Source organism: Ovis canadensis, chromosome 1 (assembly GCF_042477335.2).
Source record: "Ovis canadensis isolate MfBH-ARS-UI-01 breed Bighorn chromosome 1, ARS-UI_OviCan_v2, whole genome shotgun sequence".
Lineage (NCBI taxonomy): Eukaryota > Metazoa > Chordata > Mammalia > Artiodactyla > Bovidae > Ovis > Ovis canadensis.
The window spans coordinates 267,179,690-267,417,332 of NC_091245.1; the positions used below are offsets into that span (position 1 = coordinate 267,179,690).

Here is a 237,643-nt window from a genome sequence, read left to right on the forward strand (position 1 = left end):
AGGTGACGCAGGCGTGACCGCCTGCCAGGGCAGCTTGGAGTCTCCGCCTTGTTTGCCCGGTCACCCCCGACCCCTGTGTGCGCCATGGCCTGAGCTCTTTCTCACTCTAACTCAGTTGCTGAGCACCGCCGTCCCCCTGCAGAAGAGTGGTGCACGCAGTTGCGTACAGGTCAGGTGCTGTCTCCAAGCTGTCCACACCCGTGTGACCCCCGTTCGTGTCAGGTTTGAAGAACAGGTCCCCCTGCACGTTGCTTTGTCTCTGCCTGAGACGCCTAGAGACAAGCCACATAGAGTCTTCGGAGCCCGGCTGATCTTCAGCTGAGCTGACCGACCCTTGTGTACCGTGTGCTGTGAGTTTCTCACCACAGCTGCACGCAGCCCTGGCATGCACCGTGGCATGCAGCCCTGGCATGCATGGCAGGTAGTGGTGCCTTGTGGTTTCCCCTGGCAGTGTAACCAGGCTTAGGGGTTAAAACCATCAGCCCAACGTGCCCACCTGCTTCCCTCTCAAGACAGCATGTCCCCCCTCCACGTGCCTGCCCCTTTCTAACAAGCTATCCCCCAAGCAAAGGCAAGCCTCTCCCCAGTGCCCTGGGGCCAGCCACACCCCTGACACCCCCGGACTTGTCCTGGGCCGTGAGTGGTGCTGCAGGCAGGCAGACTTTCCTGTGGGTTCCACATCCTTGCATGTCAGGGCCAGGACACAAATACGCTGGGACCTTTTTTGGGTAGGTGATGTCACACTGCATTCTGCTTGATGCAGGGGTGGACATGCATGAGTTGAGTTCACCCCCAGCACTGGCTACTAGCTAATTCAGTGCAATAGAGGCATTCCCACAAACGTACGGGAAGGAAATACGAGCCCTCGGGGGAACCCAGGAACTCAGGGCAGTTGACTCCAGTCAGGCTGGCGGCAGCCGCACCCTCCTTTCAAAGACAATTGAATTGCTTTAAAATTTGAAGCTCTGTGATGACAAGTTTACTTGGAGTTTTCTTTTCCTATAAACTTTTCAGTTTCTTTTTGTTTGCAAAATTATTTAGGACAGAAGTTGAACTGTGAATGAGATACTGAAATGCACTAAATTGTGTTAAACTGGAGTTACTTGATGCCATGAAGAAATGCATCTGATCTGCTTGTATTTATTGTCTCAGAATTGTACGTGGTGACAATCAAATGTTACTTGCCTACATACCAGGAAATTCAACTGGCTTCTGAATCATAACGATCGTCAGCAAGTACTATAACTGTAAATGAAAATCTCTCTCTTTGGAAAACAACACAAACCATTGACCGAAACGTGTGGGACAGATGTCAGCGTTCTTTTTCCATTATTGATCCTCTGCCGTACCTGACCGTTGGCCAGCTTCAAAGGGTGATAAATTGTATACAGGGTGCAAATGTATTATATGAATGCTTCCTTTTGTACACTTCGTTTTTACAATTTTGCTACAGCTTTGTGTAGTGGAGGAGAGTGGGTATTTTTGGTCTATGGGAGCCTGTCGGGGGTGGGGGGTGGGGGGGGTAGCTAACTTCGACTCTAAACGCCTGTATCCCGCGAGAACTGGCTGCACTTGCCGTGTGCTGCAAAGATCGCTTTGTACTTGGGTGTGCTCCAGCCTGCCTGAATGGCAGTATTTTCTAGATAGAATGCTGTGGGTGTCATGCTTGTTTATTAAAATTGCTGCTGTGAAAGAGAGGGATAAAATATCCACACTATGAGACAGTGACTGCCTGCCTCCTCCTGTTTCTGTGCTGCTGGCCCGCGGAGGGTTTTCCCTGGGCACTTCCTGGCCCTTGGGTTCCCTGCCTGCAGGCACCCTGAGGCTTGGACTGTTTCTCGAGACCATCCTGTGATGACACTCTCTGAGCCTCCCCATCTTGTGAAAGTTGCTTTTGGAAGGGAACTCAGGCAGAGCAATGGTCAGGCGAAAGCAAGGCAGAAAGATCAGCTGGTGCCTAAAGCATGCTCACTGACCCCTCTGCCTAAAAACCAGTCTGAAAAGCCATCTAGGACAAAAGGGTTTCCAAAGTAGGCATGTATATATCAAAAACTATTTTTTTGTAAAAGCAAATTCACTCTGTGGAGAAAACCCAGGAACCCTTCTTTATAAAGAAAAGAACTCTTGTCAGAACCAAGAGCTATTCCAGGGTCTGATTTGTCTGTCTTGTGAAAATAAATTGAGCTAAAGACTCATGGTGTCACTTATGCTCTGGGCAAGGCCCCTGAAGACACGCCTCTCTGCTCTGGGGCTGATGCCAGCAGTGGGCATCCACCCTGAGACCTGGGAAAGCCGGGCTCCACTAGGTTCTCCTGACCCACACGTGTTTACCCATGACTTGGCTTTGCAAGTATATCCTAAACTCAGAGCATGTGTGGACCAGCACATGCCTACAGGCCCCCCAAACACATGTGTACTGGTGCACGTGCACACACACACATACACACACACAGGTACACACATATCCCAGATAGCAAGGGGAGAGCTTGAGGTGGTCATGTAGGAACAGCCCCATTAGGAAATGGGATGAAACTCTAAGCCTGCCCTGGGGGATCCCCTGCCCCGTGTCTCCTCCCTGCACGGAGCCTGAGCACAGCCTGGGCCAGGCAGTTGCACAGGTGAGGGTTTGAAAGTGCTCCCTAGAGGCTGAAACCTCAGTGGGGAGTTGGAAGTGTCCTGTGGTAGCTTGGAGGAAGGGGGCGAAGACGGGCTGTCTCTGGGCTCCAGTTCCACCGACTGGCAGGGTGTTCCACTTATAGGAGCCAGACCTCCTGCCAAGGCTTGGAGACTTAGAGGGACTCTGGATGCTGTGGGTCTAAGAACCCTGGGGAGGGGAACGCTGTCTGGGAAGGTACAGCACACCTGCCCTGAGGGCTCTCCACCTCCCCTCGGGTCCGGGTCACCACTCAGGACTAGGAAGCTCTGGATCATAGTCCCCACAGACTGTACTAAAATGTTACCACTTACTGGTAAAGGACTTTACTGACATCTCTGATTAAACGATCGGTCCCTCCTGCCTGGACTATGTAAGAAAACCTGACCCACTGGGCCAACCCACGGCCATGGATGTGCCATCAACCCTATGAATGGCAGGGCGGGAGCTGCCGCCTCAGGCCCCTGCCTTCTGGATGCCGCACGGAGCTGTGCGACTGTCTCAGGATGGCCCTTCAGTGCCTAAAGCCAGCCGGGCAGGTGGGAGTTGTCGGCCCCTCCTCCTGCTCAACCCCTTTTCTCTGGCTTCCAACCAGAACCGAGGCTGAGACCAACCTGCCTTTTGCCCCTCTTCAGTGAGAGACTTGGTGCAGAGGGAGGTGGGTGCTGTGCGTCCTGGTAAAGCTCAAGGTCTGGGGGAGTGTGCCCTGCACGGAGCTGCTCCCGGGCTCAGGGGGTTGGAGAGACGCCCACCTTCCAGTGTGGGAGGTACGTAGTCCAGACACCCCTCCTTGGCCTCGCTGGCCTGTCTCCTGGGGACAGCCCAGCACATCTGTGGTGTCCTCGGCACGAGGGTGAGTGCTCACTGTGCTGAGTCAGGACAGCTGCGAGCAATGCGCTGGCGAGAACTATTTCTTCACAGCGGCTCAGTTTGCTGCACACCCCGGGATCTGATGAGCGCAGGGTTGCTGTGGGTGGGAGGTGAAGGCACATATATGCACATTCCTGCCAGGCCACGCAGACGGGCTGCAAAGCCCAGCGTGGCCACTGAAGCTGAGCTGCCCCTTGCGGTATTCCAGTGTCCTGTCCCCAGTGAGGGGAAACTCATTTTACTATTGTGAACGCTGCTCCCACTTTGACTTTTTTTTTTTTCCTGCACTGGCTGGTGGGATCTTAGTTCCCCAAGCTTGGATTGAACCTGGGCCCTCGGCTGTGAGAGCTCAGAGTCCTGACGGCTGGGTCTGTTGTCACAACCATGTCAGCTTGTGGAATCTTCTCAGGAGACTCCCAGAAGACTCCTCCCACTGGTAGATGCAAGTGACCCACGAGGCATCACTGCTTGTGCTTCATCCCAGAATGAGCACCAAGAATACCCAGGCGGGCACTGGAGAGCAGGCTGAAGATCGAAGGACTCCATCCCTCTGGACAGCAGCCAGCAGAGTGGATGCCTCTCGGCCGGACAGCCAGGTCTCCAGAGACAGGGGAGGTGAGGAACTGGGAGGTGGACCTGGGGTCTCAGCCAGGTCCTCCAGGCCTGCTGAGCTCAGCTGGCCACCCCTCCCCATGCCCACCAGTGCCCCGAGAAGCAAGAGAGCTGACCTTGCACTGGGCACACCTGCCGAGTCCCGTGCTGTCAGATCCCTCCCAGAGGGAGAGACAGAGGCTGGCTCACCCAGTTAGGATGGGTAAAAAAAGGCTGGTCACCCGTCAAAGGCAGGTTTTCCTGCTGTAGGAGGGTGGAGAGCCAGGGAGGCTTGAGCCCTAATCCCCATGCCAAGGCAGGGGCTCTGGAAGGCTGGGTGCCCTGAAGGAAGGCCACAGGGCAGGGGTGCATGCTGTGGCCAGGCCACCAGGGTGAGCTAACTGGACATGCCAAGGCCCCCCGAGGACAGGAGGTGGTGTGTACATTGGAGCAAGGGGCCCAGAGTAATCTACTAAAAAAGTCACAGCTTAAAAACTTAGAGTTACATTTTATTTATGGGAATGTTTAGGGCTTCAAGCCTGGGAGACAGGTCTAAAGTAGCCCCAAGAAACTGCTCCAAGGAGGTGGAGGAAAGAGTCAGATTATACAGAAGCTTGCAACAAAGTGGGGCAGGCAATCTGAATATAAGAGGCTATTTTAATTAAGGAAAACCAGATACATCAAGTTAAGGAATTTAGTAGTGCTTTTCTATGTATTGGAAGATGCAAGCATCTCAGCTCAGTTTGGTTCGGTAGCTCAGTTGTGCCCGACTCTTTGAGACCGCATGGACTGCAGCACACCAGGTCTCCCTGTCCATCACCAACTCCCAGAGTTTGCTCAAACTCGTGCATTGAACTGGTGATGCCATCCAACCATCTCATCCTCTGTCGTCCCCTTCTCCTCCTGCCTTCAATCATTCCCAGCATCAGGGGCTTTTCTAATGAGTCAGTTCTTCACATCAGGTGGCCAAAGTATTGGAGTTTCAGCTTCAACATCAGTCTTTCCAACGAATATCCACAACTGATTTCCTTGGATCTTCTTGCAGTCCAAGGGACTCTCAGGAGTCTTCTCCAACACTGCAGTTCAAAAGCATCTGTTCTTTGGCACTCAGCTTTCTTTATAGTCCAACTCTCACATCCTTACATGACCACAGGAAAAACCATAGCTTTGACTAGACGGACCTTTGTTGGCAAAGTAATGTCTCTGCTTTTGAATATGCTGTCTAGGTTGGTCATAACTTTTCTTCCAAGGAGCAAGTGTCTTTTAATTTCATGGCTGCAGTCACCATCTGCAGTGATTTTAGAGCCCCCCAAAATAAAGTCTGTCACTGTTTCCACTGTTTCCCCGTCTATTTGCCATGAAGTGATGGAACCGGATGCCATGATCTTAGTTTTCTGAATGTTGAGCTTTAAGGTAACTTTTTCACTGTCCTCTTTTACGTTCATCAAGAGGCTTTTTAGTTCTTCACTTTCTGCCATAAGGGTGGTGTCATCTGAATATCTGAGGTTATTGATATTTTCCCCTGCTGTCTTAATTCCAGCTTGTATTTCATCCAGCCTGGCATTTCTCGTGATGTACTCTGTATATAAGTTAAATAAACAAGTGACAATATACAGCCTTGATGTACTCCTTTCCCAATTGGGAACCAGTCTGTTATTCCATGTCCAGTTCAAACTGTTGCTTCCTGACCTGTGTACAGATTTCTCAAGAGGCAGATCAGATGGTCTGGTATTTCCATGTCTGGAAGAATTTTCCAGTCTGTGGTGATCCACACAGGCAAAGGCTTTAGTGTAGTCAATGAAACAGAAGTAGATGTTTTTCTGGAACTCTCTTACTTTTTTGATGATCCAGTGGATGTTGGCAATTTGATCTCTGGTTCTTCTGCCTTTTCTCAATCCAGCTTGAACATCTGGAAGTTCACAGTTCACGTACTGTTGAAGCCTGGCTTGGAGAATTTTCAGCATTACTTTGCTAGCGTGTGAGATGAGTGCAACTGCAGTAGTTTGAGCATCCTTTGGCATTGCTTTTCTTTGTGATTGAAATGAAAACTGACCTTTTCCAGTCCTATGGCCTCTGCTGAGTTTTCCAAATTTGCTGCCATATTGAGTACAGCACTCTCACAGCATCATCTTTTAGGATTTGAAATAGCTCAGCTGGAATTCCATCACCTCCACTAGCTTTGTTCATAGTGATGCTTCCTAAGGCCCACCTGACTTTGCATTTCAGGACGTCTGGCTCTAGGTGAGTGATCATACCATCGTGATTATCTGGGTTGTGAAGATCTTTTTTTGTATAGTTCTTCTGTGTATTCTTGCCACCTCTTCTTAATATCTTCTGCTTCTGTTAGGTCCATACCATTTCTGTCCTTTATCGAGCCCATCTTTGCAAGCATAAGGCAATGGCACCCCACTCCAGTACTCTTGCCTGGAAAATCCCATGGATGGAGGAGCCTGGCAGCGACTTAGCAGCAGCAGCAGCAGGCTTACTGAAATCATGTGTTTCTTATGTATTTCATCTATCTGGGACCAGCATTCTGTTTCTTGATTTTATTACTTCCTTAGCTCCTTGTTCATGCTTCCCTGATGGCTCAGACATAAGAGTTTGCCTGTGATGCAGGAGATCCAGCTTCCACCCTTGGTCCAGGAAGATCCCCTGGAGGAGGAAATGGCAACCCACTCCAGTATTCTTGGCTGAAGAATCCCATGGACAGAGAAGCCTGGCGGGATACAGTCCATGGGATCGCAAAGAGTCCATGGGATCGCAAAGAATCAGACACAACTTAATGGAACAGCAACTTAGTTTCTGGTTCACCAGTCGGTTCACTGAAGGGAGGGGGCGGCAGCTGACAGCTGCTGGATTGCAGGCATTGTCCTCTCATTTGGGCATCCTCTGGGCTCAGTAATTCACATTTGGAGGCCTGAAGTCACTGATGGCTGTGACATCCTCGTTTACTGATATGGCAGGAAAATACTTCATTTCACAGTGGTAGACCCTAACCTCCCTGGGTACAGGGCAGGGAGAATGGAGAGGCTCACTGAACATTTGCTCCCTGGTCCTTTGGGCAGGGGAGGTTTACATTTAAGGGTGGAGGAGGATTTGCCTAAGCAAACTGCTCTGAGGGGACTCTAGGATTCACCTGTCTAGCACCAGGTGGAGCTGGAACTGGCAGGACATTCTCCTGGTGGAGCTGAGCATTTTAAGGTGGGGTTGTTGCCCTTCATTGGTAGTTCAGATGACAAAGCATCTGCCTGCAATGTGGGAGACACAGGTTTGATCCCTGGGTCAGGAAGATCCCTGAGTTGGGAAGAGCCTCTGGAGAAGGAATTGGCAACCCACTCTAGTATTCTTGCCTGGAAAATCCCATAGACGGTGGAGCCTGGCAGGCTATAGTTAATCGGGTCGCAGAGAATCAGACATGACTGAACAACTAACACTTTCAACTTTGTCCCAGGGCAGGGCCCCGAGCTGTCAGCAGCTGCCAGAATCAGATCAGTCTCAGTGAAAGGTCTGGATGGTTCTCAGCACCCTGCAGAAAGGGGGCAAGGGCCAACCTCCCTGCCCTCATCCCCTGGCCATTATGCTGGCTCTCCCCTGGTGTGGCCTGGAGGAGCCTGGAGCAAGTTTCTGCAGCAAGGGTCAGGAGAACTGGAGAGCAAAGGAAAGCCAACCTGCACAGAAGCTGCTGGAAGGAACTTGGGAAGGTCAAGGCCGAATGGGGGGCAGCAGGGAATTTCCAAGGGGAGTCCTGTGGTAACACTGGAAGTCTCCAGGCAGCACTTGATCAGAACTGTCACCCACCCCGGGGTTCTTCTCTCTGAGGCCTGAAGGCAATGGGAGTGGGTGGTAAGGGAGCGATGGAGTTACTTGGAAAGGAAGTCCCAAGATGAACTCTTCAAAGGAAAAAGAGCTAAAGTGAAAGCATAGCACCACCAACAAAGCAACTGTCAACCAGAAAATGTACAACATGAGAGCTGAGAGTGGAGTTTCACTTGGGGCCAAATGAGGACTGTAGCCCGGGAGACAGCACCTCAGAGAGCCCTGAGACACTGCTCCAAAGAGGTAGTGGCAAAGGTCAATAGAAGGAGGGAGAGGGGAAGGTCAGTATATAAGACTGTGCTGAAGGGAGAGTTCAGTGCAATCAAGCACTGACTTTACAAAAGGTTCTCTGCTAGTCACCAGGAGCCGATGTCACCAAGAAGGGATTTAGTGCTTTTCTAGATATGAAGAGATGGAAGCACACTGGCTGAAGCCGCCCACCCTGGCCAGACACCATAGTAACCATTTGTATGAGTTATTTTATGACTGGAAGTGCTAGTAAGGATCACAGAACTAACAAGCTACCACTAACCAGAAGAGTCATATCTTTTTGCCTTTTCATTCTGTTTATGGGGTTCTCAAGGCAAGAATAGGAGAAGGCAATGGCACCCCACTCCAGTACTCTTGCCTGGAAAATCCCATGGATGGAGGAGCCTGGTAGGCTACAGTCCATGGGGTTGTGAAGAGTCGGACATGACTAAGCGACTTCACTTTCACTTTTCACTTTCATGCATTGGAGAAGGAAATGGCAACCCACTCCAGTGTTCTTGCCTGGAGAATCCCAAGGGCGGGGGAGCCTGGTGGGCTGCCGTCTATGGGGTCGCACAGAGTTGGACACAACTGAAGCGGCTTAGCAGCAGCAGCAGCAAGGCAAGAATACTGAAGTGATTTGCCATTCCCTTCTCCATTAGATGGAAGTTCATACCATTGTATACAAGGTGGTGATCAAAACCATCCCCAAGAAAAAGAAATGCAAAAAGGCAAAATGGTTGTCCAAGAAGGCCTTACAAATAGCTGAGAAAAGAAAAGAAGCTAAAGGCAAAGCAGAAAAGGAAAGATATACCCATCTGAATGCAGAGTTCCAGAGAATAGCAGGGAGAGATAAGAAAGCCTTCCTAAATAAGTGATGAATGTGAAGAAATAGAGAGAAAAAAAAACAGAATGGGAAAGACTAGAGATCTCTTCAATAAAATTAGAGGTACCAAGGGAACATTTCATGCAAAGATGGGCACAATAAAGGACAGAATGGAATGGACCTAACAGAAGCAGAAGATATTAAGAAGAGGTGGCAAGAATACACAGAAGAACTGTACAAAAAAGATCTTCACTACCCAAATAACCATTATGGTGTGATCACTCACCTAGAGTCAGACATCCTGGAATGTGAAGTTAAGTGGCCCTTAGGAAGCATCACTATGAACAGCGCTAGTGGAGGCGATGGAATTCCAGCTGAGCTATTTCAAATCCTAAAAGATGATGCTGTGAGAGTGCTGCAGCAAATCAATATGCCAGCAAATTTGGAAAACTCAGCAGTGGCCACAGGACTGGAAAAGGTCAGTTTTCATTCCAATCCCAAAGAAAGGCAATGCCAAAGAATGCTCAAACTACTGCAGAGTTGCACTCATCTCACACTCTAGCAAAGTAATGCTGAAAATTCTCCAAGCCAGGCTTCAACAGTACGTGAACTGTGAACTTCCAGATGTTCAAGCTGGATTGAGAAAAGGCAAAGAAACCAGAGATCAAATTGCCAATATCCACTGGATCATCAAAAAAGTAACAGTTCCAGAAAAACATCTACTTCTGTTTCATTGACTACACTAAAGCCTTTGCCTGTGTGGATCACCACAAACTGGAAAATTCTTCCAGACATGGGAATACCAGACCACCTTACTTGCCTCCTGAGAAACCTGCACGCAGGTCAAGAAGCAATAGTTAGTACCAGACATGGAACAACGGACTGGTTCCCAACTGGGAAAGGAGTACATCAAGGCTGTATATTGTCACCCTGCTTATTTAGCTTATATGCAGAGTACATCATGCAAAATGCCAGGCTGGATGAAGCACAAGCTGGAATCAAGATTGCAGGGAGAAATATCCATAACCTAACCAGATAAGGATTGATGCTGAAGCTCCAATACTTTGGCCACCTGATGCGGAGTCGACTCATCAGAAAAGACCCTGAAGCTGGGAAAGATTGAAGGCAGGAGGAGAAGGGGACGACAGAGGGTGAGGCGGTTGGATGGTATCACCAACTCAATGGACATGAGTTTGAGCAAGCTCCGGGAGTTGGTGAGGGACAGGAAGCCTGGTGTTGCAGTTCTTGGAGTTGCAGAGTCAGACACGACTGAGTCACTGAGCTACTGGCCATTTCTAATATTGATTCTTCCTGTGTGGAACATCCCATTCCTCCTCTCATATAATCCTTTTTCCTGTCTTGCAATAAAGTTTTATGATTTTTTTCCTTATAGATTATACATATCTGCTCAGAAGTACCAGCCACCCATTCTGGGCTTAGATCCTTCTGTGTGTGCATTAAATCAAGCTAATCCTAACACTAATCTTACTTCGATTTTTCCAAACCTCTATCAGTTCAGTTCAGTCGCTCAGTCATGTCCGACTCTTTGCGACCCCATGAAATGCAGCATGCCAGACCTCCCTGTCCATCACCAAGTGCCGGAGTCCACCCAAACCCACGTCCATTGTGTCAGTGATACCATCCAACCATCTCATTCTCTGTCATCCCCTTCTCCTCCCGCCCTCAATCTTTCCCAGCATCAGGGTCTTTTCAAATGAGTCAGCTGTCTTCATCAGGTGGCCAAAGTATTGGTGTTTCAGCTTCAACATCAGTCCTTCCAATGAACACCCAGGACTGATCTCCTTTAGGATGGACTGGTTGGATCTCCTTGCAGTCCAAGGGACTCTCAAGAGTCTTCTCCAACACCACAGTTCAAAAGCATCAATTCTTTGGTGCTCAGCTTTCTTTATAGTCCAACTCTCACATCCATACATGACTACTGAAAAAACCATAGCCTTGACTAGATGGACCAAACCTCTATATCCTTAGTTATTTCTATCTGCTCAAACTACCATAGAATTGTGCTTATTTCATGTGCTAACAAGGTAATGCTCAAAATCCTTCAATCTAGGCTTCAGCCATACACAAACTGAGAATGGTTCCTATTTTTATTAGTAAAGATGTGTTTGAGCTGAGTTATAATGATTTAAAATTCGGGATCTGAAACTGCAGCTACTTTGTACCAACCTAATAGTTCCCTGTGCTATACTGTAGGACCTTGTTAATCTGTTCTCTGTATAATAGTATCATCTACTAACTTCAAACTCCAGTCCATCTCTCCCCTACTCTCCAACCCTTGGCCACCACAAGTCTGTTCTCTGTATTTGTGAGTCTGTTTCTGTTTCAAAGATAAGTCCATTAGTGCTGTGTTTTATTTTATTTTAAATATTTATTGACTGCATTGATTTGGCTGCTTCAGTGGGTTGCTTCATGCCGGACCTTTTGTTGGGGGCTCCTTGATTCTGTCACACAGATTTAGCTGCTCTTCAACATGTGGGATCTTGGTTCCCCAACCAGGAGTCAAATCCCTATCCCCTGCATTGCAAGGCAGATTCTTAACCACTGGACCACCAGGAGAGTCCCCCACTTGTGTCATATTTTAGATTTCACCTATATTCCCAGGTCATAGCACTGGTCATAGCAAACACCCTCTTCCAACAACACAAGAGAAGACTCTACACATGGACATCATCAGATGGTCAACACTGAAATCAGACTGATTATATTCTTTGCAGCCAAAGATGGATATACAGTAAGCAAAAACAAGACTGGGAGCTGAGTGTAGCTCAGATCATGAACTTCTTATTGCCAAATTCAGACTTAAATTGAAGAAAGTGGGGAAAACCACTAGACCATACAGGTATGACCTAAATCAAATCCTTTATGATCATACAGTGGAAGTGAGAAATAGATTTAAGCGACTAGATCTGATAGATAAAGTGCCTGATGAACTATGGGATGAGGTTCATGACATTGTATAGGAGAGACAGGGATCAAGACCATCCCCATGGAAAAGAAAGGCAAAAAAGAAAAATGGCTGTCTGGGGAGGCCTTACAAATAGCTGTGAAAAGAAGAGAAGCGAAAAGCAAAGGAGAAAAGGAAAGATATAAGCATCTGAATGCAGAGTTCCAAAGAATAGCAAGAAGTGATAAGAAAGCCTTCCTCAGCAATCAATGCAAAGAAATAGAGGAAAAGAACAGAATGGGAAAGACCAGAGATCTGTTCAAGAAAATGAAAGATACCAGGGAACATTTCATGCAAATATGGGCTCGATAAAGGCCAGAAATGATATGGACATAACAGAAGCCGAAGATATTAAGAAGAGGTGGCAAGAATACACAGAAGAACTGTACAAAAAAGATCTTCACGACCAAGATAATCACGATGGTGTGAACACTCACCTACAGCCAGACATCCTGGAATGTGAAGTCAAGTGGGCCTTAGAAAGGATCACTACGAACAAAGCTAGTGGAGGTGATGGAATTCCAGAGGAGCTATTTCAAATCCTGAAAGATGATGCTTGTGAGAGTGCTGCACTCAATATGCCAGCAAATTTGTAAAAGTCAGCAGTGGCCACAGGACTGGAAAAGGTCAGTTTTCATTCAAATCCCAAAGAAAGGCAATGCCAAAGAATGCTCAAACTACCGCCACAATTGCACTCTTCTCACACGCTAATAAAGTAATGCTCAAAATTCTCCAAGCCAAGCTTCAGCAATACATGAACCATGAACTTCCAGATGTTCAAGCTGGTTTTAGAAAAGGCAGAGGAACCAGAAAGCAAATTTCCAACATCTGCTGGATCATGGAAAAAGCAAGAGAGTTCCAGAAAAACATCTATTTCTGCTTTATTGACTATGCCAAAGCCTTTGACTGTGTGGATCACAATATACTGTGGAAAATTCCTCAAGAGATGGGAATACCAGACTACCTAACCTGCCTCTTGAGAAATCTGTATGGAGGTCAGGAAGCAACAGTTAGAACTGGACATGGAACAACAGACTGGTTCCAAATAGGAAAAGGAGTATGTCAAGGCTGTATATTGTCACCCTGCTTATTTAACTTCTATGCAGAGTACATCATGAGAAACACTGGGCTGGAAGAAGCACAAGCTGGAATCAGGATTGCCAGGAGAAATATCAATAACCTCAGATATGCAGATGACACCACCCTTATGGTAGAAAGTGAAGAGGAACTAAAAAGCCTCTTGATGAAAGTGAAGGAGGAGAGTGAAAAAGTTGGTTTAAAGCTCAACATTCAGAAAATGAAGATCATGGCATCTGGTCCCATCACTTCATGGCAAATAGATGGGGAAACAGTGGAAACAGTGTCACACTTTATTTTTTTGGGCTCCAAAATCACTGGAGATGGTGATTGCAGCCATGAAATTAAAAGACGCTTACTCCTTGAAAGGAAAGTTATGAGCAACCTAGACAGCATATTCAAAAGCAGAGACATTACATTGCCAACAAAGGTCTGTCTAGTCAAGGCTATGGTTTTTCCAGTGGTCATGTATGGATGTGAGAGTTGGACTGTGAAGAAAGCTGAGCGCTGAAGGATTGATGCTTTTGAACTGTGGTGTTGGAGGAGACTCCTGAGAGTCCCTCATCTGCAAGGAGATCCAACCAGTCCATTCTGAAGGAGATCAACCCTGGGATTTCTTTGGAAGGAATGATGCTAAAGCTGAAACTCCAGTACTTTGGCCACCTCATGCGAAGAGTTGACTCGTTGGAAAAGACTCTGATGCTGGGAGGGATTGGGGGCAGGAGGAGAAGGGGACGACAGAGGATGAGATGGCTGGATGGCATCACTGACTCAATGGACGTGAGTCTTAGTGAACTCTGGGAGTTGGAACGGACAGGGAGGCCTGGTGTGCTGCAATTCATGGGGTCGCAAAGAGTCGGACACGACTGAGCAACTGAACTGAGCTAATATTCCCAGGTGGCACTAGTGGTAAAGAATCCACCTGCCAGTACAGAAGACATAGGAGACATAGGTTTGCTCCTTGGATCAGGAAGATACCCCTGGAGGAGGAAGTAGCAACCTGCTCCAGTATTCTTGCCTGGAGAATCACACGGACAGAGCAGTCTATGGTCTACACTCCATGTGGTCACAAAGAGCTGGACGTGACTGAAGCGACTCAGCATGCACGTTAGTGGTATCAGATGATATTCGTCCTTCTCCTTCAGACTTACTTGGTAAGATAATCTCTAGGTTCAGCCATATTGCTGCAAATGGCACTCTTTCATCCTTTTGGATGGCTGAGTAATATTCCATTGTTTATATGCACCACATCTTAATCTATTCATCTGTTGGTGGACATTTAAGTTGCTTCCATCAACATCCTTTCTTATAGTAACAACCCCTGAGATCACGGACATTTTTCGCTTTCCTTCCTACAGTGCGTGTGCCTAGGGCAGTGTTCACATCTGTGTCCCCGACTCCCGACCACCCCCAAATATCTCCCAGCACCTGCAATTCTTTCTCATTTTTACCCCCAATGTCACTATTGCTATTTTCACAGAGAGTTCCTGTTTGCCTGGATTCCCCATGCCTGAACTTCTGGGTTTGATAGCTGTCTTCTGTCTTAGAACCACCCACACCCCCACCTTCTAGGCTCATTGTTCTCAGAACAAACCTTTGGGAACTTCCTCGAGTGGGTCTGTTGGTGGTAAACAACTTTAACTTTTCTGCAAATGTCTTTGTCTTGTCCTGGTTTTGAAATGAAGTTTGGCTGTGTGACTAATTACAAGCCATCATTGCTTTCTCTCAGCATTTTCAGACAATTGCCACTCCTCTTGCTCGGAGGTCTATGGACAGGATCTCATGCCTGGTTGCGAACTCGTCCTTTCTCTCTGCCTGTTCAGAAATCCTTCCTCCTGTTTGTCTTCGCTGTCCGCAGCCACACTAGAATGTCTGAGCATGAATTTATTTTTATCTGGCTTGAGGTCTGATTTGCCCCTGCCTCTGAGAATACAGTCTTTCATCAGTTCTAGCAATTGCTCAGCCATCATTGTGCCTCACATTTTGTCTTTGCCCTGTTCCTTCCTGTGTTCCCTCTATAACCCCAGCCAGGTGTGTGCTGCGCCTGCCTTTCCATCCCCAGGCCTCACACCCTCTTTCCTGTGCCCCACCTCTGTGTCTCTCTGCACGGCATTATGGCCAATTCTGTCCATCTGCCAGTTGACACATTCTGTCAGCAGCCACGTCTAATCTGCCCTCTGAACTGTCCATTAAGTCTTTTTCTTAAATTGTTTATTTATTCATTTTTGGTTGCACTGGGTCTTCGATGCTGCATGCAGGTTTTCTCTGGTTGCGGTGAGCAAGGGCTTCTCATTGCAGTGGCTTCTCTTGTTGCTGAGCACAGGCTCTAGAGTGGGCTTCAGTAGCTATGGCACATGAGCTTTTTGCTCCATGGCATGGGGGATCTTCCTGGACCAGGGGTTGAACTGGTGCCCCCTGCATTGGCAGACCAATTCTTAACCACTGGACCACCAGGGAAGTGTGCCCATCCACTGAGTCTTAATCTTAAATTTTACATTTTTATCACTATGCTTTTAAAAAAGCACATCCCTCCTCTTTTCCACATAGTATCACGTTCCTGCCCCATGCTTTTGATTCCCTTTCAGCACTTGAAATATTCTGGATGCACAAAACCATGAATGGCTAAGCCCCAAAGAGTCTTCAGTCCTGGAAATACTCCTCCTCACCCAGCACAGTCAGGGCCAAGTAGCTCTCCAGGGAGGTATCTCCTTTCTTGGATTATGAGGCCATTGGCATAAGGGGTGCGAAGTGGCTGGAGGTGTCCATAGCTTTATTTCTGTGCAGAACTTAGTGTATCCCCCATGGAGCATCCCCTACATTTCCCCCAAACCAGAGCCGCCAGTCCAACGGGATCTAAGTTTGCAGGCATGAGAAGCACACATTTTGCAGGTGGATCCTGGAGTTAATGGGAAGAGGAGCCAACTCCACCCTTCTCCGTGGGGAGTCTGATTACGAGGGGATATTACTGTACATTCGCTGTTGGCTAAATCCATAGCCAGTGTTCTGGAGCTAACACCCCACCCCCGAGGACACTGAGCCTTGGCCCCAGTCGGTTTGTGAGGCTGGGCTCCCAGCAGCGTGGGGAACCAGTGACAGAGCGGTGGTCTCTGTGGCCACAGCTCTTCTGCTATGATGTGAGTCCCTGATCTGAGGCTGTGATGTGTGAGGTCTCCTGAGCATGGACTGGGGGCCGCAAGGACCCTTGGAGACCAGCGTGGGCTCAGGTCCTGGGGTCCAGGGAGCAAGCCCCAGGCTGGAGCTGACATCACCTCTGGTGGTGATGACTCGCTTCCCACTCCAGTGAGGATGGGGGTCTCCTCTCACCAGTCTGCCCCCAGCTGGCTGGTTGAGCTCCTTGAGAAAGGAACTCTTGTTGCGGACTCAGCAGCACAGCCTTCTGCGGGCATCTTGGACATTCGGCCACATCACCCTTGGAGAGCTGGAGTGGGAGTCGCCTTGCAGTGGCCGGGGAGTGAGGTGCTGACACCTGCCCCTGGGCCATCTGGCCCCCTGTTGTCCTCTGTGCAGATGCTCTCTGTGGACGAAGGCGGGACACAAAGAGGCACACACTTTGGGCTACCCTCTTAGACCCATCCATGTTCCCTAAGGCAGCCTACCAAGGCCTTCCCCCCAGACCTTCCGGTTCTGGTTCCAATCTGGTGCTCCGAGGCTATTCGCTGCTGCCCAGAAGTCCTCTCGTGGCATGCCCTCAAGCCACCTCTCCCTCCATCCAAAGGCAGGGCACCATGACCTCCGTAATCTCTGCTCACTGGCCCTCAGGGCCACCTGTGTGGCTGGGGTGCAGCCATATGTATGTTCCTTTGCACTATCATGTCAGGCTGAGCCACTCACGAATCGGATCTAGGCTGCCCACCTGGTAACGTCTTAGGACTTAGGGGACACCCCCAAGTGGCCAAGGTGAGACTGAGGGGGAGGTGTCAGGGCAACAGAGGTGACAAGAAGGTCTGGACCACAGTCTGGGTAACTTCCTTGTCCCTGGGCTTGAACCCAAACGTACCATTTCCATCTCAGGACAGCGGCTGTTGCACCCACCCAATCTTATGACAGTGGTTTGAGAGCCCCTAGCTCGGGAGGGGCAGTTCCAATCACACCTGACGTCAGTGCTGAGTCCTCAGGACCTGCCAGGGCCCAGAATCTGGAACAGTGTCTAGTTCCCTGAGCCAGAAGGACTGGCATCACACTACAACCCAGGGGGGCCCTTCCCGCTACCCCCGGGGAGCCCAGCTTGGCGTCCACATCCTGGACCACGGCCTGGCCGTGGAGAGTGGCCGCTGGAGTGCCTGTGCAGTGGTGGTCCCCGCTGGTGCCCGCCCTCCACTTAGTGAAGAGCGGGGGATTTCTGGCTTTCCTAGGACACTGGTCATACGGAGGACTCTCCGACCACACAGGTGCATCTGCTGCAAGTCTCCGCCCCCTGAGCCTCTCACCCCTCCTCCACACCCTGGCCAGGCAGTGCCGGCATCTCCATGGGCTACAGGGAGTCACCGTGGCCACGCTCCCTGGCTGGCCCCTTCACAGCTCATCAGGGTCACCCAGACACCCGCCCAGTGTATTAGGGATCCCGAGTCTGGGGCACAGAGCCCAGGCTCACACCCTCTTCCTTGCCCGGCCTTACACTCTGTACCACCATCTGTCCCCTACTATCCAGCCCCCCAAAGACCGTGCCTTCCTAGGAGCCAGTCATGCTAAGTTGCTTCAGTCATATCTGATTCTACGCAACCCTACCCCAGGATCTTAGTCCCCAGGCTCCTCTGTCCATGGGATTGTCCAGGCAAGAATACTGGAGTGGGTTATGCCCTCCTCCAGGGGATCTTCCCCACCCAGGGATCTGACTTGCATCTCTTACATTTCCTGCATTGGCAGCTGGGCTCTTTACCACTAGGAAGCCCTCTTAGGAGCCAGACCCTGCACTAAAGTGAACAGAGCCCACGTTCCTTTGCTCGGGCTATGCTCAGGCCTGGCTCTCTCCTGACTGTTCTGGAATGAGGGGCTGGTGTCACCTGTGACACTTGACCCATGTGGGGGCCCCTGTAGGTCTCCAGGGAAAAGGGGATGCTCCCCTTGTACGCACGAGGGAGGCTGCTCTGCTGGCCCAGAGCTGAGGGGGCATTAGCTCAAGGTTTGCGGGCTGGTCTAGTAAGATTTTCCCTCCCGGGTCTCAGGGTCCATCCCCACCCCGTGCCTAGTCTTCAGCACAGCAAACTTGTCACGTGGCCCGGTCCATGGCCAGAATGCCTATGGCTCTGCCTCCTCTGTGTGACTGGCCATCCCAGTGAGCCTGAGACTGTCCTGAAAGTCCCATGGCCTCGGACCCAAGCTCTTTTGTCTCCCAGAGAGTCACCTGCTTACAGTCAGATCCTGGATCCAATTCAGGACAGGCCGATTACCGGTGACTGAGACCCTTGCTGAGGGCACAGGTCGGGGCACTGGAACTGCGGTCATTTGAATCAGGAAACTATCTCATAACTAATACTAGGTTCAGTCAAGGGGAATTGAGGGCCCCAAGGGTAAGCAATAGGTGGTTTCATTTACTTCAAAAATGCAGAATTAAGAACGAACAAATGTAGTAATGTATAGTGGAGCCATATGTAACTTTGTCCTGTATTTTTCAAGTCTCCTGTAAGTGTGTTATCATACTTTCATAATTTAAAACATAAAAAAGAAAGAGGAAAAAAAAGAATTAACAAATATACAGGAAGCGAGACTAGTTAGTTCAGGGACTGAGGCTGAATTCGTCTGGGGGATTCAACCTGCCCAGCGCTCCTCTCAGACTTTCCAGCGAAGATTGAGGGGTTGTCTGGGAACATAGCCAGAGCAAGGATGAGCACAGTGGCCAGCTCTTGGTGGGCACACCCGGACCCTGCCTGTAGGCTTTTGTGGGTGGAGGGGTCACCACCTCCTGCAGCCACCCCAGGGCCTTTCTGCCGCCCGGCTGGAGCCTCTGTGGCCACACAACTCACTTAGAGAGTGGCCTAGACTAATGGCCACTTAAAAATGTATGACCTCGGCTCCGGCCAGGTCCTGGGTAGCACTGGGAAGATTGATCCTGAGTCTTTCCCGCAGGGTCCCGGGGCCCTGGAACCAGCATCAGCTTCACCTCCCGCCCACGTTCCCTTTGCCCCCCGCTCACCCCTCCTGGGGCAAAAACTGATGCCCTGAGCTTTGTCACCAGCTTCTCTTGTCTCATGGTTCTCTGCCCAGGCAGTTCAGAGACTGCGTGTGTTCACCGCATCAGGATGGGCCTCAGGCTGTGAGGGCCAAGGCTGCTGAGTGGCCCATTTCCCACGCAAAGGCATCAGAGGATCAATAACCCCCATGGGTGGGTTTCCCGTCCCCTGACCCCACGGCTCCCAGCATCTCCCAGCCTTGCTCAGGCTGCAGTATCTGGTTCTGGCAACCCAGCAAGGCACTAGATTATGGATTTGGGCTGCAGCTCCCCGGCCAGGAGGGAGGCTCCTCCCAGGAAGTGCTGTCTCTGCCTTCAGATCTGAAGGCCCCTCTGATCTGAGTCCAGCCTCTCTTGCAGGACTTTGCAGTGACCAGCATGGCCCGGAGTGCCCTTATGTCACCTCGGGGCACCAGTGAGCCAGGCTCTGCACTCAAGCCCAGTGGGTGGCACTTTGTCTGAGTACTTAGTCATCCCACTCCAGGGTCTGTGACTCATGGCATTAGCTGCAAGTGATCAGGACCCTGCTAACAGTGCCCTAAACCAGAGTCAGTTGTTTACCCATGCCAAAATAGAGCCAGGTCCGTGCTGACCTGCTCTGCAGCTTGACGAGGTCAGCGCCACTATGTTGTCTGTGCAGCCAGCCCAGGCTGGAGGGTGGCTGGGTCTGAGCACGTCTGGCCTGGCAGCATCCATGGCAGAGGCCGTGACAGGCCCTGGGGTGTCAGCTGGCTGTCTTCGCAATGTGCATGGCCTCCCAGCACCTGTGTTCTCAGGACAGCTGTCCCGAGGGAGCTTTAAGAGCCCAGCGGCCCAGAGCTGAACCTCCACCTATGGAAGTGCTGCTGCTGCTGCTGCTGCTGCGTCGCTTTAGTCATGTCCGACTCTGTGCGACTCCATAGACGGCAGCCCACCAGGCTCCTCTGTCCCTTGGATTCTCCAGGCAAGAATACTGGAGTAGGTTGCCATTTTCTTCTCCAGTGCATGCATGCATGCTAAGTCGCTTCAGTCGTGTCCAACTCCATGCGACTCTATGGACAGCAGCCCTCCAGGCTCCTCTGCACAGGAAGTGAGCCCTGAGCAAACTGGCTGATGAGGAATTTGGAGACAGAGGGGCCCGTTGGCCCAGGACCCTCCAGGAAGTTACAGCAGTTAGTGACAGCTGCTGGAGAAAGGCTGGTGTGCAGCAATTGCTGTGGTTTCTGTTTCCTTATTTTGTCATCAATTTCTGGTGCGTGTGTGCTTAAGTTGCTTCGGTTGTTTCTGACTCTTTGTGACCCCATGGACCGTAGCCTGCCAGGCTCCTCTGTCCATGGGATTTCCCAGGCAAGAGTACTGGAGTGGGTAGCCATTTTCTCCTCCAGGGGATCTTCCCAACCCAGGGATCAGACTCACGTCTCCTAACGTCTCCTGCGTTGGCAGACAGGTTCTTTACCACAAGTGCCACTTGAGAAGCCAATCAATTTCTGGTATTATTGCATTATGATCAGAAAATCTCGTGTTTTCCTATAGTTTGGAAATTATTGAAACTCTCTGTGGCTCAACGTGTTGTCAACGTCCAAGAATGTTCCAGGGTCACGTGGAGAGGCAGTGCCATCCCTGAGATGGCACTGGCAACGTCTCCCTCATTTCCACCTTCTGGTCATCTTGCTGGGCTGTGCGTACAGTTTCCTTAGTGCCGGTTCTGCTGTGGACGCGGAGGAGAGTAAAGGCCCCTCTTACCAAAGGGCCAGCTTTCTCTCTGTGTCTCCTGGCGCGAGGATGTGTCTCAAACAATGTCCATTCCTTTCCTCCACTGCCGGAGTCCAGCTCCAGCAGCCAGGGATTCAACCTGAAGGGGCGGGTGGTGTCGGCGAGAGAAACTGAGGCAGCCTCTCAGTTTTCTTGGACTGCCTGTTTATTTCAAGCTTATGATTCTCTTTTATACTTTTACAAAAGCATTAGGTCAGAGGTTTGATATTTTTAGTTCCCATTGACCCAGGTTTATTTTTCTCCAAAAATCATTGTTGCCCCTCAAAAGAAGTTCCTTCCTCAGCGATTCTCTTATCTACTTCTTCTCATGTGTCCTTGTGAATACACTGTAACTCATGCTAATGTCTGGGCTGCATACCGCATTCCTCAGTTTATTTCTTACCTTTCTAAGTCCTGTTTGCCCCTAGTATCCTAAGCTTACTATTTCTTAGAAAGGGCTTCTAGCTAATAATATCTCTAAAGTCCCTAATTTTTATAAGCTATAGTAGAATATTGTAACATTAAGCAATCCTTAAATCTTTAGCTTCTAACTATTTTAATAATTCCTAACCCCTAAATTCAGCAAACTCCTTTGCCATAAACACTTTTCTCACAAATAGGCTTCAGATAGGAATTCCCACCATGGTCTCAAGCTGCGGCCTCTGTGCTCACCCTGAAACACTTTTTTGTAAAAGTCCTTGAACAAATGTCAGTGATTAACTTTATGAATTATTCTTTGAGCACAGCTGCAGAAGGCTTTATGCCTTCTCCTGCTCCTCTCAAAAACAATAAGCACCTTAATAGTCTCTTCAGTCAACCCAGCCAAGGAAAGGAAAAAACAAGTCAGAATCACAAAACATTACTCCTTCATCCCGGGTCCATGCCTATGGAACAAAGGGAGGGGGTTTAGAGCCGTGCCTCTATTTTGTCAGTAATGCCTAACGCGGCTCCCGACACTCCACACAGTGGCCTCGAAGAAAACATGCTCTGTCTGAGCTTTCTGGGAGGATGGCATATCTTCCCCGAACCCTTGCCATCTTATCAGGCTGCCCGAGTCTGTAGAACTCTCTGCAAAGGGAGGGTAGGGGCGAGGAGGAGCCTGGGGCCAGAAGGGGCCGCTGGGCCTGGAGAAGCAGCCCCGGGGGCCAGACCAGAGATAGTGGTGAGCCCCTCGCTCACCCGGGGCTTCTGTGTCAGCTGCGGCCAGAGCAGGGAAGAGCGACACTGGCAAGCTCGCCCCCTGCCCCAGGTGGGCCCAGCTCTGTTGCCTTCTGTCAGTGTCGGTCTGGGGCTCCTGGCCTGGCCTAGGCCAAGAGCTGGCCTTGCCCAGCTGGCCTCTGGGCAGCCAGGCCTCCTTCAGGGTCATGGTCCTCAAACATTCGTTAAAAGATTCAGGGAGAAAATGAGTTTCCTATTTAGTAAGTAGAAAGTAAAAGAGGAGAGTGAAAAAGTTGGCTTAAGGTTCAACATTCAGAAAACTAAGATCATGTCATCCGGTCCCATCACTTCATGGCAAATAGACGGGGAAACAGTGGAAACAGTGGCTGGCTTTATTTTTTGGGGGCTCTGCGGATGGTGACTGCAGCCATGAGATTAAAAGACACTTGCTCCTTGGAAGGAAAGTTATGACCAACCTAGATAGCATATTCAAAAGCAGAGACATTACTTTGCCAACAAAGGTCCATCTAGTCAAGGATATGGTTTTTCCAATGGTCATGTATGGATATGAGAGTTGGACTGTGAAGAAAGCTGAGCGCCGAAGAATTGATGCTTTTGAACTGTGGTGTTGGAGAAGACTCTTGAGAATCCCTTGGACTGCAAGGAGATCCAACCAGTCCATTCTGAAGGAGGTCAGTCCTGGGTGTTCACTGGAGGGACTGATGTTGAAGCTGAATCTCCAATACTTTGGCCACCTGAATCGAAGAGCTGTCTCATTTGAAAAGACCCTGATGCTGGGAAAGACTGAGGGCAGAAGGAGAAGGGGACAACAGAGGATGAGATGGTTGGATGGCTTCACTGACACAACGGAGGTGGGTTTGAGTGAACTCCGGTAGTTGGTGATGGACAGGGAGGCCTGGCGTGCTGCGGTTCATGGGGTCGCAAAGAGTTGGACATGACTGAGTGACTGAACTGAACTGACTGACTGAAATACTCTTGGTGTTCAAAACAAAGCATTCGGGGACTTCCCTGGCTGTCCAGTGGCTAGGAATCGTCGCTTCCACTGCAGGGGGCCTCGTAGGGGAGCTAAGATCCGACTTGCCGCTTGGTGTGACCTTCCCCCTCCCCCCAGAAAGTAAAGTTCAAAAAGAAAGCATTTATTCCGTGTGCTGGCCAAGTTCCTGGTCAGCATACTGAACATATAGCATTTATGTAATCATCGAGTCACTGACTTTCAGAGGCCAGGCCGTGGGTGTGTCTATTTTAGACTTGAGGGCAGCATACCTCCTTTGTGATACTGATCAGGCTGCTTCTTAGGACAGGCGTGTGCAAGACTAGGGTGCAGATGGGATTTTTTGTCGGTCCCCAAAACAGCAGGAAGGATGTGAGGGAGGGTGAGGTGGGTGAGGACGACGAGTGCGACCATGACTGTCACTGAACTGGTTGTCTCCGCAGGCCTTCTGTGTATCCCACACTCTGGGGTGTGATCCCACCACTCATTGAGGGGGTGCCAGTGGTGTCCATGCCCCACCACATCTTACTTGCCTGCTCCGGAGCCCCCAGCGGGTCCTGGAGGTGGGACCCTGCCAGTGCCCAGCCGCCCAGCAGCAGCTGATCAGAGTGAGCTGCTGGCACGGGATCTGGGGTACTCTGTGTGTCTGCTGGAGTCTGGGTCACGAAGCAGGCCACTGTGACCAGGCAGCTGGGGGAAGAGACACACAAGATCGGGGTTAGCTGACCACCTCGCCTTCCGTTTGTGCCCACGGCACTCTGGGACCTTTGGAGGTCGGCATTCTGGGCAGCTCAGCCCAGAACACGCCCTTCCCTCCCATCTCTCTCTTCTGCCCCTGAACCGGATATTAGATGTGCTGGGTGCTGACACCAGAGGCACTAGGCCTGACCTGAGCTAGCTTCTGCCCCCAGGGAAGGTGGTCTCCTGGGCTAGAAAAATAGCCCAAGCAGGTGGATGGAGGGCTTAGGAGGGCCACCTGCAGTGCAGGGTGGTTGCTTCTGCCCCTGCCCCACACCCAACACATCCGGCAGGACCCCAGGTGAGGGACAGGTGATTTGGGCATGGAAAGGACTCTTGGTGGACAACTTCAGCTTGAAAGGGGAGAGCAAGAATCCAGGCTGTCAGAAAGCCAAGGAAAAAGGCAGCAGAGCTGAAAATAGGAGCGCTGAACAGAATGTCCAGAAATGCCAACCACAGCACCAGGTTTGATTCATTATTGCTAATTATTTAAGTCACAGTATGCAGAATAAAGCCCGGGGAGGGGATACTGTTTCTGTACAAACGAATGCAGAAAGTACTGCACTGAGACAGTAACAGTGAACGTTACTGAGACCCAGGGGGAGCAGTCACCGCTCGTCCAAGACAGTCACCCTTGGCATTCTGATGCATTTCCTTCCAATCTCTGTTTTTTTTCCTTCCAATAGTTTATTATCTCATAAAAGCCAAATAACATATGATAAATATTGGTTCAAACAGGTTATTCCTCCATTGTATTATATTATCAATTATTATTATTATTGATGAATGGTTGTTTGGGAGTGAAGTGTTTTCATTACCATAACTGATGATTTTTAAAATACTTCTTTGCCGGGAGCCAGCGTGAGGAACTCTGCCCATGGCAAAGGTCATGAGGAAGGAGGCTTCGGCATACGCAAAGGCAGGATTGAGCCTCAGGAAACCCCCTGTTCCCAAGCATCTACCCCCAAAACCAGAGTGCCTACTTTACTGTTTTATACTCTCACCTATACCACTGACTTTACGGGGGGCTGACCCCACCACCACCTCTCTCGGAGAAGGAGTTAACTTGCAGCTCCAGTTAATAAAAATTCCTGGGTGTGACAAGAGTGTTTCAACTTACAAACTCCTCTGAAGGTTCTCTAGCCTGCCTGAGCAGGTTCGTCCGGCCACATGTGCTTGTTTACAGCCTTCCAACCGTGAGAGGCACGAGATGCTTTAAACTTTCTAAATACAGACTCTTTTGAGAAGTTAGAAAATTATTAGTATAGTATAGAGGGTTGATTAGAAATTATATTGGTGAAGGGTTTTTCATTTGTTGAGCCAATATTTGCTGCTAAATCTCCATATTCCCTGCCCTTATAATGAATATAACTAGCATATAGGAGAAATAAGTATTAACCTTTAAGATTAATCATGTTAAACTTTAGGCTAAGTAAATTCCTTTCTTGATTGTAACCCGCTACACCCTCACCCTATAGGAATGCAACTTTATTTGGAGGGTGGTGCCTAGTTTAATAAAAAATCACCCCTGGAAAAAATTAGTTTTCTGGTTGACTGACCGGTATCAGAAAGGGCCATAAAATGTCAGCAGGCCTCATGGCCAGAAGATGATGTGAAACCCCTAAGACCTTTGTATAATTTTATATGAAGCACTGATTTTGGCAAGGGTCAGGTCTGCTGACCCTGCATGACTCTGTATTCATCCCTATGTATAACAAAAAGTATATAAGCAAACCTGAAAATAAAGAAATCGGATCAGTTTCTGGAAAGACTGAGTCCCCCGTGTTGTTTCTTTCCCCTTCTGGCTGAATTCCCATCTGGAGCATGGGTACTCACCAAGCCTGCTAATTTTGCCTGGGCTTCTAAGATCGGACTGGGGAGGCCTCAGTGCCTCCTCTCCTTCGGGAGAACGGAAAGACGCCTGTGGCCTACGTAGGTGGTGCAAGCTTCTTTCCTCGAAGTTTTATTGGTATTCCATGTAAACCAAGTTATTCAGCCTCTTTTTCTCCACTAATTTTCCTACTACACTATCCTTTTCTAATCTCTCTTTATATCTGTAATTAAATAAGTTCTTTCCTAGGACGCCTACTGCATCTCCCCTTCGAGTTACCCTGGATCCACCGGGGCTGGACCCCGGCACTTCTTTATTTCTTTTACTTGGCTGCACCTGGTCTAGTTGTGGCATGCAGGATAGTGGATCTTTTAGGTGTGGTACTGACAGTTATAGAGTGCAGTATTGGGGGGGGGGTCCCTTACATCAGTGGTGGTGCTGGGGAGGCTGTGAGTGTGGAGATGGCCCAGGCCCAGCATGAAGACTCACCTCAAGAGAAATGAGAGGCCAAAAAAAAAAGAGAAATGAGAGGCCCCATCACCTTCTCTTCCGCACTCTCCAACCCAAGCAGTGGGTACCTTCCTCATACATTTATCACAAAAAATGGTCTCTATATCCTGTGATGAAGATTCCTTCATGCTTTGAAGGCCCTGTTGTTTAGTCACTAAGTCATGTCCTACTCTTTGTGATCCCCTAGACTGTAGCCCGCCAGGCTCCTCTGTCCATGGGCAAGAATTCTGGAGTAGGTTGCCATTTCCTTCTCCTGAGTCACTCTCTTTAAAAAAATTTTTTTTAAACTTTTATGTAGTTGTGATCATATCACTCCTTCACATTGACTCATTTTTTAAATGCTCAGGGGAGACTTCCCTGGTGGTCCAGTGGTTATGACTCTGTGCTTCCACTTCATGGGGCCTGGATTCAACCCCTGGCCAGGGAAGTAATGTCCTGCATACCATGTGGTGTGACCAAAAATAATAAGAATAAATAAAATGCTCAAGAGACTTTGAAAAGATTCAAAGGCCTAAAGATAGCCAGGTTTCAGATTAGATGACAGGCAGGTCTGACTGTTGGTTTTCCTGTTGCTTAAGCCTCATCTCAACTAGCTCAGTTCTGTACCCTCACGATTCTTCTAGTTAGGGGGTGATGAATTCCTCTGACTTTAGCATACTTCATCAAAGGTACCACTCCAAAAAGGAGGAGAAAGACAGTGCAAGTAGCAATCACCGTCGTGGCAAGGGGGAAAGTTTTATGATCTGGGAATTCACTTTAACAATGAACATTTTAAGACTTTCCAGACTATCACAAACCCTTTCTAAACACTATTTTGATGGTGACATTATAGTTCATCAATAAATATAGCATAATTGTTACATAAGTTACATGACAGCCATTGATGTTTTTTGTCCTTCCAATGAATATTCAGAGTTGATTTCCTTTAGGATTGACTGGTTTGATCTCCTTGCAGTCCAAGCGACTCTCAAGAGTCTTCCCCAGCTACTGCTGCTGCTAAGTCGCTTCAGTCATGTCCGACTCTGTGCGACCCCATAGATGGCAGCCCACCAGGCTCCCCCGTCCCTGGGATTCTCCAGGCAAGAACACTGGAGTGGGTTGCCATTTCCTTCTCCAATGCATTAAAGTGAAAAGTGAAAGTGAAGTTGCTCAGTTGTACCCGACTCAGCGACCCCATGGACTGCAGCCTACCAGGCTTCTCTGTCCATGGGATTTTCCAGGCAAGAGGACACTGATGTTTCTTGTCCCGCCAATGAATATCCAGAGTTGATTTCCTTTAGCATTGATTGGTTTGATATCCTTGCAGTCCAAGCAACTCTCAAGAGTCTTCTCCAGCACCATAATTCAAAAGCATCAGTTCTTTGACACTCGGCCTTCTTTATGATCCAACACTCGAATCTGTACATGACTACTGGGAAAACCATAGCTTTGACTCTATGGACCTTTGTTGACAGTGACGTTCCTGCATTATGCTGTCTAGGTTTGTCATAGCTTTTCTACGTCTATTTCCCTCTGTGGACCATGTGCTCCCCTGAGGCTACCTTTCACGGAAGTCTGGATTAAGTATAAGGAAACACTTGTCCTGAGGTCAGGACCACCCTGCCTCACTCCTCAGAGCGCTACAGGAGACAGTGTTCCTGCACTTCAGGTGAGGGAAGGAAGCGCAGTGAGAAGTGCCGGAGTGCCACGAAATGGCAGTGTTCATTGGCTGGGTTCTCTGTATGTTACAGCTTCAGAGTCAGGTGAGTTTACTAAAATTCCACTTTGAGATCCTGTAGATTCATATGCTGTTGTAGAAAGGTCCCACACACCCTTTACATAATAGGGAAGCCCAATCTGACTCTGTGCTGATCTTTTACTTTAACCTGTGTTAGTCACTAAAGGGATGCTGCCTATTGCTTGAAGTACACATAGTCGCCCAACTCCCGGAGACCTGCCTCCCATGCCTGAGGTTAAACTGAAATACCTTTTTTTTTCAGCTCACAGGAAACACCCTGACCAGAACCACCTGTAAAAGGCTGCAGGAAAGAAGAAATGAGAGTCTGGCTGAAAGGCAGAAGTAGTTGCAACAACTTAGGGCCTTTTTTCCTTTTTTTAATCTTTTCTTCCCTGCCTCCCCATTTTGCTCTGTGAAAGAAACTAGCATCTAAACCTGGGCAATGGGACTTCCCTGGTGGTCCAGTGGCTAGGACTCCATGCTCCAAATGCCACGGGGGCGGGGGGTGGGGGGGTGCCGGGTTCAATCCCTGGTCAGGAAACTAGATCCTACACGCTGAAACTACAATCAAAGATCCCGAGTGCCCCAACTAAGACCTGGCACAGTCAAATAAATAAGTAAATATTAAAAAAAAAAAAGATGAAGCTGGGCAAGGTGGCTCTCTGGGACACTAGTCCACCCTGTCCTCAGTCTGCTGGCTTTCTGCTGGTCTCTTGATTTATTGGCTTGTTGAGCGGTATGTAGTGCAAGCCTGGACTGGGTAAACTTTCCCGAGTTTCCGCCAATGGTGGTGTCTTATAAAACTCTAGCACAGCATCACAGCAGGGAGCTGACACCAATGCTGTCCAGACCCAGGACATTGGTACCCACAGGGCCCCTCCCGCCCTTCTGTAGGCACATCCACTCCCTCCCTACCCCACCCCTCCTTAACCCTCAGCAGCCACTAAACTCTTCTCCATGTCTATAATTTTGTCATTTTCAAGTGTTCCAGAAGTGGAATTCTATGATATATAGCCTTTGGGGACTGGAGTTCTTTCATTCAGCATAATTCTGTCAAGATCCAGCCAGGTGGTTGTGTATATCAACATTTTACGTCTTTTTGCTGCATAGTCTTCCGCGGTGCCAATGGACCACACATTGCCAGACTAGTCACCCATCAAAGGATACCTGGGTGGTTTCCAGTTGCCAGCTACTAGGAATAAATCTGCTGTGAGCAGCTGCTGCCTGGCCTTCGGTTGTGGTGCAGTCCTCTGTGGTGAGGGCCTGCGTGGTGGGGCAGAGCAAACTCTGTGAGGCCTCCCTTTAGACGAAGCATCTGCAATATCCCAATACATAATTGATCAGGCTCTCTGCAGCCTGGAGACGGCGTAATGGGCTACCAGGAAAGACTGTTTGGGCTCCAGTTCCAGCAACCTTTGAAAAAGCAAATGCTATCTCAGGAGAAAAGGATCCAGGGAAAAAACAAAAACATTCAGCGGACATCAATTAATAGGAATAGCATCATTTTCACCAGTATTAAAAGAGATCACTAAACCAGAATGTGTACTAAATTCAAGCGTTTTCTAAATTTCCACGTGAAAAGTAAAACCTCTGATAGGTCTGCTTAGGGGAAAAACAGCTCACTTACCACCCGTGAGCTGGAGTGTTGCCTGGTAGAGTTTGGAAGAACTTTGACCTCCCCTTCCCTCTGTCCAGAAAGAAAATTCTTCCAAACAAGGGTTGGCCGGTGAGGCCAGGACACAGCATTGCCATGAAGGAAAAATTTTTCGTGTCTGTCTTTTCAGAGTCTTGGCACTTCCTTCTCTGTTAGAATAGATTAAGAGGTGGAGACCTGGCCTTGGAGTCTACATTTGGTATCCTTCGTTTCATTTCATTTTTACGATTCTTATTTGAGTAGATGTGAAGTGATATGTTGTTGTCACTTTAATTTGCATTTCCCTGATACCTAAAGGATGTTGGGCATCTTTTCATGTGATAATTGGCTCTTTGTGTTGAATCTCTTTCATTTTTTTAAAGTTTTGGTCATGCTGCAAGACTTGCAGAATCTCAGTTCCCTGATTTTTCTTCTTCTGCTGTTCCTTTCCTGCCTCCTTTTGGATTGGACAAATATTTTTTATTCTTCCATTTTATTTCCTCTGGAGAAGGAAATGGCAACCCACTCCAGTGTTCTTGCCTGGGAAATCCCATGGACAGAGGAGCCTGGTGGGCTACAGTCCAGGGGGGTGTAAAGAGTCGGACATGACAGAGCACACACACACACACACACACACACACACACACACCTCTTCATATACACATTTCTCATGTCCCACTTATCACCTCACACCTGAAATTTCTCACTTCACAATGTAACCCACTCACAAATGTGTGATGTCCTTTATCCACCCATCCTTTGTACTGTCATTGTCATATCATTTACTCTTTTTTTTTAAGTATTTATTTGTTTGGCTGTGCCAAGTCTTAGCTGTGGCGTGTGGGATCCAGCTTCCTGGCCAGGGATTGAACCCATGCCCCTTGCACTGGGAGCACAGTCTTAGCCACTGGACCACAAGGGAAGTCCCGCATCTACTTCTATATACACTTTAAAACCATCACACAAAGTTATTAAGCATGCTTTAAACAGTCAGTTGTCTGTTAAGGAACCTATGGGAAGAAGAAAAAAAGCATAATTTATGTTTGCCTGTTTGTTGATTATTTCCAGGGCTATCCTTTCCTTCCCATACATCTAAGTTTCCAATGTATTATTGATATATTGTTTTTTTCACTCTCAAGAGCATCCTAAAGTGGGAATTCCGCCCCACACCCCCCACCAAAAAAAATAATATCCTAAAGCGAAAGTGAAAGAGGAGAGCGAAAAAGTTGGCTTAAAGCTCAACATTCTTCAGAAAACGAAGATCATGGCATCTGGTCTCATCACTTCATGGGAAATAGATGGGGAAACAGTGGAAATAGTGTCAAACTTTATTTTGGGGGGCTCCAAAATCACTGCAGATGGTGACTGCAGCCATGAAATTAAAAGATGCTTATTCCTTGGAAGAAAAGTTATGACCAACCTAGACAGCATATTGAAAAGTAGAGACATTACTTTGCCAACAAAGGTCTGTCTAGTCAAGGCTATGGTTTTTCCAGTGGTCATATATAGATGTGAGAGTTGGACTGTGAAGAAAGCTGAGGGCTGAAGAATTGATGCTTTTGAACTGTGGTGTCGGAGGAGACTCCTGAGAGTCCCTTGGACTGCAAGGAGATCCAACCAGTCCATTCTGAAGGAGATCAACACTGGGTGTTCTTTGGAGGGAATGATGCTAAAGCTGAAGCTCCCGTACTTTGATGACTTCATGCAAAGAGTTGACTCATTGGAAAAGACTGATGCTGGGAGGGATTGGGGGCAGGAGGAGAAGGGGATGACAGAGGATGAGATGGCTGGATGGCATCACCAACTCGATGGACGTGAGCTTGAGTGAACTATGGGAGTTGGTGATGGACAGGGAGGCCTGGCGTGATGCGATTTATGTGGTTGCACAGAGTCGGACATGACTGAGCGACTGAACTGAACGGAAAGCATTTCTTGTAGTCTCTACCTGCTGGCCACAGATTCTTTCAACTTTACCAGGAAATAGCTTTATCTGTTCTCTTTTTTTACAGTCTTTTTTTTTTTTTTTGCTGGACATATAGTTTTTGACTGAGTTTTTAAAATTCGGCCCTTTAAAGGTTTATACAGTGGTTTTTTGTGTGGTGCAAAGTCGGTGGAAATTCTTATCATTTTCCCCCTGAAAGTAACTTGTTTTTCTTGGCTGGATGCTTTCAAGACTTTTTTCTTTATGGTTTTCATCAGTTTGACCACAGTGTGCCTAGGTATGATTTTGAGACTACTTGGTGTTATTTCAGGGGGTGCTCTGAAGAGCTCCGGGACCACAGTTCTTTCTGTCTCTGCAGAGAAGAATACAGTGAGAGCAAAGTGGTAGATGAGAAGTGATTTATTAGAACAGGACACTGTGAGACTTACAAGCAGGCACACGAGAAATGCCACACCCTGATAATTTATCGGACAGTTTTCTCATCAAAGGAAAAGTGGGGAGGAGAGAACTTCTCTGTCTTTCTCGAGTAGAAGCCATGTTTCCGTCATCAGTTCCTCCCCAGGTGGGGCAGGGGAGTTTACCTGTCCCTCCCTAGATGGTCAGGCCAGGACTGTCATAGCACTTTGGAAAAGTATTTTCAGGTCTCAGTACAATGAAGGTGTTTCATTTTGAAGTCACCTTCCCATAAATGATTGTTTTCTGTGTGCATAGAGCTTGGTTTGGGGTCACTGACCGGTTGACACCATTGGGCAGGGTGCAGGCCCCATTTTCTACTGTTGTTTTATCTTTTTGTGGGCATTGTGTAAAAAACTTGTCTTAGGGGCCAAAGAACATGTTTCGGGGGCTACTAACTCACTCAGCTCACTGGGTGGGATGTGGTTTCATGTCACCATTGTTTTGTTGTTTGGGGGTATGTCTCGTGTTTCTGTTGCAAGATTCTGTTGTTAAGCAAACCTGCTTTCTCGAGTAATCATTAACTTACAGGGGTCAACCATGTTCTTTTTACTTACAATCTACTAGTGGGATTAACTATTTAATCACCTATTTTGTCCCTTCATTCTGTCCCTATCAACTTTATTTGCAGGTACCCTACTGAAGTTGTCCTGAGTTTCTGAATCTGTAAGTCAACATTTATCATCAAGTTTGTGGACTTCTGCCCTCTTCTCACTCTCTTCTCAGTGGGTCTCTTGGAATCTCATCCAGAAAGTGCTGAGGCCAGCTGGCATGGGGCACATACAAGGTACCCCCACACAGACTTCTCATTCCCCATCCTGAGATCGGTGCTCTGCCTCACAGGCTCCAGCTGTCCAGGATTCTGCCCTCTGCCTGCTCACCCACCCACAGAGCACACACTACGCACACACGTTTAGCAACTGTGTTCACACTCAAACTGTTTCACATACATTTGTTGCTTTTGTAAAAGGTATCCCAAACCTACTTCCCTTTCATAAGAAATGTACATGCAGTTAAAGTAAGGTTTTATTTTGTGCATTCCCCAAAGGTGCACAAGCCACAGAAGGCCCTGGTGGGTATGGAGAGGGGAGCGGATTGGGGACAAAAGTGAAAGGCAACCCCTACTGTAAGAACTTCTCAGTGCCATGGAGACAGGAAACCAGAGTTGTGGAAATTCAGAGATGGTTGCTTCCAACCAGAGGGAGAGGATTTGTGGGGATCGACCTCCCAGGAGATGGTGCTGAAGAGTTCAGGTTGTATCGAGAAGGTATATAATCTTGCTCTACTTCACGGCAGCAATATTACTTCATAAAACCAGAATAACAAGAAACACAAGACCAAGAGTTTTGCAAGGGGTAACTGCCATTTGCTCAGTGGTGGGAATTAACCCGGTGTCTTAACTGATCCCCCCCAGGCATCAGGTCTTTGGTAAAGATAACAATGCTAGGTTATGGGCCACAGTCCCACACCGGTGAGAAACTGGCATGCCCATGTTCACTTGCTGTTCTTGGTGACTCCCGGGTCCATGAGTCAGTGTTACTGACCCCCAGGTGGCTTCCGTGTCCGCACGCGGCTGTCAGCGACCCCTGAGTCGGTCCTCGCCGTCGGGCACGCGGCGTGGGGGCAGGGCGGGGGCGATGATCCTGGGCGCTCCACGGCGGCGAGTTTGGGCGGCCCTTTCCAAGCCAGTCCCGTCTGCCCGAGGGCGCCGGCTTGGGGTGGCGGCTCTCAGCCGTCCAGCCTCTACGGCAGGGGCCCAGGAGGGACTCACAGCTGCCCACGGCCGGCTCACGGGTGCTTCGGCCCCCAGGCACAGAGGAGCGCTCCACCAATCCTCGCGCAGCCCCAGCTACCATTCCGTTGGAGGGCTGCGCCCGCACGGCGGAAAGGCCTCCCCTTTAAAGAGCGCGCCCCGGAAGCGGTACCCGCCGCGCGCCGGCACCGGAAGTGGATGCGGCCGGCGGGCGGCGGCGGCGGCGGGCGGCCGGCTCTGGAGCTGCTTAGCGCTGCCGGGCGGACGTCGCTGTGGCGGCTGCGGCGCCGCTCAGGCTTGGGCTGGCCCGGCGCGGCCTCGGGCTGCCCATGGGGCACGAGGGGCCGGGCCGGTGACGCCGGACGCCCATGGACGCCCCTGAGGAGCCGCTGCCGCCGGTGATCTACACCATGGAGAACAAGCCCATCGTCACCTGTGAGTGCCCGGCGGCGCGGGAGGGGGCGGCGGTCGCGGCTGATAGCGCGGCCCAGGTCGCCGGCTCCTGGGCCCCGCGCTCCGGCCCGGCCACTTCCTGGAATAGAGGTGTGGCCGGGGCGGCGGCTGCGGCGAAGCTCTAACCCCGCGGGCGACCTCCGACCTCCCCGGGGCCGATCTCCTAGCTCTCCTGGAGGCGACCTCTGACCTCACCGGGGACGCCCTCCAGGTTGTTCGGCTGCAGTTGATAGCGCCGGGGAGGCGGGGCGGCCCGGACTGAGGTGCGCCCCGAGGGGCCCCCGCCTTGAGCCCCGTCCGGCCACAGGGTCGGCAGCTTGCTCCTCGCGGCCCGTCCTTCGCGGCGGAGACTGTCTCCTCCGGGCATACTGTTCCTTCCGACCCCGCAGCGGGTCTCCCGGCCCTCGGTCACAAGCGTGGACGAAGTTTGCGTGCGGCTGTGCTGTTAGGAGACGGGGTGTGCACTTCAGGAACGTATTAAGTGGTGGGTCTGAGACGCAGGACGCCCGGCAGAGCCGTGCACAGCCTGCCATGCCTGGCTGGGACCGCGGGCCAGGACTTCCCCGCCCGCGACGCCGGTACAGAGCAGAGACCCATTTCACAGATGGCGTGTAAAGGTTCGGCGAGCTCTCAGCGCTCTGGACCGGTGTCTCGACGTTTTGGCTGTCAGTTTTTTTTTTTTTTTGGTGCCACATCTATGCACCCACAAAGAACTTTTTCTGTTACAAAATTCCCTCTAATATTTACAGTCGTGACCTCAGAATTCAGTACTTTCAAAAGCAGTGAGTTTATGGAAAGTGTTGAAATGTTGGCTGACGTTTTGCTGACTTGCAGAGATATTTCAGGCTATTAGGAGTTTTGACTTTTGACAGTGCTTTTGTCGTCAGTTTATTTTTTTCAGATGGTCTTCTATACTTTGAAAGGAAGCGCTCTTTTTATAGCAACATCCGGGGGCAGGCGCTTAGGCCATAGTAGACAGTTCTGTAGGTAGAAGATCCTTTTAAAAGTTAAAGTTTCTCTCTCTCATTCTTTTTCACTTTTTTTTTTTCTGATTAATGGATATTGTGTGTTTCCTCTTGTCATATTGCTGAGAAACTGTATATTTAACATCGGATTTTGTTGCTTTATGTTTAGCTGATAAACTTTCTTAGGAAAATGGATTGTTGTCACATCTGAATTTAGACACTTGCATAATTCAGCCAGGTTTTCCCTTTTCACCAGGACACTTACCAACTGAAAGTCTTACTCAGGACTGCACCTTCAGTCTGAGGGAGCAGGTGGATGCAGTGGTCATCTGGAGGCCCTGCAGTTAATCCCCAGGTGCTTTCTGTATCCTGAGGGAAGAGGAGCCAAAGTTGGGTGGTGCTCGTGTTCGGGTTCAGTGTCTCCCACATCCTGGGGACTTCTCCCTAAGTGCCCTCCATGCTCTGAGTGCTGGATCAGTATTACTTGTGGAGACATCCAGATGTCTCATTATACCTCATAGCCTTTAGCTTCCATTTTTCTAGCCGTGTTTCTGTAGGCATTGTGTAAATACATACTTGAAGAGAAGGTTCCTAAAGCTCTGTTGGTTCAGCCTTGACTCAGTGGGGAGATTGTTGTCCTCATGGTGTTAGAGATACGCGTGACATGTTCAGTTTCATTTCACATACATGACAGACAACTCTGGGGAAGTTTCCTTTCCTACAGATTTACTGTAAAAGCTACACTGGTGGAGGTTTTTCCGGTGTTAAAGCTGTTGTCTGTACTGGTATCTCTGTTTTCAAAGGCACAACCATTCGTTCATTAGCGGCTTCAGTAAACTTTCAGAGAAAGTTAGCTTGAAAAATAAAAAAGATCTTTTTAAATTTAAAGCTTTTTTAACTTTTAGAAGAGCTGACGGCATAGTTCACACCTGAAATTCCATTTTGGTGTGTCTGGACTGGAGCTCCAGTAAGCACCTGCTGTCCTGGTTTTGCGTCATATTTTCTTCGTTTTGTTCCAGTCCTTCTGCAGCACACGTTTGATGGGAGCCCCTAGTCTAAGCAGTGTAGATAAAGGTAGCAGAAAAACTGCTTTAAAAGTCCATCTGGAGGCTTGGCTGTTGTGTACATAGCCCCCTTAGCAGCATTTTAATTTTCAAAAGTCTGTTTAATACTTTTTCCAGCCATTGCACCCTCAGGAAGTCTGTGTTTGTTCATTGTAAAAATGACAGCAGAGTTGATAACTCATTTTCAGATTTTTTTTCACAGAATTTAGAACATTTTACTTTGAATGAATTGTGCATCAGCCTTTCTGAGACGAATGTAGAATGTTACTGGTTCAGGTAAATTTAAGAACTATTTATTTGCAACTGTGAGAAGAGGGGAAAGTCCCCAGAGATTAGGGGTAAACAGGATACATCATTACTTGAAAACCTTGTTAAATTATTTTAATAATATTCTGAAGCTATCTAGAAGTTTTAATGACTTTCAGTTCATAATAAAAATTTTCCAGAGCCACTGCCCAACTGCCTCTGGTGCAGGGTGACCACCTTAGTCGAGGATTTGCTTAGACTTCCAGGGTTGGGAAGTTTCAGAAACATCTCAGTGTTGGGAGATGTGTCTGAAATGCCCGGGGTTGTCCTCCGAGCTCTCAGGGGTGCTGCTGGTGTGATGACATTGGGTGATGAATCATGTGGCCATAGCAATTTGAACATCTATAGCATAATTTACTAATCATGAAAGATGTACCGTGAAACTGAAACCAATTCAGCAGATCCATTCAGTCTAAATTTAAGTTGGAGCTTCGATTTTTTTCTTTCAGCCACTGGATCAGTTCTCTGCTTTGGAATAAAGACTGGGGTTTCTGATCTAAGAATACGTTAGGAAAGAGGTGTTTCCTTTCCAGCTGTCTCGTTTAACAGGCAAAGCTATGATTTGTTGGTATCCTACCCAGAATTGTTGTTCAGTTGCTAACTGAACAGTTGTGTCCGACTCTGTGACTCCATGGACTGTGATACACCAGGCTGCCCTGTGCTCCACTTTCTCCTGGAGTTTGCTCAGATTCATGTCCATTGAGTCAGTGATGCTATCTAACCATCTTATCCTGTGCTGCCCCCCTTCTTTTCCAGTGAGTCCACTCTTTGAAAAAGGTGGCCAAAATACTGAGGCTTCAGCTTCAGCATTAGTCCTTCCAATAAATATTCAGGGTTGATTTCTGTTAGGATTGATTGGTTTCTCCTTGTGGTCCAAGGAACTCTCAAGAGTCTTCTCCAGCCTTACAGTTCGAAAGCATCAACATGAGATTGTGTAGTATCTGAAAAATAGCAGTGTTCCATCCAAATGATGATCTGTTCTCACCCAGTTGCACTGGATGTTGCCGCTTTAATTTTTCTCAGTCTCTATATTTAGAATTCTGGATATGGCATTATGAATTTTCATAGTGGGGGAAAAGATAGAAGAAATGAGTAGATCTGTAACACTTTGTACCTGGCTGGAGTTTGTTTTTCTCTCCCTGTGGGTTAAAGGTTTTAAATTCGCACGGTTGTGATTTTCTACCAAGCATAAAAGTGTGGTGTTTGTGATTTAACCACTCTCAGTTTCACTGTTGGAAAAGTAACTTAAAATGTCCTCTTTTTAAACTGATGCACTTAAATGCAGGTCTTGGTCCACAGTGCATTCTTAAGTCAGCAGAGAAGTAACAGTTGAGAAGAGGGGGGAATGTGTCTCCTCAGGAGACCACAGTTCCTTGGGCCATGGTTGGAGGAGTTACTGCCTGTGCTCCCTGGCTTTAGAAGGCGCTGCCATCTGTGCGCAGGTAAAAGCAGGCACGGTTTACTGTGTGATGACTTCCTCACCTGTGACCCAGGGTCGGGGACGGTGCCAGTCACAGAGGGTTGATAGGGGCTTGAATGAGTATGTGTAAAGTACTCAGAAGAATGATGAATGTGCAAAAAATGTTAGCTTCTCAGCAGCGATTCCTCAGTTTCTGTCTCCATGGTGGCTTTGGTGTCTTCAGTGGTGTTTTCATGGCACTTCTAGACTCAGAAGAGCACTTAGTAATTCCATTTATTAAGTAGATTCAAGTAATTTTATTAAGTATTATGTCTTAACAGAAGTTATTTGAAAAAAATACACATAAATTGGAAGAAAATTTTTTACTTCTGTCTTAGATAACCACAGTAGCGTACTGTTGGGATGGTTGCACCTGTTGGGCACTGCACAACCTCTCTAACCGGGGGATCAGATTGGACGCAGTGGCTCGCTTTACTTGGGGTGGGGTGGGGTGGTACTTGCCTTTCATCACAACAGCTACCCTGTTTTGTGATGATAATGATGTCACTGAAAGAGATACAGCCGATGTAGTACTGAAACTGACTCTCCTGGGGCCTGGGATGGCTTGGTACTGCTGTTCCCCTTGTAGATTTGGGACACCCTTTGGGCCTCTGTGGGTTTGCTGCGGTACCTTGGGGCATCTGGGGAACCGATGTTACTAGTATGTTAGCCCAACTCTAGGGTGGATCTGAATCAGTCATTTAGATGCGAAAAACTTCCTTTTCCATTTGAACTTCAGCTCATGGGCTTGATTTGTAAGATGTGTTCCTGAAGAGTTTCCAGTGAAGTTTGGTTTGTGCAATAAGACTCAGGGTCTGAGTTTTTTAAGCTCTTTGAAAGAAACATGGCACACACCATACAGGAGGCAGGCTTGGGCTGGAGGGGAGCAGACAGCCAGTGGGCTGGTCCACGCGAGAGGTAGGAAGGGCCTTGGTCACCTTTTCTTGAAAAGGCAAGTGACTCACCTGAGAATTTCTTGTTTAAAAACAGATTTTTGCCAGTTGACGGCGTGCTGGTGCCTTGTCCCCCAGGGCTCCCTGATGCTCCTCCCTCCCTCTGCTCTGGCCTGGGGGGTCTGGATGACGGACACGGGCCCCCACAGATCCTCCCTGTCGCCCCTTCCTTCCCCTCACCTTCCCTTCTGCCTTTACTCCCTTCGTTCCCCACTTTCAGTCAGGTCGTCCCGGTGGGACTGTGCTTAATGTGACTTTTAAGTGTATTCGCAGTATTTTGCTCTTTGAGAATACTTGGTTTTTAAATTTAAAATTGATGACCTTGGAGTCATTCTGACTTCTCTCTTTCTCTCATAACCAATATTGTCTACTAGCAAATACCATTTTATCTTTGAAATTGATCTAGGATTCAGCCCCTTTTCCCTGCCTTCACTGCTGCTCCCCCAAACCCCGGCCCCCTTCACCTCTCCCTGGGACCCCTGCAGCCTTCCAGCTGCCCGGCTCATTTCTGGCCTTACCCTTGAAGCTGATTCTCTCTGGGGTTGGGGGCAGTCCCTCCAAGAGAGAAGTTGGCACATAATTCCCTGGCTTCCTCCTCTCCAGGGGCCACCCACCTTCTCAGGATAGTATTCTCAGGGCTTCCTGTGGGCTCTGAGACCCTCTGTCCACGTCCCCCATCTCCACCCCCAGCTGGCCTCCTGGCCAGGCCTCACACACCACACGGCGCAGCAGCCCCTGTCCTGTCGCTCTCCTGACCCCCTCGGTGTTTCCCTTTCGCACTGGGGCTGCTCATGTGCCACCTCCCAGGCCTGTGAGCCTTTGGCATCTCTTGGACTTTGCTCAGTCTTCTGGCTCAGCACCCTGACAATTTTTTTTTTTTTTCCCCTGTGGTTGTTGCTGTCCACCACAACCCAGGCTGCCCTGGAATAGAATGTGAGGTTCGGAACTTCATCTGCTGTGTTCACTGCTGTGTTTGTGGCACCTGGGTGGTGCTGGGCACATAGTTGGTGCTCAGTAAATATTTGTAGAGGAAATTAATAAGTGAGTAAACATTACTCTAAAGGGGGAACTGTGTTATATGTAAGGTAGGAGCTTTTAATGGTGTAGTTACTTTCTGTAAATACATGTCTTTGTCAAGATTAGATAGCTTTGTAGGAAAATGTTTGGAGAGTTTGAGTTCTGGCCGCTGAGACTTGGTTTCAGGTAAACTGCTATGCACTTAGGTGGTTCTTTGTGTTTTGGTGCCGGAGCATTTTCTCTTTGGGGTTTTTGAATCGAGGAAATACATATTAATCCAGTAGAAGAAAAGTTCCATGGCCCATAATGTTGGAAATAGTCCTTCTGAGTTGTGTTCAGATATGGTTTCTTTGCTTCAAGTCAGGAGAAATGTATGAACAAACCGAAGCATTCTCAGGTCTGTGATTCAGCTTCTGCTCTGGAGCATTTAGGATTGAGGGACTGTCAACCTGGCATTTGGGTGAAGCCTTTGAAAAACATACAGCTGTAACTTTTAGAAATGAAACTTTAACCTTAAAACTATATAAATAAAGCAGGAATACATTTTCATTATGAAGAATGGAATCTAGAAGTATAATTGTTGGGTCAGAAGGGGAGAGCCCGAATCGCCTTGTGAAAAAGCTGCCCTCCGAGTTATACTCTGCCCTATTGGGTTGGAGATATCTTTTTAATTTTTGCCAGTCTAGTGGACAGGTTATAGTTTTTTGTTTTTTCTTTCTCTGAGCAGCTTTATTGAGCTTTAGTCTACATATTATAAAATTAATATCCGTTGTACATGTACACTTTTCAGACTGTTGGTAAATGTTCACAGTTGTGCAGCCGTCACCATAGTTCAGTTCTAGAACATTTCCATCACCCCAAGAGCTTGTTAGCAGTTAATCTCTGCCCCTAGGCGTAGGCACCACTGATCTGCTTTCTGTCTCTGTAGACTGGCGTTTTCTAGACGTTGCGTAGAAGTGAGTCGTGTAGCGTGCAGTCTTCTTTCTGGCTTCTCTCGCTCTGCAGTGTTTCTGAGGTTCGTTTCTGAGGTTCGTGTTGCACCAACTACAGTTGGCCCCTCCTTTTCTTGCTGTCCAGTATTCCAGTGTGTGGACTCCTTTATCAGATATGTGATTTGCAGATATTTTCTCCTATTCTTTGGTTGTCTTTTAGTTAATCTGTCTTCAGAAGTGCAAACATTTTAAATGTTAAATCCAGTTACCCATTTTTTTCTCTTATGCTTTCAATATCGTATCTAAGAACTCTTTGACCAGCCCAAGGCCATCTTCTATCATAGTTTTGGTGTTATACACCTGATGATTAGTGAGGTCCTTTTTATGTGGTTCTTCGTGCTTGTACATCTTGAGAATTTCCTGTTCATCTGTGTTTATTTCAACATATAAGTGGTATGGCCAAAAACATATCTAAAAGATGGATTGGAAGAGCACTAGGGAAGATGTGCGTTTGATTTTTGTATTTTACGCCACATGTATTAGTTTTCTAGGATAGCTGTAACAAATTATCAGAAACTGAGTGGCTTAAAACAACTGAAATTTATTTTCTCACAGTTCTGGAGACTGGAAGTTGAAACTCAAAGTGTCAGCAAGGCTGTGCTTCTTCCTGAGGCCTTGGGGATGGAGGTGGTCCTTTCTCGCCTCTTTCCAGCACCCGGAAATCCTTGCTGTTCCTTGACTTGTAGGTACATCACTCCAGTCTCTGCCCTGTCTTCACATGGCCTTCTCTCTCCCTGTGTTTTCCCTTCTGCCTCTTATCTGACCTAACAAGTGACCTCTTGTCATTGGATGTAGGGCCCATCTGTATATGATACGGAATGATCTTATTTGAGAGCTTGAACTTACTCATATCTATAAAGACCCCTTTTTCCAAATAAGGTTCATTCCCAGGCCCTGGGGCGGGGGGGTCAGGATGTGGACAAACCGTCCAGGGGTGCTGGTCAGCTCCTTGATTATGGCGTCTGCACTGGCATCCAGGTGCACGTCGGCAGCGTCCCTCATGCGTCTTTGGTTTTATAGCACTTTCTCCGTCTAGAGGCATGTCCTTACTGTGCTCCTGACCCCTGAGCAAGTCCATGGTATCTGGAATTTTGGGCTTGAGATGTTGACTTAAGGTGGGATGATCTCTTAAGAAAAGACGAACCTGTTATAGAACCTCTCTTTCCTTTTTTCCCCCCAAGAAAATAAATGTTTTTATTTGGCTTCCTGCACACGTTACATGATGTTTCATTCCTCAATGTTGTTTTAGGCCCTCATTTGCCAAATTTTTTAAAGAAGTGAGCAGGGAGGGCTTCCCTGTTGGCTCAGAGGTTAAGAATCTGCCTGCCAATGCAGGAGACATGGGTTCAGTCCCTAATCCAGGAGGATCCCATAGGCCATGAAGCAGCTGAGCCCGTGTGCCGCAACTTCTGAGCCTGTGCCCTAGAGCCCGCGAGCTGCACCTGCTGAGCCATGTGCCTCCGCTGCGGAAGCCCGCGCCCCCTGGAGCCTGTGCTCCACCACGAGAGGAGCCCCCACGATGAGAAGCCCCTTCTCCGCCATGGGAGAAAAACCTGTGCAACAGCGAAGACCCAGCACAGCCAGAAATAAAATACATGAATGACTGCATCAGTAAATAAAATTATTTTTTAAAAACAATAAATACAGAAAAATTATGAAGAAACTACAACAGGCTTATACCTTGCTTTCACCAGGGAGTGTCATGTCACGTGTTTGGAAATCTTTCCTTTTTTCATCTGTTTAGTGTTTAGACGTAGTTGCATACATTTCAGAGCTGCAAGTTTAGGTAGAGTCTTAGAACTAACACTAACGCCTGTGGTAACAGTTTTTACTACATTCACAGCTCACCATGTGTAGGCACTCTTAGTCTGGCTAGGTCAGCTTGAAAGTTCCTTAAGCACTGAGGTGAACAGCGGGAAGGGCCAGCAGGTAGGTCATTTTGAGGCTGAAGACCTGAGGGCCAGTTTCTGTGCCTGACCAAGGCCCCTCAGTATTTAGTGACGCAACGAGGACCGGGCCCAAGGTGGCCGACTCCTCGTCCAACGCAACCTTGCCAAGTGGTGGGGGAATCAGACTCCGTCTGCCCACACAGAAAGGGGATTGTCTCTCAAGTTATACCTGAGAGAAAGCCTTAGTCATAGAGCTAAGTAGAATCGAAACATCACTTTCTTTAGTTCAGCAGTTGAAGAACTGAGTAAGGTAGCCGTACTGGCAGTTTTTAGTGTAATCTTACTGATTCTAAAATTAAATTCATCTTCTGAGAACTTGACAGCCAGTGCCATCACTCCATCTGCTGTAGGATATCCTGGCCTTTGGGGGCCCTGTGTTGTTTAGTGTAGAACTAGGCCCTGGATTCACCATCAGAGCATGTCCTCAGCATCTGTTCCTGGCCGTCTTAGAGTTTACATTCCAGCGAGAGCGTGGATTGTGTGCATACAAGGTAAATGATATCATGTAATAGGTAATGTATGCTAGGAAGAAAGGAGAAAGAGAAAAGGGTAAGAGAAATGGGAGAATTGTTAACATCTCAAATGTTTTATTATAGAAGCTTGAAAACTTGTATTAAAAAAAAATAGTATGAAGAACCCCTCCAAGCCTGTCACTCAGTTTCAACAACAAAGTGGACAGTCTTGCTTCTTTATACCCCTGCCCATTCCTTCCAGTCCTGTTGTTATTTTGAAGCAAATCTCAGGCATGGACCATTTATCAGTACCTGTATGTGTTGTGGACTGCAGATCTGTATGCCCCACCCAAATTCCTACACTGAAGCCCAGACCACTAATGTGGTCGTATTTGCAGATGGGACCTTTTGGGAGATAATTAGGATTGGCTTGGATCACATGGGTGGGGACCTCGTCATCGGCCTCATAAGAGGAGGAGAGGCTGGGAGAGCAAGTCAGCAAGGGGGGAGCCCTCCCTGGGAAGCCACAAGGAGGCACCTTGGTCTTCAGCTTCCAGAACGAGGAGGGAAACAGTTGTATGCATTGTTTAAGCCACTCCACCTGGGGTGTTCTATCATGGCAGCATGAGCTAAGACAGCCTGTAGCCCTGAAAGATAAGGACTTTAAAAAACATGACTGCAAAATCTTTATCACGTCTAAAAATACAATTCCTTAGTATCGAATATTGAGTGTTTACATTTCCAGTGTGTCTGAAATGTCTTTTTTAAAAAAATTCTTTAAATTATTCAGTGTCGATAGGTTTTTAGATTGATGTTTTCATTCTGTCTTGAAATCTTAGTCTCCCTTTCACCCTCTGTGGTTCCTTATCGCTTGTTGAAGAGTCTAGGGTGTGCCTTGAGTCTGTTTGCCAGCTGGCTTCTGAGGTGCAGGAATCCTTGTTGGAGGAATCTTTAGTTTCTTTGCTCTCTGGTGTGACATGATGTTCCAGACTCACTTTGTGCATTTCCTGCTCTGGCCCTGGAATCAGCCCTTCTTCAGGGAGCCCCGATTCCTTCTGGTGGGAGATGGTATTTGGAGATCCCAGTCTGTGTGCTTGGGCTTCTAGGTGCTGCTGGGCCTTTATAGGGGGAAGAGCTGGGCTCTAAATTCACTCTGATCTTTTCAGTTCAAATTCAGGACTTCAGGGCTTTATTTAACTGCTCTGTCCTCTGTATGTGCTTTCTCCCTGCTCTCTCTCTCTCTCTCTCTCGTGTATTTTTTCTTCCAGTTTCAGGCATGCTTGGGGATGATAGAACAAGGTCCTCAGACAGGATCAGAGTCCCGTGGAGTGCTCGTGGAGGGCCAGAGTTTCTGATGGAGCAGGATGGGGTGGGGGCTGGGAGTGAGGCCCTCTCGCAGATGCCCAGGTGATCCGGGTGCTGTGGGTCCCGGGCCCTCCTCAGTCCACCTCACACAGCCTCTGATAGCCCTGTGACTGCCACCAGCAGTGCAGCAATCGCGTGTGTAGCCTTGTCCTCTCTGCCCTGCCCCTCCCTGACCTGAAGCGTCTCCTGTAGGAAACAGTCATACATGTTGTATTAGTATTCCCCTTTCTTAGATAAGAGATCGCAGACTGCACACACATTCCGACTTTGCTTTCCCCAAAGATTTCTGGGAGAAGAGAGTGTAGAGGCGGTTACTCTCCTGTTTACAGTCCCTAGAGCCCTGTTATGTTGGCATGCCATGGTTTACTCTGGCCCTCCATCAGTGGAATTTGAATGGTTTCATCTTTTGCTGTTTGACACAGTCTTGCAATCAAATGTATTTTCCCCATGTATCTTTTGGGGTCTATCACTGTGAGGATTGCTGGGGCTGTGGTATGCACAGTTTTGCTAGTTTAAATCCCCCTTCAGAATGGTGCTGCTTTTGAAAATGATAGTGAGACCCCATTGAGAAAGTGAGTGATCTTCAAACGGACTTTTGAGGAGGTGAGGGAACTCAGGGAAAGAGCGGTTTGGGAGAAGCCTCTGGTCCAGGTGTGCCTGGAGCGAGCAAGATGTCCTCCTGAATCGCAAATGCCGTAATTCAAACGGCTGCAGCTTGACTGCATTCCCTGTATTTTAAAAATACGTAAACTTTCAAAGGCTGATTCTTGGGTCTTCTTATATATAGATGCATTTATCCAGTCTTTCTTTTTCTGGTAAATTCCTGGGTTTGGAGTCTAATGTGGTCTCTGAGTGCTAGAGAAGGTCATTACTATCTTGTCTTTCTTCTTTGAAAAGGGAGACTTTGGGACTTTCTGTCTCTGGCGGCCTCTGCATCGGCTGTAGTTTCTTTTCTGCAAACTCCCAGCCTGGAACTCGGTTAACCCTCAGTGCACTTCGTCCCTTTGGCCACGCCTGCGGGCAGGGTGGTGCTGGCTGTGTAACTGGGTGTAGGAGCAAGGGAAGCTGCTCGGGGAGAGCAAGCAGGTGTTTGTCACCGGCAGGCTGCGGAAGCTGGTGACCAGACCTGTCAGGAAAGCCAGTGCTGAGATGGCAGGATGGGCCAGGTTGTGATTTAAGAACACTGGAGTGGGTTGCTGTTTCCTTCTCCAGGGGATCCTCCCAACCCAGGGATCAAGCCCACATCTCCTGCATTGCAGGCTGATTCTTTACCAGTGAACCACCCAGGAAGCCCAAGAAACAATAAAACGAGAGAAGCGTCTTGCAGCAGCAGTGCATAATGTTGAGTCCAGAGTGGGCAGCTTTACGCTGACGAGCTGCTTGACTCACCTGGGCGGGGAGCCGTGGGTGCCCAGGCTTCCCTGTGTGGGGTGGCCCTCGGGCTGCTGGGAGGACTCCGGGGGACTGAGCAGCGTGCTTACAGTGCATGAGCAACTGCGCAGTGAACAAGTGGTCCCTCCTCTGACTTCTGTCAGCTAGTTCTCACCTGGGGCCAAACCCTCTAGTGCTAATAGCAAGTCCTCCCGGATCACCAGATTGGGAGTAGTACATAGATTGGGGGGAGGGACGGGGAATGGCAACTCAAATGCTTTTCCTTCTTTGCTTTAAATCAGTCCCATGACTTCACTTTTCATGGTTGTGTCAGTTTCTTGTGACTGCTGTAAAAAATTACGTAGACTTTGTGCCTAAAAGTAACACAGAGGTATTTTCTCAGAGTCATGGAATTCAGAATTCTGACATGGTTCTCTCTGGACTGAGATGTGGGTAGGGCTGCTTCTTCTGAGGGCTCCAGGGGAGAATCCCCTCTCCAGCAGCTGGAGGCGCCTGCTCCCTTGACTCTCTCTCTGGGCCCCAGTTCGGTCTTTCTTGTGATGCCATCTCTGTGCTTGTGGCTCTTCCCCATGTAAGGACCCTTGGGAGCACAGTGGGCCTGTCCGGATAAGCCAGGATCATCTCTTTATTTTAAGGTCAGCTGACTAGCAGCTTTAATCCATCTGCAACCTTGATTCTTCCTTACTGTGTAATGTAACATGCTCACAGGCCCCAGGGGAGCAGGACGATTCTGTCAATTTCTGAATGCCCTTGACACATGTCTGATTCTATAAGTATGAAAGCCCTGTGTCCTTCCCAACAAATAGGTGGCTCTTCTGTTTAACCTTTTGTTCCCCCCGAGGCATGACTGGTAGCTTTGGAGCACTCGCACCACATTTGTTTATTTACGCTACCCTTTCTGTAGATGGCTTAGTGCTAAATGCAGTCTTATGTCATCATCAAATCTTAAAATTAAAAAAAAAATGATTGCATAAATATTACATATACATAAATACTGCATATGCTGCTGCTGCTAAGTCACTTCAGTCGTGTCCGACTCTGTGTGACCCCATAGATGGCAGCCCACCAGGCTCCCCCGTCCCTGGGATTTTCCAGGCAAGAACACTGGAGTGGATAACCGTAAATATTGCAGCTATATTAGCAACAACAAACGTATAGCTTTTTGAACAGAGATACAAATATTTTCTTCTCAATTAAGAGATTAGGTGCCTTTATATTAGCCTAGTCTAGACACGCAGTGTTGCTGAGATGCAGATGGGAATCTTTCTCTAACCTCCACCGCATACAGAGCCAGTTCACATGGTTTGGTTGGATGTTGATTCCTGCAGGGTTGAGCTTCATGTGCCTTTCCTCTGCTGGAGGCTCTTTCACGCAGAACAGGACCCTGGACTCAGCCTCTGCTCTTTAAGTATCAGCATAAGTCTGATTTTGTTCTGCTCGCAGTTGACTGTTAACTGAAAATCAGGATTTTAAAATGGTTTGACACTAAATAACCTTGTGACGTTGCAGTTCTAGTGGATCCTAAAAGTTTTGTGCAGAAAAAATGATTGAAAGTGAAAGTTTCCATTGCTGTTTATGTTGCTGGAGGGTGCAGCCGATGCTGTGTGACTGACCTCAGCTGTGAGTGGCCCTGAGTGCGGCTGGACGGGTCTGCTGTGCCCTCCTGGGCTTGGTCTGGACATGTTACTCGGCTCTGCTTAGACTCTGATCTTAGTGATGGTGTATTGGGTCTAAAAGACTGTCTGGCCTACAGGTTTCTATTTTTAGTTATAATTGACTTCTTTGGAAATTAGAGTTGTTTCAAAAATAGCCAATTTCTTACTGTCTCTTTTTGTTGTTCATTCACTAGGTAGTTTACAACTCTTTGCGACCCCAGGGACACCAGGCTTGCCTGTCCTTTACCATCTCCCAGAGCTTGCTCAAACTCATGTCCATTGAGTCAGTGATGCCATCCAACCATCTCATTCTCTGCCTCCCTTCTTCTCCTGCCCTCAATATTTCCCAGTGTCAGGGTCTTTTCCAGTGAGTCGGCTCTTTGCATCAGGTGGCCAAAGTATTGGAGCTTCAGCTTCAGCATCAGTCCTTCCAACGAATATTAGGATTGATTTCCTTTAGAATTGACCGGTTTGATCTTCTTGCTGTCCAGGAGAGTCCAGGGGACTCTCAGGAGTCTTCTCCGGCATCACAGTTCGAAAGCATTAATTCTTCAGCACTCAGCCTTCTTTATGGTTCAACTCCCACATCTCTACATGATTATTGGAAAGACCATGGCTTTGACCACACAGACCTTTATCGGCAAAGTGATATCTCTGCTTTTTAATACACTGTCTAGGTTTGTCATAGCTTTTCTTCCAGTATTCACTCAAATATTCTTGGGCTTCCATTGTGGCTCAGCTGGTAAAGAATCTGCCTGCAATGTGGGAGACCTGGGTTCAATCCCTGGGTTCGGAAGATCCCCTGGAGAAGGGAAAGGCTACCCACTCCAGTATTCTGGCCTGGAGAGTTCCATGGACTGTATAGTCCATGGGGTCACAAAGAGTTGGATACCACTGAGCGACTTTCACTTTCACTTTTCTTCCAGGGAGGAAGTGTCTTTTGATTTCATGGCTGCAGTCACTGTCCACATTGATTCTGGAGCCTAAAAGAGAAAAGCTGCCAGTTTTCACTTTTCCCCATCTGTTTGCCATGAAGTGATGGGATTGGATGCCGTGATCTTAGTTTTTTTAATGTTGAGCTTTAAGCCAGTATTTTCCTTGTCCTCTTTCACCCTCATCAAGAGGCTCTTCAGGTCTTCACTTTCTGCCGTTAGAGTGGTATCATCCACATACCTGAGGTTGTTGATATTTCTTCCTGATGTACTCCTTTCCCAGTTTTGACTCCAGCTAATGCTTCATCCATGAATGATGCATTCATGCATCATGTACTCTGCATATAAATTAAATAAACAGGATGACAGTATACAGCCTTGACATACTCCTTTCCCAGTTTTGAACCAGTTCATTGTTCCATGTCTGGTTCTACTTGTTGCTTCTTGTCCTGTATACATGTTTCTCAGGAGACAGATAAGTCTCCTATTTGGTATTCCTATCTCTTTAAGAATTTTCCACAGTTTGTTGTGATCCACACAGTCAAAAAGGCTTTAGCTTAGTCAGTGAAGCAGAAGTAGATATGTTTTTGGAATTCCCTTGCTTTTTCTTTTTTCTTTTTCCCTTGCTTTTTCTGTGATCCAGTGGATGTTGGCAATTGGATCTCTGGTTCCTCTGCCTTTTCTAAATCCAGCTTGTACATCTGGTGCTGTTGAAGCCTAGCTTGAAGGATTTTGAGCGTTACCTTGCTAGCACGTGAAAATCAAAACGACACATCTTTGTCTGTATTTACTTGCATTCTGTTGGACATGTGTCAGTGTCTTCTCAATGCTGGTGAAAGCAACTATTTTATAATTGAGTTCCCAAGTCCTTCTGTTTTTAAAATTTTAAGAAAATGTTCAGCTGAGTTTATTGAAATGTGACCCATATATACTTAAGTCAATGAAATCATCTTTTTTAAAAACCACCTCCCCCTCACCACCACACACACACTGGCCATATTTAATTAGTTCTTACCTGCTTTTAAAATAAAAAGTTTAAAGTTATGTGACTAATACATAAATATATGCTTCTAAAAATCTCAGAGAATGCAGTCCTAATTCAGAAAATAGTGAAGGTCTGCCTCAGATATCTGAGTGTGTGGACCAGAGTCTGATCACAAATGGCAGACATAAGAGAGGCGTAGGTAGTCAGGAACCCAGGGCTCTGCCTGCCTTTCTCTCAGACATCTCCTGTTGTGGAACATGGGGCTTAGTTGCCTCGCAGCATGTGTGTGGGATCATAGTTCCATAACCAGGGATCACACCTGTGTCTCCTGCATTGGAAGCGGATTCTTAACTACTGGCCCACCAGGGAAGTCCGAGTGAATCTTAGTAGCCCTCTTGAGAAACAAAAATAAACACAGTAGTTTTCTGAACAAAGTTCTCTCAACACGTTGTCTTAAGCCTCATTTTTGCTTCTAGTGGCTGTATTCTGACAGCTGAGCCCCTGTTGTTCTCATGCCCCTGTGCAGCCCAGGGGATCAAAACGAAGTTGCTCCTACAGTTCAGGCCTCAGCACTCCAGTGGCTTTTCTGCTAACTGGTTGGGCTGTTTTGGGGCACTACAAAGTATTAATACACATTGTTAATTTAATTACTTGTCAAGTGAATGGAGATTTTATTCTTCTGAGGTTTTACATATAAGCTCTTTCCTGTCTGTCTGTTATGGCTCTTTCTAGCTCATTTTCAAAGATACTTCCCTCTGTTTTCCATAATACTTAGTATAAAAACTTGCGAGTATTGTCATTAATAATAGCCGTGTATTCTGAGAAAATCATGGTGGTTTTTCTTCACGTGCAGTCAGCATAGGGTTTCAGTGGGTAGGAATGAAAAGCGGGTACTGTGTCAGTTTGCTTGGGTGCTCGGGGTAACCCTCCAGACTGGGGGTGGGGGAGCTGAAACAGCAGAGCTTTATTCCTCGCTGTCTGGAGGCTGGAGGCGAGGTCAGGGTGTCGGCAGGGCTGGCCGTGAGGCCTCCTTTGGGGGCTTGTCGGGGGCCATGTCTTCTTGCTGCATCCTCACGTGGTCCTTCCCGCCCCCATGACCGTGTGTCCGCATCTTCTCTTGTAAGGATGCCTGAGGGATTTAATCGACTTCCCTGGTGGCTCAGATGGTAAAGTGTCTGGCTGCAATGTGGGAGACCCGGGTTCGATCCCTGGGTCGGGAAGATCCCCTGGAGAAGGAAATGGTAACCCACTCCAGTACTCTTGCCTGGAAAATTCCGTGGATGGAGGAGCGTGGTAGGCTACGGTCCATGGGGTTGCAAAGAGTCAGACATGACTGAGTGACTTCACTTTCTTTCTGAAGGGATTTAATCAGGGCCCATTCAGAAGCCCTTGTTCTCACCTATTCACCTCTTTCAGATACAGTCACATAACAGAGGTGCTGAGGGGTTAGGGTTTCAGTGTATGAGTTTTGCTGGGACACAGTTCAGCTCCTTAACAGGGGCTGAGATCAAATGGTCACATGTTCAGTGCCCAGTTATTATCAGAGGATGTCTCTGCCCTTGACAGATGGGTTAATTGACCTGTACTCTTTTAAAATTAAATTTAGGACACAGATTAAAGGTTTATTTCATGATTGAATGTAAGAAAAATTGGTACTTTACAGCCTCCAGTTGGACAAGTTTTATCTTGTATAACAGGATTTCCTGTGGGAGACACTTGAGAAGGGGGTGTGTAGGAGGCGCTTCATTTGTTTACCCTGTTGCAGAGGTTACTTGTACCTTTATGTGAGACTTTATTGCAAGGAGCATATATATAAAAAACCGAATGAAAGAGAAGAAAGCTTCCCTGTGGTTGCCCTAATTTCTTTTTAGCAGAGAGTAGTGATTTTTTTAAAATATGTTAATTCTAGAACCTTTTCAAGAGGCAGCAGGAGTTGGCACTCAAAGATAAGAAATTAGAAGCTAACTAAAGGTTTTCTTACTGTAATGATTTCTAAGACAATTACCAAAGACATGATTGCAATAAAAACTGATGAGTTAAAACCTAAAAGCTGTTTTCATGGTAACAATAAATTATTAATAGTAACCCTTATTAACGATTTACTCTGTGTTGGGCCTTGTTCAAGGTTATTGTGTTGACTCAGTCTCACGATAGCCCTGTTGGAAGCTATTCTTATTTTCCCATTTCACAGATGGTCCCTGAGGCACAGAAAGGATACATGGTCTTCCCAAGCGTATTCGGCTAGTAGGTGGTGTAGCTCAGAAGGGACCCAGGTGGTCAACCTTCCAGCATCTGTGTCCAGTCCCCATGCCTCACTGCTTCTCTGAGGATCAGCTCAGTTGCCCAGAAACATCATTCCTCTCTGTAGTGACTTGACATTGTTATGTGGTTTGGGAAAGGTTCCGTTTTGTTTGTCTTGTTTTTGTTTTCTTTTTTTTTTAGGCTTGTGGTAGCAAAATAGGTAAGTATGTCAGTGGCCCACATCACTTCCCAATGATTTCTTTACCATCAATATAAATGCAGCTTGGAAAAAGGTTTTGCATAACGGTAGAGGTTCCTGAGTGTGAGACGGAGCCACTGGTATTGAAAGGCTCTTTCTAGGCTGAAGCAGGATGTGGCTGTACTGTCATTTTAGGAGAGCCAAGTGGATTTTCCAGTTCTGTTAAGGCTGGGATGAAAGAGCTGAGTTAACAGCTGAGCTGTGAAGTCAGAGACTCCCGAGTTCCTCGCTGGTCTCTGCCACCAGCAAGCTGTGTACTCTGAGCGCCAGGCCCTTGCAGCTCCTCTCTCCTCGGTGTGTGGTCGGATCTGCCTCCAGGGCTCCCATGAGAACGAGTGAGAGCAGGTGTGTTTGGTGTCCTGGGTACCAGAGAGCAGCCTGTGTGTCTTGGCGCCTGCTGTAATTTGGTGAAGAAACTCACATCCACTTGTCCTGGCTTCCTTTTCTGCCTGGAGTTTCATGGCTGTTTTATCTAAGTTGAAGAAGTGGCTGTAGGAGCCGACACAGGTACGCGGCTGGGCAGGGTTGGTCCAGCTCTGCCCTCCTTAGCTGTCAGACCTCTTCCTCCTCTTCTCGCTCTTGGGGAGAATTTATCTCCTCAGGGGGCCAGGTGGGCGCGAAGTTAGATCAAGTGCTGGCTTTTCTAGAGACCACTTCTTTAAAGATACAAAACAACCTGTTTTGTGATGTCATTTTGCTAAATTATTAAATTGTCTAAAAATACCAATTAATATGTTTTAGAGCCCATTTTCCCTATATTTACCTAACAGTTGTTCATTCCTGTTGTAGGTGCTGGAGATCAGAATTTATTTACCTCCATTTACCCGACACTTTCCCAGCAGCTTCCAAGAGAACCGATGGAATGGAGGAGGTATGGCATCTCCCTCCTTGTTTTGTAGGTGTTTGTGTGAGTGAGTGAAGCAGTGAAAGTGAGAGCCTGAGTTCTAAGGAGACTGAGAAGAAGGCCCCGTAATCTGTGAGCCTTTTTTAAGGCTTGTTTTCTGAACAAGACCTAGGATGATAGAAATGGGACACGTCTTCGGAGCTGCAGGCCCCTTGTATAGAGGTGACTTCTGACTCCTGGTGGCATTCTGTTAAGGAGATGTGCACCCATATTCCTCAGTAGAGCTGGTGCCTCTGCGTCTTAACCAGGGCTTTGTCACCCTGAGTGCCTGGGCTCTTCTCTTAAGGATGAGAAGCTGGACAGAGGATGATCTTTAAAATTAGGAGTGCCATCAGATCAGTCCTCCCGTTGGCCCTGTTGTTTGTAATTGTTCCTCTAATGACTTGTTCTGAGGAAATAACTGACTTTTGACTTCCCTGGTGGCTCAGATGGTAAAGCATCTGCCTACAACGCGGGAGACCTGGGTTCGGTCCCTGGGTTGGGAAGATCTTCTGGAGAAGGAAATGGCAACCCACTCCAGTATTCTTGCCTGGAGAATCCCATGGATGGAGGAACCTGGTAGGCTACAGTCCATGGGGTCGCAAAGAGTCGGACACGACTGAGCAACTTACCTTCCCTTCCCTTAACTGACTTTTAATTATTTCACTGAAAAACTAACTTCTGGTAAGATTAGATGTTATTTGTAGAAAGTGTTTAGATTGTTAACACTGTTTATTAATAATATTAATATTGTTAATACCTGTTAATACTGGCAGTCTGATTTTAACCAAGGTGAATGAAAAATTTCCTGTTGTTATTCATGCTCATGTAATTCTGTTTCTTGCTACATTATTCCTTTCTGACCACCAGTTTTTACCCTCCTGACCTGAAGAATTAACATTCTGGATGACTTTACCAGGGTCTCTGTTGAGTCTAGTCTAATCTTTGTGCCTGCTTAGTGTTACAAGGAATGTATTTATTTACCAAAATGTAATATAAAGAATGTACAGGACTGGGAGAATTCTCTTACAGGAAAATTATTCAACTATTGAGGAGGCCCAGTGCTGTGAATGAGAGAAAACAATTCAGCAAATGGAAGAATTTAATAATATCTGAAGAAATGGAGTGATCTGGAAAGGATTTCAAACAAGTATACATTATTCAAACATTCAGAAAGATAAAGGAAATGAGAAATGGGCTTATGAGGAAAAAATGGAATGGAGACCCTGCATAGATTTAATATGCATATTCTTTTCTTCACCTTCTTGAAAACTAATTGAGAGAAGAGTACTGGAAAGGCCTAAATGTTTAAGGACAGAACAGGCAGAGGAGGCAGCAGCAGAGACCTGGTTATCTTTCTGGGAGCAGAAGGATGGACAGAGGAATGGGAGGGAAAGCCCTCTGTGTGTCTGCAGAGGGGACACCCTGAGAAGCAGACGGGTCCCTGACAGGTGACAGGGCCCAGGACTTTGGGAGAAAAGGGCAAGACCAAGTGCAGAGGGGTGTATGTGTGTGTGGCTCTTTAGTACTGTTTGACATGTTAAAGTATGTATATTTCACTTTGGCAAAAATGTAATTGATTAGATATTGGGAAACAAAACTGAAGCAGAAACTTGACTTCATGCACTGAACTTCTGTGTAGCTGAAGAACAGAGTGATGAATTGGGAGATTGCACTTGGGAACTCCGGAGTTGAGAGCTGAGAGCCAGAAATGGAGGTCCGAGAGGAAAGCTGAGCCGTGAAGGCTAAGTCCATAGGTTTCCATGTCTCTGTAGTAGGTATTTCAGAAGTGATTGTGGAGCGGGTGGAGAGACCAGCCCTGCTTGAGGAACTGGTGTCCAGGTTTTCCCAGAAGTGAGTTCAGAGATTTCGGGGGCTGCTGGATGTGAAGCAGAATGAAAACAAAACCAAGCGAACAAAAAGCCACATCAGGAAATAGGGAGAAAAGAAAAACCGAGTCTGCAGTCTCTAACAGCAATTAAAATGCAGCCTAAGATAGAGCACTGAAGAGGAGCACCCTGACTCGAAGGCTGTACCTTGACTCTTGGTTGTGTCCGACTCTTTGCGACCCCATGCAGTCCATGGAGTTCTCCAGGTCAGAATACTGGAGTGAGTAGCCTTTCCCTTCTCCAGGGGATCTTCCCAACCCAGGGATTAAACCCGGGTCTCCCGCATTGCAGGCAGATTCTTTACCAGCTGAGCCACAAGGGAAGCCCCGCCTTGACTTGAGTTCTAAGGAGACTGAGAGTTGAGCTCTGAGAAGCCCCATCTTGACTCTAGAGTTGTGTATTATTCCCAGTCACGCAGCAGGAAGACGGTCTCAGCCTCCCCCGGCCTTGAGACAGGGTACCGGCTGGGCCCGGGGTGTCTGCACACCACCACACCATGCTCTCCAGAGCCCTGCTCCCGTCTTACATTCGCTGCCGCCACAGCATGGAAATAGCTGGAAACATACTGTCAACAGGAACACCTTCAGATGTGTATGATCAGAAGCTGTACTACTGTCTCTGAAGTAATTAAGGAATGTGTCCCAAGGAAAACACATGTGTCAGGAACATGAACCCTGAATTCACAGAGTGAAGGGAGCAGCTGCCTGAAAGCAAGTCATAACAAATATTTCACTATTTTATGGTGTCAGTGCTTTTAAAAATTAAAAATATAAAATTTCAGAGTGTGGAAGAAAGCAGAAAGAAAACTGTAATATCTTTGTCCTGTTCAAGGATAGACACTTAACTGTAGTTTTTGAAAGGGAAATTAAAGTTTATGCATTCAAATATTAAAATGTAAATAATAACAGAAAAGAAATAGAAGATTAAACTTTCAAGGTAACATAGAAAAAGGAAGGAAAAAGAAAACTTGATTAATCTCACCAAAGACAGAAAAAAACTAGCGTGAAATAGAAAATCCACAAGTTAAAGCATAATAGCATTCAGTATGGTGGTTTTCAGTTTATTCATCATGGAGACTCCTTAGGTTAGACAAAAAGAAGAAAATCCACCTGTAGATATTTAAAAGAGACACAACTCACTAGAGGTTGAAAATAGAGGTGTGCAAAAGAGACGTATGTGGTCTAATTTATTTTTAGAAGTATAATTAAACAGTGTCCATACTCTATGATAGCCATCAATTAGATGCGTGTAGCTTGTGGGACCTTTGTTCTTGGATTGAGGAAAATTGGAGGACGGGACATCCCTGGTGATGCAGTGGGTAAGAATCTGCCTTCCAGTGTAGGTTTGGTCCCTGTTCCAGGAAGATCCTACGTGCCACAGAACAATAAGCCCGTGACCCATAGCCACTGAGCCTGCGCTCTAGAGCCCAGCAGCTGCGAGCCCATGCACCGCAACTGCTGAAGCCTGCGTGCCCGGGGCCCAGGCCCTGCAGCGGGGGCCCGCGCACCGCAGATGCTGAAGCCTGCGTGCCCGGGGCCCAGGCCCTGCAGCGGGGGCCCGCGCACCGCAGATGCTGAAGCCTGCGTGCCCGGGGCCCAGGCCCTGCAGCGGGGGCCCGCGCACCGCAGCTGCTGAAGCCTGCGTGCCCGGGGCCCAGGCCCTGCAGCGGGGGCCCGCGCACCGCAGCTGCTGAAGCCTGCGTGCCCGGGGCCCAGGCCCTGCAGCGGGGGCCCGCGCACCGCAGCTGCTGAAGCCTGCGTGCCCGGGGCCCAGGCCCTGCAACGGGGGCCCGTGCACCGCAGCTGCTGAAGCCTGCGTGCCCGGGGCCCAGGCCCTGCAACGGGGGCCCGCGCACCGCAGATGCTGAAGCCTGCGTGCCCGGGGCCCAGGCCCTGCAACGGGGGCCCGTGCACCGCAGCTGCTGAAGCCTGCGTGCCCGGAGCCCAGGCCCTGCAACGGGGGCCTGTGCAAACAGAAACCTGTTCTTTTTCACCAGACAGTTCTCTTTTTTGGATAATGCAGTTTGTTGCAAAAACACGAGAGCAGTTTAAAGCTTTGGTAGTTTCAAACTGCACTTTTGACATTTGGGAAACACTCTGCTTCTTTTATGGTGACTGTATACTGACATTTATTTTTCTCAGAAGTCTGTATTGTTGCAAATGGAGTTATGAAGAGCTTTGACACATGAACTGTGTTTAAAGTGATTTATAGCATCTTTTCAAATGGAACATATACTAGTTAAAACTCAGGGTTAGTATCACCTACGCACTTCTGAACGCACAGATATGATTGGATTGTTGTCTTTTTTCCCCTTTTCCTTCTGCTGAACGCTCTCACGTTTCTCTGACTCGTTCACAATTGTTAATAGGTCCTATGGCCGGGCTCCAAAGATGATCCACCTGGAGTCTAACTTCGTTCAGTTCAAAGAGGAGCTGCTGCCCAAAGAAGGGAACAAAGCCCTGCTGACCTTCCCCTTCCTGCACATTTACTGGACAGAGTGCTGTGTGAGTATTCATTCCGGGGAATGTTACAATGGGTTGAGAACTCACGGGTCTGGGTTTTGCTGAGACAGCTATACTTTTTAAAGTTTACTGTTTTAATTTTTTGGTATTCTCTTTTCTCTGTTCTTCAGTGTGTGACTTTGCCATGGCTTATTTCTGCTCTGGCGCAGTGCAGTGTTCTCATCGTAATCACCAAGTTACAGTCGCCACGTTACTGCCTGTGTTTCCAGTTCTTGTGAGCCGTCTCCCTGTGTCCTGGTGGGCACTAGCTATTTCTAACATTTCCTTTCAGCTTTGTTTTCCTCGCACCCTGTAGTCACCACATGGCTGTTATTCTCCTTGAGAATCCTTGCCTGTCTCTGGTGCTGGTTGGCAGGTTCTCTGTGGGCAGGGATCGGTCTCCTAACTCACCCCCCGAGTCTGGTGCAGGAAGTGCTCTGTGATGGCCCGTTGAGAGAGCAGACACTGCTGCTGTGGGCACCCTGGCCTTTACTCGTACTTGGCAGTTCTGTACTCATGAACCTGAATTCTTCTTTCATGAATGAATAGAAAATTCTGTGGATCATTTGTTCTGTTTCAACTCTAACAAAATAAGCATTTAGCAGTGTACAGAGTACATGAATCATTACACATTGTGACGTTTTAACCTGGATCTGAGGATGCCAGAGTAGTTTTTGTAGTTCTTATGAGAAAGGACTGGAAGCTCACGCCTGGGCTCCCTTCACCCCACGTGCTTTTGACGTTGCTGACTTTGTAGCCTTTCCCTGTGAAGTCACATGGGACAGGCTTCTTCCCTGGGAACTCTTAGGCTAGCTTATGTGAGGTGTTGTCCACCAGGGGGCCTCGTTAGAGATGCGACGCCTGGGGTTTTATTGGACCAGGCACATAGGCAGCCTCTGCCTGGCACGTAGCAGTGCTCTGAACTCCTGGGGAGCACAGAGGTCAGCACAAGCCATGTGATGGGCGCAGTGTGTGTGCAGGGAGGCACTCCTGTGGCACAGTGACGGGAATCCTCCAACATCCAGATTGGATTTAGCCCAAGGCTGACTCTTCCTGACCCAGACATCACCACAGCCTGCACACCTTCCCAAGTTATCAGAAACCCGTGTGGGTTTCTCTTTCAGTGCTTTACAGTTCATTATCCTTATTTTGATGTTCAAGTTATCTCAGGTTTGGCCAGTGAGAGTCACTTCAGACTGGCTCCTGTGGCCTTCTGAGCACTTTCTAACTTTCGGCATGACAGTATTCTGGGTTCTTGTCCCTTTGCTACCCCTGTGTTGAAATCAGCCGTTTTTTCTCAAGGCCTTGATCCCCTGGCATGGCGGGAGTGGCCCTGCTACTGTGCCAGTGGACTCCACAGGGCTCTGAAAGCACGTGTCTTAGAAATCATGACTCAGTACTGATGCCTCTGGTTTTAGCCTTACCCCAGGGCGCTTTCTTGCCTTAACCTGTTCTGTGTTTGTATCCACCCTGGCCCTGACAACGTGGGCACATTCACTTATCTGCTCAGGCCTGCAGTGTGCATAGTATAGTTTCAGAGTTGCCATACCCACACGACAGCCTGAAACAGGCTGGCTGAGAAGAGTTTGGAGCTTGTGTGCAGTGCGTGCTTTCCCTGGCCTGACAGCCCATGTTCAGACCTGGTTGGGCTGGTCACTCTCAGGGGTCATTCTTTTCAGTATTTGCCTAGTTGCCCTGGCATGTTTATTTTTTCATATGAACCTTAGTATTAAATTCCTTTTCTAAGTATTTTACCTTTTTTGTTGCTATGGTCAGTGGGATTTTTTTCTCACATTATAATATCTTCCAGTTGGTGATTTTTTGTGTATATGGAAACTGTTGGGTTGGTTTTTTTTGTTTTTTTTTTTCATGTTAACCTTGCTGAATTTTTTTTTATTGTTTGAGTTTGTTTTGTCATTGGTTCTCAAAACCAGTGTTTGCAGGCCCCAAAGTCTGGGGTTTTCCAGTCATCCTATGATGCCACCTGCAGAGAGTCTTACTGTTTCCTTTTCAGTTATGTCTCAGAGTACTTTCCTGGTCTAGGACATGGTCTATTAGTGGTGGAGACAGTGAGTATCTTTTCCTTGTTCCTGATTCAGTGGGAATGCCTGTGATTGGTACCCCCCAGTAAGTAGGGCGATGGCTGTGGGAATCAGGTGGATTTGAGTCAGTGTGTGAAGGAACTTCCATCCATTCCTATTTTCTTGAGAGTTTTTAAAATTAGGAATACACTGTTGAATTCTGTTAAAGGCTTTGTCATACCTGGTGGAGATAATCATATGATTTTTCTCACTTCAGTTCAGTTCAGTCCAGTTCAGTCACTCAGTCGTGTCTGACTCTTTGCGACCCCATGAATCGCAGCACGCCAGGCCTCCCTGTCCATCACCATCTCCCAGAGTTCACTCAGACTCACGTCCATCGAGTCCATGATGCCATCCAGCCATCTCATCCTGGGTTGTCCCCTTCTCCTCCTGCCCCCAATCCCTCCCAGCATCAGAGTCTTGTCCAGTGAGTCAACTCTTCACATGAAGTGGCCAAAGTACTGGAGTTTCAGCTTTAGCATCATTCCTTCCAAAGAACACCCAGGGTTGATCTCCTTCAGAATGGACTGGTTGGATCTCCTTGCAGTCCAAGGGACTCTCAAGAGTCTTCTCCAACACCACAGTTCAAAAGCATCAATTCTTCGGCACTCAGCCTTCTTCACAGTCCAACTCTCACATCCATACATGACCACAGGAAAAACCATAGCCTTGACTAGACAGACCTTAGTCGGCAAAGTAATGTCTCTGCTTTTGAATATACTATCGAGGTTGGTCATAAGTTTTCTGCCAGGGAGTAAGTGTCTTTTAATTTCATGGCTGCAATCACCATCTGCAGTGATTTTGGAGCCCCCAAAAATAAAGTCAGACACTGTTTCCACTGTTTCCCCATCTATTTGCCATGAAGTGATGGGACCAGATGCCATGATCTTCGTTTTCTGAATGTTGAGCTTTAAGCCAACTTTTTTTCTCTCCTCTTTCACTTTCATGAAGAGGCTTTTTAGTTCCTCTTCACTTTCTGCCATAAGGGTGGTGTCATCTGCATATCTGAGGTTATTGATATTTCTCCCGGCAATCTTGATTCCAGCTTGTGTTTCTTCCAGTCCAGCGTTTCTCATGATGTACTCTGCATAGAAGTTAAATAAACAGGGTGACAATATACAGCCTTGACATACTCCTTTTCCTATTTGGAACCAGTCTGTTGTTCCATGTCCAGTTCTAACTGTTGCTTCCTGACCTGCATACAGATTTCTCAAGAGGCAGGTTAGGCGGTCTGGTATTCCCATCTCTTTCAGAATTTTCCACAGTTTATTGTGATCCACACAGTGAAAGGCTTTGGCATAGTCAATAAAGCACGTTGAATTACATTACTGGTAATGGGTATTTTTGAACTATACTCGTATTCCTGGTATATTCCACTTGGTCAGAGTATTATTTTCTTAATGTGACATTGGTGTCTGTTCATTTTATTTAGGAGTTCTTGCATCTGCATTCACAAGTGCTTGGTCTTTAACTTTTTTGTGTATTGTGTTTATAAGGTTTAGCTATCAATGTCGTGCTTGATTCATAACTTGACAGAGTTCTCCTGAGGAACCATCTGGGCCCGGCACTCTCATTGGATAGTTTCTTGATTATGTTCTGTGTCCCTTCCATGGAAGTTGGTCTGTTTTAACCATTTGTCTACTTTGATAAACTGTGTTATTCTTACAAATTTTACATTTCAGTTAAAATTTAAAATCTCTTTCCATTGAGATGTATGAAGTAGTATCTTTTCTACTTTTAAAATGTGCTCTGTCAATAGTTACTTCTCTGTCAATAGTTGTTATTTCTTATTTGTATATTGGTGTTTTTTTTTTTTCTTTCTTGATGAAATTAGCTAGCTTGATTCTCCCCTTTCCTCCAGAACCAGGATTTTCATTTGTTAGTCTGATACACAGTTGGTACGTTTTCTATCTCATTAATTTCTGCTTTCATTTTTTTTTAACTGTCTCCTTCCTTTTGTTTTCTTATAGTTTACTTTGTTCTTTTCCTAATGGTTTTGAGTTGGAAATACATTTATCTTCATTCTTAAATTTTTAGTGATATAGATCTTTAAAGATGTGACTTTAAATATATCCCAGGGCCACAGCTGACACCAGGTGGAGCAGGCGAGCTGTAGACTTGGGAGCAGTCAGTCTTCTGGGCCACTCTGTTCTTAGTGGTTTGTTACAAAGTCATAGATAACTGATTGAAAAGAGAAAAGCAGAGGACTGTAAGTGTTTTGATTGGGATTGCCTTGAAATCATTAATACATTCATCTGAGAAGAATTTTAATGATGATGAATCTTCTCCTCTGGGAACCATTCTTTATGGCTTCTTTATGTTCTTTTGTACTGTGTTTTTGTTATGTTTTTCATAAAAGTCTTACATTTTTACTGCATGATGTATTTAGCGTTTACGGACATTATGTTGTTGTTCAGTCACTCAGTCAGGTCCGACTCGTTGTGACCCCATGGACTACAGCACGCCAGGCTTTCCTGTTCTTCACTACCCAGAGCTTGCTCAGACTCGTGTCCGTTAAGTCAGTGATGCCATCCAGCCATCTCATCCTCTCTTGTCCCCTTTTCTTCCTGCCTTCAGTCTTCCCCAGCATCAGGGTATTTTCCAATGATTTGGCTCTTTGCATCAGGTGGACATTATAGATGATTTTTTTCCTCCTTAAACTTATATTTCCTAGTAGGAATCCTGTGGAGTTTTTTATTTTTTATTTTTCTGTTTTAGTTTTGGTTATCATCTATTAAGAAAATTTCCATGGGTGGAGAATCCCACCATGGGATTCCCTGGTGGCTCAGACGGTAAAGAGTCTGCCTGCAGTGTCGGAGACCTGAGTTTGATCCCTGGGTTGGGAAGATCCCCTGGAGAAGGAAATGGCAACCCACTCCAGTATTCTTGCCTAGAAAATCCCATGGACAGAGGAGCCTGGTGGGCTACAGTCTGTAGGGACCCAGAGTCAGTCATGACTGAGTGACTTCACTTTCACTTTTCCTTTTATTGAGAAAAATTCCTGGAACAAGTTGACAACGTTTAGGATTTTAGATTTAGAAGTAAAATTCCGTTGTGTTATTTTAGTGGTTGCTTTTGGGTTTATAGTCCACACTGTAAGCGACACCTCCTTCCTCCACATCTGTTGTGCTGCTTGAGACAGTATGCGACAGTCACAGCACTGCCTTTCATGCCCCTGCCTTGGGTTAGTGTGGCTTACACTCAGTCTTACGTGTGTGGTAGGCCCCACAGTACATTGTTGTTGTTTTTGCTGTAAACCATCAAGCATGATTTTAAGAAAATAAACCTGGGAAAGTGTGTCTTTCGTATTTGCCTGCATGTTTACCATTTCCAGTGCATCCCCTTCCGTGTGTGGATCCAGATTTTCAGTTGGTATTAATTTCTTTCTGCCTGAAGGACTTCTTTCAATTTCTGTATAGTACAGGTCCATTGGTGATGAGTTCTTCTCAGCCGTTAAATATTTGAGGAGCTATTTATATTGTCTTTATTTTTGGAAAATATTTCCCTGATAGAGAGGTCTTGTTTGAAGGTTCTCCCCGCCCCGCCCCCGCTTTCAGCACCTAGAAGATGTTGCTTCACTGTCTTTGGTTTCCATTGTTACCCATGAAACATCTTTGATTTTTGACTGTTATTTTGTACGTAAAATGTCTTTCCTTTGTTTTTTTTTCCCCAGATTGATCGATTGATTTATGCCTGCACTGGGTCTTGGTTGCTGCTTATGGGCTTTCTCTAGTTGTAGCAAGTGAGAGCTACGCTCTAGTTGTGGTGCGTGGGTTTCTTATTGTGGTGGCTTCTCTCGTGGAGCACAGGCTCTGAGGTGCGCAGCCATAGTAGTTGTGGCTCGTGGGCTCTAGAGCGCAGGCTCAGCAGTTGTGGTACGTAGGCCCAGTTGTCCCCTGGCATGTGGTATCTTCTCTTACCAGGGATGGAGCTAGTGTTCCCTGCATTGGCAGGTGGATTCTTAACCACTGGACGACCAGAGAAGCCCTCCTTTGTTGTTTTAAGATTCTTTTTCTTTATCAGTGATTTTAAGCAGTTTGATTATGATATGCCATGGTGGAGCTTCATTTCTTGTGCTTGGATTTTGGGTTTTTGTTTTTGCTTTTTTACTTTTGGGATTTATAATTTCGATCAAATTTGGAACATTTTTGGTCATTATTTCTTCAAATATTTTTTCTGATCCTCTTCCCTCCTTTGGGGATGCCAGTTATCTCTGTATGAGGTCACTTGACGTCTCCCAAGTCACTGCACTGTGGCTGTTTCATCAGTCTTTTTCTCTGTGTGTTTCATTTGGATAATTTCTGTTCCTATGCCTTCACGTTAACTGATTGTTTCTTCTTCAGTGTCTAATCTGCTCTTAGTCCTACCCAGTGTATTTTTCAGTTTAGACATTGCTTTTCATCTCTTTGAGTTCCTCAGAGGTCTTCTCCTTCTTTAAAAATATCTTTCCTGTCTCTGCTTAGCATCAGTCTTTCTCTGCCTTCATGAACATATGAAATATGGCAGCAGTAGCTATTTTAATGGCCTTGTCTACTGACTCTGTTATCTGTATTTACTGAGTCTGTTTCTTTTGAGTGATTTTTCTGCTTTTTATAGATTTTTATATTCTTATTTCTTTACCTGCCTGGCAGTTTTTTATTGGATGCTAGTCACTGTGAATTTTATCTTGTTTGGTGATGTTATTTTATGTAATCCCAGAAATTTTCTTGTGCTTTATTTAAGTTACTTTTAAATTCGATCCTTTTTATTGTTGTTGTCGTTATTGTTCAAACGCCAAGCTGTGTCCGACTCTTTGCGACCCCATGAGCTGCAGCCGCACCAGGCTTCCCTGTCCTTCACTATCTCCTGGAATTTGCTCAAACTCATGTCCATTGAGTCAGTGATGCCATCCAACCATCTTATCCTCTGTCACCGCTTTCTCCTCCTGCCCTCAATCTTTCCCAGCATCAGGGTCTTTTCCAATGAGTTGGTTCTTTGCATCAGGTGGCCAAAGTATTGGGGCTTTAGCTTCAGCATCAGTCCTTCCAGTGAATGTTCAGGGTTGATTTCCACTAGGATTGACTGATTTGATCTCCTTGTAGTCCAAAGGACTCTCAAGAATCTCCTCCAGCACCGTAATTTGAAAGCATCTTTTTTGGTGCTCAGCTTTCTTTATGGTCCAACTCCCACATCCATACATGACTATTGGAAAAACCATAGCTTTGACTATATGGACCTTTGTCGACAAAGTGATGTCTCTGATTTTTAATACACTGTCTAGATTGGAGCCTAGTGGGCTGCAGTCCGTGAGGTCACAAAGGCTCAGACAAGGCTGAGCGACTAAGAACAGCACTAGGTTGGAGGATATATGTGTGTATATGTGTATGTGTCCCCCACATGTGTGTTTACACAGGTGTTTACCTCCATACGTAACTCTCTGTGCCCATGCATGTGAACGTGTGCACACACACAGCCCAGTTCCAGTGCAGCACACAGGGTCAGTCCTCATTCCTTCCCTTTCTGTGTGTGTGACTTTCTCCAGCTGGAGAAGCCAGGCACTCTCCTCCATGATGGGGTTTTCCTCTCTTCACTGTGGTTTCCTGAGAGACCCTTAGCCCCATGGGTTCAGCTTGGGTTCCTCTTCTGCAGAGTCACCGAGCCTCTCTTGGAACGTTTGTTGTTTGCTCACCATCGTGAGCCATGGGCTGGCCTCTGTCCTGATTCCTCTAGGACTTTGGGGGACTCTGTCCTGCCTGCTGCTCAGTGAGGCCTCTTCTGAGAGTCCCTGCAGGCTGCCACCCACAGCGTCCCCAGGAGAGGGGCTGGTGTCCCCTTGGGGTGTGACTGCCCCCCTTGTGGTGGGTTCTGGCGAAGGCCTCCTTGGAGCTTGTCATGTTGCCTCACCTCTTCCTGTCTGGTGGGCCTTGGGATCTGCATCTGTGCTTTGATTTTGAAACTGCCGGATCCAGGGCTGCCGCCCCCTGGCCTTCTGGTTTCACTTTCCTGGGGTCAGGTTGGGTTCTGACAGAACACCAACCTTGTAAAACTTCTGGTCCTAAGCACTGCCATTGTGTGGAAAATAAGCACTATGTGAGTGTGTTACTGTTGGATGTTAATTCACAGAAGTCAGAATTTTGCGGGATGGTTTTCTTTTTCGCCAGAAGTTCTTTTTCAGATTGTAGTTGTTTCAGAGTTACACTGAGGACATAGCAGTTTTTAACATTTTTAAGTACTGCCTTTTGAAACTTTTCACTTACTGATTAAATCAAAGGGAGGTACTTGATACAGAATTTGAGATTTAACTTATTCATGGATCAGTCACATGAGTATTATTCAAAAGAGACTAAAGAAATCCAGAGAAAATATGGGTGGGCAGAATAATAAGGAATCTTTCTCTTCAAAGAGGGAAAGAATATATTTAGACAGTAGCTATTAATTATAGTTTCCAAAGGTTTTTAAATACCTGATACTGAAATGAGTTAAGCATCTTGGTTTCGATTTTCGCTCTTAATCTGCTGAGTGGATTCAGGGAGCATAAGATCAGTTGTAAACAGTTACAGAGCAAGGAGAATTTGTGTCTCCCTGCTTCTCTCTGGAGGAGAGCCGAGGCTGGGCTTGTTGATTATCCGGGCAGAAGGACTACTGTCTCCAGCAGGCTGGCGTTTAGGCCCCAAGTCAGGAGTAGCCTTGATTTCCAGTCCCATGTTGGCTCCCCTGTTGAGGCCATGGGAATGAGAAACATTTCCAAAAGTCCTGGTTTGTCTTCTTTGACTGGGTCACCTCTACAGCTGCCTTGTCTCTGACATGGCCTGCGAGTGGCGTTGACATTGGAGTGGTTCTGGGGGCTCCTGGAGTGCCATGGGGCTCTGGAGGAGACCATGGGGAGGCCCCCGCCCCCAGGTGGCAGTGGGCCTGCGGCGGGACCGGCCGCTCCCCTTTCCTGTCATGGCGGGGTCGTGACGGGAGGGAACCCTGCTGTGTTTGGGCCCAGGGCCCTAGCCCTGCAGACCTGGGTTTTAAAATCCCAGCCTTCTTAGCAGAGTGTGTCTTGGTGGGCAGTGTGCTCGGCCCTCTGCCTTTCCAGTTCTTCCTCGTAACGTTGGAGGACCTCCCCTCGGTGCCCTTGGGCTCAGGGACAACGTGCACCTGGGACATGGTGGGAGCCTGCCCTGAGCGCCCGTAGCTGGGACCGGCCACGGACTTTCCATGGAGTGTCTGTGTCCCAGAGCAGAAAAGCGTGCTGCCTTCTCTGTTATCAGGCTCTTTTGCCGAATAAACTACAGGGTGTTGATAAATCTGCGTTCACGGTGACTCATTTATTTTCAGGATACTGAAGTATATAAAGCTACGGTAAAGGATGACCTCACCAAGTGGCAGAATGTTCTGAAAGCTTATAGCTCCGTGGACTGGTTAATTGTGGTGGTTGAAAATGATGCCAAGAAAAAAAACAAAACCAACATACTTCCTCGAACTTCCATTGTGGACAAAATAAGAAATGATTTCTGTAATAAACAGAGTGACAGGTACGTGTGTGTTTGCGGTTAACCTCATTGGGCTGACGTCTAGGTGCGATAGTTTACTGGCTCCCAGGTGATTGTAAGTATTTGCTCTGCGAGCGCCTGCCCTGCGCCTGGTGCTTGAGCATGTGGCGGATGCAGCAGAGGAGACCAGGCCCCTCCCTAATTGTCTCCTTAATCGAGTCCCTAAAAGGAAAATTGGGTAGAAGTTTTTGTGCATTTCCAGGCTATTGGTGAGTATTGCTGACACGTGTTGTCTTTGCAGCGGCGTCCCAGTGACAGGGAGGGCCCTGCCCGGAGCTCCTTGCCACGCCGGTGCCTGCTCTGTGGACGCTGCTCTGCTCAGATCGGCCCCCACCAGCCCTGACTTCATCTGCTGCTTTGGGTTCTCCTTTTCTGAGTTAACAACACTTGATGGGAATTTCTGAAGCTTAGTTTGTTTGTTGCTTTAATTAATAAGGAGAAGATCTGGAAACAGTAAACATTGACAGTCTTAATGAGGGATGGAGAGTGTAACGGATGTATTGTCTGTTGATAAGCACTGAAGGAAAATACTGTTTCGGTGGTTGCTGTTCATGTAGGTTTCTTTTTTCATCCACCCCTGTAGTAGAGAACTCTGCATCTGGTCGGAAATAAACGTGGATGATTGCAATCCTTAAGGCCTTAAGGAGAAACTACTGGGCCAGTAGACCCTAGCAGCTCATACAGTGAACAAATGCATATTACTCCCACTGGGGAGGGGGCTTAGGAGTGAGCTGCCTAGACCCCTTTATCTTTCAGGGGAAGAAACAGTATCTAATGGGGTGGGGTGACTGAAATTAAGGCCAGCTACCAGTTTTAAAATTTCCTTCTTGGTGCTGATTACTCATCTGGTGGGCCATCTAGATTATGGCTGTTTGACCCTTTGTCCTCTGGTTGATAATCCATAGAATCGGTCCTTCCTGCAGCGGGGATGATGGGGCCAAAAGGAAATGAAACTAAAAATCTGTTCATTTTGCCACTTGCTGGTAATTCAGGTGAAATATTTATAGAGGAGAAATGTTGAGATTCATAGCATCAATATTTAGAAGTTATTTCTGAGTTCAAATTTACTCATCTCTCTATATTGTTTTCAAGGATAGAGAAAGTTACCTTTTCCAACCTGTTGGATGAACAGGTTATCTTTTCCAGATCCACTGGAAACATGTAACTGTATGCTTTAAGATTTGTACACTATGGATACAGAGTTTCTTGTAGCGAAATTGTATCCTACCTTTGTTGTTGTTGTTCAGTCACTCAGTCCTCTCTGAGTCTGCAACCCTATGTCTGTAGCCCACCAGGCTCCTCTGTCCCTGGGATTCTCCAGGCAAGAATACTGGAGTGGGCTGCCATTTCCTTCTCCAGGGGATCTTCCTGTCCCAGGGATCGAACCTGAGTCTCTAGCATTGCAGGTGGATTCTTTACTGTATGAGCCACCAGGGAAGTGCCAGAAGTTAAGCCCCATCCTTCTAAGCCTTTATTTATTGTTTATTGACGCTCCTCTTGAGCTCAGGCTGCTGGGAGAGACAGACTAACAGTGAGAAGTGTTTCCAGGGGCCACTGACCGCACTGGTCATGGAGTCGGTGGGGCTGAGCTCGGAGCAGCTGGGGAGAGGGTCAGTGAGGGTGTGTCAGCTGAGCAGGGTTGTGTGGGGTGAGTAGGAAGGTGTTGGTAGAAAGACAGGAGAGGCTGAGAAGCTGAGTGTGCTTGAACTGGAGAGAATAGGAATCAGAACTGGACAACCGGGCTGGTCCATGTTGTCATGGTCCTCAGGTACCATGTAAAACACCTGCATTTTAGTCTGTCAGTCGCAGGGAACCCAAAGAAGTTTTTGAAGTGGGCAGGGCACCTGGGATTTGGGAACTGAGGCGCAATCACCTTATTTTCCAGTGCACCCTGTAGATAGGGTCTGAGTCTTGTGACTCATCATAACCCCCCCCATCCATCCCACAGCACCTCTCTCGTAACAGCACTCACTGACTGCTTACGTGGCCTTAGACCAGCTTACGATGAAACCATTTCCTCATCTGAGGTCTCATCACCTGCCTGATGTTTTTCACCAGTTCTAGAGGGAAGAAAGGAAGAGGAGGGAGGAAGCCAGTTTGCATCCCAAGAACGTGGTTGCTGTTGGGCAGTGGTTCTGTGCTGGAGTGTTTTCTGCATAGTCTGTTCATGTCTTCACAGGTGTGTCGTGCTCTCCGATCCCTTGAAGGACTCCTCCCGAACTCAGGAATCCTGGAATGCCTTCCTGACCAAACTCAGGACATTACTACTTATGTCTTTTACAAAAAACCTAGGCAAGTTTGAGGATGACATGAGAACCTTGAGGGAGAAGAGAACCGAGCCAGGCTGGAGTTTCTGTGAATACTTCATGGTGCAGGTACCTGAGTGATTACATAGAGTGAGACTGCTTCCTTCTCTTTCCCTCCCTCTTCATTCTTGTGAATAAGGCAGCTCTCTTACGGTCATTGATATGGACATATTCCTGGTGGCTCAGTGGGTAAAGCGTCTGCCTACAATGCGGGAGACCCGGGTTCGATCCCTCAGTCAGGAAGATCCCCTGGAGAGGGAAATGGCAACCCACTCCAGTACTCTTGCCTGGAAAATCCCATGGACTGAGAAACCTGGTTGGCTACAGTCCATGGGGTTGCAAAGAGTCAGACACGACTGAGCTACTTTCCTTTCCTATAAGACCAAATGACAGTGTAGGGGCCAGCTTCATTCTCTTGGCTTATTAAGGAAGATCGGAGATGGTCTCCTGAGTAATTCCTGTGTCAGCTGCCTCGCTGCTTCGGAGCTTGGCATCTAGCCTTTTATGAAATGACCTTGTCCTCAGAGCAGTTCTGGTTTTGTTAGTGTCTTGGGCCTCCTGGTTGTCTACTGGTGATGACCCTGATGATGAGATGTCTACTGCCTGCCTGGTGCTGAGTCCCAAGTATGTTTCCTCATAGTTTTATAACTTTGGGTTCCAATGAAAGATTGTCTTAAGCTGGTTTCTTTATTCTAGCTTACAAAAGTGTTCAGGTTTCCAAAAATTGTGGTCTATAATCAGTTCTCTTGTTTTTTAAGAGGAAGAGTGTGTTAAGTGAACAAAGTGATGTGAAACAGAGGAGCTTGGGGGAGGAGACTCTCCTTGCACTGCAGAGGGATAAGAGTGTTGCTGTTAGGGTCCTTGTTCTTTGTTCACCATGTTTTGCCTGGAAAAGCATGATTTTCTTATTTCATAATTTTCATATTTAAATATCACTTGTATATTAATTACTGAAGAAATACTGCACTTTGAATCAATAAAAGACCCTAATTAGAAATTTTGAAGTTTGTCTCTTAATTCTGATGCTCCTATCGTGGTGATATTTGGGTGATTTGCGTAACATAAGGGAGTTTGAATGTGTTCATAATTCCCTGTATGACTGACTGTGACAGAACTTTCAGATTACCCTATCTCTTTACCCTTCAATCTTATTAAACTTATTTCCTAAGTGACAAGGAAAGAGAAGAGTCCAAATGAACACAGTGGTATTGGTTTAGAATCAGTGTGAACTCGTGGTTGGATAACTGGATGGCTGGATAGATAGATTCAGAAATATTGACGTATGTGTGAGGGAGGATTAATATGTGTGCATGTAAATATTGCTTTGCTCTCTCCTCTGATGGGGTCTGGAGAAAATGATGCCTCAGTAGCAGTGAGCAGACTTAGTGTTAAGATCTTGGTTTCTAAACTGCATTCTCCAATAAAAGTTTCCAGGGCTCCTTGTGGACATGATTGGTTCCAGGGCTAATTAGGGAAAATACAATATTTTCTAGAAGCAGAAAGTAAGCAGGTGCTCAAGAAAAAGGTGAACGTCTGTCAAAGGAGCACACACACCACCTCCAGGGGCCTCCTGACACCCAAAGCAGGAGCAGTGTGTGCAGAAAATGAGTAATGACAGACCAGAGGGTCACCCTGTGGGACAGAATTAGTATCCTTGTGTCTCCACAGATATAAATAAGTAGTGGGTTTAATAAGTAAATGAAGGAGAAGATTCCGCTGTTCCATAGAGCAGAATTCTAATTAGGGAGTATGTGTCCGGGGAGGCAAGGGAAGTACCAAGGACGAGAGGCCGAGCACTCAGGCCTGGCACGTCACAGAGGGACTCCAGGAGTCATGCTGGCCTTTTCTGCTTCTGTCTGTGCATGGTCGTTAACTTGAGTTTCTTTTTCTTAGCATAAACATTATTCAGAATGCTGCTTGCTCTTCTCTGTTGCGATCTTTTGTGGCTTCTTGTTTCAAAACATTGATTTATAATTTTGTGTTTTCCTTTTTAAACTTTTTTTGGGTGACTAGGAGGAGCTTGCCTTTGTCTTTGAGATGCTGCAGCAGTTTGAAGACGCTCTGGTGCAGTACGATGAACTGGACGCCTTGTTTTCTCAGTATGTTGTCAACTTTGGTGCTGGGGGTGAGTAGTGAAGTTCTAGAAACAAGTTTTTTTCTCACCATAGCTTTCCCCACTTTTGACTAGTATGGAAGCTGCTATTTGCCTAATGATTAAATCATCTTCTGTGTTTTTTGAAAAACAGATTATGCAGGATATATTCTCATGGTTGCTATAGGGAATGAAATGAGAGTTAGGTGTTAGTCACACTTGTGGAAGAATCTTGAGGAATGAAAGTGTTGAAGGAGTTGTTTTCAGATATAAAGTGTCATTTTTATAGCTTGAGCTGTGTAGGGATGCTCTCGATTCTGTGCCTCCTTGCTAACATAGTGTGGGGGATCTTTTTCTTTGGTTAAGAGGTTGTCTGTGTAATATTTGAGTGTTCACTACAGTGAGTCTTACATGACACCATTGTAAAGGGTGTTCATCTTTATAACGATGTCTTAAAGTTTTCTAAAAATACGAAATTAGCACAGTGACCCATGTACAAAGAAAAAAGTTTGTGATTGTGCTCACTGTTCTTTGCTTGGTATTTATTTTGGTAGAAATGGCATCCCAGGAGCATGACATTTGTCTGTAGCTTGTTCTTACTAGCAGTCCATCGCAGGCATCTCTTCAGGCTGACGGGTCAGGCGCTAAGCTGTTTCTACAGTAGCTGCAGAGTGCTTCACAGTGTGGATTCCTTAGACTTGATTCAGCCACCCCTGGTGCTGGGCATTTGGGTTGTCTCCGCTCTTGCTACCACAAGCAGTGCCATAATAGACATCTTTTGAGAACCTTTGTCACGGTGTCTGAAGAGAAGCGTGATTCCCAGGAGCCATTGTCGTGTCTGCTAGGAGACCTGTAGGGAGTGAGGTGCAGGGGCCGCCCCCCTGGCCTGTGGGCCCCGCCCTGGTTCTCAGAGTGATGCGATGTCACCCACTGAGGCCCACTTCCAGGCAGTTTTCATGCAGTTCAGCTTTGGATCTCTTACTTTGCTGAGACACAGACAAAAGCATATAACTAAAGCAATTTACTAGTTAGATTTTGAAAACTTAAAGGGAGTTAAATTACATTTCTTATATCTTACATACCCATATTATACATATATATATGTGTGTATATATATATATGTGTGTGTGTGTGTCTCAAATAGCTTACATGTTTCTTACATTATATTTCACATAGTTTCTTTGTTCTCTCAGTTTTAAAATAAACCTGGGGCAATTTAAAATCCAAAAGTAAGCCCGGACCAGCTTTTACAGTGAAATGATTAGGTGGTTCATTTTTGTTCATTTATACACATACTTCTTGAGAGCCCTCCCTGTTCTAAATACAGTAGGGAACACAGAAAAATTCCTTCTTTGATGGAGTTTACATGAAAGGGAGACATATGGAAAAACAAGTATGTCACCTAGAGTCAGGTAGTGAGGGTAGCAAGTGCAGGCTGGGCAGAAGATGCAGGTATGGGGGGCGGTGGCGGTGAGGCTGGTTAGTGTCAGATGGGGGCCTGAGAGGCCCTCTGAGAGAGGCCTGACCAAACGGGGGAGCCAGGAAAGTGCTGGAGATGGGGCCCCAGCGGAGGGATCTGCTGAGGAAGGGCCTGACGGCAGGGGGGACACCTCACTTTATGGGCAGTGAGCCGCTGAGTCTCAGCTCAGGTCAGTGAGGGAGGCTGTTGCCGTTGCTGGCCCTGCAGCCATGAAGCAGTGCCACCGTGCCAGTGTAGATGTGGACTTCCAGGGAGGTGGCTGTGAGAGAGAAAGGTAGATTAAAACGTTTTTTTCCATTAGATTGAATGACCCTGTTATTGTAGACGCTTGTGTTTAATTTAAAACCATATTTGAGTCTTTGGGCTGTTAGAATCGGGGAGCCTTGTTGGAAATCTCTGACCACTGTGAGAGGAGGTTCCCTCTGCTTCCCACTGCTACATCTTCCTCGTGCCTGTGGGCCCTTCCTCTGGGAACTGGACTCAGGTGTTGACAGGGTTGAGTGGCGGACAGGCAGGAGGCTTAAACATGTCAGGAAGAGTGTGGAGATGAAAGAAGATAAAGACTGTCCCGTGGCCAGGTTGCTCCCCCGCACACGGTAGGGAGGAACCTGATAGCATGCTCCCACCTGGGCCTCATGCCTCCTCCCAGGTGACTGACGGTGGAGCCTGAGGTGTCCCCGACCCTCGGCCCGGTGGCCTGGTCGCATCCTGGCTTGTTCACGACCTTCGGGGCCTGGAATGGCGTTTTGCCTTGTGGCCTCCGTCCTGTCGCCCCATGCCAGCTGCCAAGTGGGTGTCCTTGTAGTGAGCACCCTGTCCTATGTCCCTTGCTGGGTTCCCCACAGCCTCAAGGGGGGGCTGGCGCTTTGGGCCGAACAGCAGTTGGGCCGCCCGTCGGTCCCCTAGGGCTGACAGTCCCACGCAGTGAGGTGAAGGAATCTGCAGTCAGCGCCTTTCACAATGTGTGTTTGTTTAGATGGTGCCAACTGGCTGACTTTTTTCTGCCAGCCGGTGAAGAGCTGGAATGGATTGATCCTCCGAAAGCCCATAGATATGGAGAAGCGCGAATTGATACAGAGGCAAGAAGCCACCCTGTTAGATCTGCGCAGTTACCTGTTCTCTCGCCAGTGCACCCTGCTCCTCTTCCTGCAGAGGCCGTGGGAGGTGGCTCAGCGCGCCCTAGAACTGCTGCACAGCTGTGTGCAGGAGCTGAAGCTCTTGGAAGTGAGTCGTCTCTTTTCCCCATTTACCCGCTTCCTGACTGTTGGCATAGAAACTGATTAAGTAATTGCTAGAAAATACAACTTCTGCTCTCAACACAGTGCAGTTCACACTGGCCCACAGTGAGCCTCCTAGATCAGTTTCTCAATATAATTTTTACGGTAAGCCTGGCTTGCTCTGTGGGAGCTGGGCCTCACTGATTGAGATCACTCACCTGCGGGACACGCAGAACCAGGTTTCACAGGTAGTGATTGTTTTCTTTCAGAGCTATCCTTTCAGATACATGAATTTGCACACGAGCACGCCAGTAACAGTGTGAGTGACACGCAGCACGCTGTGCACGTTAATCAGTAGCTCACAGTTTAATGGAGGTATGTTACAACACATGTATGCATACATGTATGAAGGAACACAGTTAGCTTGAAGGTGTTCATTTGTAGTGAAACACTTGTTTTTCTAGATTAATATCCCCCGGGACTCTGGACACTTTTCCTGCCTGTAGTGTTGTAAACATTTTAGTGAGGTAGGGGAGCTCTAATGACTGACTGTCCATTCCGGGGGTTCTCACCTTTTTTTGTTTTAGTGACCTCTTTACATGGGAAACTGCACATATACACACTCCAAATGTTACATACACTTTCAGAGGATTCTTAGGCACCCACTCCCACTCCCTGGTGAAGAACTGAGAGGGTGGTCTAATTCCATTTTATAAAGGAGGAAAGTGGGTGTGGGAGTGGTTAGGTCACTTACGGGTAACCTAATTAACTCGTCACAGACTCAGATCCTCCTGGCAGGCTGCAGTCCTTTCTGGGCTCCACACCAGGGCTCTGGGGGCACAGTTAATGAAGACCCAGGGCACTGGTGGTAGGGGTAGTTTTCATATCATAGACATTTCTGTTTTATGTTCCCTAAAAAGCTAAATAACAGACTCAATAAGATAAACTGTTTTGCTAATTTCTAAAGAAGAGATGCCTAGCCTAGCTGAATCACAAACTTGAGAATTTAGGACTTTTTATCAAATTATTTTTCTTCTTTGGACATCTAATTGAGCACACGAGGAAAAAAGAACACTTTGCACCTTGAGGTGATGTTCTTGTGGCCACCTGTCACCGAGTAGGTTGAGATAATCTCCTTTGGCCTTCCACTCTAGTTGTACAGACTCCAGGGCTGAGGGGGCTGCCTCATTAATGGGACAGGGCCGCCTGTGTTCATGGGGCCTCGAGATTTACTAACTGAGAGCTTTTCTCTTGTTAGTGGATCAGGGGAAAACAGGGGAGTGTATTAAGAGCCCAAGCAGTCCAGCCTTGGCACCTTCAAATTGGGGTCACCCAGGAGGGCTCTTCAGGACTTAGTGATGGTGTTCTCACTAGAGAGGGCACATGGGGCGTCAAGCACAGAACTCCTCTCTCTACTCTCTCATCTGAGATTCTCTCTCTAGGTTGTTTTGGGAGCTGGGGGTGGTCCTTATATCTTAAGGAAGTTTTGTGGTTGGCAATAAAGCGGATGAGTTTTATTCTTAGAATTTCTTTAAATTTTTATGGAGACAATGAAAATTCAAGACTCAAAATTATTTATTTTTTCTGCAGATTTGATTCCGCTCTCAAAACTAGAACTCATTTCCTGTGTCTGCTAGCTTTCTTCCTGGTGATTGCTGTTGACAGTCATGTCCATGGCCAGAGGCCAGCGTAGGGCCTTGGGTTCCCCCACACAGAGCTGGGCAGAACTGCCACTGCAGAGCCGTCCTCAGGCCGCTTGCAGGCTGGGCCAGTATGTGGTGCTTCCAGGGTTAGGTTTGGTCATTTATCCTTTTTAAGCCAAAAGCGTATGTATTGCAACCATTTTGTGCATTTCTTATTGTGATGTTTCTTTTGCAGAAAATGCCTGTGTTTGCTCTTTGTGGTTTGTAAAGCAAGTCATGGTGACTTCCTTGTTGGTGCATCAGTTGATTTATAGTATCTTCTCTGAGAGTAGGGGACGCTGAGGTGGCCAGATGCCACCTCTGTGGTGTGGCCTGGGGTCGTCACCCCCGGCGGTGCCTGCTGAGGCGGGGGGCCAGCTCCCGGGCTTGGCGGTGTGTGAACGTGGAAAGGGTGCCTGCCCACCACGCTGCTGGTGTCAGGAGCAATAGCCCTAAAGTTGCGTCAGGTCTGTGGGGGCTCAGATGACTCCGTCACAGAGTATCTCTTTGTTGTCTAGACATTTAACCCCCCCTTCCACCCGTTTACCAAAAGTGTAGTGTATTCCCTGCATAAATTTGGAAAATACAGACAGATCTGCAGAAGAAAATGTCACTGCGTATTCTAAAGTAAGAGGTTCTCTTCTCGGTCTGTGGCCTTTCTGTGTGAAGAAGGACTGTTTGGACTTGGGGATTGTTGAGCGGTGTCTGCCGTTGCAGGAGTGTGTATCCTTGTCCGCCCCCTTATTCAGTGCATTCGCACGTAGGATGGCTAGTTCAAGACTGCGCTTGTCTTTAACGCTTTTAGTGTCCATCATCGAATTGCCTTCTAGAAAGATCGTCCCGTTTTTAGTTGCACTAGTAATACTCTTTTCCTGCATCTATGGTAAGAAAAAAAGTAATATGTGCATATATTTTCATCTTTCCCAGATTGGTAAGTGAGAACAATATAAGGAGGATATTTTCTAGAATGTCGTTTTATGTTTGTTACAATGACTACCCAAAGGATTTCTGTGTTAATGTGTTTTTCTCAGTACCGGCTTGTCTTTTATCAGCATAGGTTCTGATTATGTTCACAGACAGGGCTGGCCAAGAGGGATCAGGACTCTTCAGGATCTAGAGCCTGGCCAGCGCTGTGCATGAGAAGCCCACGCCCAGACTGTGTGTGGGAGCAGCTGCAGGCTGACCAGGATGGACAAAGCCTGCCATCCAGGCCTGCCAGCTGGTGTTGGCATTCCTGGGTTCAGGCCCCACAGAGGACAGAGCAGAGGCTTTGCAGAGGAGTGAACCTCAGGGTCCTCGAGTACTTGCTCATCATGTGACCTTGAGCCCTGAGGGAGGACCCGAACTGTGAGAGGAGTGGGAGTGGATGGAGCAGGAGGAAACTGGGGAAGGCGCTGATGTCGATAAGAGCCGATGAGCCTCAGGAAGAGGGAGAAAGGGTTAGAGAAGGAACTGCCCAGCACCATTCAGAAAGCAGCTGACGACACACAGTGATAAGGGGAGAGAGGGCCCACACATGAGGAACAAACGAGTCCTGCTTGACCTCAGGAAACCCACAGTTTGTGCACAGAGCCAGCTGTGTGAGTGGGCTGTCAGAGCCCAGAGCTGCCGGGCCATCAGAGCAAGCTGTTCCAGGGTGGGGTGGGCGGGTGGGTGTGGAATCGAGGAGAGAGGGGCAGCTTGTGTAGGCGCATGGACACTGCCTGACGTGTCTAGGGGTGGGGGTTAAGAGGTGGTCTTGTGTGAGCTGGGTTTTAAAGTTTCATTCATTCAGCAGTTACTCGTTGAGCACCTGTTTTGTGCTGGCCAAGCACTCACTCTAGGAGCTGTGTTTTTAGCAGCGAGCACGACAGACCAACATCACCCCTCCTCACCCCGTGAGCTGAGTCCGGACGCACCAGGTGGACATGGCCTGGGTGGTGGGCAGGGTGAGTTCCAGGCAGAGAACTCACTGTTGAGAAGGAACTCTTGAGGAGCTTGGTCTTGGTAGAACTTAGGGCTGAGGCAGGACATGGAGGTGAGGCTCCAGAGGTCTTGGAAGCCAGGTTTGAAAGCATACATCACCTTGAGAGTTGGCTTTTATTCTACAACTAGTGGGGAGCCACCCTTGGGTTGAAAGCTGGGGTGCTGTGAGAGGTGAGGGCAGAGAGAGGCTCCCGGTTAGGAGGAGATGCGGAAAAGAGTTGGAGACTCGGCTGAGACCTGGGGAGAAACGTGAAGTGGAGCAAAGGCACTGGGGTAGACTTTGAATAAATGGAATATAAATGGATTCAATGAATAAACGGGTCTGAGTCAACTGAATCTCATACCACCCACAAATAATTATTATTTATGAAAGATAAAGCAAGGCTTCTGAAAGATAATGTGGGGAAGTATCTTTATGACCTTGAGATTAGCAAATGTTGCTTAAGTAGGACAGAAAGGCTTGGGCCAGGAGGGAAGAGTGTGGAAAATGGGCAGCCTGGAAATCAGAGCCTCTCATCATCAGTCAGCACCACGGAGAGGGGGTGACAGGGCAGCCAGGAGGGGACAGAGGTCCATAGGCTATATAGTTAAGAAGGACTCTTACCCAGAGTAGGGGAAGAACCCCTACAAATCAGCTTAAAAGACTGAAACATCAGTAGAAAGTAGGCAAATGAAGATATCCAGTTGGCTAGTAAGCAGAGGAAGAGGTGCTCAGTCTCATTCATTATAGAGAAATGCAAACTAAAATAACAGTGAAATCTACCACCCCCCCTCAAGTGGCTAAAGTGGAAGGGCTTGATCAGTGTTGGTGAGAGCAGGGAGTACCTGGAGTTCTTTCCTTGACAAGAAGAGTAGGAATGGGCACCCATGTTAGGAAAGCTGTTTGGCAGCATCTGCTAGAGCCAAACCTGTGCTGCCCGTGAGCCGGTGATTTGTTCTTACTCTGTCCAGGAGGCAGTGCAGGGACGCTCGTGGTGGCCTTACCGTAACTGCCAGACCCTGGAAATAACCCAAATGTCCATCCTATACGAGGGAAGCAGTCACTGCTGTCTGCGCGGACAGCAGATGGGTGTGGCCGCAGAAATCAGTGAACTTGGAGTGGCCAAGGCTGTGGACACAGAGTCAAGCTGGAGGAGTCAGACCCAAGACGTGCCTGCATGTTGATCTCGTGTGTACAAGTTCACAAGGATGCACCAGAGGCGTGTTGGGAGGTGTGTGGTGGGCATGGCCCCATTGTGGTCCATATAGGACACTGGGGTTTTCAGTATTTGCATTATGTTTTAAAACATAGGTTTAGAAAAGACAAAAGAATGTCTTTAATTTTATGCTTGGAAAATGGTAAGACAGCTCTTGCCATGACCAATAATACTGATATCAGAAAAGGAGAGAGGTTTGAAGAAAGGTAAAGAATGTTTATGAAGAAATTAGTTTTAAAAAGTCTGTTGTTCACAAACGAGTTTATCCAGAGGGCCCCGAAGTCTACGGGAAGGCACTCAGTGTCTTTCTTGTTAGGGTGCATGAAGTGTCTAGATGCCGAGAATGCTGCTGGGCTCCAGGTGGACTGGCGGAGCCTTGAGCTTGCTTAGGGCTTGTCCCTTGTGGGAGACAGGGCTTGCTCTTTGTCAGGCCGTGGGGCACTGGGGGGGCGGGGGTGGCCGTCAGAGGAAGTCAGCCTGCCACCGTCTAAAGGTATGTGGCTTTTGGGTGAGACCCCTGCGGGCCATTTGTACGCCTCAGCCTCGCCCCCTGTGGAGCACCGCAGTTCGACTCGGGGGGCGTATGTGCTCTGGACAGGGTCCCTGAACTGCATCCCACCAGCCAGCTCTCTGCATCCCTTTGAGGTTGGTCCCTTGTCTGGACAAGAGTCATACCACTTTATCACCTTATGAAAGTTGCTTCTGATCATGTCGTTATTTTCCATACTGATGTTTCATTTAAAGGATCTAAGTAGTTTGTCTCATTTTTCAAAGACTGGGCAATTGAGCATGTGTGGGAGCATTTAATAGCGTTCTCTGGGTCTTCCCGTCTGGTGCCAGGTCCTTCCATGTATGCTCAGGGTGTGTTGAAGAAGTCTTTCTTACAGAAGTTGGTTTCGTCAGCTTGTGCAGCTCCTCCCCTGTCAGCTGATGTGGTATCACTTCTTAGTCCCCATCGTGACTAGGACCACCTGGTGGGTCTCACCAGAGCTGGGGCCCCAGCTGTGAGACACCTCATGACGTCAGTGCCCCCGAAAAGGCAGTCTGAACTGCCAGGTGTGGGCATGAAGGTGCTGTCAATTGTGAGACACTCCTGTTTCAAAGACCCTGAAGTGTAGAGGAAAGCCCACCTTAGAACCGATCACATACAGTAGATACTTCTGAATATCTGACAGTATAATGTTTATTATATCCCCAAGCAACAGGCATCCATTTTTACAAACATAATTACACCTAAAAAATTAATAACAGTTCTCAAATGCCATCAAATATCTACTTAATACTCAGATTTCTGTGTTGATATATCATCTGAACTGTTTTCCAGTGGTCCTCTGAGGTCTTAGCTTCCCACCTTCACACTGTGTGCTCTTTAAACGGAGAAATGACCAGTTTCCAAGCCTAGAGTACGTGCTGACAGTCGGCCTTCTAGCAGGCATCTTTAATAAGCTTTTGAGTACACTGCTGAGATCAAACCCCTGCTGAGCCCATCCACATCATCGGGAGTGTGAGCCGCTGATTGCTTTTGGGCACAGATGGCCCTTCCTCCTGTAGCTGAGCCACTGCCCTTGTCGTTATACCCCTTTCTCTTCCCTGTGGTTGTGCAGAGCGCCCGAGCGCCCTCCTCACCGCCCACACCTGTGCCCCCAGGTCTCCGTGCCGCCCGGTGCCCTGGACTGCTGGGTGTTCCTGAGCTGCCTGGAGGTGCTGCAGAGGATAGAAGGGTGCTGTGACCGGGCACAGATAGACTCAAACATTGCCCACACCGTGGGCTTGTGGAGCTACGCTACGGAGAAGGTAGCTGCAGAGTGCAGAGGGAGCCTGTCTGGGCTGTGCCCCCGCGGTGGGGAGGGGGTTCGCTGTTGGGGAAGTGCTGCACACGCGGTCTCTCCTTGTGGCTCTGGCTGCTTCAGGGGCGTCCAGTAGCAACATGGACGCGGTGGGTCCCTGCCAGTTTCTGACTCCAGTAGACGTCAGACATTTACTGTGCTCGTGCTAAAGGTGGACTTTTGCTCCAGGAATGAGGGTGGTGGAGACAAAGAGGGTGAGCGTGAAGCCCGTGCAGAAATCAGATGAGCACAGTGGTCCCCTGTGGCAGCAGGAAAGCTTGGTGGCAGTGCAGAGTGGGGGCCTTGCAGCTTGGGAATGACCAGAGTCAGAGGCACTCCCGGGATGATCGTGTAGAAGGTTTCAGTTTGGAAGGATCATAGCAAGATGTGTTTTTATATCCAGATAAGAATCTTTTGGGTAGGAAAGCTAAATTTCTTGCATTTAGATGGATGTTAACTTTAAATTTGTAAATTCTTTACTCATTCTTGCAGCAGATTAATTGATATTTGGGGTCTGTCTCAACAGCTGAAGTCCCTGGGCTATCTGTGTGGACTTGTGTCAGAAAAGGGACCTAACTCAGAGGACCTCAATAGGACCGTGGATCTTTTGGCAGGTTTGGGAGCCGAGCGGCCTGAGACAGGTACTTTTTGAAATGTACCCAAAAGCACCGAGAACGTGGGCTGTGCGTGGCATGTATAACTCAGATTCTGGCAATAGAACTGCTCACCATTTGGGACATTACACTCATTATTAGCTGACCAGATTAAGACATGGGATATTTTACCCTTTAATCACATAAAGAGATGTCAGAAATAGTTTAAGAAAGTATAAGGGTTCTTAAAACTGTGTCTGAGTTTCTGGTAGGCGTATATTGAGCTGGTCAGGACTTTGTACAGCCCTCATGAAGTTTAAATGCACCAATCTCCCCCAGTTACAGGTGATTTATTTTTCTGATAATATGGCCAGATAAGTCCTTTTATTGAGTCAATCACTCCTAGGTGATAGAGCACTTTGAAAGGAGCATTGCTGATCCTTTTAGCGTAATGGTGAGTGCGAGTTAGCAGGGCTGGTGCTGACTGAAGCGCACCTAGTGACCTGAGGGGACCCCGCTGGCTTGGATCAGTTCCTCAGGGAGAGTGCGTGACGTGTGTGTTGCTCTGTTTCAACCTGAGACCACTTCACAGCATTCGGAAAGTAATTCAGTTCATCGTAGGATTTGTAATACACGCTTAACAACTTCTAGCCTTAGTTAAAGATAAAAGCATTGTACGAAGTGTTTAGACTATTTCATGAGTATATAAACTGGACAAGAACGCGAGTAGTAGTGTGGTTTCAGCTGACATGGGTATGTTGGTAGTTTCCGCAAGCGTCAGACAAAGTCCTGTACCTGTGACATTTGAGGCTGAACATAAAGTCGTGACTGGATGTAATGAAGATGAATAAGGATTCTTATTTCTTTCTGTTTAAGCCAACACAGCTCAGAGTCCTTATAAGAAACTCAAAGAAGCGTTATCATCAGTAGAAGCTTTTGAAAAGCACTACTTAGTAAGTATTTCAAGTGCTCCCTGTCCACTGGTGGCAGAGGGCCTGTCTCTGAGACTTTGCTACCTTTGTAGCATTTCGGATTGGGAGTGAGCTGGTGTCATGGACCTCCTCCTTGCTGGCCTGTCAAGTTTCCTCAGTTTCCTAGGGAGTTGTGGATGCGCCTGGAGTAGTTGGTGGGTCAGTATCCACAGTGCCATACTTAGGCATAGAAGCATCCTTGGATATTTATTGTTCTCTTCTCCATGGGTTGCTCATTCAGTAGAGCAAAAATTGTAAGAAAAGTTGCTGCTGCTGCTGCTGCTAAGTCACTTCAGTTGTGTCCAACTCTGTGTGACCCCATAGATGGCAGCCCACCAGGCTCCCCCCCGTCCTTGGGATTCTCCAGGCAAGAACACTGGAGGGGGTTGCCATTTCCTTCTCCAATGCATGAAAGTGAAAAGTGAAAGTGAAGGCACTCAGTCGTGTCCGACCTTCAGCGACCCCATGGACTGCAGCCTTCCAGGCTCCTCTATCCATGGGATTTTCCAGACAAGAGTACTGGAGTGGGGTGATTGAGGCTAGTACTGGAGGCTAGTGATTGATTTTCTGTATACAGAGGAACAGTTTGAACCTGAACAGGGCTTATTGTACTTGATTTTAAAGGACTTAAATTTGGGCAGTCTTAGAAAGCAGTGCAGTAGAAGTTCAGTGGACCACCTGCGTTCCCAAGTCACGGTTAATTGAAGAGCATCTGACAGTTGTCTCTGCTACTCAAAGAGTGAAAAAACGCTAAAAATGTTACCTACATGTGGAAAATACACTGGAAAAAATTATTCTATGCCTGCTGAGTTTATGTTTCTTTCTAATTATGCTTCATAGTTTATATACAAGTTGATGACTTTGCATAAATCACTGTTTTGTAAAAACGCAAATAACAGAAAAAGATCCAGAGTAAAAAATTATTATATTAATAAGGAAGTCCTTTGCTTCAGCTTTGGGTAAATGAATGTCAGGTCTGTATAGCATTAAATTTGAAGTACAGAGTTACTCGGTCTTTGCTTTTCCACAGGACTTGTCCCACGCCACCATTGAAATGTTCACGAGTATCGGGAGGATTCGATCTGCTAAGCTTGTTGGAAAGGATCTGGCAGAGTTTTACATGTAATTGATTTTGAACTTTTCTCTGAATTTCAGACATCTCCCATGTGTAGTAAGAGGTTTGTTATGTAGGAGTTAATATGAAGTGTACCTAACTTTGTAGAATGAAAATGTAAACTGTTAACCAAACATCATTTTTCCAGACGATTCCTTCTGAATATCAGAGTTTAGTTTATTAACCATAGTAATTGTTACTGATCTTTGTGTTTCTTTAATTAATTTTGTGAACTGTTACATAAATGTTACACGTATGTAGATAATGTGTGCCCTGTTGTATGCAGTATATGGTGTGTGTGCTACATCGTTTTCCCTGCTTGCTCGTGCGTGTCCCCCGAGGTCAGTGACGTGGGGTACATGCATGTGTCACCTCCACGAGAGAGGGCTGAGCTGTGATGTGCCTGGGAGCCGGAGTGCACAGAGACGGTGAACGTTTCTCGTCTGGCTCCAGCTTCCGAGTTGGATTCCAGAGAAAAGACTCAAAACCTGGTGTATTTCATATGTATTTGGTAAATAACCTATCAAAGAGAAGAACCCTGGCTGGGAATGCAGCTGCTGATTCAAAGCACTGGAAAAGATACAAGTTATGAGGGAAAAGATGGTTGTTTTCTCAAAAGAAATATGTGTTTGAAGTGGTATCTGGATATATACAGTCTGTCATTTTATTAGATGAAACAGGAAAGAATAGTGTATTGTAACTGGTTGAGTAGGCAGGGAACGGGTTAGTAGATCATCTAAGGGAACGTCCTGATGTTTTAGGTGTGGTTGGAGCAGCCAGCAGTCACAGAGCTGAGGTGGGGTCTCTTGAGTCTCCATCTGGTGTCCTGAGGAGTGAGTTATTATTGGTTAGTGGAACAGAGAAGCCATGTCCTCAGATGCTATGAGCTCAGCCCCCTGAGGCTGGCACGGTGGTGGGGTGACGCTGGCCTGCTAATGGGAAACTTGGGTCCTGGTTCTGGTGTCACCGTGGACTAGCCAGCTGGGTGACCCTCGGCCTGCGTCTCTGGGGGCTGAGTGGCTGTGGTCTCCCATCCTTCACTGCAATGTACAAATCATTGGCTGGAGATACTAACTGAAGAAGTATGGAAGGTTCTGGAGCCTTTAAATGACAGGATGAGAGAGAGGACCAGAAAAGTCTAGAAAAACTGGCATATGTAATTCGATAGGCTTGAAATTTGAGAATTTGGGAACTCTTACTGTTTCAGAGTAAGGTCCTGAGGACTAAGATGTTTTCCCAAGATGCCAGGAGAGCAGATGCTTGTTCATTATTGGCCTTTATCCTGCAAGATCAGCAGTCCCAAGCCCTCTGGGAAAGGCCAGGGCATCCGTGTTGTCACTGAAGCTCAGGCAAGCTTCACTAATCGTATTTTAAACTTTGGTTTGTTCTGAATATCTTGGGCCTGGGAAGATGTGTTTTTATGTGATATGTGTTGCTATTTGAATCCTTCATAGTTCTCTGTAAATCTTTGAAACCTGCTCAGAGCATTGGCCTGCATTTTGGAGTTGGCCCAAGCTCCCATTGGTTGGTTCATGGAAACCATTCTGTTTTGGTCTGTCTTCAGGAGCTAGGGTGGCTCCAAGCCCAGGTTTCTAGCTTCCTTCATACCTGCTTCTGTGCCGGTAGGCAGATCCTTCCCCTTCCTTCATGCTTGGCGGCCTCACAGCAGCTTGAAGTCATAAGTGATGCCCTTACACTCTTATCCAGAGACTGAACTCTGAAGGCCCTTCAGCTAGTGTAGGATGCTGGACAAACAGCGTGTGTGGGGTTACCAGCCTGGCACATTTCCCGGGTCTGGTTATGTGTTCCTGATTTTGTGTTCTTTCTCACCTCGAGGGCTGGGTGGGGGGCAGTGGTCAGAAGAGGACTCTGGATGGCACCAGTGTCGTGGTGTCGCCGAGATCACCAAGGGTAGGGAGCAAGCTATGAAAGGTCTGAGTTTGTTGATTATCGTGACCCATTATGAAAGCTTCTGTTTGTTGATTTGCAAGGAGGAAGAAGTCTCCTCAGAAGGCAGAGATGTACCTTCAAGGAGCCTTGAAAAATTACCTGGCTGAGGGCTGGGCGCTGCCAATCACACACACAAGGAAGCAGCTCGCCGAATGTCAGAAGCACCTTGGACAGATTGAGAAGTATCCTTTAAGTTGAGTACACTCACGGAATAGGAGCATTGCTGTCTGTCTGTACAGCAGCAGTGCCCACAGTTGCAAGTCCATAGGTGCCTGGTAATTAGGAGAGGGAAGCCTGCCTTGACGTGCACCCCTGTTGGGTAGAGGCTGGTCAGGGGTCTGCCTGCCTGACTTCTGTGCCAGTCCTGAGGGCCCTCGAGGAAGGGGTGTGCCTGCCGGCTGCACCCCCGGGACTGGGGGCTGTGTGTGCGGTGCCCCACCACGCGGCTCTCTCCGGCCCCTTGACTCTGTACCCAGCTACCTTCAGACCAGCAGCCTCCTGGCCAGCGACCAGCACCTGACCACAGACGAGCGGGAGTACTTCTGCAGAGAGATCCTCAGCTTCGCCAGCCAGCAGACGAACAGCCCGGGTGAGACTCATTGCTGAAAATTTGTTACAGGAACATCCCTGGTGGTCCAGTGGTTAAGACTTCACCTTCCAGTGTAGGGGCTTTGGGTTCAGTCTTGATATGGGAAGTAAGATCTCACATGGCACTCGGCCATAAAACCCAAACCTTTAAACAGAAGCAGTGTTGTAACAAATTCAATAAAGGCTTAAAAAAACTTTATTGTGAAAAATGTCAAATACCCTAGAAAAGCAAAAAGAATAACACTGTGTATAATAGGTGACGCATACTGACCGCCTAGAGTCCGCAGTTGCTAACGTTTTGCTGTGCAGCACCCATGTGTGTCCATCTTCCTACTTGTTTCTTTTTGCTGAACTTCAGAGCCACTCCAGACGACAAGGGCCACTCCACCTTGGGACAGTGTCGCGTCTTCTGAAAGCAAGAGTGGTCCCCTAAACTCCCTGCCCGCAGAAGGACGGTGTTCTGGCTCGGGCTTCCACTTAGCCCTCTTCAGGTCTCCCTCATTGTTTCAAACAGTGTTTTTACGATTATTTTATATTAAAAATCACTGGCCTGTACTAGTCCAATCAGGGGTCACATACTGCATTTGATTGTTACATCTCAATTCTCCTTTACCATCTTCCCATCTTTTTTTTCCCAAACACTGACCTTTTAAACTATAAGTTTCACTGAGATAGAATTCACATATCATGTCATGCCCCACTGGCATTGTGTAGCCTAGTGGTTTTTACTCTAGTCACAGGTATGTGCAGCCATCACCACCATGAAGTTTAGAACACTTTTTCCCTCAAAAGCAGCCCGCCCCGTACTCATTTCCTCCCAACCTTCTCCCACCCCCACCTTCTCTCACACCCCCTACCCCGCCAAGTTCCTGGGAGTCGCTAGCCTGCCTTCCGTCTCTGAGGATATGTGTTATGGGTATTTCACGTAAGTGGAACCACACAGTGTGTGGGTTTGTGACCAGCTTATTTCACACAGCACACGATGAGGATCCGCCTGTGTTGCCACGTGTGTCAGCACTTCATTCCCTTTCGTGGCCGAATAACATTCCATTGGGTGGATGGACCACACTCAGCCCCTCAGCAGTTGTGGGTTGAAAGACACTGGCTTTTCAAAGTTGAGCCAGGTGTCTCACAGACCATCTCACCTTCTGAAGTTTGTTGTTTGCTTGTGGGCGTGTCCAACAGGACGGTAGATCGGAAAGACTTTGCTTCTGAGTGTCTTAGCAAATATACTTTATATACATCGCTGTGTGGTAAGTTTAGGTTTATGGTAATATCCAGCTTCTGACATTCAGTTTGTCAAGATGAGGGTTTATTTTAAACAGTCACTGTCTCCGTCAGTGTGTCTCGGCGGCCGTGACAAGATGCCGCAGACCGAGTGAGTGGCTTCTGGAGGCTGACCACCGAGGGCCCACGCCCCTCTCGGCTGGCTCCTGACGAGGCCTCCTCTCTCCCTGACTTTTCCTCTCATGACCGGGGGTGCAGGAGGAGAGACGAGACAGGAGAGAGACGGACAGATTCAGAGACAGACGGAGCTCTCTGGTGCATCCTCCTGTACGGGCGTGACCATCCCTGACCTCACCCAACCCTAACTAACTTCCCCCGGGAGCCACTTCCAGTCACCATCACCCTGCGGGGGTCACATGCTGTCCACAGCCGGTGCTGACTGCTGGGAAGTCGGTGTGTCCAGAGGTTTGGGCCTCCGGTTGATGTGGTCCTTGACTGCTGGGCGCCCCTCACACACAGCCATCTGGAGGGGTTCTCAGGGCCAGCGTGGCCTTGGTCTGCGTGTTAGTTTCTTCAGGGTGCCCATACTGGCATCACAGGGCTGTGTGCCACGTCTCCAGTGTGTGAGACCGTGGACTTCCACTTTTCCACCGTTCCGTGGCCTCTCCGTGAAGAAGCTCTGCTGTGCTTGTCCCTGTTTTCTTGTGGTTTTATACCGTCAATCTCAGCCCAGCCTTCAGTTACTGGGTGTTTATGAACCCCTCCTGGTCAGTCCAGCGGCCTGGTGGGTTCTCTTGACGCACAGTGCTGGCGGAGGGTGCAGTGGATTTGCCCCTTTGGTGCCCGAGGGCTGGGACTCACTGCCCTCCCGACTCCCCGCATCCTTGGCTGAGCTCCCAGGGTGGCACACACCTGGACTTACTTATTTCCAGATGTAGGGGGGAAACTCCGGCATCTTCACTAGAGAACTTCTTGTGTGGGTTGGGAGGGTGGTGGACTTCCTGAAACAGCTCTAGGACTTGGACTTACAAATCTCATTTTGAAATTGAGGAGTTAGTTGACCTGTACTTACCTGTATTTACCTGTATTTGCCAAAATGGGAGTGAGAAACCTTAAATTTCTTCAGGTTTTATGATTTCCAGGAGGTACCTGGGCATGTGCTCCTGTTCTGCTTTTTACAAAGTAACTACTTTTGACAGAGTAACTCCTTTTGGTGTGTGAAGGTGGCGTGGGGTCGGAAGGGTCTAAACTGTCTCTGTGCCCCTTCACTGCTTCCGGCCGACGTGACTCTGAGCCTCAGACAGTGTGACTGGGGAGTGAAACGTGTACTGTGCGTCCACAGGTCACAGGGTCGCCCTCCCCATGCACTCCTTCGCACAGCTGCGTGATCTCCGCTTCACCCCTGCCAACGCTGTGGTCCACGTGGGTGGCGTCCTGTCTGTGGAGATAACTGTGTGCAGTCAGATGCCCGTGCCCATCCACGTGGAGCAGATTGCCATCCACGTCCACTTCAGCATCGATAAGAACAATTACCGGAAGACTGCCGAGTGGCTCACCAAGCACAAGACAGCCAACGGGGTTATTAACTTCCCGGCGGAGGCCTCACCCTTTCCCACATCCCAGAGCAGCCTCCCTGCGCTGGAGCTGTACGAGATGTTTGAGAGGAGTCCTTCCGACAACTCCTTGAACACCACAGGGATCATTTGCAAGAACGTCCACATGCTCCTGCGGAGGCAGGAGAGCGGCACGTCTCTGGAGGCATCCTCGGGCCTGGCTCTGGAGGACGGGGCCCATGTGCTGAGGTGTGCCGGCGTGACCCTGCAGCCGGGGCCCAACACCATCGTGTTCAAGACGCAGGTATGTGCCGAGCAGGAGCTGGCTTTAGGGCGGTCAGAACGGTGGCGCTTGCAAGCACCATCTGGAGAAGCTGAGAGTCCAGTGGTGGCCTCTGCACCATTAGCCTCCCTCTGGTTTATCCTTACAGAAAAATAGATTGGTGTTTTGAAAAAAATCTTCTATACTTGCATAGTTGTAAGGCAGTCGATGAGTTGTGCATAAAGTTCTTAACGTAGATAATTATTTGTGTTCTCACTGGATTTGGACTTTTTCCCTTTATATTAAAATGCATCCTCATTTGTTGAAATGGATGTCAGAACAGTCTCTTCCGTCCGCTCGATACAACTCTCCCCCCACCCCCCCAGTCAGCGCAGCGCATTCTGTTGGTGCCTCTGAGCCTGCACAGAGGCTAGGTTGGTGGAAAGTACCGCTGTTTGCCATATGTGTTTTCAGTCTAGTCCTGGAGCAAGTCTTAAATTTCATGCTCCGTGTCTCCATTGACTACCTTTTCCAGAAGAGAATGCCACAGATAAAGCTTGTTAAATTGAGAAAGCACTGTTAGAAGCATCAAGTCAAACTTAACCATCAGTTACTCACCTAGACCTCAACTAGGAGATTCTGAGGGATCTTTTGAAGAGCCCGAATGTAGATGTGTTAGCACAGGGCGGCAGGATGAAGAGGGTGAGAATAGCGGTCCCTTCGGAGGTTATGGCTCAGCTTGCCCTTGAGAAGCTCGTCGTCACAAGTGGGGATGACTATGCCAACGCTTGTCTCACCCGTAGGCCAGGGAGCCGGGAACGTACACGCTGCGGCAGTTGTGCACCTCGCTGGGCCCAGTATGGTTTGTACTTCCTCACATCTACCCGCTGGTGCAGTACGACGTGTATTCACAGGAGCCGCAGCTGCTTGTGGAACCGCTGGCCGGTGAGGGGGCCTGGGGTGGGCGGGGCGCTGTGCAGATGTCTAAGGGCCTGGGGTGGGTGGGGCCCGCAGCGGGCAAGGCGCTGTGCAGGTGTCTGGGCTGTGCTTTGCTCCTTTACTGGAGGGAGGCACTCAGGAGGAGGCTTTCTCCTCCATCACATTCCAGCCCTCTGCGACCGTGTCCTCTCTAGGTGACACTGTTGGGAGCATCGTGGAGATTTTGCCTGGGTACTGTGGCTCTTTTGTTCATCTGAATATTTGCTTCTCTGTAATTGCTGCTTTCATGTTTACTAAACAGTCTGTATCTGAAAATATGAAAAATAAGAGAAAAGTTGGCTAAATCAGCTGATGTCTGCTGCAGAGAATTTAATCAGTAAATATTACAGTTTCCTGCTTAGCATTCCAAAGGCTAAATGCTAGATTTAGTTATGATCTATACTGTGATCAAAAGTCTTTTCCACTGAAAGTGTTGATTAACCTTGACCCCTGGCATGGCATTTGAGAATTCAGTGCTGCTGTCCTTTTTGTTAAGTTCTCAAATTAGGAGGACTTGGTATAAATGAATTATTGAAGATGACATAGCACTTTAGTAAAACACTAACGATTAAGTGTCTCAGGTAATGGCTGGGAGCAGTGTATTTATTTGCTCATTTCTTCCATTTGTGGAAAAAAATCAAGGAAACCTTTTTTGCTGTTTAATCTCTCCAAACTCCCTATTTTTATGCTTTGAAACTACTCCCTTGACTTCCTGGAAAGGCCCTCAGGTGTGGAGCACAGAGTCTCACAAATGATTCTTCATCAGGGAACCTTTTGTGAGAGGCTGGGCCGTGTGGCTGGGAGGTGCTGGCTTGCGCCTCCACCCTCCTCCAGGCCCCGACTCCCTCACCGCCTCTCCCCACCCCCACGCCGCCCCCCCACCCCCACCCCCGGTTCTTGTCAGCTGTTCCTCCTCCTTGTGTCTCGTCTCGCTTCTTCCTTCGGCCTTCCCTGGAGCTGATTCTCAGAAACCTCAGCCCATTCCCTCCCCTCCATTTCCATCCAGGAGAAAAGGTAGCTGTGTCTTCTGCCCAGCTGCTTCTGAACCAAAGATCTGGAAGAGCCCTGACCTGAAAAAGCCAGAGGAAAATCTGAATAGCCGCAGCACATGCGATTTCATTAGTTTTTTTCTTTAGTGTCGTTATTATCTGATTCTCTCTTAGTAACTGACAAGCAGGTACATTTTGAGACCCTCATAGACATGGTTGCCACCATGACCCCTAGCTTTCTGAACCGAGGTGGTGATGAGGTTCCCCCAGGCGCACAGATTCTCTTATTCCAAGCGAGGGTCCCTCAGCTCTGCAGTCTGTGTAATTGAGATGAGAAGTGAGGGTGGGACAGGTGGACACTGAGTGAATGGATGGAGTATTTAGAGTGAACAGATCTTTTCTAGAAGAGAAAACACACTCTTCTAACTTACAGTAGGCCTTCCATTGGTCCTCTTGGTTGATAGCAATGCTAATTGCCATCTTTTTCCCTTTAGATAGCCTTTTGGCTGGTATTCCTCAGAAGGTCAAGTTCACTGTCACTACTGGCCATTATACAGTAAAAAATGGGGACAGCCTCCAGCTCAGCAACATAGACGCAATGCTTATCCTGTGTCCTGAGGAGAACAGAGCCGTGATCTACTCTAACGCAAGAGGTAAAGGGTACTCATGGGCGAAGGCAGGCCTTTGGCCTTGGTGCGCACCATAAGGCTCTAAGGCTCTGTCATCCGCGCATCCTCGGGCGGCATCCAAGGACCTGTCTCCTTGCAGCTCTCTCCTGGCAGTGTTCCGCCTGTGGGTGGACAGTAACCCTGCCCCTAGACGTGGCGTGACATTTGAGGGGATAGACATAGAACTGTGCCGTGCCTTGCAGCCAGGCGGTGTGGGCCTTGCTACAAGTCTGTGATGCAGCATTATCGCCTGGCTCGTGCTCCCTGGCGATGCTTTGGTGGCCTCTAGCCTCCTTCCACCCCCTTCAACTTTCCTCTGCAAAAGCAAAAGCAAATCAACCTTTGAAGGCACTGGTTGGAAGCCCTAAAAAAATCCCACCTCCTGCAGTCCCCAGCCTTGAGGTTGGAGCCGGAAGGATTCAGCACTCTTCCTGAGTGGGGGCTGGTCTGATTGGTGGGATGGGGTGGGGCCACATCACGCTGGGACACAGGCCCTCTCGGCTGGGCTGTGAGGGAGGGTCTCTTTTTTGTCTTCAGACTGAGCACAGTGACCGTTCTCTGAGCCCAGCTCTACCAGACAGCTTTCACGCAATGCTGCTTTGTCTCGGGATTCTGTCCCTGATTTTCCTGTCTCTCTTCCTCTGAAATCCTTCCTGATTATACCCTTGCACATGTGCACACGCAGCAGGAGCTGGGCTGGAGCTTCACTACGGGACTGTCTATCTACAAGAGGAGAAAGGAGCAAGGAAATGGAGGCACTGTGTTAAAGGTGACTTTTTCTCTTTCCTAGAAAAGGTTTCTGACGCGCTGCTCCGGGTTCAGTCATCTGACAAGGTCACAAGCATCAGTCTGCCAGCTGCACCCACATACCACCTGATTGAATTTGAGCTGGAAGTTCTCTCTTTACCTTCGGCTCCAGCAGCAGGAGGGGAGAGCACCCTGCTGGGGGTGACAGAGCCCCACGGGAAGCATAAGGACAAGCAGAAGACTGGCCACAGCATGGCTACCACGGACCACAAAGTAAGGAGGGACTGGAGCTGTGCAGCCTGTGGGGGCAGCTTCTGCCTGTCCTCCTAGATTTGAAGACGGCACATTCAAAATGATTTCTGTTGAGAGGGCAGATTTCCAAGTTCCTAACACCACAGGTTCTGGTTGGGTTTAACATTTATATCTGTGAATCAGCCTTCCTTAGATAAGGGGTACATCTTTCAAAGACAGACAGACAGGCTGTTAACTTTTCTGTCCCACCTGGAGGAAGGACGGTTCACTGTAAGAAATACAGGTTTTGTTTAGAGGGCAGCAGTTTGCCCCTGTGGCCCCTTTGCCCTGGTGATTAGGCTAGATGGAGTTCTGTGTCTTGGTGTGCTTCACTTTTTGTTCCCCGAAACATCACATCGTACTTAGCAAGGAAGACATGCTATCATTTTATCCTTTGAGATGGGTATTTATTGATTGTTATTTGAGAGATTCATAACTTTAGTCCTAAGTCCACAGTCCATCAGCTCACAGAACCTGCACTAGCATCATGCTTACTCTGATTTTGTCCATGTCTCATAACACAGATATCCATTCTGAGGGCTTTTGAACAACCCAAGGGTTGAAGTGTGTACTTGTGTTCCCACGGGACTCTTTCTGGCATACTTTTAAAAGCTGCTGCCTGAGGGTCTAGCTTCCAAACAGCCTGAATGTAGTTGCTGAGATCCTCCCATTTGGGACAGTGACAGGTCTTGGTGCATCCTCAGCTTCTGGAGCCATTGAAAGTATAATAGGCAGCTTGGGCAAGCACAGAGACAACCAAGAGCTGGGGCGAAGCAGACCGTTTGTCTCCTGCGTGAGGCCTCCGTCAGGACTGGGAGAGGTGGTTGCTTCATCCGCTGTGTAGACACGGACACAGAGCCAGGCAAAACAGAGGGGCGGAGGAGTGTGTTCCAGAACGACAGAGCAAGGTACCGCCTCCGCAGAAACCTTAGTGAGACAGAGATCAGTGATTCATCTGATAAACAGTTCAAAGTGGGGTCTGAAAGATGCTCATCGGACTGGGAGAAAAATGGACGAAAACAGCAAGAACTTTAATAGAAAGAGAGAGACATAAGAAAGTACCAAATAAAAGCCAAATAAGAGCTGAAGGGTGCAATAGATGAACTGAAGAATACACTAGAGGGGTTCAGCAACAGACTAGATGCCAGAAAGGAGGGCACAATATATTAAAATGCTGGGGGGAAAAACTTCCAACTAAGAATTTGTGGCAAAGTTGTTATTCAGAATTGAAGGAAAGATAGAAAGTAAAAATTAAAGGAGTTTATCACCACTAAACTGGCCATTTAAGAAATGTTAAAGAGATTTCTTTAAGATGAAAAGATACTGCTAATTATAGTAACAGAAACACAATGAAAAGGTAATGGATTTGATAAAGGTAATGGATTCAGTTCAGTTCAGTTCAGTTCAGTCGCTCAGTCGTGTCCGACTCTTTGCGACCCCATGAATCGCAGCACACCAGGCCTCCCTGTCCATCACCATCTCCTGGAGTTCACTCAGACTCACATCCATCAAGTCCATGATGCCATCCAGCCATCTCATCCTGGGTTGTCCCCTTCTCCTCCTGTCCCCAATCCCTCCCAGCATCAGAGTCTTTTCCAGTGAGTCAACTCTTCACATGAGGTGGCCAAAGTACTGGAGATGGATTACTCACTTATAAAGCTAGTATGGAAGGGTTTTTTAAAAAGTGAAAATAGCTATGATTACAATTATTAGTTAAGAGGAATGGATACACAAGATAAAACGATGTAAAATATGATTATCTCAAAGGCAAAAATTGGAGGAGGTAGTTAAAATGTTGAGTTTTAGAATGAGATCAAACTTAAGTTGTTAATCAACTTAAAATAGACTACTATAAATATAATTTGTTATATATAAGCATCATGATAATCACAGAGCAAAAACCTATAGTAAGTGTACAAGAGATAAAGGAATAGAAACATACCACTAAAGAAAGGCAACAAACCACAAAGGAAGCAAGCAAGAGAAGAAGGTGGGAACAAAGACGAACTTTAAAAACAGCCAGAAAAGAATTAACAGAATGACAGTAAGCATACACCTGTCACTAATTACTTTAAATGTAAGTGGACTAAGTTCTCCACTTAGAAGACAAAGTAGCTGTATGAATTAGAAAGCCAAGATCTGGGACTTCCCTGGTGGTTCAGTGGCAAGGACTCTGCGCTCCCCGTGCTGATTATGATAATGGCCCGGGGTTTGATCCCTGGTCAGGGAACTGGATCCCACGCGCCACAACTAAGAGTTCCTGCACTGCAAATAAAAATCCCACGTAACTGCAACGAAGACCTCGCACAGCCAAATGAACAATAAATAAATAAAAATAAATAGACCCATCTTTAACTTGCCTACAAGAGACTCACTTTAGATGTAAGCACACACAAACTGAGAGTAAAGGCATGGAAAAGGCTATTTCATGCAAATGAAAAGGAGTAGCTACACTTATATCAGACCAAGTAGACTTTAAGACTTAATAAAAGACAAGGCAGGGTGTTAGGTAATGATAAAGGGGTCAGTCCATTAAGAAGATATCATATGTAAGTATTTATGCACCAAACATAGGAGCACCTAAAATATAAAGCAAATATTATCATATTTAAATACAGAAATAGCAATATAGTAATAGTACGGGGCTTTGATACTCCACTTATATAAATGGACAGATCCCTCAGACGAAAAATGAATAACGACACATTGGCCTTAAGCGTGTTAGACTGGATGGATTTAACACGACATTTACAGAACATACCATCAAGAAACAACAAAATACACATTCTTCTGAATTACACATGAAATATTTTCCAAGATAGAGTATATTGGGCTGCAACACAAGTCTTAGTAAACTTAATTGGATGGAAATCATAGCAAGCATCTTTTCTAGCCACAGTGGTATAAAACGAAATTAATTACGTGAAGACAACTGCAAAATGCACACATATCTAGAGATTAAACAACGTGCTGTTGAACAGTGGGTCAAAGAAGAAACCAAAAGAGAAATAAAAACTTACTTTGAGACAAATGCACATGGAAATGTAACATAGCGGAATTTCTGGGATGCATTGTAAGCAGTCCTGAGAGGGAAAGTCGTAGCAATACATGCTTTCCTCAAGAAATAAAGTCTCAAACAACCTTAGACCTTAGGGAACTAGGAAAAGAAGAGCAAAGCCCAGATTTAACAGAAGGAAGGAAATTACAGATGCTCATAGGAGAAACAGATGAAATAGAAACTGAAAAGACAGTAGAAAAGATCAGTGAAACTAAGAGCTGGTTCTTTGACAAGATAAAAGTGACCAACCCTTAGCCAGACTCACCAGGAACAAAAGAGAGAACTCAAAATCAGAAAGGAGAGAGATGTTAGAGCTGACCTCACAGAAATACAGTGTCTTAAGAGGCGACTATGAATGCAGAGTTCCAAAGAATAGCAGGGTGAGATAAGAAAGCCTTCTTCGTGATCAGTGCAAAGAAATAGACTAGAGAGATCTCTTCAAGAAAATTAGAGATACTAAGGGAACATTTCATGCCAAGATGGGCACAATAAAGGACAGAAGCGTAAGATATTAAGAGGTGGCAAGAATACACAGAAGGACTGTACAAAAAAGGTCTTCATGACCCAGATAACCACTCAGATGATGTGATCACTCACCTAGAGCCAGACATCTGGAGCACAAAGTCAAGTGGATCTTAGGAAGCATCACTATGAGCAAAGCTAGTGGAGGTGATGGAATTCCAGTTGAGCTATTTCAAATCCTGAAAGATGATGGTGTAAAAGTGCTGCACTCAATATGCTCGCAAATTTGGAAAACTCAGCAGTGGCCACAGGGCTGGAAAAGGTCAGTTTTCTTTCCAATTCCAAAGGAAGACAGTGCCAAAGAATGTTCAAACAGTATACTGCAGAGTTACACTCATCTCACACACTAGCGAAGTAATGCTCAAAATTCTCCAAGCCAGGCTTCAACAGTACGTGAACTAAGAATTTCTAGATGTTCAAACTGGATTTAGAAAAGGCAGAGGAACCAGAGATCAGATTGCCAACATCTGTTGGATCATACAACCTACCAAGACTGAATCATGATGAAATAGAAAATCTGAATGGACTGGTTACTAAAAAGGAAATTGGATCAGAAAGCAGAAAACCCCCAACAAAAGTCCAAGACCAGATGGCGTCACTGGTGGTTCTACTAAACATTCAAGTACCAGTCCTCTCAACCTCTTCCCAGAAATAGAAGAGGAGGGAACTCTTCCAAACTCATTTTATCAGGCCAGCATTACCCAGATACCAAAACCAGATAAGGACACCGCAAGAAAAGAAAATTACAGACCAATATCTCTGATGAACATAGGTACAAAAATCCTGCACCAAATACTAGCAAACCAAATTCAGCATGTATGATGCACCATGATCAAATGGGATCATATGATCTTGTTGATAGATACAGAAAAGGCCTATCAAAATTCAACATCCATTTATAATAAAATTATCAACCAAGTCAGAATAGAGGGAATGCACCTCAGCATAATAAAGGCCGTATATGATGGGCCCACAGCCAATATCGTACTCAATGGTGAAAAGCTGAAAGCTCTTCTTCTGAGATCAGGAAAAAGACAAGGACACTCACCGCTTTTACTTAATATCGTATTGGAAATCTTAGAACAACTAGGCAAGAAAAATAAAAGTCATCCCTGTTGGAAAGGAAGAAATAAAACTATTTGAAGATGACATGATATTATATATATTGAAAAATCTAAAGATTCCAACAAAAAACTATTGTTTGCTTAGTCTCAGTCGTGTCCAACTCTTTGTGACCCCATAGACTGTAGCCCGCCAGGCTTCTCTGTCCATGGGGATTCTCCAAGCAAGAATACTGAAGTGGGTTGCCATGCCCTCCTTCAGGGGATCTTCCCAACCCAGGGATCAAACCCAGGTCTCCGGCATTGCGGGTGGATTCTTTACCAGCTGAGCTACCAGGAAGCACCTTTTTATATATAGAAAAACCTAAAGATTCCAACAAAAAACTATTTGAACTAGTAAACAAATTTCATGAAGTTGCAGGATACAAAATCAATATGTAGAAATCTGTTGCATTTCTTTACACTAATAATGAGCTGTCAGAGACATTAAGAAAATCCTGTTTTCAATTGCATCAAAAAATAAAACACCTAGGAATAAATTTAATGAAGAAGGTAAGAGACTTGTATGTTGAAACTGAAAAGACATTAATGAAAGAAATGGGAGAAGACACAAATAAATGGAAAGATATTGCATGCTTATGTGTTGGAAAAATTACTACTGTTCAAGTGTCCATACTCCCCAAGGCAATGTACAGATTCAGTGCAGCCTTTTTCAAAATTCCAATGGCATTTTTCACGGAAATAGAAGAAATAATCGTAAAGTTTATGCAGAACAACAAAAGTCCCCAAATAGCAAAAGCAGTCTTGAGAAAGAGGTACAAAGCTGGGAATAACATGCTCTCTGATTTCAAATTACATTACCAAGCTATAGTAATTCAAACAGTGTTTATGATACTGGCATGAAAATAGACACATAGATCAGTGGAACAGAATAGACAGCCTTTAAATAAATCTTTGCATATATGGTCAATTAATTTATAATAAAGGATACAAGAATATATATTAGAGAAAGGACATTCAGTAAAAGATGTTGGTAAAACTGGAGAGCCACATGCAAAGGAATGAAACTGGAGTTTACACTATGCACAAAAATGAACTCAAAATGAATTAAAGACTTGAAAGTAAGGCCTGAAACAGTAAAACTCCTGGAGGAAAGCACAGATAGTAAGTTCTTGACATAGGCCTTGGTGATGCTTGTTTCAGTCTGACACCAAAAACGGTAAAAGCAAAATTAAACAAATGGGGCTCTATCAAACCAAGATGCCTCTACCCAGCAAAGAAACTGTCAATGAGATGAAAAGGCAGCCTGCTGAGTGGCGGACAGTATTCCCAGATCATATATGTGATAAGTGTCTGTATATAAAGAACTCATACAACTTACTGGCAAAAAAAGACAATCCAATATAAAAATGGGCAGAAGACCTGAACAGACATTTTTCCAAAGAAGACATACAAAAGGCCAACAAATTCATGAAAGAAATGCTCAACATCACTGATCATCAGGGAAGTTTAATCAAAGCCACAATGAGATCACGTCTTAAACCTGTCAGAATGGCTGTTCTCAGAAAGACAACAGATAGCAAGTGCTGGCGGAAAGGTACCCCTCCGTATTATTGGTGGGGGATGTAAAGTGGTGCAGCCACTGTAGAAAACACTAGGGAATGTCCTCAAAAAATTAAAAATCGATCTGCCATACAACCTCACAATTCTACTCCTTGGTATTTTTCTGAAGACTACAGAAACACTAACTCAAAGAGCTATCTGCAGCCCATGTTCACTGCAGCATTGCTAATAGTGGCCAAGACACGGAAGCAAGCTAAAGCGCCCACCAGTGAATGAATTAAAGATGAACACACACACACAGGAATATTATTCAGCCATAAAGAAGAAGGAAATCTCACCATTTGTGATAGCATGGGTGGAGGATGGATCTAGGGCGTTATGCCGAGTGAAATAAGTCAGAGAAAGACATATACCACGTGATCTAACTTATATGTGGAATCTGGAAAATAAAAATAAAGAAAAGCTCATAGACAGAAAATAGGTTGGTGGCTGCATGAGATATGGAGAAGGGATTGAGAAAAAGGGGTGAATTTTTTTTGTTACTTGTTTTTTGTTTTTTGTTACTTGTGCAAAAAGAAGTATATGCACAAAAGTAGTAAGATAAAAGGCTAATAAATGCAGTCATTTCAAAAGGATTGTGGCATCAAATGTCAGACAGGGCAGCACCTGAAGGGCAATGTTTTAATTTTCAGTCCTTGGAATTTCTTCCCTCCTTACCTGATAAGAAGGAAGCAGAGATGAGACTTCCATCAATATGTGCACGCTCTTTACTCAGTATATGCATTTGTTCCGTGAGGGAAATAAACAGAAGTTTGAGACCTGGTTTCTGCCCTTAAGGACGTTAGTAGCTTGGTCTCCACGATGCCCTCAGATTGGTTGGTTTATGTGGTCGGTGTCATGTGGATTAAGAGTTTGGACAGTTTATTCAATTTTATAATAGTTAATGATTGATTAGCGTCATCTGCACATATGTGACTAAAAGCACTTTGTCATATCCTCCTGCATGTTAAAGAGCGCATTTAGTGTTGTGGCCATGTGTATGTGAGAATAGTGTGTGTATGTTTGGGCGGGTGGTGTCTGCACTTTCAGCTGCGGTGTCTGCTTGGGAGCCATTGAAACTGTGCCGGTGACTCACTTCTGTCCCCTTCCTTTGTGCTGTGTTCGGTGGGGTTTTTCTTTCTGAATAAGGAATGGTAAACACACTAACCGTCTAGGAAATTGGCAGCCACCACAGATCTGGCTGGCTAGGGTTGGCAGTGGCTGTCCCTGTGACAAGTGGTCTGAAGACCTGTTCCCTGTTTCTCCTCAGGTGTCCATTGATTGCCCATGGTCCATCTACTCCACCGTCATCGCGCTCACATTCAGCGTGCCCTTCAGGACCACGCACTCCCTGCTGTCGTCCGGGACACGGTAAAGGACCACAGGCCCTGCTTCTTTCCCACTCTCCCCCATACACAGGCCCTATTGCTCAGAGCTTGACTTTGGTGACACTGAGCATGTTTTATCACAGCCATAATGCTGCGGTCCACCTGTCTAATTCAGAGTCATTCCCTGGATCCTGAGTGCACAGGCTCTACTCAGATTTCCCCAGCTCTCTCAGGAGTGAGTTTGCACAGCTGGTTTGTAGGATGTGGGATTCAGACACATCTCTGTTCTGAGATCCCTTTTTATCCCTCCTTCCCTATTTTCAAGCCACTGGCCCATTGACAGACCAGGGTCACCTGCCATCCTGGATTCCACTGATCACATCATCATGGGTTTGTGTAACTAGTTCCCTGTCAGCTGCTGTGTCTTACCTCAAAGGTGGGGTTTTCAACTTCAGCTCTTCTGACACTCCCTTAGGTAACCCCACGTGGTGGGTGAATGGCAGCACCCCTAGCTCCTCCACTTTTTGCCAGGGGCACTCCTCAACCTCCCTACCCCCAGTGTGAGAACCACAGATGTCTCCAGACATTGCCTCCAGTTGAGAGCCGCTGCTTTGGAGGCTTGACCAAGTTCAGATTCAGTGTCTGAACAAGGAAGTCTGCGGGTGTCGTCCCGCACTTCATCTGTCTGGGCATTGGGAGACGCAGTATCTGGTGCTTGAAAACACCAGCAGTAGACTTCCCAGGTGGTGCCAGTGTAGGGGACACAGGTTTCATCGCTGGTCTGGGAAGATCCCACATGCCTCGAAGCAACTAAGCATGCGCCACCACCGCTGAGCCCATGCTCTGGAGCCTGGGAACCACAACTGCTGAGCGCACTTGCCCTAAAGCCCATGCTCTGCAACAAGAGAAGCCGCCGCAATGAGAAGCCCACGCACCGCAGCTAGAGAGAGTAGCCCCTGCTCTCCGCAACTCGAGAAAGCCTCAACAAAGCAGTGAAGACCCAGTGCGGCCCAAAAGTAATTAGAGAAAAACAAAAAAACACCAACAGTTCTACAGATGTTAATGATTCAGCAATTCTTTAGATACTAATGGTTAAAAACACCAGTGACTCTACAGAGAATCTGAGTTGCTGCATTTGAGACTGATTTTTCAAAATTTATCTTACGTATAACAGAAATTCAAGTGAATTCTACTTACCTAGTTGAGTTTGTTACAGTTTTGCTTCTCTTTTATGTTTTGGTTTTTTGGCATAAGGCATGTGGGATCGTAGCCACCCCCCCACCCCACCCCCGCATTAGAAGGTAGAATCTTAACCACTGGACCACCAGGAAAGTGCCCCAGTATCTTCTTAGCACAGCCAAAGTGCATTTAATAAAGTTCTCAAACATCAGGATCTTTTTTTCTCTTTTAGGAAATATGTTCAAGTGTGTGTCCAGAATTTGTCAGAACTTGACTTTCAACTGTCAGATAGTTGTCTTGTAGACACCCGTGATAGTACTGACCTGCGACTAATACCGCTGAACACGGAATCTGAACAGGTAACCTCTCAGCAGAATGCAGAGTGAGAAGAGTGTGCTGGCGTAACGGAGCTGACTGTGTACAGAGAGCAGCCACGCAGGCAGTAGTGGGGCGCGCGTGCCCAGGGAGGAGCACCCTGACATGCCCGCTTAGGGTTCTCTGTGGGCCAAGGGGCACAGCGCAGAGCAGGAAACAGATTGTGTTTTTAGAAAAATTACATCTTCCGCTTGTCAGACTCCACGCACAGGTTTACTCTGAGCTCTTCCTCGAGTCTCATGGTGGTGCGTAGACGCCATCACCCCAGCAACAGTGGCTGCTGCGTCCTGCCCACAGTCACACGCTGCCTCGCCCAGTGGCGGGCTCTTGGTTGTCAGGGTAGCTTCGTAAAGGAGTCACGTTCGTGTCTGTGCTGCCTGGCTGAATCCTGGCCCCGCCTTTCTGTTTATTTGTTGAGTATGTTTTTAGACAGTCTGCTGAGTGTTTAGAAGATCAAAGGTTTTCTTAAGGGTATCTGATGTCTAGCATTTTTAAGGACTTCCCCCCATTTGGCCCACTTCAGTGCTTCCCGAGTCTGTCCGCACATGCAGATGCGGACTTGATCCCTGAGGTGGCACCAGTTCTTTTCCCCACTTCACTTAGTGGTAGGTCATAGTGACTGTCATGGTGTAAAGGTGTCCCTGTAATTGTTTGATGACATTTCCCACTTTGGAAACGTATGGGATACTGTGTACTAAGAAATATTCTTTGCCCCTGTGCTGTCGAGCTTACGGAATCATGAGAAATCAAGCCCTTTGACCAGTTCCAGACAGTCTTTGCGGGCAGGGCCTCGGGAGGTGCTGGGAGGCAGGGCCGCGGCAGCACACGCAGGGGTGTCAGGAAGCGGGCCTGGGGACAGCCTCCCAGCTCCCTCCCGCTCGCCTGGTGGGGGCACACACCGCTTACCCTGAGCATCTGGTGTGTGTGCGTACCTGCGTGTGCATGGAGTGTGCAGTGACAGCCGACTCTCTTGCAGTGCATCCACAGCAGGCAGGCCGTGTTCTTTGTCTGGGAGCTGAAGTGGACACAGGAGCCTCCCCCATCTCTGCACTGCCGCTTCTCCATCGGATTCTCCCCAGCTTCTGAAGAACAGCTGTCTATCTCCTTAAAGCCCTACACCTATGAATTTCAAGTGGAAAATTTTTTTGTATGTATCACCTTATTTTTTTGGTGGGGTTCTGAGGTGGAAGCATGGAAGGTGATGTCATATTCTTTACCTTCTAAAAGTCAAACAGACAAAATCTTTCAATATAATGAAGCAACCTGTCATGGAAATGAGCCAGCGCTAAGGGCATGGGGGCAGCGACCAGCTGTGGTTAGAGCCCTGGTCCTGTCAGTGGCGTGTCTGCCCCTTGGGCCCTCCTGTGTGACCCCCGCTGAGCATGACCATCTCCAGGGAAAGGACTCCAGCTCTCCTCCCTGTTGTCTTCCTTACACTGACTTAGTCACGTCCTGCACCTGTTCCTTTCACCTTGAGCGTTAGCTGCTACATCTCCAGTTCTTTAAAAGAAAGCAGAGTTTCTTTAACGTGCGTGTTAGGGGTGGAGCTAACAACAGCCTGGAGCTGGGTGAGTCAGGGCCGCTGTGTGGTGCTTGGGTTTGGCGTTAGGCAAACCAGAACGTGGACACACAGCTTTGTGGTGTTTTCTTCTCTTAACAACGGAGACTGTCAAGCAACACTTTATTTGAGAAGGTGTTTGTGTGCATAGCTCTTGATATTAGCAATTTTTTTAATACCTCCTTCTGACCAAAAGACTATTTAAACCCACCTGTTTTCTTGAGCGTTCCGTATTGGCCTTAGAGTTAAACACAGTCACTAGTGTAGTTCATCATTTTGTTGGACAAGTAGATGCCCCTTTGATGTGGTGATAGCTGTTGAACATTAGATTATTCACATGGTGAAGAGTCTGCAGAAACTTAATGTGGTTTGCTTACTGCCAGTGACAACGAACTCATTAGCAGATTCCACTGGTACTTTTTTGTCTTTTTTGCTTCCTTTTCAAATTGAGCATAGGAAAAATTTTCGTTTAGACCTGTACAAGCTTAGTAAAAAAGCCAGAGAAAAATACTTGGTGGATTGCTCTCTTTAAAACTGGTATTCTGAGGACCAGAAATACAGAATTTTTTGTTTTAAGTCTCATTTCTGTACCATGAAGTTCCCTGGTGGTACAGATGGTAAACAATCTGCCTGCAATGCAGGAGACCTGGATTTGATCCCTGGGCTGGGAAGATCCCCTGGAGAGGGAAATGGCAACCCACTCTAGTGTTCTTGCCTGGGCCATACCGCGGATGGATCACAGAGAGTCAGACACGACTGAGCGACTAGCAGTTTCACTTTCACCGTGAAGTTCACCGTTTGGGGCGTTTGCTTCATTGAAGTTAGTGTATTGAAAGAGCTGGGCCATCAGCACCACGATGGTATTCATTCTTCCAAGAAGAAGGCCTGTGCCCATTCACACTCCCGACTCCTGTTCTCAGCCCTGAGCTACTCTGCTCTAGAGCAGGGTGCCTGAGCCTTGCCTGGGCAAGGACAGTCGCATTCAGTGTGATCGTCTCGAGACTGACGGCTTTGACGTGACATGATGTTCCCAGCGTTCGTTCGTCTTGGAGAGCGTGTCAGGACTCTGTCCTTTGTTGCGGCTGGCCTCCAGCCGTGGGCTTCCCAGGCCGGGCCTCTTCCCTCCGCCCCACTGGTGTGCCCTTCACCGCTCCTGTGGCAGTGGGGCTGCCAGCATGTGGAGGGGCAGGCTCTCATCCCCTGTGCGGGTTTGGGGCCTTTGTCCTGGGTGGTGGGCAAGTGTGAGCAGGTGTGACTGTCAGGTAGGGAGGTCACAGAGAAGGGAACATCGTGGAGAAGATTCAGGATGGACTTAATATGGGGTAGTTCCAAGGAACTCTGTTCATTTTGCTGGTTAGGTAATGGCGTTGTGTCTTTTAGTGACTCGTCTGAGGTGTCCAGGGTGCCGTGGCAGGTCCGGAGCCTGCTTTATAGCAGCCCTGGCAGATAAGTCAGTGTGTGCTGGTGGGGAGAGGAGGCTCGTGAAGCGTGACGCTGGCCTGGGACCTGGTGACAGGCCTGTGCGGAGTCACCGGGCCAGCCTCCCTCCTCCTGAGAGGCTTGACCATGTTCATGTTAAGAAGAGTTTAAGGCTCTCGGGGTGGGGCTTCCCGAGGGCGTTTCCACAGGGACTCAGTTGGTCAGAGGGCGTGAACACACAGCTGCTCCTCTGGTCCATTCTTGAAATTTCGAGTCTGCGGGCAGCACCACAGTGGCCTCAGAGAGCCGTCTGTTCAGATTGTTGACTGTCTCCTTTGCCCTCTCTCCTTTCTGGCCCAGACCTTGTACAACGTGAGAGCAGAGATATCGCCACCTCCAGGCACGGAGCATTGTAGGACGGGCTCACTCTGCTCCCTGGACGTGACCATCACGCGGCTCTCGGACCTCCTGGAGGTGGATAAGGATGAAGCCTTGACGGAATCTGACGAGTATTTTTCAACAAAGCTGATGTATGAAGGTGGGTCTGGAGGCTTCTTGCCCCTGACTGCTGTGCTCGGCCCTGTTGCTCACAACGTGCAGTACTCCTCGTCTGAAGAGAGAACATTTTAGAATTGAAAGAGCACGTTTGAATGTCCCACTGTGTGATGTGGCCCTGGGCTCAGAGGGTATTGAGCCTGGTTACTGCAGAGCAGTTTCTCTGAGAGGTGTTGGAGTGGCTGTGGGGCTCGGGGCTGGGGCACAGTGGTGCCTGGAGCTGCTCTGTCCTCTGCCCGTGAGTCAGGGGCCCCCCTCGCTCAGCAGGCCAGGCGTCCTGTGCTCACGCTCCCGCCCTCTACCTCTAGCCTCCTTTCCCCCCTTCCACCCCTCAACCCAGACCCTGGCCCCTCCTCTTCCCGGCCTCCCAGACGCCCCTTGACAGCCCTCCTCCTCTGGGGCCTGGGCCGCTTCTGTAGGATTCTCAGGTTTTGGCGTCAGGCCCTTTATGCTCTAAAAATGGCTAGGGAGGCACGTCTCCACTGACTTTCTGTAAGGTATTAGGAAAGCCAGTACATGACGGTGCTCTTGAGAAAGGACTGGTTTCCGGAGCAGTGAACACAGAAGCACGGTGTCTTGCTGTCCTCACATCTCTTCAGCGCCCGCCTCCCAGAAGGTGCCTGCGCTGTTCCCATCTGCTGCGTTCAGTCTGCTGAAGGGCCTGGGAGCCGCCCATCCCGAGTAGATTCGCAGTTGGTAAAGGAGCACTCTTGTTACGGCCTTCAGAGGACTGGGCCACTCCTCTGGCATTCTCTCACAGGCCAGCTCCGGCTGGAGTCTGAGGTCACGTGAGCAGCTCAGCTGGTGCTGTCCCCCGTCCTGCATGTGGAAAGGCTCTCAGCCAGGCGCTGCTCCTCCCCTCACACCTCGGGCGTCTGTGAAACATGGTTGCTGAGTCGTGCGGATCCACTGCACGTCGGCCCTTCTTGCTGTTGACAGTCACGCGTTCACACTGGTTCTGGGCTCATTACACCACTCTGAGTTGGGACTCTACCAAGCTCACAGTGGCAAATGCACGTTTCCCAGAACGCTGAGTTTTGGTCACTTTCAAACTGTACCACGGGCAGCCTCTTCCACACCAGGCTTTTGCCATTGATTTTTAAGAAGGCATCTGCTGAATACCTGAGACTAAGGAGCTCACCGCCGTGGGCTGCCAGCCCAGTGCCCAGTGACCTGTGCTGGGCTTGGGCCTGTGTCCCCTGGCTCAGGAGGCCGGGTGGTGGGTGCGTGGACCTCTCTACTATTTTGCAACTTCTTGTGAGTGTGTCATCATCTCAGAATTAAAGTTAAAAAAAGGACATGTCCGAAAGGGTTGAATTGACTGGATTTTGACTGTTGCGTGCAGAGCATCTGTGACTGACAGCAGCAGTTTCTCCTCTGCAGTCTGTAGCGGTGGGGGACACGGCGCCTCTGCTCCGAGTGCCAGTGGCCCTGCCAGCGCTCAGGCCTGCGGGCTTCCCGCCAGAGGGCGCGCCAGCACAGTGAGGAACGGACAGGTGCCCTCAGGGGCGCCCCGAGGGCCAGCTCTGCGAACCGTCGCTCCAGTATGTCCCTCCCCGGTGCCGCTTTGGCCTCTGCACGGCCTCAGCTGCGGGCAGCTTGCCCTCTGCTGCCCCTCCTTCCTCATCGGCCTTTGTTGAGCCGACGAGGATCCTGCCCTCCTTGCCCGTGGGTGACTGCTCAGTCCAGTGTTTGACTCGCACTGAGTTACATCACAGTCATGGTCTCATAGCGTCCCTAGCAGCACCTGCCGTGTGTGCGGCCTCCCCATGGTTCCCGAAGAGGAGCTCTGTGCTTCACGTGTACCTTTTCTTCCCAAACCATTGGGGGCTGATGTGAGCAGCAGAGGTGGGATCAGATGTGCTGGTCAGTACCACGCATAACGGAGGAACCAGTGCCCGACCCTGTCCTCACTCCTGGTGCTGCCTTCGCGGTGCTGGGTGGCAGGTTACACTGCATTTTCAAGGGGCTTTCAAGGCAGCTTTGACTCTGCTCACTGACGAAAGTGAGGAGAAAGAAGCCATCTTCCCCCGTGTAGCCAGCCTGCAGCTTCCTTTCTTGGTCAGAGGTGTTCTACTTTGAGATGCAACTCCAGGGCACCAAGATATGGGACAGGCCCCCACTTCTGGACGTCACTCTGGAGCGTGGACTGGCCGCCGCCTCTTTTGTGTGAACCCTGGAGGCCCTTTCCGGGTAAACATGGCGCTTTCCCTCTTTGTTTCAGTTGTGGACAACAGCAGCAACTGGGCAGTGTGCGGGAAGAGCTCCGGAGTCATCTCCATGCCCGTGACGGCCCAGGCCACGCACCGAGTCCACATGGAGGTGATGCCGCTCTTTGCGGGCTACCTGCCGCTCCCCGACGTCAGGCTATTCAAGTACCTCCCCCACCACTCTGCACAGTCCTCACAGCTGGACGCGGGTAGGGACCCTGGTAACGGACGCAGCACGCCCTCGGCACAGGGTGTGTGGCAGCTCTGTGCTGTTCAGCAGCCCCACACTCGGAACCAGGGTGCTCTAATACCAAACACTTGGTCAGGGTCACTCGTCCTGGGCCCCTGCTCCCGAGGGTGATCCACCCGGGACCTGTGTACTGGGATCTCTCCAAAGGCGTGGTGGCTGTTGACATCCTTGTGCCTTGAAGGGCGGCTCGGGAGGCGGGCAGCTCCCCGGGGTGGGGAGAGGCCACCGCAGGGCAGCCTCTGTCTCACTTCCTGTTCGTTTTGCAGATAGCTGGATAGAAAATGACAGCCTGTCGGTGGACAAGCACGTGGATGACCAGCTGGACAGCAGCAGCGTCAAGAGCAGGGGCAGTGTGCACTCAGCTGCCAGCAGCGAGCACAAAGGCCTGCCGATGCCCCGGCTCCGAGCACTGCCCCCCGGCCAGGCCTTCAACTCGAGTGCGGGCACGCAGGTCCTGGTCATCCCCAGCAAAGACGACCACGTCCTCGAAGTCAGCGTCACATGACGCACAGGGCTCACACAGTCCCCGGGCCGGGCATGTGTGCGCCGGAAGGATCCTGACTCGATGGTAGCCTTCTAGCTCTAACCTGCCTTGTGTGGACTCTGCCTGGCCGTGGGAGCGTCAGAGAAGTCCCCGTGCTCAGCTGGTTGTTCATATCACCCGGGGTGTCAGAGGCTGTTAACTTCCTCCCCCTGCCCCGTGATGTCCTCCAGGTTTGCCCAGAGCCCCACCACTTCCCTCCTCCTCCCTGCTCCCTGGAGAGCTTTCTGGAGCCCACTCGCCTGAGCAGCCTGTCATCTGCCAGTCTTCACCTGAAGCCGGTGTCTTTCAGGTGGACACACAGGCCCTGTGGGCTTGTTAGTGACGCGTATGCCTTTCTGCCACATGGCTGCCCAGTTTCTGGGCCAGGCGGGCTTGTGTGTCTCCTCAGGAGGAAAGCACAGCCCTTTACCCCAGGTCATCTAGTTGCGCTTTTCTAGAATAACTCCCTCTCTGGGCAGGGGGGTTGGGGGTGAGGAGGGAATAAAAACCCCTTCTGTGCCTTGGGACGTCAGACTGGGAGGGCCTGGAGCATCCGACAGCTGTAGCCGTTTTAAAGGTACTTAAAGACTAGGCCAGGGCATGAGAAACCACTCGGCACTGAGATGATTTAGGCATAAATGTTTCTGGAGCCCTTCCTCCCCTCTCCCCCCATGTGGATTAGGTATCATAGGCACTTGGAATTAAATATATATTTATTTTAATTATCATTTTATATGTGGGGTTAATATGTTGTGTTTTTCTCTGACCTTTCGAGTCTTTACATGTAATTGTTACTGTATAATCAGTATTTTTCTTTTGCACCTTAAGTCTCAGAAATTAAGAGGTTCCATTTAAATGACGATTAGAGGGGTCTTCTCAGCGTATTTCTGGTCTGGTTGTATGAGGGTGAGAGTCTTGGACTATTACTCTCCTGCCTACGACATGGCAGTCGTACCATACAAATGGGTTAATTTGCTTTAGGTTGTACATTTAATTGTACATATGGTTGATTTATTATTTTTAAAAGTACATACTAACTGATGTTTATGTATAAGTTGCACCAAAAATCAAGGACAAAATAAATGTGTGTTTGTTTTTATTGGTGTGAAAGTCACAGCTTGTAAATAAGTGTTGTATGTATTAAACCTTTTCCAGCTCTCCAAAGCGATGTATTTTTGTACATATGAAATAGAGAACTCTTAATTCATTGGGAAAGTGTGCTTGGAATTGAACCTGACCAGATTAATGCAAGTGAGTGTAGTTGGTCCAGCAGAGGGTGGGACCTCACGAATAACCTCAAATGTGTGAGCCTTAGAGAAAAAGGAGGCTTCTGCAGCCACCGCTGTCCCTGGCTGTCACCTCCTGGTGGCCTGGGGGCAAGAAGGCACAGGGCAAAATGAACAGAAAGCAGAGCATCACAGTCTCTTCAGTATATGGTCTTCCAGCTTGTTTAACAAATAAAGGTGGTGATCCTTGCTCCCCTGGTTTTCATTTATAGAAATTAGAGAAATGTACAAAGAAGATAAATACCGGTACATTTAATTAAATTTTTTAGAAATTTACCTTCTTTATGTGCAGTTTAAAGCTAATAAACTAAGCAGATTAGAACCTCAGAATCTAATGGTAGTTAACAGTTTCTAACATGAGTTTGCTTTATTGTAAAAATCGGTGATTGCCCTACAGATCCGCCAAGCCCAGTGAATGAAGAGATCTTTGAGACTTGATTGTGTTGGAAAAGCCTCTCACCCATCTGCATGGTGAGCCTCAGGAGTCCAGGGCGGCACCCTCCATGTGTGACCTTCCGGAGTGGGATATGGGTCCGTGCTTCCCGATACCCAGTTCACTTTTGCACTGGGTTCTGATTCCACTATGAAATTCTCTAATTACATACATATTCAGAAGGGAAAAAATGAAGTGGAAGTACAAAGTGTCCATGGTGGTTTCTTATGTCTGAAAACTGACTGACATGAAATTTAATCACAGGTTTATTTTTTTCCTTGATTACCCAAGAAGATCTTTTCAATCTAAGTTACGTGGGTACCTCTATTGTTATTTTTTTTTTAACATAAATGAAGAGTGTCACCTCAAACTTTTTTTTTTTTTAGTCTAAAAGGCTGTAACTGAGTTTTTGTTGTGTTTAAAATAAGGCTTATGTGAGACAAGCTGGTTTTGTAGGTAAAAATGTAGCAGCTGTTGAACAATTGTAAAGCCAGGTATCAAATGTACATCCTGAGAAACAGTATGCAGCCATTTTACAGATATCTGTGGAAGATGTAAATACTAGCAAGTGGAAAAGGAAATAAGTTATAATTTTGGTGAATTTCATAGGGTCTCCTATGACTGGAAAAATTATAACTCTTCTTGTTTTAATGTGGAAATTCTTGTATTTAATCTGAAAATGACTTCTACCTGCAACTCCATTATCAGCTCAGCCTCTCATGGGCCAGGTTCCCATACTGGTCTTAGGTGATGGGGTCTGGGTATCCCAGAGTTGGTGGAGAAAAGACACAGAGGCTTCTAGTCAATTCTAATAGTGTTTAAAATAAAACTGAGTTACAAAATGAAGTTAAACACTCCAGGTGTGTATATGAAATGAAAACTTGTACTACTTTTTATAAAACAACAAACTAACCTGATCTAAATGTTTTACTGTCAACTGTAATCTTTAAAAGAAATCCTATGTGATTTTAAAATCTGACTTTCATGAAAATGCCCCTTTCTCTAAATGTATTCACCCTGTGCACCAGGCTGTAAGACCTGAGAGTGTGGTCAAGATGGTTTGCTAGCGTTCTGCGGCTGGAAAAGGTGACAAGTTGGTGACTTTGATACTGCAGGTATTAACTCCATTTTCATAGTTTACTATGAAAGTCATTTTTCACATTATTCTGTAATATATTGTTAGACTAAAGCCATTGTATTAAGACTGTTTAAAATGTAAGCATTATAATTCTGAAAATACACATTTTAAGAAGAAACCTGCTGTCTTGGACTTCATTCTATCCTGTGGCGTGTGAAAATTGAGTGTGTAAAAAAAGGAATATTCTTGTTTTCTTTCCCTAATCCTTGTTCCTGACTACTAAACATTAATTCTTTGGGGGGTAGCATTAGGGATTGTTTTTCACAACTTACTGCCCATTTGTTGTTTAGCTGCTAGGTCGTTTCTGACCCTTGCGACCCTGTGGACTATATAACCTGTCGGGCCCCTCTGTCCATGGGATTTTTTAGGGAGGAATACTAGAGTAGGTTGACATTTCCTCCTCTAGGAGATTTTCCCGACTCGGGGATGCAGCCTCTCTCTCCTGCAGTGGCAGGTAGATTCTTGACTGCTGAGCCACCAGGGAAGCCCCTTAATGCCCAATAGCACACTAGAAGTAAGACATCTGAGTCTAGAGAGTTTTTGAGGTTTTTTGTAGACATATTTGCCATCCTACAGTTTGACATCTTAGAGTGCAAGGAGATCGATGCAGTCAATCCTAAAGGGAATCAACCCTGAATATTCATTGGAAGGACTGATGCTGAAGCTGAAGCTCCAGTGTTTTGGCCTCCTTTTGTGAAGAGCTGACCCATGGAAAAGACCCTGATGCTGGGAAAGGTTGAGGGCAGGAGAAGGGGTGGTGGAGGAAGAGACGGTTAGATAGCATCACCGATTCAATGGACATGAATTTGAGCAATTTCTGGGAGGTAGTTGGAGGACAGAGGAGCCTAGCAGGCTACAGTCCAGTGGGTTGCAGCCCCTGAACAACAGTCTGACAAGGTAGCTGCCTCAGTCACATTTGGTATCTTCACTAATACAATTTCTTTTCTTCGGAAAAGGTTTTCCATTTACTTAGTCTTGCTGTTTTGCGCCCCCCCCCCCCGCCCCCCTTAACCTAGAGCTTTTAAACAAATAAGCGTCGGATTGGACGATCTGATCAGATCTCGCCCTCCATGGTGTTGGAATGGTTTGTCAAAGCAGCCGGGCAAGCCACCCCGAGCCCAAGAGGACCTGAGCCTGACCTGCGGGGTGCAGAGCAGGGGGCTGGGGCTGCGCCTTGGGACCGTACTGGCTGCAAAGAACCTGCGCTTTGGGGAGGGGCCGCTGGGTGGGGTTTCGCCTCCGGGGCTGGACCGGCAGCCGGGAAACCACCCTTGGGGGCGGGGTCGGCCTGCAGGGACCCCACCTCGGGCCGCGCCGCTCCTCCAGGCCTCCAGGGGGCGCTGTGGCGCGTGGCGGCGCTCCCATCCCGGAAGTGCTTGCTGCGAGCCGAGGGGCGGGGCGCAGAGACTGCAAGCAACACACGTGTGGCTGCCGGGATGAAGTTCGCATACAGGGTGAGCGCGGGCCAGGGGTGGTGAGGGGTTCTTAACTCGGGGTCCGGATGGAGTCTCTCCTCTAGACTGCTCCCTCAGGGTCAGGGAGCCGAGCCTGGGTTGATTGGGTCAGGCACCACCGACCGGCTCCTCACCCGGCAGCCTGAGACAGGCCCGGCCCGGGGTCGCAGAGCCCCGGACTGGGACGGAGCGGCGCGCGCGGACGAAAAGGGCAGGAGCGCTAAGAGCGGGTCACGCCGAGATCCGAGCGGGGCAGCGGAGGCCAGCCCGGACGGAAGTCCTGGTTCCCAGGCTCCGCAGCTCGCGACGTGGGGAGGACGCGGGGGCAGAGGGCGGGAGCCGGGTGCCGAGCTCGCTGGACGCGCTTCTGCATCGTCCCCGCGTCTCGGTCCCCTTGGCACAGCGGGCCACCTGTGTGTCTGGAGCCGTGAGCGTTTGCGCGGCCCTGCCTGCTGCTGCCACTGCCCTGAAGGCTGTTCCTCCGCAGGTTCGTCGTTTCCAGCCTTTCTCTCTCTGTCAGGTCCCAGCTCCTCATGTCCCAGGCTTGGCCTGGCCCTAGCCTCAGCGGGAGCTTCCTCAGGTCCACCCCACACCCAGGCTGCCCCTACCCATTCTGGTCTTCCAGCTTAGAATGCTCCCCCACTGTGACCCCACCCTCCCCTATCCAGCTCCTCTCGGTGTGCCGTCCATCCCCGGCCCTCCAGTCTCCCGTAGCCTCCTGGGGTTCCCAGGGCCCTGCCGCCTGCAGCTCCAGATGCTCCTTGGCGATCCTTCCTGTCTCAGTGGCCCACACGCAGGTCGTGGGACCTGCAAGTGGTTGATGGTTGAATGAATGATTGAACGGATCGGCTGCCGGCAGATTACCCTGTTCAGGAAGCCTTGAACCCCACCTGCAGTCGGAAAGCTGTTCCATCAGCAGTTCTCTTCCTGCAGCACGGGTCCTGTTCCCCCCTCCCTCCAGCAGACGCCTCTTGTCTGGAGGCTTCCCTGCGCTGACCCTGCCCTTTGTCTACCCCAGCGGAAGCTCACAGCCCCTGGGGACTGGGCTTATGTATTCTGTCTTGCTCAGGGCTGGACTGAGAGGTGCCCAGAAACTGTCCTGGGAGGAGGAGGGTGGCTCGAGGGACCCTGGGAATAATCAGGAAGACTGCGAGAGTCTGCACCATCTCCTTGACCAGAAGCCTCGCTTCGTGGTTTCCAAGAGTTGTATTTTCTTTATATTATAGAGACAGTTTTGTTTTCTTTTCAGTTTTCAAATTTGCTGGGGACAGTCTATCGGTGTGGAAACTTAAATTTTACCTGTGATGGGAATTCAGTTATCAGCCCTGTGGGAAACAGAGTTACTGTGTTCGACTTGAAAAAGTAAGTATGCTAAAATGATCTTAGCAATAGTGATCCTTGTAAAAACAGCTTTTTCCTCACCTGCCTAAAGCACAGCTTTTACTTAAGACAGCCCAGGAGGGGCCTGCAGATTCACGCAGTGCCAATGGATCAGCAACAGGACTGGCTGTAGGGGTCCTGGTTTCTCCCTTCTGACCTCTCCACTGGACCCTGTGTCTTGAGGTTGTATCACTTGGCTGAAGTATCTGGTAGAGGGTGCCTGGGTATGGGACCAGCCCTAGACTGCTGCCTGGCCAGCATGCTCAGGTTCACTGTCTCCACTGAGCACTCACTTGGCTCAGACGTGTGACCTGGGTGAGACCCTCCTGTTGCAGAGGCTGCTTGGATCTCTGCAGGCCTCAGTTTTTTTCATCAATAAGATGGGGCCACAGTATCTGCTGTGCTTGTGAGTTGTTTCCTGAAGTGCAGGGTGCACCCAGGGCCAGTTCCTGGCAGGTCATTGCTGGTGTCAACTGTTTAAGTGATGTGTGGCAGGGGCACTCCAAGGTCGAGGCCCCGTGGCTGCTGAAGAAGCAATGGAAAGTGATACGATAAAGGACAGAATTAGAGTGTGACCCAGTGGCTACTTATCTTTACTTAGTTTCCCACGACTCCACATTTTTCTCATTCCTGCAGAAGGCCTTACGGGGCGTGCTGTCCCTGGGCTTACCCTCTTATCGGGCAGCTTGGTCATTTCCGGTTTCCTGACTGTATATTTGCAGGTCCTCTTGGTATGAGGCCCTAGAAGCAGAACTGACATGTTCAAAACGCATTTGTAAGGTTTTTATGTGTTTTGTGCAGGGGTGAGGGTTGCTGGTGCAGGCTGGTCTGCCCCCGCCGCCACCCCCACCCCCGATGACGTGAGTGTAGTGGCTCAGCTTTGGTTTTTGTCTCCCAGCAACAAGTCCAACACCCTGCCCCTGGCCACTCGCTACAACATCAAGTGTGTGGGGCTGTCCCCGGACGGCCGCCTGGCCATCATTGTTGATGAAGGTAACCACCTCGACAGGGGGCCAGGTGTGGTGGTGTCCAGATGACTAGAGGCCAACACTGAGACCCTTGGGGGTCGAGGCCCACACAGTCCCTCCACTGCCTCGGTTGCTTCTGTATCTGGGCCTGGGTGGGACTCGGGTGGGCATGTGAGGCATCCTTCCTGGCAGTGTGCTGCCCACAGTGCAGGGCCCAGGCAGGGCCTAGTGTGTGCACGCTGTGTGCAGGGCTTCAGTCTGCTCTCCCTTCCCACAGGGGGCGGTGCGCTGCTGGCCAGCCTGGCCCTCAGTCTGCTCCCTCCCCACGGGGTGGTGCGCTGCTGGTCACCCTGGCCCTCAGTCTGCTCCCTCCCCACAGCGGGTGGTGCGCTGCTGGCCAGCCTGGCCCTCAGTCTGCTCCCTCCCCACGGGGTGGTGCACTGCTGGTCACCCTGGCCCTCAGTCTGCTCCCTCCCCACAGGGGGTGGTGCGCTGCTGGCCAGCCTGGCCCTCAGTCTGCTCCCTCCCCACAGGGGGTGGTGCGCTGCTGGCCAGCCTGGCCCTCAGTCTGCTCCCTCCCCACAGGGGGTGGTGCGCTGCTGGCCAGCCTGGCCCTCAGTCTGCTCCCTCCCCACAGGGGGCGATGCGCTGCTGGTCAGCCTGGTCTGCAGGTCTGTGCTGCACCGCTTCCACTTCAAGGGTGCTGTGCACAGCGTCTCCTTCTCCCCCGATGGCAGGTACGCATCTGCGGACGGGGTGGGAGCCATGGAGCTGCATTACTCATGTGCTGGGCTCGGATGGCCCATGATCCGAGCCACAGACAGCCCCTGAGCCATGAGGGAGCCTTGGTGTTGGGTGGTACAGGCCCCTGGCCCCGACGTCCACCATGAGGACAACGGGGCCAGACCTGGCCTGTTCTTGGACTGCAGGAAAGGGGGCTCGATCTCGGGTTGCTCACACCTGGGCCAGCCTGGCCGTGTTGGGGAGGAGGCGCTCCAGTGATCAGCTGTGAGCCCCAGCTGAAACACAGTAGAGGGCGTCCTGGACCGGGGCTGTCCGAGTTTGCCCTAACCTTGGCGACCATCTCCCAGACTGGTGGGAGGGCCTGAAGGGGTGTCTGCCCCAGGGCAAAAGTGTGGCGTGACCTAGAGTCCGTCCACTTCTTCCCCAACTGTCCACCCAGAGGAGAGGGAACTTGGGGCCCGTGAGAGGCAGGGTGAGGCTTAGGGCCCCACGCAGGTTTGCCTCCTGTGGGAAGCTGGCCTCGGGCTCAGGACCTGCCCTGGTGTCCGATGTTGACGACACCGTTTCTACGGCAGGAAATTCGTCGTCACCAAAGGCAACATTGCTCAGATGTACCATGCCCCTGGGAGGAAGCGGGAATTCAACGCATTCGTCCTGGACAAAACCTATTTTGGGCCATATGACGAGACCACATGCATTGACTGGACGGATGACTCCCGGTGAGGCAGGGGTGCTGGACATAGGAGGGGCCTGAAGGGGCACCTGTGGAGTGTCTGATCATGTGGGGTGACTTGTCACATCCCCAGCTCTTTTTCAAATGGCCTGTCACAAGCCTCTCGTGAGGGTTGGACGCAGGCCTGAGTCTGAGTCAGGTCTGCTGACCCTGGTCACTGGAAAGCAGAGCGAAGCATGGCCCAGGGTGAGGACGGCCCAAGCCAGCGCGCTGTGGCCCAGCCTCCATGGCAGCCGTGGGCGGCGGGAGCGCTGGCAGTGTCTCCCAGGCTGGCTGCCCAGGCAGTGCTCTGGGCAACTGTCCCAAAGGCGTCCTGGGGCTGTGTCTGCTGCCCTGCGTTCAGGGTGCGAGGGGAGGGAGCCAGGGGGCGTGGCTGGGGGTGGCTGCCACTTTCTAGACCAGGCCGACTCTTCCCACGTTCTCTGGGCCGCAGTGCAGGAACAGCCCCAGGCTCACACTGTGTCTGTGGGAGATGCTGGTGGTCTGTGGGCTGCCACAGCCAAGAAGTCGTGCCCTCTGCATGGCCTGGGCTGACATCTGGCATTCCTCCTGCCAAGAGCACAGTTGGCTCCAACTGGGGTCAGGGAGGTGGGAGGCACAGGGTCCCCAAGGCGGCCCTCCGTTGGGCTCAGGGGTCGGTCCTTGGGCCCCCGTGGGCCAAGGGGAGAGACTGTTTTGCAACGAGGGGCAGCGACACACGTGCAGTGAGACTCCTGGCCCTGGGAGAACCGCAGGTGGACCCAGCCCCCGCCCAGGGCGGACGCAGACCCGAGCCGACCTTGGGCGTCACCCCTGTGCCCCGGGATGCTGGAAGGTGGACGCCCGCGAACCCAGGCCGAGCTGTGGCCCCCTGTCCCCAGGTGCTTTGCAGTCGGGAGCAGAGACATGTCCACGTGGGTGTTTGGGGCCGAGCGCTGGGACAACCTCATCTACTACGCACTGGGGGGACACAAGGATGCCATCGTGGCCTGCTTCTTCGAGGCCAGCAGCCTGGACGTACGTCCCCATCACAGCCCCTCCCCTGGGGACACAGGGGCCGTGGGGGCCAGGCAGGCTTCGGCTGCACCGGCCCACGTTCTTGTCCCCACAGCCTGGGTGGGTGTGGGCTGGGGGTTGCGGAACCCACCCGGGCTCACACGTCTTCCTCTGCAGCTGTACACGCTCAGCCAGGACGGCGCCCTGTGCGTGTGGCAGTGTGACACCCTTCCTGAGGGCCTGAGGCTGAAGGCCCCCCCAGGCTGGAAGGCAGACCTGCTGCAGAGGGAGGAGGAGGAGGAAGAGGAGGAAGGGGCAGAGAGGGAGACCACCGTCCGCGGGAAGGCCACGCCGGCCGCCGAGGAGCAGCAGGGGAAAGTGAAGTACTCGCGGCTGGCCAAGTAGGTGCCCATCCTGCACCGGGGCGGGGGGTGAGGACCGGGGGCACTGCAGGGCAGCACCAACCTGCTGTCCCCCGCCTGCCCTTGGGGGCTGGGGTCTCCACCTGCCCCGGGGGGCCAGGGCGGAGGCTGGGGTGGGGGTGTGGGACCAGCCAGGCTCTCTGGTCCCTCTCCCACAGTTCTTGTGTCCCTGTCTGTTTAGGTACTTTTTCAACAAAGAAGGAGATTTTAACAATCTGACGGCTGCTGCATATCACAAGAAGGTCCACCTCTTGGTCACTGGTTTTGCTTCTGGAATCTTCCACCTTCACGAGCTCCCAGAGTTCAACCTTATCCACTCGCTGAGGTCAGCACCTCTGCTGTGTGTGGGCAGTAGTGTACACCTGTGTGTGTGGTCATGTACCTGTGTGTGCGGTCGTGTACCTGTGTGTGTGTGGTCATGTACCTGTGTGTGTGTGGTCATGTACCTGTGTGTGCCGTAATGTACCTGTGTGTGCGGTCGTGTACCTGTGTGTGTGTGGTCATGTACCTGTGTGTGCGTGGTCATGTACATGTGTGTGCCGTAATGTACCTGTGTGTGCCGTTGTGTACCTGTGTGTGCGGTCGTGTACCTGTGTGAGTTGTTGTGTACATGCATGTGTGTACAGCCATGTACCTGTGTGTACAGTCATGTACCTGTGTGTGCCGTCGTGTACCTGTGTGTGTACAGTCATGTACCTGTGTGTGTGTGGTCATGTACCTGTGTGTGCCGTAATGTACCTGTGTGTGCCGTCATGTACCTATGTGTGTGTGGTCATGTACCTGTGTGTGTGTGGTCATGTACCTGTGTGTGCCGTCATGTACGTGTGTGTGCCATAATGTACCTGTGTGTGCCGTTGTGTACATGCATGTGTGTACAGCCATGTACCTGTGTGTACAGCCATGTACCTGTGTGTGCTGTCATGTGCCTGTGTGTGTGTGGGGTCATGTACCTGTATGTGTGTGGTCATGTACCTGTGTGTGCTGTCGTGTACCTGTGTGTGTGTGGTCATGTACCTGTGTGTGCCGTCATGTACCTGTGTGTGCCGTCGTGTACCTGTGTGTGTGTAGTCACGTACCTGTGTGTGTGTGGTCATGTACCTGTGTGTGCCGTAATGTACCTGTGTGTGGTCATGTACCTGTGTGTGCCGTTGTGTACCTGTGTGTGCTGTCGTGTACCTGTGTGTGTGCGGTCGTGTACCTGTGTGTGTTGTGTACATGCATGTGTGTACAGTCATGTACCTGTGTGTGCTGTTGTGTACACATGTGTGTGTACAGTCATGTACCTGTGTGGGTGGTCGTGTGTACATGTGAGCTCTCCGTCCACCAGCCAGGCAGGGTGGGTGGAAGCCACACCATGGCTGCCAGGACTGAGGGCCATGGAGGGATCAGGAGGCCCGACCGGCTGCATGGTTGGCTTCCCGAACACCCATCTTCACCTCTGTCCTGGGTTGAGGGGCTTGGGGTGCTGTGCCACCCTCCATCTCAGACGTGCCGCTCCCACCCCTAGTCACGGGGAGGTGTGTGCCGGTCATGCTGTTCCTATCTTCCGTTTTCATTTTCCCTCCTGTATCTTCAGAGTATAGAGGAAACCGAAGTGTTGGTTTCATGAAGCCACAAGCTCTGAGTTTTTGAACATGGGGTGCAGAAGCTCTGGGTTTTCTGTTGTTCTGAGTGAAGTAAACACAGTAACCGGGTGGGGAGGAGGTGGGTGCCGCCAGCCAGGAGACCTGGCCCCGTCCTGGCTTGTGCAGCCACCCTGGGGTGGGGACGGAGGCCTTGCTGTGCTGACCGGGTCCTGTGTGTCTCCCCAGCATCTCGGATCAGAGGGTTGCATCCGTCGCCATCAACAGCTCTGGGGACTGGATCGCCTTTGGCTGCTCAGGTTGGTGCCTGGGTTTGTGAGGTGACCTGAGTGGACCTCCTCCTCCCTGGGAAGCCTGCCCTGCCCCAGCTCGCTCCCGAGGCTCCGGGGCCAGGCTGGCAGGCCGCTGGCTCACTGTGAAGAAGCAGCTGATGAAACCTTGAGAACAGAGGCTCCTCCGAGTCTGAGTCCCGTTGCCACCTAAAATGCTTAGCCTGTGGCCCCGGCCTCTGGGGGCGATGTGGGAGGCAGCATCTCCGCTCTGGGTCCCCGTGTTCAGGCCCGGTCAGGAAGCAGGGGTCACGCGTGGTCCTGTGTGCCCCGCAGGCCTGGGCCAGCTGCTGGTGTGGGAGTGGCAGAGCGAGTCCTACGTGCTCAAGCAGCAGGGCCACTTCAACAGCATGGTGTCCCTGGCCTACTCCCCCGACGGGCAGCACATCGTGACCGGTGGGGACGACGGCAAGGTGGGCTGGCTGTGTCGCGTCGGGGGGGCGCCCCTCCTGTCTCTGTTCTGCTGACCGGCTGGGGGGTGCCACACTGGTGGTCTGCCCCGATAGCAAGGAACCCCCCGGGCTCCTAAGAAGCTGTTCACAGGCTCGCCAGTGTCGGAACGAAGAGCCTTGTACTGTGTTTCCCTTCCTGACTTGATTTTCCATACATGGCTCGGGGCCGTGCTGCCGGCAGCTGCTCTGACATGGGAGGCCCCCTGCAGCCCCTAGTCCTCACTCACCAGGGCACCCACATGGGCTGTCCTGAGCCGTAGCCTCCCTGCTCAGGTCAAGGTGTGGAACACCCTCAGCGGCTTCTGCTTTGTCACTTTCACGGAGCACTCAAGTGGGGTCACCGGCGTGACCTTCACCACCACTGGCTACGTCATCGTGACCTCCTCCATGGACGGGACTGTGCGCGCCTTTGATCTTCACAGGTGACTTCCTGCGGGGACCTTGGCTCTTCAGGGTCCCCCTGAGCTCTGGGCTGTGAGAGCAAGGTCAAGGGGTCGGGCTTGTCAGGAAGACACGACTGAGGGCATGTGACCCCAGAACTGTCCCAACTGGGCTGTCCGCCCACAGGTACCGGAACTTCCGCACCTTCACATCCCCACGCCCCACCCAGTTCTCCTGCGTGGCTGTGGACTCGAGCGGGGAGATCGTCTCTGCCGGAGCACAGGACTCTTTCGAGGTCTTCATCTGGTCCATGCAGACGGGCCGGCTGCTTGATGTAAGGGCCACAAGTCTGGGAGGAGCCAGGGTGCAGGGAGGGGGCCTAGCGAGAAGAGTGGGGATAGGGGTCACGTCCAGCAGAGGTGGCACCGTTTACATACATTTCCTGGCAGGCTCCACTCCCTGGCCCAACCAAGGTGGGGTTCCTTCACCCCCAGCCCAGGGCCCGTGGCCTCTGCACACCAGCATCCAGCAGGCGAGCTCAGCCCCGGGGTGGAGGGCCCCTGAGGGTCTCAGGTCCTCAGAGCTCTCTTCTGAATGGCCACAGGTTTTGTCTGGCCACGAGGGGCCCATCAGTGGACTGTGTTTCAACCCCATGAAGTCGGTCCTGGCCAGTGCCTCCTGGGACAGGACGGTGCGTCTGTGGGACATGGCGGACAGCTGGAGGACCACAGAGACGCTGGCCCTCACTTCTGACGGTGAGTGGCACCCAGGGGAAAGGCTCTGTCTTAGTCACATGCTTGGGTAAACCCAGGGTCCCGAGTGCATGGGCTGTCAGGACTGGTGGCCCCAGAGTTTCGTAGGCTGTGGGGGTTGGCAGCACAGCCGTGTGGCTTGGCATCGGGCTCCCCAGCAGAGCGAGCGAGTGAGGGCCCTGCTGCAGCTGACTTCCCTCCCGTTCCTGGGAGTGAGGCCCTACCCTGCCGCCTGCCGCTGCCCAGCCTTCACAAAACCCAGTTGTCGGCCCCGGGCTCTCAGTCTCTGCGGTGGTCTAGGCTATCTGCTACCCCACACGGGTCTGATTCAGACTTTTAGCTATTGGGCCCTGCATCTTCTCGGGGCCCCTGTACTGACCCTGCCTCCAGCTAGTCTGTTTCTAGCCTACTCACGGCCTCCGCATGGCACCTCCTGCCCAGACTCTGTCACCAGGCTGCCCAGCTTGGTCATGCTTGTGTGGGTCCTGCGGCCCCCAGACCCTCAGGGTGCCAGGATGAGGGCAGGGCAGAGTTGCCCAATGGCTGGAGCCCAGGGTTTTCCCCGGCCCTGATTACACGTCTCTTCTTAGCTCTGGCCGTGACCTTTCGCCCTGATGGTGCTGAGCTGGCCGTGGCCACACTGAACGCACAGATCACCTTCTGGGACCCTGAGAATGCAGTACAGACGGGCTCCATCGAGGGCAGACATGACCTCAAGACGGGCCGGAAGGAGCTGGACAAGATCACCGCCAAGCACTCAGCCAAGGGGAAGTGAGTGCCCAGTGGGGTGTGTCCCGAAGCCTGGGGGCTCCGTGGCTGGGACCTCAGAGGGAGCAGGTTGTCCTGGGGTCCATGTGGGTTAACAGGTGTCCGTGTTCTCACACCCCGAAGATAAGTGTTTGTGGGTCCTGTTATCAGGTCCAGGGTGCATCCCTGGCAGTCTGCTGCCCTGCAGGCCATCTTTCAGAGCCTGCACAGTTTACGCCCATCCAGGGCAGCGGCTTCTAGTCTCCCCACGTCATGAGCAGTGCTCTTTACTCTGGTTTACAGTCACAGCTGTGCTGCGGGGGGGCAGGGCGGTATAGCCATGCCTGGGGCTTGGCATCCCCCGTGCGCTGGTGTTCCTGGGCATCTGCTCATCAGCTGACAGGGCGTCATGTGTGGGCTGTGTTAATGGGTGTGTGTCTGTGGTGCCGAGTTGCAAGGGCTCTCTGCAGACTTGAGATGAGGCCTCATCAAATACACAATCAGCAGATACCTCCTCCCCCAGTCGCTCGTCTCCACTTTCTCTCAAGGATGTTAATGTGAAGCACAAACGATTTTAACTGTGACAAAGCCCCACTTGTTTTTTTTTGGTCACTAGAGCTCTTTGTGTCATACCTAAGAATCCTTTGCCAAACCCCAGGTTGCAGTCCAAGTCCTGGGAGCCAGCCAGGGCAGCGCAGGCCTGAGCTCTGGTCCTGTCCGTGGCCGCTCTGGGGGTGGTGGGCGGGCTGACCCGTCTCCGTGCTCACTTCAGTTGGAAGCGCCCTGACGCAGCGCTGCGGTCCTTGACCTCCTCCAGGGGTCGTGCTGCCCACAGGGAGCCGGGTGACGGGGCTGCAGGGTTTGGGATGGAGCCCTGGAGGGGCCGGAGGCGCATGCCATTTGCCCTCTGGATGGTGACTAAGCCCGCATGCCCTCTGCCCAGGGCCTTCACCACTCTGTGCTACTCTGCGGATGGCCAGAGCATCCTGGCGGGAGGGATGTCCAAGTTCGTGTGCATCTATCACGTCAGGGAGCAGATTCTCAGGAAGAAGTTCGAGATCTCCTGCAACCTGTCATTGGACGCCATGGAGGTGTGTGAGCTCCGGGGGCGCTGCAGGGCTCCGTGGTCCCCAGAGCTGTCTGGCCTCACCTGGAGGCCTCCTCACACCCTAGCCCCGCAGGCAACCTGGGGACCCTCCAGACAGGTGTGCTCGCCTGGGTTCACCTGTCCTGGCCCTCGTGCCAGGTGAGGGGCTTCTCTGTGCGGCTGCAGCCCACCCCTCCGAGGTGTTGGGGCTGGAATATTCTCATCATGTCCCCAGGACAGGCTGAGGCAAGTGGCAGCAGAGGCTCCCCACGTGCGTCTCCCATGCAGGCTCTCGCACACCCTCTGTTCAGACGTTGAGTTACGAGAACCCGCCCTCTTCAGGCCTGACTGTGGCCCCGGGCTGTCTTGTCTCGGGCTCCCTGTGTCCCGTGTGGGTTCCAGGCAGAACTGGGCCCCATGTTGGTGATGCAGGGGGAGGTGGGGCAGATGAGTGCACCTTCCCACCTCCCACAGTGAGATGTCTGGGTTTCGCCCTTCAGGAATTTTTGAACCGAAGGAAAATGACGGAGTTTGGCAACCTGGCACTCATTGACCAAGATGCTGCGGAGGAGGGCGGGGTTGTCATACCATTGCCGGGTGTGAAGAAAGGTGAGCAGGGGGTTCTCTCATGTCCCGCAGCCAGGCCATGGCGGGCTGTCCTGCTCCCTGGCCATTTTCCTGGGTAATAGCAGCTTTGCTCCCTTGTTGAGGCTATAGCGATTGATGTCCAGGAACCTGGCCTGGGTGGGCCCCCCTGTGAGCAGCTGGATGTCTGGCTGGCGCCCAGCCCTGTGCCTTGCTCCTAGTACCTGCCCCCATGTGGCCAGAGAAAAAGCCTTGTGTCAGGAGTGCAGGGCCTCCCCTGCCTGGCAGCCCTGGGCTGGGCGGGGCTCTCCCTAGGCGCAGGGGTCTGCTCTAGGCTGGGCCCTAGCCCACGGGAGTGTCTACACTGAGGGCTTGCCTGTGGAGGCCGCCAGCACCCGAGAAGCAGCACCTGAGGCCCTGCACCATGGACCTCCCTCTGTGGGGGGGTGCTGAGGTGTGTGCAGCCCTCTGAGTAGGGGGAATCTCTGTTCCCAGGTGACATGAGCTCCCGGCACTTCAAACCTGAGATCAGGGTGACTTCGCTCCGCTTCTCCCCCACCGGTGAGCCCTGGGCTTCGGGTCATCAGGGTGGGAGAGGTGGGCTTGGTCCCGATGGGCTTCTGGGCCTGTCACCCTGCTCCCGGGGCCAGCTCTGGGCACCACAGTCCCCCTGGGGTCCAATGTCATCTGTGTCCTTGCTGGAGGGCAGATGTGGCTGCAGACGTGCCTGGCGTGGGGGCATGGAGGCAGGCAGCTCCCCCACCCCACCACAGTGGTGTCGTCCTTGGGCTTCATCCCGCCCGCCCCAACCCCTGGAGTGTTTGGCGGGGACAGGACAAGGTCTTAGTGGCTGGGGTTCATAGGGGCCATAACAGAGGCCCAGGCACCCCTTCCTGAGGGGCCAGCATCCCCAGGCTCCCTCCACACTTTCACTTGGGGTCCCAGATGTGTTTAGGACCTGTGCTTCAAAAAAAGGGGGAAAGTGGAAATAAATGTTCAGGAAGACTTTCTCAAGTCTGCTTTTTGTTGCAGGGCGCTGCTGGGCAGCCACCACCACCGAGGGGCTCCTCATTTACTCCTTGGATGCCCAGATGCTCTTTGACCCGTTCGAGCTGGACACCAGCGTCACCCCCGTGCGGATCCGGGTGGCGCTGCGCCAGCGGGACTTCACCAGGGCCATCCTCCTAGCCTTCCGGCTCAACGAGAGGAAGCTGCTGCAGGAGACCCTGGAGGCGGTGCCCTGGGACGAGAGTGAGCCTGGGCCAGAGGAGCGGGGGCGCCCCAGGGGCCTGCGTTGACACATGCTGGCCGGTTCTGCACTTGCAGAGGCCACAAGCTGTGAGCACATCTCTCCTGACGGGGTCTTTGTGGGCTGAGTGTGGCTGTCCTTCCCTCACAGTTGAGGTCATAAGCTCCTCCCTGCCCGACTTGTACGTGGAGAAGGTGTTGGAGTTTTTAGCTTCATCCTTTGAAGTATCTCGCCATTTAGAATTCTACCTCATATGGACTCAGAAACTGCTCATGGTGCATGGACAGAAGCTGAAATCCAGGTACACCCTGCCCACTCTCCGTGGACTCCCATCACTGGGGCCGCTGGCTGGGATGGGGGCGGCAGCCTTTACCCGGGGACAGCGTGGAGCGGGTCCCGGGGGCCTCGGGTGGCAGCCCACGCTGAGGAACGTCTTTTTCCAGAGTGGGGACACTGCTGCCAGTGGTTCAGTTCCTTCAGAAGAACATTCAGCGCCACTTGGATGATGTCTCCAAACTGTATGTGATGTCTCCCGGTGGGAGGGAGCAAGGGGGCTTTCACTGTCGCCAGCTGGTCCAGCCAGGGTCACTCCCCATGTTGTCAGACCTGGGCTCAAAGGGCCCCCGCGTCGGTCTCACTGACACGAGTCCCATGTGTCCTCACAGCTGTGACTGGAACCGCTACAACCTGCAGTACGCGCTGGCTGTCTCGAAGCAGCGGGGCCTGAAGCGGCCCTCAGAGCCACCGGGCAGTGAGGAGGAGGCAGACGCGTCTGAGGACGACGACGACAGTCTGCACCTGCTCGGGGGAGGGCCTGGGCACGCGGACGGGCCGCTGGCCTAGGGCCGCACCCCACGGCTCTGGTTGGGACACTGGGCGAGGAGGGGCCGCCACCGCGGGGAGCAGCCGTCCCGAGAGCCAGAGCCCCAGCCCCGGGACTCGCTCCGCGGCAGGCACCAAACACCGCCGCGGGGTTGGGTTCCCGGTGGGCATGGCTCAGCACTCAGGGCCCGGGAGCGGCTGCCGTTGAAAACACCTTGCAGAGAGGCTAGTGGGCCAATGTGTGTAGATGCAAACTTTGTATGAGGATTTTTATATTTTTTATATAAAGTTTTGATAATTTTAGGGATGAAAAAGACATGTATTTCTAAAACATATGTATTAAGGCTGATCTCTGAATTTAAAGTGCTTGTAATGCATCCTGGGTGTAACTGTTGTGCTGGCACCTCCATGCCGGCGAACAGGTGAGCTGGCCAGGTAGCCTGGCCACCAGCCCCATCTCCCTGCCCAGGGTTGGAGCAAGGAGCATCGCTGGACTCTGAGTTTGGAGATGGCCTGGGAGCCCCAAGGCTGGGCCTGGATGGGCTTCCCAGGGAGACTTGTTGGACCTGCTTGCCAGCTCCAAGGAGGACTCCATTCCGCGAGGCCCATCAGGAAGGGTCACCACGAGGGTGGTCCAGACCACAGCCAGGCGCCTGGTCTCTCAGCAGTGACAGCCTCCAGGGTCGGGACACAGGCCCCAGCCTGCAGGTCTCCAGAGGTATGGCCAGGAGTCACTGGACGTTACTGGGAAGAGCAGCAGGCAGGCTCCTGCTTGTCGGGTGTGTCACCTTGCGGGGCTCTCCTATCTGCTTGTGAAACGTGTGTGTTCTGTAAATATAATATCTATCAGATCCTCTTCCATCACTGGGTCTTAAGCTATAAAATAAACACATGGATGGTTGTGTATGTTCAGACACAGATAACTCATCTGTAAGCTATCCCCGTGGTCCTAAAAAGAATTCGGACAGAACTTTGTCTCCCCACTCCCTGCTGGTGGCTGTCACCCACCAAGATTGGGACACAAATACTCTGAATCTACTGTCAAAAGCCACGACAGCAGCAGGCAGTGAAGAGCGGTGTAGGGTGTGTCTTCCCACGCCCATCTTGGGGTCAGGCTCCCCCACTAATAATCAGAAGAGGACTGAGTAATGTAACCTTGACCTTCCTCTAGAGGCTGCCCCAACATCTCTCCTGAAACAAAATTCCTGTGTTAATTTGACGTCCCCATTACATGCAGCTATACAGTTCTCGTCTTTACAGATTTTGGTGTGTTTATTTTTGGCAGCACTGGGTCTTCATTGCAGGTGGGCTTTCTCTAGTGGCAAGCGGGGCCACTCTTCCTTGTGCGCAGGCTTCTCACTGCGGTGGCTTGTCTTACTGCAGAGCACGAGCTCTAGGCAGGCAGGCTCAGTAGTTCGGGCATGTGGGGTTACTTTCTCCCTGACAAGTGGGATCCTCCTGGACCAGTGATTGAACCCATGTTTCCCTTATTGTCAGGCAGATTCTGCACCAGAGCCACTAGGAAAGCCCACACACCACTAGACAGGTCCCTTAACGATGTACTTAAATGCCTCCCTACAGAGCTCGGACCTGCCATTATCCGCAACCCAGGACACCCTAGCAATTGGGTGCCAGCCGCAAACTAACCTTACAGCTTGTTATCTATTCCACAGAGGGGGATCCAAAATGAGTCAGCAAAGGAACTGACCCAAACCAAAGATGGACAAGCCTTCCAGGGTGCTCCTAACTTGTCTGGGCAGCCTTAGAACATGCTGGCTACCAAGAGCCCATCGAGTATGAGGCATGGGTTCAAGTAAAATACGTGTAACAGGTCCCCAGACAGGAATTACTTAAAGAGTTCCCAGTGTAAAGTCACTGTGCCTGACACCTCGACCAGCCTGACCCACAACTCCAACCCTCCCTCTGGGAGCAGACTGCAAAGCAGCGTCACCTACAGCCTTTCAGGGCCGAGCCTGTGCGCTCTGGTACGTGCTCACACTGCTCACTCTTCATCGTTACAGAATAGTTTCCCTTTGCTTCTGAACTGAACTTGGTCTCCATCTACTGGCACGAGTGACAGCGAGCAGAAGGTGGCGCCCAACTCACAAGGGTTGTAACATGTCATCCCGAGACAAGTATTTTTCACCCAGGAGAGCAGATATAAAGGGAGCAGTGCCGGGAGCCAGCACAAGGAGTCCCGCCTGTGGCAAAGGTCATGAGGTTAAGGGGCCAGGCAAAGGTGAGTCGGGCCTTAAGGGAGCCTCGCTGGGTCTGCTTGTGCATCTGCCCCAAAAACCAGAGTCTGCCTGCCTTGCTGCATTATGCCTTTCACCTATATTTCTGACATCAACAGGGGCTATCCCTTACCACCTTTCTCTGGAAAACTTAGAGCTCCAGTTAACAGTCTTCTGCATATAAAAGGAGTGTCTCAGATCAAACCCCTTTGATGGCTCTCTAACTTGCCTGACAGGCTTACCCAGATTTTTACAACTACACATGTGATTGTTATAGCCCCCCAACCGCGAGAGGCACAAAGGTTAAAGCATCTTATAGAGCCCCTTTTTAAAGAGCTAAAAATTATATCGGTGTAGGTTTTCATTGTTGCGTTAATGACTGTCGCCAGGCCTCCATATCCTTTATCTTTTAGGCACCTAGAGGATATTAATCAATGTAATTGGGATGTAGAAAAAGAATATAGTAGTTTTGATGTTAGCAATACTAGACTTTTGAGTTAATGAATTTTCTCTTTGTTTTAAATCACTGTACTCCTCTTTCCTTGTTATAAATTGTTGTGTCCTTGCTATGTAAGTAAGAATGTAACCTTAATTAGTGTTTTCTGAGAGTGGCACCAGACTTTAGTAAGAACAACACTTTTAGGGCAAATAAGTTTTCTGGTTGACGGACCCTTATCAGAAAAGGGCCATTAAAATGCTATTGGCCTCCTGGCCAGAAGATGATGTAAATCACCTAAGACCTATGTATACAACTAGGTATGCAGAGAGAAAGCCTGGTCTCGATAAGGGTCAGGGCTGCCGACCCTGCATGACTTTGTATTATCCATTGATCTCTATGTACAACCAAAAGTATAAAGAGCTTTCCTGGAAAATAAAGGATGGACCAGTTTCTCGGACCAGTTTCTCAGAAATCTGGCTCCCCCCATGTCGACTCTCTCTCTTTCTCCCTCTCCCTCCTTCCCTCTCTTTTTCAGGCCGATCCCTTGGAACGCAGAGGCTCTCCGTGTCTACTTATTTGCCCGGGCTTCTAAGACCCACACGAGAGGGAGCCCAAGGGGGGGCACCCTCCGCTATTCAAGCGGGCGCCTGTGGCCTAATGTAGATGGTGCAAGTTTCTTGTCTTGAGACTTTATTAGCTTTCCGTGTAAACCAAGGAATATCAGCCTCTTTTCTCCACTAATTTTCCTACTGTCTTCTCCTAATCTCTCTTTATATCTATAATAAGTTCCTTCCTAGACGCTGACTCCATCCGCTCTTCGAATTACCCTGGATCCACTGGGGCTGGACCCCGGCAGAGCAGGCCTCAGGGTTGATGATCACGGGTGCCAGCTTAGCCCAGGACGAGCTCACCATGGGAAGGGGGGCCTATCAGAGATCTACCCGCCTCAGTGGAGGAACTGGCTGAAACACCAGCCTCTGGTTAGACTACAGACCGTGGAGAGCTGTGTAGACAGCATGGTGATGAATAGAGCAGTCCTCAGTTCTCTCCTGGCAGAACAAGGTGTCTGTGTGGCTGCCACACCTGCTGCTGTGCATGGCCACCACCCAATGAGTGGCCACGACAGAAAGGAACTATACCAACGGGGCAGCTGGGGACACAGCCCTGCTGATTCTGTCCTGGAGGCATGGGGTTCTATAAAGGACCTTCCTGTAAGTTTGAGTAAAATTAGCTTTATCCGCTGGTACTTCTTTAGTTACAGCACGATTGATTCCTCTGTTTGGGCCTGTAATTCTTAACTTTCATGTCAAGTTTGTCTCCCTAAGGCCACAGGCAACCAGATTATTCCTCTTTGTCAACCCCTGTGTCAACCCTGAGCCGGTAGATAGCAGTCCCTCCAACCATCCAGTTTGCATACCCGAGAGTGTGTATATCTCCATCATCAAACTGTTTTATTCCCCAAGCCCTTGCTAGGCCTATGCCCCTTAGCAACAGGAGGCAGCTAAAGCAGTGGTTGCCTCCATCCCTCAAGACTGAGGAATGACCCAAAGACAGGCATGGACTAAAACCACCCCTGTAAGTTACAAGGCCCACGAGGTAGGAAATGATACAGAGAAAACCAAGCCTGTTTGCAGGGGTGACTGTGGATCACAAAAAACTGGAAAATTCTTAAAGAGATGGAAATACCAGACCACCTTACCTGCCTCCTGAGAAACCTGTGTACAGGTCAAGAAACAACAATTAAAATCGGACATGAAACAACAGACTGGTTCCATATTGAGAAAGGAGTACATCAAGGCTGTATAGTGTCACCCTGTTTATTTAACTTATATGCAGAGTATAGCATGAGAAATGCCAGCCTGGATGAAGCACAAGCTGGAATCAAGATTGCTGGGAGAAATATCAATAACCTCAGATATGCAGATGACTCCACCTTTATGGCAGAAAGCAAAGAGGAGCTAAAGAGCCTCTTGATGAAAGTGGGAGAGTGAAAAAGCTGGCTTAAAATTCAACATTCAAAAAATGAAGATGATGGCATCCGGTCCCATTACTTCATGGCAAATAGATGGGGAAACAATGGAAATGATGACAACCTTTATTTTCTTGGACTCTAAAACTACTGCAGATGGTGACTGCAGCCATGAAATTAAAAGATGTTTGCTCCTTGGAAAGAAACGCTATGACCTACCTAGACAGTATATTAAAAAGCAGAGCCATTACTTTGCCAACAAAGGGGCATCTAGTAAAAGCTATGGTTTTTTCAGTAGTCAAGTATGGAAGTGAGACTTGGACCACAAAGGCTGAGGTTGAAGAATTGATGATTTTGAACTGTGGTGTTGGAGAAGGCTTTGGAGCATCCCTTGGACTGCAAGATCAAACCAGTCAACCCTAAAGGCAGTCAGTCCTGAATATTCACTGAAAGGACTGAAGCTGAAGCTGAAGCTGAAGCTCCAATACTTTGGCCACCTGATGCGAAGAGCTGACTTATTGGTAAAGACCCTGATGTTGGGAAAGATTGAGGGCAGGAGGAGAAGGGGATGACAGAGGATGAGATGACTGGATGGCATCACTGACTCGATAGAATGAGTTTGAGCAAGCTCCGGGGATGGTGAAGCACAGGGAAGCCCGGTGTGCTGCAGTCCATGGGGTCGCAAAGAGTCAAACACAACCAACCAACTGAACAGGGAAACAGCTTGCTGACAGTCCCTCTGACCAAGAATCACGCGGGCACATGAAAGACAAGAATGAAAGATTGTGAACTTTAGTCATCGAGGGCCGAAGACCCACCGTGTCCTACTTCCAGTCTGCACATGGACCTGGGAAGAGGCATGAAGTGCCGCCACTGCCCCAGCGCAGAGCTCTCCATAAGGCTGCTTTCCATCAATCCCACCCTTCCCTTCTGGCTTCTTACTTCCAGGGGCATAAACAGCCTCTCCAAAGCCCTCAGGTACACACATCTGAGCTTCACCCCCTGGTCCTTGCCTGGCCCCGTGGGATAAAGCCTTTTCTCCGCAAAGACCTGGCCTCTACCTGACCTTCCCCTTGCACAACCGGGTCAATGGAAACTCGGGTGGGGGTTGGGGAACGGCGGCGAGGGTGGGGGGGGACGGGGGTGGGGTAAGGTCGCCAGGCCGCTATAGTCGGGACCCTCACTCCGTCCCAACTCAGCGAACCGGACAGGGGCCGTGGATGAGAGCTGGACAAGCGGGCGCCGGCCACTCGGTGTCGCCAGGCACGTTGAGGCCTTATGGCGACACTGAAAGTTAACTTTCCAGAACCAGTATCTCAGCACAGTGCTTCTAGGGGGCTGCGACCCTGAGTCGTCCCGCCCCGGGGAAACCGGCGCGGAGCGGCGACCGAGCGCGAGGCCGCGCAGATCTCTGCGGGCCCCTCTGCGCTCGCGAGGCGAAGCCCGACTCCCGGGCTACTGCGCAGGCGCGGCCCCGCCCACCGTGACCTGTGACCCTGTTCTCCTTGCGCAGCATGGCGGCGTTCAGGGCTCTGGCGGCGTCAAGGCTGGCGGTGACCGCCGGACTCGCGCCGCGTCCTGGCCTGTGGCCGCTGCTCTTCGGCGGACCGGCGCCCTCCTCGCGCGCGGCCCTCCACGCCTCCGCCCCGCGCCCCGGGCCCAGGGTTGCAGTGGTGAGCGGACGCGGGCACCTGGAGAGAGGGGAACCTGGGGCCGTGGGGGCCGAGCGCCGAGGCCCGTCTTCTGCACCCACGCCTCCCTCGGCTCCCCAGCCCTTTCCCGCCCCCGAAGTCGGCCTTTCCCCCTGTTGGAGGCGATCGGCCGCCCGGCGGACCCCTTGATTCTGGTGACCGGCCCTCCATCCCCGCAGGTGCTGTCTGGATGCGGGGTCTACGATGGAACCGAGCTCCACGAGGCCTCATCGTAAGCCCCCGGGCGGCTCACCCTCGGGAGGGCCGGTTCCCCTTTTCCTGAACCGTCTGGAGAAACCTTCCTGCTGGTTAGAAAGGCAGAGACCATGGTGGACGCGAAGGAAAACGTTTGAAATCATGCATATGAAATACAGGGAGGCACAAAATAAGCATTTTAGCGTCGCCTCTGATGTCACTCAGCAGTAAACACTCTCCCCTCCTGTTTCTCCACACACCTGTGTTACACACGTTGGAATCACCAGATCCTGTGTTTTGGAGATGGAGCTCTATCCCATGTTTACAGTGTGATTGTGAAGGGTGGTGCAATGACCTCACTGTAGACAGGTGTTACTGGTGTAGCCTGTCACTTGTTACCAAGTAGTTTATATTTTGGTTTTTCATTTATTTGAGAAGTTACTGTGAGCAGGACTGAAGAGGCTGTGAGAGTCAAAGCTCTTTGGACAGCAGAGTTACGTAGTGGTTAGGGAACACCCCCCCCTCCCAAGCCTGGGACCTCACTGGCCCCAGAGGACCCTGACACTGGTGTGTCTGCTGAACCCTCCCATTGGGGGTGGCCAGCGTGTGCTGGTGTTGGCTGGACAGGGAGTGGATTTTATGGGTCGAATGTACATGAAGTTTAAGGAGCAGAGACCAGAACCAGGGGTTCCCAGCCCTGCCAGGAGATGGCTGTGATCTCTCTTGGGGTCATGCTCTCATACCACCTCCTTCCCTGGAAGGGAGTGGTGACAGCCCTGCCGGGGATGGATCACATGCCAGTGTTTGGACTCGGGCTGGCACCAAGCAGCCCTGGGCAACGCTCCTATCATTGGCAGCTCCTGGGATGCCTGTGTGTCTTCCTGCCTCCCACCCCCATGAGGGGAAGGTTGAGGGGACCAGGACTACCAGTAGCCCTCCTCAAACCCTCGAGGCCATTGTCAGCTGGCCTGTGGGAGGATGAGTGCCCAGAGGCCGCCTGGGAACCTAGACATCCAGACTGTGACGGCAGTTGGTCGCCCATCCCCATACCCTGGTTTGTAGAAGGAGCTTGGGCGCTGGCTGGTCTCCTCCAGGTCAGTGACGGCGACTCACATGGAGGGCATTTGGGTTGTTAGCGAGCCAGCTATAACTGTTTTCAGAGCAAGGAGGCTTAACCTGTGTGAGGAGTGTGCGCCTGTCCGTCAGCTGAAACCCTGTGTTTATAAGCGTCTGTGGGCAGGAAAGGGTGGGCTGGGCACAGGTCAGTCTGGTCTGGTTCCCCCCATGCAGGATCCTGGTCCACCTGAGCCGCGGGGGTGCCGAGGTCCAGATCTTCGCCCCTGATGTCCCTCAGATGCACGTGATTGACCACATCAAGGGACAGCCTTCCGAGGGCGAGACCAGGTACGAGCCCTCTGCCTCGTCCCTCAGTGTGGACGGGGCGGGCTGAAACTCCCTGAGAGCCCACCCACAGTTGCTTCGTCTTAGCTCTGAGCCGAGCCTGTGTTCAGGTGGACTTCACAGCCGTGGTCCTGGGCTTGTCCCGGGCTTTGGGGTGCTCTCGCTTCCCACGCTACAGGAACAGTGAAGGTGGGTCTCCCCAGTGAGGTCTCATACCTGCCTTCTGACCGAAGGCGTGTGCGTTCCTTTGGCCTTGAACCTCATCCACCCACCTGGGCCCCAGATATCTGTGAGCAACTCCCACCAGCATTTCTATTCTGAGGGTGTGCAGCCCTGCTCTCAGATTTCGTCCTGCCTGGGCTATGGGGTGACAGCCCCTGGAGGCTGTTTCCTAGGGGCCCTCAGGCCAGGGTGCGGACAGTGAGGGACGGGGTGGTGGGAAGGAAGCATGGTGCCCTGTCCGGGGACTGAAGGGCCCCCAGTGAGGACCCTGGCCTGAGCTGCCCATAGGGCGGGGAGAAGTTCCCGCTGTGGCTTGTCCTTCAAAGTCGCCTCTTGATGCTCCACCCACAGTTCCGTCCCATCTGCTCTCTTCACTGAACGCCACCTGGTGGCCCTACCTTACGCTGGCATCTGAGTGACCAGGTGTGGTGGTTCTGAGCGCCATTTGATAGGGTCCGGAGACTAAGTGTAGACCCGCTGGGGTCCCTGTCACTGTGTGGGCTGTGAGCCGGGAGGATGGGTCCTCTTGTGTCAGGGCAGCTCCACCCCGCCCCCGTCCGTGCTGAGGGATGGACTGTCTGCACTGACCCTTTGGGGCCTCTGCTCATCCCCAGGAACGTTCTGACTGAGTCGGCGAGGATTGCGCGAGGCAAGATCACCGACCTGGCCAAGCTCACTGCCGTCAACCACGACGCGGCCATCTTCCCTGGGGGCTTCGGGGCCGCCAAAAACCTGTATGTGTTGCTGCTTGGGCTCTCCTCCTTTTCCCCCGGGGCGTCGGGTGGGGACACGATGGTGACAGGAGCAGCTGTTGGGGGACAGTGATAATGTAGCTGCCTCAGGACGGGACCCCGAAGGGAAGAGGCTCCCGGACCAGGCCATCCATCAGGCGTGGAGTTGGGGGGTCGCTCCCCGGAGCTGTTCCCCGCAGACACCCGCCCTCTTGTGGACCTTGCAGGGGGGCAACAGTCCTTCCTTCCCAGTGGGGCCATTTGGCCACGGTCCTGATGAGGCCAGGCGCCCTGTTCTTTCTGCCCTGTGGGAACCGGAGGGTAACTGGACCTCTAGCCAGGAGGCCGTCATGACCGCAGCCGTGACGTGTTTTGGCTTTCAGATCCTCTTTCTGTTCTCCGTTCCATTAACTCTCTTCTCCACCTTCCATGGACGTCCCCTTACGCTGGCCTCGTGGGCCCAGCACATCCCTTCCGCCTTGCGCAGGGCTGCTGCTCCTGTGGTGGAGGGGCTCGCTGCAGCTGGGGCTATGCCAGGAGGCACCAGACAGCCATGCCCGCGGCTCTGGCGCTCCAGCACGGTGTGTTGTGCCCAACACCACCATTCTCCTCCGTTGAGCCATTCAGTGGTGGTGGTTTTGCTGCAGCACGATGGCCTCCCAGCTGGCGCTCTGTCTGCCCGGGTGCCATGCCCCCAGGAGCAAGGGCAGAGGTGCTTCCATTCTGAGTCCATCCCTACCCCCGGCCCTTCACCTCCAGGCTCCCCTCTGCTCGTGGGCGTCCCCAGAGAGCCTCCTCTCTCACATTCCCAGCAGTTTCCACAGTCCTTCCCCGCACTCCTGCCACACCTTGTGCCCACTGCCTCTCTCACAGCCAGCCTTGGGGTGCTCTCCACCGTCTCCACGCTCCCGAGCCTCTTGGCAGCAGGTCTCGTCTGTGTCAGCTGGGCTCGTCCCCCTGGCGGGACCAGGCTTCTGTCTCTGAAGCATGAGCTGGATTCACAGAGCCTGCCCCAGTCCCTAGACCTTGCCCAGTCTGAGGGCAGCGGCACCACTGTGTCGTGTGTGTGGCGGGGAGGGGGTTGGGGTTGTGTCTCTGGTGTGGCTCACGACCTGCCTCATGTGACTTAGCGGTCGTGAGGAAGCGGGGCCTTGGGTCAGCATCCTTATCCGTGAGCTCATAGACCCCCAGGGAGCTCTCTGACCTTTCCAGAAGAAAGGCCAGCTTCTTGCCAGTGGTCTGTGCGATGCACATGGGGCAGCAGGCGAGCTCAGCGTGACCTGTTCCCTGTGGAACCCCAGTTCTTCCTGCACGGGACCCCAGGACCCCTCTCCAGTACCGTTGCCAACTCTGATTTCCGTGAGATTCACACACATGTCTTAAAAATCCAGTAAGATGGGAGCCTCTTGTTCTGCACTTTGTATTTTTCAGTTAAAGCTGCGACTTGTCCATTAACGGGCGGCCGCGCATGCAGATCCCATCATGTAGTGACATGGGGCTAACGAGACTCTAGGAATCTTCATCACTTGTGGGGATTTAGCTGATGTGCGTGTGGTTAAAGTGTAAAATCTGACCCATTTTGAGGCTCTCACACAGCCTGAGAGCCTGCCGGGGCAGAGGCCTTGACCGAGGGAGCCAAGAGGGGGCTCGTGGCAGAGAGTGCTGTGGCGTTGCTGGGTCTGAGCCCACCCAGTGGAGGGGGACCATCCAGACCCTTGGTGCTCTTGTCTTGTGAAGAAGACGGGTCTTGTTTGACTTGACTCTCATCCCTGTTAGTGATACACAGGCTCCATCACGGGTTTCAGGCCAACGGCACTTCCTGCTGCTCCAGGGCTGACCGAGTAGACAGCTGAGCGCCCACACGTGTTTGCACACGGGTCACTTCCTTCAGCTGCTGAGAAGCTGACGGAGCACTCGGGATCCAGGAGGGGGTGCTCCCCAGGCTGGCAGAGGTGAAGCCCTGAGGTCTGAGGAGCCCTCTTCTCGTGGCAGGAGCACATTTGCCGTGGATGGGGGCACCTGCAAGGTCAACAGAGATGTAGAGCGCGTGCTGAAGGAGTTCCACCAGGCCGGAAAGCCCATTGGGTAGGTGCAGCGGGGAGGGGCGGCTGTAGCCGGGTGGTGGGATGACTATGGTGGAGCCCGCAGCATGGCCGTGCCGGGTCCCCCAGCCAGGAGCTGGGCTTGGAGCTGTGTGGTTTTGGAAACTCTAGGCCCTTTCCTCACTGTAACTCAGGGGGTTTTGTGTGAGTTCACAAAGCCTTCCAGCTCTGAGAATTCTGAAGTTGTGTGGTTACATTAATGTTTCTGGGTGACATAACAGGGAGCGGAGAGGGTGAGTCTGTTCATGTCTAGAAGGTTCCCTGGTCCTGCTCTGGCCCTAGCCTTTGCCAGGCCTCTCCTTGCTCCCGGCTCAGGCAGCCCCTAGGCTAGCTGGCCTGTCCTTCCTGGAGCCACAGCCGCCCTGAGCACAGTGCTGGCCCCTGTGACACAGCTGAGCTTCCCTGGGGACTAGATCCTGTGGCGGTCACACGCTGGGCCCACGCTCAGGGCACAGCCACGCCTCGCTGCCCAGTCCTTGGTCCTTGGTCCTGGTCCCAACAGACTGGCTGTAACTCACACCAGGAGGCTCTCAGGGACAAGAAATGGCCGCGTCATCATCAGACCTGCTCGTCAGGCTGTGCTGTCCACGAGCACCCACGGGGGCCCCTCAGTACTGCTTTACTGAGATGGCGGTGCTGGAGCACATGGTTCTCGTGCTCTGGGGTCATCCCTGACTGGGGAAGTCCTCCCAGGAGCACAGTGGCACACAGACGCATCGAAAGCAAAACTTGCCAGGCCTCCATCGCACAGCTGCTTGCTTTCTCTCGGCCAACTGGAGAAGGAGGTGTAGAGTGCTAAGGCTGGAGAGGACAGCCTACCAAGGGTTCAACGTCCAGGACACACATCCCGCAGCGGCCATAGCCCCAGAGGGCATGTGCCCGTACAACACCTCCACCCCATGCTCCGACTGCCCATGGGAGGCAGTTCTGAGCAATTGCAGAGCCCAGCTGATCAGCCGTGGTGCCTCGCTGAGGCAGGGCTTGTGCGTGTGGATAAGCGCCTCGCGCTCTTTAAGAGTTCGATGGCATGATGAACAGGATGGGTGCCCAGCAGATTGACCACCTCCCAGTGGGCGCTCCTCCACCTCCCAGCGGACACTCCTCCAGTGAGCGGACGCCTCAGCTGAGCTGCATGGGAGCTGGGGGAAGGGCGCAGAGCGGGGACATCGCCCTGTGGTGGCTGTCAGGTCACTCTGGGCAGCTCTGTTCAGTGCCTCCTACAGCAGCTCACCTGTTTCTTCATACAAGTGGCAGTGTCGTTCGACCATGAGCAAAACGCCCTTTCTAGGTCAGGGCTCCTCACATCTTCCTTCCAAGCTGCCCGCGCATCACTCCTCGGCCTGCTCGTCAGGATTAAGGATGGCGTAGGGGAGCAGCAGGCTTTGTGCCAGGCCTCTGCGTTCGTCCCCACACTGCAGGAGCCCCTGGCAGCCTGCACCTCTGGGCATCGCCTGCTGAGTTGGGTGCCTGTGGCCTGGCGACACGACAGGCCCCCAGGGCACTGGTTCCGATGATAAATCTGGTCCAGGATTTATCTTGTCCCCAGATGCTGTGGTACCAATTAGTGTGAAGATTACATTCTTAGGACATTTTATGACAGGGAGTGCACGCTTGGTCTTAAGGTCAGCTCAGGACCAGATGAACAGGTGGGGGAGGTGGGGTGCAGCCCCTTGGGGGCGTTTGGGTCCCAGGGGAGTGGGGCCGGCCAGGCCCGGAGCCGCTGTGGCGGGTGTCACACGTGCTGTCTTGCGGAGCAGGGCACTGGTGCAGCCCTGGCTCCCGTGGAACTCAAGTTTGCTGATCCAGGGGCTCAGGAGCTGCCGGTCAGAAGCCCCTCGATGAAGAGCAGGACCTCGGATCAGGCACCCACGTGGCAGGTGTCCCCATGAACCTGCTGGGCGCCTCTGGGGACAGTCTGCTGTGGGGGGCAGGGGTGGGCTCGGCCTGCTGCTAGGACAGGGCCCTCGCCTCCACTCGACAGGCCAGGCGAGGCTGCTGGTTGGACCACGTCCCCCAGCCCCCTGCTCTCCCTCCAGAGAAGGACATCGGGTTGGAGCCAGTCAGTGCCGTCCAGCTTCTCTGTGTCGTGTGACAAACCGGCCGGAAGCCTTGGCCAGAGGCAGTGCTGCCATGCACGGTCCACTCCCTGGGACCTGGGACGCTGCCGGGCGCCTGTTGCACATGTGGCAGCCGAGGCCTCAGCTGACTGCCCCCCGAGGCTCCCCAGCCTGGCACCGGACCCTGCACTGCCCCACGCTCCGCAGGTCACAGTCAGGCAGGCAGCCCAGGGTCGGGGTCAGACTGTAGCCCTCGGAACCGGCAGAGCCCACAGCACAGAGGTCACACTCCTTTCTGAGGCTCACTGTGTTCCCCAGGTGGCCTCACTGTGCCCCCGGCTGGGTGACCATGTGTGGTCCTGAGCTGACCCCTTCTCGTCCCCTTTCAGCTTGTGCTGCATCGCTCCGGTGCTTGCGGCCAAAGTGCTCAGAGGCGTCGAGGTCACTGTGGGCCACGAGCAGGAGGAAGGCGGCAAGTGGCCGCACGCCGGGACCGCGGAGGTCATCAAAGCTCTGGGCGCCAAGCACTGTGTCATGGGCGTGACCATATCCTTCCAACAGCTGGGGCAGCGTGGGGACCCCCTCTGGCCACTTGGGGCTGCCCTGGGGCACTGCAGGGCAGGGGTGCCCAGGGCACCTGAGTGATGGGTGTGGCAGTGAGGGTGATGCTTTCTCTGCCCAGTGGCTCTGTTCCCACGCCCCACAGCGGTGCCCGCTGATCTTAGCACACCCCAGACTCGGGCTTCGTGGGTGGGCCAAGGAGATGGTTTTGGGCTCGTGGCGGGGGTGGGGGTGGTGGTGGCTATGTGGTGTGGAGATGCCCTGCAGCTGGCCCCTCAGTGGCTTGACACTGGGGTGCAGGTCAGGAAGCGGTGCTCTGTTCATGGGGTCTCAGCAGCTTGCTGGCTGGTCTTGGGTCTTTGCTGAAGCAGCACAGTCAGTGCCAGAAGCCCCTTCCAAGTGCTGTTGCGGGGCAGGAGGGGGATGCACTCCTGGGGGTGCAGGGTGGCGCTGGACACCAGATCGTCCTGGTCCTGGCTGCGGGTGTTTTTCCATAACCTGTGTGCACGAGGCTCACGTGGACCAGAAGAACAAGGTGGTCACGACCCCAGCCTTCATGTGCGACACCGCTCTCCACCACATCCACGACGGCATCGGCGCCATGGTGCGGAAGGTGCTGGAGCTTGCTGGCCGCTGAGGCCTCGGCATAGGCCCGCCCAGCTCCCCGCACAGCCACCCTCCCGTTGGCTTGGGACCCTGCAGGGGCTGACTCTTTGCTTAAACGTGTAGACGTCGTCTTTGTAAGGAGGGCACTTCGCACACACTCGGGGCCGGGAGGCTGACATGAGATATTACCCCAGCAAGGAGGGAGTGGACGGTGGGGCCCACCCTCTGAGGAGCGCTGGCTACTTGCTCTGCGGGCTCAGGCTTCAGCTCAAGTCAGCTCTTCAGCACAAGCAGCAGGTTGAGGTGATGCCAGGCTGAGGTCGGGCTCGCCCTAGAGCACCTTATGTAGTATTTGGAAGGCAACGTTCTTGAAGCTCACAAATCTCATAGTTAGGAGACCAAAATATCATCTCATCGGTAATTAAAGATTCTCTCACCTGGAGTAGACGTGTCCTAATTAGAACGACCTGAGGCTTTTCTAGAGCAGCAGGCCATCGGCTGGGTGGGTAAACTCGTGTCCGAGACAGACAAGGGCCCCCCATCCAGGCTTCCTGAGCCCGCAAACAAGGGGCGGCCCATGTGAGCTCCTCACTTTGGGCTCAGGTCTGCTCATGTCAGGGAGGGTGGGCCCTGGGGGTTGGGCCCTGAGCAGGGGGGCAAGGGGACCGGGACGTGAGGGCGGAGCCGTGAAGTCTGAGCGGTGTTGGCCGGTGCCCTCCTCTGAGCCGCGCGTCACAGCAGAGCCCTGCCCACCCGTCCTCAGGGACCCGCTGCTCAGTGCTGCCATGTCCATGCCTGGTCCCGAGAAGGCTGCTGGACCCAGTCCACACTGAGCTGTGTCTGGGTGTTCTGGGCAGGGGCCTGGACAGGTCCCCCACACTGCCCCCCACCCCACATCAGGTACAACGACGCCCTTGTAGTGGCTGTCTGGGTTCTTGGGTACCGTGGGTGGGGCAGGGGCCTGCGGAAGGCTCAGTAGAACCTGAGTCCACACCCACCCAGTCCCCTCAGCGTCCTGGTGTCTCGTGTCTGCTGTTCTTTCCTCCCCAAGAACTCGTTCTCTGGTGGCCTGTCGTCCTCCCACAAGGCTGGGTCCCCTGGAACACAAGCTCCTGGGCCCCCTTGGGGGCACCAACCTGGCTGGCCAGGACCATCCTGCCCCGGGCGGCTGCAGAGGGCTCGCAGAGCCTGCGGAGGTCAGGGAGCTGAGGGTGACAGCTCCTCCTAAGGAGCTTGTTCACAGACAAGTTCACTACAAGTGTGTGTGTGCCCGTGAGTGCCTGCATGTGCAGGTGGCAGAGTGCAGGGTCACAGATGTGCACCTCCCCTTGCTGCCTGCGTTTCTGTCCTTTTGTGGAGGAGCTTCCTCCCCTGGAAGGAAGTCGCGCTCTCCTGTGCTTCCACAGAAACCTGGGTCCGCCGTTACTCTGCCTCCGTGTTAGGTCAGTGGTTGGTCTGGAACCCTCTGCTCCGCATTCCATCCTTCTCTTCCAGAAATCCCGGGGCCATGCTTGCGGATCAGAGCATGGTGTGGCGGCCCAGGAACCATCACCACGAGGCCACCAGGGGCCCCGCTTGCTCGGGTTCATCCCACGACAGGGGGCGAGGCCTGTGGGCTGTGGGGCTTCAGTGTCTGAGGGGTGGGGCCCCTGGATTTCACCTCCTCTGCTGCCACCTGCCGTGAACTGGCCAGAGTGCAGGTGACCAGGGAGGGCAGGGAGAGCTCATGAGAAAGCCCCCCAAGGACGATGGTGTGGTCACTGGGTGGCGTCACGTGGTTCCCTGTTGTCTGCCCTGGACTCTTCCACACAAAGCACCTGGGTGTCAGGTCTAGGTGCCAGCCATCGCGCTGTCCTCCGGACTGTGCATCTGCCCGCTTAGCCCTGGTGCCAGCCCTAGGAGGGGTCCTCAACTAGGGGCCCAGGTTAGGCAGCAAGACCAGCAAAGAACATGGCTCTGGAAACACATCTGAGATGTTCAGAAGCCCCAGAGGGACCAGCAAACCAGAGCCAGAGGGAGTCCAGGCACGAGTCCAGTTGACAAGGACTGAGTGCCTGCCTCATGCCAGGCAGTGTCCCCAGGCTGGGGTGCAAGGGGCAGGGACATGGGGGGCAAGAGGGCCATCAGGGAGGGGATGGTCACCATCTGAGCAGGGTCAACAGCAGAGCGAGCAGGTGGCTGTGTGTGAAGCGTGGTCCTGGCAGGAGTGGCATGCAGGTGCCCAGCAGGGGGCCTGGGGTCAAGGACAGCGTGGCACCGATGGTGGGAGGCACTGGTGCCTCAGGGCTCTGGGTCCCTGGAGGCTTCTTGACAGGAGGCGGCCACCAGGGGCGCTGCAGAGCCATCCTCAGGCCTGGTGCAGGCTCCAGGGTTGACCCTGTCCGGGTGGGCAGCCTCCCCAAGCCGCCTCCTCCTGCACCCAGGGGGGCAGGGCTTTTCATTTCTCCCCAAGGCCCTCCTGACCCCCGCTGTCCCTCCCTGTCCCCATGTCTGGGGCCCTACATGGACGACACCTCACTTCCTCACCAGTCCCTTCCACCTGGAAAGCCTGCTTCTGGACTACCAGCCCCTCGGCCCTCAGCTCCCTGCCCCACTGTCACCCTGCTGAGGGCTTGCCATGCTGTCTGGCTGAGGCAGTACCCCCTGGTTTGCTGCCTTGAACTCTTGGTTTGTGACCTGTGTGTGTGTGTGTGTGTGTGCAGGCACACCCACGTGTGCATGCCTGTGCACACGCACGTGCATGTTCTCATCACTGACTTGTCACTGGTCCTATCCGTGAGGATTCAGAGCTCCGAAAGAGAGGACATTGGACTGCTCCTCAGTCTCCCCAGGACCAGGCTGTGAGCTTACTAGTGGGCACCGGAAGCTGCGTAGCTTGCTGGCCGGGCTAGGGCCTCAGCCTGCCCCAGGCCTGCCCTGTGTCCCTGCTGCTTGACAGACCTGCTTTTCCGCAGCTTCCTCTTCCTGCAGTACTTCCTGTGATAACATGGTTCTGTTTGGCTTACACAGACTTTATTTTTTAGCGCAGTTTTACGTTTGCAGGAAGGTTGGTGGGAAGGTACAGGGTTCCCACCTCCATGCACACAACCTCCCCCGCTGTCAGCAACCCCACCAGATGTGCAGCTGCTACAGCTGAGAGGCCTGCACCGATGCCTCACCCGCCTGAGTCCACAGTGTACCCGGGGGTCACTCCTGGTGTTGGACAGCCTGTGTGTCGAGATGCACGTGTAACGACGTGTAATACCATGACGTGTGTAATGACAGTGATACCATGGTGGTATCATACAGACGGGTGTGCTCTAAAACAGCTTCACCTGGGCAGCCCTCCCAGCCCGTCTCCTGGCAGCCTCTGATCTTACTGTCTCCATAGTTTGGCCTTTTTCAGAGTGCTGTGCAGTTGGAAGCAGTCTGTAGCCTTTTCAGACCGGCTTCTTTCACTTATTGTATTTGCTAAGGTTCCTCCAGGCCTTGACTTGATGGCTTATTTCTTCTTGGTGCTGAAACGATACTCCGTTGTCAGAATGGACCCGTTGTTTATCCCTTTACCTACTGAGGCGCATCTTGTTTGCTCCCAAGTTTTGGCGGTTGTGGAAAAAAGCTGCCGTAGATGTGTGTGCGCGGGTTTTTGTGTGGATAGTTTTTAGCTCCTTTGGGTAAACCCCAGGAGCACAGCTGCTGGATTGTATGGTGGGAGTACGTTCAGTTTGAAAGAGACCGAGGTGTGTTCCTCACGATGGCTGTACCTCTCTGCACTCCCTCGAGCAGTGAGGCAGGGCACCACATCCTCCCTGGCCTTGGGTGTGTCAGGCGTGGGGTTTTGGCCCCACAAGGGGTGCTTAGAGGTAGCTCACTGCTGTTTCCATTTTCCTCCTGATAACGTGTGACGTGGCGAATCTTTTCATAGGCTCATTTGCCATCTGTGTATCTTCAGTAAAGTATGTTTTCAGATCTTTTGTCCACTTTAAAATCTGTTGTTCATTTACTTTTTGTTATGATTTAAGAACTCTTGGTATGTTTTGGATAACAGCCCTTTCTCAGATATGTCTTCTGTAATTATCTCAATCTGTGGCTTTTCTCATTCTCCTGATCGTGTCTTTGTAGAGCAGAAATGTTTGTGCTGTACATTGTGTGTACAGCTGAGCTATTTAAAATCCTAAGATGCTGTTCAAGTGCTGCACTCATAATGCCAGCAAATTTGGAAAACTCAGCAGTGACTACAGGACTAGAAAAGGTCAGTTTTCAATCCAATCCCAAAGAAAGGCAATGCCAAAGAATGTTCAAACTATTATACAGTTGCACTCATCTCACACACTAGCAAAGTAATGCTCAAAATTCTCCAAGCTAGGCTTCAACAGTATGTGAACTGATAACTTCCAGATGTTCAAGCTGGATTGAGAAAAGCAGAGGAACCAGAGATCAAATTGCCAGTATTTGTTGGATAATACAAAAAGCAAGAGAGTTCCAGAAAAACATCTACTTCTGCTTTATTGACTATGCTAAAGCCTTTGACTATGGATCACAACAAACTGGAAAATTTTTTAAGAGATGGGAATACCAGACCACCTTACCTGCCTCCTGAGAAACCTGTGTGCAGATTATGAAGCAACAGTTAGAAATGGACATGAAACAACGGACTGGTTCCATATTGGGAAAAGAGTACATCAAGGCTGTATATTGTCACCCTGCTTGTTTAATTTATATGCAGAGTACATCATGAGAAATGCTGGGCTGGATGAAGCACAGGCTGGAATCAAGATTGCCGAGAGAAACATCGATAACCACAGATATGCAGATGACCATCCTTAAGGCAGAAAGTGAAGAGGAACTAAAGAGCTTCTTGATGAAAGTGAAAGAGGGGAGTGAAAAACCTGGCTTAAAACTCAACATTCAAAAAACGAAGATCATGGCATCTGGTCCCATCACTTCATGGCAAATAGATGGGGAAACAATGGAAACAGTGACAGACTTTATTTTCTTGGGCTCCAAGATCGCTGCAGATGGTGACTGCAGCCATGAAATTAAAAGACGCTTACTCCTTGGAAGAAAAGCTATGACCAGCCTAGACAGCATATTAAAAACCAGAGCCATTACTTTGCTAACAAAGGTCCATCTAGTCAAAGCTATGGTTTTTCCAGTAGTCATGTATGGATGTGAGAGTTGGACCATAAAGAAAGCTGAGTGCTGAAGAATTGATGCTTTTGTACTGTGGTGTTGGAGAAGACTCTTCAGAGTCCCTTGGTTTGCAAGGAGATCAAACCAGTCAATCCTAAAGGAAGTCAATCCTGAATATTCATTGGAAGGACTGATGCTGAAGCTGAAGCTCCAATACTTTGGCCACCTGATGTGAAGAACTGACTTATAGGAAAAGACCCTGATGCTGGGAAAGATTAAAAGCAGGAGGAGAAGGGGATGACAGAGGATGAGATGGTTGGATGGCATTACCGACGTGAAGGATAAGAGTCTGAGCAAACTCTGGGAGTTGGTGATGGACAGGGAAGCATAGCGTGCTGCAGTCCATGGGGTCGCAAAGAGTCAGACGTGACAGAGCAACTGAACTGAACTGAACAAACCACTGGACCACCAGGAAAGCCCCCCTTGGCCTTTTAATAGCTAAGTAAATTCTGCCTTGCTGTGAATTGAAGATGAATTTCAAAAGTAGGGGCATTTGGATTCAGAATGCGTCAATTCCAAAACCGAGACCCCCACACACGGGCTTACACAGGGGAGGGGTTCCTGAGCTTGCCCTGGAGAATTCTGGGAATGAGCTGGCCTCAGGTGAAGTCGCCAATGGTCAAGTCCCTTTTCCTCATCAGCCCTGTGTGGCTGATGTCTCCTGATACCAGGGACTTCCGTGCCCTTGACTGCCCTACTAGGAAGGGTCTCGAGTTAGCAGCTCAAGTCCTGAGGGTCACACTGACCCAGCACTGGCCCAGCTCACCAGAGTCCCCCCAACCAGCTATGCTGTATGCGTGCCTGCAGGCCTGGGCTTTGAGGATCCGGAGAAGGGGGCTCACCGGGCAAAGGGCCCTGCAGCCGGGTTGCTTGGTGAGTCCGCAGTGAAAGGAGTGGTGAGGGGCTTCAGGAGTCACATGTAAAAATCCAAAGCCGTTGTTCATCCAAGAGAGAAACAGAACAGTCTCACAGGGAAGAAATGCCCAAGGTATTGTGTGTGCTGGGAGCTCATCCATGTGTGGACTGGAGCTCCCCAGTGGGCAACAGATGTTTCTAGAACAGGCCTACCCAGCAAGGCAGGCCCGGCTCCCTGGATGCTCTGCAGTCAGGTCCAGTGGCCCCACGCCAGTCCTCAGGGAACCAAGGTTGGGTGTTTTGGATTTCCAGGAGGGTAGACGTTTGGCATGTGCTTGAGTGCTGGAGGAGTCCAGGTGCTCCAAGTCCACTGCAGCTGCCAGAGGGAGGTCCTTGCCGGCCTCTCTGTGCTGTGGGCACATGAGTCCTATGACCACCAGCAGCACCACCCCTCCCCCCGACCCAGGGCACTGCTGGCAAAGAACAGTGTTTGGTCTGCACCTTGATCCCTTCTCCTGCGTGACCACAGGCAAATCTCGTGAGTGCTGAGGCCACAGAGAAATGGAGGTGACAACGCCTGCTCATGGGGGCTTTTGAGGACTTGGGCTGTGTGTGGTTGAGTGTATGTGCACAAGTGTGCATGCATGTATAGGGTGTATGTGTACAAGTGTGTGCATGTGTGTAGAGGGTATATGCGCACAAGTGTGTGCAGATAGGCGTGTACATGCATGTTGGTGTGTCATATGAGTGTGCACAGACGAATAGGCATGTGTGGTTCTGTGTGGTGCTGGTACATACACGCATGTTGGTGTGTGTGCACGTGTGTGTGTTGTGCGCATTAATGTGTGCATGTATGCCAGCATCTAGAGTAGTCAGGGAGATGCCAGTTTGCATGAACAGTAATGATTATTTTTGTTACTATTACATAGCATGAGTTACCTTCTTAGAAAACCGCAGCAGCCATAAGAAACAACCACCACTCAGTCACTCGAGCCCTGGACCTCACTGCCAGGGGCAGCGGTGGGACGTCACTTCTGACCTCAGGGCCCAGCTGCCCCTGTTGCTACGACAACAGCAGCCCAGGGCCCCGCCCCCAAGAAAGGCTTTCGCAGCTCCTGAGGGCCTGGCTGTGTGGGTCCCCACCTCTGCCTGGAGGGGAGGGTGACTCAGGGGCTGGTGTGCTGAAACAGGAAGCCAGGAGTGTCCTGACCCCACAGGGTTGGGCGGGGAGGGGCGCTGCTTTTAAAGCAGAGGTCAGTGACTTTCTTCTGCTGTGGTGGGGCCTGACCCAGCCTGCGGGGCCCAGCCTCCTGCCTTGGCCTGGGAACTGTGGGCCTTGGGGCCTCGCAGTGCTTGGTTTGGAGCTCCACTGCTGATCCCTGCGCACGATTCCCACGTGGAGACAGCGGCCGCCCTGGCCTTTCTGGCCAACGCTGCAGCCCCTCAGGCCCCACCTCCAGCCCCCTCACATGGTGCAGCCTGACCTCTTGGTTCCAGAAGGGCATTCCCGAAGGGACTGAGGGCCAGGAACACACTGGGGGACTCAGGAAGAATTTATGGAATTCAGACATCATAACCCCTGGCTCCTTTTGAAAATATTATCTTTACTTTCTATCTCCGTGGCATGCATCCCTGCACTTCCTGGTTTGGGCTGAGGTCAAATAGCAGAAGTACTAAAATATTTCTCATCAAATGTCTCATGGTGCTCTGATCTGGCCCCAAACAGCAAGTTCCCTGAGACTTGCCGCCGGAAGTCTCCACGTCCACTGCGGGTTCGGTGGCCCTGGCTGGGGTCCTGCGGGGAGGCGGGGCCCTCAGCCGGAAAGGCCCGGCCCTGACTTGGGAATGACACCAGAGCCTTGCAGGCACTGAGGTCCTTCGGGGAAGCTCGGAACCCAGTCCTCTCAGGCTGTTGTATCCGACACCATGGACGGGGTGGCTTTCACAGCAGAAGTTTGTTCTTTCTCGGTTGAGGCTGGAGGCCTGAGACCAGGGAGTCAGCAGGATCCCTCTGATGCCTCCTCCTACGCGTGTGACAGCCGTCCCCACCCCATGTCCCCCATGTTTGTCCCTTGTCTATATCTGATCTCCCCTGGTCGGAAGGACGCTGGCCAGGTTGAATTGTACCAGCTCCGGTGACCTCCCTATAACACAGTCACAGGTCTGGAGGCCTCACCTCCACACGTCGTCACATTTCCAGTGCTGGGGGCCGGGGCTCCAACATACAGATTTTGAAGGACACCAGTCAACTCATAAAGCCATCTTTTTTTAAAGTCAGTACAGAGGCTGAAGGTGAGACTGTTGACGACCTGGGGTCAGGCAGTGCCCGTCTAACAGCAGAGCTCATTCTGGGTGGACCCTCTTGGACAGGGTGAACAGGCTTGCAGGGCCCCTGCCCACAGCTGGCCCTGACACAGCCCAGGATGAGGGCACTGGCCCCCACTCCCCCACCCCACTCCTGGCCCATGGACTTTCCGGGGTGAGCACAGGTTGTTTTTAGCTGTCACCATTTTAGCTATATTAAAGCAGATGGTTCTGTGGTTGACAAGGACAGTCCTGATGCCATAAGGCTGCCAGCAGAGTCAGTTCCAGGCACTCTGCCTCGTCACCCCGGATACGGGACTTGTCAGCTCAAGGTGGACATGGATTTTGGATCTGGACATGCTCAGAGGAAAAATTAAGAGGCCCCTTGGGTGTCAGACCCTAGCTCTTCCCGGCAGTGCTGAAGCCTCGGCCACGCCCCGAGCCTGTTTGCCTCTCTCCGCCAGTCTGTGAGCACAGCAGCGGGGCCCCAGCACCAAGGGGGTCCGAGGAAGTCCTGACAGCCGCTTTCTCCCCAGAGCCCACCCTCTTCTGGCCGCCCCAGGGCTGGGACGCGACCCCACGGTGCCCACAGGGCCTCCCTCTGCTGAGCCAGGGCTCCCATGGGCTGCCTCAGACCAGCACTCTAGAAGCCGCCTGGGGCGGGGGGTCAAGGGGTTTATGGAGGATGGAGGAGGGGCGTGAACATGGGCAAACGGGCAAGCATGGCAGGCTCAAGGTGGATCCTGGGCCCTAGAGGGTGAGTTAGCTTCGAGATTCCAGCTGGCAAGGTGGGTGGGGCTCCCATTGCCCCTGCCCCATCCGTCAGGCCCGGGACATGGGTTCCCAGGTGCCTGTGCCTGGGTAGGGACTTCAGGACTGGTTCCTGGAGCCCACTGCCCCAAGTGCCCACCATGGGCAGGCTGGGATGAGGGCACAGAAGGATGGAGGAGCTGGGAGAGGATCTGTGAGAGTGAGCATGGTCCCCCACCAGCTCTGGGCCTGTGATGTCCTGGGCAGGACTTGTCCCTTCACCTGCCTGACTGCTTCTGCAGGGCAGGGCTGGCACAGGTCTGGAGCTGGGCAGGTGGCAGCCAGTAGCACAACCTTCATCTCCATCCGGAGGAGGAAATTGGTTTCTGGAGCCCATGGGGGTTTTGTGTGGGGTAGGGGAGTTCTATTTAGGCACCAGCTTTTATGGGGGCGCTATATGGCTCTGAAAGGTCAGTCCTTAGCAAGTGAGTCACCTTAGAGCTTAAAGCCTAGCCCCTCAGGTCTGTGCTGTGCCCGCTGGGGCTCAGTCCTGTCTGCTCCTGAGTGAGGGCGGGCAGCAGGGCCTCCCTGCCTGGCCCCTGGTCCCAGCAGGCCGATGCCCAGTTCATGTGTTACCTGCATCTTGGGGTGCTTCTGGGAGGGTCTGACTTGGTGGACCCTGCCTTCCTCCCCAGCAATCCCAGTAGAGCCAATAGGAAACCAGAGCAGACACCAGCACCCTGGGAGCCCCCAGCCCAGACCTGGGGCTACCCCCTCACTGGCTCACGGCTACTATGCTGACAAGGGGCTCGCCTGACACACGATGTGGGGCTGCTGTCCCCCTCAGGCTCCCGGAGGCTGAGCGGGGTGGAGGGGGACAGTGGGCAGCACAGCCGAGGCCAGTGCCTGTCCAGAGGTGGCCATGCCGCCCTTTGCCCCGATGGACATGAAGGCGCCCCTTCCCATGGAAAAGCCTTTTATTCCCCTGCACCGGACAAAGCAGGGCCGGCCCGTGATGCCAGTGTGGGAAGCTGAGGGAGGGCTGTCCAGGGGCTCCTCTGGCCGCTGAGTCGCCTCCACGGTGGTCATGTGGGGGAGGGGCCCCGAAGCAGCGGCATGTCGTCGTTGGTATGTTTGGGGCGTGCACACTCAACGTGCGCCCTGCAGCCTGTTTGACGAGCCCTGGGTCTCACGGCCTTTCCGACATCCCTGCCAGGACCTGGGGCCTCCAAGTGGCCGTGCTGTTTTCTCCACGGGGCCTTTGCATAAAACTCCCTCCTCTCCCCATTACTGTGACCCATGTTGGGGTTTGTGATTTTTCCTGATGAAAGTAACATTGGCAAGAACAGTTTGGCCTCCAAGGCTTTTTCCTCGGAGTATTTTCTCAGAAGCAGGTTACAGGACTGAGGTTGTGAACAGGCACAGCTGAGCTGCAGTGGGGGAGGTTCCCACGGCGGGAGCTGCTCTTCAAGGGACGTTCCCAATGTGACGGGCCAGGACTGGGGCCGCCGGGGTCCTGGTGGAGGGGCTTGGTGTCCTCGGGCTGGGCAGGGGGCTCCCCAGGCCTCCCCTGGGGCTGCTGCAGAGACGCCCTTCTCCCAGGAATCCCGTGTTAGGTCCCTCCACTATGCATGTGGTCCTGGCTTGTGCTGGGCATTCCCACAGGCTTCCCTCATGGCTCAGCTGGTAAAGAATCCACCTGCAATGCGGGAGACCTTGATTTAATTCCTGTTGGGAAGATCCCCTGGAGGAGGGCATGGCAACCCCACAGCCTGGTCCGGGGCTCACGGGGTCGCTGGCTGACAGGTGGAGGCCCCGCTGTCTGTGTAGCTGGTCTGAGAGGAGCCGTGTTGTGAGCACACTCGACGTCTGCACGTGCAGGTGGGCGGGCAGTGGGTCAGGAGGTAAAGGCGGAGCTTCCAGGCAGGATCCAAGGGCAGGTAGGGCTGCTCAGGACCATGGGCCAGGGCCCCGCTCCCGGCCCCCTGGCCCACTGTCACCGCAGGCTCCAGGCAGGTCAGAGCACGTGTGGGGCTTGGGGCTCTAGGGGTCCGCTGGCTGCCCCCAGCCTGGCCCTCAAGGTCACCTCTCCCCTGAGACTTTGTACTGGAACCTCCGGCAAATCGTGGGAAGGACATGGAAAGGAAGGTTCAGCCCCCTGCCCCCCACCATGCTCCCCCCGACCCTCTCTCCTCTCCTGGTCTCCTCACCCCCGTGCCCCCGCCACATCCAGCCACAGCCTTTGTCCCGGGCCAGATGTGCCCCTTCCTCTTCATGCTGACCTAGAGCCTGGGGCAGAGGCACCAGTCAGGCTCCTCTGTGCACCTCCCTCCCCGCCAGCCCCACCCTCTATATGTGACACATCACCCTCTTGTCCCCTGAGCCATCTGATCACCTACTCACCCCCAGCAGGAGTCCTGTCAGCCCCGGGATCTCCAAGCAGCCAGCCCCCTCTGTCACCCCGGTACTCAGGCTGAGCCGAGGCCCTGAGTGTCTCCTTCTCATGTTAAGGGTTGTCACATGGCTTTTTTCCTCTGAAGCTCCCTCCAGACTGGGCCGGGGCTCTGGGTTTAAGTAACCGCTGCCCAGCCTGGGTTCCCAGGTGACCCTGACCCCGAGTCTTTTTCTAGGCTTCTATCCTGAGCCCAGCAGCTGGCCCTGGTTTCCAGCTCACTCCCAAGGGCCTTCTGGAGCCCCAGGGGTGGCGGAGAACGATGGAGAGCCTGTGGAGGGGGTGCAGCGAGGGCAGGCCCCCTGTCTGGGCACCATCCCAGGTCCTGGGAGGGCCAGGCCCATGGCCCAGCCTCTTTTGCAGGGGGAGGGGCCCTGGTGTCCAGCATATATCTGGGTGGGTGGCCTTTCCTGTATAGGAAAACAACAGGTTAAATGGAACTGAACCAAACCAGCGTCTTTAAGGGAGAACATCTTGGGTCCTGCACATGCCTCCCAGGGACACACCTCACAGGGTCACAGACCCTGCTGACCCCACCGACCCCACCAACCTTTGCTTATATCTTGCTCCAGTCATGCTGTGGGGCCCTGCCCTGAGGAACTCCTTTCTGAGACCTGGACTAAAGGCGTTGGCATCATAAACAACCCCCCCACCCCTTGTCTGTAATCCCACTGGGGGTGCTGTCCAGGACCCTGTGTCCCCAAGGTGCTGGTTTGCAGAGCACATGTGGACATGGTCTGGACATGGCTGCTTTTCTGGGAAGGAGTATACTGGTCCAGATCCTATAGAGGGTTGAATCATGCCCGCCCCAAAGATACTTCCACCTGGACCCCTTTCCTGGAGCAAGGTCTTTGCAAAGGTGATTACATTGAGGATCCTGAGATGAGATGGTCCTGGTTACTAGGGTCAGCCCTAAGTCCAGGGACAGGTGTCCCTACAGGAAACACGGTGAGAGGAGGAGGCTGTGTAGTGATGGCATGACGTGGCCATGAGCGGAGGACGCGTGGAGCCCCTGGAGCTGGAGGCAAGGCTGGAGCAGGGCCTCCCTGAGTCTCCAGGAGGGAACAACCCTGCAGACACCTGGGTTTCCAACCCTGGCCTTGGGAACATGAGGGGTTGGATCTCTGTTGCCTGAAGGCCCATGTCTGTGCTTACAGCAGCTCCAGGGAGTGATACAATGGCGAATGAGGGTGGGGGCCGCCCCTCTTAGAGTGGACGTGGCCACTCCCTCAAGGTGATCCCCAGGTTCTCACCAAGCAGCCCACCGCACCCACGGCTGGGCACAGAATCCTCGGCCTCCTGCTGAAAAGCAGGAAGGCCGGGGCCTGACCTGGAAACTGTGACTCAGGTCGGAGAAGGAGGTGGGTGCCCGCTGTGGCCAGCAAGGTGGGCAGCTCCCAAGTCAGCTTCCTCTCCTGGGGTCCGTGGGGTCCTAGGTCAGGAGAGGCCCGAGGAAGAGCGGGGGCGCCATGTGGGGGCCTGTCCGCCAGCCAGGGTGTCAGCTGGGGTTTGCAGTGTGATCACTGTCTGCCCCGGGCGGGCCTCAGCCTCGGACCCCGCTGCCCAGGGAGCCATCCCCTCCCCTCCCCTCCCAGTCAGTTCCTCTCACTGACCTCAGTCCAGACCTCCCGCCTGCCCAGGCTGTTGAACTTGGACCTCAGGCTGTCCTCTGCTGCGAAACAGACGCCTGACAGAGTGCCATCAACCCTCCAGGGCCAGACTCTGGGGGAGCCCAGCTGGTGAGAGCAGTGCCTGACCCTGACCCTCGGTGCGGCCATCGCATGGAGCTTCAGGTATGGGCCCTGAGCGTCCGCATTCCAGCCTGGAGTCAACCGCGGAGGAGACCCCAGTGGTGCAGGGAGGTGGCACCACACCCTGGCGTGCCCCCCCCCCCACCCCTGGGCTCAGAGCCGGTGGCCTCAGGCACCCACTTGGCACAGGGGTGGCCGCTCCATCTGTCCACCTGCCCGCAGTGACCTGAGGAAGACCCAGAGGCAGGGAAACGCCCCCAGTCTGAAGGGTTTTGGAAGGACCCCAGGGGTTACACCAGTGCCATCTCTGTGGTGTGACAGCCCTACCAGGACAGTGTCCTTCGAGCCATGTGGCGACTCACTAGGAAGCTGGTGGCCAGACTGCCCTGCAGCACCAGCCTCAGGGCTGCCCTCTCCCAGGACCCCTGGCCTCCCTGTAGTGGGGCCCCGGGCTGAGGCCATGGGGCTTGGACCATGGCCCCCACCAGCCAGAGGAGGGGGCCAGGAGGGGCCCAGGATCCCAGTGTTGGCCTCTTCTGATAATCTCCTCCCCAACACCCAACTGCCCCAGGTCCCTGTGTATCTGGGCACCCTCCTTGGCACTGGGTGCCCTCTGACCCGTGACCCCTATCCTCCAGCCAACACCAGCCCAGCCACAGCCTTATTCCTCCCTGTCTAACTCCAGCCCCAGGAGTGCCATTTGGTCACCTGCAGGGGTCACCTCCAGAGGGGAGGGGACGTCCCTCTGGAACAGGGATGAGGTCTGGGGAGCAAGTGGGTGGCGCGGGGGGTCCCCATGGCTGAGCTGCTTTATGGAAACTTCTCAACCTCAGGAGGGTACCCCCACTTCCAGGAGGAGGCCAGCCTGTGCCAAGAGAGCAGCCGTGTGGGGGGCTCGACTGGAGGCGGGGGGCCTGTGATGCCGATTAGAGTGTCTGCCCCGGTGACCCCCCACATTCTCCCCAGGTGCCCAGGAGTGGCTGCAGATGGGAGCCAGTTCCTGGTCCCACGACTGCCACCTGCCCAGCCCCACAGGCCCCTCCAGGTTTGGGACAAGTGAAGGGTGAACAGTGTGGGCTACAGGACAGGGGTAGATGAGGAAGCTGCCCCTGGAGGAAGTGGGGAGAAATCCAAGAACCCCCAGGTGGGGGCGGCCAGCTGCGCGTGTTCCAGCCACAGTGCTGGCTTCCCTCAGAGCAGGGTGTCAGGCTGCGGTCTCGGGAAATATTGGGGAAGTGCTGGAGGTTGGTGGGCGGTGGGGAGGCCTGAATTTTAGGACCACTGAGTGGGTAGTTGTCAGACTCAGGAAGATAGAGCGGAAGTCCACTCCCTTCCCCGTGGTGGCCCAGCGACTGGAGCTGCCAGGGCCCTGTTCCCCTCTCCCAGCCCCCGCCCCCCACTCACCAGCTGCAGCCACCGAGCTGGGCTGATGTGAGCAGGCTGACGTGAGCGGGCTGATATGAGCAGGCTGACGTGAGCGGGCCTTCTCTCCAGAAAGGACCCTGGGGTCCGAGGGAAGTTTTCTCCAGTGCTTTGTTGTGAAAACTTTTTTGAAACCAGTATTTCCTTCTTTAAAGTTGTAGGAAAATATATATAATGTAAAACTTGCCACCATAACCATTTTTAAGTGCACAGCTCAGTGGCGTTAAGTACACTCGCGTTAAGTACACAAGCATTCCCACCATCATCTCCAGGACTTCCCATCTTTCAAACTGAACCTCCGTCCCCAGGAAACAGTCCCCCTTCCCCACCCCAGCCCCTGGCCCCCACCATCTCCTTCCTGTCTCTATGGATCTGACCCCGCCAGGAACCTCAGGTCAGTGGATCACACAGTATTCGTCTCATGTCTGGCTGGGGTCCCTGAGCATCGTGTCCTCAAGGTTCATCCATGTGTAGCAGGTGTCAGGGCCTCCTTCCTTTTCAAGGCTGGAAGATGGACCTTGTGCGGATGGACCACGTTTTGTCCATCCATCCATCCATCCATGCATGTGCCCTTGAGTGGTGTCCACCCCTTAGCGGTTGTCAGTAATGCTGCTATGAACACAGATGTGCTAATACATCTCAAAAGACCTGTCTGAGGCCCTGCTTTCAATTCCTTGGTGTCTATGCCTAGAAGTGAGTCATATGGAAATTCTATTTCTCACTGGTTGAGGAACCACCATCCTGTGGTTGCACCATGGCAGTTGCACCACCTTACAGGCTCATCGTCACCAACACTTGGGTTCCTGTTTCTTTGTTTCTACATCCCAGTCATCTCAATGGGGGTGTATTGTGAAAACTGCCAAGTGTCTAGGAAGTTTGAGGACCCCACCCACATCCTGTATCCCAGGAAAGCAGTTAGCAAGTTCACTCCACCTCTTCTGATATCAGCATATATGTTGTTTTTGGATGTTCCACTTAAAGTGAGTCATAGACATTGGACACTGGATCCCTGAGCCAACTTCTGGGATAAGGAGAGGTCACCACAATGACCTCTCTGCCCTCAGGATATCCATAGCTCCTCACTGCCCACCCCCATCTCCCTCCCTGCCCCTGTCTCCCAGATGCCCACCAGCCTGCACTCCGGGTCACAGCCCGCCTCGGGCCACACTCTCGTTGATGACACTACTTGGCTGCAGTCAGTCCACACTCTGGATCCGTCTCACTGTCCCCTGCAGTCTCTGGCTTGCCCTCAAGTCCCTTGCCTGGTTTCCTGTTACCTGGAGGAAACCACGGTCCATAGTGGTCATCCTTAACTCTGCCCGCAGGAGATAGTCGCCAACACCCAGAGACATTCAGGGCAGTCACTCCCAGGGATGGCAGCACGGTTCAACACCCTGCACCATGCAGGGCAGCCCCCACCACACAGAGCTGTTCCCCCAGAGCTCAGCAGCCTCAGGGTGAGGACCCCTGGTCTGGAAGCTGCTGAGCTCCAGCTCAGACACCTCTTGCCAGGTCCTTGCAGCGAGTGCTGCCAAGAGCTTGCTCCTCTACCAGGGCAGCCAACAAGGGGCGCCTGTGACCTCTCTGCAGGCAGGCCCACACCCCGGGCAACTCCTAAGTCACTGGGGACCCCTCTTCACCCCAAGAGATACCTGGTCCCCGGGGACCCTTCAGCTGGTGGCCCCACCCCTGCCTCTGTCCCAGGAGGTGGGGGTGGTGCTGAGCAATTGCAGAGCCCAGCTGATCAGCCCTGCGCCTCTCAGGGGGTGGCAGGTGGGGGTGCTTTCGCTTCCCCACTATCGAGTCCCCTTTCCCTCTGTCTCCAGTCTCTTGCTGTCTTCATTTAGATTTAGCCTTAGAGTTTTTAAAAGTATCTCTCTGGATTTATGGATTTTTACTCATTCAGAGTGTTTCAGTGGATCACAGCCGTTACTCTGTTTGACCCTCAAAGTGTCCATAGTGTGGCCCCAACCCACAGTCCCAGGTGGCGAGAGCCTCCTGCCCGCACCTGCGCGCCCCCACCCACCTTCACGGGTTTGCACCCACCTCCTTCCTGGTTCCTTTCCGAAGGGAGGGGGATTTGAGGCCGAGGCCCAGGCTCAATCAGTGGCCTCAGGTGTCCCTGTCTCCAGATCATTGCATCGAGCTAGCTAGGATGTGGAGCGCAGGGTAAACACACAGGTGGACACGCACGGCAGCGTGGCCGCTCACGCGACATCGGGAGGCTCGGCCGTGTGGTTGTCTGTGTCACCTCCTCCTTGCCCTGAAACTCTCGGTTTCTAAGAACTTCGTGATATGACTCACGAGACCCGGGTTTCACATCTCGGCCTCCGTCTCCGGCTCCGAGGAAGGTGCGGGTTTCCTCGTGGTCCTTGGGGCTCAGCGCAGGCCCTGACGGGCTGCTTCCTGAGGCCAGGGCTCCGAGCCGCCTGCACTGACTTCCCCGACGGAAGTGCTGTCAGTGTGGAGAAAGTGTGACATTCAGCCCCGTTTCCTCAAATACCCAAAGCAGTGCTCTGCACACAGACTTCTTCCACTCTTGAAACTGTTTTGATGTCTGAAGTGTCAGCAGGGACAGACCGGTGCTAGAGCCCTGTCCTTGCAGCTGCACGCTCCCTCCAGGGGCTTCCCCGCCGCAAGCCTGAGGTGTGGCTGCCGTGGGCGTGGGCAGGGCCCCTTCTCTCTGAACAAGCTCCGTCCTCTGCACTTTGTGGCCTGGGGTGAGCCGCCTAACTCTCTGGGCCTCAACTTCCTCACCTGTGAAATGGGGAGAATAAGGAGCTGCTTCCTGAGGTGCTTGAGGGTTGTGGGGAGCCAGGTGGGCACTGCAGGTGAGGGGCATGGATGCATCCAGCAGTGGACCCTGGCACGTGAGGATGTGGCCAGGCCAGCGGGGAGTGGACTCCATGGGGTGGGTCATGGTTTGCTCACATCCAAACGTGGCCGGTATCTCCTACCACTGCTCACAAGAGGACGCCAGCCCTGTGGCAGGGGTGCACCCAGCGGTGTGCAGATAGAGCCGAGGACACAGGCTGGAGGGACAGCGGGCGTGCGGGCTGTCCTGGGCGGGGGTGCGTGTTCAGGCGGCAGCACAGGACTGTCGGCGGACTTGAACGGGCTGTTGGTACCTTTGGTGCGCCCCCGGGAGTCAGAGGAGAGGCATGCCGGAAACGGCTTCTAGAGGGTCACCTGGCTGCCTTAGGAGGGCCTGGACGGTCAAGATAAGGAGCGGCGAGTGGGCCAGTGATGGTCAGTGGGGCCAAGAAGTCCAATCAGTGGAAGTCAGGACTCGGGCACTGGTTCCAGGGTGACAGGGGCTGGGTTCTTGACAAGGCACAGCCAAGACGACGTCAGGGCCCAGGGAGAGTCACAGCCTGTCCGTCCACAGACAGGAACCCGGGCTTGGACCTTTTCCTGGAGGAGGATTAGGAGAGAGCTGGCTGCCACGGGGGAGAGGCTGGTCTGAGCAGGCGGGGGTGCAAACCCTGGAGGCACGGGGTGGGGGGGTCAGACAGGATGCCAGCTGTCTCAGGACCAGAAGGAGAGGGTGCTGAGACTGGCAGGGTGGAGCGAGGTCCGTCATTGAATGGACTCTGGTTAGTGGGGTCCCTTTGGGAGAACCCGCGTGTGCTCCCTGTGGGCTGTACACTCTCAGGGAACCCTGGTCCCCAGCGCAGGGACAGAGAAGGACGGGTGAGGAGAGAGGGACTCCGTGTGCGTGCTGGCCATGGCGTTTGGGGTGATGGTGAGGCCTGGGCTATCTCCCTCAGCGGGTGGGGGCCTCTCCTCCCTACCTTCAGGACTGTGACCTCCACCGGCCACCTGCTTCCCAGGAACCCCAGTGGGAACAGGGTACCTCTGGGGCCCCCCTCACTACGTGTGCTCTTGCACCCTGGGAGGAGGTGGGCAGCTCAGGCCCAGGACAGCCCCACTGTCCCTCTCTATTGGGGCATGACCCCTACTGTGCCCTGTTATTGCAGCCCTGGAGCCCCCCCTCACAGCCCAGCCGCTGTCCACGTGCTTGACCTCTGACCTCTGGGGCTGCACTGGAAGGGGCAGGACCTCCTGGCATGAAAGCACTTCTGCACATCCCCGGCCGCCCCTCCACCCTGTCATGTCCTCTCGGGGCTCCTTTCACTCTGGATTCTCAGATCCCCTCCACCCCGTCCCCCACTGAGCCCAGAGCCCCCCTGCTGTGGCCGCTCAGCCCCGCACATTTGAACCTGCCCCCTCTACCTGAGATTGGGGTCCTCATCCCCCAGACCCCACACCCACCGCACCCCTGCTCTTGGCCACCCCCACTCCCCAGCATCGGGGTTACTTCCCAGAGGGCAGTCAGCTCTCGGGCCCTGAGGTCCGTGGGCCACGCCCACATCCGGCTGTGGCCTCAGGGCTGAGGGCAGAGCAGAGACGGAGAGGCCGGCCGGACACAGGCCAAGGCCTGTCAGGGGTCTCCTTGCAGGCCCTTTGGGGTCCCCACGGCCCCTCGGAGGAACTGGAGCCTGAACTCTGGCCCTCGGGAGTCCTCCAGGCACCACTGGCCTGGCCTTGCCCAGTCTGGCCGGGAGCCTACTTTCCCTTGTCGCCTGTGGTCTGGGACTTTCCTGGCCAGGCTCCCTGCCACGGAGACACTCGCGGGGAAACCCCAGGTGAAAGTGGAGTCACCAGGTCAGCTGGCGGCATGAGAGAGGGCTGGCTGGCCAGTATCCTGGGCAGCCTCACCCGGGTCAGAGGGGTGGGAGTCGGCACCCACTCCCCCAGCCTACACCCTGAGTGCCGGCTTGCCAGGCTGCACCCAGGCCCGCCCTGATCCCCGACCTCTCCAAGCTCAGCTCTCTCCAGGCACCTCTGCTCCGGGGCCTTTGCACAGGCTATTCCTCTCGCTTGGAGGGCTCCTTTCCAAGTTGCACTCACCCCAGGCCCAGGGAGAGCTGGCAGAGAGTGGACACGTGTCCGGGCTTGGGTAAAAGTCAGTGATCAACGTACAGACCCCTCGGGTTTGCGGGGAGAGAACAAAGACCAGAGCGGCAGGGTGTCAGGACCGAGGCAAGTGTGCATGGTCCCAGTTCTTAGAAGGCTGGAATAAGGGCTGGGACCAGCCAGCTCAAGGAGGCACACTGAGGCTCAGGAGGCCCTGTGAGGTCAAGGTTGCCGGTGGGTGAGAGGGAGGAGGGCCTGAGCACGTCTCCTGTAGCCGTGTCCACCTCCTCTGGGCCACTGTCCCTCACCACGTTCCCCAGGGCCCCACACTTCTGTACCACAGGACACCCTGCTGAGAGGTTCCCCTCCTCTCACCCCACTCGTAACTGCAGCCAGAGCCCCATCGGTGGGAAGGGGCCACGACCCTGCTTGGTGGGGGGGTATCCCTAATCAGGTGGTTGCAGAATCTGTGGCCCAAGAAAGGCCTGGAAAGGCATGATGTGAGCTGCTGAGGGGAAGCACCTTGTGACGGTGCTTTTGGTGCCCCCAGTCCTGGACGCAGTGAAGGATGGTCTGGGGGTCTGTCCCCAGTCCTGGGGGGTGTGATGGGTACTGGCCTAGGGGGGGTGGTCTGACCCCAATCCTGGGGGGTGTGTTGGGTACTGGACAGGGGAGTAATCTGTCCCCAGTCCTGGGGTTGCTGTGGGTACTGGACAGGGGAGTAATCTGTCCCCAGTCCTGGGGATTGTGGTAGGCACTGGCCTGGGGATATGTCTGTCCTTAGTCCTGGGGGTGTGGTGGGCACTGACCTGGGGGACGATCTGTTCCCCAATCCTTTGGGTGCAATGGGCACTGGCCTGGGGGCTCCTCACCACCTGTGTGGGTGCAGCCTCATCAGCCTTCTGGAAACTTCAGGCCCCGTGGCTGCAGCAGGAGCTGGTGACTGTCAGGGCTGGGTTGGGACATATGAGGGGCCCAGAATGCCTGTCAGACACAGGAGAGAGAAATCCCCTTTCCTCCTGGGCTAAAATAAGCCTTGAAAGTGTCAAGGGAGCGGGACTCGGTTGGGACTTTCCTGGGAAGTAGCCGGGGGACTTGCCCTGATGTTTCGTTCTTTCACGTGGGAGCTGGACCCTGAGACAGGCAGTAGGAGGAAGTGAGCCCTCTCCCAGAGCCTCAGGCGGGCATGGCACTGGGTGGGCGGGGCAGGCACTCCTGCCAGCTATGTGCCCTGGCACCCTGCCCACCTCCTCAGCTCCCAGCTGGCCGGGAGCCCATGTGCTGAGTGCGATGTTGCTGCAGGACTGGGGAGTCCCTGAACTGGAGCTTGGAGTCAGTGAAGCTGGAAGGCAGTTGTTAAAAGGGGGACATGTTCAGAGGCCAAGCTAGCAGCCTGGGCACCCCTCTCCTGACATCGGGGAACAGGATGGCCCCTCCATCTGGCCAGGCCTTTGTTTCCTGCAGTAGAAACTGCAGCCTTCAGTCCCCTGGGGCTCCATCCACACGGGCCCTCATGGCTCCTGCGCCCAGGGCCCCTGGCACTTTCCTGCTGTGGGGAGTGCCTGCTGCTCCCCACTCGCCCAGCAGCAGGGTGCCAAGCATCCACACCACATCTTGCAGCTGGAAAGGTGGGGGTAGACTGGCAGGCAGGCCGGATGTCCTGGCCCCAGGGTAGTGGACATCATGTCCCTGGATGAAGGCAGCCAGGCAGCTGTGCTGTACCGTCCTGGAGCCTGAGGCGAGGAAGGGGCAGGTCCAGGGGGCAGTGGGCATGACAATAGGACAGCCAGCCTCCTCGGGGGCCACATTTCTGCGGGGCCAGGACAGGGGCCTGTCGTTCCTAGGGCAGCATCTGCCTGATTTCTGTAAAAAGACTGACCTGCCAAGGAATTGGGACAGTAGACAGGCCATCTGGGGACCCCCATATGCCCCAAAGGTGGCTGGAGGTCGAGTTCTCGCCTGCGTCCACCTGCCCAACCCTGACCCCACAGGGCCTCGGGCCCATCTCTCCAGGTGGTTCAGTCCTGGGATCTGTGTCCAACTCAGCTTTATAGGATGCGTGTATCACACACATCCAGCCTCACTGAGAAGCATTGGGTATTTCTACCTCCTTCTTCGCAGAGGCTGTGGGCTCAGGATGGGGCTCACTTTCACCTGTAGTTGACGGGACTCGGGAACTGGGTGGTTCGGCAGGTTGAGGTACCTGCCGCGCACCTGGCTGCCCGTGAACCAGAGCCAGTGCCGTGGGTCCATGCCTGGTGTGGTCCACAGGCTGCTTTCTGGGCCAGAAGTCCTGCCCTCCTTTCTGACAAGAAGCATACCCAAGCGGCCTGCAGCATCAAGCTCTTCGCCTGGAGACGGCTTGGATGCGATGAAAGCTGGCAGCTGACTTCCCTGTGACAGTCCCCTCCGAGGATGGTGTGCCCGGGCCTGCGGCCAGGACAGGAAGCTAGATGCCGTCTATGTTCTGGTGCAGGTTTACTGCCAAATCAAGCACTTTGTGGTGCATTAAACATGTTATCACTCAGAAAAACGTGTGTTCTTCTTACAAAGGTGGATGAGTGGAGGTTGACATTGGTCTTTCTTATGTTTAGTTTAAATTTTACTGGGGCTTCCCTGGTGGCTCAGATAGTCAAGAATCTGCCTGCAATGCAGGAGACCCATGTTCAGTCCCTGGGTCACGAAGATCCCCTGGAGAAACGAATGACAAACCACTCCAGTATCCTTGCCGGGAGAATCCCATGGACAGAGGAGCCTGGTGGGCTATAGTCCATGCCTCACAAAGAGTTAGATATGACAAGTGACTATCACTTTCACTTTCAATCTATTAAATAAATCTGTAATAAGCTACAGATAGAAAATTAACCTTTTTTTTAACCCTAAACTCATGTCTTTACTAAAAGTGGCAAAATAGTGAAGGGAGTTGTGAGCCAGAAAGCCTGGGACACAGGACCTGGATGAGGGACTCCTGGGGGCTGCTGGTGGGCCGGGAGCATGGAGGCTGCCTTGCGGTCAAGTGCAGTCCTGGGGTCACAGTCTGATGGAGAGAGCTGCTAGGTGACCAGGCCGGGGAGGCAGAGGTTCCGGCTGGCAGGGAGCCCTTTCCACCGGATCTCCATGCTGGCTGGCGCCCAGGTCTGAGCGAGAGGATGGTTTCGGGGAATGCTTTCTCATTCCTGCTCTGGGGCAGTCAAGGAGGGGCCAAGCCTCTAGGAGATTGGCCAGCTATCCTGGCGGAACCCCACCCAAGGGTCCTAAAGGTGCATCCTGGGGTCTGGGAAGCTGCTCCTGGGGCAGCAGGACCCTGGGGTGAGGACGGGGATCCAGGACTTCAGGAGGGGCCTTCACTTAGAGCAGGCAACTGAACTGCCAGCTGCCACCCCCAGCCCATCCCCACCGTCAGCCACAGAGAGGGCCACCAGCCACGATCCTACATCTGTCCCCACCCTGCAGGGACTTGGCCTGCCCCACTCCTCAGTCAGGGACCCCCACCCGTGCTGGCTGTATGCTCGCTCTGCTGCTGGGGCAGATCAGGGGCTGGATGTGAGCACGGATGTCCTGTTGTATTTAACAGACTTCCGTCCTCACTGCCACTGTGGGCGACTTGGTCATATCATTTAATATGACCGCCCCCACCCACCCCCCGTGACTTAAACATCCTGGGCAGTGGCTGGCCACAAACTGGGTGATTTTCGGGTTCTTCTCCGAGTTCTTCTGTACTTTCCAAATTCCCCACAAAGTGCATCAGAAAGCATGCCATGCATCCCTACAGCTGTGGGAAGGTGTGTCCTGAAGCTGTACACATCCATGTTTGTGACATGACCTCACGGGAGCAGACACGTCTCTGTACACGGGACCTGGTTCATGCATCGTGTGCTCATGTCCAGCGTGTCTTCCATGCTGGGCACACAGCCTCTCTGCGGGTGTGTGAGTGGCAAGAAGTTTCCTAAGCCCTGGCGGAGTGGCCGGGCATCTGTCCGCTCACAGTACCCTCTGTGGAAACCACCAGAAGAGGCGCCCATGCTCAGCCAGGCCCCTCCTGCCTGCATGCAGGCTTCCTGCAAAAAGGAAAACTTCTAAATAAACAAGCTGAAGCTGGGGACTGGAGGGGGAGTTATTCCAAAGTAATTTCCAATTTGCTGGGCAGAAAGAAGACGCGAGGACAGGAATGTCAGCTCCTCTTTTGACGCGCCATGCTCAGGTTAAAAGAGGAACCGAGACGCCCTGTCCACCCCATGCCTGTCTGCTCCTGGGGAGGAAGGTGGCCTCCAAAAGGTGCCTGGGCCCTCCTGGACTCTGAGGCCCGTGTGCATTTGTACATAGGAGCTTGTACACCTGCGCGTGTGTGTGTTCACGTCCACTCAGAGAGGTGCTACATTTGGAACCTGTCGTGGGACCAGGAGACCAGACATAACTGAGGCAATGGGGCTGGGAGAGGATGGGGAGGCAGCCTCTCGCAGATTTCTTGCCTTGAACGAACCTGCAGTGCGCAGAGGGGCTGCCTAGGGGGCCATGTGCAAACCAACCCCTCCCCCCACTCTCCTGCAGAAATCCCAGGCTGCAGGTGCCGGTGGGATGCCAGGAAGTCCGGAGAAAGGGGGCCCACTGTCCCGGCGCCCAAGGTCAAGAGTGGGCAGATGCCTTCCTCTTTCCCACCAGGTAGCGCCCAGAAGAGTGTTCGCCCACTTCCTCGCTGCACCCCAGCTTTCAGGGGGTGGAATGTTCTCCTGGGAGCTGGTCTCCGTGTGCTGGGCATGGAGTTTCCCCAGTGGGAAGGCAGCTCAGAGAAAGTAAACAGAGTGGGGCTTGCCTGGGAGGAAATGAGCCGCCCCAGGGGCCAGGCTGGGGCTTCCCATGGCTCTTCTGGCTTCTGACCAAGGCCCGCACTTTCTCCAAGTACGTCTTCAAAGATATGAACTTGGGGTCTGTCCACCTGGTATGCCTGGGAAGATGAGGTTCTGAGACAGAAGCAATGGCCGTGCAGTTCTGTGAAGTACTTAGTGCAGCTCGATGTAGAGATAAAACTGTAAATTTCTTGCTTTACCACAATAAAAATAAAGCAGTACACGGGAGATCCCATCAGCACTGGTCAGCTCAGTCTGTAGGTTGGAAGTGCAGCCGGTGGGCCTGGGTCCTGCTCAAGGTCGCCGTCAAGGCCCGTGCTGGCAGGGCTGAGTTGAAGCACAGGGCCTCTTTCATGCTCACTGCACCGTGGGCAGAACGCAGGGCCCTGCAGTAGCAAAGCTGAGAGACCTATTTTCTTGCTGGCTGTTGGGTGGGGACAGCTCCCTGGCCTGGACGATGTACTAGGTCCTCTCCTGGTGGCCCTCAGTCTCCCAGGCAGCTTCGGCTCGTCGACTCCAGTGGGGACAACTCTCTGCTTTCAGAGGGCTGTGCCCCCAGGACCCCTTGATCCTCCCCTGGGGTGGTCAGGGGTTCATGATGAAATCACAGGCTCCAATCTCTTTGCCAAGTGTCCACGGCCGCAGGGGCAGTGTGGGGTTAAGACCCCCAATGCAGAGCGAGCACTGGGGTCGTCTTGCTGTCCTTTCAGCCTGAGTCCCATCTTTCCAGAACTCGGGAGTGACTGCGTCCGAGTCACGGAGGCCTGTGAAACACAGGGGAGCTTGGAGATCTGGGGTCACGCTCCCATGGTGCTGGGCCACTGTCCATGCCCATGAGCAGCACGTCTAGAACCAAGCCCCGTGTCACCTCCTCCCCACGGGCGCTATCCGACCCCACCATGGAGGCTGACAGGTCCCCCTGTCCTCCCCAGCTGAGCTCCGTGCTGCCCTGGTCAGATTGTGGCTCTGCCCACAATTGCTGTGCTCGAGACTCTGTGTGTGTGCGCGCTTCCATCTGCGAGTGTCTGTACTGTATGTGCAAGTGTGTGTGCTTGTGTGTGTGTGCACTGCAGCCCGTGCAGTCTCTCACAGACCCCTGGGTGGCAGAATAGTGCTGGCAGTGTGTCCAGCCATGACAAAGCTGCTGGGCAGGGCAGAGCAGCAGTTAGCTGGTAATTAGCCCACGTGGACCCTGCAACCCCCAACATCTGCCCACCTGCCCTTCGAGGAGGGCGAGACCCAAGTGGCGTCCAGGAGCCTGGGATGCGCACGGGTGCAGACCTGCAGACCGAGGCCTGTGGGCAATGTGGTCCTGGGGGAGCTGGGGCTCCATGAGGGCTCCTGGGGAAGTGGGAGGCCCCAGCTTCTCCTACTCTCTGCACTGCTCCTGATTCGGAGCCTCTGTGCTGCTCAATCTTGGCAGAGTCTGGTTGCGTGAGCATCTTTCTGCTTCTCCCCCTTTTGAACCACATCTCCTGTGCCACTCAGGCTTCTCCCCCAAGCCCCATTTTATTGAGAAGCAATGGGCACCCCTCAGGGCTCTTCTGTGCAGGCAGTGGAGGCTCTTTCTGCACAGCACTGGGGGAGGCCTCACGGGACTCTGGGGTCGGTGAGGAGGCGGGAAGAGCCTTGCCGGGGGCATCCGCTGCACATGCACCACCCAGGCGGCCTGCTTCTGGATCAGGTTCGGCATGAGAATTCTGACAGCCAAGCTCAGGCCCCAGGAGGCCCCTGAGCCTGCCTCTGCCGAATGCCATCAGTTAATCGAAGGCAGCAGCCTGGCCATCAACAGCCACACATCCTGGTTACACGTGCGGCTGGCATGGCCTATGCAGTTTGGACAGAAAGACTAAGGGCCTTGAGTCCCCAGTGGCCCCATGGGCTCTGTGCCAGCCAAGGGCACCCACCCACTTCCTAGGGCAGGACCCCACCCCCGGTCTGAGCAGCTGTCCTCCAGCCCTGGAGCAGAGTGTGTACCATCTTATGTGGCATTTCCTGGATGCATCTGGCAGCTGGCAGCCCATTCCCCCAGGTCTGAGCTCAGCCTGCAGGGGGTTCCAGCCCCAGCCTCCTGGTGTCACCCATTGGTACCCATGGAGAAGAGGCGGACTGGCCTCAGGGAGCTCTGCCACATTCTACCCATGAGTTAAGTAGACTGAGTTTGGGGTATTGTTACAGAGAAGTGGGTGAGCAAAACCTAGCCAACAGTCACACTGTGAAGACTGGAGGTCAGCTTTCAGGGGCAGTGTGCCCATATCTCCCTGGATATGGTCTCTGCTTTCAGCCTGCGAGGTCTCCTGGGGCCCTGGTCCCTGGACGGCGGTCAGACCTGGCTGTCACCCAGCCTGCCGGGTGGAGTGTTCATGCTGTGGACAGAGGCAGGTACTGAAAGTCAGGCCTTTTCTCCCAGGAGAGGCATTTGGTTCCTGGGGTGGCCCAGCCTGTAGAGCCTGTTGGTTCTCTCCAACCCCCACCGGGGGAAGGGCCTCTGTCCACCTCCCCCCGTAGGCTGGGTGGATGTGGACAGGCTGTGCTGGCCTCAGGGGGTGAGTTTGGAGCTGCTGCTCCGTGACTCCAGGGCGGGATGGACGTGGTCACACGAAGAGGGCCGTGTGGGGAAAGCGAGAGGCAGGAGCAGCCACCTGGAGAAACAGGCCACGGATGCAAGTCCCTGCCGGGTTATAGCCATCCCCACAGGAAGAGGCTCCTTTCCGAAATGTAATTCAGCGAAAGAAGCTCTTACTGGGCCCACACGGTCACACGGTATGGGGGTGGGGGCCCCGTGAGGCACTGGGGGCCTCAGTGGATTCCATCAGCTAATCAATGGACACGAGTTTAAACAAACTCTGGCAGATAGGGAAGCCTGGCGTGCTTCAGTCCATGAGGTCGCAAAGAGGCAAACACAACTGAGTGACCGAACAACAGAAGTGCCCCTGGCCATGGTGCCCTCCTGCCCTGCTCACCCGGGTGGGGCCAAGGCCCAGCAGCGCACTTGCTCGGGAGCTGGACTGCCCACTCCACAGTGGGGGGGGGGGGCGCACCACAACAAAGTTGGCAACATCAAGGGTGGCAGCCTGCCCCCAGCTTCCACGTGAACCTGCCTTGCCGCTTTGAGATGGCCCCGTGGGCTCCTGAAAAATGGCTGCGAGTAGTCTCTAGATGGGTGGGCAGGTGGGCCAGGCACTGTGGCTGCTCTGCTGGGTGAGCCAGCATCGCTGGCTGAAGCCTGAACCTGAGTCAATCTTGGCTCCACGACAGGGTGATGCCTGGATTTCGCGTCTCTTCCTGTGATGCAAGTCCACAGACGTCAGCTACCGGGCACTGTCGCCCAAACAATTAACTCAAGTCTAACTGGCCTTCAGAGCGAACTTCCAGCTGCAGGAATGACAAGACAAGCAGCCACCAGGCAAATCCAGGAGTGGATGCTCTCCAGGACGCCAGCCCAGGTCTCCATGTCCATGTTGTGGAAACGGCGTGTGGTCTGGGAACGCCACATCCGGGACTGGAACAAACCATGTGCAGCCTGGATTCAGTCCTCTTTGAGAGAGGCCAGCTGTGGAGCATATTTTGGGGCAGTTTGAGAAATCAGAGCATGAACTGGGGGTTGGACATTATGAAAAAATTTGTCCTGATTTTGTGATGGTGGTGGTGATGATATTTGTTTAGGGGAGAAATATTTGTCTTTTTAAGAGAGGCAAACAGAGATTTTGGGGAGGAATGGCACGGCATCTGTGGTTTACTGGAAAAGTCTTCACTGTTAATAAAGTAAGTAGAAAGAAAATGTGCTAATATTATTAATGGTTAGACTAATGCCTTTAGAGATCCCTCACCCTTGCCCCACCTATGTAATTAGGAATAAAAGTTTGTTTTTGAAGTATAAAAATAAATATGCACATATATGGTAGAAATAATTCATGTTGTGTGAGGGAAGATTAGGTGATTCACTCTTCAAAAAGGAGGATATTTTCCTCTCCTTATAGTTTCTCCCAAAATGTAATTTTTAAATGATTGACAAGGGATGATTAATTTTGTGTGTCAACTTGACTGGGCCACAATGCTCAGGTATTTGGTCAAACACATCTGGATATTGCCATGAAGGTTTTTTGTTTGTTTGCTTGTTTGTTTGTTTTAAAAAGATGAGATTAATATTAAATCAGCAGACTTTGAGTGAAGCAGATTGCCCTCTAAAACATGGGTGGGCCTCATCTGATCAGTGGAAGGCCATAAGAGAAAGCACAACTGAGGTCCCATAAGGAGGAAGGAACTCTGCCTCCAGACGACCTTCAGACTTGAGCTGCAACAGCAGCAGCTCTTCCCAGGGCTCCAGCCTGCCCTGTAGACTTTGCACTTGCCAGCCTCCACACGCAAGCTTCCCTGGTGGCTGAGATGTTAAAGAATCTGCCTGTAATGTGGGAGACTCAATCCCTGGGTCAGGAAGATCCCCTTGAGAAGGGCATGGCTACCCACTCCAGTATTGCCTGAAGAATCCCATGGACAGAGGAGCCTGGCGGGCTACAGTCCATGGGGTTGCAAAGAGTCAGACATGACTGAACGACTAAGCACACAGCCTCCACAAGCACATGAGCTGATTCCTGAATATAATTTCCTCTCTTCCTCTCTCTCCATAGCTCTATACCAATGTGGATATGACTATGGATATATCCCCTATTGGTTCTGTTTCTCTGGAGAACTCTGACTCAGACACAACAGAAATGGGTAGACCGAATGTTACAAGAAGTTGGAAATCCACAGGAAGGTGTGGAAGGACCTGGAAGGAAGGAGGTGCCTAGGCTAAGGGTGCAAGTTATGGGGGTGGGATGGGGCTGGTGTGCCTTCTTCTATGTCCTGTGCCAAAGGGCTCTGGGTGAGCAGGGGACCCTGAGACTCTGGTGCTGGCTGTGAACGTCACAGCATACACACCTCTCCCAGGTGCTACCTACCGTGCTAAACTCGTCTGCTATGAAGAGAGACCCCAAAGAACCACCATTCCTTGCAAGCTGAACGTTTTAGCTTTAGCAATAGTTCTTTTGTAATTTTTAGATTTTATTCATAGATTCTACTTGAACTTTACTCTAGCTTCAACCACCTTGATTCCCCCGTTCACCCTTTCCAACCTGGCTTTCTCTGTTTGTAGGATCTTTATTTTGAGTCACCTCTTGTTTGCCTGGATAGTTTTTTTGAGTTGGCTTTTCAGGAATGGAATGTTCTTGGTACAATTTTTGAGCCCCTTGTACCTAAGATCTTTCTTTTCTGTTGCCTGCATACGTGTAGAACGTCACCCCACAGTGACCTGGCTAGGTACAGAAGTCAGGGCTTGCAGCTGTGGCATCAGGCTGTGTTTATTTGCCTGGCATTTGTACACAACTAGGCAAACACAGCCTTGATGCCACGGCTGCAAACCCTGACTTCTGTGCCTATTTGTACACAACTTAGAGAAGGAAATGGCAGCCCACTCCAGTACTCTTGCCTGGAGAACCCCATGGACGGAGGAGCCTGGTAGGCTACAGTCCATGGGGTAGCAAAGAGTCGGACACGACTGAGCGACTTCACTTTCACTTTCACTTTGTACACAACTCTCTAGACTAACTCAGAGTAGTGTTTGTGTGCGCTTGTCTGATGTTTTATACCTGAAAGCTTTTCACCAGACTGCCATTACTTTGGGCTGGTACCCAACGAGACTTTTTGTTAAATAAATTGTTATTGGCCTTCAGTTTAAGAAACTTTCTTCTACTGTATTTTTGATTATTGTCTTTTTTCTGTTTGATATATTTCTTCCTATGGAAAAGCACTTGGCGAGGCTCTAGCTTTTGTCTTTGAGTGTCCTTTCAACTTACTATTGTGTTTTTTTTTTTAAGAGTTTTTTTTTTTTTTTTTTTAAAGCTGCATTTGGCTCCACCAGGTCTTAGCTGCAGCATGTGGAGTCTTTAGTTTCGACACGTGGGATTCAGTTCCCTGGGACTGAACTGGAGCCCCTGCGTCAGGAACACAGAGTCCCAGCCACTGAACCACGAGGGAAGTTCCAAGACTGTGTTTTTATTCCACACTTTCCCCCTACATCATGTGCTCTCATCTCAGTGGACATCCGTTTACCCACCAATTTCCGCTCAATTTCAGTCTGTTTCATCTGCATCTCAGCCTTTATTTCCTACATAGGAATTTTCTTAAATGGAGTGGAAAAAAGCAGCCTGGATTTATTATACTTCCTTTAGAATTTCTTTCCCAAGTACGTGCTGCCCTTTCCTGAGTTCATGGAGCAGAACAATGAACGGTTCTGTGCTAGTTTTATTTTTCTTTTTACTCCTCACAGAGGCTGGAGATTCCCCCGACACAGTGGGAGTGGGTCTTCCTGACTCTCCTCCCTTTGTGTCTGGTGGTGCGTTCCTGGTTCCTGCGGTCACTTCGTGGGTGGTGTCTGCAGCTGCTGGAGGCAGAGTGGAGGAGAGGCCCTGGGAAATTCCATGGTTCTCTGTCGTATGGACTGAAGCCTGATGTGGGCCAGGCCCTGCAGGCTCCGTCTTCTACTTGGGGCAGAAGGTCCTCTGCATGGCCTGCACCCTGCTCCATCAGGCAGCCTGTGCCCAGCCTTCTGGCCCCACGGGCACAGACCCAGCCCATCCTCTCCAGGAGCTGTCCCTGGTGGGTCTGGGAAGGGCTTTGCTGCCTGGCTCCACCATGAGCTTCCTGCTCAACTGCCTGTGCCCAGAGTGCTGAGGTCCCCACATGGGTCCTGGCTGCCCTTGTGGCTCAGACTCCACACTGGGGGCTCTGGGATCCCCGACGCCTCTCCTCCAGTTACTATCAGCATCCTTTGAAACAACCAGTTGGCACCAGTGTCAGGAGGCCCCGATGAGGCTTTCCATGTGCAGGCCGACCACGCCTGGGTTTCAGCCAATGGTGCGCTCAGGTGCTCTGGCTCAGCGGGCCATGAGGTGTGTCTGCCCTTTGGAGGCCTTTGCACCCACCCAGGCAAGCCTGGGGGAACTGGAACAGAGCTCTCGTTGCTGTCAGCAGCTCCCCAAGTGCCCCTGAACTGCTTACACCTGTCTGCCCCCAGCCACTTGTCCCAGGACTTCGGGACCTGAAGAGGGGGCAGCCCCCAGACACAGGCTCCTCGCCCACCCAGCACTCCCGCCCCTCCTCCAGGGCCCCATAGGCCCAGGAGAGGCCAGATCCCACAGACACGCAGGTGAAGGTGCGTCAGAGAGCCTTGGCCCAGGGATGCAGTGGTCCTCCCCAAACGCACTGTGTGGTCCTCAGCCGTCACACTAACACAGGCAGGTGAGGGGCCAGGAGTCCAAACGGAGTCTGCTCACCTGCTGGCGAGGTATCTGGCCATGGGTAAGCTCTCTAACCACTCCCTGCCTCCATTTTCCCATCGGTAATTTCCAGGCAGTCACGGCACCCCTCCGGCAGGAGAGCGGGAAGGTTAAGAAGAGCTGCTTTGCTTATTCACACTGTGGCTGTGTTGGCCACACAAGGATGTAAACCTCTCCGTCCCTGTGGAAGCCCCAGCACAAACTTGGCTGATGTGCTATCAGCCCAGCCTGCCTGGCCTGCTGCTTGCTGGCCTCCTTGGAGGGGCAGGGAGAGTGAGCGGGTATGGGCGGTCTCTGTGACCTGCCGAGCTCCTGCCTGAACCCTTTCCATGGACAGCTTAGCGCTGACCTCTGCCCAGGGTGGGTGACGGGCCCAGGAGGCCCATCAGACCCCTCCCTCAGGAGTATGAAGCTGCGGCTACAGCCACTCACCCATGACACCCGGACTGAGGGTGACATGTTCTCAGATTGGGGGGTGGCTCAGTCCAGGCACCACAGGGTGGGACTAGCCCCTCTGTCCACAAAAAACCCTGCAGGCAGGGTGCTGGCATGCTCTCCAAGAGCAGGCCACTGTGCTCATCCTCGCTCTGGCCATGTGCCCAGATGACCTCACAATCTTCGCTGGAAAATCTGAGAGGAGCGCTTGGCCAGACATGGTTGAGTCCCCCAGATGAATTCAGCCAGATGAACTAACTAATCTCAGTCCGTTGTTGTTCACTCAGTCGTATCTGACTCTCTGTGACCCCATGGACTACAGCACGCCAGGCTTCCCTGTCCTTCACCAACTCCCAGAGCTTGCTCAAACTCACGTCCATTGAGTCGATGATCATCCAACCATCTCGTCCTCTGTCACTTCCTTATCCTCCTGACTGATACCGCCCACATTGTTAAGATGGCTCATTATGTTGACCTCACAAACCAAGAATAAACTCACAGTGAAATTTGAAAATGACCGAATTGCCCAAATGACATTCTGTTTTCTCACTGGCGCCTACCTTCTCAAAGCTGCAAGACCACCAGATTCCAGACCTCTGGCTACATGACCACAGGACTCAACTACAGGCTAAAAATGAATCATCCCTTCAGAGAAGTTTCATTAGTGGGGTATAAGAAAGACCCTCTCAGAAAGGGAGGATGCTGGTTCTCCTTAAGGGCCAGTCACTCTCTCTTTTCCCTCTAATAAATTTCCCCTTTCTTGCCTGACTCCCCGGCTCGTTCTCTTTTTCTCTGCACTCACCTTACACTGCCCTCAATCTTTCCCAGCATCAGGGCCTTTTCCAATGAGTTGGCTTTTGCATCAGGTGGCCAAAGTATTGGAGCTTTAGCTTCAGCACCAGTCCTTCCAGCATATTCAGAAATATTAATTTCCTTCAGGATTGACTGATTTGATCTCCTTGCAGTCTGAAGGACTCTCCGGCATCTTCCCCAGCACCACAATTCAGAAGCATCAGTTCTTCAGCCCTTAGCTTTTATATGGTTCAACTCTCACATCCATGCATGACTACTGGAAAAACCATAGATTTGACTAGATGGACCTTTGTTTGCAAACTGATGTCTCTGCTTTTCAATACACTGTCTCAGTTGGTCATAGCTTTTCTTCCAAGCAGCAAAGATCTTTTAATTTCATGCTTGCGGTCACCATCTGCAGTGATTTTGGAGCCCAGGAAAATAAAGTCTCTCACTGTTTCCATTGTTTCCCATCTATTTGCCATAAAGTGATGGGAATGGATGCCATGATCTTAGTTTTCTGAATGTTGAGCTTTAAGCCAGGTTTTTCACTCTTCTCTTTCACTTTCATCCAGAGGCTCTTTGGTTCTTCTTCCCTTTTGCCATAAGGGTGGTGTCATTTGCTAACCTGAGGTTATTGATACTTCTCCTGGCAGTCTTGATTCCACCTTGTGATTCATCCAGCTTGGCACTTCACATGACATACTCTGCATGTAAGTTAAATAAGCAGGGTGACAATATACAGCCTTGTCATACTACTTTCCCAATTTGGAAGCAGTTCGCTGTTCCATGTTTGGTTCTGTTAATTCTTGCCTGCATACAAATTTCTCAGGAGGCAGGTAAGGTGGTCTGATGTTCTCATTTCTTCAAGAATTTTCCACAGTTTGTTGTGACCCACACTGTCAAAGGCTTTAGTGTAGTCAATGAAGCAGATGTTTTTCTGGAACTCTCTTGCTTTTTTCATGATCCAACAGATGTTGGGAATTTGATCTCTGATTCCTCTGCCTTTTCTAAATCCAGCTTGAACATCTGGAAGTTCTTGGTTCATATACTGTTGAAGCTTAGCTTGAAGGATTTTGAGCATTACTTTGCTAGTATGTGAAATGAGTGCATTGTGTGGTAGTTTGAAGATTCTTTGGCATTACTGTTCTTTGGGATTGGAATGAAAACTGACTTTTTCCAGTCCCGTGCCCTTCGCTGAGTTTTCCAAATTTGTTGGCACGTTGAGTGCAGCACTTTTGCAGCAGCAGCATCTTTTAGGATTTTAAATAACTCAGCTGGAATTCCATTACCTCCGCTAGCTTTGTTCACTTTATTCACTTTTTAAATTTTTTCTATGGAAGCTGGACTTTATAAATGTCACAGTTCTTCTAGGACTGAGATTGGTAATTTCTATTTTACTAGAAAGGCACCCATTTCCCATGCATGTTCTTGGAATGGGCTTGACTGCCTTCGTTACAGCCCAGGTCTTGCTGCCCAGCCCCTATTCCCTGCCCACCCTTCTACCACCACTGGGCAGGGGCCAGGCAGGGGCCAGGCAGGGGCTGGGGGCCATCTGAGTTATGGCAGGTTGCCACATGGCTGTGCAGAGACACTCTTAGTTTGGAAGCAAATGACGGTGGCAATAACAGACATTTTAGGGAGACATGCTGCTGTTAGGTAGGTAGAATAGGGAAAAGGAGTCCAGAATGGCGGTGGCTAAAAGACAAGGAAGGGAAAAGCCCGCAAAAATAGAACAGAGGAAGGGCCGAGGAGCGGAGTGAGGACCTCAGGGAAAACAAACAACACTCCTGGCTTGCCCAGTTTACACAGGACAGGCCCGGGGGGAAAACATATAAAAAGAGGAGCCAAAGGGCTCTCTCTCTCTCTCTCTCCCGCGCTCTGGGGCCCTCTTATCTTCATGTCTTTGGATCAACGTGCCCTCACGCCTTGAAGATGGATTTTCCTGCTATCTTCTAAATAAAATAGAGCTGTAACACTGATTGGTCTAAGAGCTATAACACGGTCCGTTCGAGACCTGAGAGCTATAACATAACACGGTCTGTCCAAGACCCGAGAGCTGTGACACGGCGAGGGGGCTTTAATGTCCGTCACTCCAAATCTTTGTTGTGACGAGACAAAAACCGAGGCGCATACACTCGCCTGACACTGCTAAGTCGCTTCAGTCGTGTCCGACTCTGTGCAACCCCATAGATGGCAGCCCACCAGGCTCCCCCGTCCCTGGGATTCTCCAGGCAAGAACACTGGAGTGGGGTGCCATTTCCTTCTCCAATGCATGAAAGTGAAAAGTGGAAGTGAAGTCACTCAGTCGTGTCGGATTCCTAGTGACCCCATGGACTGCAGCCTACCAGCCTCTTCCGTCCATGGGATTTTCCAAGCAAGAGCACTGGAGTGGGGTGCCATTGCCTTCTCCAGATAGGGAGAAGTGAGAAGGGTGTTATTCTCAGGGTTGCCTTCTTAATCAGGAAATGCCATTCCTACTCACACCAGTTGGGAACAGTCTTCACCAGATACTATCTTATTGTTTGAAAACAGGTTGATCAAGTTCAGGACCCGAAAGCTTGGGTAATCTCCAGGCTTCCCAATGCTTAGTTCATGCCTTTTAAACACTCATTGTTATTCGTCACTTTTTATTAAGGTCAAATTCCCCTTAAAGTCTTAAGTTCTATTGTAATTGAAGGCATTCCTTTCTCTTTTTAAGCACTGACAAGAAGCATTTACATGCAAATACACCAACACCTCTCAAACACTTAAATTACTCTTATTTATGTAATAAATTGAGCTTATAACAAATCAAGCTCACATACACATTCTAATACTGTTTCACATGCTTAAATGAATGCTCTCAGCTTAAAAATCACAACTCTAATATAAATAATAGATCATTCCTAAGATTAATTTTAAAGATAACTAATACAAAAATGTTGATATAGTGCATTATTTCTATTAAATTTTTTGTTGTTTCAATACATTATAGTTTAATGCTAACTTATACATCTATAAAGAATTTAGTGATCTGTAAAGTTTAACATTTTATTAACAAAATATATATGTAATTGTGTTTAGCTTCTTTTTTAAAAAAAAATTATGATACAATATATACAACATATGTGTGTGTGTCTTGTGTGTGTTAGTCACTCAGTCGTGTCTGACTCTGTGACCCCATGGACTGTAGCCCACCAGGCTCCTCTGTCCATGGAATCCTCCAGGCAAGAATACTGGAATGGGTTGCCATTTCCTTCCCCCAAGGGATCTTCCTGACCCAGGGATCAAACCTGGGTCTGCTGTATTGCAGGCAGATGCTTTACGGTCTGAGCTACTAGCGAAGCCCATATATACTATATGAAATTCACCATTTTAACCATTTTGAATGTACCATTCAGTGACATTAACTACATTTGCACTGTTGTGTAACCATCATCATTGTCCATCTCCAGGACTTTTTCCTGTTGCAAAACTTAACCTATACCTGTTAAATAATTCACCCCCAGTCCCTGGCAACCACTTTCTATCTCCATGAATCTGACTTCTCTAGGAACCTCAAGTAAGTGGATCATAGAGTTTGTGTCCCTTTTGTGTTTGGCCTCTGTCACTGAGCATCATGTCCTCAAGGTTCATTCACATTGTCTGTGGTTGTTCAGCTGTTCAGTCGTGTTTGATTCTTTGCGACCCCGTGGATTGCAGCACTCCAGGCTTCCCTGTCCATCACCATCTCCCAGAGCTTGCTCAAACTCATGTCCATCGAGTTGGTGATGCCATCCAACCATAACCATCTCATCCTCTGTCGTCCCCTTCTCCTCCTGCCCTCAATCTTTTCCAGCATCTGGGTCTTTTCGAATGAATCAGCTCTTTGCATCAGGTGGCCCAAAGTATTGGAACTTCAACTTCAGCATCAGTCCTTCCGATGAATATTCAGGGTTGATTTCCTTTAGGACTGGCTAGTTTGATCCCCTTGCAGTCCAAGGGACTCTCAAGAGTCTTCTCCAATACCACAGCTCAAAAGCATCGATTCTTCGGCACTCAGCCTTCTTTATGGTCCACCTCTCACAACCATACATGACTACTGGAAAAACCACAGGTTTGACTAGACGGACTTTGTTGGCAAAGTAATACCTCTGCTTTTTAATGTGCTGCCTAGGTTGCGCATAGCTTTTCTTCTAAAAAGCAAGTGTCTTTTAATTTCATGGCTGCAGCCACCATCTGCAGTGATTTTGGAGCCCAAGGAAGTAAAGTCTGTCACTGTTTCCTTTGTTTCCCCACCTATTTGCCATGAAGTGATCGGATCGGATGCCATGATCTTAGTTTTTCAAATGTTGAGTTTTAAGCCACGTTGCAGCATGTGTCAGAACCTCCTTCCTTTTTTGTGTGGCTGGACCATGTTTGGTTTATCCATCACCCACTGATATGTGTGGTTTGTTTACCTTCCATCTTTTGCTTTGTAAATAACCTGCTAAGAACTTGGTTGTGCAAATATTTATTCAAGTCTCTGCTTTCACGTCTTCTCGGTATAAACCCAGAGTGGAATTCCTGGATGATATGGTAATGGTAATTCTTTAACATTTTGAAGAATCACTGCAGTGTTCCACGGCGGCTACAACATTTTACATTTTCACCAATGGAGCACAAAGTTTCCACTTTCTCCACATCCTTGCCCACACTTTGTTTTGTTTTGTTTTGTTTGCTGACGGATGGGTCATGGTGGAGAGGTCTGACAGAATGTGGTCCACTGGAGAAGGGAATGGCAAGCCACTTCAGTATTCTTGCCTTGAGAACCCCATGAACAGTATGAAAAGGCAAAATTATAGGATACCGAAAGAGGAACTCCCCAGGTCATTAGGTGCCCAATATGCTACTGGAGATCAGTGGAGAAATAACTCCAGAAAGAATGAAGGGATGGAGCCAAAGCAAAAACAATACCCAGTTGTGGATGTGACTGGTGATAGAAGCAAGATCCGATGCTGTAAAGAGCAATATTGCATAGGAACCTGGAATGTCAGGTCCATGAATCAAGGCAAATTGGAAGTGGTCAAACAAGAGATGGCAAGGGTGAATGTCAACATTCTAGGAATCAGTGAACTAAAATAGACTGGAATGGGTGAATTTAACTCAGATGACCATTACATCTACTACTGCGGGCAGGAATCCCTCAGAAGAAATGGAGTAGCCATCATGGTCAACAAAAGAGTCCAAAATGCAGTACTTGGATGCAATCTCAAAACCGACAGAATGATCTCTGTTCATCTCCAAGGCAAACCATTCAATATCACAGTTATCCAAGTCTATGCCCCAACCAGTAATGCTGAAGAAACTGAAGTTGAACGGTTCTATGAAGACCTACAAGACTTTTAGAACTAACACCCAAAAAAAGATGTCCTTTTCATTATAGGGGGCTGGAATGCAAAAGTAGGAAGTCAACAAACACCTGGAGTAACAGGCCAATTTGGCCTTGGAATGCAGAATGAAGCAGGGCAAAGACTAATAGAGTTTTGCCAAGAAAATGCACTGGACATAGAAAACACCCTCTTCCAACAACACAAGAGAAGACTCTACACATGGACATCACCAGATGGTCAACACCAAAATCAGATTGATTATATTCTTTGCAGCCAAAGATGGAGAAGCTCTATACAGTCAGCAAAAACGAGACCAGGAGCTGACTGTGGCTCAGATCATGAACTCCTTATTACCAAATTCAGACTCAAATTGAAGAAAATAGGGAAACCCGTTAGACCATTCAGGTATGACCTAAATCAAATCCCTTACAATTATACAGTGGAAGTGAGAAATAGATTTAAGGGCCTACATCTGATAGATAGAGTGCCTGATGAACTATGGACTGAGGTTCGTGACATTGTACAGGAGACAGGGATCAAGACCATCCCCATGGAAAAGAAATGCAAAAGAGCAAAATGGCTGTCTGGGGAGGCCTTACAAATAGCTGTGAAAAGAAGAGAGGCGAAAAGCATAGGAGAAAAGGAAAGATATAAGCATCTGAATGCAGAGTTCCAAAGAATAGCAAGAAGAGATAAGAAAGCTTTCTTCAGTGATCAGTGCAAAGAAATAGAGGAAAAGAACAGAATGGGAAAGACTAGAGATCTCTTCAAGAAAACTAGAGATACCAAGGGAACATTTCATGCAAAGATGGGCTCGATAAAGGACAGAAATGGTCTGGACCTAACAGAAGCAGAAGACATTAAGAAGAGGTGGCAAGAATACACAGAAGAACTGTACAAAAAAGATCTTCACGACCCAGATAATCATGATGATGTGATCACTCATCTAGAGCCAGACATCTTGGAATGTGAAGTCAAGCGGGCCTTAGAAAGCATCACTACGAACAAAGCTATTGGAGGTGATGGAATTCCAGTTGAGCTGTTTCAAATCCTGAAAGATGATGCTGTGAAAGTGCTGCACTCAATATGCCAGCAAATTTGGAAAACTCAGCAGTGGCCACAGGACTGGAAAAGGGCAGTTTTCATTCCAATCCCAAAGAAAGGCAATGCCAAAGAATGCTCAAACTACCACACAATTACACTCATCTCACATGCTAGTAAAGTAATACTCAAAATTCTCCAAGCCAGGCTTCAGCAATACGTGAACCGTGAACTCCCTGATGTTCAAGCTGGTTTTAGAAAAGGCAGAGGAACCAGAGATTAAATTGCCAACATCTGCTGGATCATGGAAAAAGCAAGAGAGTTCCAGAAAAACATCAATTTCTGCTTTATTGACTATGCCAAAGCCTTTGACTGTGTGGATCACAATATACTGTGGAAAATTCTGAAAGAGATGGGAATACCAGACTACCTAAACTGCCTCTTGAGAAATCTGTATGCAGGTCAGGAAGCAACAGTTAGAACTGGACATGGAACAACAGACTGGTTCCAAATAGGAAAAGGAGTACGTCAAGGCTGTATATTGTCACCCTGCTTATTTAACTTCTATGCAGAGTACATCATGAGAAATGCTGGACTGGAAGAAACACAAGCTGGAATCAAGATTGCCGGGAGAAATATCAATCACCTCAGATATGCAGATGACACCACCCTTATGGCAGAAAGAGAAGAGGAACTAAAAAGCCTCTTGATGAAAGTGAAAGAGGAGAGTGAAAAAGTTGGCTTAAATCTCAACATTCAGAAAACGAAGATCATGGCATCTGGTCCCATCACTTCATGGGAAATAGATGGGGAAACAGTGGAAACAGTGTCAGACTTTATTTTTCTGGGCTCCAAAATCACTGCAGATGGTGATTGCAGCCATGAAATGAAAAGACGCTTACTCCTTGGAAGAAAACTTATGACCAACCTAGATAGTATATTCAAAAGCAAAGACATTACTTTGCCGACCGAGGTTCGTCTAGTCAAAGCTGTGGTTTTTCCTGTGGTCATGTATGGATGTGAGAGTTGGACTGTGAAGAAGGCTGAGCACCGAAGAACTAATGCTTTTGAACTGTGGTGTTGGAGAAGACTCTGGAGAGTCCCTTGGACTGCAAGGAGATCCAACCAGTCCATTCTGAAGGAGATCAACCCTGGGATTTCTTTGGAGGGAATGATGCTAAAGCTGAAGCTCCAGTACTTTGGCCACCTCATGCGAAGAGTTGACTCATTGGAAAAGACTCTGATGCTGTGAGGGATTGGGGGCAGGAGGACAATGGGACGACCCAGGATGAGATGGCTGGATGGCATCACGGACTCGATGGACGTGAGTCTGGGTAAACTCCCGGAGATGGTGATAGACAGGGAGGCCTGGCATGCTGCGATTCATGGGGTCGCAAGGAGTCGGACACGACTGAGCAACTGAACTGAGCTGAACTGAACTGTCCTATTGGGGACAAAGTGATTGCTCTTGTGTGATTTTGATTTGTGTTTCCCAGTGATTAGTGATACTGAGCATCTTTTCATGTGCGTCTTGCCAATTTTTAAAATATTCTTTGTTGGAATTTCTATTGAAGTCCTTTGCCCATTTTCAAGCCAGAGTTCTTTGGGTTTTCTTGTTGTTTTAGAAGTTCTTTATATGTTTTGAATAGTAGTCCCATATCAGATGTATGATTTGCAAATATCTCTTTCCTTCTGTGTTTTGCCTTTCACTTCTGTCCTTGGATGCAGAAGAGTTTTTAATTTTGATGTAATCTGATTTCTCTATTTTTTCTTTTGTTGCTTTGTGCCTTTGATGTCAGATCCCAGAAACTGTTGTCATGAAAGCAAGAAACCCATTCAGTGTCATGAAGCTTTTCCTCTGGCTTCATTTGGGAGTTTCATAGCTTCAGTCCTGCATTTAGGGCTTTGGTTTGGTTTGAGTTGGTTTGTGTATATATGGTATGAGGTGAGGGTCCACTTCACTCTTGCACGTGGATATGTCACTGACTTCTTCAGGATGTTTAACCATGCTTTTTCACTGGAGAGTCTCCTGAATACTAGTTTTGTGTTGCCTCCGGCTATGTTTTTGACAGGTTGTGGGGCTGGTACAGCTGGAACGTTGATTCAGACCAGTTGCTCAATCTTGGCTTGGGTTTGCAAGTAAACAGAGAAGTGGACCCAGACCTCCCAAACCACTTGATGAGTCTCAGCCAAAAACAATGAACACGCGTGCATGGATGGAAATCGGACAGCATCTTGCCGCTGGATCAGCTCCCAGCTTCCTCCATGACCGTGGGAAGGCTGGGTGTGGATTCTGGCCTTGTTCTCCCTGTGGCTGCCCCATGGCCCTCTTCTGCCTAGCCCCTCCCGAGCCAGTAGCAGAGACAGAGGGAGGTGGTTTGTTGAGAAGCGCTGAGAGTCACAGGCAGCTCACTGTCCAGGTACAAGGGCCAAGGCTTGATGAGCCAGAAAGCTCACCAGCAGATTCTAAATGATGCTTCTGTTTTCTCTTCCTCCTTAAGGACTTGGGTGTCTCTTTGCCATGAGACTCACGCCAGTCAGTCCCCTGGACCTGCTGACGCCCCTCTCCTCACTTGGCTGCATGCCCGGGCCAGTCCGTGCTGGGCTGTCTGGTCAGGTCACTGATCTCCTGATAACAGGTCATTCTTGGTCTCATTTGTTACCCAGGATGGCTGCACGAGGCACAACTTGGTATACTCTAAGCTGGAGCACTGTCTGGGGATCCGGGGGGTGGGGGCTGGCACCTTCTGTTGTCTGGGGGCCAGGAGATGCCAGGGAGGAAGCCTCTATAATGGGAGGAGCCCCTGCCTCCCTGGACATGAAAGAGGCTAAAAGGGCCTCTCCCTCAACATTTGCTATGATGTCACAGCGTATTAAAAAGCAGAGACATTACTTTACCAACAAAAGGTCAGTGTAGTCAAAGCTATGGTTTTTCCGGTAGTCATGTATGGATGTGAGACTTGGAGCATAAAGAAGGCTGAGTGCTGAAGAAGTGATGCTTTTGAACTGTGGTGTTGGAGAAGATTCTTGAGAGTCCCTTGGACTGCAAGGAGATCAAACCAGTCGATCCTAAAGGAAACCAACCCTGAATATTCATTGGAAGGACTGATGCTAAAGCTGAAGTGCCAATAATTTGGCCCCCTGATGTAAAGAGCTGACTCATTGGAAAAGACCCTGATGCTGGGAAAGATTGAAGGCAGGAGGAGAAGGGGACAACAGAGGATGAGATGGTTGGATGGCATCACTGACTCAATGGACACTAATTTGAGCAAGCTCTGGGAGATGGTGAAGGACAGAGAGGCCTGACGTGCTGCAGTCCGTGGGGTCTGGAGACTGGACTTCCCTGGGGCAAGGGGTCCCCCTCATCTCCTCATGGGATCTTTGTGTCCCAGGGGCTTAGCCACACAGCTGGACCAGTGGCCTGTTCAGGGGGCTCCACGTGGACCCGCTTCCCGGGTGGTGGGACAGGACCAGCTGTACATCCGCGGTGGGTCCCTCCAGGTGGGTCCTCACTGGCTCGGCCCAGTTCAGTCCTGCAGCACGTGATGTGGCCAGACATTCTTACTTGGGACTTCACCTCCCCTGTCCCCATCTGTCCCCATTCTGCTCCTTGGTCTGATACTGTGCATCCCATTGGTGCTTTTCTGCTGGGCAGCGGGCAGGGAAGGGTGACCAACACAATCATCCACCCCCTGCTGTGGGAGAAGTGGACATGGCTTGAAGGAAGGTGGATGGGGGAACATGGCTGGTGACCCCTCACCTGCAGTGGCCAGTGTTCCCCTGCCTGCCGGGCCTCCCTGACACCACGGACACTGAGTTGACCATATGACTTGCTGTGGCCAGAGGATGTGTGTGCAGCTGAGCCAAAATCATCCACGTGTTCAGTTCCTCCCCTCTTGCTCTCATCCACAATGAGAAAAGAGGGCCCAGGTGATCCAGAACAAGCAGTGGCATGGAGCTAGCCAAACCCTCTGCTGCTGTGGACTCAGTCTTCACATCAGGTAAAGTAAGCCAGAAACACACATTTGGTGCTGTAAGCCTCTGAGCTACTGGGGCTGTTTGTTACTGCAGAAATGCTGGCTAATACAATAGGTCAAAGGAAAGAAAAGATAAGGGTAGAATTTGAGATGCTAAATTTATTTTGAGAGAGGATATGGACCCGTCACATGACAGAGGCCTTGAAATAAATGAGGAGTGCTCAGTGACGTGGTGAACGGAGAAGACGCAGAGTCCAACTCAGATGACCCGTGAGAACACTTGGGAGGTGGTTCTGGAGGCAATGAGGCATCTGAGCCCGGCCTGGAGGAAGCTCCAGGGGGCAGGGCTGGAGGTGGAAGAATGTCCTCCGTCTCACCTGTGACCCTCACGGCCCCCACATGCTTAAGGCTAGTCCTCCTGGGAACAGAGCTGATCCCTGCCCCAGCCTTCGGAATGGTCAAGAGTAGGCCTGAGTGCAGGCTGCTGGCATTTGGGCAGAAGTGACCAGTGCAGCCCCTGCCTGGCCCTAAAGAATGTTCCGGCCTGAGCCCCCAGCTCCTCCTCTGCCTGGGTGGGAGGAGGGCAGAGCCTTGAGAGGCGGGGAGCCTGGGTCCCTGAAGGGCTGCATGGAGTAGCTGGCCTGGACTGGAGTCTGACCAGGTAAGACACAGACTTGCCTTGGGTTAAACCTTAGGCACCTGTTTGCCTGGGGACAGGATACCTGCCTGGCTGGCCTAAAGTGAGCCTGGGGGCTATAAAGTGAGACACAAGCCCCTATCTCAGCAGGCGGCTGCCTCCTGTGTCCACAGGGAGGTTTGGGCCCATCAGCGGCCAGCAGATTCTCTGCAGACACCGACCTGTCGCCTTTTCTCTGAGCCCCTCGGTCCCAGACAGCGCACATGGGATAACATTTGGGTGCTGAGGTTGACCAGGGTGTCCATGGAGCTGCCGATCACCTGCCCCCAGCTGTCCAGTGCTGCCCCCCACCATGCTGCCCCCACCCACAACACCATGCTGCCCCCACCCACATGGTCTCAGGCCTCCAGGCCCCTCCCCAGCTGGCACTGCCCCTCCCCCTCTTTCCCAGGCCAGTTTACAAACCCTAAAGGAATCTTGAGAAATCTTGTGGCCCCCAGTACATTTTTAAGTCAACAACTGTAGAAATATTCAACGACCACCAAATCCAGAGGGCTTTCATCCAATGTGTTGAGCGGGGACTGGCAGTCAGGCAGGCAGTGGAGGGGCGGTCTGGTGGTGGGAGGGGGTGCCTGGGACCCTGGGTGGGCCAAGGATGTAGGGGGAGGGGGTGATCCAGAGGCTGGGTGTCTGGCTCAGGAGCACACCATTGCTCCTGAGCTGGAAGCAAGGAGAGGAGTTGGGGAAGCTGGCGGTCACTGGCCAAGTCCTGTCTGTTCTCAGCTGATGGTAACTGGTTGCTGTTTTGCTTCCTGGGCACATAGATGACAGTGGTCTGGCCCTGAGCCGCCATGACTCACAGGCCACCCAGCTGGTCCTGGATATGGCAGTTCTGTCGTCGGGCAGGTGGCTGCAGGTTGTGGGTCAGAGTTTCACCTTTTATGCGGTCTGGCCATGGTCCATGTGTAACTTCAGCCTCTCACAACTAAAATTCCTCACCCTTAGTTTAAGTGGTGGTGCTGGAGAAGACTCTCGAGAGTTCCTTCGAGAGCAAGCAGATGAAACCAATCAATCCTAAAGGAAATAAGTCCTGACTTTCACTGGAAGGATGCTGAAGCTCCAATCCTTTGGAGCTGATACAAAGAGCTGACTCATTGGAAAAGACCCTGATGCTGGGAAAGATTGAAGACAGGAAGAGAAGGGGAAGACAGAGAAAGAGATGGTTGGATGCCATCACCGACTCCATGGACATGAGTTTGAGAAAACTTCAGGAAATAGTGAAGGACGGGGAAGCCTGGTGTGCTGCAGTCCATGGGGTCGCAAAGAGTCAGATATGGCTTAGCAACTAAACAACAACAAAAGTTTAAGTGGGAGGTTCTGACATATTGTGGAAATTGATGCTGAGACAATAGTAAGGAGGTCATTCTTTTAGACGAGTCCCAGCATGCACAGTATGAACCAGGACGAGTGTCGCGGAGGCTGAACTTGCTCTTCAGTGGATCGTGAACACAGAGAGCCTGCATGCTCTGTCTTGTCACCGTGTCTCAGTAATTCCAGGTCACACGTGGTTAGAGGGTGGGCTCTCTGTGAAGGGGGAGCTGGTGTTCCTGGTGAGGTGTGTGTGTGAGCCCATGAATGAGTGTGCATGTGCGTGTACATGTGTGAGGAAGTGTCACCTTTAGGTTTGTGTGTGAGAGCCCATGAATGAGTGCACGTGTGCGTGTGTGTGTGTGTGTACACCCGTGTGTGCGCTGGCAGTGAACTGACTCCATGGCCTCACTTATCAAACAAGAACCTGGTGGACTCAGCACACCCAGCTCCATCAGCCCTGAGGTCAGCTTTTGCCTGCAGTGGTGGGGATGTGCTGGAGGCAGCTCGCTCTGTTGGGGGGATGAGGACATGCTGCTTCCGCTTAAGGTGGCCTGGAGAAAAACTGCAGCCACTGCAGGTCGGAGCCTTGGCCTGAACCACCAGTGTCTGGGACCTACTCCTCCCCACACCTGTGTTACACCCTAGGAGGGGCGCTGAGAGCAGTTGAGAAGGTGGGCACCTCTGTGGGGGCCCCCCAAGGGCCTGGCTTCTTGACCACAGTTGGGAGGACCAGAGCATCTCCTCCCCTCCAGCCCCCTCACTCTGGGCCTTGGAAATGCCCCAGAGCCCATGGGGGCATGTGCAGGCCACCAATGACACCAGAGGCAGGCGGCTCTGGGAGGGAACACAGGGACATCAAATCTTCAGCAGTCTCCCTGGGAAAGTGTTTGGCACTTTTGTGCCTCCAGTTTGAAGGTCATCGGCCAAGAGAGCCCTTTCAGCCCTGGCTGCTTGTTCTGGGGCTCACCTGGCCCTGGGCACCACCTCCTGCACCGCACGGTCCCCTGGACCTCAGTGCAGCACAGGTACGCACGTCTCCTCTGACTGCCAGCATCCTGGGGGAAGGGGATTGTAGCATTCTTTTCTTTGAAATTGAAGAAGTATTATTTTATAATAACTGCATTTACTAAAACAAATGCGGAATATAAAAACACACTCCGTGTTCCCACCCCTCCCCCACTGGGACTGGCTCCCTGAGAGACCATGTCTCACTCTTCTCTTAGGTCATCTCTGCTGTTCTTTGTGTTTTTCTATCTTCAAATACTGTCCTATTTAACTGGACAACCTTGCTGCAAACTTGCACAGAATCTAGTTGAAGTACCCAGAGGCGCCCACATCCTAGCATGCAGAACCTGTGACTGTCACCTTTCAGGGCCAGAGCGGCTGGCAGGTGGGGTTAAATGAAGGGTCTTGAGAAGGGAGAGTATTCGTACAAGGAGGCAGAGAGGTCAGAGAGAGAAGTGGTGATGGGAGCAGAGGCCAGGGAGGGCAGTGGGTGTGATGCTGCTTCTTCACAGATGGAGAAGGAAATCACGCGCCAGGGATTGCAGGAGCCCCAGGGAGCTGGATAAGGCAGGAAACGACTGTCCCCTGTGTCCCCCACCCAGGAGGCATGCCAGCCCTCCACACATCCATTCAGCCCAGTGAGGTTGACTTCTGACCCCCAAATATGCAAGATGATAAATTCATGCCACTTAGTGGTGGCAATTTATTAGGAAGCTAAGATACTCTTGTTATTCAAAATACCCAGAGAACCTGATTAAGCACATGAGAATGTAGACACTTGTGTAGTGGTTAACAGAAACTCGCATAACAAGACTACATTTAAGAAAAGCCAAATTAAAAATGAGACATGATTATTTAATAATAATAAACAGCTGCAAATACATCTTAATAAACAGAGTGGCCTTGGTCCAGAATGTTGACACTGATGTTTATTTTGGCACTTAAGAGAGTCAGATGACTCTCATTTTAGTTGCCTTATTAGGGAGGTTTCATCATTGTGTTTTGCCGACGATCGCAGAACAAAACATCTATCGAGACCCAGGCAGCTGGCTTCCAAGTGTCGCACGAAGATTGGGCCCCAGCTGGCTTCTGCTGTGGCGGTCCGGGTCACTCCAGGCAGAGGCTTGGGCCAGTCACAGCGGGGGGATGGGAAAGGGGAGAAACTTCACTTTCCTTCCCATCTGTCCCCGCAACACCAGGGTTTGGGGAGCCCCCCCAAAATGAAACCAGCACAACGCAGGCTGCTTTGCACCCTAAGTCTGAGCCACTGGAGTTGACCCCTGGAAGAGGCACCCAGATCCATCACATTTTCATTCTAAACTTCGCAAGACCCCCATCACTGAGGTGCCCTGGGACACGCCAGCAGCACAGGCACAGCCGGGAGCGATCCCGTCAGCACCGAGGCCTGAGGCTGTTTGTGGGATGAAGCAAAGTAAACAAGAGGTCTACTTTTTTCTTTTCAGAATATGAAATTCCCTTGGAATGCTGTTCTTTGTGGTGAGACTGGGTTTAATTGTTACCATTCCTGCTGCTTCTTACAAGAAAAAAAAAGTTCATCTACCTTGGTTTCTAAAACAAATATAAAAATCTCACATAGACTGTTGAGAAAGAAGATGCTCCCAGACCTGGTCTGGGGCAGAAAGTTACTTTGTGAGATGACCTTCAGGTCTCTTCTAGGGAGAGCTTGGAGCTCCTGACCAAGTGCTTGGGCACATTTCTGGGTGGTTCTGATGGGCTGGAAACCCCCTGTGAGAAGTCAGATTCACTCTGTCTGAATCATTGGTTTCTCCTGGAACCGAAGGACCCTCAACTTCATGGAGGCTTTTATGTTCATATTTATTAAAACTTGGGCTTCCTTGGCGGTTCAGATGGTAAGGAATCTGCCTACAATGCAGGAGACCTGGGTTTGATCCCTGGGTTGGGAAGATCTCTTGGAGAAGGGAATAGGAACCCACTCCAGTATTCTTTCCTGGAGAATCCCATGGACAGGAATCTGATGGGCTATAGTCCATGGGGTTGCAAAGAGTTGGACACAACTGAGCAACTAACACTTTTTTATTTAAAACTTAGTCTAACAGCAATCATCAACTGTCTTTTTTCTTTTCTATAAAACGTCTCTGTCAAGAAGAATCCATGTACATGCTTTTCAGTTCAGTTCAGTTGCTCAGTCATGTCCGACTCTTTGCCACCCCATGGACTGCAGCATGCCAGGCTTCCCTGTCCTTCACCAGCTTCTGGAGCTTGCTCAAACTCATGTCCATTGAGTAAGTGATGCCATCCAACCATCTCATCCTCTGTTGTCCCCTTCTTCTCCTGCCTTAAATCTTTCCCAGCACCATGGTCTTCTACACGCTTCTATGGAACTGTTTCTCTTGCTGGTCACACAGACATAAAACCGGGCTGTGTGCTCCTATCAGTTCATTGGAGAAGTGGTGTAAATGCCTTATTTATGGCCTGAGAGAGTCAAGGTCATTTTCCATGGTATGCTTCTTTGACTTTGGGGATCCCAGAGGGTCAGCCACGCACAGCCCATCCTGCCAGTCAATAGGACGGGGAGAGGAGGGGAGAGGAGAAGGCACCATCACAGCAGACAGGGGAGCCCGGGTTCACAGGATTACTCCTTAGCTCATCATTTCAGACTGATTTGCAGGCTTCCTGCTCTGCACGATTATATCTTAGCCCTTGTGCACCCTAATTTCTCTCCTCATCCTCTGAATGTCATGATTTTTGATCAATAAACAGTGTTTATGTGATTTTGCTGGATAAATGTTGCTTATAGCAAAAGCCAGTGGTGTAGTATAATCTTTTCTCATACTGCTTTATGATTTTCCAGGCCTTTTTACATGCCTTTATTTTTTTTCCACCATACTGTTTTAATCCTAGCCTCATTTTTTAAATTTTTTTCTGCTTTCCATTATGTCATATGTGTTAGTTCCCTGTGGGTAGCGAAACAAAGTCCACAAACCAGGTGGCTTAACACAACAGAAACTTATTCTCTTACAGTTGAGGAGGTCAAAAGTCCAAGATCAAGGTGTTGGCAGCACGGTGCTCCCTCTGTGAAGGCTCTGGGGAGGATCCCTCCTTGCCTCTTGCAGCTTCGGACGGTTGCTGACATTTCTTGGAATTACTTGGCTTGAAGCCACATCACTTCAATCTCTGCCTTTGTGGTCACACGGCATCCTCTCTGTGTCGTTTGTCTCTCCTCTTTTTGTAAGTGTTAGTCATTCAGTCCTCTTGCCTGGAAAATCCCATGGACGAAGGAGGCTGGTAGGCTGCAGTCCATGGGGCTGCTAAGAGTCGGGCACAACTAAGCGACTTCACTTTCACTTTTCACTTTCATGCATTGGAGAAGGAAATGGCAACCCACTCCAGTGTTCTTGCCTGGAGAATCCCAGGGACGGGGGAGCCTGGTGGGCTGCCGTCTCTGGGGTCTCACAGAGTCGGACACGATTGAAGCGACTTAGCAGCAGCAGCAGCAGCAGCAGTCATTCAGTTTTGTCTGACTCTTTGTGACCCCACAGACTTAAGCCCACCAGGCTTCTCTGTCCATGGGATTCTCCAGGCAAGAATACTGGAGTGGGTTGCCATTCCTTTCTCCAGTGGATCTTCCTGACCCAGGGATCAAACCCAGGTCTTCTGCACTGCAGGCAGATTTTTTTTACCTTCTGAGCACTTAATTTGATCATATCTGCGAAGACCCTATTTTCAAATAAAGTCACAGTTTCACATACCAGAGGTTAGGACTTACATACATCTCTCTAGGGGACACCGCCCAGCTTCTTGGGTACCCTATCACTCCCCAGAGATTTCCTTCCAGCTCCCCGAGCCTGCTCCATGTTGGGCTAGCTGCTCTCCAGCCCTGCTGAAAAGGCCATCTTTAACTCCCCAACACTGTCCCCATGAGTTGGAGAGACTGTTTTAGGGACCTGTGTCTTTCTTGATTTGTCTCTTCACTTTGTTGAAGTATATCCTCAAGGAGTATCCTACCAAAGGGCGCACGGGCAGTACATACCTAAAAACAGCTTCATCCACTCTCACACTTGATGGTTAGTTTGGTCAGTACACAAATTCTCAGCAAGTATAACTCCTGCCAGCATCTGGAGGAACCTCCCAGCTGCCTTCCAGCATCTCGAGCTGCAGACAGCCCATCCTTGCTTTCTGTGGGTGACTTGTATTCTGTTTCATGAAAATCTTTCAGGATCTTCTTTCCCCCTTGAAATTCTATAACTCACAATAGTGCATATAATGGAGGTTTATGATTATTGTTCATTTTTTGGACACTCAAGGGGATTCTTGCCGCCTGAAAACTCATATTCCTTCAGTTGGAGAAACTCTCCTCTTACATCTCTGACAACTTCCTCACTCTCATTTTCTCTGGTTTCTCTCCCTAGAATTCTTGATCGTCATGCATCTGACCCCTTCTGTGGATCCTCCCTGTCTCCTGTCCTTTCTTAGTTCCTGCCTGCTTTTTCTGCTTTCAGGGAGACTTCTTCATCTTTATCTCTTTATTAACTTCTTGAATTTTCAGTGGTGCTTTTATATGAATATTTTAGAAGATTTTCTTGTGCTCAGTCCTGGTTTGCAGAGGCAGGGTCTCCTCAGGATGTGAATGGCAGGGATGCTCTATTGCGCTAAGTCCTCCTCCTTCCAGGACTCACCTGTTGCCCTCAGCATCCTTATTTCCCTCTTTATCTTGGTCACTCCTTTATGCCACCAGGTGACCCTTGGTTGTCTTCTCTCTCCAAGAAAGAGATATTCCTTTTCATCTGGGGGGGGTGGTGGTGGTGTACTGACCTCATGTTGGGGGCCTCTAACTTCCAGAATGCAGACAGACTGTGTCCCGAGTTCATTTTGCTTCTGAGACAGCCACCTGCCCCCAGGCCAGGACTGTCATCTCCCTGCTCCCTACAGCCGCCCTGGGGAGCTTGGGGTCTGGGGTCTGGGAGTGAAGATCCCTGGCGAGGAGGTGGGTTGTGCCCGAGTCCACTGAGTGTCTCCTGTCCCTTGGGGCTGTGCCCTGGGTTCCCTAAACACTTTGGCAAACTTGGACAAACCTTCTCCCCACAGCACAGGAGGCCAAAACCAGTGAGGATTTTCAAAACACTAGGACACGTCAGGAAGAAGAAAGAGCAGGATGAGCCTGCAGCTGAGGAACACTCAAGCAATCCCTCTTCCAGGGAGCCAGGCAGGCTGCACGTAAACACACGCTGAGCACAGGGAGGAAGGGGTCGCTCTCTTGGCCAGCCCTGCCCTGCGCTGACCCTTGCAGACCCTCCTCCCCACCTCTTAGTGTGAGCAGGTCCTCCCTCGGCTCCTCCTCTACCTGTGGTGGCTCCACCCCTGGGCTGCTGCCCCCTGCCCGCCTGCTGACAGGGGCTGCGTCCTGCATGTCTCCTGAGGCTGTCCACTCCCCTCCTCCTCCCACCCTGCCCCCCTCCACCCAGACCCCCGGGCTCCTGCATATCCACTCTTGCATCAGATGCCCCCGGAAGCTCGCCCTCCCTCCGGCTAAGGTCCTGCAGGTGTTGTCTGCACCTGCTTCTGTTCCCAGAGCCCTGCTGTTTAAGGGGTGTCCCTGGAGGAGGGGAGTGGTGGGCCACTGCAGGAGGTTGGAGACTTTGTCCTGTCTGCCTCCTGTGCCCCCAGGCTGGTGTGGAGCAGCCCTCAGAAGACACTCCAGAGGGATAAGTGGGCAGTGGTTTGCTCACCAGGGTGAGCTGGCCATCCTGGAAGGGGCAGGAGGCCAGGCGGTTCTGCCTTGGAGATGGACCCAGGATGGAGGTAGGGGAGGTAGGGAGGGGGCCTCTCCCCCTCCCAGGCTGAGAGAAAGGGTGGCCCCTCATCTTTTGACAGGTATTCATGGTGATGGCTATGGGACAGGCACTCTTCTAGGCACTGGGGACTCGGAGTGGAGAGGACAGAGTCTCGGAGCTTGGGCCTGAGGCCAGTGCAGAGCCAATGGCCCTGGGTGCTATGGGGGAGAGTAAGTGGGCCTCTCTGAGCCTAAACAACTCAAGTGAGGGAGATGTGCCTGAGACCCCTGAGGAGTGGAAGCAGCAGGGGCAAAGACCCCGAGGCAGGTGCCCTCTGCCTGCTGAAGGCCCTGTGGGGAGGGGGGAAGGATGGAAGATCAGGGCTGCAACTGCGGTGGCTTGGGTTTTCAAGGTGTGTTCCCTGGCCCCTCAGACCCCCTGCCCGCATCACAGCTTATCAGGTCCCCCAGGCCCCTGATGCCCAAAGGGCATAAAAAGACCCACCTGTCCTTCTGGGAGCCTAGAAATCATTTCTGAGAATCAAGTGAAAGGAAATTAGAACAAGCTGGACCTGAGTCCAACAGTCCAAAGAAGGCTGAGTACTGAAGAATTGAGGCTTTTGAACTGTGGTTTTGGAGAAGACTCTTGAGACTTCCTTTGACTGCAAGGAGATCAAACCAGTCCATCCTAAAGGAAATCAGTCCTGGATATTCATTGGAAGCTGAAGCTCCAGTACTTTGGCCACCTGATATGAGGTGACTCATTGGAAAAGACCCTGATGCTGGGAAAGATTGAAGGCAGGAGGAGAAGGGGACGACAGAGGATGAGATGGTTGGATGGCATCACCAACTCAATGAACATGAGTTTGAACAAGCTCCAGGAGATGGTGAAGGACAGGGAAGCTTGGTGTGCTGCAGTCCATGGGGTCACAGAGTTGGACACGACTGAGTGACTGAACAACAACATTCAGAGACAAGGGGCAAGGACTTCTCTGGGGTTCCTAGATGTACTCTCTTACTGCCTCTGAGCACTTCCACATGCTATAAAATCAGATAACTGCTGGCTTAGTTGGTAAAGAATCTGCCTGCAATGCAGGAGACCTGGGTTTGATCTCTGGGTCAGGAAGATCCCCTGGAGGAGGGCTTGGCAACCCACTCCAGTATTCTTGTCTGGAGAATCCCATGGATGGAGGAGCCTGGTGGACTAAATTCCATGGGGTTGTACGGAGTTGGACACGACTGAAGTGACTTAGCATGCACACATGCTATGTGCCAACACTGGGGTCCTTCTGAGAGAAAGGAAAGGAGATTTGAACACACGGGAGGAAGCCACGGGGAGGTGAAAGCAGAGACTGGAGTATTTACAGGACAAGGGATGCCAGGGATTACTGGCAACCATGGTAACCATCAGATGCTGGAAGAGGGAAGGCGCCTTCAGGAGGAATTGGCCCCGTGACACCTTTACAGGACTCTGGTCTCTGGAACCAAGAGAGAGGAAGCCTCCGCTGTTTAAGCTGCTGATCTTGCCCTGGAGAAACACCAGCGACCAGTCAGAGCCAATCGACTTCCCTCAGCCACACCTGTGGACCATCCAGCTCTATTCTCTCTTTCACTCCCTGTAAACTGATGCTTTTTCACCATCCTCTGAATTGGCTGGAACATCTTACCAGCTCCCTCACTAAACTGAGTTCAATAAAATCTTTAACATGCATTCATTTTTTATCTGCTCAAGAGCCCTGATTTTACTTCTTTTTGAGGATTATCTTCTCACATGAATGATTTTAGGATGGCAAAATAGAAGCTTCTGGTTGTAAAATGAATCCCTTGGCTGTTCTCCTGAGCATCTGCCCCATGATACCCTTGCGATTAAAGAAAATAAAAAGCTAAGAAAAAGTGGCTTGAACCCTAAAAGGCACATCAGCTTTGGAACCAGAAGGACAGGACCTTCTGGGGTCTGCTGGGGTCTGGTGAGGGCCCGGATGTGGGGCCCTGAGGAGGAAATGCATGAGAGCCTCAGGAACCGGCTGGGACAGGCATCACGAGCTGGCTTGGTGGGACGGGCTGGCCTCCTGACCAGGCAACCTGGCAGGTGAGGTTGGGGAGGGGGTCCTCGGGCTGCACCAGCGTGAGGGCTGACAGCAGGTCTGTGTTCCCGGCCAGAACCCAGAGGCTCTGTGTCCCCTGAGGAGCCTCTGTGGCAGCATGGGGCTGCTGCAGCTGGTCAGCCCAGACCAAGCAGGCCGCAGCCGCCTCCAACCACTTCCATCTGCACACCCTTGTCTGGCCGCATCTGCTCCCCTCCTTCTGCCCCTCCCACCCACGTGCCAGCTCCCCAGCCCAGGTTGTTGAAATCCATAAAGGCATGGACAACAATAAAGGTGGTAATCGTAACTCCAGTGGGCATCGGTGGCAGGCTGGGCTCAGGATGGCTATGTGGGCCACAGGGACCTGCAGGTGACCTCTGCCCACTCCTGAGGCTGGCTCTGTTCTGGGCTCGCCCCACTCGTGCCCCAGCTGCAGGCCTGGGGACTCAGCTGTCCAGCACAGCACCCCGGGCACCAGGCTCTGAGCACCCCACCGGAGCAGAGAACGGTCCTCTTGCTCCACCACCGCCTGCAGATGGCTACCCAAGCATGAATGCGTCACCCTTGTTTCCGGGTCCTCCCGAGCGTGAACGCGCACCTGCTCCTGCCCTAGGTTTTTCTGGAGGGGTTTTCCGAAGCGGATGGCGACCTCACCTGCCAGGCAGGGAGGCGGGGGACGGAGTGACACAGCATCTCCTCTGCTCCCTCTGTTCCTTCTTCTTCCACTCCATTCACCGCGCGCTTGTCCCCGACCAGGTCACTGGATCGGGGAGGCGGTGTGTTTGCTCCACGCAGGGAGCAACCAGCATCACCCCCACCAGGGGCCCGACCACTGACTCGGACCCTCGGGGGCAGGTGGCTCAGACATGGTCGTTGTTGGGGGATGTGGCTCTGTCTGTCAACAACAGAGTTCTCTCCTGGTGTGACTTTGACCTGCAATGTCTGCAGACATTTTGGGATGTCACCGCTAGGCCGGCACTGCTGGTGAGCTATGCGCAGGGTCAGGATGCCCCTCGGCACCCCTCAAGGCCCAGGACAGAGTGACATGGCCCCAGAGGTCCAGGCTGCCGAGTGTGAGGCCTGCTCAGGACAAGAGCTTGCTGAATTCCTTGGACTGGGCCTGTCTTGTGTCTGTTGCCCAGTCTGTGCCGTGACGGCCTGGTAGCGTGTCCCCTCCAGGGCTCCACTGTTCTCTCTTCGCAACCCCCACTGTGGGCCTGCTGTCCGAGTGTGCCTCCTCCTCCCTTGCAGACACAGCTCCCAGCCCCTCTGGGGGCCTCCTGCCCTCCCTCCTGGGATGCACAGCTTCCAAGGAGACCACAGAGGGCAAAGGTGTCAGCACCCCCGTCACTGGGTGCAGCCCAGATCGGTCAGAGCTCTACAGGGGCACCAGGCCTGGGTGACCAAGGGGCCCAAATGGCTGTTCTTCCTCCCGTCACGTCAGACCCCACTGGAGCTGTGGGGAAGTCCCTGATGGGAGATGGGGCCTGTGAGCTGAGTGGGCAGGGGGACGGAGCCCTGCAGGTTTGGGATGGGGGCTCATAACATAGGGCTTCCCAGGTGGTTCAGTGGTAAAGAGTTCACCTGCAGTGCAGGAGATGCAGGAAACTCGAGTTCATTCCCTGGGTCGGGAAGATCCCCTGGAGGAAGGCACGGCAACCCACTCCAGCATTCTTGCCCGGAGAACTCCATGGACAGGGGGGTCTGGTGAGCTACAGTTCATGGGGGCGAAAAAAAGCTGGACACAACTGAAGGGACTTAACAGGCATGCTCATAGTTGTGTGGCTGGAAGACGTGTGAAGCTGAGCCCGGGAGGCAGGGATGAAGGCCCGGGCTCGGGAGCTGACCTGGACCGTGTCCCTCAAGGACGTTTATCCACACGTCCCTCCCATCTGCTCCCATGGGTGCAAGTCCCCTGGGCCCACGGGGGAACTGTTCTGAAGGGGTCATCCTGGGCTCCTTATTCTGAATCTTGCTTTCTCATGGGCCTCCAGATCAGAGGGTAAAGGTCTAGGCTGTCCATCACTATGGAGCTGGGCCCTGTGGCTAGGGTTAGGAACACAGAGCGAGCAGGGCCCTGGGGGGATGTCAGGACCACAGAGCAGGGTCTGGGTGTGGGGGTCAGGGCCACAGAGCAGGGTCCTGAGGGGGATAAGAACTGCGGAGCAGGACCACGCTACTTTCACATGGACACCTGAGGTGGCCACTGGGACTTCTGAAAGCCAGGGGCACACTTTGGGTCATTTCCAGGCTTTTCTTTCCCTGAAGCACAGGGGCATCAGCCATGTCATGAGTCACCCCCTGGGAGCAGAGTCTGGAAGAAGGTTCCCCAAGCTCCTGAGCAGCCTGGAGAGCCTCAGAGCTCCCTCCTCCCTCCACCCCCATCACTGACTCAGAGCTGTGCTAATAGCCCGCCCCTGCCAGCAGTTGTTAACCAGGTTAACCCTAACCCTCTCGGAGGCGGCGGGCAGGCCTCTCCAGGGGTAGGGACCTGAGATCTGAGACACTTCCAGCGGCGGGCCAGGGAGTCAGGAGAGGGCAGGCACCCTGCTCGCCCTGCAGCACCCTCGGGACACTTATGCAGCTCTCACCCCCCACTAGTGCCAGAATTCCCAAGACTTGGACCCCTGCAGACAGATCGTGCTGGGGTGGGGCAACAACATGCAGTGGGGATGGTCGGGCAACGTGATGTGCCCAGTCTGGTGACCGGATGACACAGGACCCTGCCTGTCCCTTGCCTGTCCCTACAGGGACAGCCCTCCGTGGGTTCAGAGACAGGACAGGAACTGGGAGCACGGAGAAGGGGGCAGGAATGTTCACCACTGGGAGCACGAGGTGGGGGGCAGGAGTGTTCTCCATATCCATGACTGAGCATCCCCATCAGCATGAACCAATTCCTCAAAAGAAACTCGCCAGCCTCCAGAAAAAGACCCAACATCCTTTATCTCGGGGAAGGGGTCAGTGGGGCCCCTGCTAACCCCTGGGCAAGAGTAGCCCCAGGGCTGCTGCCCACCTCTCCAAAATCCCCTCTCCACAGGCCTCGCCAACCACCATGGGAAGAACATCCCTAATTTCTCCATCAGCCTGGGTCACCCCTTTAGGAGATGATTGATGACTGTCACCTCTCAGGGGGTCACTGCTCCTCGGTGGGGGACGTGTCAGGGGACCCAGAATAAGTGAATGAGTGATGGAGACAGAGGATAGGTTTGGATACATGTCAACCCCTCCAAAACCTCTGCAGAACGTGAAGACAGGGTCCCCCCAACCCCCCTCCTCTTATTCCCCCCAGAACCCTGCTTTCTCCACATCATCATGTTCACCTGACTTCTGTGTGTCTCACCTGTGACCTGATGCCTGCCAGTTCCCAACCCCCACCTGGCTCTCTGTGAGCACACCCCTCCTGGGGGTGGGGGCAGGGGTGGGGGCGGAATCAGTGACCGCTGGATGGACAAGTAAGTGAACGGAACCAGTGCCTGCCTGGCGTGCACAGCACCGCAGGGGACCAGATGCCCGAGAAGGGAAATGTCTGGGATTGCAGACCCCACCAGACAGACGTGGGACCTCAGCTGAGAAACCTCAGTGTTAAAAATAGAGGCCGTTAAAAAAAGTGTTTTTAACGAACGGATGGAAATTCCCTTTATCGAAAGGAGCTGCTGCATAGCAAGCCACAAAAGTGATGTCCAGGGGCTGAGGACTATTTCTTGAGCAAAGAACACCATCTCTGGGGACTTCCCAGGGAGAGGCTGTGAGCAAGGGTCTGTGTTCAGATGGGGTTCTGTGACAAGCAGTCAGTCAACAGTCATTAACAAAGCAAAGACACCGACATTTGTTCCCAGATTTGGGGAGTAAATGATGGGTTCCTCGCCCAGGACTGTTACTTAGGGAAAGTGCCCTCGGCCGGCTTGTACTGGGGATTCCTTTGTACAGAGCAGAACTTCACTGGGTAGGATGTTAGGACAAAAAATGCAAGGACCCGGATCATTTGGGGAGGGTCCTGAGCTTACAGCAGGCACCAGAGAAGAGGGAACCTACCCCAACCGAGCCTTCTTGTGGGTGCAAGTTACCAGCCCTGTGAGATGGGCTGCAAATTTCCTGAATATTTAGTGGCTGTTTCCCACTGCCTGGGGTCCGCGGTGCCCAGAGGGCCCAGCTTCAGGAGGAAGGCATGTACAGGTTCAAGTGTACAGCCTTGGCTTGTGGGTGAGCCCGCCTTTGTCTTTGTGTCTCAAGTGCCTTGCCTGTCTGGACCGCAGGCAGCCGTGGTCCTGGGTCCAGCTCAGTCACCGCCTTGGCCACAACCCCCTGGGCTTTGGCTTCTTTCTGTAAAATCAGGAGACGTGAGCTTGTTCTGCGGCCGTGGCCATGACCAGCCCTGTTCCCCCATCCCAGGGGCAGGGCTCCCCGGACACCAGCTGCAGGATTCCCAGCAATCGGCCCACTTTGGAACTTTGCTGAATACTCTCAGACAGCCCTAATGGAACCCGGGGTGTGCACCCGAGATCTAAGCGCTGGGGAACACCCAGCAGCCCAGGTGGTAGGGCAGCGGCATCTTGGGCATAGCAGGAGGAGGCTGGAATCTGGCCTTGGAAGATTCTGCCGTCAGCACTGAGATGGGCAGTGGGTCACGCTCAGCCCCTCCCCCCGGGAAGTGGCAATCACGCGTGTCCCACCTGCGTGACAATGTTGTTAGGAAGCAGTGACTTCCGGCCATGCAAATTCTCTCGAGTCACGGCGTGGCTTTAGGAAGACACAGGCCGGGGGTGGTGTACACAGGTGACAGAGCGTGACCGGCTCTGCCCAGCGGGTGCGCACCTGCAGAGTGGCCACCGCCCTGATGCAGGCTTGGGCCCCGGGCAGCCTGCCCTCTCAGGAGGGAGCTGGGGCAGCAGCCCATCCTTCTGCTCTCCTGCCCGCCCCCACCTCTACGGGCTGAACCCGCGGGGAGGGAAGAGCTCCTTCATGGCCCCACGGCCCGGGGCCCCTCCTGTGTGCTCTTGTCTGAGCAAAGGAGCCCGATCTCCTGCATTGGCAGGCAAATTCTTAACCACTGAGCCAACTGGGAAGCCCTCGATCTCTTCTTTATGTGATGAGACCAGGAGGTCAGCTCGAGAGTCTAGTGGAGGGAGTCCAGCTAGTCTGGAACTGTTTCAGAAAAAAAACTGAAGGGGTTTCGGAATTTGACACAAACAATTTAAAAGCAGTTTGTGTGTAGGGAACGCCCTGGTGGTCCAGGGGTTAGGACTTCCACCGCAGGGAATGGGCTTGATCCCTGGTCCGAGGACTAAGATCCTATAGGCTCTGCGGCACAGCTCCCCCTGCTAAAAATGGATAGACCTAGTCTGTGTATGCATCTGATCACCTCCTTCTGTCCACTGTCACTTCCCTCTACACCTTAATCTTCGTGTCTCTTTCATACCTGTACATGCTTCCCTGACCTACCTGCCTAGGGACACACATCTGAGTTGATCAGTGACCCATCCCTGCCAACATGCCCAGGGCTCCCAGGACCTTGTGGCTTGAGGGGTGGACCCTGGAGCATTCCAGGCTGCATGTCCTGATGGGCAGTCCCTTGGGCCAGATCCACCTCCTCTGAAGGACCTCAGTGGGAGTCTGGGAGGAATGAGCCACCCCTTCCCTCGATCTCATGGTCCACCTCCTCATCATACACCTTGCACCCTCCGGGAGAGACGTCAAGGGGGAGCTGGGCAGCTTAGAGCTGGAACCGGCAGGTCTGGGCACAGGATTCGGGCAGCACTAAGCCACACCTGTGTGAGTCAGCCTACCTGGCAGACAGGCCACCCCCAGCTCTGACCAGAGGATCTGCCTCTGTGGCTGGGCCTGGAGGTCCCTCCACCAGGCTGGGGGCTGTCACAGTCCAGCCCAAGGACAGCTGGGCCCTGGGACGGACAGGCTCCTTCTCCTCCACCCCAGTATCTGCCAATCCTGTCCCCCATAGGCAGGCCACCCCGACAGTCACAGAAGCAGATCTGGCATCCTAACCGCATCCTGTCCCTTCCCGGAACATCGCAAGCCCTCTCTCCTTGGTCCTCGCAGAGCTGTGGGTGGGGGTGGTATGTGCGGGGGAGGAGGGGGTGGGGAGGATGTGGGGGTGAGGCAGAGCAGGGTGCCATCCCCCGCGGAGGGGCCTGGCTGACCCATCTCAGCCCCAGGCCGGCACCGTGGCCTCCTAGCAGCCCTCACATCTGGGGGGGGGCACCAGGCCTGCCATCCTCCTGGCTCTGGGAGGAGTGCCAGGCTTGCTTTGGGAGCCCTCCGAGCGTAAGAGGCTTCTTTCTGATTTGGCTTCTTGACTACAAAAGTGTCACTTCCTTTTTTAGGCCCTAAAGGCAGACAGGAAGTTTGGGAGGTGATCTTAAGCGAGTTCTTTGCTTCGCCTTTCCCCCAGCTGAGCTGTACTGCTATTCTCCCAGCCTGTGGGCCCGTGATCATCAGGGATGCCTCTGGCTCCTGCAGGTGTGCCCGATGTTAAAGTGGGTGCAGAGCCACCCTCGTGACCCCCCCCCCATCTGTCAATCCCAATGCCCAGGCTCTGCCCAGAGCAGACACCCTCATGGCACCCACGCCCCCCATGGACAGGACCACTGTCCCCGAGAAAAACAGCAGCAAATGCACTGCCAGGCCAGGGCACCGGTGAGCAGCTGCTCCACAGAGTCCTTCCAGGAATGTCCTGCTGAAGTCACAGTCGCTCATTCTGATTCTGTGTCCAGAGTCACCCCGTCCTCAGTGTCTGGAGGGTCCCCTCTGACCTTGGGGTGTCCTTCTGCCCTGGGGATTCCCTCTGGCTGTGGGGTGCCCCCGACTGTGGGCCTCTCATCTACAGCCAGGAGCCCTTTCCAGACCTGGGTCTTTGTAGTTGACAGCTTTTTCCGTGCCCTTTGTCACAGTTCTACTTTTAGCTTTATTTTATTATAGAAGGTGAGGGATTCCCGGGTTTATCCCATCATTAAATAAAGGTTTATAAATAGCCCTTGAAAGCTGGGGAGATTTTACTGTCCTCCGAAGCTAAACTTCAGGTTTTCCCATCATCAGCCCCTGACCCTGGCCAGCCCAACCCCCTAATCCCCTTCAGTGACTTTTCCCACCTGCCTCAACCCCTGGGGATCCATCCACGAAATCCACTTGGTGACATGAAGCCTCTTCCTTCCCAAACGGGGCAGGGCGGGGGTGGGGGGGTCTGCTTAGACTCCCAGTAATGAAGTTTCATGTTCTAATCTGCAGGTGTCATTGGAAGATAAACAGGGAACCCAATCAGTTAACTAAAGTATAAGGTTCTAAGAGGATGCTCGCAGACACGGGTGTAAACGGAAAACGGCTCTGCGGGTCAGGTGCTTCTCGCCTCCGTGCACACAGCCCTGCATGTCCAGCGGTTGAGGGCAGAGGTGGAAAGTCCCTGGCGACTCAGGTGCGAGGCGCCCGGCGGCTGAGCCGTCGGGACCCGTGCCTTCCTGTGCGCCGGCCATGCGGTGCTCTGTCCTGCATCACGCCAGGCTGTCCCAGTCCTGCGGGAGTGGCCCTCGAGCGTTGGTGAGGGCGGGGCTCCCCCATGTCATCCAGGTCTGGACACACCAACCCCGGTGCGCTCTGCGAGGCCAGCCTCTCCTGACCGCTAGCTATGCCTCCTCTCACCCCGCCCCCACCCCCACCACGCTTCACTCACAACTGAGTGAACATTTGCTTAGAGTCCTTCCAATGACTATAAAGGACTGATCTCCTTTAGGACTGACTGGTTGCATCTCCTTGCAGTCCAAGGGACTCTCAAGAGTCTTCTCTAACACCACAGTTCAAAAGCATCAATTCTTCAGTGCTCAGCTTTCTTTATAGTCCAACTCTCACATCCATACATGACCACTGGAAAAGCATGGCTTTGACTAGATGGACTTTGTTGGCAAAGTAATGTCTTTGCTTTTTAATATGCTGTCTAGGTTGGTCATAGCTTTTCTTCCAAGGAGGAAGCTGAAAAACCCTAGCTCCAGGAGTTGGTGATGGACAGGGAAGCCTGGTGTGCTGCAGTCCATGGGGTCGCAGAGAGTCAGACACGACTGAGCAACTGAACTTCGTTAGAGTCGAGGCTTGGCATTTCCCATCCACTCCTGTTTTTTAGGAAGTGGTTTTGGTTTTTATTTTTTAAGTAATTCTTACCTTAAAAAACTGAAGTGTGGCTGTGAAGCCTCTTGGATTTGGCATCTGGAGTGAAAATTCCAATGCTGGTGTTTCCACCTGAGTCAGCGTAGGGGCTGGCCTCCCTGGGCACCAGGCCTTGTAGTGTGGGCAGTCTGCAGTGACCCTGCGCCTGGCAAGTCAGGAGGGGTGGGAGACAGTGGGGAGGCAGTGCCTGGCATTCAGGGTTAAATGGGGTCTGCTGGACCTCGTCCTCCTGAGCCTGAGCCCCGTCGCTCTCACGGCCCCTCCCCTGCAGCCTTGGCCACAGCTGCGTCTGTCCTGTCCCTCCTCCAGGGTCAGCTGCTTCTCCTCCCAAGGACCTCCTTGCTGGCTTGGCTTCCAGCCTTGGCCCAGTCCGCATGGCCTCCTGAGACCCAAGACTGCAATTCCCAGCATCCCTTGTAGCAGGCCATGTCTGAGTACACGTACTCGGGGAGGGGTGGTGCCCATGCCTCCAAAGGGCTCTGACCCAGCGGGCAGGGGGCATGGGTCCCAGGGAAGGCTCAGAACAAGGTGCGGGGCTGTCCCTCCCCTGGCCGCACGGCCTCCGTAGCTGCCCTATGGGCTCGGTGCTGACTGCAGGCTGACCTGAGGTCCAGAGCTGGACACCGGCCAGGATGGGGATCTCGGCGAGAAGGACACGGGGCACCAGGGCCAGCGCCCTGCAGAGGGACTTGCGGGCCCCCCTGTGGCACCCATGAGGTGCTCCTGCAGGGAAAGAACTCCGATCGGCACAAGAGTGGGGGCCAGTGTTCACCCACTGGGCCCAGCTCCTGCAGGTGCTCCTTGCAGGGGAGGCGTGAAGAAGGCCATACTGGGTGCGGTCATCACAGGGGAAAGGGCGGTGGCCACTGGGTCGGAGCTCAGCCCTCCCCTCTGCTCAGTCTCTGCCCTCTCCCGACCCCTCTGGGGCCCCCTCCCCATTGCTCCATCTTTCTCTCTCCTCCTCCCGTAGTGAGTTGCTTGGAAATGAGCAGTTGCCTCAGTGGTGTCTGAATCTGTGACCCCATGAACTGTAGTCCGTCAGGCTCCTCTGTCCATGGGACATTCCAGGCGAGAATACTGGAGAAGGTTGCCGTGCCCTCCCCCAGGGGATCTTCCCCTGGAGTCGCACAGGGTCCCCCAAATTCATGTCAGGGAACCTCACTGGGAAATGGTCTCAGTTGATGTCACTAGTGAAGATGGGGTCACCCTGGATAGGGTGGTCCTTAATGCAGTGACCCGTGTCCATGTAAGGAGAGGAGAGCACCAGAGACAGGGCTGTGGGCTGTGCCGGGGTCACCTGCAGGCTCTGGAAGCTGCAGGAGACGCAGAGAGGTCAGGGAATGCCTTCATCTGCCCACGCCTTCATCTTGGACTCTGACCTCTAGACCCAGAGAGAGCGGACATCTGCTGTTCAAGACGCCTGGGGCCCCTCCTGGGAGCTCACTGCCTCACAGCTTGGGTGAGTCCCAGCACCCGCGCCCCAGAGGAGACAGACCCCGCATAGAGGTCCTGCCTGTCGTGGCCCCTGGGTCTGGGCCCAGCAGCCCTCTCAGGCTGCATTTTAGCCAAACCGCTGTGTCACTTTCTGGGTTTGGGTGAGGGGTCCTGCCCTGGATCTGCCGGGAGCCCGTGGGGAAGTGCACGGGGTACCTGAACCACACGTGCACAGCTGCGCTCTCCAGACCCTCTCCTCCGTGGATCAGCCGTGCCCCAGGCCCTCCCCTGCCTCTCTGATCACAGCCCCCTGCCTTGGGGAGACCACTTCCTCCCCCAGCCTGGGCCCTGGTGTGGCAGTGCCCCCCTTTCCTGGTTGGCCCACTCCCAGCAGCCTCGGGCACGTGCAACCAGGGGATGAATCGTCCTCAGGGGGCGGGGCCAGGGGGAGCTCAGGCCCCAGGACACTGTGAGGCCATGGGGACTGGAGCACGGTGAGGAGGGAGGGGGACAGGGGAGGGGAGGAGGATCCTGGCCAGTTCCTGCCCTTGGGGTCACACCCCAAGACCCAGACCTATCTGGGTCCTTAGGAGACTTGGAAGGTGGTGTGGCCGTGGTTCTGTTCCTGACATGGGGTGGCCGGCCAGAGCCTGCACAGCTCCTGGGCGTTGGAGCCTGTTCATGGGGGTCTTGTGGGGACTCAAGCCCCCACCCCCAACCCCGCACCCCCCAGGAAGTGTGCACTGTGCTCCCCCAACAGCAGCAGTGGCAGAAGCCCCCTCCCCGGAGCTCAGGCTGAGCCCAGGGGTCACTGAGACAAGCCCCCAAATTCCTGACATTAAAGCCCCTGGACAAGGTCCAGCCTTCCCCACATCTTCACTCCCTGGAGCTGTCCTACCTTGCCCGTGTGACAAAAGCCCAGTTTCTCACTTCTCTCTAATGACGACGGCAGGATCAACACGGATTCGAGGAAAGTATGACGTGTTTACTAGTAATGAAGGAGGCTCTCCCCATGGGACTCAGGAGTCAGGAAGGAGCCCTGGGCAGCTGGAGATGGTGTTGGGGCGGGTGCTGAGTCAGGGCTGGAGAACATTCAGGAATGCAGCAGAGGGGTGGTTAGCGGTGCCCGGTGGGTCTGATGAGGGTGGGGAACACAGGGCAGGTCACGTTGAGGGGTATCATCTTTGGGCTGGGCCAGTGCGGGGATGGGGCGCCAGTCACCAAGGACAGAATGGTCCCAGGTCAGTGCCTTCTGACTGGAAACGGCCTCCTTCTGAGAAGCCGGGGCTTGGAAGGAGATGCAGACAGGATATGCCTGCTTGGCCCAGGCACTGTCCTGAGCCGCCTGCCAGCTTCCAGCCCAACCAGCGACCAGTCTCATAGCACCGGGGCCTCACGGGCACTGGCAGAGCAGGGTGGCCCTCTCCTGAGGGTCTCCAATGCCACGGCTGCCCTCCCCAGGGTGGGGGCTGCAGTCACGGGGAGCGTCCAAGCTGCAGGGCCCGGGGAGACAGAACCAGGCTCCAGCTGCCTGCCTTGTGGGAAAGGAAACTGGGGTGTGCTGGTCACGCAGCTTCCCTTCTGCCCCCTGCCCTCTCGACGAGCCTCCCCCTGCCAGCAGGCTTCACCTCCCTGACAGGTGTTCACGCATACCCGCTGTGTGCAGGGCAGAGGGGGCAGGGGCCACAGGCTCCCAGAGACCAGACTCCTGCAGCCTGTGGCCTCCACCCATGGCAACACCAGCACCCTGGACTCGTGCCCAACCCCTGACCTGGAATGTTCCCTGGTGAACTATCAGTCACCTCTCCTGTACCCCATGCAGATGGGGACCCCGACAGCAGCTCTGTTGCCCTGCCCTGCGGGGAAAGGTGACATGGGGATCCTCAGTCTTGGCTACTGACCTCTGGGCAGGACCCCACCTGTGTGAGACGTTGAGAAGTGGCCCCCCCACCATCAGTAGGAATCCCCAGGAGTGACCAAATGCCTCCACACTGACCCATGTCCCCTGGGAGATGGGGCCACTCTGGAGGGGCAGGGCCCGGGTCCCCCACTGCAATCAGGGCTGGCCGAGAGGACTGAGTTGATCCACATGCTGACCAAAGTGTCTGGACCCAGGCATGCCAATAGCTTATATTCTCTGGAACCAGGCTTCCAAAAATGTCAAAACTCGGCACTCACACGCTATCTATAACACAGCTTGAGACGCAAGCAGAGGCTCCAGGGTGAACTGGCCGGGGGTGACCTGTGCGAGCTGGACAGAGCGGGCACTGCTGCGGCCCCAGAGGCCCGGAGGCAGCCAGGAGGGTCGGTCGGAGCCCAGCAGGAAGATGACGACTCTGGCACGGAGCTTGGAGGGCGTGGCCTTAGCTTCAGGAAGGCCAGGGCCAAGGCAGAGCCCACAAGCAAGTGGGAGAAAGCCCCTAGGGGCCCTCCTGGGCCAGGATGTCAAGGGGGCCTGAGCCAGAGAGCCAGCCCTGCTGCTTCCCTGAGAAGGAAACTGCTTCTGATTGGCAAGCTGGAATCAGACTCGGTCTCCCCGCAGCTGCGCCATCCTGCCAGGCTGAGATGCCCCCTCCCCACCCCACCCCCACCAGAGGCTGCTCAGGGTCTGCAGGCAGGGCCTCTAGCGGGGTGGCAGAGCAGCCCTCCTGGGTACCTGTCCTGGCGTCACAGCACAGTCACTGTGGACGGGCCACGCCCACTTGCCCGTATCCACTTGGCTGCTCCCACCTGCCCGGCCCCACCTGCCACTCGGCCTTCTTGCTCGAGATGCCATGAGTCACCCTTCTGTCATTCTCTGAGGAACCACACATGCCTTCTAATGCTTTCATATTAAAAGTCTGTGTGGATCCCACAGCACACTCATGTACAGGCCATGTGAGGGTTTTTGGTACAAACATACGCAGGATTCTTGAAACACTGTTGACTCAGGATCCACGCCAAGCCGCCATGTTGAGTTTGCTGCAAGTCTGGGTCTGGGAGGTACAGGTCTCACATGCCCATGGGTGCTGAATGACCACAGGCCTGTTTCCTGTGGGGGGGGGCGGTGCGCCACCCACCAGGCGACCCGGCAGACTCCGTTACAGACTCCGTTGCTAGGAACACTGAGCTGCTGGATGCAGTCCTGGAATTAACATGGAAACCACCTGGGCGGGGGCAGGGCATCGGGCCACCTGACCCCGGACTTGGCCACGGCTCCACTCCGGTCACCCAGCGGGCCTGGTGGGCTCCAGGGACCCCCTGGGTGAGGCAAGGTTGCTGCTGTGACCCTGCAGGTCCTCAGGGGAGGCAGGTGGGGGCACAGGCAACAGTGTGGGGCTGGCAGGGGCTGCCCAGTGAGATTTGAGGGAATGTCTGCCGTGTTTGAAGAAAAGCTGCCGTGGCCGGGAGGTCACCCTCTGTCCATCCATGGCCCCACTGTGAAGGACCATGATGGTCCACACTGGTGTCCACTGGAAATGCTTGTCCCAGACCTGCCCACATGTCCCCTACAGTAGAGTCCAAGCCCTTGGCTGCCCTGTCCAGCTGCTCAGCCCAGCACAGAGCTTCTCCTAAAATTCCATGTGCTTTTGAGGAGGGAAACCTAGCTTCTGACCAAAACAAAGGAGGTCAAGTTTTCCTCCCAGTGAGCATCCTGGAGAGACGTGAATTCAGGGGGCTTTCCAGTGTTTCCTGTTTTGTGCTTCAGGACATGCACACAGACACGGGGCCTTTGGGCTGGAGGTGGGGTGGGAGCCTCACATGCAGACCCAGAGAGTGGCCGCTGCACCTGGAGCAACCACTGCCCAGCACAGATCATTCGGAAGAGAGGGCTCCTGCACACCTCTTCCTGAACCAGACATTCTTCCTCCAGCTTCAGCAGTTCATCCCACAGCGAGTTGGGTCCGGGGCTGGTAGCAGGAAGCAGCTGTCACGGCCCTTCTCTTGTTCTGTGTTTGGTGGCAAAGGTGGGGGGCCCACCTACTTGGGGGCATGTGTAGCCCTGGGGAGCCACCATGCCAAACTTTTGAAAGGTTCATTGGGATCGGGGCAGCAGCTGACACATGCTCCCGGGATCAGCGTGGTCCTTCCAAGGGTGCCTTTCACATCCCCCCGATGCCAGGAGGCCAGTGTCCATGCAGCCCCGAGCTTCTGGTGCAGATGGTCCCCTCTGCCTGGCCTGTCCGAGTCAGTTCTTGAGCTGCCATCTGACGTCCCAGCTGGCGGCATCTCCTGGGAGCCCTGGCCTCGTCCTGGGGGGTCCCTCATCACACGTGCCCTTGGAAGGAAAGAGGGGAGAGAGCGTGAGCCTGGAATCCACTTATTCTCATTTTGGTGGCAGAGACTGGTCTTCTCAGGGCCCAGTACAGTGAAAACAGGGTTGAGAACGCCTGCAGGCAGTGCACACTGGACTCTCAGATCTGTGGGCCCGGATTCCTTAGCAAGCTGCATCCCGCATCCTCCAGGATGGGCCTCGGGGACAGGCCTCGGGAGTGAACCTGCTGCGGCACCAGGCAGCCGCGGGCTGGGAATCACCTGGGTGAACAGGTGGGCAGGCACGTTGCGTGGGTCGTGCTCACCCTTCCCTGACAACCCTTCTCAAGGGCGTTTGGCGGGGAATGGGGTTCAGAGAGGTGAGGCCACTGGCTTCAGGCATGGAGCCGGCTGGCAGGACCCCAGAGGCCCTGGCAGACTGAGGCACCTGTCAGTGGGAAACCGAAACCAAAGGCTTTGTGTGTGATGCTTTCCCAGAGCAGGGCAGGAGTCACGTGACGTTTGTGTGGGAACTCTGAGGTGCTCGTCTGCACAAAGGGTCTGGACTTGCTGGACAGCCCCACCCTGAGGGCTGTGATGGAGGGAGACCAGGGGAATGGAGACAGGGTGTGGAGGGGGGGCCTCATGCTCCAGGCTCTCTGCTCCTGCAAACATTTGGAAAATCCCAGAGTCAGCAGAGGACAGGGCAGCACGCCAGGAGGGAAGGCCTCCACTCAGGGTTTCACCAGCTGTGCACTGGAAGCACCTATTTCCTGGTCATTGAGCCATGCTTGTGCAGAGACAAGCACCCAGCCACCCTGCCTGAGTGATCCGAGCTTCCTCCACACATCTTCCCTCCCGGCAAACTCACCCGCGAGCGCCAGCTCCGGCCTTTCCACCTGGGCACCTGCGGGAATTAAGCGTAAATGCTCAAGGTGGGGTAGTGAAGCAAGGCCTCTCTGAAGACCCCAAGGGCCCCGTGCTCAGTACCCTCCCCCCACTCAACCCTCCTCTGGCTTCCTGCTCAGGTGAGGGGCTTCTCAGGCCACCCTGAGTCCCAGGACGAGACTTTGTAGGAGGTCAGGTGGGAAGCACCTGGAGAGGCTTGAGGGCTTTCACAGCCTGGGTTCCAGGGCGCCAGGCGACGTCTCTAGGAGGTGGAAGCTGGCAGCCAGGGGGACACCCCAGGGCCACAGATGGAAACCCTCTCGTCAGGTGGGCCTCCCACCATGAGCTGGGTCCTAAGTCCAGCCACGCTCCCCTTTCTCACTCTCTGGGGGGGTCTCAGTCGGTCCTGACTCTGTTAATAGGACCTCTGGGGATGCCCGCTGACCTCCACCTCCAGGCTGACCTGGGAAGACTGTGCGGGGCCCAAGCCAGCCCTCAGCCCTTCTCGCTGACCCCTGGGTGCTTCCAGGGTCCACACTCTTGGCTTTCCTGCTCCCACTGTGAGCCCTGCTTCTTCGTTTCACGTAGCCAAACCCCAGACTTTCTGTATCTGTCTGAGTTTGGCCAGAACTGGACAGAAGGCCTTGAAGGGACTAGAAGGCAGCTCAGCCTCCACAGGGGCACTGCGACCTGACCTCCACATTAGTAGAGTCCTCCATCCTCCCCCAAACCCAGGAGACTGGCCTTCCCTTCGGGGGTGGGCAGTGTCAGGATCTTGGAGGCTGAGATCCACCCAGGAGCACGCTCGTTAGCATGGTTAAACTGCGTGTCCCGTGAAAGCGACACCTCTCAGAGCTTGTAAACATCTTGGGAAAGGCGGCCCCACACCCCAACAACGCAAAAGTGCGCTGTCCACAGCATAGGCGTCCCCATACCTGTGTAGCTTCTGGGCTGACACCTGCTCCTGCACAGCCAGCCTGTGGCGACAGCCAGGGACACGATCACGGCCAGCACGACAAGGACGCCAAGAATCGGCTGATGTTCCCCGCTGGGGCTGCCATCGACTGGGTCCTCTGTGATGCTGTCCTTGGTTCCTGTGAACGTTTCTGCAGGAGAGGAAAATCATGCAGGGCTTATAGACAGGGAGGAAAAGCGGTTTTTTTTTCATCCTGAAGGACTGGGCGCTAAGAGAAGCACTGATCCAACAAGACTTCCTAGAGGCACTTGGTGGTTTTTAAGCTATAAAGCTGACGGAGACAAGGATTTCCTCTTTCAGGTGAGCCTTCATCTCTTCTTGGGAGGCCCCTTCTCCTCAGCCCACCGGTGAAACCTGTAACCCCAGTGCTGCCTAGAGGTTCACACCTGGGGATGGCGTGGAAGGAAGCATAAGTCTTCCTGGCTTTTTAAACTTTAATTCTTTCTAGCTTAATTGCTGGCTTAAAAAAAAAAAATGGTGAAAGTCACAGAACAAAATTAACCATTTTATAACCATTCAGTGGTGTTTCCTAATTTACAAGTTCATGCAGCCATGACTGTTAGCTGATTCCAGAACTTTTCATGCCACAAAGGGAAACCCTCTGCCCACCAGCAGTCACTCCCCACCCTCTCCTCCAGGCATGCATGCGAGTTCAGTCAATAAGTCGTGTCTGACTTTTTGCAGCCCCATGGACTACAGCCTGCAGGCTCCTCTGTCCATGAAATTCTCCAGGCAAGAATACTGGAGTGGGTTGCCATTCCCTTTTCCAGGGGATCTTCCCATCCCAGGGATCGAACCCGAGTCTTCTGGGTCTCCTGCATTACCACTGCACCACCTGGGAAGCTCTTCCCTCCCCCAGCCCTCTGGCAAACTCTAATCTACTTCCTGTCTGTTTGGGTTTACCTATTCCAGACATTTTGTATCAGTGGAGTCATACGCTGAGGACTGTTCTGTCTGGCTTCTACCACTGAACATCTTTTGCACGGCTCATCCACGCTGCAGCATGCTCAGAGCTTCGCTCCTTTTTGTGGCTGAGTAACGCTATACCTTGTGGATGGACACTCTGTGCTCACCCCTTCGTCCACCTATGGACTCTTGGGTGTCCCCACCTTTTGGTTTCTGTGAATAAGCTGCTGTGAACATTCATGTACAGGTATTTGTCTGAGTCTCGCTTCCAGAGCCCTTGGCCATACACCCAAGTGTGTGGACCTGCTGGGTCACTGCTGATCCTGTGTTTAGCTTTTTAAGAAATCAGCAGACCATTTTCCACGGCAGCTGCACCACCCCGAATCTGTTGGAAATGCATGAGGGGGCCAGCCCCCCGTCCCAGTGCTCCACCATGGTGCCTCTGCGGGAGCAGTTCTCAGGGGCAGACAGGCAACACCCTCTCCGGGAGGCTTGTGACAAGTGCCCCATGTTTCCCCAAACCTGGAGAAGCTACAAACCAGACAGTGGTGAGGCCCCCCCATGTGCCTTAGAACCCCCCGGAAGCTTTTCAACACATTCCAGAGGTGCTGATTCAGAGAGTGTGGGCACGCGATGAGGGGGGACAGGGGTTCCCAGTTGTTCCCCAGAGCAGCCAGGCTGACCCCAGGAGACCCTCCTGCTCTCCTCCCATCCCCCCTCCCCTGCCTCGGACTATCCTGCTGGGATGCAGAGTCAGAGGAGGCCTTTAGTGCAGCCAGAGGACTGTGACTGCTGAGCCACAGGGCTGCACCCGTATTCCAGGAGAATGCCCGGGCCAGACACTCCTGGCAGCCCCCATCCCCCAGCTCCTGCCCTCCTTCCCCAGCATCTCAACCCTGCTGACAGCGACTCACAGACCCAGAGAGCCTATGGCTTCTACGAAGGAGTCACCTGCCTGCACCCTTCTATGGGGGGCCTTGGGCAGTGGCTGGGCCCAGCTGGACCTGCTGGTGGAGGAGTTGTTCTGGCTTCTTAGGGGGCACATGTCCAAAGAGTGTGGAAGGGGGCCGTGCTGAACGGGGCTTCCATCCCAGTGCTGCTGCTGCCTCGTTCTGTGGCTTCTGAGATTTTCAGAGCCTCAGTCCCCCATCTGTGAAATGGGTCACTAAAACTGACCCCCGAGCACCAGCCAGTTCCTGCCCTCAGCATGGTGACACTCTCCCCTCCCCTCCCTGCCCCACCTCTGATGCTGCTGCCCAGTCTCCTCATAGGGGCTTTGTCTCCTGCCCAGTCACCCCCCGCCCGGCCTTGGGTTGGGGTCAGCATGCAGCACCATGGGGTCCCCTGGGACCTCACCTGTCTGGCCACTCGTGAGGTTCTGGTGTAGCAGCACATTCTCAATGCAGCAGCCCACGTTGACGTGGGGGGTTCGCCCGATCCTCAGGACACTGACCACATCATACAGGCCCCGCGCGTTCAGGGACACCGTGCTGTTCTGCAGGGCGCCATCCAGCACGCTGTTGTCCGTCTTGTTGATCCAGTACACATTTGGCCGCGGGTAGCCATTGGTGGACGTGCACGTGAAGGTGAGCTCCTCATCCTGGGACGGGCCACTGACCACGGGCATGCTGTAGTTTGCTGCAGGGAAAGAAATGGGCTGAGGGGTGCCAGGTCCTGAAGGTCAGAAAAGGGGGGACACATGCCAAGGGCCAGGGCAGAGGGGAGGCAGCCATTGAGCCCGTGATGCTGGAGCAGGGGCAGGACAAAAACTGTGGTCTCGTCAGCAGCACAGGCTCCGTTCTGCCCAAGAGCCATCCCCCAGGTCAATAAGGAGGCTACTGAGTCTGGTGAGCAGTGACCAGTGCCCACTTCCTGCCCCAGTGGGGCAGGCCTCGTTTGAGTTTAATGACATGGACAGCTGGCGATCCCGTGTCCACTGAATGATGCCCCGAGCAGCCTACTGGAGACACTTTCATTTTCTGACTCTCCTGACCTCATTTAGTGCCTTGTAGCACTGGTTTCTTATTTCATCAAAAAACCTAGTTTGGGGGGCTTCCTTGGTGGCTCAGTGGTAAAGAATCTGCTTGCCATTTCGCAGGTTTGATCCCTGATCAGGGAGGATCCCACATGCTGCACAGCAACTTAGCCTGTGAACCACAACTACTAAGCCTGTGCTGTTGAGTTTGGAGCCTCAACTACTGAGCCCATCACTGAGCTGCAGCTACTGGGCCCACATGCCCTAGAATCTGTGCTCCACAACAAGAGAAGCCGCCACAGTGAGAGGCCGCACAGCACAGCTAGAGAGGACCCTCTGTTTGCCACAACTACAGAAAGCTCGCATGCAGCAATGAAGACCTAGTGCAGCCAAAAATAAAATTAGTGAATTATGCAAAAGAGTCTAGATTGGGTTGAGTTGGAGAGTTCAAAGCAAAAACAGCAAGTTGGGGAGCTCCCATATGGAAGCAGGCAGCCTCAGATACTGGAAAACAGTCTCAGGAGTTGAATGATCTTTGCTCCCCTTAGCTGTACACACAGTTAAACACCAAACCACAGAGGGATCGGGGTTTTCTTTAAGGGAACACACAGGTGAAAGAGCCACAGGAAACGGGTCTTACTGACACTTCTTCCTGGACATAAGTCTGCGATGAAATCGGCTTGGCCGCTTCCTCTGTCTTACCTGCCACGTGCAGTGTGACCGAAACTTCCAAAATCTTTTCTAATTCCAAGGATTTCCGAAACACCAGGCAGTTGAACTTCTGCTCATCCTGGGGAGTGACGTTGCGCAGGTGCAGAGAGAAGTCACCCCGCTTCATGCTGTCCAAGGACAGCCGAGCCCGGTCCTTGTAGTGGTTGTCATCGTGGCTGGCAGAGCTGTTTCCGGATAGGTGGTAGGTCACCACGGAGTCGGCATTCCCTTTGCCCGCCATGCTGATTTGCCAGTAAACGAAAAGGTCGTTTAAATCAAAGCTGTTTCCTTCAGGGTAAATGCAGCGGAGCCGGACATCGCTGCCCACCATCGCTCGGACTTCTTCTTGACTCTCTGCAACCACCCACAGAGAACAGAAGTCATCTTCCGCACCTGACCCCTAACTTTGACGTCACCCTATGGGGGGTGGCGGGGTGGGGGGAGCTGCTGAGTTTCAAGACTCAAACTCCAATTGTGACTCATGTCAGTAGGAAAGGAATGTGTTAATAAGAAGCACATAGGGAAGCCAAAGTATTTTAAACATTCGGACCCTGGCAGTGAACTGCCCCAATGGAGGACCAGGGCTGGTTTCCTGTGATCAAGCGGGAGGCCAGCCTTGGGAGTATCAGGCCCTAGGGCACTGGAATTGCTCCTCATGGTTTCTGCTACTTCTTGGGATTTTTATAACGAATTCAAAATAAAAAGGTTTAAAAAAAAATTTAGACGTTTTGAAAGTAAGCATAAGCTTCTCAGCATCACTGTGATGCTGCCCGTGCTCCATCAGTGCAGGCCCAGCGAGGCTCTGGGGTGTTCCAGCCATAGGAATGCCAGTAGGGAAAGTGGCCATGCGCCTTGGCCCGTTCCTCTGCAGGCTGGAGGGCCAGACAAGGCCTCGATCTCCACTGTGGTGCCACACCTCATTTCATGCTCTCCTGGATGCTGGTGGCTTTGGGGAGCACAGGGGCTGCAAGAAACAGGAAGACCAGCCCCTGGCTCCTCTGGGAAGTGGAGGTTCTGAAACACTTGGGTGGAACTGCACTGTGCTTGCCCCAAGCATGAAACGAAAAACCTTGGGGGCTGGTGGAGTGCTCCCCTTGGGGTGGCTGTCAGTCCCACACATTAACCCAGGCTTGGGGGCCCAGCTTTCTCATAAGGACCCCTGGAAAAACGGGCAGCCCTGTGAGGAGGGCCCCACTGACACCTGCCTCCGCCCTGGGTCCTACTGCTCAGCGCTGAAGGGCTTGGAAGCCTCCCCAAGAGCGCCTCCTGCACTTACCGGCTTGCAGGCCCCAGAGCAGCAGCAGGAGCAGTCCAGGACTGGGAAGAAACAACCAGAAAGCCAGGTGAGTCCCGCTTCTTCCAGACTAGGCAAGAGCTGGTTACCCACATCATCCAAATGGGAATACATCCACAACCAGCCAGCCCATCAGCCCAGGGTCCCTGGGGCAGCCAGGAACTCAGGAAGAGGGGCCAGGACCGCAGCCGCCCTGCCCAGCACAGCAAGGCCCTGCCAGGGACCAGCTCTGTGTTAACAGAATGCCCCTCACAGCAATTTTGAGTGTGATAAAGGGTATTGAGAGGGGTCACCAGACCCTTGGTAGTGTGGCTTTGCACGGATGGGGTCCAAGAAACTGCATAAAATCAGAAAAAAACAAAACAAAACAAAACAACACTTCCCCAGCATTTGAAATTTGAAAGACAGGATGTAAGATGCTTGCCTCAAGGCAAGGTCAGAGCAGCCCCAGGACAACCTTCTGAAGGAACACAGTCAATCTGGAACCAGATCTGGTGGCTCCACCCCAGTCTGTGGGCAGCTCAGCCCTGGGGGCCAGCAGATGCGTCTCAGCGCTCCCAGGCTCCTGACACCTCCAGTCTGGGAGCCTCTGCACCCTGCACACCCCAGCTGTGCCCCCTGCCTCACCTGACACCTCCCTGCCCCTGCCCCAGCCCACAGCTCCCTGGGTCAGATAGGAGAAAGCACACACGGGGCTACCTGCCCAGGGGCATGGTGGCTGGTGGCTGTGACATCCCAGTACTTCTACGTTCCTTTCTTGAGGAAATAGTCTTTACCTGCATTTCTAACTAGGGAGACTAAGTGGTGGGACCGACGGGACGGAGGGGGGAAGAGGGTGGGAGAAGGGGGGGGTGCTTCTGGGTTGTGTGATGGGACACCTGGGGATGGGGTACCGCACCATCTCATCAAGTAGGGCACAGGCTGCCTACCCTAAGACTTCCCTGAAGGCAGCGTTTTGGCCAAAAGTGGAGGGGGATTTGGGAGCAGGCGGCGGATAGTGGGGGGGCTTCGGGGGCGGTGGGCACCAGCCCGCATTGGAAGTAAATGAGTGACTTTGGCACAGCGCGGTCACGCTCTTCTTTCCTCTGGGTAACCGCTGGGACAGGGGAGGGCAAGGGGGGAAGTGAGCGTGGGTCGCTGCGTCTTCTCAGCTCTCCGCTCTCCCTCCCTCGGCGGGGACCCGGGCGGAGCACACACCCGCGCAAGGCCACCGTCCTTCGCCGCCCTCCCGCCCGCACGTAACCGCACCTGCCGCGGCCCAGCCCGAGGCCGCTCCGCCTCCGCTGCCCCGCCAGGCGACCGGTCGCCGGCGAGAACTTCGTTTCCCGGCGCCGCGCCTCCGCGCCGCGCCTCCGCTCCGTCCCGCGAACCTACAGGACGCGGCCGCGCACACACTCACCTCCTCGGCCGCATGGTGGGGGCGGAGACCCCGGCCCGCCCCGGAGGTCTCGGGGCGCTAGACACCGCAGCCAGAGGGAGGTCTCGGGCGGCGGGAGAACTCCGAGCACGGGCGACCTCGGGCCGCGGGAGCCCTCGGAGCGGCCGGCCAACACCAGCCGAGCTCCCGCCGCGCTCCCGCCGCGCCTCTGAGGCTCTGGGCGCTGAGCCGGTCGGGGGCTGAGCGCCAGCCAGAGATCAGCCTGGCCCCGCCCCTGGCCCCGCCCCTGGCCCCTCCCACTGTCTGCCAGGAGCTGTGGGAACCGAAGCGTGGACACTGACTCACGAAAGTTAAGCCCTTCCCAGGCAACAGTGCAAGTCGGGCCCCGAGGGTAGCAGGCCGGGGGCTCCAGGCCCGGCAAGTTGAGGACAGGGAAGGCCCCATGGAGGAGGGCGGCCAAGGCCGCTGTGGGAGCACTTGCCTGGCTGAAGGGAGGCTAACTGCTGTCCCCCAAAGGCGCACAGAACGTCCGCACCCCCAAGCGCCCAGCTTCCGCCCGCGCACGCCGGCTGCCCCACCCCTGCGCCCTGAGAGCCTGGCGGGTGGGCTGGGTGTCAGTCTCCCGCCCTCCTTCCCCCTCTCGGAACCCAGTCAGCTCCTCCAGGGCGAGGTGAAGTGAGAGCTCCACGACTGTTCAGGAGCGAATGAATGAGTGGCCGGAAGGCGGAAGGCAGGCTGGCAGGCTCCTCTTCCAGTCCTGGGTCACCCCCTGCCCCGCCCCCCAGTCTGGCTCCTCTGTCCTTCCTCCATCCTGGGCCACCTGCCGCAGCACTCAGTTCAGTTCAGTCGCTCAGTCTTGTCGACCCTTTGCGATCCCATGGACTGTAGCACACCAGGCTTCCCTGTCTATCACCAACTCCTGGAGCTTGCTCAAACTCATGTCCATCGAGTCGGTGATGGCATCCAACCATCTCATCATTTGTTGTCCCCTTCTCCTCCTGCCTTCAATCTTTCCCAGCATCAGGGTCTTTTCTAATGAGTCAGCTCTTCCTATCAAGTGGTCAAAGTATTGGAGCTTCAGCTTCACTGATGGTGAATGAATATTCACCATCCAATGAATATTCAGGACTGATTTCCTTTAGAATTGACTGGTTTTATCCACTTGCTGTCCAAGGGATTCTCAAGAGCCTTCTTCGACTCCACAGTTCAAAAGCATCAATTCTTCAGCACTCAGCTTTCTTTATGGTCCAACTCTCACATCTACATATGACTATTGGGAAAACCATAGCTTTGACTATACAGACCTTTGTCGGTAAAGTAATGTCTCTGCTTTTTAATATGCTGTCTAGATTTGTCATAGCTTTTCTTCCAAGAAGCAAGCATCTTTTAATTTCATAGCTGCAGTCACCATCTGCAGTGATTTTGGAGACCAAGGAAATAAAGTCTCTCACTGTATCCCCATATTTGCCATGAAGTGATGGGACCAGATGCCATGATCTTAGTTTTTTGAATGTTGAGTTTTCAGCCAGCTTTCACTTTCATCAAGAGGCTCTTTAGTTCCTTTTCACTTTCTGCTGTAAAGGTGGTGTCATCTGTATATCTGAGGTTATTGATATTTCCCCCAGCAATCTTGATTCCAACTTGTGCTCCATTCAGCTTGGCATTTCACTTGATGTACTCTGCATAGAAGTCAAATAAGCAGGGTGACAATATACAGCCTTGTCGTACTCCTTTCTCAATTTGGAACCAGCCCGTTGTTCCATGTCCAGTTCTAACTCTTGCTTCTTGACCTGCATACAAATTTCTCAGGAGGCAGGTAAGGTGGTCTGGTATTCCAATCTCTTGAAGAATTTTCCCCAGTTTTTTGTGATCCACACAGTCAAAGGTTTTATTTAGCATAGTCAACAAAGCAGAAATAGATGTTTTTCTGGAACTCTTGCTTCTGTGGATGTTGGCAATTTGAACTCTGGTTCCTCTGCCTTTTCTAAATCCAGCTTGAACATCTGAAAGTCTCAGTTCACGTACTGCTGAAGCCTGGCTTGGAGAATTTTGAGCATTACTTTGCTAGCATGTGAGATGAGTGCAATTGTGTGGTAGTTTGAGCATTCTTTGGGATTGGAATGAAAACTGACCTTTTCCAGTCCTGTGGCCACTGCTGAGTTCCAAGTTTGCTGGCATATTGAGTGCAACACTTTCACAGCATCATCTTTTAGGATTTGAAATAGCTCAGCTGGAATCCCATCACCTCCAAGAGCTTTGTTCATAGTGATGCTTCCCAAAGCTCCAGGATGTCTGGTTCTAGGTGATTGATGGTGGTTATCTGGGTCATTAAGATCTTTCTTGTATTGTTCTTAATATCTTGACACCTCTTCTTATATCCTGCTTCTGTTAGGTTCATACCATTTCTGTCCTTTATTAAGCCCATCTTAGCATGAAATGTTTCCTTGCTATCTTTAATTTTCTTGAAGAGATCTCTAGTCTTTCCCATTCTATTGCTTTCCTCTATTTCTTTCCATCGATCATTTAGAAAGGGTTTCTTATCTCTCCTTGCTATTCTTTGGAACTCTGCATTCAGATGGATATATCTTTCCTTTACTTCTTTGCCTTTCACTTCTCTTCTTTTCTCAGCTATTTGTAAGACCTCCTCAGACAACCATTTTACCTTTTTGCATTTTTTTCCCTTGGGGATGGTTTTCATCTTGGACTCCTGTACAATGTTATGAACCTCCATCCATAGTTCTTCAGGCACTCTATATAGCAGATCTAATTCCTTGAATTATTTGTCATTTCCACTGTATAATTGTAAGGGATTTGATTTAGGTCATACCTGAATGCTTTAGTGGTTTTCCCTACTTTTTTCAGTTTAAGTCTGAATTAAAGACTTTGCATGTTTACACATTAAAGACTCTGAGAAGCCCACCTTGTGGAAAGTTGTTCAGTCTTTGCTCCTCCAAGCCTGTGGGACTTGATGCTCTTGTTTTCTGGTAACACTGGGGGAGCCCCAGAACCCCGTGCTAAGGACAAACACTCTATTTATTCCTTCCTCACCCCTGGGAGGACCTCTGGGAGTCCCAGCTGAGTCAGTGCTCCCCCTCCCTCCTTCCGCACAGGGCAGGTAGATGCCAATGAGGTGAGGGGATGAAGCCATGAGGGAACAGGTTCCCTCTCTGCTGGGCATCCCTGGAAGGGCCTGAGCTCCTAGGCACCTGCCTCAGGTCCAGAGGGTCATGTCTTGGATGGAGCAGGAAGGAGGGGTGTGCCCTGCTGCCCTGGCTGCAGGATATCATGCCCCCTCCAGCCGCACTTGGCCTGATGCAGATGCTGAGGCTTGCCTTTGGAGGGGGGTAGGAGAGGGAGGGTGTAAGGTGAGGGCAGAACCAAGGGGTGGGGCTCCCCTGGCCCCAGCCATCTCCTGCATGCTACCACTCTTTCAACTAAGGGTTAATGCCCACCTACCACGGCCTGTGTAAGCACTAACGATAAAAGCTTAAAACAAGAGAATCTCTGCCTGGTGGAAACTATCACTTCTCTGGACACAAGAACAAACAAGACAAAGAAGTAAAAGAGATGGGCTGGGAGGTGGGATGAGAGGGTGGGGGTTGCAGGTGGCCAGGGAGAGAGGCCTGCAGGCCTAGAGCCCAGGGGCTTCACTCCTCCCAGGTCAGGCTGGGAGACTGGGGTGGGGGATTTAAAGAGGCCAAGGAAGATTTACCCTCCCTTTTCTGTGGTCAGGAGCAAAGAAGGGACAGGGGTCCTGGTCAGGGCTCCTGGTCAGGTGTCCAGTGAGGGCACAGACAGTCTGAACCTGAGTGGGGGACGTCCTGAAGGGGCTGAAAATGGGAGCCAGGAGGAAAGGTAAGATTTGGCCAGGAGAGCTGACAGTGGGCATGAATCAAATTAGAAACGGGGTCTCAGGACGCTTTCCATTGCCAGAGCCGGAAAACCAGCGCTGCCTCTACAACACACTTAGCGGGACGCTAGATGATGGGAGTGAGCACCGCGTCAGGCCTAGTGCGGCTGGGGGGTGGGGGGGGGGCATGATATCGGTGGCCTTCGATCCTCTCCCCCAACAGCTGGTAAAGGAGAACAGCGTTTGCGGAAAGCCAGCCCCAGCATCACCCACGGGTGAGGAGGAAGAGACGAGGGACCGTCTGGGTGCTGCTTCCCACCTTCCCGGGTCCAACCCCGCCCGCATATCCCGGGGCTCTCTCTGATTGGACAGGCGGAGGGCTGCGCTGCACTGATTGGCTGACGGCTGGGTTCTCCTCCCACTACCTGGCTCCCAGTAGGATGCTGCCTCTACCCGCAGGGAGCCGGAGCAGGAGCGGGAGCGGTGGACCCCACTGCAACCTCAGATTGTTGGAGGTCAAGCCCCCCTCGGTTATAGTCTCCCTCGGAGGGTGCCTGCTCACGTGGACCTGGGAAGCGAAGGTGCCCAGTCGGTGTCTGGAGCGCAGCCCTTCAATGCCTCCCGTTTACTGCCCCAGGGCTGCGGAGGAGGAAACACAGTGGGCTTCAAGGGGCTGACACCCTCGAGTTGGCAGCTGCTGGGCACTGGTGGCAGGCTCTGGCAGCCCTCCATGCCAGACCCCAGAAGACCAAGTGTTGCTGCCAGGCCCACCAGAGTGTGGGGACCCCAGGCCCAAGGAACGCGCTGTTGGTTGAGCAGGCAGACAAGGGTAGGGAGTGCAGCCAGGTTGGAAGGGGGCATTCAAGCTTCTCAGGGCAGTGGGGTAGGGGCGCCCCTGGAGTGGGCAGAAGACCAGTCCCAGGAACCTCAGACTGGCAAGTGCTCCTCAGGAGCAAAGTGATGTTCGGCAAGTTACTTAAATCCGCTGTGCCTGTGATTCCCGTTTCTGAGGTGGGGATAGCCTTGAGGAATCGTGAATGAACACACAGAGCATACACACCAGGACCCGCACGTGGGTTATGCACAGAGGATTTCAAGACGAATGGACACACACAAACGGCCCTCAGGAGGCTTCCTGTAGGTGAGGTAAGGTTTTCCTCTCTTGCCCTTCACTGTGACTTTCTCAGGCAACTGGGATGGGAGTCAGGGGTTGGAGAGAGAAGCCCCCATAAGGTTGCCTACGCATAGGAACCAAGAAGGATCCGAGGCTCTGGGGGCAGACTCGGAAGCAGGACCCCACTTCCACCAAGTGGGGGCATAAAACAACAGAAATGCAGCCTCCTATCCAGTTCTGGGGGCTGGTTGCCCGAACCAGTCATCCTTGAGGGGCTCCGGGCTCACTGGGCTTTCAGCTCGCTCTGCCCCCGGGTCCACAGCCTTGTCCTCTGAACGGGATCAGGTCTCCTCTGCCTCCCCTGACCAGGACCTTCAGGGTCACACACAATTCAGCCTGATCTCCCTGTCTCCACCTCCTCACCTCGGCCAAGTCCCCTTTTGCCATATAAGCTGATATTCACAGGTTCTGGGCTTTCAGACAGGGACATCTTTTGCGGGTCATTGTTCAGCTGACCACAGGGCGGTCACAAGGGGCCCCTGTAATTGGGATTAAATATTTTTAGAATTTTAAGGTGTTTGAGAAAAAGCCAAAGATGTAAAGCTGCTTTGAGAGGCTCTGGGCCCCTGCCTGGCAGCAGGTGAAGAAGAGCAGACACCAGCAGGTCAGCTCTCTCAGCACCGGCTGCTTTGGGTGGAAGCAGCTGGAGTCAGCCTGCTGGCAAACAGCTGTCACCAGACCTGTCCTGGCTTGGACCCAGAGCTTGGCCTCCCCAAGTGTCTCACCTGTGCTCGATGCTCCTGCCCCCACTGGCCCTCTGTGTTTTCTGGGCCTGCATGACCTTAGTTTCATTACAAATCTTTAGCCCCTGAACAGGAGACCTGTGACATCAGAGTCCAGGATTGTCCTCCTGCCAGCTTGGAGAGAAGGTCTTCATGAAGATGAGGATGTCTGTGTCAGCTAGGGCTCCGTGTGTGTGTGTGTGTGTGTGTGTGTGTGTGTATGTGTGTGTGTGGAGAGAGAGAGAGAGAGAGAGAGAGAGAGAGAGAGAGGGAATTGATTTCAAGGAATTGGCTCCTGTAATTATGAAGGCCTGATGAACCCTCAGTCTGCAGGGTGAGCTGGCCAGCCTTCTTGCTCAGGGGACGTTAGGCTTTTGATGGCTCAGGAGTCGCCCCTTGTCCCAGTCTGATGGGGCCACTATGGTGAAATCCCACATACTGGGAAGCTTGCAAACAACACAAACATCCTGCTCACAGTGCTGGGGACTGGAAGTGGTGGATCAGGTACCTGGAGGGTCAGGTGAGGGCCTTTTCCCTGGTCACACACTTCTTAGTCACACGGGCAGCGGTGGGTGAGAGAGCTCCCTGGGGCCTGTTTTGTAAGGGCACTAACCCCATCTTGGGGGATTCCCTGGTAGCTCAGACTGAGAAGAGTCTGCCTGCAATGTAAGAGACCTGAGTTGGATCCCTGGATCAGGAAGATCCCCTGGAGCAGGAAATGGCAACTCACTCTAGTTTTCTTGCCTGGAAAATCCCATGGATGGAGGAGCCTGGCGAGCTGCAGTCCATAGGGTCTCAAAGAGTTGTACATCACTGAGCAACTTCACTTCACTAATCCCATCTTAGGGTCACCTCTCAAAGGCCCCACCTCCTAACACCATCACCTTGGAGGCCAACTTGGGTTAGGGTCAACAGTGAATTATGGGTCACAGACATTCAGACCACAACGCCCACCTACCTTGTGAAGAACTGCCTGCTTTACTCAAAGTCCACCAGTGAGTTAACCTAACCCAGAAATCCTTTCACAGAAACCTCCAGGTTACCGTCTGAACAAATGTCTGGGTGCTGTAGCCAAGTCAACACTGAAATTAACTATCACAACTTCCATTCTATTTAAAAATATTTTTAAAACACCCTTCAGAAGTCCGTTTTAGCCCTCCCCCTTTCTTCCAAAAGCCACCAGCTTGATCCCGAGCTGATCAGCACCAGCTGATCCCGAGCATGCCCCCAGTCGCAGGGTGACTCCCGGGACAAGCGGAACCTGCATGCTTATCTGAGTCTAGGTCTCTTTGGGGGGTTTTCTGGTTAGTCTGGAAAGATCCCTTGTGGGTTTATCACATGTGGTTTGGAGCCAGCTGTGTCAGGACTGCAAAGTCCTCACCAGAGCTCAGGGCAGACGGGGACCCTGCCTCCACAAGCAAGTCCCTCTGGGTTAAGGAGGACAGAGGTCACACACTTCATGAGTGGACCTGGCCTCGGCCTCCACTGCTTCCCTTCAGCCTGTCGTCCCTTGAGCCTGACCAAGGAGATATTCCACGCTTTGCTAAGGTTTGGAATGTTTCATGTGCCTCTCACCAGGATGGGTGGTTTTAACCATCACAGCACATGGCAGTTATGAAGGCATTGGCTATGTGTAAGAATAACACAGGTGCAGCGGGGGCTTATAGGCACGTGTCCTGCTCGTCTTACACACACGTCCCACGTCCTACAGGATAAGGTGGCGCTAGTGGTAAAGAACCCACGTGCCAGTGCAGGAGACATAAGAGACGTGAGTTTGATCCCTGGGTCAGAAGATCTCTTGAAGGACATGGAAACCTGCTCCAGTATTCTTGCCTGGAGAAGCCCATGGACAGGGGAGCCCGGCAGGCTACAGTCCATAGGGTCATAAAGAGTCAGACATGACTGAGCGACTTAGCACCACACACAAAAACACCAAAAAAAGACCTGTAATGATCATAATAAATATATTTGTAACTTCTCAGCTGGACAGAAATGCTTCCGGCAGCACAGGTGCATGACAACGTCTGGGTCTCGTCCACCATTAGACCCTGGGCTTCACCTCCTCCCACCAAAGGTCACAGTGGGGGCAGGACCATCAGATCCAAAGGGTGATGGTGGGTCTTTAGCAACCATGGAAAACCCAAAGTTAAGCAAATAAAATAATAATTTGAAAAAGGAAAATAAAGACAATGTAAGGAAAGTTGCCTTTGTTCTAGGAAAAGTATTTTTTTTTTCACAGTAGAATGACTCATTCATAAAGAGGAAGTGAGTTCTGTTGAAAAATACTTGAAATACTCTCTCAGGGGGAGAAAGCAATTCTTCACCAGCGTGGCCGGGCCCTGGGCAAGGGGCTTCACTCGCTGCCTGTCCTGAGCCAGTAGGGAGAGTTCCTCCTGGGACACCAGAGCCGAGTGCCTGCTGTGAAGGAGAAAGGGGTTCGGTGCCCAACCGGGGACCCCACAGACACCCTGGAAGCCAGGGGTACAGCCTCGCCAGGCTCCCTGAGGTCTCTGAGATAAACACGCTTATAAGAGCCCCCACCCTCTGTGAGTGTTTCACCCAGTGGGGGGGGGTGGGTAGCAGGTGTGTCCTGGGCAGTAGGGGACAACGGCCCCCACACCTCCCACCTCCCCCAGGGAGGAGCCTGTCCCTGGAGACGGGGGCACAGAGGGTTCCCAAGGACAGACTACTGGCCCAGCTCAGCAGATCCCAGTTTGCGTGTGGAAAGGCCTCCGTGGAGCAGACCCACCGAGGCGGGGGGTGGGTGGTGGGCAAGGCCGGTCCAGCAGCATTCCGTGGCCTCCCCGTGGGTTCGACTGCACCCAAGCTGACCACGGCCACCTGCAGGCCCTGGACTGCCTGGCCAGAGGCCACTCAGCAGGGACTTACATCCAGTGAGGCAGGTCTTGCTCACTACTGAGGCAACACGGGTCTGAGGGGAAGCACCCGCTGTGTTTCTGGGGCCCAGGTGTGCCCCCAGGCCCCACCACCTCCCTCCAGGGGCCAGAAGTGGGGGGAGATGCCGTAGATGAGGCTGGGTGACCCTCAAGTCTTCAAAAAGACAGTGTTTTAAGAACCTGCTCCACCTTGCTGCCCACCTCCCCCCACTACAGTCCTGGGTGGGGGCCTGGTGGGCACCACAATGTGAGCAGAGAGAAGGCTGGCATGGGAAGTGGCAAAGAGAAGTTTCCAGAAACTGTCAGGAGGAGGGCACATGACTTACTGCCCTGGAAGATGCAGGCAAGACAAGGGCAAAGGCCAGATGCATGAGGTTTTGGGGGAGGAGATGGCCTTCTCCTTTAGGGCCCGGGGAGGGCATGCGGCAGGGTCAGAAGGGGAGGGCAGTGTCCTTGGAGCAGTGGGGTGGCCGGGCCAGGGCTAGGGGTGTGCAGGGGCAGCGAGGAGATGTTCCTGGGGATCAACAGTACTGAGGATGTTCCGGGAGCAGAGAGGGGGCTGTGTGTGTCTTCATGAGCACATGTGTGTGTGTGTATGTGTGTGTGTGTGTGCGTGTGTGTGTGTGTCCATGTGCGTGTGTGTGAAGGCCCTAAGCAGACCTGTTTGAGGGGCTAGAAGCAGCTCAGTGTGGCCCAAAAGTGCATGGCGAAACGTGAATGAGAACGTGGGCCTGTGTGAGTATGTGCTCTGTGTGTGAATGACAAGTGTGAGCTTATGAGAGACTGGGTGTGTTCACATGGGTGTGGGGGTGTGCAGGGTTAGGCAGGTGCCCGGAACTTGGGGACAGGGGACTGGGGCACACACGCCAGGCGGCTCACATCCAGGAGTTTGTCCAGAGGCGAATTGCTCAGAAAGGACCAGTGTGAAAGAGGGGAGGAGGTCCCTGAAGTGAAAAGGGGGCCCGCTGGCCTTGAGCTTGTCCAGAATTTGTGGGGAGCCCCAAGCTGGCCACAGAGGCTGCCTGGGAACGGCTCCCTCAGCCGCCCTGGGTTCCCTGGTGACATGCCCACAGCCGGTGTGCTTCCAGGCCTCCAGGGACCTCACGTGCACAGGGAGTACCTCTTCACAGCAGGGATGTTGCTCCACACGCGCACAGCGTTCTGGACAGTCCTGCCGCGGACATCCTGGATGGTCACCGGGTCAGTCTGAGGGATGGGAACACGGGCTGTGAGCTGGGGGCACCCACAGGCCTCAGCCACCACAGGCGCCCAGAGCACAGTCTCAGCCCTCCTGGACGGAAGCTGTCTCCCAGTCGAGACTGTTCACATGGCACGTCTGTTTTCTTATAAATCACCTTATGAGGATAAAACTGAGTTACTATTTTAGACCTTTTAAACAGCAGATTTTTCATTTCCAAAGGTCACATGCCCAGGGACTCCCCGTCTGCTCCACGCAGAGGTGGATTCCGTGAAGGACAAAGAATTCCTTGATCTCTGAGCCAAGAGCTGTGTCATCTCCGGCAGATAAGAAGCTTTGCGGGCAGACAGCAGACTTCCAAAAAGGCTGATGCCTCGTGATCCAAGGGAGCACCTGGATCCTGGGGCCACAGTCTCCCTCGAAAGGTCAAGGGAGGAGGGGCTGGGGGAGCCATGGCCGGAGAAACGGGGCCGAGAGACCATCCAATTCCCGACACGCACCCCGGCAGCCTGGACTCCACCTCCTCAGACCCAGCCGGGGCGGCAGAACCTTTCTGGGCATGTCAGCCTCTCCCGTGTCCACACCCCTGGTGGGGAGGAGAGCTCACAGCAGGATGTGCCATTAGGTACAGGGCAGAGACAGGCAGTCCTGGGTTTGGCATGTCCAGTTGTTCCCTGCCATGAGCAGAAATGTGGATCTACAGGAAAGTGGGAGCAGTCACAGGACACACAGTGAGTTCTCTTTGCTGCCTACTTTCGATTCGGGACTGATTCCAAGCAACCAAATGTGCTCACAAAATGGTCAAGAGCCAGCATCTTTGCTGTCCTCCACGTCTGCTGACAGCTGCTGCTCAGGTTTGGAGACTGGCTTTGGTTGGACTCAATATCACATATTCATAGACTTTTCAATAATCAAGGAACCTTACAAGCCTGGTCTTGACTGCTCATATGTGGTAACATGCCAGTATTTTTAAAATTCCAGGTTCCCTAAAAAGGAGAAATAACCACAGACGGCGGAAGAAAGTAAGAGAATCATGAGGACACTTTGCTCAACTCTATGAAAATGATTTTAAAGTTTACTTAAATGGATGGCATTCTGGGAAAACATAACTTATCAAAGTGATCTCAGAAAAGATTGAAAATCTTAACAGATTAGTTTCTACAGAAGAATTCTGCTAAGTCGCTTCAGCCGTGTCCGACTCTGTGTGATCCCATAGACGGCAGCCCTCCAGGCTCCCCTGTCCCTGGGATTCTCCAGGTAAGAACACTGGAGTGGGTTGCCATTTCCTTCTCCAATGCATGAAAGTGAAAAGTGAAAATGAAGTCGCTCAGTCGTGTCCGACTCTTAACGACCCCATGGACTGCAGCCCACCAGGCTCCTCCATCCAAGGGATTTTCCAGCCAAGAGTACTGGAGTGGGGTGCCATTGCCTTCTCCGACACAAGAATTGCTCCCATTTAAAACCTGGGCAACAATGACCAATCCAGACAATTTCACCGTTGTCAAATCTTTAAATATTTTTACAAAGCAAGCTTAACATTGGCATCCGAACCAATAAAAATAGCACAAAGCCAATAAAAACCTCACACGCACCTCTCTTGCACTTGTCAAAGCAAAAATCCTACATGAAAAGCAGTTCACCAGAATTCAGCAATCCGTCAAAAGAGTTGGATACAACTGAGCGACTAACACTTTCACAACAGATCTAAAGAATAAATTCAATTATCTCCATGAACATAAAAAAGAACATTTGACAGAATCCCACAATTATTCTTAATTAAAATGGAAAAAAAAATAGAAATCAAGGGAAATGACTAGAAATTTCCTTAAGATAGTGAAATTTATCAACTGTGACCTCAAACTCAGCATCAGCCCAGGAGAGAAACACTGGGAACATTTCCGTGAACGTTAGGAGCCAAGCAGGCATGTCCTGCCACTACTGTGATCCAACGTGAAACCAGAGAAATGCGGGAACAGCGAAATTCGAGGTACAGAATCGGAAAGAAAAAACTGTCACAGCTTGCAGATAATCTGCTCAAACGCCTAGGAAGTCTACCTGAATCAACTGCAAACCACTGTCCTCCACAAAGTAGTCCAATAAGGTGACAGGAGCTAAATTAATTGAGATGGATCGATAGTTTTTTGAATACAAATCAAAACCAGTAAGATACAGACTGGAAAAATCCCAGCTTTGTAGGAGGAAAGACGAGCAGAAGGACACTTGGAGCCAAGGAAGGAAGGCAGAGAGCTGGGGACACCCTGTGGGTGGGCAGGGGAAAGAGCAGCTCTGCCTTCAGAGGGGCTATGCAGACATCCTGGGGGTGGGGGGCAGCATCTCTGAAAACAGCCCATGGATCCCGCAACCTCTCTTCCGGAATCCACCCCTACTGACATCCCCCCTCGTAGCAATGTTTTTAAGAGGAAGAGATTAGAAACCACCCAACTGTGTGTTCCTGGAAACAGGTTGAAGGCAATTTTTTATGTCCATACAAATAGAACAAAACAAAAACACATAAATTAAAACAAAGAAGGAGAAAGGCACTTTCCCAGCAGAAGGATTTCCAGGGTAACAGGTGAGTGAGGAAAGCCTGTGGGCAGGTTTGCAAGTTTGTGGAGGTGTCCTGGAGGTGACGAGGGGCCTAAAGGCAAATGCAGCGGGAGTGGGGGGAGCGGGCGGCCGGGAGACATCTGCTGTCAATTTATAAACACCGGAACACAGCAGGGGGACGTCCTGGGGTGAGGGGACACCCAGCCTGGCTGGGGCTGCCCTGTGCTGGGGGCGAAATGAGCTGGGAAGCATGGGTCGGGTCAGGCCTGGATAGAAGGTCACTGAGTCCAAAAGTGGCCTCAAGGCCAGGACTTGGGCCTGAGGACAGAAAGAGCAAGGCTGTTGGTTCCCCAGGGTGGGTGTGAGTGTGAGTGTGTGCACATATGTGTGAGTGCGTGTGTGCAGACGGAGCTGGGTAGGGGGAGAAAGACATGGTAGAATTCCTAAATCCAGAGCAAAGCATCGAGAAGGCACCGTTGGGGCCTCAGTGGTACGACAGCCCTCGTGGGCCCCATGAATTCTGAGAAACCAGTCCTCAGGGCTGGGACCTAAGTGGTGCCCCCGCCAAGGGGCCTTAGTGTCCCCTGCAGAGGCCCTGACCTGCACGTACCTCCAGGAAGCGAGTGGCCACATCCAGGTCCTCCTCCGTGAGCACCAGGTTGTCCACGAACATCCAGAAGAAGGGCTGGGGGCTGCCAGGCAGGGGCCTCGCGTACTGCAGAATGCGGTGGAACTGGTACACGTACCACCCTGTGGAGGGAGCGGGCAGGTGTGTCTGGGTTCCACCCACTGGGAGGGGCCCGGGACAGGAGGGCGGGGCTCCGGTGGGAGTGGGGAGGGGAGACCTCAGCTGCATTGCGGCCACCTGCCCCCCAACATCCTGGAGGGCCCAGATGTGCCTGACACCAAGACAGCACAGGTGCGAGGGGCTGGGTACCGCCCCTGAGGGACACACGGCCGAGCAGATGGGGTGGGAGGGGCGCCAGGCCGCCCTGGGGTGACAGACCCGCTCACGTTGTGGTTGTGGTGATGGCTTCACAGGGTACACAAGACCCACTGGGACGTGCTCACTGAATATGGACACTGATACATGTCTCTGATGCCCCAACAAAGCTGTGTTTTTTTTTAAGTTGCAGACAGTTTGCAATTCCTGCCCTCCCGGAACAGCGCTGGGGTGTGTGGGAGAGAGTGGGGGACAAGAGGCCCTGGAGTCCCAGCAGATGGCAGTTTCTTACCCGGGGGATGGTCGCAGGTGTGGCCCAGGGTGGGCGTGGAGCCATAGGTGAGGTCGAAGGGGCCCCACTCATCTATCTGCAGGAGGACAGGGGTGGCTCAGGAGGGCAAAGCGGTCCCCTGGGTTGGGCACCTCGTTTGTCTAATCATGTGATTCAAGCTGACCCTCATGGAAGGGGTGGCGGGGCAGTGAAACCCACTGGGTCAGACTCGCCTCTGTAAGTCAGGGGGTGTGGGCAACTCACTTCCTCCATCTGGAGGAGGCGGCCCTGGGAATCTGAGTACCATGCCCTCAAAGACCCTCCCGGGAGGTTGACACACAGGCCCTCAGATTCATGTGTATTTCCTGTGTTGCTGGAAAATACACATCGAGCCCCTGATGGGTCAATGGACAGTGGGAGCATGAGCTGCTCCGGCCGCTGCGGCAACACCCCCACCCCGAGGCCCCCCAACCCCTCCTGAGTGGAGGACGTGCTTTCACCACCAGGGGCTCAAGTGCCCCTCCCATGTGACCAAGGGCCCCAGTCAGAGATACCAGCCCAAGTTATTCTTAAAATAAATGAGACCCAAACACTGGATGCCTGGTCCAAACACTGGATGCCTGGTTCTGTGACAGCAACCAGTGCAGAGCAGACTTGGCTTCCCTGGACCCTCACCAAAGCAGTGGACAGAAGCCTGCACCAGACGCCAGCTCCCCACCTCACATGCCCTGTTGCAGCCAGCTCTGCCCCTGCCCCTGCCCCTGACCAGGTGCACTCCTATAGCAGGGGCTCTATCCAGGGGCTCTACTGCAGGCTGCAGACTGGGGTGAGTACAGAGGGGGGTCCGGATAGGGAGGAGGCAAGGGGGCTGGAGGAGGCGAGCTTGAGCTGGGGGGCCAGGGTCTGCAGGCTGGTGGCTGCTGTGACGACCCAGGAAATGCCATGAAGGAAGCAAGGTCTTCCTTGTTCTCCCCAAGAATCCACCAGCGAGCACTCTGAATCCCCTGAAACCCACAGACATGGACAGCCAGATGTCACCATGCAGACATGGGAGCGAGTGGCAGCCGGATGCCCCATCTCCAGGGTGGTGGCACTACAGGAAGGCCTGGGTCACGATCCTCATGAGAAGGACTGGACGCTGGCGGGACTGAGCGATGACGATACACATGGGAGTCACTGTCACCAGTGAGACTCAGAGCTCATCATGGGAGGTTTCTAGACCCTCCACTGCACCAGCAAGAGCTCCTCCACGTCTGCTCTGTCCTGCAGCTTTGCGGCTTGAGGGGGGAGGCCTCATATCACTGTCCAGCCCCGCCTGGACCACCCTGCCCTTCAAGGGAGGACCCCGCCTGGGGAGCCTAGGACAAGTGTGATGACCAGAAATGCTCCCTGGTGGGACATCTGATGGGACCAGTGGGGCGAGAAGACAGACACTGTTTTGGGCTTCAAGGCACGGCAGACCCCAAGGGGATGGACCGGTGGCGGGGGAGTCTCCAGGCTCAGCCAGAGAGGAGGGCTGACCCCTGGACACACCCTTGGGTCAGACCAAAATGGGGGCAGAACGGAGCTGTAAGGCTCTGGCTGGCACCCTGCGGGCAGAGTGGACTCCTTGCTGCCACCTGCAATGGCCAGCGCTCCAGCCCCTCAGGCTTAATCCCATGTGAGGGGCTGTGTGGGCCTCGGGCGAGGGCCCAGATCCCCCAGCAGAGGCCCCCGGAGGAGGCTTCCCATCCCTTTCCCACCCCAGGGTGCTCTTGACCAAGCTGGCTGAGTCACTTTTAGGCCCTCCCTCCCAGGTCACACTCAGGACAGCAGGAACAGGCAGCGTGGGGGCCACAAAGATGCCCCTCTCGTCTCCCCTGTTGTGGGGGTGATCCCCGTGAGACCCCCCCCCAGGTCAGCCCTGCAGGGGGCTGCCCCTCCCCCTCTTTCTGCCTGGTTCCCTGTCCCCTTCCCCCGAATCTGCTCTCACCAGGGGCCTGGAGGAGCTGAGTCTGCCCTCACCGGGGACCTGGAGGAGCCGGCAGTACTTACGTCCCTCCTCACTACGTTGGTGACGTCATCCAAATGTTTCAATCTTCCCGGCTTAGAACCATCTTCCAAAAAGCCCAGACTCGTCAGCTCTGGGTGGGGAGCCGAGAGGACATAAGAGGGCTGGTGTTGGGTTTTGACCCGACGTGGAATCAAAGGCCAACGGCTGATCAGAAAGTATGGCTATCATATGGCGAACAGACTTTATCTTTCCAGCGACATGATGGGGTGAGCAAGCACTGATTTCAGAAAGTCAAGCCATGTGTTGCAAAACCAGCGCTACAGGCTGCAGTGCCACTCTCTGTGTTAGGGAACCACTGGGCGTTGGCGATGCATGCTGATGTCACCCGGTCAGGCTGGGAGACACAGCTGGGCTGCAGGAGAGCATGCAGCCGAGGCACTGGAAGGCGAGCCCAGAAAGGATCTTGTGAATTAAATAACGCACTGTCTGGGCAGGGACTGGAAGGCTGAGTGGCCATGGGCCGTGACTCCTGGGTTCCTTCAGAGAAGCCATGCCCGCTCTGTGTGTCTCGGCCCCCAGATCCTTAACACGGATGTACACGAGGCCACCGGGATCACACTACCAGGCCCTTGGCGAGCGCCAGGAGCGGGGCAGATGGCCCCATTCCACTTGGCCAGAGACTAACAGACACATTTTCACTGATCCCTTTTACATCTGCTGGGCCCACAGGAATCCACAGGGTTTCCAAAAGTACCGGCAGGTGGGGGTCTGCTGGAGGTCCGCAGGAGCAGGACACCCAGGCAAGGCTAGAATGCAACATGTGACTGCCTGGGTGATGGGGGCGTCTGGGTAGAGACGGAGAGTGCAGGGAGCCCGGCAAGGGGTGGGGCAAGTAAGGGAGCCAGGTGTGTGGAGGTGTGTGAGGCTCAGTGGCTCTGGGCAGGGCTGTCCTAGCAGAGAGCTGGCCCTACGGCCCTCACTGTGGCATTCCACACCCACCGTCTTGCTACATGAATTTTCTTTCCAAGGCAGCCCAGCTGAAGGAAGGAGCCCCAGGTGCTCCTGCACAGCACACCCCTCGCTTCCTGGAAACGACCCCCAGTCCGAGACATGCAGTGAGTGTGACGCTGGGGACCTTTGCACCCCCACCCTCGTTGCACACACCTGGGTCCCCTGTGGGTCTCGCTCCAAGCAGACCCCTCCTCTAGCATGAATCCTCAGGTGTCACTGCACCCACCTTTCTTGATGTCCCCAAAAAGGGATAGCACCCGGATGGGCTCTCTCTTCCACACAGGCACAGTTTTGTACATCTCAAGGGGATTCTCCTATTAAAAAAAAAAAAACAAAACCAGAACATTCTGATGACTGCCTGGTCATAGAGGCCATGAGTGTCAAGACAAGTTCTTTCTGGCCTTGCACACCTGCTGAGGGGGCTGGCCCCGCCTTGACTGCACTGACCGCCCGGCCTTCATGAAGATCCGGCCCATCCCCCAGGCCAAGGCTCCCGCCCTCCCCCGCCAACCGCATCTCCAGCAAAGGGGAGGCAGATGCTCAGGACCTCATTGCTTGTGAAAGGAGATAACTCTGTCCCTAGAGAAACCACTTCCCTGTACTTCTTGGGAAGAGTCTCTGACCTGGGGCACTCCGAACGCCCATGGCCATGGGAGACACCGGATCCCTCTCTGTCCCCTCTGCAGGCTCTGAACCCAGGCCCGAAGTCACCCGGCACCACCTGTGAAGGCTACCAGCGCAGGGCCTCTCCCAGGCCAGGCCTGAGCCAGCACCCGTGTCTCTGCGTGAAGGGGCCAGGCTGAGGACAGGAGCCGAGAAGGTGTCCGGTAATACCCTCTCTCCCATGCAGGGCACCAGCTGGCAGAGATGCAGTGGATCTATCCAGGAAACAAGCACTCCCGAGCCCCCAACCCCCGGGAGGCTTCTTGGCCTCCTATGAGCATAACATCAAGCTGTGGATGGATGACCGGGCCTGAGCAGGGGTGCTGCCTGCAAGCAGTGGATGGTGGGGGTCCCAGGAGACCCTGAGCCCAGGACTGGAGCACGTGGATGGCACCCAAGGCAGGCAAAAAGTGAAGCAATGGAGAGGGCAGGCGGTCCTGGGCTTCCTGGGGGCATGGAGAAGGCAGGACATGTCTGGTGCAGGCGCAGCCCTAACAGACACTTGGGGACGCACGTCCTGGTTCCCTGTGGCAGCTGCAGGAGCCATGCCTCCTTCCCCTTGCTCCCCTGGGGCAGTAACAGTGGTTCAGAGTATCTACCCCTTCCCCTTTGGATGAGAAACCCCTCCTGCAGTTTGCTGGCTCGGGGTCTTTTACACAGAGATGGGCTGCTTCTGCCACAAGATGGACCTGAAGAAGGCTCTACAGGGAGGGCAGGTGCCTAGTTTAGAAAAGCACCTTGAAGGCACTTGCTCCATCCAGTGTCAGGGAGTGCAGGGTGGTGGGGCCACCACGTGCCCCCATGGTTGGCCCAGCAATGCCAGGTGTGCAGTGACTCCCCAGAACCGGCCAGCCTCGAAGAGCAGAGAAGGAACCTGAGGCTCCAGGCCGCCCCGGTCAGTGCCCACCCTGCCCCATCACTGAGCCCCCACCCCTTCTCCGTGTGTCTCTATCCCACTCCTTCCTGGTAGATGACACCAATCACTGCATTTCATGTCACCCCAATCCAGGATGACCTCACCTCAAGATCCTTCTCTAAACTGCATCTGCAAAGACCTTATTTCCAAAATAGGTCATGTTCACAGGTACCAGAGGTTAGGACTTGGGTGTATGTTTGAGGAACAGAGCTCAAACTACTACGATGAGCCCACACTCCTGCTTAGCTCATGGCCCCAGCCTTGATTCCAGAGAGGACCCATGTTTGTGCCAGCTGTCCGGGCTGGACTTGGAGATCCCACCCAGGCATTTGCTCCCACTTGCTGAGCCCAGAGCCCCACGTTTGCTGGGCCCTCTCCTCCCTGCTACAAATGCCTGGTTCCCAGGCTTGGGAGAAACAAAGCTGCTGCGCTAAGGGGACTGGTGGGAGACAGACACCTAGTGGACACTGCTATCAAAGAGGAAGATGAGGAAAGTGCATTTGCTCAAAAGCCTTTAACTTCATCACATAAGCAGAGCGGATGGGCGTTTTGCAGCCAGTCGCCAGAGGAAACGAGCCAAGTTAGGGCTGGCTTTTCGCCCGTTCTATCCTCCAGCCCCAGCTGCAACTCACCGCCTCCCGGTCATAAAAGGCCTTCAGCCACGTCCGCCACTTCCTCCTTCTCTGCAGCAGCCCACTCCGGGGGAAGGGCAGGCAAAGGAAGCAGACCCAGTAGCTCATGGCGTGAACCTTCCCCGAGGTCCCGGGGCCAACCAGGGTGTCGACGCACTCGAAACAGTAGCATCTAGAGTCAAACAGAAAACCACAGTGGCAGAAATGATGCTGCCTCCTCGCCAGGTGAAACCCCAGTGGCCCAGTAGGCAGCAGAGAGCCTGCTCCTTGTTCTGGAGTGAGTGAAAAGACAGGTGGAAAGACAAAGCCAGCAGGGTGGGGAGGCAAGGCTGCGGCTGAGGGAGGGGGTCAGTCCCTCTCAGGGACCTAGAGCCACAGGGCCCCAGTCATCCGCAGAGGACAGGGGGACCTGAGGACAGTGGCAGGTTTTCAAGACTCCCCTACGCCAGCTGTTCTCCTCCTCCAAACTTTAGCATCTAAGAAAGCAAGTGAGATCTCCCCATGAACTCAAGCGCAGGGGCACCCACTGAGGGGACAGGGGGGCAGGTTTGGGGTCGGGGAGCTTAAGTACGAGGATGGCCCAGAAGGGCTGGAGGGAGGGACTGCAAGTAAAGCTCAGCTGGGCACATAGCAGGGGAGAACGAAGGCACCTGCCTGACCCTGGCCATGTGAGTGTCCTGTCACTGTCCTACTTAACCATCGAGTGAGGAGCTATGCCTTGGCAATAAAAACAGAAAGAAAAATCACAAGCACACAGCTTTTGACACCCCCTCCCATAGGTCAAGCTAAGTCACTTCAGTCGTGTCCGACTCTTTGTGACCCCACAGCTCATAGCCTGCCAGGCTCCTCTGTGTGTGGGATTCTGCAGGCAAGTATACTGGAGTGGGTTGCCATGCCCTTCTCCAGGGGATCTTCCCCATCCAGGGATCGAACCAGCATCTCTTATTTCTCTTTCACAGGCAGGTAGGCTCTTTATTACTAGCGCCACCTGGGAAGCCCCTCCCATAGGTCAAGGCTCTTCAGCAAATGAAATATTTGAGATGGAAATTGAAAGCTTTGGAGAAAGTCATCCTTTGGGGAAGCGGGGGTGGGGTGGGAAAGTCCCTTGCACTCCGGGATGCAGAGCCCAGAAGGATGGGCGTTCCCCAGGTTTATGGGCAGCAATCCTTCATGACCCGATCCCACACGCCCCTGGCCTCACCGGGTGCAGTCGGGATTCTCGCAGATGAGCAGCGTCTCCCCGGCGCAGCAGATGGAGCAGTAAGACTGGTACCCGTCGTCGTCATACAGGAAGAGGCACTCCAGGAACTTGTCCTTGGTGAGGCAAAGCCAGGCTGCCCACGCTGCCCTGAGGCCGCCACGAAGCCACCCTCGCCTCCCTGCTTACCTTGCACGGAGCACACATCCCCCCCTCAAACAGAGGGTGCTGTGTGTGCACCTGGAGACTTCCACAGCAGATACACACGTCTGAGGCAGAAACCCACAGTCAATGTGCGTCATGACACCACCAGACAGAGCAACAGACTTAGCAACAACAGAAAAAGTGCAAGGCCTGTACCCTGAAAGCCACAAACTGCTCTTGAAAGAAAGCTCAGATGGGAGGGCATCCCATGTCTGTGGATCAGAAGACTAATGAGTGTTAAAATGCTGTGTGTCTCAGTCATGTCTGACTCTTTGCGACCCCACAGACTAACCCACCAGGCTCCTCTGTCCATGGGATTTCCCAGGCAAGAATACTGGAGTGGGTTGCCATTTCCTTCTCCAGGGGATCTTCCTGACCCACAGAGCAAACCCACATCTCCTGCATTAGCAGGCAGATTCTTTACCACTGAGCTACCCAGGGAAGCCCATTAAAATGGCAAGCCTCCCCAAACTGGTCTACAGATCTCTCTCAAAATTCCAGCTGGGTTTTTTTTTTTTTTTTCCTTTTTTTAATTTTTGCAGAAATTGCTAGCCTGATCCAAAAATCCATGTGTAAATGCAGGGGATCCAGGCTAGGCAAACCCATAGAGAAAAAAAGTAGATTTGTGGTTGCCTAGAGTTGAAAGAGGGGAGGGATACGGAAGGAGTTACTGTGGAGTTACAGTCTCTTGTGCAGGTGATGAAAACGCCCCCAAATTAGATTGCAGTGGCGGTGGCACATTATGTATGATTATGCTAAGACACTGAAGCGTACACCTTCAGTGATGGGTCAGGGTCTTTAGGGCAGGTGGAGGGGATACAAGCTGGGCACCAGCGGCATCCACTGCCCTCCTCCAGGGATGGACAACTTTCTTGAGTGGGCTGACATCCCTTCGCCTGGGCAGGTGTGTGGCACTCACCTTCTATGTCTCGCTGGTTGACTTTGACTTCATATGCAATAAAATCTGGAAAAGAAAAGACATAGTCCCTGCCTCTGCCTGTCTCCTACATCAAACAGGTCAAGAGAGGAGCCTCAAGGTCGATCTTTTGAGGTCACAGAGGACCAGCACCACCCTCCCACCTCCACCTTTCACATTGACATTTAAACATCCAAGCTGATTGCTGGGGTAGGGGAGGCTTGGAGTGGGGCCCTCCTGCTCCTG

General features: G+C 52.1%; 5 protein-coding genes and 2 long non-coding RNA genes across 13 annotated transcripts; 4 read left to right on the top strand and 3 right to left on the bottom strand.

The window, feature by feature from the left end:
• The first annotated feature begins 32,973 nt into the window (after positions 1 to 32,973).
• On the top strand, positions 32,974 to 111,335 carry TRAPPC10 (trafficking protein particle complex subunit 10). Of its 3 annotated transcripts, XM_069566392.1 has the most exons (23): positions 32,974 to 34,147; positions 52,941 to 53,022; positions 57,292 to 57,427; positions 66,811 to 67,007; positions 69,205 to 69,400; positions 71,345 to 71,456; positions 73,880 to 74,127; positions 80,611 to 80,757; positions 81,316 to 81,430; positions 82,259 to 82,335; positions 83,384 to 83,475; positions 85,459 to 85,599; positions 85,894 to 86,006; positions 88,575 to 89,089; positions 89,851 to 89,992; positions 91,509 to 91,667; positions 92,473 to 92,702; positions 100,234 to 100,334; positions 101,703 to 101,829; positions 102,822 to 102,992; positions 105,183 to 105,360; positions 107,602 to 107,796; positions 108,104 to 111,335. In XM_069566392.1, exons 1-23 carry the CDS (start codon positions 34,081 to 34,083, stop codon positions 108,340 to 108,342), a joined length of 3,780 nt encoding a protein of 1,259 aa, XP_069422493.1. In that variant the 5' UTR covers positions 32,974 to 34,080; the 3' UTR covers positions 108,343 to 111,335. The 3 variants fall into 3 exon arrangements, with proteins under 3 accessions (XP_069422493.1, XP_069422500.1, XP_069422507.1); XM_069566406.1 differs by lacking the exon at positions 73,880 to 74,127 and having other exon boundaries at positions 33,926 to 34,147; XM_069566399.1 differs by lacking the exons at positions 71,345 to 71,456; positions 73,880 to 74,127.
• Positions 111,336 to 112,589: 1,254 nt separating this feature from the next.
• On the top strand, positions 112,590 to 129,010 carry PWP2 (PWP2 small subunit processome component). Of its 3 annotated transcripts, XM_069581975.1 has the most exons (21): positions 112,590 to 112,671; positions 113,921 to 114,033; positions 114,950 to 115,044; positions 115,657 to 115,756; positions 116,339 to 116,482; positions 117,357 to 117,492; positions 117,649 to 117,872; positions 118,075 to 118,218; positions 119,705 to 119,775; positions 120,082 to 120,218; positions 120,531 to 120,679; positions 120,825 to 120,972; positions 121,243 to 121,393; positions 121,981 to 122,161; positions 123,081 to 123,228; positions 123,725 to 123,833; positions 124,305 to 124,370; positions 124,842 to 125,060; positions 125,209 to 125,359; positions 125,502 to 125,576; positions 125,724 to 129,010. In XM_069581975.1, the coding sequence occupies exons 1-21, from the start codon at positions 112,654 to 112,656 to the stop codon at positions 125,899 to 125,901; spliced, it is 2,757 nt and encodes a 918-aa protein (XP_069438076.1). In that variant the 5' UTR covers positions 112,590 to 112,653; the 3' UTR covers positions 125,902 to 129,010. The 3 variants fall into 3 exon arrangements, with proteins under 3 accessions (XP_069438076.1, XP_069438086.1, XP_069438079.1); XM_069581985.1 differs by lacking the exon at positions 115,657 to 115,756 and having other exon boundaries at positions 112,608 to 112,671; XM_069581978.1 differs by lacking the exons at positions 114,950 to 115,044; positions 115,657 to 115,756; positions 116,339 to 116,482 and having other exon boundaries at positions 112,609 to 112,671.
• Positions 129,011 to 131,667: 2,657 nt separating this feature from the next.
• GATD3 (glutamine amidotransferase class 1 domain containing 3) lies at positions 131,668 to 140,530 on the top strand. Its single transcript, XM_069581986.1, has 7 exons — positions 131,668 to 132,195; positions 132,393 to 132,445; positions 133,699 to 133,812; positions 134,646 to 134,765; positions 136,755 to 136,847; positions 139,311 to 139,467; positions 139,991 to 140,530. Exons 1-7 carry the CDS (start codon positions 132,037 to 132,039, stop codon positions 140,117 to 140,119), a joined length of 825 nt encoding a protein of 274 aa, XP_069438087.1. The 5' UTR covers positions 131,668 to 132,036; the 3' UTR covers positions 140,120 to 140,530.
• A 9,988-nt stretch (positions 140,531 to 150,518) lies between these two features.
• LOC138436408 (uncharacterized) lies at positions 150,519 to 153,053 on the bottom strand. The gene is made up of 2 exons (XR_011255421.1): positions 150,958 to 153,053; positions 150,519 to 150,868 (listed from the first exon to the last, which is right to left on the bottom strand). It is a non-coding gene; the product is annotated as an uncharacterized lncRNA (long non-coding RNA).
• A 280-nt stretch (positions 153,054 to 153,333) lies between these two features.
• On the top strand, positions 153,334 to 162,247 carry LOC138436401 (uncharacterized). The gene is made up of 2 exons (XR_011255420.1): positions 153,334 to 153,414; positions 161,836 to 162,247. It is a non-coding gene; the product is annotated as an uncharacterized lncRNA (long non-coding RNA).
• A 42,618-nt stretch (positions 162,248 to 204,865) lies between these two features.
• ICOSLG (inducible T cell costimulator ligand) lies at positions 204,866 to 216,820 on the bottom strand. 2 transcript variants are annotated; one of them, XM_069581999.1, is made up of 7 exons: positions 216,284 to 216,820; positions 214,867 to 214,907; positions 213,582 to 213,944; positions 212,261 to 212,542; positions 209,958 to 210,128; positions 209,006 to 209,041; positions 204,866 to 208,159 (listed from the first exon to the last, which is right to left on the bottom strand). In XM_069581999.1, exons 1-7 carry the CDS (start codon positions 216,295 to 216,297, stop codon positions 208,149 to 208,151), a joined length of 918 nt encoding a protein of 305 aa, XP_069438100.1. In that variant the 5' UTR covers positions 216,298 to 216,820; the 3' UTR covers positions 204,866 to 208,148. The 2 variants fall into 2 exon arrangements, with proteins under 2 accessions (XP_069438100.1, XP_069438104.1); XM_069582003.1 differs by lacking the exon at positions 209,006 to 209,041 and having other exon boundaries at positions 216,284 to 216,481.
• A 7,394-nt stretch (positions 216,821 to 224,214) lies between these two features.
• On the bottom strand, positions 224,215 to 236,596 carry DNMT3L (DNA methyltransferase 3 like). Of its 2 annotated transcripts, XM_069582010.1 has the most exons (9): positions 236,467 to 236,596; positions 236,281 to 236,393; positions 235,080 to 235,251; positions 233,095 to 233,182; positions 231,899 to 231,987; positions 229,886 to 229,961; positions 229,261 to 229,400; positions 226,026 to 226,111; positions 224,215 to 224,426 (listed from the first exon to the last, which is right to left on the bottom strand). In XM_069582010.1, exons 1-9 carry the CDS (start codon positions 236,482 to 236,484, stop codon positions 224,261 to 224,263), a joined length of 948 nt encoding a protein of 315 aa, XP_069438111.1. In that variant the 5' UTR covers positions 236,485 to 236,596; the 3' UTR covers positions 224,215 to 224,260. The 2 variants fall into 2 exon arrangements, with proteins under 2 accessions (XP_069438111.1, XP_069438117.1); XM_069582016.1 differs by lacking the exons at positions 229,886 to 229,961; positions 231,899 to 231,987 and having other exon boundaries at positions 236,467 to 236,549.
• Between the last annotated feature and the right edge of the window lie 1,047 nt (positions 236,597 to 237,643).

Bases quoted from the DNA above. Each gene is read 5' to 3' on its own strand.
- TRAPPC10 (XM_069566392.1), top strand. From the start codon at position 34,081: ATGGACGCCCCTGAGGAGCCGCTGCCGCCGGTGATCTACACCATGGAG. The intron at 57,428-66,810 runs GTGAGTATTCAT...ATTTATTTTCAG, and splicing joins TTTACTGGACAGAGTGCTGT to GATACTGAAGTATATAAAGC. The intron at 105,361-107,601 runs GTGGGTCTGGAG...TCTTTGTTTCAG, and splicing joins AACAAAGCTGATGTATGAAG to TTGTGGACAACAGCAGCAAC.
- PWP2 (XM_069581975.1), top strand. The intron at 116,483-117,356 runs GTGAGGCAGGGG...CCCTGTCCCCAG, and splicing joins GACTGGACGGATGACTCCCG to GTGCTTTGCAGTCGGGAGCA. The intron at 120,680-120,824 runs GTGACTTCCTGC...GTCCGCCCACAG, and splicing joins CGCGCCTTTGATCTTCACAG to GTACCGGAACTTCCGCACCT.
- GATD3 (XM_069581986.1), top strand. From the start codon at position 132,037: ATGGCGGCGTTCAGGGCTCTGGCGGCGTCAAGGCTGGCGGTGACCGCC. The intron at 133,813-134,645 runs GTACGAGCCCTC...GCTCATCCCCAG, and splicing joins CCTTCCGAGGGCGAGACCAG to GAACGTTCTGACTGAGTCGG. The intron at 139,468-139,990 runs ATATCCTTCCAA...ACCTGTGTGCAC, and splicing joins ACTGTGTCATGGGCGTGACC to GAGGCTCACGTGGACCAGAA.
- ICOSLG (XM_069581999.1), bottom strand. The intron at 210,129-212,260 runs GTGAGGTCCCAG...CCTCTCCTGCAG, and splicing joins CCTCACGAGTGGCCAGACAG to AAACGTTCACAGGAACCAAG. The intron at 209,042-209,957 runs GTATGGGGACGC...TAATTCCCGCAG, and splicing joins TCAGCCCAGAAGCTACACAG to GTGCCCAGGTGGAAAGGCCG.
- DNMT3L (XM_069582010.1), bottom strand. The intron at 229,401-229,885 runs GTAAGAAACTGC...CTCCCTCCACAG, and splicing joins CACCTGCGACCATCCCCCGG to GGTGGTACGTGTACCAGTTC. The intron at 226,112-229,260 runs GTACGTGCAGGT...CCCATCCCTCAG, and splicing joins TGGCCACTCGCTTCCTGGAG to ACTGACCCGGTGACCATCCA.